The 261,217-nt window shown below is 52.5% G+C and overlaps 2 protein-coding genes and 1 non-coding gene across 6 annotated transcripts; 2 read left to right on the forward strand and 1 right to left on the reverse strand.

Moving 5' to 3' along the window:
• Window positions 1–17,103: 17,103 nt before the first annotated feature.
• CHGA (chromogranin A) lies at window positions 17,104–29,928 on the forward strand. Its single transcript, XM_047863457.1, has 8 exons — window positions 17,104–17,743; window positions 18,558–18,604; window positions 20,930–21,023; window positions 21,808–21,876; window positions 23,948–24,043; window positions 25,916–26,353; window positions 27,065–27,552; window positions 29,730–29,928. The coding sequence occupies exons 1-8, from the start codon at window positions 17,464–17,466 to the stop codon at window positions 29,811–29,813; spliced, it is 1,596 nt and encodes a 531-aa protein (XP_047719413.1). The 5' UTR covers window positions 17,104–17,463; the 3' UTR covers window positions 29,814–29,928.
• On the forward strand, window positions 25,370–25,454 carry TRNAQ-UUG (transfer RNA glutamine (anticodon UUG)). The gene is given in 2 exon segments: window positions 25,370–25,406; window positions 25,418–25,454. It is a non-coding gene; the product is annotated as a tRNA-Gln (tRNA).
• Window positions 29,929–33,237: 3,309 nt separating the features above from the next.
• On the reverse strand, window positions 33,238–213,595 carry ITPK1 (inositol-tetrakisphosphate 1-kinase). Of its 4 annotated transcripts, XM_047862681.1 has the most exons (11): window positions 213,539–213,580; window positions 212,877–213,107; window positions 170,612–170,636; window positions 106,628–106,753; window positions 81,773–81,890; window positions 54,562–54,660; window positions 54,159–54,199; window positions 50,692–50,857; window positions 44,552–44,619; window positions 39,983–40,145; window positions 33,238–35,453 (listed from the first exon to the last, which is right to left on the reverse strand). In XM_047862681.1, exons 2-11 carry the CDS (start codon window positions 212,969–212,971, stop codon window positions 35,095–35,097), a joined length of 1,260 nt encoding a protein of 419 aa, XP_047718637.1. In that variant the 5' UTR covers window positions 212,972–213,107; window positions 213,539–213,580; the 3' UTR covers window positions 33,238–35,094. The 4 variants fall into 4 exon arrangements, with proteins under 4 accessions (XP_047718637.1, XP_047718638.1, XP_047718639.1 ...); XM_047862682.1 differs by lacking the exon at window positions 170,612–170,636 and having other exon boundaries at window positions 213,539–213,595; XM_047862683.1 differs by lacking the exons at window positions 170,612–170,636; window positions 212,877–213,107; window positions 213,539–213,580 and adding an exon at window positions 136,600–136,660.
• Between the last annotated feature and the right edge of the window lie 47,622 nt (window positions 213,596–261,217).

Below are 261,217 nucleotides of genomic sequence, written 5' to 3' on the forward strand. Positions count from 1 at the left end.
TCTAATTTTAGACATTATATTCTAGTAGGTGTGTGGTGATATCTCATTGCATAGTGAACTCTGCTCAGAGAAGCACTGGGTTCTCAGGCCCCCCGCCGAGGGCCAGGTTGTCTTTCTTAAGAGGTGAGGCCGGGCATGCAGACCCCTGAAATTCCCTGTGTGCATCTTTGGTTCTTCCTTTCTGCTATCAGGGAGACTGTGGGCGATACAAGGTGATCTCCCAAGGACATTTACAGCCTGTAAATCTGGGACAAATGCATTTGAGACTCAGCTATCATCTTTGGTAAAAATTCTCCAGCTTCTCTGTATCATTGTCCTGTGTCCACTTTGGCATTTATTATTTATTAGCATTCAATGCCTCAAGAATAAGACCTCTCACTGGGATCCTGGGATGGGGTGGTTGAGTAGCCTAGAAGTGGTCCAGGCCTAAGACCACATCACGTAACCACTGCCCTGAACCATCTCTCCAGGAGCTGGGAGCCAAGAGGACTGGGAGCAGGGGTGTGGTGGCTTCTTCAGAGTGCCCTTATCAGGGCTACATAGGCAGCCGAAGTCTTCTGAGACCCTTGCTCCATGCTAGGAGGTTCTCTGGTTCTGAAGCCAAATCAGTAGGCTTTGTTGTCTCTAAAGCCTCCTGGGTAGGCACAGATCTTCTCTGGAAGAGCTGGCATGCATGGAACAAAAGCCATTGTTTACATCAGTCACCATGTGACTTCCACCAGAGGAAGCTGAGATATTGTTCAAGTCACCTCAATATAAGAAGACTGGGAGTTTAGGATGTCCTTCTAAGATGGCAACATCACAGGTAGAGCTTTCACATTATTCTTAGCAATGGGCAGTGAGGCCACCCATGAAAATCTGTCTTTTGGGTTTGATGTAGGAAATGTCCTAGATCTTCTTGTTTATTTTAAAGGGTTTGAGAAGAAGGGCTCATGGAGATGTGGAGAACAGGGCAAGTAATTCAGGAGCCATCATTTCAACAAAGAAAGACATCTCTCATATAATCAATTCCAACCCCCACATCCCTTCAACTATTTGTAAAGGAAAACACTGAGGCCCATATAGGTGAATTGACCTCCCCAAGGCCAGTCAGTATGAGGCAGAGCTGAAACAATGTCTCCAAAATGATGCAAAAAGGCAGGAGTGCATTAGTTCCCATGAAGTAATGAGGGTCCTTAATCTTAAAAATATAATTTTGAGGCACTTGATAGAGCAGACACATGATGCCTCCACCCTTCAACTAATCAGAGGTAGAAAGCATCCGTTGGAAATAAGGTAAAATGCCATGAAATGAATCAACTTTGTTGACTGATAAACACAGCCACGATCATAATTATCTTCTAATGATATAAAAAGTTTAAACAAGCTTAAAAAAAATAAGATCTTACAGCTATGACCCCTAGGATATGTTTGGACAAGAGTCTCTAACCAGTGTCCTGCGTTTTCTGGTGGAGGTGATGGTTGAGTACCATGGACAGCGGTACTCGAGCTTGTTATCTGTGCCTCTGAGCTTGGCGCTGCGTCTCATCCACAGCAGCCAAGTAAACCAGAATATCATTTGAATTTACCTGCCTCTACGTGAGGATCCAGGGTGAGTACTATTCACAGTGTGACATACACATATATGAGTTCCAGAAAGCTCCTAGCTCCCCAAACATCTTCCTGACCAGACTTCCCACCTTGTCGGAAATTCTGTCGTCTTCTTCATATTTAGGTTAAGCTATTTTCACTTCCATGAAAAAACATAGGTCATATTTCTGTGAATTCAGGGTTGGAGATGGTTTGAAGCAATGTTCTCTTCTCCTCAAAAGGCTTGAAATCTAGCTGAGCAGATAGAATATTTGCATCAAGGTTAATGCCCATGATAATATCTGATGATGGTCAAAGAGTGATGCTGATAGTAGAGGCTAAAAGAGCTCTATGGAAAAAAAAGGAAAAAAATATCTCTATGGATAGGGATCTGGGTGGGTTGGGCTAGTCAAAAGTACTTCCTGGGGTGAAAGGCATTGAGTGGAGTTGATCTGAGCCTTAAAGTTTGCAGAAGACAAAGAGGCAAGAAGAGGCAGTCTTGGCAAGGGGATGTATAAAAAAGGTATGTGGGCAGTAGTGTGTATGATACCTACATATGACACAGGGGAGGTGGGCAAGTGTCAGGACGGTAATTTGATGTGGCTGAAGCAGTCACTGATGGGTGAGTGGAATAAGAGAGAAAACCAAAGAAATACGAGGGGACCATTCTGAGAGCCTGAATTCCTCAATTTCCTGAAAGGTAAAACTCTGGCAGAAGCTCATATTTTTTTTCCCTTAGATCCTGTTCCCCAAGTAATACCTCCTCAACTCTGCGTGTGCTTGGTAACTATCACCCCACTGGCATGGATCCCCCATACTGCAGAGTAAATGACTGAGAAAGCCCAATGTGTGGCACCTGCTGTTTGGGGGGAAGGTGGGGGCGGGGAGCAGAGCTTTGACCACAAGGATGGAGCACCGATAATGGAGTTCAGATGGAGAAGGAAGAGAAGTCTCCTTGCCCAGGCAGATGAAGGTGAGGACGCCAGTCAGCACCTGGACCAACTTAGGTCTTGGTAAAGAGGAAGGTCCATGATTAAACCCTACATGGCCCAGGATTCTTTGCCAGCTCCTGCAAGGTGGAAAGCACGAGGAAAAACGGGGCTGCTCAGCCTCTGAGCTGGGTGAGAGAACAGCCCATTCTCTAGGGGAGAAGGCTGCCCAGCTAACTGGCTCTGAAATGTCACTCAGAGAAGGTAAGAAGCTCATCCACTGCCTTGCAGCCCCACACGTGGTGGGGGGGGGCTCCCTGCGCATCCCTCCAGGCCAGAGCTCCCCAAAGACCCCTTGGCCTGAGCCTCTGACCCTCACCGGGATAGCTGGAGAGGTGCAGGGTCTGAAACCTGGGGAATCAGCTCACTTCCTGCCCCCCTGTGGAAGCAGAATCAGCACATCCTCGGGTCTCCAGGACACCCACACACACAATAACCCCCTTTCCAGGCAGGGTTCAACTTTGTAGGGCACTAGACACAGCTGTGGGGAGCTCAACTGCCCTGGATATCAGGGATGCTCAATCACCCTGAAGTTTCTATGATAACAGGTGGGTGCTGACATTGACTTGGCACTCACTTTAGTCCAGGCCCTGTGTGAGAACACCTGACAACATAACTCTGTGAACCCCTCACAAGGGTGCTAGGAGGTAGGTATTATCAATATCGCCATTTTACAGATGGGCAAACTGAGGCTCCCCCAGATGTTGATCTTCCCAGCCCTGCTGATGTGAAGCTTGAAGGATGTGGCTCCTTTAGTCAGTAGGCTACAAAACGGAACCTCACAAACTAAGTGCTTCACTAGAGGACAGAGCTTGAGGGAGAGAGGGAGGGAGACGGCCACCTGGGACATGGGAGGGACAGTCACGCATGCTGAGCACCCAGGAACTGTGCTGGGGCTTTCTGTCTTGTCATCAGCACCCCTGAGCTGCCCGAGACATAGCAAGCATGGACAATCGTTGTGACTGAACTCTCTCAGTTAAGTTCATAGAAATCACAGGAATTAATTTGGCCATTTAACAAAATAAGAAACAAGCTCAGAAAGGTTAGTGACTGCTGCAAGGTGACCCGGTACTAGACAGAGTCAGGACCCAAGCCGAGGTCTCCTTGGCTCCAAAGTGCAGCTCCTTCCACCATCCTAAGCTGCTTCTCCCAGCTGGCAAGGGGCTCTGGGGACAAGGACCACCCTGAAATGACCTGAAGACTTCTCTGGAAATCCCTAAAAGTCATGCTTTTGGGGCTAGGAGGTTGGGCCTGGGCAAGGGATCCTCTCTCCCTCAGAGTCCTGGCTACCTGGCCCCATCCTAGAAGCCCCAGCGCGTTGCTTTGACCCTGTTCTTAGTGCAGGGGTGCTCCCACCTCCCTCTCTTCCACAATGCCTTGGCCAAGTCAGACCAACCCCTGCACTCTCCTCTGCCCTGGATCTTACCCTCACCATCCTCTCCCCTCAAAGCCTTTGGTTTCCAATGTTCTGGTCTACTTGGCATGACCTCGGAGCTTGCACATTGCTAAGCAATTCTTCCACAGCACCTTCTCTGGGGAGCCTCTGTAGACCATCTCCCAGGTGTCTCCCCCTTGGCTACAGACCCCAGGGTGTCTCCTTAGAAGACAACCTGCTCTTGAGTGAGGTCCCCCCCACCCCCTGTGGCAATGTAGCCCTGGGAAGGAGGCGGGGCACGGGGAAGACCTTTTCCATCTGAGTTTGGCCAGGCCAGGTCCTTCCTTGCATCCTGTTGTGCCTCGTGCTTGCTCTGGGTGAGCAAGCCTCAGCATCCACAGCTTGGTGCCCACACGCCCTCACCCCACCTCTCCCACCACCTCCCAGGCTGGGGCCTGCCGAGGCTTTCGTCCACACATTGAGGCCTGTAAACTGCTTTATTAGATTAAAACAAACATCTGCCAAAGAAGAAAAGCAAAACCTTAATTGGAGGCCCCTGGGGATGTTTGCAGAGACAGATGGGAGAGGATCTAATGAAATCACCTCATACTGGCCTCTGTGCAGATCTTGCAGATAAAACAACATTGCCCAGCAACAGGGCTTTGCCACCTGGAGGCCTGATAAGGGGCTTGGAGGAACAGTGTGTTTGGAAAATATGATTTTGTAAGCAGGGTCAAGGGTGTGTTGACTCTGCCGTCCGGGCTTCCCCATCAGATAAGCAGCTGCCACTTTCCCTGGGGCACAGGCAGAAAGCTGCTCCCAAGGACCCCCTGGCAGGAGATGTCCTGAACCCTAGCCAGAGGAGCAGCCCTTCCCTCCTGGGGACCTGGCACTCATCAACAGGGACATACCTAACCACCATGGGCAAATGATGACAATGCCTTTATCTTCTCCTCTTCCTGACCCCTGGCTCAGAAGCATCTCTGCAGTGCCCCTGGGATGGAGTGGGGTGTTGGGGCTGCTGGGAGCTAGCTGGGTCCGAGGCACACAACCATACAGTGCCCTTGAGTGTCCCACCAGCTCCTATCTTCTCCCAGTGACTCCTGTTTTTCTCAAAGTAAAGGCCAAAGTCTTCACCAAGGCCCACAAGGCCCTGTATCATCTGGCCCAATATTGTCTCATTCCCAACTACTCTCTGCTTACTCACTCTCAGTCACTTTGGCCTTTTCAATCTGCCTCAAACCTGTCAGGTATACTCCTGCCCCAGGGCCTTTGCACTGACTGTTCATTTGCCTTGAATGTTCTCCCAGATAGCCAATGACTGTCTCCCTCAACTCCTTCAAATCCTTACTCAAGCCACCATCTCAATGAGGCTGACCCTGACCACCTGTTTCCTGAGGCCACACCCTCCCACCCCCTAAAATCAACAAACTTCCACATGATGGCTTTTCACACCATAGCCAGAGATCAGATTCTGACTCTGCCACTTAGTCTGTGTGGTGTCAGGCAGTTTAAGCAACCTCTCTGAACCTCTGCTTCCTAACCTATTAATGATAATGATAGCAACTGTGTCACAGGTGTGTGAAGAGTAAAGCAGTCAATCCACGCCAAAGGGTCAGCTACTATGGTTCAGATTTCATTTATACTCTTTGAACATGGCTGTGCCCTGGGTCCTCACAGCCATGTGTCAGGTGGGGACACTAGGCCACAGAGTGGGAAAGTGACCAGCGAGGGTCACTCAGCCAGTCAATGATAGCTCCAGGGTGGACTTCCTGTCCGACTGACCCTGGAGCCTCGGGTTTGCCCCACTTTTGCATTTCACTGCTGCAGCTTGGCTGATTCAAGGCCCGCTCATTTCCCCAACCCAGTGGATTCTGGCCTTGGCGTGTCCTCACCATTTGGGCCTCAACGGGTCAGAGGCCCTGAAGCGGCCTAGCATAGCCAAGACGCTTCCCAAGTAGAACAGGAGTCTAAAGAGCCACCCTGCAAATTAATGCAAGGAAGGCTCAAGCCCCGGAACCAGACGTGGAAAAAGATCTATCAAGACCCAAGAAGGGGCTGGGCTCGGAAGGGGCTGAGCCCCATGTGGCTCAGGACCAAGGACCATAGAGAGATTTGGACACTGGCAGACCACTCACACTCCAGACAGAGCCGGCGGGGGCCAGCGTCGTGCCTGGGTTCCCTGAGCCAAGGATGTGAGCGCACATGGAATACCGGGAATCCCCGGTAGAGGAGCGGGGAAGGAGGACGGCGTGGGGGGAGGAGGGGGGAGGAGGAAAGATAAACTCAACAAAGTGTGTGTTATTAACCTAGACACCACTGTGAGAAACAGAGCTTACTTCCTCAGGGAGCCACAGGAAAGTGATGCCAGAAACCTCTCCTCAGAATTATCCCACCCAGGTATGAGGAAGTTGGGGTATTTCTTTTTTTTTTTTTAGGTTTACTTATTTATTTTCAGAGAGAGAGAACATGGGGCAGAGAGGGCGGGAGAGAGAGAGAATCCCAAGTGGGCTTCACATCATCAGCACAGAACCCGATGTGGGGCTCGAGCCCATGAACGGCGAGATCGTGATCTGAGCCCAAACCAAGAGTTGGACACTTAGACTGAGCCACCCAGGTGCCCCTGGGGTATTTCTAAATGGACATCTGAGACGCACTGGTGGAGGACAGGCTTTCAGCTTCTGGTGCATGTGAGCCCAGAAGCCTTCTGAGTTTCTGTTAAAAGGCTTTGGGCACTGAGGGGTAGATCCTGGCAGGGGGAGGCGGGCCAGGGCTCTGAAGGGTCCCAGAGACACAGGCAGAACTCAGGCTGCACCTAATGGTTTGACACAGCTGGCTTGGGAAGCGGCCAGGGGCTCCTGCCAGCCTTGAGTCTGCAGCTCCCCATCGGCACAGTTGGGGCCTCCTCTGGGGTCTCTCTGGGTATCAGCGTTCTGGGGAGCCGCATGTCTGTGAGAACCACTGTCAGTGTCCTGGGAGTTCAGCTCTGCAGGAGGTCTGGTGCCCCTCCCTGGTGTGTACCCCCAGGGGGATCCCTATTCTCCCGGCTTAGTGCCTGGAGTGCTCCCAGATATACCAGCTGGATGGACCGCTTCTGCCCCATGGAGAGACTAGGACACCATTCTGTCCCCTGCCCTGCACCCTTCAGGCTAGGAGGCAGCCACCTTCCTGCAGCCCACATCCTCACACATTAGTGGGCAGAGGGTGCTTTTTTAAAAAAATGTGGTAAAATATACATAACAAAAATTTACCATTTTAACCATCTTTAAGTGTAAAGTTCAGTGGCATTGAGTACATTTACAATGTTGTGCAACCATCCCCGCCATCCATTCCCATAAACTTTTCATCTTCCCCAGAAGAAATGCTGGTCCCATTAAGTGACAACTCCCCATTCACCCCTCCCCACTGCCCCTGGAAACCACCATTCTGTTTTCTGTCTCTATGAATTTGACTAGAGAGTGGTTTTTTAAAAAGCATTCCAATGTGGTTCTCACTGTCCAAATCTGCCTTCTCTTCTCCTCCTTCTCTGCCCCAACCCCAGGTTGGCCCTTGGACTCTGGAGTCAGGGCCAGTCCCATACCTCTCTCATCCATTTCTTCATTCTTTTTGCATTCACTGGAGCAATGGAAAGATTCGGTTAGAATCAGAGAACCGGTTCTGGCTCTTACAACTTGCTGTGTGACCCTGGGTAAGTCCCTTGCCATCTCTGAAGCTCAGGATGAGCCCAGAATCTTGGCAACACCAATGCCATTCACTGAGTTTCGTACAGACTGGGAAATTGGTCATTCTAAGACATTCATTCAGACAACTGCCCGATAACCAAGAGGTTTCTATCCCCATGATGAAACCCTAAAGTGCTGACATCCCTTATAAAGCCTGTAGTTTGACTGGACTTGAACAGTGTTGTCTGGGATATGAAAATAGATAGCGCCTGACGTTGACCAGTCCCTTTCTCTTGACAGAGTGACAATGTCTGTACACATACACCCTATTCACCTGGCCATGGTTGCTATTTGTCGTCAGAGCCCCTCACTGCCCCCACAGAGTATTTCCTTGTTTCAGCCGGGGTTCCACTGCGGAAAACAGAATCTTAAATGGCTTACACAGTTGGTGGGAGGGCTGAAGAAGTTGAGTGTAGAGTGTCAACTTTTGTCAGTTGTTCCCAAGAACAGCTTGCAAAGTCACACATCAGAACTGAGCTGCCATGGGTGCTGCAGCCCCTGCCAGGATCAGGAGACTGACTGCCAAGTAGGGAAGCTGTCACCAGAGCCACCCACCTCTGCCAGGTCCACACTGGCAACATGATTGTTCTGCAGCTTCTCTCTCTCCACACATGACTCCAACTCCAGTTCCTGTGCAAGTACTTCTGACTGGTGGAACCTAAATCACATCCAGGTCCTTAGCTGCAAGGCAGTCTGGGAAATGTAGTTTTTAGCTATCCTACTTCTGCCCACCAGAAAGAGGGTTGGGATGGGTGTTGAACAATCTAATCCATGGTGTCCTCACAAGGCAAAGACTTCCTCACTCTGCTTTGCCCCTCACTTCCTCCTCTCAGTGAGCTACAGCTCCCATCACCCACTTCAGCTCAATGCTTCATCTGACATTCAAAGCCAAGGCACTATACAGACATAACTTGTTTTATTGTGTTTTGCTTTATTTGTACTTCTGCAGATATTGTGGGTTTTTTTTTTTGGTTTTGTTTTGTTTTTACAAATTGAAGCTTTGTAGCAATCTTACAGTGCGAAGCAAGTCTTTTGGTGCCGTCTTTCCCAACAGCATTTGCTCACTCTGTGTCCCATTTGTGTCACATTTTGGTAATTCTTGCAATATTCCAAGTTTTCCCATCATTATTATATTTGTTTTGGTCATCCATGATCACAGATCTTTGATGTTACTCTAGTAATTGTTTTGGGGCACCATGAACCACACCCATTTAAGATGGCAAACGTAATATACAAATGCTGTATTGTGACTCCTCCACTGACTGGCCGTTCCCCTAGCTCTCTCCCTCTCCTCAGGCCTCCCTATTCCCTGAGATACAACAATATTGAAATTGGGCCAGTTACTAACTTTACAATGGCCTCCTAGTGTTCAAGTGAAAGGAAGAGTTGAATGTCTCTCACTTGTATCAAAAGCTAGAAATGATTAAGCTCAGTGAGGAAGTCCTGTTGAAAGCTGTGATAGACCAAAGCTAGGTCCCATGTGCCGAACAGTTAGCCAAGTTATGAATGCAAAGGAAAAGTTATTGAAGGAAATTAAAAGTGCTACTTCAGTGAACACATGAGTGATGAGAAAGCAAAATCAGTCTATTGCTGACATGTAGAAAGTTTTAGAGGTCTGGGGAGAACATCAAACCAGACGCAACATTCCCTTAAGCCAAAGCCTCATCCAGAGCAAAGCCCTCACTCTCTTCTTTCCTATGAAGGCTCAGAGAGGTGAGGAAGCTGCAGAAGAAAAGTTGGAAGGTAGCAGAGGTTGGTTCATGAGGTTTAAGGAAAGAACTTTTCTCTATAACATAAAATACAAGGTAAAGCAGCAAGTGCTAACATAGAAATTGCACCAAGTTATCCAGAAGATCTGGTTAAGATGATTAATGAAGGTGGCTACACTAAACAACAGATTTTCAATCAGATGGAACCGACTTTATTGGAATAAAATGCCATCTAGGACTTTTATAGCTAGATAAGAGGAGTCAATGGCTAGCTTCAAAGCTTCAAAAGATAGGCTGATTCTTGTTAGAGGCTAATGCAACGGAGACTTTAATTTGAAGTCAATGCTTACTTTCCATTCCAAAAATCCCAGAGCCCTCAAGAATTATGCTAAATCTGTTCTGCCTATTCTTTATAAATGGAACAACAAAGCCTATGAGACAGCACATCTGTTTACAATATAGTTTCACTGAATATTTTAAGACTTACTTCTCAGAAAAAAACCTTCTTTTTCAAATTTTGACTGCTCATTGACAATGCAACTGGTGGCCCAAGAGCTCTGGTGGAGGGATGTACAATGAAATTAGTGTTGTTTTCATGCCTGCTAACACAACATCCATTCTGCAGCTCATGAATCAAGGGGTCATTTTGAATGTCAAGTATTATTCTTTAAGAAATATGCATGACATAAGGCTATAGTTGTTATCGGTAGTGATTCCTCTGATGGATCTGGGCAAAGTAAATTTAAAACCTTCTGGAAAAGATTCACCATTTGAGATGTCATTAAGGACATTCATGATTCATGGGAAGAGGTCAAAATACTAACATTAATAGGAGTTTGGAAGAAGTTGATTCCAACCCTCAAAGATGACTTTGAGAGGTTCAAGATTTCAGTGGAGGAAGAGGCCACAGGTGTGGTAGAAATAGCAAGAGAATGAGATAAAACTTTAACAGATGAGGAGTTGATTCTTATGGATGAGCAAAGAAAGTGATTCTTTAAAAAAGTTTACTTATGTATTTATTTTTTCGCAATCTCTACACCCAACTTGAGCTCATGACCCTGAGATCAAGAGTTACATGTCCCTCCAGCTGAGCCAGCCGGGGGTCCCAGGACAGTGATTATTTTCAGTGGAATGATCTGGTGAAGAGGCTGTGAAGATTGTTGGGATGGCAACAATAGAATATTACAAAAACTTAGTTGATAAAGCAGAGGCAGGTTTTGAAAGGTTGACTCCAATTTTGAAAGAAGTTCAAAATGCTATCAAACAACACCACATGCTACAGAGAAGTCATTCATGAAAGGAAGAGTCAGTCAACGAGGCAAACTTCATTCTTATTTTAAGAAATTGCCACAGTCCCTCCAACCCCCAGCAACCACCACCCTGATCAGCCAGCAGCCATCAACATCGAGGCAAGACCTTCTGTTACTTGCTGAAAGCTCAGATGGTAGCACGTTTTTAAATAAAGTATTTAAAATTTTTTTAATGTTTATTTTTGAAAGAGAGAGAGAGAGAGAGAGAGAGAGGCAGAGAGATAGGGAGACAGAATTGGAAGCAGGCTCCAGGCTCTGAGCTGTCAGCACAGAGCCTGACATGGGACTCCAACCCACAAACCTCAAGATCATGACCTGAGCCAAAGTCGGACTTAACTGACTGAGCCACCCAGGTGCCCCAGCAATAAAAGATTTTTTCATTAAGGTATATACATGGGTTTTTTTTTTTTGGACATAATGCTGTTGAACACTTAATAGACTACAGTATAGTGCAAACATAACTTTTATATGCACTGGAAAACCAAAAAATGCATTGACTCACTTTATTGTGGTGCTCTGGAACTGAACCCACAATATCTCCAAGGTATGCCTGTATATACTTAGCTTTAACAAAAACACATTTTATGCATGAATCAAGATTTGGCAGCAGATCTGGAAAACTGTCAAGGGGAACCAGTGAGCAGCAAGTACATTGAGAACTACCAGCCCCTTGGAGCTCTAACATGATTCCAAGATGGGCTGCTAGGCCCACCTTCGAAGCATATCATATTCTTCTGATTCCCTCTTACTGTGTAATTAATGGACAATTAACCACATCTTGGCTTTATGTCCCAGGCCTTTGCATTTTAGTAGGGGTGATTCACAGTAAGAACATTTGTCTGTGGAAAAAAAAAAAAGGTCCTGACCATGAGTACCGGATGAGAGGTACTTGTTATTACCAGAGGCAGCTCCAGAATGACAAGATAAGAGGAATTCAGGGGCAGTGACCTGATTAGAAATGGGGGCTAGGGAACTTGTCCAAAGCTGAATATACAAAGCAAGGACATGACTTTGATGGGAATTATATGTATATACTCACAGCAATAAAAATAGCCTTTCTTCAAGCCTCATCCACTTAAGGTTGCAAAAATACTAATTGTCTTTCTCAAGCAATGAGAAGCCCAAGAAAACCTGAAGGTAAAATTTTTTGGTGGGAGCTGTTGATGGGGACCTGTTAAAACAGGCTAGTAGAGGGCTTGGGGCCGAGGAAGGGGAGCAGGGAGTGATACAAGACAGATGGGTGGCCCCTAGACTCTACAATTTCCTAGCTGTGTGACCTTGGTAGAATCACTCCACCTCTCTGAGCTTTGGCTTCTGCATATGAGAAGCAGGGATACTGATAACTTAGCCACAGGTTTATTGTAAAGATGAAATGAAATACCATGTATAAAGCCCTGTAGCAGATGTCAATGTCCCACCTACCTCCGTCTGGGCCACCTTGGAGGTTACCTGTAGATAGCTCCTATACCTACCAAAGGCTGCAAGTGTTCTCTGCTAGAAGGTGTTCTCAGGCAGTGAGAGTTTGCGTGGCCCTTTCTCAGAACAGACCAGAAGTGCTGGGAAATTAATGCCTCCAGGAGAGACCCTCAATGAGGGTAAGGAATCCACAAGTAAGGACTCCAGCTTCCTCACCCCAGTGGAACAATTCTGAGATGTATTCTGCACAGTCTCTCAACAGGTCCCAGCAAGATTGAGTCTCCACTGTCCTCAGTGGTGACTCAACTCATCACCACACCCTTGGCTTTTCTCCTTTCCTTGTCTCACCTCCCTGCTCCCTCATTGTGTTTCTTGGGATAATTTCCAAATGAACTCTTTGTACCAAATCCTTGTCTTAGGGTCTGCTTTTGGGGGAACCCAAACAAAGACAGAAATCAAACCCAGTATGTGACTCCTTGAAAGGTACCTATCAACTACACTATACAAGGTTCCTTATCAGAACCGTGAAACACAGAAATTATCTTAACAACTATTTTCTCAAATTTCCCAATGATGGTGCACAATTAGTACCATTTCAGGTGCACACAAGAGACCTTATTTTATTGCATATTAAATGCCTTAGGACATTGGGGCTTAATTCTCTACAGAACTCCATCTGTAAGCAAGTATAATAATGCGCCTACCTCATAGGGCTGTTAATGCGAAACTCTTAGAACAGTGCCTGGCTCTTGGCAAGTTTTCTATGAGGGTTAGTTTTTATCATCATCCCCCTGGGTTGTGTGGTATAGAATAGTAATTGTCTTCCACTAGTCCCTCTTCCTTTAGTAATTGGAACCACCCCTCAATGGGTGCCCAGCCTACCTTTCAACTAGGTGTGCCCGTATGCCCAAGTTGTAGCCAATGGGTTGTGAGAAGTGATCGTGCAAGTTCTTTATCATAGCCTTACAAAGAAGCTGTTTGGCCTCCATCTACCCTTTATCCCCTTGCAGTGGTGGAGAAATATCAGAAACTGAAGTAGCTCCCTTAGTACCAAAGATGGAAATCTCATATTGAGAATGGCATAGCCACACCGCTGTTTACATCTGGGCTGTTGCATGTGAGAGAAACAAGATCCCATTATACTCCACTATATTTCGGAGTCTTTTTTTTTTTTCCATCAGCTTATCCTGCTCTAATTAATCCAGCCCAAACCCAAAGATAAGACCAAGGGATGTGAGTTGTTTTTCCTTCTTTAATTTTTCCCTTGTGCCTGCCACGTGCCCAGCATTATGCCAGGAACTGAAGTCACAAGATGAGCAGGATATAGACCAAGCACCAAGGAGCTCAAAGTGTAATGAGATAGAAGGACCTGAAGACAAAACCTTCAGCCTTTGTGATAAATGCTCAGGCAAGTGTTGTGAGGTACAGAGGAGGAAGCAATTGCCTCAGGTCCTGAGAGGCATGGAGGGGTTCATCAGGCCATAGTGGCATCCCAGGGAGAAGTAACAGTATGTGAGAAATTATAAGATGGGGAAATCATGGGTATTTGGGCAAAACAAGCTCTAGGTCCAACTTTACCATTCACCTTCCATGCGGTCCCTTGGAGGCTCACTTTAACAGCCTGGGTCTCGGTTTCCAAATCCACAAGGTAAGGTCAAAACTTCCATTCTACTGCCGTAACAACCTCTTATGCAACACATCTCCAGAGGCAAGGGAGACAAAAGCAAAAATTAACTGTTGGGACCTCATCAAAATAAAAAGCTTCAGTCCAGCGAAGGAAACAATCAGCAAAACTAAAGGGCAACCGACAGAATGGGAGAAGATATTTGCAAACAACATATCAGATAAAGGGTTAGGATCCAAAAATCTATAAAGAGCTTATCAAAATCAACACCCAAAAAACAAATAATCCAGTGAAGAAATGGATATATATATATATATATATATACACACACACACACATACACACACACAATGGAGTATTACTCAGCAATCAAAAAGGATGAAATCTTGCCATTTGCAACTATGTGGATGGAACCGGAGGGCATTATGCTAAGTGAAATTAGTCAGAGAAAGACAAATATCATATGATTTCACTCATATGAGAACTTTAAGAGACAAAACAGATGAACATAAGGGAAGGGAAACAAAAATAATATAAAAACAGGGAGGGGGACGAAACAGAAGAGACTCATAAAGATGGAGAACAAACTGAGGGTTGCTGGAGGGGTTGGGGGAGGGGAGATGGGCTAAATGGGTAAAGGGGCACTAAGGAATCTACTCCTGAAATCATTGTCGCACCATATGCTAACTACCTTGGATGTAAATTAAACAATAAACAAATTAAAAATAAAAAAATTGAAAATTGAAAAACAAAATAAAAGCAGCCTCTAAAAAAAACCCCCCAAACAAAAAACTTCCACTCTACCTTAGGCTTAGGGGCACCATAAGGGCTCAACAATGAACATTTTGAAGAGCTATAAAGCATGATGCAAATGTCAATTATTGGCATTGTCATTTTAGAAGCCTAGTTTGGGACATTTTTGCTAGTTGGTTATGCTCAACTTCATGGATCAGGCTCCTGGAGAACTGGGGGCCTTAGAAGGGTGGCAGGAGCTCTGAAATTTCCCTCGAGAAAAATCCACTCAGCTTGGGAAGTGGTTCAACTTTCCCGGCAGTTGGGCAATGCATACCAAGTGTCTTAAAAACATCCATTTCCTTTGAGGAATTCACCTACCATTACACGAAATTATTGCAAATGCCACAGAGGTTTGTCTATAAGATTGTTCTTTATAATAGCAAAAACAAGGGGTGCCCGGGTGGCTCAGTTGGTTAGGTGTCCAACTCTTCATATCAGTTCAGGTCTTGATCTCACCATTCGTGAGATTGAGCCCTGTGTCAAGCTCTAAGCTGACAGCACAGAGCCTGCTTGAGATTCTCTCTCTCTCCCTCTCTCTCTGTCCCTCCCCCCCAAAATAAACAAATAAACATTTAGAAATATATAACAGCAAAAACAAAAACAAAAAATCTATTCATATTTTATTTTATTTTATTTTATTTTATTTTATTTATTTATTTTTTATGTAGGCTTCATGCCTAGCACAGAGCTCAACATGGGGCTTGAACTCATGAGTTGAGATCAAGAGTGAGATGCTTAACTGACTGAGCCACTCAGGGGTCCTCAGAAATCTATTTGTCTATTTGTCAAACAAATTGTGGCACACAATAAACTGTGGTAGACCGCTATACTCATGACTGGGTAAGTCTGTGTGATAGGACTCTGGAGATGAAGCATGTTGCAGTCCTTTGTAACACACTCAGGATGATCCCACATCAGAAGGGCCTGATGCACTTATTCTGTCTGTGCTCAGCTGAAGTCTTTTTCTGGGAACTGCCCTTTACAAAGAGAGCTGCTTCAACAAAGACTATAGAATACTGTACATACTTTTAAATTATTGATGCTTATCTCTGGGTAGTGTGAGTACAGGTGCTTTCCTGCATTTCTGTGCATTTTCCAAGTTTTGGGGATGGACTATGTGTTACTATTCAGCTATATTCTCAAAGTCCCTTTCACCCTATCTCCTTGCCAATCCTTGAACATGCCAGGCACATTCTTTCCACCAGACATTTGTTCTTGCCATTGCCTCTACCTGGGGCCCCCTTCCCCTGGACACCTGCACCCCCCTCCCTCATCACCTTCAGATCTTTGCTGAAACGTCACTTCCTTGGTGAAGACTTCTCAGACCCGCCCTGTCTAAAACATATCCCCACCCCTCCCCAACACACCCATCCCCCTCCCTGCTTCATTTTTGTCTGTAGTACTTGTCTCCACCTGACAACTGTGCATTTCACTTCTTTAGTTATTCATTGTCTGTCTTCACCCCTTAGAATGTAAACTACATAAGAATCAGCCCTTTGTCTGTTATGTTCACTGCTGTATCCTCAGCACCGAGAATAGCTGAGTGCTGTTCTAAGCACATAGTAGGTGTTAAACAAATAGTGGCTGAATGAAAGAATAAACACATGAAAAGGATCATTTCGGTCTCCTCTGAGCTCCTGCCAGGTTTTCCTTTAGGGGCAGGAGTGGGCATGGGGTGGGGCAGGAAGTAGGAAATAGCAGCAGCAGATGTGGGCAGAGTCGCAGGAAGGAGGCTCTGGACAATGTCAACTGATGCCAAACTGTAGCCCAGATACCAGGTTCACTATGACATTGGGGTCAGGTGGCAAAGGGCTTCCAATGTGACATCCAGGTTGAGAGCAGCAATGTGGCCCCAGGGCAGAGGGACACAAACCAAGAAACCAATCTGACACACAACATGCCCAGATTAAAAAAAAAGTTTTTAATATTTATTTTTGAGAGAGAGAGAGAGCAAGCAGAGGAGGGGCAGAGAGAGCGGGAGACACAGACTCTCAAGCAGGCTCCAGGCTCTGAGCTGTCAGCACAGAGCCCGACCTGGGGCTGGAACCCATAAACCGTGAGATCATGACCTGCGCAGAGGTCGGAGGCTTAACCAGCTGAGCCACCCAGGTGCCCCCAAACGCCCAGATTTTGAGGACACTCAAAGAGACTGTGAGAGCTGTTCTCAAATATACAGTGGGTTAGCAGCAAGAAGCAGATCCTAAGGGGGCTGAACTAGGGTTAATGAGTAGAAGTTACAAGAGCTCCTGTTTTGGTTTAATATCTAGAACCACCCCCCCCCCCCACTCTTCCCTCACCACCGCCCAGGAGAGCTGTTCAACAATGGCCAGAGCCCAGGATTCACTCATTCTTCCCTGGCTTGAACTTTCAATCAGTACATTCAACAGGTATCTATTAAATGCGTTTACTCTGTGCCAGGTGCTGCCCTCAGAAAGCAATGGCGACCAAACGTTTTCAAATACATAAATACATAATACAATTACAAATTGTGAAGGCACAAAACGGGTTTGTCGGGAGGCGGTGGGGAGTGCCTTACTCAAAAAGGGGGTCGGGAGGCCTCTGTAGGACTTGCTAGATAGTTGAGGGAGCCCTGAGTGTGGAGCAAGCCTCCAGACTCTGGCATCAGGGGAAGCGCGCCCCCGCCGTGGGAATCTCAGGAGCATAAAGTGGCGCGCTAGTGCTGGCAGGGACCTCAGCACACACTGAAGGAACACGCGGCCCAGAGACTGGGAGTGACTTGCCCACGGACCCACAGCAAGTCGGTGGAACCGTCGAGGGGTGGAGGATCAGCTGAGGTCCCTTGCCATCCTCCTGGAAGCCAGAGAACTGTCTCACAGCTCGACCCAGCAGAGCCCAGCGGCGGACAGCAGAAGCCAGAGGCGTGAAGCTGAGGGCGGAGCGAGCTGCTGCCGGACCCCCCGGAGGGGTGGGGAAAGGGGGCAGAGGCGGTCCCGATGACGTCATTTCCGGGGTCGGGGGTATATAAATTCTTGCAGTACCAGAGCCCAGTGCAGAGGCTGGTGGGTGGGCCGACAGACGGACGCCGAGAGGGAAGCCGCGCCCCCCGCCCCCAATCCGCGCCAGCGCCGCCACAACCCGCTCCCAGGCCGCCCGTCCAGCCAGCCCTCGCCAGGGTGCCTGCGGTGCCGGGGCCCAGACCGCCAACTGCTCTGCGCCTCGGGTTCGCCATGCGCTCCGCCGCTGTCCTGGCGCTTCTGTTCTGCGCCGGGCAAGGTGAGCGAGCGCGGGGTCTCGTGGGAGAGGGTCCTGGGCGCCCCCGCCTGCCCCGAGGTCGAGGCTCCGAGCAGCGCCGCGCGCCCCTCGTGCCTCCCCTCCGGCCCGGCGAGTTTTCAGCACCGCGGACAGAGCCACCGCCTCCCTGCTGACCCCGCAGCGGTCTCGGCCCCAAACCCGTAGACCGGACGGACTCTTTGGTGGGCCGGACTCCTGACCCCGCGGGGCAGGACCCACCCTTCCCCCTCACCCCGGCGCCCCCTACCCCTTGTCTGGGTTCGACGTCTCGACTGCATTTGGGCCAGTTCTGGCTCCGTGCCGTGGCTGGCCAAGGTCATTGGGGGAGATGGGAGAACCGTTGCTGGCTCCCGCTCTCGTCTCTCTTTCTCTTCCCCCCTCCTGCTCTATCTTTCTGCCCTTGGCTTCTACCCCTCCGCATCATCTCTCACAATCCTCCTCCTCCGTCTCTTTTCCCACACCTCTGGGGTCTGTCTTCCTCTCCTCGCTTCCTTCTCCACCCCAATCCCACTCAGCCGCTGCCCTTGTTTTCCTAGCATTAGCTTCCAGTCCTCTCCCCCCCCCCCCTCCGCCCAGAGCAGGAACTTTCCCAAAAGGCAGGGTTAGGGAGCTCAGTGTAGCCTCTGGGGGCCATACCCATGGGAGCAGCAGCCAGGGAAAGGAAACAGAACCACTGGGTGGGGGCAGTTTTGAGGGGAGCACTGGGATGAATGGGCCCCCTGTAAACTGGGTCAGGAAGGACTGGGCTCTCCCCTTGGAGCAGAGGAGTGACCCCAGTTCTCTATTTTTTTCCCAGTCATTGCCCTCCCTGTGAACAGCCCTATGAATAAAGGGGACACCGAGGTAAGAAGGGGAATGGGGATGCCCCGGGGATGGCGGGTAGGAAGCCCAGTGGACCTCACAGCCAGTTTTTAGGCAGCTGCAGGAGTGAGTCTGGCATAAAGCCAAGAGCCAGCACTGCGGCTGCTGAGCCTGGGGACAGCTTGCAAAAGAAGATATCAAAGACTGCTAGATTTCCCTGCCATCCTGCTGTGGGGACTTCCCCAGCTTCATCTGAGCTGGGTATGCTGCCGATGGGGCCTGTGTCTTAGCTGCTGGGCCAAGGTGCCAGGCCTACTGCCTTGAACACCCCACATCTCGCAGGCCTACCATGAGCTGCTGGGTTAGGTGGGGGGACTTCTCTGTGGCTGTGGTTGTCCACAGACCTGTAAGGATGGTCTTCATTTCTCTGGCTCTGGCCTCCCGCTTTGGTCTTCCCCTCCTCCCAAGGTTCTGCTAGCTGCCCTCCCACCCCCACCCCCCAGGCACTCAAGCCCTGGCTCTCCCAAAGGGCCAGAATGAGAAGACTCTTGATCATGGCTTCTGTACCCAGGGTGCTGGCCATTTAGGGCCTATGGTGCATGTCCCCCCGGAAAGGGCCTTAGGAGATACCAATGGGGAGTTCTGTAGCCAGCGAGACACTCTGTTGGGTATATATTTGGAATCCATTCATGTCTAGGCTGGGGCTATTTTTCCAGTTTCTGATGCTCACAGATACCCCCACTTGAGACTCAGGGAAATTTCTACTCCTCACCTTTTCAGGAGCTGTTTTCTTCCATTCCAGAGAGGCTATGGTTAAACCCAAAACAGCAAAGCAATTTCAGCCTCTATTTGCTCAATTATATTTCCTGTATTTCACTTGGCAGAATTCAGTGATTTAATTTACTTGCACCCTTACAGCTGTGTGGTCTTGGTAGAGTTCCTGAGCTTCTCTGAGCTTCCACTTTTCCCATCTGTAGTATTTCCCTTGAGGGAAGTCGTGAGAGTAGGGAATCATAGATGTCAGGTGCCTGGCAAATGGCAGGTCCTCAGTAAATGGGCACCATTATTCCTAGGGCTTCCCTTTTGAGGCTCTTTATTATTCTTGGGGCCCATGCCCAGTTCCTCTGTCCCAGAACCTGTCCTCATGGACTGGTGACTATCTGCCATTCCCAGTGTGAGGTCTGGGGTTGCAGGGGGATGCAGGGTACACACTTCAGGGCTCTTCCTACCAGATCTCTGTGGGAGACACTGCGGTCACCATACTCCACCTAGCAGCCTGGGGCAGGAGCACCATAACAGCTGGTTAAGACCTAAATATTCCATCCTATGATGCTGTGACTACTGTAGAGCCTCTTTGCCAGTTTGCCATCCTGAATTTTTGGATGGCTTGCTTCGGCAGCCCATAGACACAGCCTGCCACCCCCTCACTCCCCACCAGCATTGCCTGATGCATGTCTGGCACCTCCTGGTTTTCTGCCCTGCTCTAGGCAGCTGAAGCAGGTTGAAAGTTGTGAATCCCTCTCTTGGTGTGTGGGGCACTTCATGCTTTATAGAGTGTTTTTCCATCTGTGTCTGATCACCCTGGGAGGGGAGCGGGAAAGTCTTCTCACTCTCATTTTACAAGTGGGAAAATTGAGGCTCAGAGAGGTCAAGTCACATGTCCAAGATCACACAGCTAGGATACTGCACTCCAGTTGGCACTACCTTCCAATATCCACTTACCAGGTGCCTGATTATCCACAGCACCTTTCTGGGCCTGAGACAAAACCTTCGGAGATATGGCTGCCGTGGGCCTGGAACAGGCAGGCGCATCGATGTAGCTGATGTGTGCCCACCTCCGGCCACAGGATTCATCCCCTGGCCCAATGTAGAGCCAGACTGTGAGGCTGTCACTCCTTGCAGGTGACAACACCACGCATGCTGGGAGACAGTGATCCCCATCCTGTTTCCAGACAGAGTAAAGCCAGGGGAGGTCTTTGTTCTCCTCTGGGCAGTCCAGAAATACTTCCTGGAGATAGTTGCCCTTTGAGGCATCTGCAAGGTTCAAGGACTTCTGCAAGCCATACCTCCATGCCCAGGAGCAGTTTCCCCTTCTTTGGAGACACGCTTGGTACCTTAGAGGGGCACCTGCTGGCTATGTGATTAGATCACCGGGCACATGGCAAACACCATATAAGGGTTTTCTTTTATTGTGGTTATTGTCTGGCTAAGAACACAAAGCTGTGCCCCTGAGACGGGCATCCACTGACTCCTGAAGACAAAAGCAAATATCCTTATATTCTCATTAGAAATTTGCTGTGGAGCCTCTGGGGCTGAACCCCATACACAAACCAGCCCCAGCCTTCCCCCCACCCACTCTCTTTCCAGGTGATGAAGTGCATCGTTGAGGTCATCTCTGACACACTATCCAAACCCAGCCCCATGCCTGTCAGCCAGGAGTGTTTCGAGACCCTCCGAGGAGGTACGGGCAAGGCTGGGGATGAGGATCCGGGTGTGTGGCTTTGAGCAGAATTCAGTGACTTGATTCAACAGTCACTGATCGAGTGCCTGCCCTGGGCAGGCCTGTGCTAGGGTCTGAGTGGTCTGGAGAGATGAGGGGGGTCACAGTCCCTGTGCTTCTGGAACTTACAGACTGGCAGATGGAACAGATAGGAACCCGATTAACTAGAATTCTGGGCAGAATGAATGCAGGGCCGTCCACCCTGTGAACAGAGATTTTGTGTACTAGACCCCCAGAGCCAAGAGCAGCCTCTAACACCTGCTAGACAATCTATAGGTATGTGATGAATAAAGAAGTGTGGGGGTTGGCCTGAGAAGGACAAAGTCTTTCCAACCAAGCAGTCAAGTTCTGATCAGCTGTTGGATGGGTCCAACATTGGGTTGGACTTTCAGAGAAAGGTTGGAAATCAGTAGATAGGAAAGGATAGCCCAGGTGGAGCAGGCATGGAGATGAATATTGGAAGACATGATGTGGGTAAAGACACCTACCTCACCTGGGGGCCTGCCACCTCTTGGCTGAGGTCTGGGTGCTGGGCCAGTGGCTGACCTTGCTGATGTAGTAGGAAGAATTGGCACCTTGGAGAGGAGGCCATTTCAAAAGTGTCTTCTCAAGACCCAATTTTAAGGCTGCTGCCCAGGTTTTGAGTGTCCAAAATAAGTTCCTTGTGTTCAGCTGAAAATATCGATAGTCATCTCTTTCTCGGCTGTTCTCTGGAAACCACCCATAACGACTCTCTTCATTGCAGATGAACGGATCCTCTCAATCCTGCGACATCAGAATTTGCTGAAAGAGCTCCAAGATCTTGCTCTCCAAGGTATTTTCCAGTCACTGCATATGAATTTACTGGGTAAATTCCAGTAATTGAGAGAAAACCAGGGTGTGAGTTTGAGCAATGCCCTATTTCTCTCTGATTCTTCCAGTTATAGAGTAGGAAGATGGTGTCCTTCATGCCCTGGTCCAATTTTTCATTGATGCAGTTAAGGAGAGTAAGGCCCAGAGAGGTTGAGCAACTTGTCCAAGGTCACACAGTAAGTTAAGGACATGCCAAGACCAGACGCAGCTCTCCAAATACCCCATCTCTGCAGTTCAGTCATTTCAGTGGGGGCACTTTTAAGACTAGGTTACAGAGAGAGTCCCTTTCCTCTGTTAAAAGAAAATTGGTCTCCAGAAGAGAGGACAGGCCCCTTTCCTCTTGTGAGCTTCTGCTCAAGGGGTTGATGGGGGAAGCAAGGTCTTGCTCACCCCCAAAACACAGACCAGACTTTCAGCATGCTTTAGAGATTAAGAAAATCCACTGATACTCTTGAGAATGGAGTGACTTTGTGAGGGAGTGAGCCCCTTGTCACTGAGGATATTCAAGCAGAGCTGGGACAGGATGCTGGGATGGAGGGTTAGACTGATGTCATCCCACAGATGCCCAGCCCCAGGTTCCTTCCTGCGTTCATAGGAACCTGGAAAGTTAGACAAAATGCGTTCTGGCCTTGCATCTGCCCCAAGCTGACAACCTGTGGGAAGTGGCTATTTGGGGGCAGGGCCGCTGGCATTGTGCCTCTCTCTGGGAATGGGACCTCAGTCGAGAACCTTGCATCTGCTTCCAAAGGAAGTGAGGGTCTGTCTTGAGGGCTGGGCTTCTGTCTTGGGTGGGGAGTGGGATCGGAGGCATGAAGACTTCTCCAGCTCTGGGAGACCCCCACTCTGAGGCTTTTGGAGAGGACGGGGCCACGTGTGAGAATGGAAGGCAAGCACCTGTCTCGTATAGTTGCTGGGAGTCTGAAGTGAGTGCCTGGGACAGAGCGGGTGCCGAATGGAGCCGTGGCAGTTACTGCCTGTCTCATTAATTTCATCATCATTGACCCTGGTGGGTTTTTTTTTTTTTAGCTGAACATTAAATGTTTTATTGCAATATGATAATTTAAAAATTAAATATTGAATGACTAAGATACTACATTTAAATAATTAAATATAGTGTCAACACAGACTGTTATGGGGGAATGTGTCCTGAAACACCTGTATACACACATATGTGCGTGTATCCATTATGAACAGTTTCCAATACACATATATATTACTGTTTTCTACTGAAAGAGTATGTCCACCTGTCCTTCCATCCATCCAACCACCCATCCATCCACTCCCTCTTCTGCACTCAGAACAACTTCTGTGTACCAAGCAGCAGCCCTGTTTTGTAGATGAGCAACCAAGTCTTGGATAGACCAAGTTACCCAAGGTCACAGAGCAAAGAATCGCCAGGAGGTGTGAACCAAGGCCTTCCCGGGGTCAAATCTGGGCATCCTTCCCTGGCCCACAACCACTGTGTCAGTGCCTCTGGCCACTCCAGAGATTCCCAGCATGGGGAAAATAGCAGCAGCCTGGGGTCCATGCAGGGAGAGGGGTGTGTGGATCACGGCAGCAGAACTGGGATTCAAGCACGTGCTTGGCCTTCTCCCCAGGACCTGGGGGAACAGGGCTCACCTGATTCAAGATCCCCCACGAGGGGGCAAGCAGTCACTGCTGTCTCCTATTGCAGAGTCCCCTAGCTACCTCTCTGCTCCCACCCCTGGGACCCTGTGTTCCATCTGAGTCTTTATTGCTCTAAGAGGCAGCAAGCAGGGCTTGTTCTTATCTCAGGTGGGAAATTTGAGTGTGGACAGGTGCTGTGGCTGCCTGATGAGCCCCAGCTGAGAAGGGGCGGCGGGGGGCACCCCCGCCTGGGTCTTGCCCTCTCAGTCACTCATTAAGCACACTTGGAACATGACATGTCCAGTTTACAGATAAGGAAACGGAAGCCTTCGTTCTCACAGACAAATATCCCAGGGCTGGGCTTGGCAAAATGGGACTTTTTTCTCCTTTTCTTTTTCTTTTTCCCACTCCTTTTCTCATACCAGGTGCCAAGGAGAGGGCACATCAGAAGAAACACAGCGGTCTTGAGGATGGACTCTCAGAGGCTCTTGAGAAGCAGAATGACCAAGCAGAGCTGAAAGGTCAGTGCTGGCCAGTCTAGCTGGAGGCTGGGGACGGAGGAGATCATAACAGTAGTTATAAGATCAAGGGCTCCCTGGAGTCAGGAGACCCTCCTTTAGGCCTTGTAAAGGAGCTATCATTTCAGTCTTCCCTTTACAAATGGGGAAAGTGAGGCCCAGAGGGGTTAAGTACCTTGCCCAAGGTAAGCAGCATAACGAGATGCGAATCCGGGTCCATGTCACTGCAAAGCCTGCCCACCACAGGGGCTCATGCTCAGGGCAGGAAGTCTCTGGTCTGGTGGGAGGGCAGCCTCAACTCTGGATCTTCCCAGAAGCCCTTGCAGAAGAACCCCTGCCCCTGGCACCTGTCCTCCTGGGATTTGGTGGTGCCTCAGCATAGTCCTGTCATAGGAGGGTCCCAGGAGAGGAGGTCTCAAACACTGAATGAACCTGGATCATCTTTCTTGAAGCCACAAGAGCTTCTAAGGCCCAAAGAGATCATGGCTGAGGTCAAGGTGATGCCCTAGTACTCATCCTCCTGCCCGGAAACAGCTACAAAGTATCCCTGCAAGGCCTGCTCTTTGCACATAGGTGGGTGGGCAGGCCAGTTTCTAGGACCAAGGATCTCCATGGACTTCTATCTGGGGCACCTGGAGGCTTTAATAGGGGAGGCAGTTATGTGTCAGGGCAAAGAGCACCCTGTACTTAGCATCTGGAGACTTGGATTCAAGACCCTGCTGCCCACGGACTGTGAGCATGGACAGGTCACCCTCTCTGAGGATCGGGCGGACTTTCTGTAAACGGGATGGGAGCACTTTCACCTGGAGTCCTGGAGTCCAATGGCGGCACGTACTTGGCGAGGCTTTGTTCAATAGTAATCACTCTGGTGCAGGGAGGGATTTTTACTGGGTAAAAGCCTATCTTCAAGGCAGCCAGCAGAAAATGCTTTTTTTTTTTTTAAAAAGCTTATTTATTTTGAGAGAGAGACTGAGAGAGCAGAGGAGGGGCAGAGAGAGAGACAGGGATAGAGAATCCCAAGCAGGCTCTGCACTGTCAGTGCAAGAGCCTGACGTGGGGCTTGAACTCGTGAACCATGAGATCATGACCTGAGCCAAAATCCAGAATCAGGCACTGAAAAGACTGAGCCACCCAGGCTGCCCTAAAATGCCTTTTAATGAAACCCTACAAATAGTTGAGCACTTTCACAGGACATCAAGACAGAGAAGCCTCACACGGAGAGGAGAAGGCACGTGTAGTGATGATGCCTCTCATACAGAGGTTAAGACCTTTCAAGGTCTTTTTTTTTTTTTAATCACTTCCTGCTTTAAGAGGTAGAATTACAGAGGCGCCTGGGTGGCTCAGTCGGTCGAGCGTGGGACTTTGGCTCAGGTTATGATCTCATGGTCCGTGGGTTCAAGCCCCACATCAGGCTCTGTGCTGACAGCTCGGAGCCTGGAGCCCGCTTCAGATTCTGTGACTCCCACTCTCTCTGCCCGTTTCCCGCTTGCACTCTGTCTGTCTCTCTCTCTCAAAAACAAACATTAAAAATTTTTTTTAAAGAAAGTAGAATTATCAAGGAAGAAAGATATGCCAGTTGTACTCAGGTCGGACCCAGACACAGAGCAAGTAATGCTAATTGTGTCATAAGTCTTGATCTGGACTTTCTAGAAGCCAAAAGATACAATGACTAGGGTATTCCTTTCGAATGTCCCCTCTCTGTAGAGAGAGCTTTCCTACTATTCTTACTTTCTAATTTTATACTCTAATAAACTTTCGCTTGCTGTTCAGAAAAAAAAAAAAAAAAAGACACAATGACTAAGTTCTGCAATTGGGCTCTCGGGGAGACTCCGTGTGTGGCCTGGCCCTCAGGGCCTGACTTTGTTGTTTCTGCAGAGGTGACAGAAGAGGCATCCTCCAAGGATGCTGCGGAGAAAAGAGGGGATTCTAAAGAGACAGAGAAGAATGATGGAGACACAGATGGAGCCAGGCCCCAGGCCTCCCCGGAGCCTGAACAAGGGTCCAAGGTCGAGGAAGACAACCAGGCCCCAGGGGAGCAGGAAGCCTCCAACACCCACCCCCCAGCCAGCCTTCCCAGCCAGAAACACTCAGGCCCACAGGCCCAGGGGGACAGAGGGAGCCTCTCCCAGGGTCCGGTGGACAGCGAGAAGGGCCTGGGTGTAGAGCAAGAGCAGCAGGCAAAGCCAGAAGAGGAGGAGGAAGAGGAGGAGGACACAGAGGCTGGAGAGAAGGCTGTCCCCGAAGAAGCAGGCCCCACCGCAGCATTTAACCCCCACCCAAGCCTTGGCTACAAGGAGACCCAGAGGGACGAGAGTATGTATGATGTCTGAGACCCCTCAACAAATGTGTCAGGCAGAGGGTGGGAGGGAGGACCTCATTCCTAATTTCATTGCACCTTCACAGCAACCCTGAAAAGTAGGTGTATCTCCATTTTCCAGATGGAAAACTGAGACTCAGAGAGGTTAAGTAATTTGCCCAAGGTCACACAGCTAATTTGTAGTAAAAGCTGATTCCAACCACCCAGGTTTGGCTGACTCCAAAACCCTGCATCTCCCACTAGTCCACACAGCCCCTCCCCTCCAACCAAGGAGGCCAGAGGGGCTTTGCAGGGTGGGTGGGCTTCGGGAACAGACTGACAGCCTGATAGGCGAAAGCAGGCTGGTCTAGGGACAGTGTCAGCTTCACCCAGGGTTTAGGAGAGGCCCCTGGCCCCCCATGAGGCCTTGTAAGGGTCCTTCCTCCCTCCCCAGCTGGGTGGCTCCCGGATCGGGGGCTCCTCAGAGGAGAAGGCTCGCAGAAGAGGCAAGCTCTGGCCAGCCCACCCCTCTGAGCTTTGAGAGGGTCTTGCAAAGCACGATGTCAAGATGGCTTCTTCCTCCAAGTGCAGTTATTGTGGAGAGGCTGGGCTGGACCCTGAGCATGGTCTGTGGCCCCAGCGATGGCCACAGAGAGGCCCTGGGGAGTGGCAGGGACCAGGGAAAGCGGCGGGCCCTCCTTCATTCTCCTGCTCTTGTCCACCACCAGCTCCAGGATGGCCCAAGGCTCTGGCTGTGGATGGAGCCAGGAAGACCGGGGCTGAGGAGGCTCAGCCCCCCGAGGGGAAGGGGGCGCAGGAGCACTCTCGGCAGGAGGAGGAGGAGGAGACGGCAGAGGCCCCTCAAGGCCTCTTCCGGGGCGGGAAGAGCAGGGAGCTGGAGCAGGAGCAGGAGGAGGAGCAGCTGTCCAACGAGTGGGAAGATGCCAAGCGATGGAGCAGGATGGACCAGCTGGCCAAGGAGCTGACGGCCGAGAAGCGGCTGGAGGGGGAGGGCGAGGAGGAGGACCCCGACAGCTCCATGAAGCTCTCCTTCCGGGCCCGGGCCTACGACTTCAGGGGCCCTGGGCTGCAGCTGCGACGAGGCTGGAGGCCATCCTCCCGGGAGGACAGCGTCGAGGCGGGCCTGCCCCTCCAGGTGCGCAGCTACCCGGAGGAGAAGAAGGAGGAGGAGGGCAGTGCCAACCGCAGACCGGAGGTTGGTATGGGGGCGGGTGCCAGCCCCAGGCCAGGCCTCCAGAGTGTGGGCCCTGCCCCCCTGAGGGGACACGCACCGTCCCCTCGGGTCTGAGGCTGGAGAGGCACTTGGACGGGGGGCTCTCGGGAGAGGGGCAGAGCTGGGGCAGGGGTGAGGACGGGTCAGGCAGGGAGGCGAGTGAACCCTGGCTCACAGAGGGCACCCGGTAAAGTTGGCGGACAGGCAGGCAAGAGAGGGCTGTCTGGATCGGGTCGAGGAGGCAGGAGAGGTGGTTCAGCCAATGCCTGAAGGCACTTCGTGGGTCTCTGTCCCGGAGGTGATAGGGGACCCCTGCAGGTTTGGGTGTGAAGCAGGAGTGAGGGGTGAAGCTGGAGCTTTGGACGGAGGGAACTTGGAAAGGAAAGGACCTGGCAGGGACTGGCCCGAGGAGGGCACCATGGCCCCAAGAGCTGGGAGGGCATGGAAGGTGCCCTGCGATTTCCTGGGAAATCCCTGTGGTTGGTCCAGCAATGTCCTCTCCTGGCCCCCAGGCAGCCCAGGCACACCCTCCTCCGAGGTTCAGACCCTGCCTCCCTCCGGTGGGGCAAGGGCAGGGCCAGTGGGACCACGGGGCCTGGTGGTGAGTGGGTGAGGGAGGCATGGATGTGCCAGGAGACCTGGGTTCTGCCTCTTCCTAGCTGTGTGACCTTGGGCGGGTTACTCCCCTTCTCTGAGCCTCACTGTTTCCCCCATTTCTCAAATGGTGGTAAGGAGTCCTTTCTGCTCACCTCATTATTATGGTCAGAACACACATGAGCTTTCAAAACCTGGCCATGTTCAGGGATACCTGGTTAGCTCAATGGGATGCTGGGATGTAGCCCCAGAGGTGAGGAGTGGGAGTTGGGGTCCCTGCCAGGCTGGCAGTACCATCTTGGAGCTAGCGGAGGCCTTAGGGGTCTGTGGTTCAGGCCTCAGTGTCCAGGTCGAAGTCAGGGTCCTGCTGGGGACTGGAATCTACCCATGACCCCAGTTCTCTCTGCCCACCCAGAAAAGGATGTGGCCCCTTCCTTGGGTCCCAACCTTTCTCTGGGCTGGGACCAGAGTCTTGGCAGCCTTAGAGGGAGAAGATTCCTTGGCAGCAGGAGCTAGGAGAGGTCATCTCTCTATGTGCCCAGGAGACTGCCGTCCATCCCTAGCTTTGGACCAGGACAAGCCTGGGCACCTTTGCTTGCCCCTCCCCAACCCACAGAAGCTGGAAAGAGCAAGCAAGTTACCCTGAGATGCCTGCCAGCTCCCTTCTCCACGGGCAGAGAAAGCCCTGGACTGCAGAGCACAGAAATGGGGACCCCAGAGTCCTGTGGACAGGACAGGGCAGAGGCCTCTTCCACCCAGCTCCAGGGTCTTCTTAGAAATGTTCCAGCATCACAGAATTTCACTCCAAGACAGAAGGCTTTAAGGCATGACAACCACTGTCTGTTCCAAGTGGCCCCAATGGGTGCCCTCCACAGCCTGGCATCTGGCAGGGACCCCAGCAAGACTACACTTCCCAGGTCAAGACTGAGGGTGAGGGCGTGGCCTTCCCCGACTCCTGCTCCAAGTCCAAGGGCATCTGCTTGTGGGCATCAGCCCCAGTTCGGGGGACCCTGAAAGCTTCCTGAGGCTGGGGCACAGAGCAGAGGTCACAGAAGGGTCCCCTGCTGCCCTGAACCACCCTGGCAGTCAGAGCTGGGTCCCCCTATAATTGGGACCGAGGATCCAGGCCCAACCCTAGGCAGGTAGAAGCAGGGAAACCCTCATGTCCTCAAGCCTGTGCCAAAGGCCCATGGCTCCTCAAGCAGGGAAGCCTGGACTCACGGTCAGGGCCATTGTCACAGTCTAGACCTTGGGGTGAGGAGCTAAGGAACACTGAAGAGCACCAAAGGCTTCATTTTCCACGTGCCTGCCCAGAGCCATTCAGGGGAAGGCAGGTCTGGATGAGGCTACTGGGGTGGTGTGGGGTCAAGGCCCCTATGCCCATTTCTTGTGCACAGTAATCCTCAGAGCGGCCCAGCAGGGTGGCATCTCTGTCCCCATGATCTGGATGAAAGCCCTAAAGCTGGGAGAGGCAAAGCCACCTGAGGCCACACAGCTAGCCAGTGGCACAACCAGTCTGGCAGACTGCACCCTCCATGTGAATGACCCTTGATGTTCTCTCCTAGGACCAGGAGCTGGAAAGCCTGTTGGCCATCGAGGCAGAGCTGGAGAAGGTGGCCCACCAGCTGCAGGCACTGCGCCGGGGCTGACACGCCAGCCGGCCCCCCCAGCCAGGGCCCCAAGGCACCCAGCAGTCCTGGCTCTCCTGTCCCCTTTGCAGGTCCTGGCCAGACAGCCCGGGCACTGCTTCTGGTAGAGAGGCCGCTCCCAGCCCGCCCAAGCCCAGGCCGCCCTGTTGCCCCCTCGCTCCTTCCTTTCTGCTCTCGATTCCAGCCCCAGTGCGCCCCTCTGCGGGGCACACCCCCCACGACTTTAAACGGTTATCTTCTCTCTGGACACAGGCAGCTTTCTAGAAGTTTCCTTTCCATCGTCAGAGCCATTGGGCACAATTGCAATAACTTCTGACCTTTTGGTGAAAGCTGAGAACTCCTGACTGTAATATATTCTGTACAAAATTTATCTAAGGAGAAATAAAACTGCTCTGGGCTCTTTCTGGTTTCTTTGAACTTCTCCCCCTCTTGACTCAGAGCGGGATGGGAGGGACTAGATTTGGGCAAAGGGACAAGGGGAGGTCAAGTTGCTCCCTGGAGCTACTTTTTAGCCATGGGGCTACAGGCAAGCGACTTGGCACCTCTCAACATCAGTTTCTTCATCTGCAAAATGGGGATGATACTACTTCCTCATCTGATTGTGATGAGGGTTCAAAGGGCCCAGGCAGCCTGGACCAGAAAACCATGATGATGATACAAGTCACACGAACAGTCTTGCCAAGGCTAGGCCTTTCCCATGAGGCTGGGGAGGGAGCTGCCCACTGTTGCTGCTAACCAGCCCCTGAGACACAGAGGGACACCTTCCGAAGAGCTGGAGTCATTGTTTATTTCTTCACACGTTTTCAAGGGTGCACTCTACCCCCCAACCATTACAGAAAGAACAAACACAACAGCAAACTGTATCCCACTAGGCGGTCAGCTATCAAAACATCCACTCCTGAGACAAGTTAACAAAGGGAACATGGGGTCACCTTGTCCCTGAAAAAAAAAAAAAACCATCCCAAAGATGGCCACCTGTGTTATAACCACACAGAACAACCGTAAAGACAAATCCAAAGAGCCCAGGGACAAAGTCTCCTGGCTTTTACAAAAGCGGTGATTTTATATACAGTACGTGTATTCGTAGAAACACCATACGGACGGACGTGCACAGATCGAGTACAAGGCAGCGTGGGGTTCTGGGAAGTGTTGCCTGTTGCCTGTGAACAGGACGGAGACCTGAGCATTTGTCGCAAAGCACAGGTGTCACTAGAATTAGAACCACCAACGTCTCGGTGAAATCACTATGGGAGCAGCTTTTTGTGAGGCAACAGGTGTCGAAGAGGTGTGCTCCCACATGCAGCCCTGGAGGAAGACGTCAGGCAGGCTACGGGAAAGGAACAGCCCCTCTAAGCCATCGGGTCAGGGTAAATCGGGAAGGGAAAATGCAACCATTCGTGAAAAAGGCCCCCGGGTGGTCAGAACCAGAAGGGAGAGCGCCCAGGTGGGACCAAGGAACAGCTCTCCTCTGAACAGTGTCGGGGGTGGGCAGTGTCACTCCAAGATCACATTGGCAGCACTGTGCAGAGAGAATGGGCAAAGCACAGGCCCTTCCTCGTGAAAGGCAGAAACAATGGGAGTGTGGTTGGCCTGAAGCCTCAGCCACATCACTTCAGGCTCAGGCGTGGGCAGGGCAGACAGATGTGTGGGGTATCAGGGCGGGGCCAGGCAGATAGAAGAGGGAGAAGCCTGGAAACTTCTCTGCCTCGCGGTAAGCCTCGGTGGAGGGGCTGGCTATGCGCCTTCAGGACAGCCAGCACCCAGCTCAAGCTCGCTAGCTCGGGGCAAGGGCCCGTGGAGGGCGAGGGGCTGTCGGGGCTCCTGCCAGGCGAATCATTTTCTAGGGCACAGAGAGGAAGATGTAGACGCCAGGGACAGCAGTCAAGCCATTCACCGGCTGTGTGGCCAGTGGCCAGTGTGAGTGCCCGAGCAGAGGACCGATCTCCCAGACTAGGGCAAGAACGTGTAGTCTCCCTTGGTCTTGGAGTGGCCATGTGACAACAGCTGCTTATCGCAGCTGGCTGGAAAGCTAGTTTCTTGCCATGGCCCTTCCACCGGGCGAGGCCCACCTGACAGTCCTCTGGGTTAGAGAGAAACTCTTTTTTCCAAATTGTTCTCTCCATCATTAATGAAGGCCCACTTGCAGGATACACCATACAACTCCTTGGGTGTTCCAGGCGTCCAGGCCGTGCCGGGTGTCTTCAGGCCCAGCCTGACCCACTGTGGGCCGCAAACCTAGACGCTTCCATGAATGCCAATGGCAAGGATGCTACACCAGGAGACTCTGCTGGGCCCTCTTGAAGACAACAGACATCAAGGGCCTGCACTCAAGTGGGGCCTAATGTCTGTGGAATCACATCGTTGGACAAAGCATCCGCAAGCAGAACCTGGCCCAAAGTCTCTGTTACGGGCTGTCCAGGGCAGAGACCTTGCAACTGACGCTCTGTACTTACCCATGGCCCTAGCCAAAATATGGCCCTGGTACTTGCTCCGGGAGCCCTTGAAATCAGGAGTGCCTCCGGGAGCCCCGGCCACTGAACACCACCAAGACAGGTGCTGAGGGCCACAGACCCCAACATGCCCACCAACTGGCAAACAGAGGCTTGGGAATCAGAGTCCTAACTGCCCCCATGATCCTGGCAGGGCCAACTCTAGGGGCTACACATGCACACACCACAGCAGACCCTTCCCAGGGGCCCTGCAAGGTTCCAGAGCCTCTGACCCAGAGGGAGTACCACCAAGCCTTTGGGGGGAGATACTGCTAAGGGGCCAAGGAAGATGCGGCATTTTAGTGGATCTGTCTTTCCCTGATGTGGAAACCACAAGGCCTGAGGGGAAATCAACTCTACAGAGAGTGTGTCCTGGGACCCAAAAGAGTCAGTGTGCACCCAAGTGACCCTGGGAGTGGAGGTCGCTGGTTGGTGCCTCGTCACCACTGATGAGGGGGTGATGGCCCCTCTCCTCGTCTGTGCTCCTGAAACCCCTACATCAGGGATGGCCAGTGTTCGCTGAACAGGGGCGATGCAGGGAAGATAAGATGCCTGCTGCCAGGCAGGGCCTTTCCCTCTCCCACCACCTGCTGTTCCCAGGTCCTTACAAAGTGAGACTCCTCCCCTCGGCTTCTGCTTCCAGAAAAAGCGGTCACCTTGCCTGCCACCCGCATCGAGGCCAGTGGGGAACAGTTACTTGACATCTGGGCTCTGGACCTGAGCACGTGTGACCCTGGGGGATGACGTAAGTTACCCAGGAACACGATATGGCCAGAGGCCCCAGCCCAGCATCGGGGGTCACACTGCACCCCCCCCCCCACCTGTTCCTGAGACAGATTGGGATTGGAATTTCATTTAAGAAGGGTAAAGCTGTTTTATTAAGAGACCAGGAGAATGGCATGAACTTTCAACAGCATTTGTAAACACATGTGAAATGCAGTTCGATTTCAGTAGTTTATTTTGGAGACAAAGCAGTGCAAGAGGCCAGCCACGCTTTCCTGCTTCCCCGGGGCTCAGGGATGGACTAGGAAAGGCGCTGTACAGACATTATAATCGGGGTTCAACACTCAAGTCGTGTAAACGCAGTTAGTCGGTGGGCCCTCCTTTCCAGGGCAGCCGGGCAGTCCCAACAGCACCTGTCCTCGCCCTAGGCCCAGTGCAGCTTGAGGGCGGCCCCCACCCAGTCCTTCCTTTCCCAAAGGTGGGTGACCCCCATGCCCCTGCTGAGCCGGGCCCGAAGGTACCTCTGAGTGCCCAGTTCAGCAGCCTCTCTCGGGCCATCCTCATCGGACCGTGCACGACAGCTTGGACGCCTTTCCCACTTTCTCAACGTGAATGGATGTCTCAGGACACAAGATCATGCTCAGGGGGTCCTATGCATTTTGCCCAGGTTCACGTTGTCCCAGGACTGGCAAAGCCCCTCACCGGCCCCCTTTCTTTGCAGAGGGGCGGGGCGGTCTGCCCGCCTGCACCGCGGGAGCGGAGTGGTCAGCTGGTGGTGTAAGCTGCCATCAGGGGCTGGGGGTACTCTCACGGAGGAGGGGTAACTGCTTCCTCACCTCTGGGGCTGCAGCTCCCCTCACACTTGGCTGGCTCTGTGCTTGGGGCTTGCAGTGAGTGCAGGAAGGGTGGGGTGGGCCTGCTGGGCGGTGCGAAAAGATGTGAAGCGTACAGGCAGCACCCACCACCCCCCCCCCCCCCCACCTGGCCGGGGGAAGAGGCCCCAAATCACCTCGAGGCCGAGGGGAGGCTCATCGGGCTGACTTCTCAGAGAGGCAGACTGCACTGCAGGGTGGAGGGCACCAAGCCTGCCCTTCAGAGGTCTCTGGTCTCAACGGCTCATCAGAGACAAGGACACGGAGGCCCAGCAACTCCTGGGATGATCTGTCCACAGTCACGGCACAAATCCTTGGCACAGGCAAGATCAGCCCGAGGGCTCCCGACCAGGCAGCCTCCTCCGGGGTCCTGGGGAGCGGCGCTTGGCCAGGGTGGGAGGCCCCCTTGCAGGGCTGCATGGGACACAAGTTGAAGGGCCTGGCGGACTCCAGGGAGCTGGACGTGGAGAGTAGAGGCCAACTAAGGACCTTAGCCACCCCCAGGAAGCTTCCTTCTTCCTTTCTGTGAGTGGGCAACAGGCAGACCACAGCCCAGACCCCCTGCACGAAGCCCCCACAAGGAAACAGTAGGTGTGCCTCTGGCTTCCTCTGGCTCTTCAGAGGGACACCTGTACACCTGCTTGGGGCTTTAGGCCCCATTCCTCACAAAGCTGTGGAGGCCGCCAGCAGGAGGGGAATAGTGAGGGGGCCAGGCCTGGGTGCGAGGGGCTTGGAGGAAAGCGAGAGATGAGGAACCTCTCACTCACTCTGTTCAGTGGCCAAAAGCCTGACCCGGGACGGCCCCCCTCCAGGGTCCCCAAGGCCTGGTCCACAGCAGCCATCGAGACGAACAGACGTGGATGTGCACACGCACAGCAGCCACACGTGCACACGCACACCCCACCTCACATTCAGACCTAGTGTTGAAGACACAGCAAGTGTAAACCCAGTGAAGATATCTGCACAGCAGGTATCAGGCATCTTCCCCGAGGCTGGGCCACTTGGGGTTCTCTTCCATCTCCCCCCCCACCACCCCTCGTTTAGATCATGACACCAGAAAATCAGGTTAAAAATTAAAAAACAAAAAAAAGAATCAGATCACTGGGAATTCTTAGTAGGAGCGTCACTGCTGGGAGCTGCTTGCCCAGCAGGTGCACTCTGCGGCCCGTGCCGCCCTCCAGGTCCTGGGCTCCGTGGCTACTGGGAGGAGGCCTTAGTGGCCAGTGAGGCCACGCAGTGCTGCTGGAAGCTGGGAGATACCGCCGCGGTGCAACCGAGTCTCTGGTGAGGCAGCTTGGCGGTGCTGCCCGTGCCCACGCCGCCCGCATCGGCCTCCGACGCCCAGGGTGGGTCCTGGCCCATCATGCTGCTGCAGCAGCCCGGGCTGGCGCTGCACGTCCGCTCACCCGCCAGGCTGCCCGCCTGCTCTGCCAGGAGCCTGCTGTGCCTCAGTGGGGCCACGTCCCCCGCGGCTGCCACGGCTGCACTCTGGCCCTGCAGGACGGTGGCCACGTGGTTTAGGAGGTCTGTGAAGAACTCGCTGACGCCCTCATAGCCTGTGGGCAGGAAAGAGACAGCACAGGGCGTTGAGCCAGGCTGGGGTGGAGACGGGCAGCAGGGAGAGCGGGGCACAGGTGGACTATGGGGCTCCCGGACTCAAGGTGGGCGCTCTCAAGACATAGAGAAAACCGAGGCTCAGTTAAGTAACGGGACAGATGGAAGCCATCAAGCCTAGACTCAAAGCTGGGTGTGGGCGGGCTAGCCCTTGAATTCGGCTGTCCCCAGGGTGTGAGACGCTTGGCGCTCCAGCAGACAGGCAAACGCCCCATACCCTGTCCCTCTCGGGTACAGTTTCAGGGTCTCGTTTAATCACCGCCCCAAATGTGCCAAGATGCCTGTGGCGTGACGTGGCATGGAGGGACGTGGCAATACCGAAGGCGCACTCCTCCCATCCTAAATCATAAACAGCCATCCACTCCACATGGCCCAGCCTCAGCTTCCTCCTGTGTCAACTGAGAGGTCTCGGGGGCGGGGGGAGGAGACCGTTGCGGGCATGCCTGGGGAGACCCCTGATCCAGAGCGGCTACCCCTGGAACAGAGTCTGTTGCCTTCTCACCCCCAAAATACCTGCAGGGAGGTCCTCTGTGCCATGTGCTCTGAGCATCAAAGCCAAGGGGTGGAGACCGGGTGCCCCCAGCAGGGCCACTGCCCACCCACACCTGTGCCTCTAACAAACCAGGGCCTGGGGTTCCCGAACAGAAACTGCCAGGGCCTGCCCACGGCCCACGTTTCCCAACACAGACACGAAGGCAAATGTCGGCAAACAAATCCTTGGGCGCCACCCACCAAGCAGGTTTCCCATCTAGGGCAAGGATTTTGCTAACTGCCCCAAAAACTGCATTGAAAGAAATTCAACATGAGTAGGTGCCCCCCACCCCCACCTCCCCGATCCAGTGTGGAGGCATGAGAACTGGGCACACAGCTCCAGGAACAGGACAGAAACAGGTGCCCACTCTGCGAGGGGCTCCAGGCACTGCTCACACCCTGTACGGCTTCTCCCTCCACCAGGACGACCTCCTCCACCACTCAGAGGTCACCGGGACCCTCGCACATCCTCCAGGATGGGCCTCGCCGCGTGGGCACAGGCTGGGCGAGGAGGGCAGGCGCACTACCTGTCACAAAAGAGCCCATCCGGGGCCGGGCGGCGGAGGCATTCGTCGACGATCGCGGGCCCGAGGCCGAGAAGGGGAAGCAGAGATGCCCACGGCAAAACTAAACACACGTACAATGGCTGGCATGCACGGTGCGTTCATGTGCCCTTACTCCCTCCTCACAACGTGTTCCCGTTTCACAGATGAGGAGACAGAGGCACGGAGAGTTAAGTGACTGAGCCCTTCCGCAGGCGGACAGACACATGGCCGTTCACGGTGCGGGTGGAGGCAGTGATGGGGCCCACGGCTGGTGTTCACCCAGGCTCAGGAAGCGCTGGTCCCCGGGCCGCATGCTGCATGTCCCTCGCAGTCCCTGGGGAGTGGGGCCCAGGGCCACCCTCATTTTACAGAGGATACAAAGCTCCCAAGTGGCAGTGCCAGGACCTCAACCAGGCCCTTTGGTGCCATCTGTGCCTCGAATATCATGTGGTCCTGGGCGGTCCACCGAGCACAGGGGGGGCTTCTTCCAGCCATAGGGCCGAAAGGCAGGCCAGGCCAGGCCAGGCCCCTAAGGGACAACCAGCAGGCGGGCTGCTGGGCTTCCAGGGTAGGGATACGAGCAGAGGGAGCAGAGCTGAGAACCGAGTCAGGCCCGCACCGGGGAACAGACGCAGTCCTGTTCTGAGGCCCCCAGACAAGGCCCAGGGCAGGACATACGTGCTTCCTGAGGCTTCCTGGGGTGGTGTGGAGGCCTGAAGCTGAACTGGAGGCCGGGGAGGCCCCTCGGGTCGGCCCGAACTGGCCGGCAGCCAGCTCCCGATGCCGGGGGAGGACAGACTGAGCTGAGCCAGCACCGCGGGGCGCCAGCTCAGGGCCGGGCACCGTGCCGACATCATCTCCTCTGTCTCCATGTGGGGGGAATCACTGCTCCCGTCCGCAGAAGGGAACGCTGAGAACCCCCGCCCCCAGATGACCTGTCCCATCGCAGCCTGGAAGGGCAGGGCCAAGATCGGAACCCACGGCTTTGGCTGACAGGTCAGGAGGGGAGGGCTCCAGTCTCAGCTCCAGCACTTGGTAGCCACGTGGCTCAGACAAGACACCCAGCCCCTACTTCCATGTCTCCACGGGGTAAAGGGAGATCTTGGCAGCTCAGTGCACGCCGTGCTATTGTGTGGACAAAATGGGAGTAAAGCTCTCTGAGCAGGCCTGCTGTGTAAGCGTGTCAACAGCACCCGCGGCTACTGCTGTTACTAGTTCCCAGAGCCCAGCACGCGGCCCCTTTGACAGGGGGCTACTGAACACCCAGGGCCCCAGGGCAGCCTCCCCAGGAACATACTCTTCGGGTTGGGCCCACGAGTGCTCCAGACCCAGGCTTGCAAAACAAGCCGGGAGAGGCCGGGGAGCAGCTGTCTCCCGGACACGGCCTGCCCTGGGCTCCCCCGGCTTTCCCCCAGCATCAGGCTCCCTCAGGCAGCGTCTGCTGGACTCGGCCCATCGTTCCGGCTGCCTCAGCCCCCACCTCCATGCCTGGCCCCATCTGGGCGGCCCTTCTCTCGGACGGAAGCCTCCCAGCCATCTGGGCCCACAATCACGGTCCCTCCTGAGCATAGAGGACGCCCTCGTGACACCCAGTCCAAACTGCCCATGTGGAGAGGGGGCCGACTCAGGACCTTGCACAAAGCCGAAGCTCAAGGGCAGAGCTTCATGCTCTCACCACCTCCCATCTCCATCCTTCTGGAACTTCTGCCCCAACAGCCTGGCACTGCTCCCTCCTCGTCCCACCAACCCGCTGACTGGGCTACCTCTTTGCCAGGCTACCTCTTTGCCAGCCCCCCCATGTCCTCCTGGGTTTAGATCCTCTGATTCATTGTAATTGTTCCCTTGACACGCCCTGTATTCCCTTGATCTCTCTCATTCATTCCGTCACTTCCTCATGAAAACCCCACCTCCGGCAACACCCAAGTCTCCATTCAGGCTCCACCCAGGGTGACGGGAGGAACACAGGCCATTGTCCCAACAGGCCTGAGTTTCTATAAAGGAATGCTGGCCTCAGTCAGCCGCTCTGGTCCAGCTCAGAGCGAAAGCCCACATTCTCACCATGGCATATGGCGGGCTCATCTCTGGCCCTCCTTGTCACAGTCCCTTCCAGAGCCCTTGGGGGGTAGCTCCTTCCCTCCTTGCCGGGCTCTGCTCCAATGCCACCACCTCAAGAAGGAGCCCCTGGGCACCTCCTGTCCTCTGAAGGAAGGGCTCTGGCCATCATGGTCACGCTGTACCTGCATGTGTTACTAGATGACCAGCTGGGACACACAGTAGGCCCTCGATAAAAGTCAACTGAATGACTTAAGGAGCCAGTGGTGTCCTCCCAGCCTCGGTTTCCCTGGCTATGACTTGTAATGGTGGTGGGGCCTGAGGAGTGCAAGGGGACACATGTCAGGCCCCCAGCCTGACGCCCAGGAGCCGCACAGCCTGAAGTCACACTCTGCACCCCGCACATGAGGTCTTGTCTCACACCTTGCAGACACCCCTGAGCAGTCCCTGCATGCCACGCATGGGCTCTCCCTGGAGATGCTAACCTCCCTAAGGTACGAATCGTTTCCTGAATGTTTTTATACCCACTGAGCAGTGAGTGACTTTACCTCCACCGCTGCTACTTAATAAAGGTGAGAATCAAAGCCAGCTGGGAGGGTGGACGAGTCAGCCTCAGGGTGCCCCCAGGCAGAGTGGGCTCATTCCGGGGAAAGTCAGCTGGGGACGTCACGGCCATCATCCTTGTGGGATGTAACAGCCCCACTGAAGGTTCTCCGGGTGCTATGTCCCACCAAGAAGAGAGGAGCACGGGGGAGCCAGGCTGTGCCAGCAGCCCTGAGGGCCCCAGCACATGCTGCCTGCCTCAGGGCTCTGGCAGACGGCAGGGAGCAGGCGCCGTTGCCACGGGGAGCTGGCCGGCTCCAAGGCCCGTCCCCAGCACTACAGTTCAGGGTGGGGGCAGGAGCACGGCCCCGCCACCAACCAGTACTGTAACGTGCAGTAATTTCTCCCTCCCTGGGAAAGTCGACTCCCTGCACATAAACTGTGGAGGACGTACTCTCTCTGGGGTCCTTTCAGGTCTCGAAATCTACAAGCCCAACAGAGTAGCTGAGGTTCCGCCAACAAAGGCTAACACCGATGGCGCAGGGTCAGTGAGGAAGATAAAAGAATGGGTTTAGTGCGGGCCCACTAAGCGCCCAGGTTCACCCTGGCTGGATGCACCGACCTTGTTTGCCAACTTCACCACATACCATAGACCCATTTTGCAGGTGGGGCTGAGGCTTAGCAGGACCACATTTATCCCAGGCCCTGCCAGCAGGGAGGGAGGAAGCTGATCAGCCGGGCCCACCCGCCCCATTACCCAAGGACACCAGTGTACGGATAAAGGTGGCCCCACCGCTCACCTGGGAAGGCGTTGATGTCGATAACAGCGTGCTGCCCCGTCTGGTTATTGATGATGATGTCGATCCCAAACAGCGACACACCCAGCGCCTGCCGAAGGGCCCGGGACAGCTCCCGGATGACCTCGTCACTCGGCCGCTCAAACACGCCCTCGATCTTGTCCAGCTGCCAACATATACACACATGCAAGTCAAGTCAGGCCACGGTGGGGAGGTGCAATGCCACGCCAGACACAGAGACCCTGCCTCAGGTGCCCCAAGCTTGGCATTAGCGTCAGGCAAGGAGGCAGGACAGATCCCTGGTGAGTTGCACTCACACGGCCACTTCCCATGTCCCACCAGTTGGGCAGGAACAAAGTATACAGTGTGCGTGACCCCTCTAGTCCCTGTAACAAGCTGGGAGGACTGCCCCACCCCAATCGTCCTCTGCTCTCGTCCCAGCCAGCCTGGGACAGCCACACAGATTTTCACGGGCTCAAGCTCGGCCCCTAGAAGGGCCACAGAGGAAGGGGAACCTTGAGAAGTGTGTGGGATGGAGGGAACATGGATTTGAATCCTGACAGTGACTTTCTAGCTCTGTGGTCCCAGGGAGAAGTACTCGGCCTCACTGTGCCTCAGTTTGCTCAAACAGGACCAACGAGGTCCCTATCCTCTGCATGGGGAGGTCCCTGATGTGGTGGGAACAGTGTCTGCCCCACTGGGAGGAGGTGCTACCCTTGCATTCTAGAGCAGGGATAGCACTGTGTGACCTCTGAGTCAGGAGAAGGTTACAGGAGGTGCTCAAAAATACTGGAGTCCTGGGGGCTACAGGGCTCAGAAGCCAAAGAGGAAGAAGGGTGAGTGATCCGTCAGAAATGAAGTTGATGCTGGATCAAAAACTTTTAACACAGAATTACCACGTGACCAGCACTTCCACTCCTGGGTATATGTAACCAAAAGACTGAAAACAGGTAGTTGTAACCCAATGTTCAGAGCACCGGCCAAAGGTGGAAGGAAACCAACCCGAAGTGCCCATCAAAACGTGGGATCAACAAACTGTGTTACCCACACAATGGAACATTATTCAGCCATACAATGGTATGGCGTGGGTGAACCCTGAAGACGTCAGGCAAAGTATGAGAAGCCAAACACGATGGGTTACACATTAATATTTACAGGTTAACACGAAAGGTCCAGAACAGGCAAGTCCGTGGAGATGAAAAGCAGACTAGTGGTGGTGGGGGTTGGGAAGAAGAGGGAAGGTGGCAGAAATGCTTCATAGCCACAGAGTTTTCCTCTGAGGTGACGAAAATGTCTCGGAACTTGGCAGAGGTGGTAATAGGCACAACATGGGGAATGCAGAAAACGTTACTGAATTATTACCTTAAAATGGCTATGTTGTATGTTATGTGAATTTCACCCCATTTAAAAAAAAAAAGTGAAGCTGAGTCAGGAGGGCTGGGGACAGAGCCCTGGGCACCAAGGACAAATGGCTCTTACCCCGGCACAGGTAGCTACAACGGCCAATGGGGAGCTTGCACACATGCCCCGACTGAGGAGCCCACGGCGGGCACCATCAGTGGTCCCCTGTGAAGCCACGCCCGTGGGCTGTGCACAACCGGCGGGGCCCCTCAAACCCACGACCCTGCTGCCTTGGTGTGCTATCAGAGGAAATACTTTCTAAGGGGCCAGTGGCAGACTGCCTGTGACAAGCCCTTGTCACTTAGCACCCGCCCAAGCCTGGGCAGGTACCCCCCATTCTGTGCTCCCTTTCGCCAGTCAGAGGCTCAGCGCATCGAGGCAGCTCAGCCACGGGATCTGTGGCCCCAGGTCCTCCCCAGGTCAGAGGGAGCCAGGCAGACACCATGGCACAGCCCATTTCCTCCCGCACGCCCTGAGCCGTAATGTACACTTCTGGGTCTTGTTTTCTCGCTCCAATAAATGAGGTAATAAAAACACCTGCACCACGGGACGTAGGATCCGAGAAGCTAAGGTTTAAGGCTTGCAGCACAGGTCCACCAGCAAGGGGGGTGGGGTACGGCTGCTGTATTAACACACTGTTTACAAAAGCACTTTCTCAGCTCAGCCAAGGCATCTCAGAAATCCTCCCGAAGCTGTTTGATTACATTAAACTAACTAGCCATCCCAGGACAAGATAAAGGCACGGGAATCCTGCCCATGGGTTGTAAGTGCGAAGGCTACAGTGATGTTCTGGGGAATGGGGAGGCAACAGAGGAGGTGAGGGGTGGTCCTCCGGATCACCACGATCACCCTCCTCCCCCAGCATGGTGGGCTGAGTGCTTCCGGCACACTCCGGCGCACGTCTGGGCGCTCTGCATCCAGTAACTCCCCGAATCCCATGACCGCCCTGCGCGGCAGGATGGGGAAACAGAGGCTCAGAGAGACGACGATGCGATTCCCAGGCCACACGGCCGAAATGTTGTGGAGCTTGGGTGTGACGCCAGCCAATCTTGTCAGTGTCCACACTCTTATGTAGCAGTGTCTGGGGGCCTGTAAGTTGGGTGTGGGAGTCAGGTTCACCCTCAGGGGCCTCCAGCCAGGGAAGGAGGTAGGGCTTCAAGGCGAGGACAAGGCTTTCTGCATGAGGCCTTGATGGTGGGAGGGAGGAAGCCAGGAGGCGAGTCTGGAGTCGAACTGTGTCAGGCTGGCCTGTGGGTGTGTAGGAGGGGCCTGCGTCTTGAACAGGAAGGGTATGGCTGAGTGCCATTCCCCTGTCTACTTTCACATGGTGTCACTTCTGGGCTTCCTGAAGAGCAGTCACGAGCTGAGGGGAAGGAGGTGATGGTGGAGCACAGGTGGAGAGGAGGCTCAGAAGTGTCTCTAAGCTTTCCCAGCCCACAGATGAAGACACACGCCGAGCAACAGACAGGTGATTACCCAAGGTTACCTGGGACCCACTGGCCTCAATTAACAGCCCCAGGGGCCACGAGAGCCACATTGGGACTGGCAGGGACAGCTTCCCACAAGTCTGTGGAATGCCACCCCTGCCCAGAGCCACCAGCCAAACAAGGTCTGAGAGCCTTTCAGGAATGAGCCCCGAGGAACTGCACCAGCCCAAAGTCTCCGAGGGCTGGAAGACCAGAAAATCTTTTCTTGCGCAAAACAGCTTTTTCCATCTTTTTACAGTGCACACAGACAGGCGCTGTGGGGTTCTGTTTAAAATCTGGTTGTTCTCTAAGCTTCCTTGGAGAACATGGAACTCATTCCTGGGGAACGCCTATCAGCATCTGGAGGGACACTGGTGCTCCCTCCAGGTCCCTGTCCACACCCATGCTCTGTAAAACCCTCTGCACGCTGCCAGCTCCTCAGAGGAACCAGACACAAACAAGAAACGAACGGGCGGCCTGGAGCAGGGGGGCAGGAGGTAGTAGGCAAGTGCGTGCCCCCAACACAGGAAGTGGGGGTGTGAGGCCCAGGGGCAGCGGCCTACCGTGGATGTTGTCGATGAGAACATCCCAGGACACAGGCAGATCCTCCCGGATTAGCCGGGACGGCCATGACTCAGGAGCAGGAGATGAGGCACAGGGCTCCAAGGTCAGGGGAAGCAACAGCAGAGGCCGTTGGCTTGCTGGACTTGGGAGGGATGGCAGAAGTTGCCCCATGGCCGACTTCAGCTCAGGTCATGATCTCACGGTTTGTGGGTTCGAGTCCCACAGCGGGCTCTGTGCTGACAGCTCGGAGCCTGGAGCCTGCTTCACATTCTGTGGCTCCCTCTCCCTCTGCCCTTCCTCCCTCCTTCCCTCCTCCCCCCTCTCTCTCCCTCTCAAAAATAATTAAACATTAAGAACCTGCCCCATGGCAATTTCTAACTCTCTGCTCTGGGTAAAGACTGCTTTGCACATGCCAGTGTGATAAGAAGCCCTAAATTCCCCAAAGACCCAGCTTTGGAATCAGACCAATCCGGGGTCATATCCTAGCTTGGCCCCTGAGTGAACAGTCTTGTGAGTTTGGAGAAGTTCCTTAACCTCGCCGAACATTAGCCTCCCCGCTCAGGAAAATGGAGCTGTCCGCCCTGCTCCCGCAAGGCTGTGTCCAGGCCTGGCTGTGATCCCCTGCGGCGTCTAGGATGGCTCCTGACACACGGTGACGTTCACGGAACGGTCGCCCCGAGCGAGCCCTCCTGCCCCCACAGAAGTAGCAGCAGGCCCTTGACAACGCTTACTGGATTCACGTGGACAAGGAAAGAAAAAGGAAGCCGAGATGGTGTCACCTCCCACCCCTTTTCTTAAATCAGGAAAAAGGCAGCAGGTCTCCACAATATCCGTGACATGGGGCGGGGGGTGGGGGGGGGGGGGGGCGGGGATGTATCAGGGGAGGGAGTCCTCATTCTGGGAGAAGAGTTAGAAAAGCTTCCACTGGGAGGAAACTAGTGGTAAACGAGTGTGGCTATGATGGCCATCGGCACGAAAGCCTGAAGCAAGCAAAGCAAAGGGGTCTCCGGCCCCCGGCAGGGAGACGAAGGTCCTTCCACCCTGCTCTGCTGGAGCTCAGGCCTGGGCCTCACCACCGACAGCACGCTGTGCACACCCAGGCTTGGGAGGGAACACGGCCAACACGGCAGAAGGAACATACCGCGGTCAGGACCGATGAAGACTCCGGCTTTGACACGTTGTGGCTGTTGAAGAAGATGGACTCGCGGTCTGAAAAGCAAAGACAAGAAGGAGCCGGAGTGAGCTTAAAGCAGTTATGGTGACTCCACCACCTGACACCAGGGGGCAGCACCACCCCAGCCACGGCCACGGTGGCCGTAGTTTTCAGCGTCCAACAGCAGCCAACCCAGGGCCCCAGTGAGCCGGGCGCCCCCAAGACATGAGGACACTGCCCCGTGGACGGAAACACGCCTGATCAGGGCTCCCGCTTCAAGCCTTCCTCCCATACAAAAATAATGACCTTAATGAGCCTACCTCTGCTACGATCTTATGGTATCTTAGATCTGGTTTTCCCCCACACCCAAGGCCCCATTCCCAAAGTGTGTCTAATGTGTCTTACGGACATGGCACTAGAAAGGGGATGGAGTGGTGGCCGAGTGAGCGGGAAATGCGGTGCACCAGAATATCAAAGGCCCAAAGTCAATGGCAAGTAAAATCAAGGTCGGAGGACCGGTAAATGCCACTGAATCCAGTATTCCCAGCCCCTCCCGGTATCTGCTCAGAGAACTCCTTTTCAGGGTAGCACGTGAGAAATGCCCAAGCTGCTACTTGGCACGTGAGTGTTTCAAATATAAAGGGTTCTGCTGTATCCCAACTATTTAGGGGGAAAAAATAGGAAATCAGAACACGGGCTGCTATAGGATCCATCCAAGAAAGCATACAGAGTAATCTGTTTGGCTTTGGAAGCCGGCACAGCCCGCCCGAAATGCGCTTCACCTCCTCCCACCCCATACTTCCCTGACCCATGGCCATCGCCCATCACACTCTCAGTCCCATTGGGGCACCCAGAGGGGCAGGCTGATCCCAAGAATAATGAGAGCAACAAGCAGCTGGTTTGTCTGTCCACCCCCTGGAGTGCGGTCGGTCGGTCACACGTTCTCTCGAGCACTTGGAAGCATGGGCACACAAATGCAAGAATCACAAAACCACGAGCTCCACCGCCCCGTGCCCCCCACCAAGAATGGCATGGGGATGTCCTGGGCCATGAGCCCCTATGTGGCCCCAGCAGCCTCTGCTTCAGTCTTTCCAGAGTGGGCCATTGTGGCTCTCGTCCTCAGGACATACTGCTCATCCCTGGGACCTGGGTCCCTAAGCGCAGGACAGGAAGGGCCTTGGTGGAAGCACCATGGCGTGCAGGGGCCAGGCCACAGCGGGGCACCCGCTCTGATTGCCAACGACCCCCACCAGCTCCAGGATTACGGCGCCGCAACAATCATGCATGAGGAAGTGATTCGGGCGGAGGCCAAGCAGGCAGGCGCTGAGAGGTACCTGGCATCCTTCCCGCTAGCGGGGCACACAGGCCCCTTGCCGCCCCGGTGTGCCCGACAGTCCTCCCGCCGCTCCGACCAGAGCCAGTCCAGACGGGGGGCACGAGAGACGGTCCTGGGGAGGAGCCTGGGGAAAATAAACACCCTGCAGGACTTGTGCCAAGCAGCCCCACCAATCTCTACTCCTGGGCTCCGAGAGCCAAGAGAGGGGGCCTTCAGGGGTGGCAAGCCCTGTGGGCCGGAGGACAGAGTGGGCCTCGAGCAGCTGCAACAGGTGTTCTGGCCTTCCGCGGGCACTGCCCACCTTTCTGCCCTGTAGCCCGGCCTGGCCCAACCCCACCAAGCTCAGGGTGCCTCCCACCCACCCCGAGGGTCCCCAAGGGTAGCAGAGCAAGCCTGGGGAGGGGGGCCACACAGAGCAGGTAGACATAGCCAAGTTCAGGGAGGCTGGGAAGCCTGCAGGAGCCACAAGGCAACACCACGGTGCTTAACTCTGCCAGGAAGGGAAGAAGCTGGGCACTCAGAAAGGCACACCCAGCACTCACTGGACCGGACAGACCACATCACCCAACAGTTTCTTGTGGAAGGGACACCAATAAAAAACGTGGACCGTTCTCCAAGGAGACTGTTTCTCCTCCTGGGCTAACTCTGACCTGGGGGCTCAGGCCAGGGGACTATTCAGCAATGATGGTGGCAGTGGGGGGGGGGGGGGGGGGCTCTGCTCAAGTACCACCCGTGTGTGGCCTGAACAGCGGCCAGAGGGGGTGTGGGCAACTTCCAGACACTCCCTGGCCCAGGACACTGGGAAGCTGAGACAGGTCAGAGTGGGTCACGTGTCCTCCGATGCCAGTTCCTTGGGGAGCTTTAAGATACCCACTTCCTCTGAAGACGGACCTGGCTGGGCCCTGACACTCCGATCACAGGACCACTCTGGATTTGGGACCCCATCCACTCACTCCCAGTGTCTGGAACAGTCCTGAGACACACAGTGTGAGTAACGAACCACTACCAGCGCCCCACGGGGGCGGGAAGGCAATGAGGGGAAAATGGGTGCTTTCGGCCCTTGACGTATGGACAAGAAGAACAGGTTCAAAACAGAGTAAATGACAGGTTTAATCCCCAAATATTGCAGTAACTCAGCAGTTATGAGCACGGACCACACTTTCTTCAGCTTTATTTGCTTACTCTTCATGTGTGTCTCTGGGGAGGGGGGCACGTCACAGTGCTGCAGACGGAGGCCCAGATCTTCTTCTAGATCCCATACAAGTATCAGCTCCACAGAGAGGCCAGCTCTGGCTCCCTCACCCAGCGGTGTCCCAGGACCCACTGTTTCCTCTGGAGCCCTTCATCTATGCCACGATGCATCTTTTTATTCTTTCTTTCCGCATGTGGGGGTTCTCCCACTAGAATAGAAACACATGAGGGCAGGATACTTGGCTGACTATCTAGTCACCTACTGGATCAGTTACCAGGCACAGGGCTGGGCACATGGCAGGCTCAAGGAAATACGGCATCCATTACACTAGAGAGGCTCTAGATGACAGATCGGCAAACCAGAGACTGAAAGCCAAACCTAGCCTGTCACCTGCCATTTGTAAATAAAGTTTTATTGGAACACAGCCAGGCCCAGGTGCTAACATACTGTCTACAGCTGCTTTCATGCCGCAAGGGCAGCATTAAATAATTATGACAGAGTTGGAAATATTTACTATCTAGGCTTTTGCAGAAAAAGTCTGCTGACCCCAGCTCTACGTGGCAAGTGATATCATTCTTTGATGTACCCCTAAGGGAAAAAAGGCCCAGGGAGAAGGGCAAAATAAAGGCACTAGTCCACACAGTACAGGAAACAAAAGTAAATCCACTGCACAAGAGGGGAACACAGAGACGTGCCTATCTCGGTCCTGGCACTGGGTAGAGACAGGGGAGCAATCTCCCCAACTGTGAACGACAGGCATAGGATACGTGTTCCTAGTGGCTGACACAAGCCAACACCAACCCTCTCAGTAAGAACCTGACTTTCACGCCAGCAGAAGCAACTAGAAGATGCCTGGCTCTAAAAAATCACCTGACTTCAGAGACGTTAACAGGGAAAACCACAAGTGCACCTGAAAATCAACAGAGCATGGTCGTTATGGAGGGAAGGCTAGTGTCCCTGGCTCCCCGCCCCCCAGGTCCTGAAGAATCCCACAGCTCCTTGCGTGGATGGGGAAGCTGTAGGCCACACTGGACAAGGGAAACCGGAAAGCCAGTGTGGGGGCTGGAAAGAGGCCAGAGCCCCAGAGCCCGCTGCTCAAGTGGTCCAGCTTAAAGGACCCCTGTCGAGTTATGCTTCTCATCTGGAAAGAACACGCACATAAAGAGAACAAAGCCCGCGCCGGCTCCCTGGCACGATGCCCTGAAGACCGCAGACATGAAATCGGCTTTGGGATGGATGGACGGACATGCTGAAAGTTATTCAACTTGCCTGAGCATAATAAACATTCCTGCATTGGCTCTGTGAGTTTACCTACTCCCCAGCCTACATTTTATGGAAAACTGGCAACCTGTCATGAGAAGAAACACAGTCATGAGAAGACACAGAAACATGGAGCCTCATCCTCAACACAGAGCCTGTGCCTGGCTGCAAACGGCTCCCAGGGCTGAGACAGAAACTGGCCCAGCACTTTGTAACAGGGAGGAAAAGGAGAAAACTTCCTTTCCTTTGTCTGGAAAGGAAGGAAACGTGGCAGTAAATTTCTTACAGGTAGAGGGGATTTGGGTAAAAATAAAAAAAAGAGGGGCGCCTGGGTGGCTCAGTCAGTTAAGTGTCCGACTTTGGCTCAGGTCATGATATTGCAGTTAGTGGGTTCGAGCCCCACGTCGGGTTCTGTGCTGACAGCTCAGAACCCGGAGCCTGCTTCAGATTCTGTGTCTCCCTCCCTCTCTCTCCCCGGCTTGTGCTCTGTCCCTCAAAGGTGAATAAATGTTAAAAAAAAATTCTTTTAATAAAAAGAGAAAAAAAGAAAGGAGGCTATGTAAGGTATGCTACTCTTAATATATTTTCCACAGACTTAAAGCACGTACATTTTAAAAATCAGAGAAAATACATAATTAAAAAAAAATAGTCTCTTCCAGCCCACAATTTATAAGAATGCCTCCTGCTGCTATATAGTCATATACAAAAAGACCCCTCCAGATCTTAGTCCCCTCATCCCCAGATCATTACATCATCCCAGTGTGTGAGAGCTGGGACCAGGGGGATTATGGGGATGTCCCAAACCCTGACAATGCAGCCTTGAGTCCTGGAGCCCCCCGCCTGGCTGGGAAGGCTGCTTGCACCCAGAAAGGAAGTGAAAACGGGCACACATTTTCAAAGTGTCTGCTCTCTGTGTTGCGTTAATGGGAAGAAAAAAGCTGTCCTGGGGATGAACAGCTGAACTTTATTCAAGAGGAGTGGCTTAAAGCCACCAGGAACGGATGGTGACAGGCAATCCCAGCAGGAGGGACTTTAAGAACACACATCTGTTGACTCAGATGGAGACAGAACGGCCCGGTATTTCACTGCATCTGGTGATGGCGGGTTTCCCTTGCAGAGATACATGCACGGCATGTCTGAGCACAGCACATGAGGACAACCAAATATCCTGCAAGGGATCCCTTAGAAAGCTGTGCTTATTTCAAAGACACGGTTACTCTGCTCCAAAGGTTTCTGGAACTTGCCTTAGAGATGCCTTCAGAACCACTAGAACATTCTTTTGAGCATCCCCAACACCAGCAAATCCGTATCTTAGTGTCAGTTTCTGAAAGGGCCAAGGATCAGCTGGTGTCAGGAGAGTAGCTAAAAAAAAAAAAAAAAGCTGAGCAGGGCGCCTGGGTGGCTCAGTCGGTTAAGGGTCAGGTTCTTGGGTTTCGGCTCAGGTCATGATCTTGTGGTTTGTGGGTTCGAGCCCTGTGTCAGACTCTGCTGACAGTGCACAGCCTCTTGGGATTTTCTCTGTCTCTCTCTCTCTCTCTCCCTCTCTCTCTGCCCCTCCCCTGCTCATGCACTCGCTCTCCCTAAATAAATAAATAAATAAATAAATAAATAAATAAATAAATAAATGATTAATAAAGCGGAGCTTGTGGAGCCCCTCAGCCTCCTTACAGGATCCCCTCAAATGCCCCAAATAATGGCAGCATCCTAAAAACACCACCACCCTGTGACCATCTGAGGGAGACTTGGGATCCAAAACACGCTCACTCAGTCCTCACCCCTGTAAGGGGGGACGTGGTGGGGTGACTGTGCCCACGTGGACCTGCCTGAGGTCCCACAACTAGGAAGTGCTGGGCCCTGTGTGACCTCTAACGGAGAGCACATCCACTCAGTGGCTGCAGAAGCAGCAAGTAACGCTGGGCCTCCCCATTTGGAAAAAAAAAAGACATGATAAAACAGTCAGCACTCTGGCCTTCAAAAAATAAGAGGGGCCCTTTCCCAAACCCTCACTTCCCTCAAGGGCCAATCACCCATTCCAGCATGTTCCTCATGCGTGTCATCTCTGTGGGGCCCCCAGGAAGTGCCCTGGGCGCGGAGAGCTTTCGGAGGAGTCCCGGAGCTTACAGTGGTCCGGGAGGATGAAGCCCCTACAATGACCCGGTGGAGTGGGGTTTTACCTCGTTCTCCAAGACTTCTCACTACTGAGCAGACCTCCTCCACCCTTCAGATCACATCATCCCTGCCTCCTCCAAAATAACACAGGGTAGCAGGGTAAGTGCGGCAGGACAGACGGCCGACGCCCTGTCCCAGCCGGGCCCCTGCGACGGCGGGAAGCCTGGTTACCTGACGTGCCGGCAGAGAAGTTCTTCAGCGAGGGCCTCTGGACCACGGTGTAGGACTCGCCCACCACAAACACCTTGTACAAAACAGCATTGTGGTTGATGAAGTTCTGGACCACACAGGGTGGCTGGATGGCACTCAGGCCCTCCTGGTTGAACACGATGGCCATCTATAGAAACAGGGAGCCAAGAGCTCTGTCAGAATCCACCACCTACTCAGCCTTACCCAGGGGCACATCACCTGCCCAGATGCACCAAGAACCACCATCCCTGTGAACTGAGGATTCCCCAGGAAGAATCTCAAGCCAGGATGAGGGGAGTGAGACTCGAGAATGAACACCTGGGGGTCGATTCACTCCTGCTGTGGGGATTTGGAAATCCTGTACCGTCAGGCTGCCCACGTAGGGTTGAGCTGGCTGTGCACTGCCCAACTCCACACCGTAATCCTGGGAACGGGACCCCCGGTTGTACACTATTCAATCCTTACGACATCCTTAGAGATTCTTCCACAAATATCCAGGAGAGGCAGGGAGTGTAAGGCATGTTATCATGCACCTTTTACAGAAGGGGAAACTGAGGCCCTGAGCAGCTCAGTGGCTGGTTGGAAAGTGATGGAGCCCAGGCTGGGACTGGGTCTGCCCAGCACGAAGTCTTGGCCTCTCACACATTCAGTGAACCACATGGATGCTTGAGAAATGGGAACGTGCTGCTCTGACTCCGAGGCCTGTGGGGACAAAGGTCCCCACTGAGAGGATCTGGTAGGGCCACAAAGGTAGGGAGGGCAGAGGCACAGCTGGAGAAAATCTCTGCTTTGGCTCAGCTGCCAGAGCCGGGACCATGACTAATCCCTTGCAGCCCAAAGGCCCCAGGAAGGAGCCACCAGATGCCCAGGACTATGGGCAGGGATGACGGAGCCCGGACAGCTGGCTGCCTGCACTGGCTTAAAAACAAAACAAAAAACAAACAGCTCTATGAACAGGAAATAAAAAGAGAGTGGTTTGCCAAAACTAGTTGACTTTAGTTGAGCTTGGGATTCTGAGGGAGGGCTCAGGTAGACCTCAGTACAGGTAAGGACGGACCCTAATCAGAAAGCCTCACTTCTGGGGCGCCTGGGTGGTTCAGACGGTTGAGCATCCGACTTGGGCCCAGGTCATGATCTCGCAGTTTGTGAGTGTGGGCCTCGCATTGGGCTCTGTGCTGACAGCTCAGAGCCTCCAGCCTTGCTTTGGGTTCTGTGTCTCCCTGTCTCTTTCTCTCTAACTCTCCCCCACTGTGCTCTCTCTCAAAAATAAAAAAATAAACATTTTTTTTAAATTAAAAAAAAAAAAGAAAGCCTCACTTTTCTGTTTAAAGCGAATTACGTCCACAGGCCTGTCCTCCATCCTTGCTGCACCCGACATCCCCAGGCCCCCGTGAAACAGGGGAAGAGCCTTGCTCCCCAACGCCCAGGCTCATGCCATGGAGGGCACCCCACTCAAAAGGGCATCCCTCTGATGTTGAAGCCTGCCAGGAGGCAGGCAGCCCAGAGCACACACAGACTCCCTGGGAGTCTCCAGATCCCAATGTTGGATGCTCCTCCGTTCCCGATCTGGGGGAGCCCCTCCCTGAAACAGCACACTGTGGGTTGGGAGAAGTGGGGGGGGGGCGGAGACAGGGAGGTACCCACGTGTACATTCTGGAGCCAGACTCAGACAGCAAGACTGAGGGGTGAAAGCTGCCCCCAAAGGCACTGACCCCATACGTTGGCAGGAGGGAACTCACTTGGACCTGGAACCCCCACTGCTTCTCCCATGCCCCGGCAGGCTCCATAGCAGCTGGTTCCCTAATAGCTCACCCGACAGGTGCAGGGCAGCACGTATGGCAACTCCCTCATTCCCCCGCGACCGCGATGCCATCCCCACGTGCAGACAGACACTCAGAGAGGCTGGGTAATCTGCCCCAAGTCCCACCGCTGGCAGCGCCCAGAGCCAGACCCGCTCCCAGGTCCACAAGGTTTCAGAGTTCTCTTGTGAAGACAGAAGTGGTTTCTTCCCTGCAGGCTGACCTTTTCTGCATCAGGATGGCCTAATCACACTAATGATAATTAGAGTCATCCTTCCATCCAGAAAACTGCAAGGCACTGACCAACAGAGGAACCAGGTGCTAGTGAGAAGGGGCAGGTGGAAGGCTGGCAGGCAGGTGCCGAGGGGAATGTGGGCTCTGGCGACATGACTCTGGCTGCTCTGAAGCATTCCGGCTCCCTCCCAGCGCCTGGCATGGAGCACATCCCTGGCCCAGAGCCCAGGCAGGCCCAGGCAGGGAGGGCTCCCCAAGGGCAACCAGCCTTACGAGGCGGCTGACCTCTGCAGCAGGCCGCGATTTCCAGGGGCTGCCCCCACATTCCTTCCCACGAGCAGAGGCACACCCTCGGCCCAGCAGCTTCCGTCACACCATGTACCATATATCACACTGACACTTTCTATTTATAGGCATATAAGTATCGCCACAAACGTATGCCGGGGAGAAAGACCACCACGGAACTCTGCTTCCGGGCACTGCTGGGGGGCTGTCCAGGTTTCATCCTAAGGTCTCAGGGAGCACTTCTGACTGGGTCAGACTCTCCCCACGGGGCCCTCAGGATGGGCGCTGAGTCTACGGCCCAGTGCACACTCCCCGGGGCCTAACAGGAAGGCCCCCAGGCCGGGCCGGGCCTGTAAGGGAATGAAATGCAGACGATGGGGTGGGGGTGGAGGGAAGCCCTGAGGACAATGTCCCAGTGTGGTTCCAAAGACAGCAAGGGCAACCCAATGGAGTCCCTGCCTGGCCACCTGCTCCCCTTACCCCCGGAAGGCCTCCTCTGCTTATGGTCCTGCACCATATCTCACCGGTGCTATGTCTCTGGGACTTGGTCTCTACCCCCCAGGGCAGGGTGCACATCCTGTGCGTTCTTCCCCGGGCACTGAGTGGGGCTGGGAATGCCCACGGGGGAATAAAGGAATGACAGAGAGGGTGGAGGAATCCCCACACACTGGCAAGTAGAGTGCCGCTGCCTCCCCCACTCCCTTCTAAATTCAGCAGGACCAGCCGGTCTGTGAGCAGCTGGCAGGGACACCACATCTCCAGTGAGCAGCACTCAGAGGGGCCTGGGGAAGTGGCTGGCACAGAGCAGGTGCCCCAGGGAGCGATCGACAGTGATGAGCCAAAGGTTGGAAAGTCGGACAGGTCAAACTGGGACGTGATGTGACTTGCTGGGGCTCGCAGAGGGCAGGCAGACCCCTGGCACACCCATCCCGCCCCTGGGGACAGGACAGGCACGGGGAGAAGCTGGAGACCATGCACAAAGCCACAACCAGGAGCAGGACAGGGAGCCGGAGCAGCAGGTATGAGACCTGGCACACAGACCCCTGCGGGCTCCCAGAGAGACACTGTGAGCTGGAAAGGTGGGGGCATAGGCGGAGATGGGGACACAGGGCAGTCAAAGCTTCCACTCACCTCATGAGAGTTGGTGCCATGAGCCACTCTGGTTTTGCAAACTATGGAGCAGGGAGAGAAAAGCAGAGAGAAATCAGTGAGGTTATTCTCCACAAAGCCTGACTCGCGGTACAGGGAGAAATTCTTGACCCTCCAGCAGCCCGTGGGGATGAGGGGCAGGTAGCAGACACGCGGACTCAACAACGGCCAGCATCTGCACTCAGGCGTCTGGACAGACACTGCCAGGCCGGCAAAAGAGCACCCGCCGCCCACACCACCTGATGACCCGTGACCGCTGAGTGCTGCAAAGCCCTTCCTGGCGGCCAAGGCCTTCACGCATCCCAGAAAGCACAGACAGCCCCCCATCCCCACCCGGCCCGCGGCCCGGCCAGCCTGCCCAGCGGGGCCTGGGCGTGGTACGCACTGAAGGGGAATGCCAGGCCGTTCTTCTCCAGGAGCCTCATGGTGTCATCTCCGCACAGGCTGGTGAGCTCCATGAAGGGTGGCGAGCAGATCCTGTCATCTGGGGACGGCGAAGAAGCCCACGTCAGCACGCCTGCCTACTAGCCCCCGGGGCCCACTTCCTGTGACACAGCCACCTCCCCGGGGCCACGCTCGACAGCCCTGCTCTCCTGAGCAGACACCCCCAAGTCCGCAGCGAGTGCGCGCACGTGCACACACACACACACACACACACACACACTGACAGTAACGGCAGCATATTCTTCAATTACATTTCTTTTTTCTTTTTTAATTTTTATTTGAGAGGGAGTAGGTATGCATCTGCGCATGTGAGCAGGGGAGAGGGGCAGAGGGCGAGAGAGAGAATCCCAAGCAGGCTCCACCCCAGTACAGAGCCCGACTCAGGACTCCATCCCATGACCCTGGGATCACGACCTGAGCCTAAATCAAGAGTCTGACACTCAACCGACTGGGCCTCCCAGGCACCCCTTTAATTACATTTCCTAACGTTTCCATAATTACAAAACCAGTATGTGAGGAGTATAAAACTTGACTCAAAAAAAAAGTAAGAACCACACGCGTTCACAGATAAGACTATGACAACAAACTTCTCAGCCTGAGGCATGTACACATTTTATGCACGCAGAACTTTACAAGAGGATCCTGTTTTGCGGCCCAGATTTTCTCTCAACAAACTATGAGCATTCTTCTGGTTCAATAGAGGCTTCTCCCACCGTGTGCCTCATCGGCTTAACAATGACTGCAGGAGAGGTGCCACGTGCTTAGCTCCTGGCACATGTCTAGCACCGTGCAAAGGACTTTGCATGCATCACCTCTGAAGTCTGCAAAATAATCCTTTGAGAAGGAAGCTGACGTCAGGGAGATTAAAGTGCATGCCCAAGGCTACACAAGCGTTCCTGTGCCTGGTGACACAAGGGCCCTCACCCTCTCGCTACCTAAAGGACACATCTCATCAGCCACCTGCCTGCCAGGTCTGGCCTCCTGACTCTCTCCCTCCCTCTCTCCCTTTCTCAAGCACACTCCCCACCCTTCTCCAGCCTCCTGCAGACACACTCCAGCCCCGGCCTTGCCCCCCTACCAACAGCTTCTCACACCCTGCCTTTCCTGAGTCCCCGGGCTCAGAGGGGTGCCCATCCAGTGGGTTCTCGGCATGTTTGGTTTCTCTGAAAAGCTCTGGATGCTGGGTCTGCTCTGCTTGTCCGGACGCTCCTGGTGCCAGGCCCTGAGTTAGGCCAAGACAGATTATTTGTGGGATAACCAAAGGTGCTCTGACGCTCTCTACTGATTGCTAAATTACATTACCGGTTTGTTATTACTGCTTCTTGTCTACTCCCCTTCTCAGACCAGGCCAGAAGCTCCTCAGGAGGTGGTGGGACCACCCTGTACTTCTGGGCACAGAGGCCAGGAAAGGCCAAGCGTTAGTGAGGGGGTGGTGCCCCCCCCCCCCCCAACTTGGAAACCAAACCAAAAGTAAACAAGCAAAGTGGCTTGTCTCCAGGAGCTTCTAGCTACTTGGCTGGCTAAGGTCAGTACATTAAACCAAGGTTTAAGATCCAGCCTCATATAGCTCATAAAAATGAATGCCAAGAATTACACAGGGCATGTTAAAAATGTTTCTACCCGCCCCTCCTTCCCCACCCCCCAAGTCCAGGCTCCAAACTGGCGCAAAATTGTCGGGTGTTGGCAGATTTCAGGGGTTGCAGGACTTCTTGGGGACCACGGGAGGGTGGTCTAGGGGCAGCGTCTGCTGAGCCCTGGCAGACAGTGCTGCAGGCCTTCCAAACACAGAACTCCTTTAATCCTCAAATTGCTGTGGTGGTGTCTCCATGGGCAGAGGCCAAAACAGGCAGCCTGCCCCAAGTCACATGATGGTCAATGACAGAGGTTCAAAGGGCAGGCCAGGAAAAGAGAAGTCAGGAAAATCAGGGTGGGGACGTACTGGGGCTGCGTCCTGGCTCTCAGCTGTAAGCCACTACCTAAATAAGGCCCCATTTCTGTACCCCCAGCCTAGACTCAGAGCCGGGGTGGGAAAGCTTGTTGCTGCAAAAGCACAGCCCCGGCAGCCCAACCCGAACAGAATGCGACACTCAAGGCCTCAATCTGCAGTAGACAGGGGCTCACCCGGTGTGACTGGAGCCCGGAGCCCCCTTGGCCCACCCCCTCCCACAGGAAGATTCAGAGATCCCTGGAGCCCAAAAGGCCACCTCCTGTAAGAGCTTCCAGACTCCCCATCAGCAGATTTTTCAGAGCAGATGCCTCTGCCTGGCCTTTAGATTTGCCTTGCAATATCCCTGTCAACGTCCCCTCCCACCCCAGCCCACCCAAACTTCTACATGTCACTGACAACAGCCAACTTCTCAATAAACTGCACTTGATATGTGCCAAACAACACAGTCTACACAGCAACTCAAGCCCCTTCACAAGAACCCCACGAGAAAGTACTGTCACTCCCATTTTACAGAAGAGGAAAATGGGGCACGGAGAGGCGAAGCTCCCTGCCCAGAGTTACACAGTGAGTATGTGGTGTAGCTGGGGCGGAGGGGTGGGGGGCTCAGACCTGGGCAGTTGGCTCCCTAGTAGAAAAAGTGTCCATTCCATATTAGCAGGAGAAAAGACAAAGCTTTTATTGCGATGATCATCTCAACAGACTCAGAGAAGGCACTTGACAAAATCCAACAGCCTTCAAGATAAAAACACTGAGCAAACTAGGAATAGAGAGGAATTTCTTCACTGATTAAAGAGCATTTATAAAAACCACAGAAACATCCTACTTTGGGGTGAAAGACTGGATGCTTTCCGCCTAAGATCAGGAACAAGACAAGAATGTCTGTTCTCGCCACTTCTATTCATTCAATACCATACTGGGTGTTCTCACCAGGGCAATTAGGAGAGAGTGAAATAAAAAGCTTCCAGACTGGAAAGAAGAAGTAAAACTACCTCTACATGCAGGTGATCTGATCTTCTCTATAGGAAATCCCAAGGAATCCACACACACAAACCCCAAAAACTATGAAGATAAGTCAGGTCAGCAAGACTGCAGAATAAAAGATCAACACACAAAAAACCATTATATTTCTACCCACTAGCAATGAACAATCTGAATGTGAAATTAAGAAAATAATTCTACTTATACTAGCATCAAAAAATAACAGCACTTAAGAAATAAATCTAACAAAGACTTAAATGCTGGAAAAGACAAAATATTATTGAAAGACATTCAGGAAGATCTCAATAGATGGAAAGACGTCCCATGTTCATGGATAAGAGGTTTAATATATTAAGCTGACAACACTCTCACACTGATCTACAGATTCAGCACAATTCCCATTAAAATCCCAGCTTTCTTTTAGCAGAAAGTGACAAGTTAATCTTTAAATTCATGTAAAAATGCAAGGGACCCAGAACAGCCAGTATTGAAATCCTGAAAAAGAATCAAGTTGGAAGACTCACACCTCCCAATTTAAAAACTTACAATAAAACTACAGTAATCATGCAGGATGGTAGTGGTACAAGATCCGACATACACATCAAAGGACTAGAATTGAGACACCAGAAAGAGAGTCACCTGATTTTCCACCAGGGAGCCAATACAATTCAAGAGGGAGAACAACAGTCTTTTCAACCAATCCAAAAACCAGATATCCATGTGTGAGAGAATGAATCTGGAACCCTACCTCACACCATACACAAGAATTGATTCAAAATGGATCATGATCTAAACTGAAGATCTAAAACAATAAAACTCTTAGAAGAAAACATGAGTGTAAATCTTCATGACCTTGGATCAGGTAATGGTTTCTTAGACACTAAAAGCATAAGCAATGAAAGTAAAAAAAAAAAGACAAACCTGACATCATCGAAATTCAAAACTTTTGTGCTTCAAAGGGCACTGTCAAGAAAGTAAAAAAGACAACCCACAGAATGGAGAAAAATATTTGCAAATCATGTATCTGATAATGGCCTAATATCCAAAACCTATAAAGAACTATTAAGAAATAAACAATAAAAAGATGACCCAAATTTAAAATGGGCAAAGGATTTGAATAGAAAGTTCTCAACATAAGACATACAGATGGCCGGTGCGCACGTGAAAAGATGCTCAACATCATTAGCCATCAAGGAAATACACACCAAAACTACAAGGAGATCCTATTTCACATCTACTAATGGCTATAATCAAAAAGACAGGAAATACAAGTGCTAACATTGCCAGTGGGAATGTACAATGATACAACTGCTTTGGGAAACAGTCTGGCAGTCCCACAAACAGTTAAACACAGAGTCACAGTGTGATTCCCAGATACGCAACCAAGGGAATGGAAACCTACGTCCACACAAAAACCTGCCCAGGAATGTTCACAGCAGCATTGGCGAAAATTGGCAACAACCGAAATGCCCCTCAACTGATGAGTGGGTAAACAAGATATGATGCACCCATTCAATGGGGTATCATTCAGCCAGAAAAAGGAAAGAAGTGCCAACATGGGCTACAACATGACCTTGAAAACCGTATGCTGAGCGAAGGAAGCTGGTCACAAAAATCCCATATTGTGTGACTTCATTCATATGAAATGCCCAGAATAGGCAAATCTGTCTACGGTGGTTGCCAAGGGCTGGCGGGGATGGGGACTGACTACAAATGGGTACATTTCTTTCTGATATGAGGAAAATGTTCTGGCCTAAGATAATGGTGATGGTTGCACAATTTGGGGAAGATATTCAAAACTACTGAACTGTATGTGTACTTTAAAAAGGTGGATTTCGGGGCGCCTGGGTGGCGCAGTTGGTTAAGCGTCCGACTTGAGCCAGGTCACGATCTCGCGGTCCGTGAGTTCGAGCCCCACGTCGGGCTCTGGGCTGATGGCTCGGAGCCTGGAGCCTGTTTCCGATTCTGTGTCTCCCTCTCTCTCTGCCCCTAACCCACTCGCATTCTGTCTCTGTCTCTCTCAAAAATAAATAAACCTTAAAAAAAAAAAAAAAAAAAAGGTGGATTTCAGGGGCACCTGGGTGGCTCAGTCGGTTAAGCATCCGACTTCGGCTCAGGTCATGATCCCATGGTTTGTGAGTTCGAGCCCCGCGTTGGGCTCTGTGCTGACAGCTCAGAGCCTGGAGCCTACTTCAGATTCTATGTCTCTCTCTCTCTCTCTCTCTCTCTCTCTGCTCCTCCCCTGCTTGCTCGCTCTCTCTCTCAAAAATGAACATTAAAAAAATTCTTTTAATAAATTAAAAGGTGGATTTTATGGCATGTGCACTGTATCAACTAAAAGGAAACAACAAGAAAAATTCCCCAGCAGCAGCAGCTGCCATCTCTCAAGTGCATACTCCACGTACAGCGTCTCTTTTAAACCTGCAGCTCCCCCTCCCTCACCCCCCATCGTCAGGTCCAGGGTGAAGTCAGACAAGGCCAAGGCAAGTGCTTCCCCCAGAGATGTTTGGGGTCCAGAGGAAAAGCAGAGACGAGACATTTCCAGTGAATGGGCCACATCTAGCATTAGGCCAGACAGCCCCAGTTTTCTGAAATCTCAGGCTGTGATGTGAAGCGGGGCCCAAGAGAGGTGGCACCAGGAAGGGGGGGGCACACGCACACCGTCACGGTCTTCTCCCCTTCTCCCAACTTGGAGCCTGCTGACCACACTCTGAGCAGCAGGCACCACTGGGTGCCCACCCTGCTCTCGCTCCAGGGGTAGGTCTGGGACTGAGACTGGCCAATCACACTGCCAAGAAGGACCCATAGTCAGAGCTCAGTCACCAGCAAGAGAGGCAGCACCGGGTGACGGCAGTCTTGAGCCTGCAGGGCAGAGGCTGGAAGGGACCACTGTCCACACCAGGCCATGGCTACTCCACGCCCCAGGCCTGTTCCTCTCTGGACTCGAGTACAGGAGACGACGATGTCTTTACTGTTTGAACCAGGATCATCCTAAGTGTCCGGGAAATCACACTGAATTAGAAACGACTACGGTTCCTATTTTGGGGTCAACAACCATTCGTCACCAGTGGCAAGATATGTGTTGTGTTGGGGCTCTGCTAAATCATAGGAGCCAGAAATACAGCACTTAACAAACAGACGTGCCCACCCGCACGGAGCTTACACTCCCAGACAGTAAACCAGGCTGGTAAGTGAGATGCACCCCTAGATGGTGCTGGCGGGGTGCCGCAAAGGGGTGCCAGCAGAGCAGGGGCGAGGTCAGGGAGCAAGGTCTCGCTGAACAGAGACAAGGGAAGGTGAGCAGGTGGCAAAGGCGATGCATCTGGGGTCAGTGTGCTCCCGGGGTGGGGGGGGGTGTGGGGACCAGGCCACGGCAGCATCAGAGCCAGCGCCCTGATGGCAGCTGGCACGGCGGCCCCGCCTCGCGGGGCATGGCAACAGCAGAGGGTTCCGCCAGCTCTCCCGTGGGAAACTCGCAACATCACCAGCAGCTCTTCTCCCCAAAGAGAGACTGAAGACTTTCTAGAAGTCAGCCCTGGGAGCCCGGGAGGCTATTTCTGGTTCCCAGAAAAAGGCTACTGTTGCTTATTTATCTATCATCTTTATTTCTGGATGGGAGCTGGAAAGAGGCTTTTTTTAGTCGGATGGTGGGTTGTGTTCTGTTCAGAGCCGAAACGTTAGCCCCTGGGAAACTGAAACAGCGCCGTCCTCCCTCGTCTGCCACCCTCATCACAGAATGTGAAGCTGGAGGCCCTCAGAGATGAGCGAGTCCCAGCCATGTGTCCACACGTCCGAAGAGGAAAGAGAACAGTTCAAGGCCACGCACAAGTTACCGGCAGACCAAGGGTGAGAGCCCAGGCGTCTTGAGTCACACCCGGCCTCACTCTGCCAGGTGGCCACGCTCTTATCTGACTACAGGCAGCTGCTACAGAACTACCAAGAAGGTAAAAGGCCAATGACAAACAGGTGGATATAAGAGGACAGCTAGGGGTGAGACGGCACTCTGAAGCCTGACTTTGAACCTGGGGTAAATTGCTCATCACCTGTAACCTTTGGCAAGTTGACTAAACTCTGCTGGGCCCTACTCTCCTCATCTGTAAAATGGAAGCACTGTCTCCCTGGAGGGTTGTCGGGAGCCCTGGTACATAACAGGTACCCCGCAGTGGCAAGGCCAGCTGGGGACACCCACAGGGGAGCAGGCCGATGCTGCACGTGGCCACTGGTCCATGTCCGGCCTCCTGGGGCGTGTCGGGTGCCGGGCCCCGACCTCACTTGCTCTCTCGTGCACCCAGCGTGGTGCTGGCAGAGCAGTCTGCCCTCCCGTGGCTGCAAAAGACATCTTGGCAGGACCCTGGTGGTGGTGGGGAGACTGGGCACAGCTGTAATGGGACCCTGTCCTGGTTCCCTTCTCTTGGACAGGTGTAATTTCTTCACCCAGGCAGTATCTGATGCAAAGACCACCCAGGCGCAGGGACAGTCTCCGAGGACATGCAGGGCTGGAAGCCTCTGAAGCTTCTGTGGCGGGCAGGGCCCCGCGAGTGAATAACGCCCAGGAGTTAGGGCTGGGCAGAGGGGAGAAGAGGCGGCAGACAGCCAAGGGAGGGGACCCAGGGGGCCAGGAGCCTGCTGTGTGGCCCAGAGCAGTGGGACGACATCAGGAAAGTGTGCCAGAGGAAATACCTATCTTTGCCAGCTCTTATCTCCCTCTCTAGAAGGCCAGTTCTACAAGGGCAGGCAGGAGCTTCTAGGTTTTGTTCACAGCCATAGCCCAGTGCCTAGAACACTGCCTGGCACATAGCAGCTGCTCAACAAACGCTTGCCGAGTGAGTGATCTGACCTGTGGCGTGAAGGGGTCACTGTTGCCTAAGGCACAAGGCTGGCTTCTCGGGCATCCGGGGCACATCTGGACAGACACGGGGCATGCGGTCGGCGTGTCAGGGTACCACCTGACCCACGTTCTGTACCTAGCCTGCGCACAGGCCTCATGCCATCATGTCGTCACACCCCTCCACCTCCGGGCTTGTTCCACTTGGAAACAAGAAAGCAGTCACATACGTCCCTGCTCAGCCTGGCCCTGCGCCCCCTGAAGGACATCCCCTGCACAAGCATCCTCTTTACCTACTTTGCTACGACTGTGATCGGACTTGCCTTCTTAATTCTGATTTTCCCAAACACTGTTGCTGCCGCTGTCTTCCCGCGACTTCGCGTATCCTGGTTACCTGACTGGTGACGTTTCCCCTGAAGTCATTTACATTTGTGCCAATGTTTCTCCACCAGACGTGGCTTCGATGAATGTGTCTCACATAAGGATTTGTGCTTGTGGTAAGCCACTTCCATTGGCCAAATTCCCAGAAGTCACTTTCGGGGTCCACGGGAGTCGCCGTTTCTGCGGTAGCTGTTGCGCAACACTGAGCCGTTTCCCAAGAGGACTGCAGGTCTTTGCTGTGGCACCGGCAGTGAATGGTCTCGACGGTGCCCTCTCAGCCCTGGGTAGCCCTACTTTCAGAAATCTGGGAAGTGCCTTTAGGAAGGAGGATAGTGGGTGACGTGGGCAACAAGGCCATTGCTGCACATATGGTCACTTGGGGGCCAGCGGGCCGCCTTGAACAGTGAGCAGGGCACGGAGACGGTGAGGCTGGTGTGGGGAGTCACTAGAGCAAAAGCTCTGAACTGAGGCCTGGAGACCAGTGTGCAATCCCAGCGGCTTCCCTGGGCCCCGGGCTCCGGACCGGCAGAAGGGGAGTCATGACGAGCCGGCCCTGTCCACACGCTGGCGCCGCAGTGAGAACCGAGGACACGGAAAAAGTGTGGAGCCCGCGCAAGGCCAGGCAAAGGAGCCGGCCGTTCCAAGGGCCCCGTCCTGCCATCTGTTCACACCTTCCTCGCACAGCTCCGAGCCCAGGTGCCACTGTGAGCCGGGTGGTGGCAAGGGCCCTTGGCTGCCCCCTGCTCCAGACAGGGACAGAAGCAGAGGCAAAAGAAGCACCCCAACCCCGTGGCGTGCTGGAGGCAAGGCCAGGAGAAAGCGCGTGACTCGGAGTTCCAGCCAGCCGACCGGGGCTCCCCAACCCGCGGGAGAGCTGGGGTGCCTACGGGGCAGCGCCCCCAGGCCGGGTGCTAGGAAGCACGTGACTCAGGAGGCAGACCTGTAACTGCGTCCTGGAGAGACAGGGAGGGGTCCACAGGAGGAGGCCACGCCCGTGGGCCCTAGCCAAGGCGGGAAGAAGTTTCCATCTGGACAAACCCTCTTGCCTCAGCCAGAGCTGCCGCACCGACTCAGGTCCACCTTGCGGGCAGAACGTTGGCTCTGGGAGGGCAGGGGCTTCCTCCATCACGTTCACGGCCGGACCCCAGTGAAGGGGCGGATGAGTGAACCAAGCAGACACTGGCCTGGGCTCCCACCTCTCCCAGCCCAAGAGAAGCAGCCCCTATCAAAACTCGGTTCCCACAGGACCAGCAGCATCTCGTCCCGGGGGCCTGCACACCACCCCCAGATGCTGCCTCTCAGAGCCGGGCTCTGTCCTGCCTCCCTGAGCCACTCCCCATGCCCAGGGGCCCAGGTCCCAGGGCGGGACATGGTCTTATGCAGCACTGTCACTGGCAGAGCAGGCACAGGAAAAGGTTCAGGAGCAGAAGGGTCGGGTTCCCACTCCATCTTCTCAGAGCTGAGGAAAAAACAGTGCCCTGATGTCCCAGGCCCAGAGCCTTGCACATGCTGGTCCCCCATCCCACCAAATCCTTTTTCCTAGCCCCTTCTCGGCCTGATGAACTCCTGCCTGTCCTCCTAGCCTGGTCAGGCCACCTTCTGTGCATCTAGGAAAAGGGCCCTTCTGCTGGCTCATCTCTTGGTGACTAATGATGTGCTGAACTTGGCACAGACTGGGCGCCCCTGGACAGTCCGCAGGAGACACAGGCTACCTGGGTTTGAATCCCAGCTCCACCTCATGGGAGCTTTGTGACTCTGGCCAAGCAACTTTATCTCTCTGCCTCAGTTTCCTCGCTAGAAGATGAGGGCAACAGTACCTACTTCACAGGGCTGTCCCCCACCCCCCATGAAATGGTCCGTAAGTACAGACTATATGTCCATACCTCGCCATAGGTGCAACAAACCTTTTTTATTTAATAAGAAATAAACTGTGACTGATACAGCTAAATTACAGATTACCAAGCGTGAGTGGCAGAAGTGAGGTGTGTCGGGGAAGGGCAGGCAGATCATATGCCAAATACATACCCCGACATGTCCACCATGACGCTCAGGGCCAGGGCAGTCATGGAAGACTGCCTGGAGGAGACCGTTACCACACATGGGGGCCCAGAAAGCAAAACGTGACAGCGATGATGAGCATCGATTCTGCAGCTGAGAGCCAGCCCAGTCCCTGCAACCTGCGCCACCCAGGCCAGGCCAGTGACCCTCTCTGATCCTTTCCCTCATCCGTAAAATGGGAAAGCAACACTGCCCACCTCCAAGCTGTTACAGACACTTGGTGAGGCCGTATGCACGACGGGCATCTGAAAACACGTGAGAACCAGAGTTAGCCCTGTTTCTCTAGACATACCACCCGCCTCAGGGCATCTCTGCAGGCGCTTTCCCTCTGGGAGGGGAGGCACCACCCCAGGGTTGGGGCAGCTACAGTGGCCTCAGCCAGTCCTCCTGGGACACTGACCAAACAGGTGCTGTGGACGAGCACTGGGGCTCCTTCCCAGCTGCCTGACTCCATGATCCTGGAGTCTGTGAATCAGGGAACCCCCTTCTTGGTACCTTCACCCCCATTACCATCTTCTTCCCACAGCTTCTGCTCTACCCACAAACCACTGGACTTCTGGCACCTCGCCCGCCTTATTCACCGTCTAACCCAAACCACACCTCGCTATCAGATCCTGGGTCATCTTTCTAAAGCTCCCACGTGTATACTGAGGCTATTCTCAGCCCAAGAGTTGTCCATGGCTGACTCAAGTGGAAGTCCAAAGCCCTTCCAGGCTTCTGCAACTTGCCCCTGCTTACCTTCCTGTTACGGGTTGGACTGTGCTCCCCCACAATCCATATGCTGAAGTCCCAACCCCCCGTTCCTCCGAACATGACTGTATTTGGAGACAGGGCCTTTAGAGAAGTGATGACGTTGAAACAAGGTCATCTGGGCGGGCCCTAATCCAATCTGACTGCTGTCCTTATGAGAGGAGATTAAGACACAGACACGCACAGGGGGATGACCGTGTGAGGACACAGGGAGAAGGCGGCCACCTACAAGCCAAGGAGCCAGGCCTCTGAAGGAACCAGCCCTATGACACCTCGATCCTGGACTTCCAGCTTCCAGAACCATAGAGTTCTGTTGTTGAGGCTGCAGGTCTGTGGTGCTTAGCTGGGGCAGCTCTAGCCAACTAATGCACTTCCCAAGTCCTCCCGCAACACAGAATCCAAGATCCTTGCCAGCTAAACCCTGGCTCCTGGCGGAGCTCTCACTGTTCCCCACACTCACCTCTGGGATGCCCCTCCTCCCACCACTTGGCAACGACCCACTCATCCAGTTCCCCTGTGCCCTCGAGAACAAGTGGTCTCCCACTGATACCACCTCCTGGCAGTGCCTCACCCAGAACCTTCCACCAGCAGCCTCGCGTGTTCCAGCACCACCGCTCTCCTGCCCTGCTACCTTGTCTGATTGCTCATGTCTCGGACCCTGTTATATTTTCACAAGTTTGGGGTTTGACTCAGGAACCAGGCAGTACGTTCCTTGGGGTCAGGATCCAGCCTTCCCCCACTCCAGCACTGCTCTGAGGTGGCAGCAAGAAACATCTCTCTGGCAAGTGCACATGTGTGAGATGAACCGAGAGACAGAATAAAAGTGAGCTGTGAGCACTGGAAACAACACAGAAGGGGAAGCTGGGAGCCAGTACAAAGGGGGTGGCCTGCAACTCCCAAAGCGGCCACTATGTGGCGCTGCTGGTCTGGGACAGCCCTGATGACTGGCATTGGGCTTGAAGGGGTAAAGCCCTGAGAGTCTGGCCTGCCAACCTGCAGGCGCCACTGTCCATGACTCATTTAGTGCTTGACTGTCCAAAGTCACTTTCCCTCTGCCGGTAAGCTGTTAGGGGCCAGAAGCCACATGCTCTTGAATTCTAGGCAGGGAAAGATGCTCCGAGCATTCTGGGTAAACCAAGTTTCAGCCTGACAGCAGCTCTGAAGATAATCCGAAGGGCTCTTCGGCTCATGGTGATGGCAGCCCCCCTGTAACTTGGAACAGTCGAGTCACAGGCATGTGGGGGTGGGAGACTGCGACAGGCCCGGGCTGGGAGGCCAGGAAGGGCCCAGAAGACAGGCCCATGGCTGAGAGGAAGTGGATGTGGGAACCAGTCTCTGATCTGGAGCTGAGCCTGGGCCTGCAGAGGGCATCCCTGTCCTTGGCACAACTTCCTGCTGTCACTGCCCAGAGCACAGTGTCCTGTCCACCTGGCCTGGCCAGGAAGGGCTCCGGCACTATCTGAGCAACCGTTTGCCCTTCCCCAGGCAGCACTCCGTCCTCACCTCCCCACTCTCCTGGGCGAGTCCTCTCCTAGGACGTCCTCACTGGCCATGTCTCCAACCACCTGCCACCCCTCCATCAGCTAAGTCAGAATCTGTTCTTCCTTGTTGCCGATTCCCGCCAGTTATGCCTACGAATGGTCCCTTGAGCTGTCCTCTCTGTCCCCGAACACCTACTTCCCCAGTTCATTCTGCACTGTTTATGGCAGGTGACTCACCTCTCCCTGTACCCTGAGGGCCCCTTGGATTTGTTGGGGGGATTTGAGTTGCGCTTCAAAAGGGTGGAAACAATTGGACGGCAGTGACATCATCGTGCATATCTTCAGACCATTCATAGCCTCGGATGAGATGAAGCCGAAATAATATGTTTTGTTTGGTTTAAGACCGTTGCAGCCCTCGAAGCCGGCATGCCCTGGGGATGTGGGGACTGGGGAGCCTGACTCATGGAAACCACCTGGAAATCTGCCGGGACTCCGGGTCAGTCCCAGGAGAGGCAGTTCCTCACCCTCCTAGCCGGCCCCTCGTAGCCTATGGGTATACACACTAGTGGGCCAAGTGCCTGGGTTCCAATCCTAGGGCCCCTGGCTCACCCTGAGCTGCTTCTCCGTGCCTCAGTTTCCACATCTGCAAGATGGGGATAACAGCAGTAGCTACCACACAAAGGACCACTGGGAGGACTAAATAAGACACCGTGAGTTACCGTGCCGGGACCGCAGGTAGTAAGCAATAAGCAGCAGGAGACATGGCTTCGCTACTGTTACTAGTCACAGCTGGGTCTGCTCTCCTTCCTCCCCGAGGTCCAGCCAACACCCCAGGGTCCAGGCCGAACCTACGACAGGGCTGAGGGCTCCTCAGGAGCTAGGACTGTCTCAGGACTACTAGGCATAGGGCAGGGGTGCCCTCTTCCAGCACCTGCTGTGGGACAAGAGAGGAAAGAGGGCCCTGCTCACACTGCCCAGGCACCGAGGAGCTCAGATGGAGCCAGAGGGCAATCGAAGCTGACAGGGAGAGCGGCCCACAGGGAACCGCGTCCCTGAAAGGCAGGCAGGACTGGGTGCCGCTCATCAGTCCGGTTTATCCAGAGCAGCTGAGGGAAGGAAGGGCGTGACACCTCAAAGGGCCTGTGAGGACAGTGGGTGTGAGGGAAGGCCCGCCAGGGCTCCTTCTGCCCAGGTCACCGACCACACACACCAGGCAGGGGCCGGGAGGCCAACGGGCACAGGGTCGGGCCCGGGCGGCATTCCTCCCCAGGACGCCCGAGGGGAGCAGCCGGGGAAGTGAGGGGAGAAGTGGCACCTCCTGAGAAGGGGTGGGGGGGCTTGTGCTGTCTCCTTCCTGCTCACACAGAGCAGAGGGGGAAGCTGGGGTGAGGGAGGCCCGGCAGGAGCGACGGGTGGAAGCCTTGCCTATACCTCCCACCACACCCACCCCTGAGCTCTGGACGAAACAGGTTTCGCTCAGTCTCTCACACAAGCTCCCACCTCTGGGCTCACGCCCCAGCATGTGCCTCCCAATCCTGGTACCCAGTCACCCCTGACAGGACTGGGGGACCGCCTTGCTCACCTCAGTACACGTGGGGCCTGTCCTAGAGCCGAGAACGCTGCAGGCCTGCCCTGGCTATGCTCTGCGGAAAGCTGCGCGGGCCTGCAACGCGGCCCTTCCACCGAGAGGTGGACCCAGGCAGGCGCACACAGCCCAGTGCCAGGTCTCCACTCACGGGATCTGCGCTACGCACAGATCACGACCGTCACCTCCATTGTGCATGGAAGGACACTGAGGCCCCGGGAGGGTACGTTCTGTCCTCAGGGCCGAAAGCCAGTATGTGGCAGAGCCAGCTTCCACGCAGGCAGCCTGGCCCTCAGCGCGGCAGCCTAAGTGGAACCTCACTGCCCTCCTCTCCTCAGTCCCACTGAAGGTCTCTGGGCCTAGAGGGAGTTAGAGACGCGTCAAGCTGGCTACGCGTCCCCAACACTGTGTGACTGGATATCCCAGGCTGCCTGAGTATGTGCGACCTTGAGGAAGTTCCTCACCCCTCACCCCTCCGTGCCTTGGTTTCCTGGTCTGTGAAATGGGGGTAAGAACAGTCCTCAGTCCTGTCCGTGGGCCGCTGCCGGGATCCAATGAACTGACCTACAGACACTTCAAACAAAAACTGGCACACGGCAGGTACGGAGTGACAGATTCCGCCATCCCTCCACCTTGAGTACTGGTGCGGTTACTCGAAGGGCTACCACTTTAAAAAGTCTAAGATCACCTCAGTGAGCCCAGCACTGCTCTGCATGGCCCGACAAGGCCCCTGGGGAGAGGGAAAAACGGGGAGTGGACGTGGAAGAACATCGCGCCTGCGTTTTCCTGCCCGGAGACAGTGCCGTTGACGCCGAGCATTAAGGGAGACGGCGCCTCCTCGTCCATCTGTCCACCGAGACAGAACTGGGACTCTTAAAGCGGACCGGCAGCCAACATGCGGGCCATCTCCCAGAGGGCCACCACTCTCCCCTCGCAGAGCGCTCGGCTTCGAGCAGCATCCTCAGGCTCAGGAGACAAGGTCAGATGTGAGCTGTCAGTCCCCAGCAGGATCAGAAAAACAGCGACGTCAGCAACGGGCCGAGAGAACATGAGACAGACGAAACGTTCGCAGGCCTGACAGTGTTCTCAGCCACGGCCAGAGCTTTCTGAGGCAGTGGAGTGAAAACTCCCTGGCAGTCTTCTCCAAAGGCGGCCTCGCTGACGTGGGTCCTTGACTTGACTGTCGTTTGGAGCCAGTGGGTGGAGGGCACTCTTCACCAGCGGCTGCAGCCCCTACCCTGCTCTCTGGAGGCTCTGAGGGCCCCAAAGGCCTTGCCGCAGCTGCTACCTCCCGGCCCGCAGCTTGAGCCTCAGGCTCTCTGGCTACAGGTGAGTTGTCGGGGTGGTGGCGGGAGGACGGGGCAGACACTGGAAGATGTGGAATCAGCCCGAAACTGAGGGAGGGGGGTTGCTTGTGGGCAGGGACAGAGAGAAAGAAATGCCACAGCTCGGACATCTCCCGGTCTGACACGGCCCTGGTCAGCTGGATGAGCAGTTTCCTCCCATCTGACTTAGCTAATGACCTGCTTCATCTCCAGGGCCCAGAGTGCTGTTTGCACTGGGACGTTCACAAAGCCCCGGAACAGAGGAGCCAGACACGGGCCCGGGCAGAGACATGGACATTCCTGAGCCCTATTCCAGCTGATGGAAACGGCTGCTGGCAAAATGTGGATTAACTCCATGGCAGCTGTTTCCAGTGATTTATGGCCCCTTCCGGACCGAGGCAGACACCCGCTGCCCCCACTCAGCTCCAGCTCCCAAAATGCAGCAGCCTTTTTTTGTTTTCAAGACGTTTCAAAAATAATGCTTAAAGTGCTCTCTCTGGCAGCTCATATTCTAAAAGCAGAACAGAAAATGTTAGCTTGGCCCCAGTGCAAAGATGAAGCTTCCATCGATGAAACAGTCTATATTTTAAACAAGGAGACAACTTCCTTAATCCAGAAAGGATGGTAACCAATCAGGAAGAAGAAGAAGACCACCAACCCAACAGAGAAGTGGGCAAATGAAGAGACTCACACATAGAAGAAATGCAAAGGGCCAATAAGCATATAAAGAGATGCTCTATCAGGGATGCCTGGGTGGCTCGGTCGGTTAAGCATCCGACTTCGGCTCAGGTCATGATCTCACGGTTCGTGAGTTCGAGCCCCGCGTCGGGCTCTGTGCTGACAGCTTAGAGCCTAGAGCCTGCTTCAGATTCTGTGTCTCCCTCTCTCTCTGCCCCTTCCTCTCTCTCCCTCGCTCTCAAAAATACATTAACATTAAAAAAAAAAGAGAGATGCTCTATCTTGTCAATGACGGAAGAAATGCCCCTTAAGATAGGTATCATTTCCCTGGACGATGGGCACAGGAGAGTGACATTTACTCAAACTTTTTGAAGAACAATCCAGCGGTACCTGCCAATGTGAGCAATGTTTACAAAAATCTCTCTGAGGAATTCTACTTCTAGGAATTAATGTTCGAGAAATATGCAAAAATCTATGTTTACTACAGTCCGGTTGAATAAAAAAAAATTAAACTGGAATGTCCTTATGAGCTCAATATAATCAAGCAAATTATGATTCTATCAATCATGTGCTGAAATATTATGTTGCCACCAAAAAAGAGCCAAGCAGACCTATCTCCCTCATCTTTCATGGGCCATGGAAAGAAGCCAAGATACATACTAAGTAGGGAAAAAAACAAGCTTTATGAGAACACGTGTAGTCTGATTCTGCTTCTTTTCTTTTTTAAAGTACATACGTATATTTGTATGTGTATGAGAAGGGTCTAGAAGGGTGGATTCCACACCATCAAAAGCAGCTGCCTCTGGGAAGTGAGTCACCAACAATCAGGGCCCTGCCTGTTGATATGGAGGGAATTCAAGGTCAGGTTTGTGCAGAGGTGGAGGTGAGCGGCGCCCAGTCTGGGGATTCTTAAAGTGTGGTGGGCGGGGCAAGCCTTTCACCAGAAGCCTTACAGAGAGGAGCAGGGGGGCCTACAACCGATTACGGGGGGAAAGCCGAATACTGCCATATTCCATTGATTCTAAGACATGTGTTTTTTCTTTTTTCTTTTTCTTAAATTTTTTCAAGTGTTTATCCATTTTGAGAGAGGAGGAGAGCGAGCAGGGGAGGGGCAGAGAGAGAGAGAGAGAGAGAGAGAGAGAGAGAGAGAGAATCCCAAGCAGGCCCACACCATCAGTGCAGAGCCCAACGCAGGACTTGAACCCACCAACCATGAGATCATGACCTTAGCTGAAATCAAGAGGCAGACACTTAACTGACTGAGCCACCCAGACACCCCTAAGACATACGTTTTTTTCATTTTCCATCTCTGAGGTTGAGATGTGTCTCATCATTGATGCTGTATCACAATTTAATTAGCACTTTCCCCCTATTTGTGGGATATAAACTACCACTATATCTTACCATCAGTGGTGAAATTCATCACACCACCCTCCAGAAGACTCGAGAGTCAAATTGACATATTAAAGGCTCTGAGAAGTCCTGTGGCAAAGAACTTTTTCCAACGCAATCCCCTTTCTTCTTCCTTAATTCTCATCTTCACCTTTCTCTTTACTTACAAATGAGAATATGCGAGGGCTCCACGAAGTGCCCTCTTATGGATGTCTGCAAAAGCCCTGGTTTGAAGAGGGGCATGCTTATTTTTAAAAATCCAATATAATGACCATTTGGCAAGTACCACAGTAGCAACACTTGTCATCAAGAACCATCAATGGTTCTAAAATAGCAGGAAAAGTATGATGAGAAACAGGGTGTCTGCAAAGTTACAAGATAACTGCTAATTACAGAGAAAAATAGAAACGAACAGTAGAGAAACGTGACACACAGCACTCCCGACCAAATGATCAGTTAACCACATAGAACACACAGAACGTCATGCCCTCCTGATAGACAGGATGTGCAAAGGAGGGCACAGCATTGCTGGTGTGGCGTTCCTGCCCAAAATGCAGAATGTCAACCGAATCCCGTTAACACTGGAAAACATCTGATGAACCCAAAGTGAGGCTGGCAAAATAAATGGGCAGGGCTCTTCCAAACTGCCCGGGTCACGAAAGACAAACAGCCTGAAGCCCTGCCCCAGATGGGAGGAGACCACAGACAAGAACGACCAGGAGAAGGGCAGCGGTGAGAAAGCTGGTGAAACTGTTAATCAATGGCATTGCTACTGATGTGAATTCCCGGGCTTAGAGAACTGTATCACAGTCACATGAATGTTGACACAAGCCACAGCTGTGGAAGGGCATAAGGAAACTTAGTGTACCATTTTTCGCAACTTTTTTGGTAAATCTAAAATTGCTTAAAAATAAAAAAATTACACTATAAACTGTATAATGTGAACTTAACCATAAAACTGTAATAACTGATAAAAAAAAAAAAAGGCAATGGAAACAGGACAAAAGCCCTGAGTGTGCTACATGAGGGGTCACCCTGAAAATTCTTGTTTGGGGGAAATAAACCCAGGCGATGCATTGACAAACATGGGGCTGGGTGTTCGGGGAGGATAGAAGCAGAGGGGAGCACTGCCCTGGAGGGGCCTGGTCTCGTGGGGGTCGGAAGGCCCGCAATCCAGCTCACCAGCACAAATCTAGTGCTAAACAGAAGAGAAAGAACTCAAGATTGGCAGGGTCACAACACACATGGTGTGGTCTGAAACCACAATGCAGTGTCACCCAGAATTACTGTCTATTGAGTAAGCCTTAAATGCATAATCATGTTTCATTCTCACAACCACCCTATGAGGAAGGTGCTACTATGATTATGCCCATTTTACAGATAGGAAAACTCAGGCTCGGGACAGTTAAATAACTTGCCTAAATGCACACAGCTAATGTAAAGACAGCATCCGAACCCAGGCAGTCTGACTCGTGATGCTTCTGAGGAGAGTGCTACAGAGGTGTGAGGCCCATGGAAAGAGCACCGAGTGGTGCTGGCTCAGTCCTACAACTTCTCTGGGCCCCTTTCCTCATCTTAAAGATATAGAGAAGAGCAGCTTTGGAGGCACTGAGAGCTCAAGATCTCTTTCAGCTGGAAAGACACAAAGTGGACCTTAAATTCACACTAAAGTGTAAATGACTAGTATCTGTACTTTCTGATCAACGTGACCAACAAGTATGTTTTGAGTATCGGTCTGCCCTACTATGTTCCAGGGAAAAGACGTTGAGATTTCTTATTGTGGGTGCTGGGAGACTCTGAGTGTGATGGGGGGTGTGGGGCAGGTTCCTGGGAGTCTCAAGTCTGCAGGGGTTGGTCATCACAACAAGGGGAAAGAAACTCCAGAAAAGGGAGCCAGGGTCTCAAAGACAAACAGCATCTGGCTCACCAACTGGCCCTGGGGGGAAGCCCTGCATATTCAGGGAAGAAAGGACCGGCCTGGAGGAGCCATCAGAGCCTGGTGGGGTCAGTCAGGAGGGGTGGAGGGGTGTGTCTCGGGGTCAGGAGAAGACAGGGTCAGGAGGAGACAGTGGGGTCTGTGTGCCAGCACACGAGCAAGAAGCCTGGTATCTCATCCAGAGATACTGGGCTAGATGGAGCTGGAGGGAGGCACCCGTGGGGGAAGGGGCTGCCCCTGCCTGGCTGCTATAGTCCCAAAGGCTTGGAAGGTCCAGTGAGAAGCTCTGAGGGCACAAACAGGAAAGTTCTTTCCAAGAACGGACCTGAGTCTCCTTGGGAGGCTGCAAACCAGCCACCATGAGAGCCCACTCCACTCCCGGAATCTCTCCTTGTAACCTCCAGTCCTGTGTCCTAGACTATGGCAGAGGGAGTGAGGAATTTGGCAGAGGACTGCCAAAGAGAGAAGGTCAGCGCCAGCATGGAGGGGGCACCCCTATCAGGCCGCCATGGCAGCGGAAAGGCAAGGTGAGGAGCTGGGTGCTGGTCTGCTGTCATTCGGTCAGACCATACCGGCTCTGGGACTCTGGCTTCCGGTATAACTGCAGAAAACAAGAAGTGAGGGGACACCTGCACCCTCCCCCCAAAGGGAGTCACTGCATCTCCACGTCCCTGACCCAGTAAGACCAGCCCCTGGGCCCCGGCACTAGGAGGCCTGGACCTTGAGAGCTTTGAGGCAGAAGCTGAGTCTGTTTCCCCAGGGAACAAGGGCCGCTGCCCTCCGGGCACAGCCCTCAGCCTTCTGGAACGCAGAATGTGTCAAGATGGAGGCTGCTGAAGAGCAGGCTGGGGTCTGTGCATTCCCCAAGGTACCTGTCATCTCCCCGCTGCAGGTAGGCCAGGGTGGGGAGACACAAAGGAAACAGCTCTGGGGCGGGAGGAGAATGAGCAGGCCTAGGCCTGTGGGGGGCAGGCGGGGACAAGCAGTGAGCAGACGTGAGCCTGTGGGAAGTCCTCCCGTGCTCTGGGCTCTGCGGTCTCCACTGTGAGCCCGTCTGGCAGGGCCAACACCCTCAGGATTCCTGTGGGTGATACAGGGCCTCACTTCAGAAGGGGACCTCTGAGGGCTGAGGATGAGCCGGCAGGCAGGTGGGTGGAGAAGAGAGAGACACAGAGTCCCTGCATGGCCCGATGCCCAGACAGCAGCAGAGGTGAACCCTGGCCCCAGGCCCGCACGCACGGCAGGTGTGGCCTCTGACCCCGGAGCCAAGGACAGGAGCAGACCCCACCCAGGGCGAGCAGAGGGCACGGAGATGGGTGGGGTTCAGAGAATCAGCTGCAAAATGCATCTGGTGTAGGAAGGAGGCTTGGTTTTGGAGTTGGCACAGGGCTCGACGTGAAGACTTCTGAAACCCTCCCCTCTCTCAGCCTCCACTTTCTCATTGCTGAGAGGATTCACCACGAGGAGAGGAGGAGCTGCCCGCCCAGGGCCAGGCATGGTCCTCAGTACTATCCTCAGCATCTACCTCCTCTTGGCAGGTAACAAAGGGAGGCTCACCAGGGCACCGCCAAAATGCCACTAGGTTCAGGCCCAGGCCCCACCTAATGCTGGGAAGGTGCCTACCTCGGCCGGGCCCACAGATGGTGCTCTACCCACCATCCTGCTCTGGCGACCCTCTGCCTCGATCTGAACACGGGGTCTCTACCTGGGTCACGGGAAGCAGCCGACATGAAAAATGAGGACAGTGTTTCTCCCACATGCCCCCAAGTCCAGGAGGGAAACCAGGAGCCAAGCACCCACCCAAAGCCCCCACCCCCACCCAAGCTTGTAGAGGCTGTGCCATTTGCACAGCCACCTGCTCCGGGAGTTTGTCCGGGCCCGGCCTGGTGCTCTGTCCCCTTGGCCTCAGCGCTGTGGGTCAGGCTGGCTGACACCCAAGGGAGACACAGGCAGGCAGGCACCGTAAGGCCTCCTGTGAAGCCCACTCAATGCGTATGGAGTGTTTATTTGGCAGGCTGTTTCAAAACCCCAGCCTCCTGCACAAAATCAGGCTGGAAGCTGGCTGACTCGGGGCTGACAGTCCTTGGGGTGCGCTCACTCCTGTCCTCCTTGTCCTCGACTCCAGGCCCCGCCACCCACTACCAGTTTCTGCCACATGCCTCCCGCCTAGAACCTGGGCGCCCAGCAGGACCAAGGAGAGGGAGCCGACGGCATGGGACACCCAACTCTGGGCCACCCGCACTTGCTGCAACGAACAGGGCCCGACCCACTGCACACCGGCCCCCAGGGAGGTGAAGGCAACCCCTCGGTACAGATGAGCAAACGACTCAGAGGGAACCAGTGACTGCGCAGGCCCAACGAGGGGAGCTGAGCCCAGTCTGTCGGGACCAAAGTCTGTTCTTTTCCACCACCGTATGTGGCTGCTCCCAAACCGAACAGACAGGACTCCTGTTTCCTCCGGAACTCTGGGGCACAGAGCCTCAGTGACCGTTTCAAGCAGAGCTGCTCATTTCTCGGTGGAGTGGACCCCAGGGACCTTCTGGGGTCGGTGTCACCTCCTGAACAGCAGAGGGCACTCAAGAGTGCCAGCAGCTGGCAGTCCCAGCAGAGCCCCTCTCTGTGTCCATCCAGGCCTCTGCCTCAGTCAGTCCGTGTCAGGGACGGGGTGTCGGTCCGTGTCGGGGATGGCGTGGGAGGAGCAAGCAGTACACCCAGGGTTTCAGGGACCAGCAGCTGAGAGCACAGACGGATGGCGCTCGGTTCAGATCCCAGCTCTGCCCCCCAAAGTAGTTCTGTGGCCTGAACTGACAAGCCCACGCACTTCAGTGTCAAACCTTTCTCATAGGGTCACTGCGAGGGTTAAATTAGCTAAAGTTGCTTCAAACGGTGCCTGGTCTGCAGGAAGTGCTGCCTCAGTGCCCACCCAAGCCCCGACAGAGGAAGCTCAGAGAGGAAAGCGACCTCCTCAGGTCACAAGGCAGGGAGCACAGGCAGATCGGAGCCCCAAGCCTTGACCCCAAGCCCCTTCCCTGGCCTCTTCTTTCACACCCACAGGCCTGTGCGCCCCCCAGCTCCACCACACCCCTTCCCCACTGGCCACCCTCGCCCAACCGAGACTCTGTGGGGAATTATTCCTCCAGGCTCTGAGGAATGTTCCTTTCTCTTCACTTGCCATCTAGATGACTCCATTTTCAATCCAGCTTCCCAATGGCCTCCAAGAGGAGCCCTGATTAATTTCCCATAAAACCACAGGCAGAATTGCTCCATCCGTGGTGTGCACCTCCCTCTCCAGGGAGGCCTGGCGTCCCGATGGCCATCTGTCACCTCCGGAGCACGTCACCCATCACCCACAGCTGTCATCAGCTCTGAAGGGTCTCCTGAGCCCTCTGTCCCGATACCCTCCATCAGCCACTGCCCCCACCCCACCCCTGACTCCCGAGGTCAAGAAGACAAGCCTGTGTCATCCAATCACAGCCCAGCTTGCTCTCGTATCGTGTTGGCCAGTTCAGGAGCCAGCCAGAGCCTTGCCCAGAATTGCTCAGCTGGGGTGGCAGAGCCAGGCCTGGGCCTCGGGGTTTCCATCTCAAAATCTTGGCCCTGGGCGGCACACAGGTGGCAGGGAGAGAAAAGGCCTGCAGACACGTGCTGGGCAATCACGACTTACTGCCCCAGCCTCCCTCCCCTCACTCCCTCCCCGTCCCCAAGCCTGCACCAGGCAATGTTTCATTTCTGGGAGGTTCCTGCACTTGGTTTGAATTGGATCCAGGTTAGTGCCATCTGTTGCCTCTGGCTAAGGGGTGTGGGTGTGACCCTGCCCAGAAACAGTCATCTATTAGAGAAACCTGTGGCCCAAACGCTCTGGGGTGGCTCACTCTGCAAGCCTAGTGACCTGGCACTGCTTTGAGCTGCTGTGTGGAAGGAGCTTACTGCTAAGGTCACAGGCTGAGGCCATAGCCTCTGGCTACCTGGAGGAGAAACTATCATTCCAAGAATCATTCACCCATGGATTCCCCATGTAGCAACCCACTTCCCGGAAGGAAGGAAGGAAGGAAGGAAGGAAGGAAGGAAGGAAGGGGTCTCAGATGGACTAACTGTCCCTCAAATCTGTTCTCCCTCTTCTTCCACAGTGACAAAGCTCGCACATTGTAGCTGGGCACATGGCTGCCCAGAACAGAAAGCACATTCCCCGACTCCCTTGCAGCTCAGTTTGGGACTCAGTCCTGGCCGTGCACAGAGCATCGTGGTGTGGCTTCCAGGGCCTTTCCTTAAAGATAACTAAGGCTGTTTCCCCTTGCTTCCTTTTCCTTAGCGCCTCCCCACCCTTATGTCTAGATCTTGGATGTGACGGCTGGAGTCTCAGCAGCACCACTGTGGACCAGGAGGCCCATATCACAGAACAATCAGCTGGAAGAAGTCTGGGTTCTCCCTCTGGGCTTTTCCATGACATGGAAACGAAGTCCCATCTGATTTAAGCCACCGTTACTTCCGGTCTCTGTTGCTACGGCAACCCTAGCACTAACCAAATGGGCAAATGTTAGCCGTCTGAGGCAGAGAAAGGACCCCACCTCCCCTCCAGGCTCTGGATTAGAAGAGGGTGAGGTCTGGGAGCATGGAACCGAGATGGCACCCAGGTAGTCTGACGGAGAGCCAGGGGCTCCAGACAGCAGGCCTCCCCTGTCTGCACAGCTGACGCTGAACGTTGAGACAGAAGGCCTGCCTGGGCGTGGACCCCTCCACTCCCCACCCCCCCCCCCACTGTGCCACACCCACCCTCACTGAGCAGGCAGCCCTGGTCACCTCCCCTAGCAGCCTCCCCGGGTCTGTCCCTGCAGCAGCCCAGGCTCTCCGAGGCAGAGAGAGCCACCTCAGCTGAAGGACAGGACACCTCAAGGAGGTCTCCACCCAGCCCCTTCTTCCCACGCAGAAAGTGTCACTTGGACTGCTCTAATTGCCTGAGGAGCTTACAGGGTAATCACGGCCATTTACAGTACGCTTAACAGGCTGCCTCCAGGAATAGCAGGAGTGGGGCGGAGGAGTGCCGGGGATGGGCCTCCCAGAGAAGGTTCTCTGCATCTGCAGGGAGGAGGAGCCCCCACTCCGGGAGGATGGAAGGTGGGAGCCCGCAGTGCTTCCACAAGAACAGCCGTGGGGGGATGGGGGCAGGAAAAGGCTCCAGGAAATCCCAGCTTCTGCCCACCCTCCTGGAAGAATGCCAGCCCAGCTCGGTGTGCACGATAAGGAAAATCCAGGGCGCAGCGGTCATGGCCCACCCACAAAACAATTCCTGCTGGCCTAGGACCAAGCCTGCCTGGAGGGTTTGGTCAACACGTTCTTGCTGGCCATGGAGGGGGCTTCCCCACCCCCCAACCCTGCAGGCAGCTCCCGAGCTGATGACACCTGAGTTTGAGGTTTCTTGGACCCGGCAGCATGGGGTCTGATTCCCTCCCCACTGGGGGTCGGTCACCGGGCCCTCGCACCTATGGCTCGGTGTGGGGCACCCTTACAACAGCATATAGGTAATGCCCATCAGAACCTGTCCCCGGGCCACACCTACACTGATCGCAGGTATATTCGAACCCTTCACTCACCAGCTCACACCCTTTCAGTGGCTGCTCATGAGCGAGGTCCCCAACTGCACAAGGCATTCCAAGTCCCCCACACCGACCCAGCGGTCTGCAGGCCACACACAAGCCCCCCACGCTGCGGCCCTCTCCCACTCTGCTCACACAACAGCCTGATCTGGGAGGCCCAGGCTGTCCCCTCAGTCTCGCCCACCAGGGACAGCCCTGCTTCTTGTGCACACTCACAGTCCAGGCCCAGGCTCACCCTTGACCCCAGCCCTGATTCTCTAGGCATGAACACTGAGAGAGACTCCAAGATCCAGTCCAGACGCTCCAGCCCCTGCTAGGGTAACGGGAGCTGTGCCAACAGCTGCCATTCCCGGTGACACCATGAGCCAGGACCCATGCTAAGTGCTCATCAGATGTCATCCCAATTAGCTCAACCCCAGACCCTGTGGATAAACCACTTATTACCAACATCTTACAGAAAACAAGCAGACCTAGGTCAAGGGACTTGGTCAAGGCCACATGGCAACAAGAGCCCAGATTCAGATACAACCTCAGTCTGTCTCCCCCCAAAGCCTGTGTTGTTTGCTCTGAAAAAGCCATCTCAGTGGTGACCTCCCTGATCCCATTAGAACACCTCACTCTTCTCATGGACTTGACACAAGACATGGCTGCTGACCTCAACTCCTCCTGCTAATTGGGCCTTCTCATCAGGACTGGAGTCATCTCCTATCCCTTCACACAGTTGATATCCAATGCCCACAACTCCTGAGAAGAGGAGGATTTCCAGAAGCAAAGTTTAGCCACAATGTCCCTATGGATCTTCCTTTTCATCAGAGGGTTCTAGTGGGACCCAGGGAAACGATGCAAAGGGAAGGGAAATTGACATCATCACTGGCCATTCCAGGCCCAAGGGAAAATGGATGCTGGCATGCTGAGAGAGCCTGGCATTTGGGGGCCACCCAGGAAGCCCATGCTCTATGCCACCTGCTAAATGCCAGACACCCAGGGAAACAGGCCTCGAGACCCCCTCCAGGACAGCCACGTCCAACACCCAGCTCTTCCACAGGGCACGTTCCAACTCTCCTGGCCAAGGTCCATGACTGCTCCATACAAGGTGCTTGTCAGATCCAGGGCCCTCTGGCCATGAACATGTAAGTTAAGCTTAAGGGCTAGGAGCTAGGAGCCCGAGTTGGAGAGACCGGACTGGATGCTGGCTCTGCGACCCACAGGCTGTGTGATGTCAGTCCATCTGCTAAGCTCTCAGTCTCCACTACTGTCTACAAAACAGAATGACCAAGGCCACCTTCATGAGCACTGGAAGAAGGAATGTAAGAAGGCATAACCTTGCAGACAGGCTGCCTCTGGTCCGGCAAAGCCCAAGTCCCCACCGGTTCCACCATCACACAAAACAACAACGGACCAAGTCACTAGGGTTCCGGGTTCAAGGCAGCCCAGACAGGCCACACTCATGATCTGGATGGCAGGAACAGGGGCTATACGATGAATCTTCATACAGGCCCAGGACACAGGCAAAGCACTTTTCCTTAAAATTAAACCAGAACTCTCAGCAGGGAATGCTGGGACCAGGCAAAGAGAACTAAGTCACTGTTAACACGAATCTTTCCAAAAAAGCCCTTCTCACATAAATAAACACCTCAGGAAGGCAGTCCCACTTCTCTGGGGCTGCCCAGCCCAGGGAGGTGGGGAGAATGAGTCCTCAAGGACAAGAGGATGTGGCTGGCAGGAAAAGCTCCCGCAGCTAAGCGGGAGGCGCCTGCCCTCCAGAACAGAGCGTACCCCACGAGGTCCAGCCGCCACATTACACATCTCCATGTGTTTGATTAAAGGCCCTTCAATTTCTGTTTGTCTCCTTTGCCCGGTTACATAACTCCCCTTCCCCGCCCGCTGCTCAGCTATTCTACACACACTCCTGCTCTCTAACCACTGTGTTATCGGGACACTTCATTGCCACTCTGTGGGTTTAAGACAACAAAACAAAACCGTCTTGAAGTGGTTGCAGCCACTCTGTCTCCCAATGAGCACCCTGGGGCTTTTCTTTCCTAACTCTGCTGGTCACAGGAGAGAAAAGGGCCCTCCCAAGAATGTGTGCCCCCACGGAATTCAACTGCTACCTGTCCCAAAGGGCCTAAAAAGATCAGACACTCCCCCGCCCGCCTCCCACCCCATGCAGTGGCCTCCCTGTGACTGCCACCTGCCACAGGCACCAAGCCACATGTGTCCATACCTTTCATGTAGGCCTCGATCTTCCGGATGAGTTCATAGGACTTGGAGCGGTCAAGCAGGGTCCTGATGGCAGGAAGGGGGTCCAGGACAATGGTCTCAGGGTGCGCATCGATGTATTCCTGAAAGGAAAACACATCTCTTCTGGTTGGAGGTGGGGGACTGACGCTGACATGAGGCTTCCCTAAGATGCCATCCCACGTGCCCTTCCCTCATCCATCCCTCCCTTCCCCCTCCCTCCACCAGCCCTGACTTCCGTCTGGGGGTCCACACAGTCTGGGGAAGCTGCCCCCACGCACTCAGCCACACCGAGATCACATGACATTGGTCAGACCAATCAGCATATTCCACCCTGGCCACTGGTTCAGGAGAGAACATGTGACCAGAGTCGATCCAATCAGAGGCAGGCTCGGAGCTCTCACTAGGAATGCTGGGACAAGACCATCGTCTTCCACACTGGGGAGAAGAGGAAGCACAGAGACTGTGCAGCTGGGAGCAGTCACCCTGAGATGCGAAGGCAAGGCCGGACGAAGCCAAAGCTCAGAAATGGGGCCCAAAGGGAGAAAAACAGAGCTGAGAAAAAGGAGCACAACCAGGTCCTGATCAGCTCGTCTGGCCCCTGGATAAAGCCTCACCTGAAAACTAGATCTGCTCCATGTGTGGACTGCACTCAAGGAGAGTGGCCCGGCACCCCGCTCTGATAAGGATTCTGAGGCAGGGCCAGCGAGAGCGGAACGCCGGCATTCAGTAGAAGGTCTGCGTGAAGGCTTGTTGACCAACACACCACGGGGCAGCCACCTTGCCTCAAGTGCTCCCGACAACATGCTTCGTCAGTACCTACTAGCTTCAGGGTTAGACTCTGGGCATGCAAGCAAACTATGGCCAAACCGGCCTTTAAGGAAGTTACGGTCTCCTTGGGAGAAATGACGCTAATGCACATGGGGAACAAGAAACTCTAACAGAATTCAACATGAAACTGAGCAAAATATTTCCAGGAAAGGGAAACAAGGATCCCGGCCCTGCCCCTTGTCACCTCCGTGACTACACAAGCCATGCCATAGCAGCGGGCCAGAGCAGCACATCAGACAGACACAGTAAATGAGACCATCCCTCTGGCCCCAAAACACTGCGTGTTTCTAAGGATAAAAACATGGAGTGCTGGAGTAACGAGAGAGCGGCTCCGAGAAAAGGCTGGGTGTAAGGGAGGCCATTCGCCAGCTGTTGTTATTGTCAGCTGCATTGTGTTCTCCTCCACAGATCTGTTCAAGTCCTACTAAGCCCTGGTGCTTGGGAGTGTGACCTTATTTGGAAATAGTGTCTTTACAGATGGAATCAAGCTAAAATGAGACCATACGGGATTAGGATGGCCCCTAATCCATTGACTGGTGTCTTTAAGATGAGGACAATTTGGACAGAAAGGCACACAGGGAGAAGACCATCAGACAAGAGAGACAGTGACTGAAGTCGTGCAGCTACAAGGCAAGGCTGGCCAAGGACTACTGGCCACTGCCAGAAAGTAGGAGAAACGCGGGGTGCAGATTCTCTCTTGGTGCCTCCAGAAGGAACCAACCCCGCAGACACCTTGACTTCAGACTTCTAGCCTCCTTAACTGTGAGAGGGAAAAAAACAAACTCCCGTGTTTTAAGCCACCCAGTTTGTGGTACTTTGTCAAGGCCACCCCAGGGAATGAATACACCAGCTTAATTCATCCCCCTGCCCGCCCAGTCTACCAGATCCGTCTGCGAGGTCAGCAAAGGCCAAGAAACAAAGCCACAATGCTTCTTTTCAAGTAAGCCTTATCAACAAAAAAGAAAGCTCCATTTGGAGTTACTCCCCCCCCCCCCCACTTTTTTTTTCAGTGAACCTATTTTGGTTCCTAGTAATCATTTTTAAGAGCTCTCAACACAAAGCCAGAGATTTATATCTCCTCCTCCTCTGAAATCGGCTCCCCCCCTTGTGTTTCCCACCAAAGTATCTGGTTATGGGCTCATTTGTGTCTTTTTCTTTGAATGTCTAAAAATTTTTTCTGTCCCTGAGGGGTGGCCAGTACATGCTTGTGAGGAGCCCTTCTTCCCATCCTCACATCCACGAACTTCCTGGGGCGGACACGCTCTCATCCCCTCCTCCCTGCACACCCATCCCACAGATGTAAACACAGAAGAGAAGCCACCTTCCTCTTCCCCCTGCAGGAGGCGACTGTCAGCATTCAGCTCAGTGGCTAGCCCACCTCCCGGCTTATACAGAACAAGCCTCCAAGCTGATGACGGCAAGCCCACATCTGACACCCACAGGGACCATGAAGGCAGGCTGAGAAGGGTCTTTTTTTTTTTTCTTAAATTTAAGAGGGAGTGTGTGTGAGCAGGAGAGAGGGGAAGAGGGAGAGAGAGAGAAAATCTCAAGCAGCCTCCATGCTCAGCACAGAGTCCGACTCGGAGCTCAGTCCCATGACCTTGGGATAAGGACCTGTGCCAAAATCACGAGGCGGACACTCAACCGACTGAGCCACCCAGGCGCCCCTGGGAAGTGTCCTTAAAGAAGGTGTATCCAGAGATGCCTACAGGCCAGGGACCGTCCCCAGATCCGCTCTCCTACAGCCTCGGCCTCGCCAAAGGGCTTGCAGGCTCCGCAACAGCAACTATCCGTGCCAGCACCACTCTTTTGAACCAGGTCTACACTGCCACAAGAGCATGCCATTCAGGAGACACCAAGATTCCCACATACACATGAAGTCATATTACTGTCTTCACGTAAAAGGTCATTCATTCAACCAACTGCACATCATTCACAGCACTCAGATCACCGTGCAGAGTACTAGAGACACATGGATGAATGAAAGCCTTTTATGCTTTGCCCTGCTGGATCTATAACCCTGGCCACTGAATTCACGTTCTGGGTTATGACCTGAAGGCACTGAACTACCCCAACACCCGCCCCCCCCCCCCCCCCCCCCCCGCATCCCAACACTCTGGGAAGCAGCCTAGTGCAGAGGGAAGAGTAAGGGCCCAGGACTCAAGAAACCTATGCCCCCACTGTTATCACCTCCCAAGGTCACCTTGCGCAGGTCATCTGGCTTCTCTGGGTCTCGGTTCCCTCATCTGTGACTTAAAAGCCTAAATTGGAGGAAACTGCAGAGTGGTATGTATGAAGGCAGACTTCAGGGCCACACATGGGGCCTGTTTTAGAAGTGGACAGATAGCCACCTGCTAGAGGCATTGCAGGTAAAGGTGGGGACCCACGCACATGCTTGCTGCCTTCCTTCAAAGAGAAGGCAGTACAGTATCAGAGATGCTCACTTTGATGGGCTAGCCCAATTCTCTCCCAGCAACTGAGTCCCATGAAGTCCGGACACGCTCCTTCCTCCCCCTCAAAAATCACCCCCTCCACCCCAGCCAAGCCCCAAGAGGAGTATCTGAGTGGTTGCTGGACCTTGTCCCACTTTTATGCATCAGGGCAGTGACCTTTAAAGAGAGAACTCAGAATCATTAAGACATGAATTTAAGCCAAACTCACGAGGGAAAGAAATGAGAAGAAACCAAAGGGGAAAATATCTGACAAGCAGGCGCCAACAAGCTTTTGACCCAGGATGAAAGCAGCAGTATTAACAGAAGAATTATTCCTAAACACAATCTCTTTTGGGACAAGGACAGAGAGGGCAAAGAAAGAGTTTTTCCAATCGCCCCACTATCCACAAGTGGATTTCCTTCCAAGCCTTTCAGCTTATCTATTGTACCACAGGCCTCATGCATTTTTCACAAGTCTCTTAGAATTACCAAACAAATTGCTGGAAGGGTGAGCGCCCTGTACCGTTTTATCGCCACTCAGAAGAAGAAAGGCCCAAACGGTCTCCATGGCAAATGGTAAACACATGTTCCTTCAGCACGCCTGCCACCGAGCACCTACAAAGGGAGCCTGGACGTTAGGGGGGAGCCTGAAAAGAGGGGAGAGCAGACACAGACGGCCCTGGTCAGGGGGCCAGAGAATGCTGTCCGTTGAGGGGACGAAGGGGCAGAGGCCAGCCAGGTGCCCCCCGACCCAAGGCCCATAGGATGATGATGCCAAGAGGGAAACCGAGCGCTGTCTGCTGGGCTGGGGGAAGTCAACACTTCCCCACTGAGAATGTGAGCCAGATGAGAGGACCGGGGTGAACATCACAGATACCATTTCCTCTGCAGTTCCATTTATGGACAGGAAATGAGCAGGGAGACGCAAGCGTCTGCTCTTATCTAACAGAAAACGCAGGCACAAGTCCCAAGTTCAAATCCTACGTCTACCACTCACCCGAGGTCTGTGAAAAAGAAACCGCAGTTAATCTCTGAGATTCTGTTTCCCGATGCGCAAAATGCACGTTCTGAATAAAACCTATGTCAGGGAGCGGCTGAGGGCAGTTAAGACCCGGACGGGAAAGGAGTTGGTAGATAGAAAAACAAACAGGATTCTCGTGACTGGACAACGTGTGGCTTCTCAGCAGCAGACCTGACCCAAGGTCTCTGAGCTCATCCTGCCCTGCCCCCTCCAGCAGACTGAGGGGCATGCCAGCCCTGCCCCTGGGGTCAGTCCTTCTGCCGACGCCCGGAGCACCACACGATCCCCTGCCCTGTGGCAGCCCAGGCTCCAGGGTGCACCCCGCCGTGGACCGCTCGGGTCCTGGCCGAGCCCACGACGCCAGCTGGCTCCTTACAGGGGAGTGAGAGAGGCACCCAGCACAATTCCCGCCCCCTCAATTCTCAGAGGCAGTGGGCACTCTGGCCCACTCCCCCGAAACACTGCAGGCCCCCTTTTAGAAAGGGGTGATTCATTCTGTAGAGATGCATGCCGAAGTGACTTATGATTAAATATGATGCGTGTAATTTGCTTCAAAGTAAGCAGGCACAGGGGACGGTGAGGTAAGGCAGAGGCAAGACAAGAGCGGTCGTAAGCAGTTAACTCGAGGCTGGGTCCTGAGACCCAGCAGTGTGTTAAGGAGTCCACCAAGTATTTTTAAATTCTCTGCAATAACAGAAAATTGGGGGGGGGGGGAATGGAGGGAGGGGGCTAAGTAACCAGATGTACCTTTTCTTCAATCCCACACACCTCTCGTGCCAGAGACACGTTCAAACAGCAACACTGTCTTTCCAGAAGGAGCAAGAGGCAGCGAGCCAGATGGGAAACACAGTGAGAGATTAATTATGGAAAAGATGACAATAAATAAAAATCATCATCATCATAACTTTTTTTTCTTTTCTTTTTTTTTTTTAAAGTAAAGGTGATTTTTTTTTTTTAACATTTATTTATTTTTGAGACAGAGAGAGACAGAGCATGAATGGGGGAGGGTCAGAGAGAGGGAGACACAGAATCTGAAACAGGCTCCGGGCTCTGAACTGTCAGCACAGAGCCCGACGCGCGGCTCGAACCCACGGACTGTGAGATCGTGACCTGAGCCGAAGTCGGCTGCTTAACCGACTGAGCCACCCAGGCGCCCCATAACTTTTAAATAATAGCAGCCACCACACACCCAGGACCAGCTACACACACACTGCCGGGAAATATGGTTTTCAAACACCATGTCCTTTAATATAAAAATCCTACGAGGTGGGACCCCTGGGTGGCACAGTTGGTTGAGTGTCCGACTCTTGATTTCGGCTCAGGTCATGATCTCACGGTCATGGGATTGAGCCCCGCGTCGGACTCCCCACTGGGTATGAATCCTGGATTCTCTCTCTCCCTCTGCCCCTCCTTGGCTTGTATGTACGTGCGCTCTATCTCTCAAAAAAACAACAAAAAAAATTTCCTGTGAGGTGAGAGCTGAAACTATAAAACTCTCAGAAGATTACACTGGTGTGCATCTTCCTGGCCTTGAATCAGACAACAGTTTCTTAGGTATGATACTAAAAGTACAATCAGGGGCGCCTGGGTGGCTCAGTCAGTTAAGCGTCCAGCCTCGGCTCAGGTCATGGCCTAGCAGTTCGTGAGTTCAAGCCCCGCATCGGGCTCTGTGCTGACAGCTCAGAGCTTAGAGCCTGTTTTGGATTCTGTGTCTCCCTCCCCTCTCTGCCCCTCCCCTGTTCTCACTGTGTGTGTGTGTGTGTGTGTGTGTGTGTGTGTGTGTGTGTCTGTCTGTCTCAAAAATAAGTAAACATTAAAAAAAAAATCTAAAAGTACAATCAATCAAGAAAAGAAAAATAAACTGGACGTCATTGACATTAGGAGCTTTTGTGAGTCAAGGACACCACCCACCTCAGACCTGGCACACAGGCCTCATCTCATCAACACCTGTGACCCAGCCACTGAAAGGCCTCCTGCTGGACCGTGTGTGCCTGAGAGCCCAGCCGGGCACTTCCTAACCTCTGGCCTCCATGGCAGGAGTGGGAGATTCAAGCGCAGTGGATGGTTCTAGAAATCCCCCCTGTAGCGGTGGGGAGCTAGGATGGAGGAAGGAGCACCACACAGAGCACTGGGAGCCCCTTCTCCTCTCGAGGCCTCTTCCTCCTCTATAAGGTGAAACCAATCCTGTGAAGAGGTTCCATGCATGGGAGTGGGGGGCTGCTGGACCTGGGGTAGAATCCTGCCTTCCCTACTTGCGACTCTGGGCCTCCTAAGCCTCAGTCTTCATCTGTGAAATGGAGAGGGTCATAGCCCCTACCTCCTGGGATGTTTTTTTTTAAAACAGGTTTATTGACCGCATACCATGCTGTTTGCCCACTTAAAGCTTACAATCCAATGGCTTCCAATATGTGACAGAGTTGTGCAACCAAAAGCATAGTTAGAAGATATTTTCATCACTTCAAAAAAAAAAAAATCCCATACCTTTTAGCTATCAGCTTCAATTCACCCGTTCCCTCCAGCCCCTGAAAACCACTTTTTGCCTCTAGAGACTTGCCTATTCTGGACATTTCTTCTTCTTCTTTTTTTTTTTTTTAATTTGTTTAAAGACAGAGCACGAGCAGGGGAGGGGCAGAGAAAGAGAGAGAGAGAGAGAGAGAGAGAGAGAGAGAGAGAGAGACAGATCTGAAGCAGGCTCCAGGCTCTGAGCTGTCAGCACAGAACCCGACGCGGGGCTCGAACTCACAGACCATGAGATCATGACCCGAGCCGAAGCTGGACGCTTAATCGACTGAACCACCCAGGTGTCCCTGGACATTTCTTATAAATGGAATCAATGCAGTCTTTTGTGACTGGCTTCTTTCACTTAGCATAACGTTTTTAGGGTTCACTCATGCTGTAGCACGTGTCACTGCTTCATTGTGTTTGATGGCTGAGCAATATTCCACTGTGTGGATATACCGCCTCTGTTGATCTGTTCATCAGCTAACGGGTATCTGGTTTATTTTCATCTTGTGGCTACTATGAATTAAGCTCCTGTGAACATTTGTACACAGGTTTTTGTGTAGATGAACGTTTTCATGTCTCTTAGATTATATACCATATACTCTTGGGTTAAGAATACAAAAGATTGCAAAACTTCTCAGTTCCTCAAGCATGGATATTTTAGGTAGTAATCATAACAATCTGCCATGGCACACAGGGACACCTGGGTGGCTCAGTCAGTTAAGCATTCGACTCTTGATTTTAGCTCAAGTCATGATCTCACAGTTCATGAGTTTGAGCCCTGCATCAGGCTCTGTGCTGACAGTGCAGAGCCTGCTTGGGATTCTCTCTCTCTCTCTCTCTCTCTCTCTCTCTCTCTCTCTCTCTCTCTCAAAATAAATAAATAAATAAATAAATAAATAAATAAATAAATAAATAAATAAAATTTTTTAAGCCCACCATGGTATACTAATAAACCATTTTTCTGGTTTCTAAAAGCTACAATCACACAAAACGCTAAATTTGACTCACAAAGCAATCTCTGTGGTCTATAGAGTAAACATCTGTATTTTTATTCCCATTTTATAGATGAAAACACTGAGCATCTGAGAGGCCAAGTGACTGGCCCAAGGCCACGCAATCAGCTGCGGCTTTGTCAGGATTCAAAACCAGCCATTACAGTGTCAAACCCAAGGCCCCTGCAGTGCACCCTGTCACCTCTCCAATCACAAGTTATGTGGCTGAAGTGCTTTAATTCCCAGAAAGTCTAAGGACCCATTTCGAATCTAAGTGCTGGAGAACCTGTGCACAACTCAGTCAAGCAGGCCTAGAACAGGAAAAGAGAGAGCTGAGGCCTGGGGCCAGCAGTGGGAAGACAAGAACGAAGAGCCTTAGAACTGCCCAGACCACCCACCCCCACCCCCACCCTGTGGACCAAGCAGTCTGGGTCTCTGGGAGGCCATCTATTTGAACGATGGCTTCCTGAGTAGTCCTATCTAAGCACTTACAGAGGAAACCTTAAGCAAGCACTGTGGGGACAGCAAGCCCTGCCTGTTCTTCGGGACTCTAAATGTCCAGAACTCTCAATCTCCAGAGAGGTGGGACAGGAAGCAGCATGGTGAATGCTAAGAAGGAGTCACATGCAGGGCCGGGCAAGCTAAGTGCCAGGTTCCCCGGCCAAGCATTCTGCATGTTAACCTGAAGGCTGGAGGGAGAGGCAGAGATGCTTTCTAAGAGGAGAATTTTAGGATTGAAGTCAGTTTCAGAAAAACCCTGCTGACCAGGAATGGTGTGGGAAGACTGGACTGGAAGCCATTCACGGAACAGGGAGTTGAGGGCATCCAACACGTCGGAGAAAGTTCATCTTCTAGTTTGGTAACCAGCCTCCTTCCTTCCAGGGTCCTTGTTCCCCTCCCCCAGGAAGATGTCACACAGGAGGACAGAAGTCCTCACTGAGAGTGGAAAGAGAAAGAAGGGGCAGGACAGGTTGGGCACAGGCAGGGAAGGAGCGGGGAGCCCACGAGTGGCTCTAGGGAGCAGTCCTGCTCTACAGTTTGATCTGGCGGTGGATACAAGGTGTATCTGGTTTGCGAAATCCATCATGCTACTCACTTATACCTACGGTTTTCTAGGTATGTATTATACTTCACCTTATTAAAAAAAAAAGGGGTGGGGTGGGGGAGAACGAAAGCACTCAACTAAGCAGGGAAGCAAGGACCTGCTCCCTGCTCTCAGTGTAGCCTGCCTTGTCTTCACCTTCTCTGGGACTCCAGCCTTCTACGTGGAGCAGATCAAGGATGGGAAATGGGGCACAATTCCACCACACCTCCCCAGGGCCACGGCAGCCATCACCACGGATCACGGCAGCGATCAGCTGGGGATCACAGCACGTGGGATTCAGAATCCTGATCATCACTTGGTTCCAGAAGTTAGATAAGCATGGGCACTCGGGGCGAATCCCACGTGCCATGCACAGAACAAGCTCTCCAGGCTGATTCCGTGAGTCAGGGTTGGCATGTTTTAATTAGTGCTTAGTCACCAAACGAATGCTGGGGAAGACCTGCGGCCGGTGGAAATACTCACAGGGGTTTTTATGGGAAAGAGGTAACCCTGGGCTTACTCAACATAATCTCACTCCTTCTGACTCTTCCTGATAGCACAACCCACGCCCAGACATTCCAGCTGATGACCACAAAGGCTGCCCTTTGAACTAGCTCCTTCCACACCAAGTGCTGGATGAAAGCGAGGAAGCTTCCAGTTCCTAAAGTCTTTTAAAAAAAATTTTTTTTTCAACGTTTATTTATTTTTGGGACAGAGAGAGACAGAGCATGAATGGGGCAGGGGCAGCGAGAGAGGGAGACACAGAATCGGAAACAGGCTCCAGGCTCTGAGCCATCAGCCCAGAGCCCGACGCGGGGCTCGAACTCCCGGACCGCGAGATCGTGACCTGGCTGAAGTCGGACGCTCAACCGACTGCGCCACCCAGGCACCCCTCCAGTTCCTAAAGTCTTAACACCAAGATGGAGGTCCCGGCAAGATGTTAGAATGAGTTATTATTAACAACTACGGTAATGATAGTGATGATAGCAGCTAACTTTTCCTGCATGCCCACCAAGTACTGGATGGTGTTCTACACACTTTCAGGATCCGACACATTTATTCCTTACAACCAGCCTACGTACTAGGTCCTATTAGCAGCCCCATTGGACAGACAGAAACAAAGACTCAGAGCGCCTCAGTACCTGGCCCAGGCTCTCCGAGTAAGGAAGCAGCCACGATGGCATCTGAATCCAGGCCATCTGGTTCCAGAGCCCTCTAGTTGGCTCGGGGAGGCCTGGCCAAAGGAAAAACATCTAAATTTTAGCCATGGCCAGGATTTCTCATGTGTGTTCTTATAAAATTTATGTTAAAAAAAGAAAAGTACGTCTTTCTCGTGTGCTGTCAACCCAAGCCTCGGCTGTGAGCCTGGTAGCACAGCCTGTGAGATCAAGCACGCGGCCTCTGGTGCGAGGACAAGGTAAAGCACCCAAGAAAAAACGGCAATAGAGTTTGCAAGTTCCTTTGCCAGAGGAAGAGTCACAGACGGTCAGACCTCGCAAGACCTAAGGGCCCCTTAGTCAGCCCGTATTTCCAGAAAGGAGAAAGGAAGCAGAAACAAGCCCAAGGGCACACAGCGAAGCGGCAGAGATGAGCCCACAACCCCATCTGCTCCTCCTGGCACCCCAGGGTCCACCCTGGTTCACTCTGCTCCCAAAGGCCCCAAGGAGCCAACACGTTGGGCCAGAGTCTCTGCTTCTATTCCTGAGCCTGGATCAAGACAAACTAACAACAGCCACAAGACAGCCACGTCTCAGGAGAATAAGCAAATGATCGGGCCAGATGCCGGAGTCCACAAAGGCCTCTGGGATGAAGATCCATGCAGCATCAAGGGAAGGACACGTGCAGGATTCTCAGGGCCAGCACGTGCGTCTCCGGACGCACAGGATGCCTGCGGTGAAGGCGGGGGACCCCCGGAGGGAGGACAAACAGATACAACGGTGTCATGAGCAATCACACCATCAAAGGCACAGTACGCTTCTGCAGAAAGTGAACCCCATTCCCGGGAGACTAGCTCCACAGGAGGATGAGGTCATGAGCCGTGCTGAGCAAAGCTTTCTGGGGAGGACAGCTAACGAATCCTCTGCGCAAACTACTGAAGCCATGAAATCAACCGCTGTTCACGGACGTGAAATCATCTGAAGCCAGGGTCAAATGTCCCCCAGGCGAAGCCTTCCCGGCACCACCCAGAATACATGCCTGTTCATTACACCTTACAGAAAATCACATACCACAGACAGTCCTGAGGAATCCACGCTAGACCCAAGTGCCTGGATGCATCAGACTGTGCCAGGCAGCCAACCATGGCCCTAGCCAGACCAAAGCACCCACGGCTGTTCAAGAATCACAAGCCAGGGGTCTGAAGAGGTAGCCAGGGCTGGCATGGGGCTGGGGCTGGGGCTGGAGATTCGTGCAGCCGAACCTTGGGAGTAGGCTCCCAGAGGCCAAGAGAAGGTTGTGGCAGCACTTGGTCCATACCAGGGACAGAACTGCCAAGTCCTGCCACACACAGTGGCATTCACAGTCTACCACTGAGCTGTGCAGTACACACACCATGTAACAGTCCCTGACCATCAGTCGAGGCTTTTTTGCCTTCCAGTCACTGGCTGACCATCTCTTTCAGCCCAGCTGCACCTGGGTGATCCCGATTCCAACACAAAGGACCCTAAGACACTGTGAAAATTAAGGTAGAGGCAGAATTAAGAAATTGGCTTCAGGGCGCCTGGGTGGCTCAGTCGGTTGAGCGTCCGACTTCGGCTCAGGTCATGATCTCACTGTCCGTGAGTTCGAGCCCCGCGTCGGGCTCTGTGCTGATGGCTCAGAGCCTGGATCCTGTTTCAGATTCTGTGTCTCCCTCTCTCTCTGACCCTCCCCCGTTCATGCTCTGTCTCTCTCTGTCTCAAAAATAAAATAAACGTTAAAAAAATTTTTTTTTAAATAAAAAAAAAGAAATTGGCTTCAAGTTCTAAGACTGCCATTAACTTCATGCATACTTCTGAAAGCCACCTAAGTCACTTGTATCTTAGTTTTCCCATCTACAAAACCAGTAGGTTGCAATGATGCATTTATATCCTTTCTGACTTTCCAGTCCTAGGATTCTTTGATACTTTGAAGTGATAAGTGAACAAAAAAAGCTCTTTGGGTCCTGGAGCCCAGGGCCTGCTGCCCTCAAGCAAGTACACAGTGTAAGAACTACACAGAACCCAGTCTTGTTAGGACAGTGACACACATTCCCACAACAGTAGACGGAAGGACAGGAACACGAATGGCGGATAGCCAATGGCTCCACGTCAGGGACAGACATCAGTTCGCTAGCTTGAGCGAGAGGGACTGCCTTTCTGTGCAGTGACTAAGATAACTCTCCATTCCTTACAGACCCAGCCCTGGTATGTAGAGGGCACCTCCTCACCCGCTACGTCTCTGACTTTTCTAAAATGGCTCCTTGGGGAGAGCTGGCCTTCCACGCCCACAGACACCTTGGTCTTAATCAGCCCTCATTTGTATTCTGGGGAGCTCGCCAGTGTCTGAGAACTCAGCCTGAGGCCTCCCAGAGAACACGAGGCCAGGAAGAGACGGAGCTCCTGAGGAGAGAGAGAGAGAGAGAGAGAGAGAGAGAGAGAGAGAGAGTATGTGTGTGTGTGTGTGTCCGCACATCGGGGTGGGGGGCACCTCTGCAGCTACAGGGCAGTCGCATTCCGCCCACCCTCACTGGGGGCTCCCCTAAGTGCGGAGAGATGTAAAGGTGACTGGTGAGGACAGAGTAGGGAAGCACTGCCATATGGGAATATGCAGGGATGCGGGTCACGGCACTCATCTGGCCGTGAGGGGAGGGGGGTGGAGGGAATAGACAGGGTTTCCGGAGGCCAGTGCTGCTGGAGGCATAAGGGTCACCGGCATGGGCCACAAAGAGAAAAGGCATTCCAGACAGAGGGGACAGCAAACGCAAAGGCACGGGGTGAGGGAGGCCGGCATGGCTGGGCAGACATAGGTCTCAAAGGGGAGGTTATGTAAGGCAGAAAGCAGGACAGACAGCTGGAGATACACCAGCCAGGGAGTCTGGATGTGATCCTAAAGCAACAGGGTCCTGTGCCGGGGAGTGGCGGGGCCAGCTTTGAGTTTTGCAGTGACCAGTCTATCGGCACGTGAGGCCCAGGGGCCGAACTTGGAAGGGATGGGCCTGAGCAGTGTGTCCAACACAGCCGGCATTAGGGACATGTGTGCCAGACTCAGCCGTACAGGAAGGACGGAGCTACCGCCTGACCTCTGGCATGATTTGACAGAGCCGTGAGAGGAAAATGATGCCCTCTGCCCCTCAGCGTACTTGCTCTCCAGACCCGTTATTAAAACCCGTGAGCTCAGGCTGGGGTGTTCAGGCCCTCACGGCACAGGGAGTTCCGGAGAGAAAGGCGAGGTATGAACACAGGAGCACCAGACAGAAGCGAGGTGGCCTGGGGTCAAGGTCCAGACAGGCTGCGTGAGCCTGGCACAGACACTGCCCTTGCCAGGGCCCTGAGTGCCAGTGGCAAACACAACAGGATGGGGGTACGGTGAGGGTCTGGCACCCCCTGATATTCCAGAACTCTATGCCAAATTAAACCAATGAGAAGCATTTCCAAAAGTGGGGGGGGGGGGGACACAGCCCAGCTCTAGGTTGGTGGGAATGTAAACTGGTACAACCTTATGGGAAAACACTGGGCACCAGCCGAAATTAAGAACACACAACCTTGGCATTTCCATTCCCAGGTATTCATCCCACGGAACTCCCCACGTGTGCATGCAGATTCGTGTACAGATTATTTCATCACTATGGCTTGTTCCTGAAACATCAGTGGGGAGCTGGTTAAGAAAAGGATTTAAAGCAATACCATGCAGCCATTAAACAGAACGAGGCAGCCTGAAGGGCTGACGTGAAGTCATTTCCAAGATCTAGTGTCAGAACAATGGCTTTGTGTGGGGAAGGGAAGACCATCTTTGTTCAGACACACGGGAGCCCCTGAAAAGGTTCAAGGCTGTGGGGAGCCGACTGTGGCTGCACCTAAGATGGGAAGGGGCCGACTGGGCAGCAGAGGTGGGAGGGGACGGTCAGGACCACTGAGAGCCACAACTAAGGAATCCACCAGAATCACAGTCCATGAGATGACTGGAAAGGTTCACTGGCCCAGGCTGGGCACGAGGTGGGAGAAACACTGGGGCATTCGGGAGGGGCAGACAAAGCTCCCATGGAGCAGAGGGCCAGCAAGGGCCACCCCCGCACCCGTCCCTGCTGACGAACAGGATGGTCACAGCACAAAGGGTTCAGGAGGAACAAGGAGAGGTCCTAGCAGCCAGGACCCTGTCCCCACAGTGAGCTGTACAGACTCATACCGCTGATGGGACATCAGACCCTTTCCAGATGAGGGGAGGGGAGGTGCTGTGAGAGGGCCTGAGCGCCCCACAGACCACGGGTTCTCCTGGGCGTGTGGCTCTGCACACTAGCCTCGGTGTCCCCGCCTGTGGCCTCGAAGTCACGTGCCCCCAAAGCCAGATGCCCCCCACGACTGTCTGTCCATCTGGGTCATCTTCCCAGACAATCTAATGTCATGTGCCTCACTCGGCCACCTGGCGAGCAGCGTGGGCACGACAGTGTGGTCCCCACGGGTGAGAAACTGCTGTTCGCAGTGCTGACAGAAAAGCCTATGGAGAAATCAGCTCCCGCCAAAACATCACCCCAAATGCTGAGGAAGAAAGAGCTGGAAGTAAACAGAAGGCTATTATTTGAGACGGCAAATGCCTTCTCCCCGCCGTTCCCAGGCCCCCATGGAAAACAATCCCTCCCTTTCTATCCCCAGACTTCAGCACCAAACTTATACATGTTCTCCATCTTCCGTCAGCAGAGGCTGGCACAGTGCCTGGCCAGGCTGTTCACCCTGACGAATGTCACATGTTCTGTCACAGCGCCTACGGACCTGGGAAAGGGGCCGGCAGGGCTGGGTGCTGGTCAGAAGGCACCCCCCCCAGGCTGACGCTAAACCAGGAGAGACTAGCATTTCCATTAAGGGATCGCTGTGGGGGCCACGGGGGGGTCCCAGCAGTCACCTGACCCCACGGTCAGAGCTGGCAGCTGAGCAAAGTGAGGACCAGAAGGGGCTGCCGGGTCCCAGGTCACGCAGCAGCTGCCGCACTCCTCAAGCACCTGTCTTAAGCCCCGTGCACCCCCTCCACGCACGCAGGCCCACATGCCCACCTGCTCCCCACGCGCATCCCCACACACCCACCCACGCCCGTCCCTACAATGCTCAGGTGAGGCTATGGAGCCACCCTGCCCTCGGGCCACTTCCCAGGATCCAGGCCACAGGGCTGCCTGGCCTGCCCTACACGCCCACCCTCCCCCAGCCCTGCAGCCAGAGCTGAACTCTCAGTTCCCAGAACAAGCCAAGGCCTCCCTGATGTCCACGGGCTCCCCTGCGCTTTGCTGGGGGGTGCCAGCGTTAGTCACAGAACTCGGGGTGCCCACACTGCTGTCGGTGGGGGTAGAGGAGTCGTGTGGAACCAGTGCAGGGTTTGCAGCACGCTGCTGAACTCTGGGAACGCCAAGGGCCACTGTAGCCAGAGGTGCCTGGGCCCCTCACCTCTGTGCTCAGCCGCCCCAGCCTCCCCGCCTCTAGTACAGGCCCCAGCCGCACAGGACAGGGAGCCACTGCTGCCACACCACACCCCGTGGCAGTGACCCTGGGGCCACAGACCACTGACTTCCCAGGGTCCTTTTCGGCCCTGCTCTAACCAGCAGGCATTGGGTATGCTCGCTTTGTATGCTCTTCCCTGGGCAAGTGCTTCAGCCTCACCGGCTTATTCAGTGTCCTCTGTGCCTGTCCTGCCAAAGAGCCTGGTAGACGCGCCCCCCCGGCCTGCTCCATGATCACCGCTCAGTCAAAAGGCCTTAAATTTCGACCTCAGTCCCAGTTGTCAACTCCTCAGAGAAGCTGCAGGATGAAGTGGCAAGAACTTCCCTGTTAGACAAGCCTTGAGTTTCCTTCTTCCTAGAACTTCCCATAATTGGAGATTGTGTTCCTTTTTCCTGTTTGCTTGTGGTTTGTTTGCATTCCCCATCCCCACACCCTGCATACACACACACAGATACACCTCTGTGGGGGCAGGGGCCCAGTCCACCTCATCTGTTTTATTGATCGTGGTACCTGCAACTTCTTTGAGGATTTCTGGCACACAGGAAGTGCTCAATCAAGACTCATTGAATGAATGACATTAACAGATCTTCAATGACTGATCTTAGATATCAATGAACAGGCTGAGAGACGCAGGCCGGGTCAGGGACTAGAAGCAAGGGGCTGTGGGCGGTGGGAGGCCTGAGACAGTGGGCATGGACCCCACCAGCATGAGCTGTGCAGGGAGGGGCTCAGAGAAGGAGGGTCCTCATGCCTCGGAGGACCAAGGTCAGCAGAGGCCGGCTTGGCTGGTGAGCAGCTTTGTGATTTACCAAAGGTGAAGGAAACCACAACGGCTTAACTGTGAGCATACAGCATACCCTAACCCTAACCCTAACCCTAACCCTAACCCTAACCCTAAGAGCATATGGGGAACGTGGAAGCCAAGTCAGGAAGTCATGGCCGCAAAACAGGCCAGGAGGAGAATGGAAGAAGGTGAGCTTTCTGCTACAGGTGTTACCAAAAGAAGAATCCACGAAGACTTCAGACCTCCTGGCCTGAAGAGCCCAATCTCCAAAACTCAGATACTGTATCCAGTGAGGGCTCAGTATCCACGCTTTTAAATCAGAAAGGCTTCACTTACCCACCGGAACTCTCACAGCTGCCGAGCTCCCAGAAAGGCAGGGGTCTCGACCCGGGGGCGAGCCTGCCCCCAGGAGACACGCAGCAGTGTCCGGGGACAGTTTTGGCTGTCACAATTGAGAGTGGCGCTCCTGGCACTTAGTGGGTGGGGCCCAGGGATGCTGCTGGACACCCCACGGTGCACAGGAGGGCCCCACAGTACAGAATCATCCAGCCTAACAAGTCAACAGTGCCGAGGCTAAGGAACCCTGAAACTACGTGCATAAAAGTTCCTTCGTCAACCCTGGAAAAATTTATTATTAATAAACGTTAGTATTTCTGAAACCCAATGCACCTCAAACCCTGACTGCCTCCCTCCCCCGCCCCCCGCGCCACCCCCCCCCCCCCCCCCCCACGGCCAGTGTGCTGGGTCAAAGCTCAGGCTCCCAGGGCAGCCGGGCCCTCCCACTGTACCGCCTGGTGCTGTACAAAGTCCTGCTCTGCTTGGGGCTGGTAACAGGGTCATAAAGTCGTGGGTCTGCCTGGGGGACCGGTCTTCCTCTCCACACAGGAAAGGCCCTGCACACAGCTAATGGCACTAAATGGCACCGACCTCCCCTGGGGAGAAAGAATGATTCACCGTCACCGCCTGATCTGGGCGCACAATGGGCAGATTGTGTGGCCATCTCCACCACGGCGGGGGGTGGGGAGGGTGGCCTTGTAACCCAGGGCAGGAGTCATGACGAGACTGACTTCATGGCCACCTCAGGACAGGATCTGTCCTCTGAGGCCAGGGTCACCAACTATGCCCAGTTCTGCCTCCCCTGGCATCTGCTGGTTAACGTTTATCACTGTGCAGCACCAGCTGGGTCGGAGGCAATCCCAGACGGTGGTGACCTCTTCCTTCGGGTGCCCCTGCATCACTGGCCCTCACACCCCAAAGCCATTCTGAGGCCTATCTGAAAGAGCACGAGCTATGATCCTGGCTCCGTCGTGTTTGGACTAAGCAACCCGGGGCGAGTACCTTAACTTCCTCGGGCCTGTATCCTTACCTGGAAAAGGGGGGAGTAATTCCATTCTCGCAGGCACTGACAGAAGCACAAAGTGAGGTAAGAGATGCGGAGCGCCCCGGGCACCGACGGCCAGCTGGCACCTGCTCGGGAAGCGGTAGCCTCTCGCAGGGCTCCACGGTGGCCGCCCAGATCCTTTGCTGGCGCCCAGGGTTCCGATCCTGACACCACCAGCCAGGAGGCCACAGGCCACTAAGCGCTGCTTCCAAACTGACAGAAACTCACTTAATTTACGTCAGGTTTAGGTATCATCTCCCTAATCAGCTTAGAAGGCCTGGAACAACAGAATCTGGTTTCTTCTGCTTCCCCTCCATCCCTCCAGCTTGCGGCACAGAGCCCCAGGCTGGCGGCCCACCCGGTAAACATCTGAGGTTGGAAGGGTTTGATCCAGCGCGGCTGGGAAATCATTTCTGAGCCCTAGGGGTCGGGGGCAGCGCGGAGCTCTGGTCTCGGAGGTGATCACCGCTGCTCACAGCAGCCACCTTTGGAGGTGGCCACCGCAGCTTTCAATGTCCCCATCCTACGGTGCCATCCCAGCACGTTCCCTGGACGGCAGGTGGGGCGACCGGGGAGGGGTGGAGCCGGGCATGTCCCCTGACCACCACCGGGCCCTGCCTTTAGTTGAAGTCGGTGCTCATTTCACAGAGAACACCTCCAATCTGGGGACATTTTCATAACCACTGCCTCACTGACTACAATCGTGACTGAGGACTCCTAGGTCAGCTGTGACACGTAGCTACTGTCCATATGGTGGTGGTTGTGGTGGCAGCAATAATAATAATAATAATAATAATAATAATAATAGGCTGGCATGACGGAAGGGTCACTCAGTGCTACACCTGTCATCACGCCCCAGGCACTACTGGTAAGGAAGAGCGGGGGACCACGTGTACACGCGTGCACACGCTCGGAGCAGGCGCCGCTCCAAGGGCACTGTGCCTGTCAGTTGCTCAAGCCTCACAGCAACTGCCACGTTTAAGCCTCAGAAGGAAAGCGCACGGTGGGGCTGCTGGATTACTGTCACGCGGCCCCCTGGCCCTCAAGCAGATCATAAGTGCCTGACTCCCTGCGGTCAGTCATGGCCACGAGAATCAATGAGGCCACGGCACGCGTCACCCTGGGGCAGAAACTAGGAGCCAGAGCGCGCTTCGCGGATTTCTCTTCCTTCTGCCGTGAGGACCGGTCTGCTGCCGCTCTGTCACCCCAGCTCTCAGGCGTGCAGAGCTCAGCCGGCCCTCTGACGACGTGGGCCCCAGGGTAGGAACAAGCCTGCGCTGAGTTGCAGGACCCGCCTGTTACTGCGGTGCGGCCGAGCCTATCTGGACAGACCGGAGCAGGAAGGGCCTCGGAAGCCATCTCCTCCGACGTCCGAGGAAACCGGACTCTGCAGCTAGACTGGGAGGCAGGGGCAGGTCACACATGGGCCCCAGCAGAGGCCCCTGCCTGGCCTCCGAGGCCGTCAAGCCCACGTGGCCAGTGCTCTGAGCGCTGGCCACGGTCAACACACTCGGTCCTCCCGCAGCCCCGGGAGGCAGGGACTAGGACTGCCTCTATTTTACAGATAAGGGAACTGAAGCACAGGGGAACTTAAAAGACATTCCCAAGGCCAACCAGCAGGAAGCGGTGGGGAGAGCTCTGAACCCAGGCAACGGACTCCCGTGTCGGTGTTCCGAACCGTTCTGCTCTGGGGGATAATAACAGGCCAGAGGAAGAAAAAGGCAAATCTGTGGGCTCCAGACATCTATGCACGATGTGTACGAAGGGCTCCAGGAAAGGTATACAAATGACCAACGAGCACACGGAAAGATGCCTGACAGCATCGGCCATCATCAGGGAGATTTAAATCAAAACCACAAGATATTTAAGTCAAATTTAAATCAAAACCACTTCACCCCCGCTAGGATGGCTAAAGTCAGAGCTGGGTAAGTGCTGGTGAGGATGTGGAGAAAGCAAAACCCTTCTGCGCTGCTGGTGGGCATGTAAAACAGTGCGGCTCTAGGAAAAACAGTCTGGTGGCTCCCGGATCGAGTAAACAGTTGCCACGTGGCCCAGCCATCCCCCTCCTGGGCATATATTACCAGAAGGAATGAGAATGTGTACATACAAGCTTACGGCAGTGGTATTCTTAATAGCCAGAAGATGGAAACCCGTCACCTGATACCTGGATACACGACGTGGTGTATCCAAATGGAAGCTTGCAGCCATCAAAAGGAAGGAAGCACCATTTCGCACCACGACAGGGATGAACCTGGAAAACGTCATGCTAAATGAAAGAAGCAGTCACATGCGGTCCAGTGCTCTGTGATTCCGTTCCTATGAAAGTCCAGAATAGGGAAATCTACAAAGACAGAAAGTGGTGGCTACTCAGGGCCGGAAGGGGAGGTGACGGTTAAAGATTTGGCGTTTCTTTCCAGGGTGAGGAAAATGTCCTAAAAGGGACTGCACAGATCTATGAATACACTAAAACCCATCGATGATACACTTTAAGTGAGTGAATGGAATGGCACGTGAGTTCTATCTCAATAAACCGGTTTTTCAAGATGAGGGGTGGGGGGTGGGGAGCCGAGCTACTGAGAGTTGATTCAAAAAGCTGGTTCCTTTCAGGTAAAACAATCATTTAAAAAAAACCAACTGTGCAAAGCGTGCCTTCTCTGCCTGCAACCAGGAGGCGAGGAAAGAGCTCCCTTCCCAGATCCATTTCATACAATCAAAGGGCTGCCGGTGACCCGAGAGGGGAGTGGGGCATTGCCCCTCATGGGCCTGTCGTGGGCCTGTGGTAGGGGCGCTCAGAGGATCACAGGGGCCCTGGGATGAGGACGGGGCAGTGCTGAGCCCCCAGGGGCATGAGCTCTCTCTTCTTCACTGCAGAAACTGCCAGGCTCCAACGACTATGGTGTCCTCACTACTCAGAGTTCATCTTGCCTTGGCAATTTCCCCCTCCTAAGCAGGCCCTCTCTCATTCCAGTGAAATCTGATCTTCTCACTCTAACCCCCCCGGCCTGCAGGATAAAGTTCAAGCTCCCCAGCCTGTTCCTCCTGCAGCTCCCCACACCCCAAGGCTTCCCCAGGCACAGCCACCAGGCAGCACGATCTGCCTCATGAGCCCTCCCTGTGTCCCGTTCCCAGCTGCCCCCTGGAGCTATTTGCTCCTTTCTCTGACCCACCAGGATGCCCTGCACGAAGCCAGCACCACAAAGCCAGCACCACAAAGCTCCTTCACTGCACAAACACACAGGCACGATTCCTATGTAGCAGGCACCATGGGAGGCAGTGAGGATACCCGGTGAGCTCGGAGCAGATGCAATCCCCACCCCTGCAGCTAATAACCCCCAGAGGGACAGACAGTAGGGACTGATAAAGCATGATGTGCTTCCAAAGTGAGGGAAGGAAAAGCATAAAATTATGAGGGCCTGGGATGGCAGATATGTCCTTGGTGAGATAATCAGGGAGGTATCCCTAAGGAAGGGGCACCTGAGCTGAGAGCTGGGAGTGAAGAAGGAATTTCAAGCACAAGAACAGCTTGTGCAAAGGCACTGAGGTGGCCAAGAGCTCAGAGCTTGAGGGGCAGGTGGGACAAGATGAAGATGTGGAGAGAGGCAACGGCCAGATCACACAGGCCTCGTGGGCCTTGTTAAAAACTGAAGTCTTTGTTACGGCCGCAAAGAGACGGTACATGGTTAGACACCAGGACGTGATCAGATCTGGCTTTGCCCTAACTCATCACTCTGGCAGCTGTGAGGACAGCTCCTGGGTTCCTGCTCGGCCTCCCCGCGGGGCTCGGCCTCACGTGGAAGGTGCTCAGCAAACAGCGTGTCGCACAAAGAACAGCTCCGGTATTCAGACTAGGGGTTCCGGGACTATCTGTGGAACACTTCACAATCTCCCAGCCTAATCAAGACAGGAGAAGAGGTGTCAATTTAAACTCAAACCTCGTTTTTCCAAGCTCATTCAGAGAAAGCCCCAGGATGATCCTCCTAGAAAGCTCCACATGCCCCACAGAACACAATCACTGTAACCCTTCTGGGCAATTCTGGGGCTGGAGGGGGCAGCAGAAGGTCTGCCCCCAGCCCCTGTCCCACCAGGTTGCCCTGGATGCCACAGTGAGAAGAAGGTTCTCCAAGCATCCCTGAGGAAATAGCTTCAGAGGCCAGGGCTCCCCTGAGCATGGGGACAGGGACCCTCCCACCACTGCAGCCCCACTTGCCAAAATGGGCAGGGCCCTCAAGGTCTGTGCACTGATACATGAATCTCGGGCAGAGAGACAGCAGCACCAGGCTGCTGGCTCCACATGAACCCTGGTGCAGAAAAACAACTGAATCATCCTGATAATTCTCCAAGCAAAGCTCTCTTGGGGCCAATATTTAAAAAAAAAAAAAAAAAAAAAAAAAAAGACTTAAGTAGTAGTTTCTATGGCAACCAGCTTTAGTGATCCGCAGTGAACCCCAGGCCCACACCCTCCAACCTGTCCTCAAAGGCAGCCAGGAAAAAAGCATAACCTCTCAGCTCTGAGAATGCCTTTCTATCCCAGGCTAAAGGCCTCATGGCAGCATCCCGGGAGCAGAATGCTATAGGGCTGGTCAGAACACCTCAGACGCTCCTCTTCCTCGACTCACTTCTCCTGCACTCAAGTATTGCATCTGGAGAAGGCCCTTCAAGACAAGCCCCTTCTGGGGCAAACCATTATACTCTGTTTTCTTATTCACGACAAACTGCAGAAAGGCCAGCTTTGCAAACCCAAGCCCTGGGTTCTGCTTCCCCGCTATTGACCCTATGGCCCTTACCCACCCAAGCCAACATCTCCTTGTTAAAGTCCAGCATGTATATTAAAACAAGAATCTGAAAACAAGGGACGTGACCAAGGTCAAGCGCCAGTTTATCGGGTCTGGCTCTGAATCCTATAAGCAGAAGCGGGTGACCAGGTCAGCGCTGACAGTGACTTGATGGCAGGAGGGAGGCTGGAGCGTAGCCGACTGGGCCTCTCCCCTGGCCCTCACCCGGCGTCCCTTGGTCCTTCTCTTCACCAGCCCCTGCCTGTCCCCTCTCTTCCTGGGGCCTCTGGAAAGCCCAGCCTGTCACCCTTTTCCCTAAAGGATTGTTCTCTTCACAAAGGAGGAAACGTCCTGGCCTTATCAGATATCCGGCTTCATGCTCGAGCACAGAGCACAGGGAAAATTTATCCCAAAAATACCAAGGCTGGAAGGTTATACTGAGGTCACCTCAGTCATCTGAGGGCTGGCCGAGTGTGTGTGCCCTGGCTGGGACAGGCTCCAGGGAATCCAGTCAAGACTTCCCTGGGAAATGCACCCGGTGGCTGAAACCTCGAAGCCACACGTCCCCACATCCCACCCCCTCCCCCAGCCCTGCGGAACTTTCTCTTCTACCAAGAACACAACACAGGGGACCCAGTTCTCTCCTTCATGGTTTAGCCATCCCTTGCCCGGGATTGTGGGCTGTGCATGTGTTTATGGGAAGTGAGGGATGGGGATCCCCCTATGGGAGGTTGGTCAGGGCACTGAGGCAGGCTGGGGGCTACACCCTTGATCTAGGAGGACAGCAGGAATGTAACAGTGGTGGTCGTACTCAAGTCCGAGAGGCAGAAGCAGCTCCTTTATGCACACGGACGTTTACTTCTCACAGCAACCTGTCCATCCTAAGGAGCAGGAACTAGCAGATCCCCATTCTACAGAAGAGGAAACTAAGGCTCAGGGAAGTCACGTCATCAAAATGGCAGTTGACCTTCTACTAAGCACCTGCTGGGGCCCGAGCAGTGTCAGGTACTCCAGCCAACATCATGCAAAGTTTTCCTGATCCTAAAACCATTGTATAGATAAGAACACAGAGTCTCAGCAAGGTCACGGAGGAGCCCGAATGCGCCTTTCCCACGGCCTCCAGCCCTATGAAAGCAAGAGGGACTTCAGGAGGTCGGCAAGGCAAAGGCCCTGAAGGACACGACATGGGGCAGCACCCCCTCCCCCCAGCATAGGGGCCACCGGCAGGCCACACCTGCTTCTGGGCTGCTTGCACACAGGATGTGGGGATCTGTGGCCAAGCTGGCCAAGGAGGGGGTGAGAGTCACAGGGAGGCAAGTAGGGCCCTGGACACATGGAGGAAAGAAAATGCTGTCAGCAGGAGGGCTACCGTGTGGTGAGGAGACTAAGGAGAGTCCCCTTTGTCCTGACAGAGAAAGACAGGACGTCACATCTCCAATTATCACACACTGACAAGTGCTCGCTCAAGCATCCCCTCCCGCTAGGAAGGCCCCCCATTCTGGCCGCATTTTCACTGATAATATGACTTTGTTTTTCGTAACCCTCGAGCTGCTTTCCAGAGGAATGAATCACGGTCTTGTCCACGACAGAGAAAACCCAGGGCAAGTCAGCGGGGGCAAAGGCGCACCTCCCGAGGTGGCGGGTGGGTCATCACGGGGTCAAGATCTGGGAGGCTGTGGGAGGAAATGGGACCGGGAGGAGGGACCAGCCAAGAGGATCCAGTCCACGCTCAGAGACAGGCACGCAGGGGTCAAAGCAGTAGGCACAGCGAGGGAGCTTCCCACCAAGGCAGGACTCGGGGAGCTAGTAAGGCTATTGTTATTTTTTTTAAGTTTATTTATTTACTTATTTGGGGGGGGGAAGAAAGACAGAGGGAGAGAGAAAACCCCAAACAGGCTCTGCACTGTCAGTTCAGAGCCTGATGCAGGGCTCAATCTCACAACTATGAGATCATGACCTGAGCAGAAACCAAGAATCAGATGCTTAACTGACTGAGCCACCCAGGCGCCCCAAGGGTGTTCTACTTCAAAGGCCCCTAGGATTCCCTTTCTCAAAGCCTGGCAAGAGGGTCCCACCCCTCATGCCAACTCAGAACCACTGACTGTGACTGTATGTGCTGAGGGTGTGGGGGTCCCATCTGGACTCCACAGTGTCCTGATCTACACAGGTAGAGAGCAGAGGAGGTGCCAGCCATGCCCTGGATGGACCCCATTTTACACCCAAAGAGACTGAGGCCCTGGCAGGGAAGCACCTGACCCCAGGCCATGTGCTGGGGCAGCAACAGAACCATTACCACGGACTACTCAGCAAGACAGCTGCTACGGCTTTAGAGATGCACAGAGCCCTTCTCAGGCCTTCCCTCCTCACCATCCTTGCTCACCTGGAACCTGTGTACCAGCTCCAGGGACTGGCTGTCATTCTGGTCGGCTTCAAGGATGACATCCGTCAGCTTGTGGATGATGACGTCCAGGGGGCCTTGTTCCTCAATTGGCCGGCTGAGGTTCAGCTGCCAGGGGAGACAGAAGGGCACCGAGAAAAAGAAGAACGTCAGCACCTGGGCCAACTGTCCCCACCGTACTCCCCACCCTTCTGCCCGTCCCTGACGCACTGGGGAAACACGGACGGGACAGCACACACCCACGAAGATCTCAGACTCCTCCACAGCAGGGCCCGAGCCCCATGCTACCCCGCTTCTAGAAGACACACACATGAAATTGAGGCATCTACTGGTTAAGCAGGCATCACCACGAAATCGTTTTATAGAGAAAACGTATACTGAACGTGGCCCATCTGGTCAATGACCTGGATTTTTCAGGTAGGGGAACGAGGGCTCTGAAGCCACGCAGCCGGGTCTAAACTGAGATCTAAGGAGACACGCTTCCCACGAAACTACAGTTTCAGCAAAGCTGTGATCTTCACGAACCAAAGAGGCGCTGCTTTCACAGGCCGGCAGCTTGTACTTCACACAGAAATCAGGGCTCATCACAGACACGGTGAGGGAGTGCGGGGCTGCCTGGAGCCCGTGAGGCGCAGCCGGCCCGCTCTGCTGGGGGCTGTGTTTATTTTTTCAAGAATGCGGGGTTAGGAAGATCACATCCCCAGGGAGCCAGAGCCGCCCAGCTGACAGACAGTCGGCATCACCTGACCCCAAGACAGGAGCACCTGCCAACAGCCAGGACGGCCTGACACCGCGCTTCCTGACCTGCCAGATGTCTGCCGCCCGGCACACGGCCACCGCCACCTGCAAGGCCGGTCCCTCGGAGGCAGCGGCGCCAGCCCGGCACCTGGCTGACCCCCTGGATGGCCTCAGGAGAGGCCAGAGAAAGCCACCGGCCCCGCCCCTACACCCATCCCCGCACAAGTGGGGCTCCCTCCAGGAGTCAAGGCTGACTGTTTCAAAGTTGCGAGTAGAGAAATCACAGTGACGGCTGCACACGTTCACTCTGGGTGATAAAAACTACGTCTTCATGCTCCAACCATGGGGATAAGAGGTGATTTTACAAATGAGGAGAGTGGGGAATATGGACTTTGGAAACCTCACTAGGATCTGCCAGCAGGGAAGCGGTGGTGCTCACAGGCACATGCGAGGCTGGGCTTGTCACTCAGTGCCCCCGGCCCCATCCCTGACCCTCCGTGAGCCTTCGGAGGCTGTCCTCTAGTGCCACAACCACCTAGCGGCCCTGTCCTCTGGCCGAGTGGCCAACTGGAGGCACGTGAGAAGAAGGGAGAGGGAAAAGTCTGGCTGTCTGTTCCCACTGTCCTCACGTCCCCGCCGTACTTCTGCCAATAGCCACCATCCCTGCCAAGCACACAGTCCCTCCGCTGCCTCTGGGCCCCCGTACACCACCTTCCCTCCCCTTGTCCCCTCCGGCCTGGGGTGGTGACAGCCTGCCACTCTTGGGGTGCCTCACCACATCCTGCTGGCTGCTTTGACCCAGCCCACACCTGTCATCCTCTCTTACTTAAACTCTTATCTAATTAAACCTTCAGAAAGTACCAGCTCTTTCCTCATGGTATCCTTAACTCCTTGTTGTTGTTGTTGTTGTTGTTGTTTTTAATATCTGCCAGAAAAGATGTTAAGGGACTTCTCCTATTAAAAAAAAAAAAAATCCCAGGGCACCTGGCTGGCTCAGTTGGTTAAGTGTCCAACTCGTGATTTCAGCTCAAGTCATGATCCCACGGCTAGTGAGACCGAGCCCCACATCGGGATCTGCGCTGACAGTGTGGAGCCTGCTTGGGATTCTCTCTCTCTCCCTCCCTCTCTGCCCCTCCCCTGCGTGTGTTCTCCCTCTTTCTCTTCCTCAAAAATAAATGAACATTTTTTTTAATCCCATGGATCTCACAATAATACTGAAAGAGACTCTTCCCACCCCATGGTGACTAGCCTGTATACAGAACAAAAAGTCAGACTAGCTGAGAAGCCAACCTTCCCTTCTAGGGCTCCTGGGTGGGAAGAGAAGCAGCACTTGCTATCCTCACATCAAGCCCCAGAGCTAAAGGTGACATTGTCACCATCACAGACCAGGACACCAAGAGCCCAAGGCACCCACTAAGTGACCAGGCAAGGCAATGCGACTGGGAAGAAGCCCAGCTGGGGCCTGGATGGAGGCCAAACAGTAGCCCCTGTGGGCTCAGCCTGCAGCCGAGCTGCCCAGTGTCCTGGACCAATGCACGAGCCCGGCTCATCATCCCCCCGGGCCTCAGTTTCCCCTTCGACAAACAGAGGAACTTGCAAGGACCCTTCTGGTTCTGTCTGTGGATTCGGTATTACATTCCCATCCAACTCCACTTCCCAGGAAACCAAAAAACGAGAAACAGAACTTGAAGGAAGAGACCAGAGCCGGTGGGAGGTGGTAACCTGGGCAAAGAACAGCAAATTCGCAAGAAATGCCAGAGGCCCCAACCCATTTTTGCCGTAACCCGTGGCTCCACCATGACAGGTGCCACAAACAGGAGACCGATATTTTCAGACCAAGGCAGCTAGAAATAGAAGAGAACTGGGTCACACGGGAGATGCTGGGCTGTCGGAAGCTCCATCCCCACTCCTCCAAAGAGAAGCTTCCAGGTCGCCTGTGCAGTATGAGGGGACACAAATGTGTCCCTGTGGTTTTGGGGAAGGAGATGGACAAGGGAGATACCCCTGGCTCGTCCCTGCCTGACATCAGCCCGCAGCCTGCAGACCTGACAGGCATGGGCTGTTTGGAAAACAAGCTCTCCGCGTTCCCGGCCGCTCCACTGAAGGTAAACAGTTGAGTTCTGGAAGCCAGCCACCTTCCTTTGTATATTTTCCAAGCATTTTTATGCCAGTAAAACCCTTTCACGAGAACGGCAACTTGGGACACACATCAGGCCTGGTCTGGTCCTGGCTCGGCCGTCTCTCTCACGGCAGCATCTCTGCTGAGGCCTGAGTGGAGCTGTCACTGGTTCCAGAAGGTTCCCCAGCACATCTTCTCCTCAAGTAGCCAGATAAGCCATGATCGCCCTGAGGGGTCTATCCTCCTACAAATGCCTCGAAGGGACTCTGGTCTCTCACTGCTGGCTGGGAAGGAGGAGGTGGGCACTCAGGCAGGGTCATGCTGGGAGAGTGGCTGGCTCCCAAGAAGCCAGGACACGGCAGAAGAGGGGACCCTGGTGGGCCAGGTTTCATTTCTCAAGATGGGGTGGGGAGGGGGGACTCAGGCAGAAGGGAACTCGTTCAACTGTCATTTTGTTTTTCTGACCACACTCTGCCTCCAGAAAAGGGAACTTTCCCAGGAACTTGTTCTCTTCTGCGGAAAGGGTCTGATCTGTCCCTCAGCCAGGAACAAGGATGTCTCAATGAAAGGGCTGCCCGCTGTGGCCAGAGGAGGTCTGTGGGTGCCATGCTTCCAAGTCACGCCATCCTGTGAGGCCAATGCCGGACGCGGTTCTGCACAGAGCTCAGAGCTCAGGATTCGGATGAAACAAGGACCCACTGTTTCCCTCGGCTACGAAGGCAGGAGGCTGACTGGAGATGGGGGGCAGGGGGCGCCGGGAGCAGTTGGGACAAAGGCCTCCAAACTCCAATGGCCGGAAAGTTACCTCTGACTCCCGAAGCAAGCAACCCAATCATGCCCAGCCTAGGATCCAAGGTGAGCTAGACTCTGACTATCCCCACGTCTCCCACCACCTGGTCTGGGAGGAAGATGTGCATGGCAGAAGCCTGGAAACCCCATCACAGCTCAGCTGCTCCTGGGCTGGGCAGGAGATTTAACTGCTCTGCACCTCAGTTTCCACAAAATGAGGATGTTCCCTTACTGGGCTATTTTGGGATTAGAACATCCCATCTATGGATGGGGCACAGGGTAGATGTCCAGCAGGTGCATCAATGCTGCTCTGGGTGCTTAGACAACTAAGCACCCGCCTCTGCCTACTCATTTGACAAGTATCCCCTGGGCACCTCCTGGGCACCAGATGCAGAGTCCCTGTGCTCCCCTCTCGAGGCTCTCTGTCAGTAACCCAGTGAGTGTCCCAGCTCACTCTGGAAGCTGGCCCAAGTGATACAGCTACATGTCACTCCAGGCCCCACATGGGAGACGAGCTCCTGTGTCTGAGCCGCCCCTCTGCCCAGAATATCCCCTGGCCCCACGTCCCCTTGTCCCCACAGTGACAAGTCCCAGCTCCAAAGCTCAATCCTTTTCCAGACTTCTCAACTCGTTCTACCCCAAACAGGAAGATTTAATGGCTCCCTGGTCTCACCCATATCCCTGGGACCCCCTGCGTATCCTTCAGGGACTGCTACCTAACTTCTAAATATAAAGTCCTTCCTGGGGCGCCTGGGTGGCTCAGTCGGTTGGGCGTCCGACTTCAGCTCAGGTCATGACCTCGCAGTCCATGAATTCGAGGTCCGTGAGTTCGAGCCCCGTGTCGGGCTCTGTGCTGACAGCTCAGAGCCTGGAGCCTGCTTCGGATTCTGTGTCTCCCTCTCTCTCTGGCCCTCCCCCGCTCATACTCTGTCTCACTCTCTGTCTCTCAAAGATAAACAAACGTTTAAAAATATTAAAATAAAATAAAATAAAACAAAATAAAGTCCTTCCTCTAATCCTGCCTCGTCCACCAGATCCTGAGATCCCCAAACACCAGGACTGGGCCTGGCATCCCCAGGGAAGAGCTTGCTAACGTGCGCTAAACATAACCAGAAGTTCTGAAGAAACAGTGAACAATGCAGGCCTACCGGAAGGGGCATCCCGTGAAGCAGGGTGACGCTCTCCTCCTCAGGGGGTTACAAATGGCCTCCTGGAGGAGGAGGGAGAGAGCAAAACGGGACCTCCAGAGGTGGCTGGAGGAAGACAGGTGTGACGCAGGCCTACTGACACTTGCCAAGTCCAAATGCATCATGTGCCACACAGGCTACCCTCTGCAGAAGGAGCTTGTCCTACGGCACTGACCCCTGAATGCCACCCTGGCAGGGGTGGCCCATGACCACCCCTCTCTCATGCTGCATCTGCAGGCTGGAAACAGGGGATCCTAGGGAGCCAGGCACCTCCCACGACCACAGTTGTGCTATGGGGTGAACACCTAATAAATCTCGAGTGTGTTAAGGCAAAATCTGTAGGTTGTAGGCTGAAAGTTTGCCTCCCCGAATATAGTCCCCAAGGACAGTGTGTGTGTGGAGTGAGGAGAAGGGCCCCCCAAGATGAGAACAGGGCAGGGGCTCCAGCTCTTCCTTCTCACCTGAACTTCCACACGTGCTTCCCTGACAGGATCAATAAGCAGCCAGATATGACAAAAATGTAAAACCATCTCTGGGGCTCATCGGGGAGGCTGGGGACCCGGGGAAAACTGGCTCCCAACCCATGCTGGGGCCGCTCATCCTCTCTGGATACAAGATGCAGGGTGTCCTATGACCTCAGAAGCCTGGGCTGCTGAAAACAATCTACGCCTCTCTGAACGGTCAGACGGGCTGCAAGTGCAGCCCACGTGGGAGTTGGACAGGCTTAAGGACCATCCTCCCAGAACCTCAGCTTCACGGCGCAAAGACCCATTGTCCTGTGGCCAGGACGCAGATCTCGCCCACTTGCTCTGAGCTGGGCCCTGTTCTAAGCACTTTACACATATAGCTTCTCATATAGTTCTTGCAACAGCCTGAGATGGGGACCCACTATAGGCACAGAGATTGAATAACACGCCAAGGACTCACAGCGCACGCAGATTCTTAACCGTTCCCAGCCAATAGCACGGTGGTGAAACAACCCCGTGGGACTCCCTGGGTGTTAGCACGGTCTTTTGTTCTAATGACACACAGCTTGGGGGCCTCCAGATGGGAGCTGGTCACCAGAAAGACCAAGCCATGATTAGAAGTCTGGAACTTTCAGCCCCCTCTCCTGTCCTCCAGCAAGAGGAGAGGGGCTGAAAACTGAGCTGATGATCGATCACGCCAACGTGATGAACACTCCATAAAAAGCCCAAAGGTACGGGGCTCGGGGAGCGTCGGTGAACACACGGAGGTGCTAAGGGGCTCCGAGAGGACAGGGAGAATCCACATCCTTCCCCACACACCTTGCCCTGCACGTCTCTTCCACCTGGATGCTCAAGTAGGTCCTTCATCATATCCCTTTATAATAAAGCCAGCAAACAGGAAGTGAATTGTTCCTGAGTTCTGTGAGCCACTCTAGCAAATTCATCAAATTAATCAAACCTGACAAGGGGGTCCTTCCAACTGAGAGCCGGCTGGTCAGGAACACAGATGACAAGCTGGACTGGAGAGTAGCATCTGAAGGGTGGGAGCCAGAGGACAGTCTTGTGGGACTGAGCCCTTTGCCTGTGGGATCCAACACCACCTCCCGGTAGAGGGCGTCAGAACTGGGTTACATTGCAAGACAGCCAACGGGGGTCACGGCACTGCTTGGTGTGGGAAAACATTCCCGCACACCTAGTGTTAGAAGCGTTTTGATTGTGAAGAAGTGTGATGATGACAGCAAACGAGAAACACGGGAGGTGCGTTTTCCCTACTCGACAGCACAATCCATAAACACCAGCTATTACATTTCCCTATTCTCATTCTTCACATGACTGCTGACCAGTGGAAATTTCCCTGACTTTTCTATCAAGAAGGACTCAAATACAAGTCAGAATTTGAATTTTGCAAAGCTAGGTCACTTGTACTGACTCACATTAGACTTCAAAGTGCTTGCTCCCGCAGTAAAATTTATTGTCATTGTTGATGATGATGAACATTTACAAAGTTCTGACTTTGGGCCACATGCTACGCTAACAAGAGCCCACCGCGTGAGGTACAGATGAGGACACCGAGTCACAGAGAGGTCAAGTAACGTGCTCGGGGTCATGGTTACAGCTGCATGAGACTCGCGTCTCTCTCCTGCCAAAGCCAGACAATTGACCTCTAAACCAAAAGGTGTCCTGGGTGCCTGGGGCTTTCCCTCCATCCCGTTTTCCCTTAATCCACCCCTGCAGAGTGGTATGGTTTCAGCAGTGACTTCCGATCGAAGTCACTAGATGAAAAGTTTTGTCTCAATCAAGGTCCAGACGAAACAGCCCGGATGAAAGGCGAGGGGGCGCCAGTCTGTTTTATTCCTCTGCCCTCTCCATGGGTCTGGGCATCTGGGATAGAGCTGCCATCTCCAACACTTAAAGCCTCGCCACGCAGGGGCAGGTCTCCACGGAAGGAAAAGTCCGGTCTGGTGCCTCACAGTCAGACTTCAAATGGGAACCTGGCCTCGGAGGATGCAGCGCAGGTCGTGCGTTTCTTCAGCAGGATTGGTCCCAAAAGACAAGTTTGGGACTCCCCAAGCCTTTTCTTGGGGAGAGAAGACTGAAGGCTTTTCCCCAGCAAGGGCAGCTCTCACTCCCAAAGGAGCTCAAAGTGGCCCTCAGAGAGGTCAGGAGCTGGAGGGCACGTGGCGCTGACCACCAAGACCAGCAGGCAGGGCCAAGGACAGGGCTGGTCACCCCAGTAGCTCCTGCCCCAGGAGGGGGAGAGGAACTGTCACCAACACTCCCTGACCCGATTCCCCAGTTTCTTAGTAACTGGTTTCCAGTTACTGGGTAATAAGAAACAGCGATCTGGTTAAGGCAGAAGAGTGAATAATCTTTCTCCCCTAGGAGATGAATGAGGAGCCAAAGTTGACTAAATGGAACCATGACAAATGTACCTTACAGTTCCAAAGTTCTGGCCATTTGCAAGCTGACTTTATTTCAAAGAGCCAAAAAGCTTATACCCACTCAGCAAGCGTGATTCCTTAAGAACAAGGCTGACCCCAGGTTCTCAGGAGCTAAGAAAACCCTGGCCCTGACCCAATGCCAGGGAGCCAGGTTCAAGAGTAGATTAAAAAGATAAACACACCCATGCCCTTTGACCCAGTAAGCCAACTCCTGGGAAGCTGGCCTAAGAAAAAAATCAACAGGTGGAAAATCACTCCTGGCCCAGGAACATTCGCTGAGGCGACACTGACAAAAGGCACAGGACACAGAATACATGTCCCCAAACGGGGGACTGGATAGGTAACAACAGGCACCCCCACACCAGAAGACACTGAAGAATTACTAGATGGACAAGGCCTCGGGGAGACAAGTGTGAAGGTGTGTCCCAACCACGTGAACCCACACTTGCTGTGGACAAAGCTGGAAAGGAAACCCGAACACGAGAGGATCCTGGGCATAGAGGAGTCATTGTGGGTCTAAAGCCCATCTGGGAACAGGGCAGGATATACTTCCTGATTCCCTTGCAACTGGGTCCAATCACGTGACTGCTCCGGCCAATGACCTGTGAGGTGGCGAACCGTCGCCTCCTGGCAGAACATTTACCTGCAAGGGCCAGAGCCTCCAGGACCCTCTCTTTCCCGCTGGCACAGCGATAGCGATGTTCAAGGGGGAGCCTTGATCTCTGAGCAATTATGAACAGAGGCCCCAGCTGCCTCCCCCTGAGTGAGACATAACAACCCCCCTGTTTTAGGCTGCTAAGACTTGGGGTTATTTGTTAACACAGCACACCCTAGTCCTAAATTTTCTCTTTTTCCATTTGTTCAAACAGCAGTGGTGGAAGGGAAGGGGAAAGAGGGAGAAAAGTAAATGAAAGCAAATAATAACTTACAGGTAACCTATCAGGTTGAGACTGGGCTTTTTTTTTTTTTTTTTAAGTAATAATTCAGTATTTGGATGCAATATGACAATGGGAATTTCTCCTGTAAGGGGGAAAGATTCAATGTCCAAACCTCTAGGATTGGAAGGGAGAAATCTTGAATGGAGCCACACCCTGAAGTGGCTGCTCTCCAGCACCCCAGAAAAGTCCACCAACAGGCCCCTAAACTGCCCAAGGAGTCCCTCGACCCTCTGTGGCTCAGCTAAACGGGCTGCTTCCAACTCGCTACGGTTCACAGTGGTGGCTGCTGGCAGGAGTCAGGGCAGTGGAAACGAGACCCTCCCATTTGGTGCCAGGCACCAGCCTGGTCCCGTCCTGAGGAAAAAGCTCGAACCAAGACTGGCAAAAAAGAAAGAAGACAGCATGAAAAGGGCTGGCAGATCTGGGCCCAGGGGAAGAAGAGTCAAAGGCCATGTTAACAACGGCTGACTGCAGAGAGAGAGAGAGAGAGAGAGAGAGAGAGAGAGTCAGGATGGGGGGGGGGGTCCCCCACTCAATCCCCTGTCCCCAGTCCAGAGGAGGAAACCCAGAGTCCCTTTGTCCTTAGCACACCCTGCTTTCCTGCAGGCCAATTCTCTTCCTGAGCCGCCAGAAGCTCAGAGGCATCCCGCACCCACCCCAGGCAGAAGGGCGCAAAGGTTTCCAGCCCAGGGAGGGTTCTTCCCTCACCTCCCTCAGCGTGCTTCCCCACCTGCAGAGTGAGGAAAGAGGTAAAGAGACATCCTTCCTAAAATCATCACTAGCACGCCACGAGGGGACAGGCACGGGCTCCCTGTGTGAACGGACCCGTACACAGTGCACAGATGTCAGTCATTAGGATGTTCCTCCTTACGGGAGGCTGAATTTTCTCTAGGTTCAAGTTAAGCCTCTCCTGCCTTGTTTGCCTCTCTGCCAGCTCAATCCTAATAATCACCACCAGGACCCGTAGGACATCCCAGGCGCTGTGCTAATAAGCACCTCACAACCCATTCCATCTCATCCTCACAATGTCGCTAGGAAGCAGGGGTGGCTGTCACCACCAGGCAGATGCGGCAAGGAAGGTTCCAGGAGGCAAAGGCAGCTGTCAAAGGTTATATAAGCAGTAAGCAAGTGGGGGACATAGGTCTCCACCTCCCTCCCCCCAGTCCCTATGGCTCCAGGACAGGTGTTCCTAAGCCCTCTGCTTTCCTTAGGAAGTGGAGTGGCCAGAGAGATATCTTTCCTCAAGGTGACAGCAATGGGCTGCGGTGGCTGCAATGTGATCTAAGACACAGTCTGCAGGCCACTCCCACCCACCGGGACTGGAGGCAGGACTGTGTCTGCCTGGGGTCACCACAGACAGGTACATGGTCTTGCCCACAGCTCCAAAAAGAGCAAAATAAATGTGGGAGTTAATATATGAAAATAGTGGCATTTGAAAATAGGGGATAAAAGATGGACTATTAATAAACGTCCTAGGATAATTCAATATCCATCTGGAAAAAAGAATACATAGAGATGCACACCTCCTATCTTCCACATAAATAAATTCTAAGTGCAAAGAATTTAAGCAAGCAAAGATTTAATGATAAAAAAAAATACAAGCTGAAAACAGAAATACCTGGAGAAACCACGAGAAAATTTAAGAAATACTTTGGGGTTGGCACAAGAACAGACACTCAGATCAATGGAACAGAACAGAGAACCCAGAAATGGACCCACAAGCGTATGGCCAGCTAATCTTTGACAAAGCAGGAAAGAATATCCAATGGAATAAAGACAGTCTCTTCAGCAAGCAGTGCTGGGAAAACTGGACAGCGACGTGCAGAAGAATGAACCTGGCTCACTTTCTTACCCCACACACAAGAATAAACTCAAAATGGATGAAAGACCTAAATGTAAGACAGGAAGCCATCAAAATCCTTGAGGAGAAAGCAGGCAAAAACCTCTTTGATCTTGGCCGCAGAAACTTCTTACTCAACACGTCTCCAGAGACAAGGGAAACAAAAGCCAAAATGAACTACTGGGACCTCCTCAAAATAAAAAGCTTCTGCCCAGCGAAGGAAGCAATCAGCAAAACTAAAAGGCAACCGACAGAATAGAAGATATTTGCAAATGACATATCAGATAAAGGGTTAGTATCCAAAATCTATAAGGAACTTATCAACCTCAACACCCAAAAAACAATAATCCAGTGAAGAAATGGGCAGAAGACACGAATAGACACCTTTCCAAAGAAGACATCCAGATGGCCAGCCGACACTTGAAAAAATGCTCAACATCACTCATCATCAGGGAAATACAAATCAAAACCACCATGAGATACCACCTTACACCTGTCAGAATGGCTAACATTAACAACTCAGGCAACAACAGACGTTGGTGAGGATGCGGAGAAAGAGGATCTCTTTTGCGTTGTTCGTGGGAATGCAAGCTGGTGCAGCCACTCTGGAAAACAGTATGGAGGTTCCTCAAAAAACTAAAAATAGAACTACCCTACGACCCAGCGATTGCACTACTAGGCATTTATCCAAGGGATACAGGTGTGCTGTTTCGAAGGGACACAGGCACCCCAATGTTTATAGCAGCGCTATCGACAATAGCCAAAGTATGGAAAGAGCCCAAATGTCCATCGATGGATGAATGGATAAAGAAGATGTGGTATGTATGTATGTATGTATGTATGTATGTGTGTGTACATATATAGATAGATATATAGACATAGACATAGATATAGATACACACACACACACACACACACACACACACACACACACAAAATGGAGTATTACTCACCAATCAAAAAAGATGAAATATTGCCATCTGCAACTAAGTGGATGGAACTGGAAGGTATTATGCTAAGTGAAATTAGTCAGAGAAAGACAAAAATTATATGACTTCACTCATATGAGAACTTTAAGAGACAAAACAGATGAACATGAGGGAAGGGAAACAAAAATAATATAAAAACAGGGAGGGGGACAGAACAGAAGAGACTCTTAAATATGGAGAACAGACAAGGTTGCAGGAGGGGTTGTGGGAGGGGGGATGGGCTAAACGGGTAAGGGGCACTAAGGAATCTACTCCTGAAATCATTGTTGCACTAGATGCTAACTAATTTGGATGTAAATTTAAAAAAAGAAAAAAAAAAAGAAAAGAAATACTTTCGGGCATTAAGAATCAAAAAATGAAAACATCAGGGGTACCTGGGTGGCTCAGTCATCCTACTCTTGATTCTGGCTCAGGTCATGATCTCATGGTTCCTGCCTTCGAGCCCCACATCAGGCTCTGTGCTGACCGTGCAGAGCCTGCTTGGTAGCAAAATCACCTCGAGTCAGGTGAAAAGGGTCACAAAGTGAGGATGTTACACAGGTGTCATCACCGCGCCATGGGTGCCTTTGCTCCTACCTGGTGGAGGTGCCAGTGTCAGCCCGCTTGGCTGGGGAGCTTCTGTGGAGCGGACCGTGGCATACTGCGTGGGCAGCAGGCAGGATGGAAAAATCTAGAATCCAGGCCCCTGACACACTCAAAAATGCCTCCACTATTTTCGTATGTTAATTCCCATATGTATTTTTAAAAAATCCCCGTGTGTGTGTGTGTGTATTTTTCTTTCTTTTTTTTTTTTTTTTTTTTTTTTTTTTTTTTTTTTTTTTTGCCCTTTTTGGATTCTCCATTAATTCGTATAGTCTGGCACCAATACCACAGTGGTTTGGCTTTGTTTCGTTTCCCTGCCCACACTATTTTAATTACAGTATCTGTAGGATATGGTTTAATACCTAGAAAAAGCTAGTTCCCCCTCACTCTTCTTTTTTTGGAATGTCCCTGAGAGTCACGCTCATTTCTTTTCGTCTACATGCCTTCTAGAATAGGACTGGGACTGGGGGTGAGTTACATTTACAGACGATTTAGAGAAAACTCATGGTTTGATGTTGACTTGTCCTACCGAGAAGAACACGGTATGCTGTATTTGCAGCTCACGTCACCAACGTCTATTTTTTTCATATATAATAAGCTCCAACAAACTGCTAAGAAAGAGACAACGCTACAGAAATTACAATGAACAAAAGATACGTTCAGACATAAGTAAAGAAAAGAAAAGAAAAATGGCTCCAAATGTATAAATGTTGAAAATGCCAAACGTCACACAGAAGACAAAAGGGAATTACAGCTACCGTAAGATACCACTTTTTGTATCTTGTGCACCGTATTGGCTAAAGTCTGAGAAACTGATAAAACGCTCTTGGGGTACAGGGAAACAAGCGCTGAAACCCACAGCAGTGGGGAGTGCAAATTCGAATCATCTCAACAGGAGGCAAGTTGGGAGTATCTTGTCTCAATTTTAAGTCACCCTCTGCTCAGCAGGTCCAACTCGAGGAACTAACCCCAGGTGAAGTGCAAGGTTAGGCATTGCTGTTGCATTTGCTATGCATGACTGCACAGCAGAGGAGGAGGAGGAGGACAAGAAGAAGAACGGAGGAAGGAGGAGGGAGACGGAGACACAAGTCCACCAAGAGGGGCTGCTTGAGGCACCAATGGTAACCCTGAACGTGGAACACTACACAGCCATCAAAAAAAGGAACGGGGAGTGTCTTCCGTACTGAGAAGGAGAGACCTCCAAGAAGGTACAGGTCACCAAGTACAGAGTGTTACAATGGGGAGCGTATCTTACGAAGTTCACAAGAAACTGGTCAGAGTGCCACTCTCCAGAGAGAAGAACCAGGAGCCTTTACAGGGAGCAGTTGTGAGCTTTTTCATTTCCAACCAGTGACATGTATCTTTACGTAAATTTTTAAATTACCAGGTAAGCAGCATGTATAACGAGCACGTGTTCGCAGTCGGACCTGAATCCAAATCCAGCCAATATCTAACATACACTGAGCACCTGCTGTGTGCCAGACTGCTGTAATAAGCTCTTTACATGAATTAGCCTCACAACCACCTGTGAGGCAAGACGATTATTATTCCCGTTACACGGATGAAGACCTCAAGGTTTGGAGAAGGTGAACAACCGGCCCCGTTCACACAGCTAATCAGGGAGGCACCAGGATATGCCACCAGGGAGACAGAGGAGCCAGACAGCTGGAGAAGCGGAGTCCAGAGACTACGGCTCCAAATGCCCACGACACAGACAATTCAACAACGTGCACATGGACAACCGCACACACACGCCCTCTCATTACTCATCACCCAGGTCCTGGAACACACACACACCCAGTCAGCAATGGGACCGCCAACTGCAAAGGGCAGTGGCCTCCATTGCCACCTGGCCCCATCCCCAACTCAGACATGGTAACTGCTCATTCCCAGCCGTGTCCATCCAACCAGCCTGGTTTGGTCAAGAGCAGCAAGGGGTCCACTGGAAAATTCCCCCCACTCACTGTGTGGGGTGTCAAAGCCGGAAGGAATCCCCTCCCTCTTCTCCTCACACACTGCTGTCAGTGCATTGTCACCCAGGGAGCCGCGGAGAAGGAGGAGCTGGTTCTTGGTTTTCCACAATTGGAGGACGTCAGCGGGAACGTGCAGCACCATGTGCCCAGGCTAGGGGAGCTCAGATCTCTGAAGACCGGTGAGGCTTCCCCTGACTTCATCCATGTCACTAGAGAGAAAGACTCCAGGATGAGAGTCACACGACAGAGGCAACCCACAGCCTGGAGTTACTTTCCAGAGAGACCACGAGACTCCGTCAGAACATGACACAAGCAAGAGATAGAACCTTCACTGTGTTAAACCTCTGAGATATCGGGTTTGTTAACAGTGGCTTAGCTTGGCCTCTGCTGACAAACACGCCCAGCCAGGAAAACCTCTGCCCAGGACATCTGTCACTGTGTGCCAAATGCCAAGTCTCTGGTGCTGGGGACAAACGGAGGAAGGCAGGCAGTTGTGGGCAGAGCCTGGGCCTTCAGTCAGTGACCTCCAATCCCTTCCAGCCTCCGTTTCCTCATCTATAAAATGGAGCCAACGACACCTGCCTCCGCATTCGATGAGACAGTGGTGGTGAAGCCCAGACCATGCCGGGCCCACGGCAGGCCTTCTAGAAAGCAGGATCCCAAGGAGCAGGCCACCAGCTCTCCCTTCCTGGAGATTTTTCTGCTCTCAGTGCCACCAGACCCTCATCAGTCACAGTTTTTGCTAGCTCCTGATGCCAACCAGTAACTGCCATTCAGGTGCAGAACGGACTTTCCAAACACTCTGGTTCCCAAACGTGATGCTTAGAGTTGCAGAAAAAGACTTCTCTGTGGCCTGTCCATCCTTGCCAAGGTCAGGAACTGTGTCCTCCTCCTCCCTGTGACTCCACATGGCCTTGGCACAGTGCCTGGCTATGCCAGGGGTCAGCAAACATGAATCCCCGAGGCTGAAGGCTCATAGCATCCATTCACCCACCATCCATGCACACCATGTTTATTGAGAACTTATAAAACCACCCCTCCATGTACATGTTATCCACATTCTCCATTAAAAAAAAAAATGAGACAGAAAGGGACATCTGAGTGGCTCAGTCAGTTAAGCATCTGACTCGGTTTCAGCTCAGGTCATGATTTCATAGGTTCGTGGGATCAAGCCCTGCATCAGGCTCCATGTGGACAGCACAAGCCTGCTTGGGATTCTCTCCCCCTCTCTGCCCCTCCCCTGCTCCCGTGCAAGTGCACTCTTGCATTGCACTCTGTCTGTCTCTCTCTCAAAATAAATAAACTTAAAAAAAAAGAAAGAAAGAAAACAAGACATAGAGAGATTCACTTGGCCTAGATCACTGCCAATAGGGGGCAGGCCCAAGGGATTTCTGACCACAAACTCTTACCCACCCCTTTCCCCATGGCCATCACACGTCATTCTGTCTTGAGCAGACCGATCCACCGAGGGCCTGGACCTCCAGGGTCTCCAAGCTGAGTAAGCCTGTGTTGGGCTGGGGGAGGGGAAGTGCTCCACGGCATTTCTTCAAAGACTCCTCAAGTCCTGTGTGGCCCCAGGAACAAGCTGCAGACACTCTGAGGCGGGGGCGGGGGGTGAGGGGGTGGTTTGGACAGTCAAGAGAGCCTCCTTGATGGAGCAATCAAGGACATACAAGCCCAGGGAATGGACAAGATGACATGGACACCTGGTTCCAGCCCCAGGACATACACCTTGCAGAAAGAGATGGGGCTTCCATGGAGTCCGAGAGGCCTAAGGGCTATACAGCAACTGTGTCTTTAGCCAAACCAATAGGCCCCGACCTCTGGGTGCCAGAGATGTCAGAGCTCCAAGCACAACACAAAGGGGCACAGGGAAGAGCTGCCACACCTCAGTTGCTCGCACGGCTTCCTAGGCCTGAGTCTTGTCCTCCCAAGCAGACCATGTGCATCTCGAGAGCCCCTGACTCTAGGTGTCTAAGCTGAGCATAATGCAGGACGGAAGAGTCACCAGCCTCTCTGAGACTGAGTCTCAGAGACCCAAGAAGGTGGATAAAAAGGGGCATGTGGGTGGCTCAGTCGGTTCAGTGACTGGCTCTTGATTTCGACTCAGGTCACGATCTCAGAGCTGGTGAGTTCAAGCCCCGCGTCTGGCTCTGCGCTGACAATGCAAAGCCTGCTTGGGATTCTCGGTCTTCCTCTCTCTCTGCCCCTCCCACTCTCTCTCTCAAAACTAAATAAACTTAGGGGTGCCTGGGTGGCTCAGTCAGTTAAGCATCCAACTTCAGCTCAGGGCATGATCTCGTGACTGATGAGTTCAAGCCCCATATCAGGCTTTGTGTTGACAGCTCAGAGCCTGGTGCCTGCTTCGGATTCTTTGTCTCCCTCTCTGCCCCTCCCCCGCTCATGCTGTGTCTCTGTCTCAAAAATAAACAAACATTAAAAATATGGGGCACCTGGGTGGCTCAGTTGGTTGGGCGGCCAACTTCGGCTCAGGTCATGATCTCGCGGTCCGTGAGTTCGAGCCCCGCGTCGGGCTCTGTGCTGACAGCTCAGAGCCTGGAGCCTGTTTCAGATTCTGTGTCTCCCTCTCTCTCTGACCTTCCCCCATTCATGCTCTGTCTCTCTCTGTCTCAAAAATGAATAAACGTTAAAAAAAATTTTTTTAATAAAAATAAATTATAAATGGATAAATAAATAAACTTAAAAAATAAAGAAGGTGGACAAAGAAAGGAGGCCCATACACAAGCTTCAGCACTCCTCATCTGACCATCTCCCAAAGCTAAAAGCCTGAGCTCTCGTGAGGTACGGGTCTCCGTCTGAGCTCCCAGCCAGACGAAGTCAAAGGCTCCCACCCCCCTGCCAGGCCCCCCCAACTGCGCTCTCCTGTCACTTCCTACGGGGGATTTCAGACCGAGCCCTACTGCCTGACCTGGATCCCAACCTCCGTCCCAGACAGTAAACTTGAAGTTGGTGCCCAACGCATTTGCACCCTCCTCCTGACCCACCAAAGCCTCACACGAACGGCATGCTCAGATACACGTGGTGACTGAGGCGCGAGAGAAGCAGCACCCCGCGGGCTACCAGGGTGAACGTGTGTTTTCAGCAGAAACTGGTGGGAAAACGCAAAAATAAAACGAGGTGAGACGCACCCCGTTTGACAAAGTCTCAGAACATCAAGAATTTATAACGGCAATCCTTGCTTCTGCTCTTTCAGATTTAAATAAAAGAGAAACCGCTACCAGTTCACGAATCATACGTAAAGGACTGTCCTTTCGTCTGTTGTTTTCTTGAAATCTTGGTTCGTGTGGGTGATAAATGGGGACGAGAGTATCTGCTTCACAGGGCTGTGTTTTCATCCATCCGTTCATTCACTCCCCCATTCATTCATTCATTCGTTCATTCCTGTAAGTGAACACTTTGTGCCTGGCATTGCCCAGGCACTGAAGACAGCAGTAGACAAGATGGCCGAGGTCCATGCTTCTAGGCTCTTACTCTAGTGGGGGGGGAGATGGACAACGAACACACGGAAAATTGTTCCAGATGACCACCAAGCATTACAGCAATGAAATCAGTGTGAACAGCAAGGTGGGAAGGGTAGGGGGCCTGTTATGGGTTCAGCTGTGTTCCCTCAAAATGTTATATTGAAGTCTTAACCCCCAGTATCTCAGGATGTGACCTATGTGGGAACGGGTCATTGCAGACGCTACATTAGTTAGGATGAGGGCATACTGGAGTAGGGAGGGCCCCTAATCCGATAGGACTGGTGTCCTTCCAAAAAGGGGAAATTCCGGCCCGGACACGCACTCACGGAAAATGTCACACGAGCATGAAGCTGGAGATCACCGGGATGCACTCACAACCCAAGGAATACCAGAGGCTGAAGGACAGGCATGGACCCACTCTACCTCACAGCCTGAGAAGGAACCAGCTCTACCCACATCTGGTCTCGGCATCCAGCCTCCAGAACTGCGGGACAACTGGTTTGTTGTTCAGGCCCCAGGCTGTGGAAATTTGTTACATCAGCTCAGGGAAATCGAGCAAGGCTCCCTAAGGAAGCACCATCTGATGAGAAACCAGAACGAGGAGAAGGGCCCAGGAAAGATCCGAGGGACGAGAGCTGCAAGGAGCTGGGAAAGTCAGTGCAGAACCCGGGGCAGAGGTTATGTTTCGTGGGTCTGAAGGCGAGGGGGACAAGGAGAGGGGGCAGGTTGTGCAGAACGTGTTCCCGGGGGGAGGGGAAGCCACTGAAGGGCGTCGGGCAGGGAGTTATGCTCTCAGTTCCCTTTGGAGAGACCACTCTGGAAGTTAACACATGTCAGGCGTCAACACCCTGCCTCATATGTATTGTAAGTACTTAATACTTGGCAGCTGTCTTTTTTTTTTTTAAGTTTATTTATTCTTGACAGAGAGAGAGAGAGAGAGAGAGAGAGAGAGAGGCAAAGAGAGAGGGGGACAGAGGATCCAAAGCGGGTTCCGTGCTGAGAGCAGAGTCCAACTCAGGGCTCAAACTCATGAACCCTGAGATCACGACCTGAGCTGAAGTCAGACACTTAACTGACTGAACCACCCAGGCACGCTGGCAGCTTGCCATTTTTGTGGCCCCCACAAAACAAGGGGCTTAGGTAAGAATTTCAAACTCTAGGATGCTTTGAAGAGAGCAAGGAGTCGTGGGTCAGAGGCCTGGCACTGAGTCCTCTGTATCCCGGGGGCCCAGTCTTTACCATGAGGGTCCCAGGCCCCACTGAGGCCCCGGGGTCTGGCTCTAGGAGCTCCTGGTATGAGAACAGCCACCCGCTCCCAGCCAGGAGCCCCACTTCATGTCCCAGACCATGCTCCCTTCTTCCCCACCCAACTTTGGCTCACAGCCCAGGATGTTTTTCTCTGCTGACAACGGAAAACACATCTCAATGTGTCCTTTATCTCCACGTTCCTCCCAGGACGGCAACTGGCAGCCCAGGCCACGAACGGCCAAGCACTCTCCAAGCCAAAAATACATACATTCTGTGCACCCCTTTAACAATAAGGCAGGAAAACTCTGAGTCAAACTGCTACAAAGCCCACATAGATTATTTTTAAGCCCCAAAGCAGTACTCTTTCTATATTCACTTATTTCCAGTCCAAAAAGACCATTCCTTCAGGCACTTTCCAAGCTGGCATTTGATGTAATATTAATGAAAGGGCCTTTTAAAAAACTTAAACACATTCCATGATAAAGAGAAGTTCAGTACTCAAAATCACTTGAAATGGTGCTAGCTTGGGTCAAGTTAAACAGGTGTCTTTGGCACAGGACTTCTTGGGTACTTTAAAATGCACGTGTTCACTAGAGATTGACACAGGGGGACCCCAAACTCACTTGGGAAAATTCTAGAGAATAATGCCAGGTCGCAGAAATTTAGAAACGTGACTGCATCATCATGGGGGAGCCTAGAAAATGCACGTGACCCACCCCAGCTCTGCAATGAAAGGAAATCCCCATGGATCGTGTACATACCAGCAGCAAGGGGGCAGCTCGATGCCCTTGACTAGCTCCTGCTTAATGATGTACTGCAGTAGCCTGTGGTGACCTCAGTGAGTTGCTAGGACTCACGGATGGGGAGACTGTATTCTACAGACTGTGGCTCCGAGCAGCTGCTTCTCAGCTCAGCTTTTATTTATTTATTTTTAATGTCTTACTTACTTTTGAAAGAGAAAGAGGCAGAGTACACGTAGGGGAGGGGCAGAGAGAGAGGGAGACACAGAATCTGAAGCAAGGGGCTCCAGGCTCTGAACTGTCAGCACAGAGCCTGACGCAGGGCTCGAACTCATGAACTGTGAGATTGTGACCTGAGTCAAAGTCGGACGTCCAACCAACTGAGCCACCCAGGCGCCCCTAAACTCAGGTTTTAAGCTCGATGGGTGAGCACAGCCAGGATGGCTCATGTCCTTCTCTGCAGGGTGAGCCTGGGCCTCTGCAAAGGGCCTGATGGGTGGCCTCTCACTGTGGCAGCAGCTGCTCGGGAGCCGCTCAGGAGGCCGAGACACACAGACGCCCACAAGGGACTCAGAATGAAAGCAGAGATGTGAAAAGGCCTTCAGGTCACGTGAAAGGCATGGTTTTCTAGAGCAGAGTGGTGGAACGAAATCAGGCATCGGGCTTTCCCAGAGTCTACAAATTAGATCAGCAAATTTGGACTTGTTGTGTCACAGATTCTGCCCCAAGGCCTAAGTTCCTACAGTCCTACCGATGAGAGGAAGACCCCAGGGTCATCTGAGCCACGTCTGGGAGGTGGGGGACAGGGTCAAGGAAGGTTTCCTAGAGCGGTTGCTTTCAAGTTTAAACTCACTGTGCGTTAGCACGGGTGCACCTCCAGCAGCTCGAAGAAACAGCCATTGCATCAACCGGCAGGGTTGCCTCCCGTAACGTCACTGCTGCTTCTCATCTTCCCAGGAGCCACAGACTTACTCTGCCCCCTCCCACACCCCCCAGCACCTTCCCTGGGCCGGACCCCATGCTGGGTCCAGACACAAGAACCAGGGCCAGCACAGAGAGGAAGCAGACCAGTGAATCCAGAGACAGTGACCACCGGGGTGGCCAGGACAGGAGTGCAGGATGTGTGAGGCATTAGGGAGCCACGGGCAGGGGAGTCCCTCCTGCTGGTGAAACCAAAAGACAGGAAGCTTTGTCAGGGAAGAGGTGATGTCAGAACTGGCTCCTGAGTGTGGAGCACTGGGCCCTTGAGTGAAGAGGCTCAGGTCAGACAAGCAGTGGGGCCTGCCAGGACAGAGGACAGTGACTCAAAAGAGGGTCATACAGATTCCCAGGGCCTCGGGAGCCAGGGAGGATTCGTAATGGGAGAGAATGGCCTATGTGTGGGTGGCAGGGTTAAGTCCTGGGCACAGAAGGGCTCCTGGACAGAGCACAGGGGTGAACAGAAGTATCTAGAACCAGGGCAGTAATGGTGGGGGGAGAGAGAGGCAGAGACAGTGACTGAGTGGCCAGGACCAAGGATGGGGTGGGTGCACACAGAGGACAGATTCCCACCAAGAGGTGGGGTAGGAGAGTGTTGGCCAGCAGCCTTTCCCCAAAGCCAAGAATGGGGAGAAAAGAGTGGGTTCTGCTACTGGGATCCCAGCCCCCAAACTGAAGCGTGAGCCTGCTAAAGCAGTCTAGTATTTTCCTGGCAGGTCCCGCCTAACCCATGACCCAACACCTTTCCCCCAGGTGCCCTCCCTCAGCATCCCACCCCAGCGGGCCCCCCAAGGGCTGGCTGACTGAGGAAGTGGCTTCCCCCTGGGCATACAGGCACCTACAGCAACCGGTGGTTCCCGTGGCAACCACCCCTCCCTCTCTGCAGAAGAGGAAGACACAGGAAATCCTGGGAAAACCCATACCAACCAAGAGCAAAGCCACTGGGTTTACTTGAACGCAAAGAGGCCCTTAAGTTCCTTGCTTCAGGCGCAGATAATGCTTCTTCCCTCTGGGGATCCCACAGGGCTCCTCAGAAGGTGACTCCAGTCCCTCTACCCAGCTATGCCTTTACTCATTTGTGTGCTTTTCCAGAACCTTCCACCAGGAAAGGAACTAGGAGGTGGCCTCTACCACAGCTGCGACGGTCCTGGGTTGGGATCATCTGTCTGCTATGCAACCCCCCTCACAGGGCAGGGATGCATCCTAATCACCTGGGTACCCCTGAGACCTGGAACCCGTAGGAGGTGGGGATCTGGCAAACGTTTGTGGCTGGTTGAATGGACGCCCGATGACCCACCAAGATTCTGAGGGGAGAACCACGAGCGCGAACTCACTGAGGGTGGAGTGGATGAGTCATGCCTACGGTCGAGAAGGTGCCATGGCTCCACACACAGGCGGTGGGCAGTGGCCCAGGGGGCCCAGGCTTCCGCGGTTCCCTCCACCTTGATGCGCGGGCCCTCCTGTCATCCACCTCACCTCCCGGGCCGCAGCACCTCCGCAGGCCTCCCCTCCTTCCCCGCCCCACCACAGGTGGCACTGACGTTCCCCGGGCACCCATGCCATGGCTGGCACACACCTCTCTGGGCGCCTGTCTCCCAGGACAGGGCCCTGCTCTCCCCCGCCCACCATTCTCCTTTGAAACAAACACTGCCACGCCGCCGCCGCCGAGGGTCTCTGGGACCTTCGTCACACCACTTCACTGTCATTCACTCAACATATGAAAGCCAAGCACTCTTCCTGAATGACCGGAAAGAATACAGTGAGGGCACAAAGGAAGGTGAGGTTACTCAAGTGGGGGCAGGACGTCAACCCAGAGGAGGTGGCTGGTGAGCAGAGCCGAGGAGATGGTGGGCCCAGTGCCCTCATGTGCCATCTGCCAACACACGCCAAGTAGGCCCAAGCCAACACTGCAGACTGCAGTGCTACAGAAATTCTGTACCTCAAGTCCAGGGGGAGATGTGGGGTCAGCAGGCGGCCAAGCGGGCAGCACTGCCTTGGAAATGAGGTTTAGAGAGCAGAGCTTCTCTCTCTCTCTCTCAAAAATAAATAATAAACATATAAAGAGCTTTAAAAAGTGGGGGGGGGGGCACCTGGGTGGCTCAGTCAGTTGAGCGTCCAACCTCGGCTCAGAAGTCACATGGCTCGTGAGTTCGAGCCCCGCATCGGGCTCTGGGCTGACAGCTCGGAGCCTGGAGCCTGCTTCAGATTCTGTGTCTCCCTCTGTCTCTGCCCCTCCCCTGCTCATGCTCTGTCTCTTTCTCTCTCAAAAATAAACAATAAACATTAAAAAAATAAATAAAAATAAAATAGAGAGCAGGGCTGTCAGGAGAGAGGGGTGGCGAACGGGAAGCTGGTCTACGGGGCACTGCCGATGCCCAGGTACAAGGGAAGGAAACATCCGAAGGGCGCCTGGTCAAGGCCACAGTGGTCAGCTTCTCTGTGACAGGAGAAAAACCACAAATGTCTCATTGGGGTTTAAGATAAAGTCAGAGGCACCAAGAGAATGAACAGAAATGTGACATGCGTCTCAATATGCATGACTGCCTCCGAGACACTGGCGGGGCAGGTGGCCCATCCGACCCACGGGCCCTTGCTGTTTGCGGGCGGCACCTCCCCACTGCTCCCCGCAAGCCTGGCCAGCTTTCTGAATAGCCACCTTCCTGGAGAGGGAGGAGCAGGGCTCATCAGGGGAGTACAGGGCTCGCCCGCCAGCTCCGATAATTACTTGCCCTGGGAACACTGACCCTATTCTCTAGGCTCTGGGATCACGACCAAAAACATGAGCTGTCATCTCAATACCGGGAGCAGGGGGAGGACGCGGCTCCAAGAACTGGGAAATGCTAAGAAAAACTCTCCCCAGCGCAGAGACAGGAGGAGCTGGGAGGGGCGCAGCTAACACAGCAAAGGCAACCTTGGAGGAAGAAAAAGGACCTACCTGCCAGAGAGTGTGCAATGTGTACTGCCTGGGAGCTGGGTCAGGGAACTCGATCTCCTGCCCTCCTGCCTGCCCTCCTGCCAGGGATGACCCCGCTGTTCTCCCCACCCCCACCCTCTCAACACTTCCTTTGTTCTTGGGCAGCGACCCCACTTGCCAGGGCTCTGTTCTCTAACAAGGCCACCTCTGAGGGCTGTTCCCCTGCTCCCTGGGTGGCTCCCTGCTCTGGGGCATAGCCGGGCAAAGTCAGTCTCAGTCCCCGGGGGCCACACGGGAACCCCTTAACCAGAGCGGAACCCCTGACCCCAAGGCAAAGCCACCTCTGTGTCCCCTGCATGGTTATTAGCAGGGCAGCAATGACCTCACCTCTGAGGTCAGATCCCACCTGCTGTTTTACAAGGGCAGGGGATAGGGGCACGCGACCGGGGTCCTACCTTCCTTCCCAAGATGTGACCAAGGGTCAAATTCATACCAACATCTAACGAAAATTCAAATTTTAGCAAGGATTGGATTAAAGGTATTTCAAGAAACGTGAAGGTTGGGTGTCACTGTCAGAATGAAATGGTAGCTGCAGCTGAAGGCCCGGCCAGGCTCCAGGCTCCAGGCTCCAGGCTCCGACCCCAGGATGGAACAGCCTGAACCACTGAGCCACCTGCAGGCTCTGTCCCCACTTCACAAAGGGCCTAGGACTCTAGAACACCCACTAGAGCAGGGCCGAACACACACCTGGCTTCTGGAAGGTGTGGTCCAAAAGCCCCAGAGCAATGCCCCTTGGCACCCCGTAAGACCCCAAAGGGGAGATGGAGCTCACCTGGGAACTCAGAATCTAGAGTGTCCCCGTGTGGAGACGGTGAAATTCGGGCAGTGTGGACAGACACCAGATGTGGCTATAATGTAATGCAGCTTAAAAAAAAAAAAAAAATCCCAGTCAAATTAACAAAGGCTCACTGGAAGAGGTGTTTGAATTCCAAGTTAACTTATTCACACCAGACAACTCTTCCTTGATCAACCAATGGTATTTTGCATACATCCCTCCAATCTTGGAAATATTTTTCCCCCCAGTTGGGACCATAACCACGTAAACAGATTTGGATCCTAGCTTTTCTTTTTTTTTTTTTTTTAAGTTTTTTTATTTTTGAGGGGGAGAGAGACAGACAGAGAGAGAGCACTAGCAGAGGAGGGGCAGAGACAGAGAAGGAGAGAGAGACACAGAAGCCGAAAGCAGGCTCCAGGCTCTGAGCTATCAGCACAGAGCCCGACCTGGGGCTCGAACCCACGGACCGTGAGATCAAGACCTGAGTCGAAGTCGGACATGATAGCATGTTTAATTAAAAAGTAGGATCCACGGGCGCATGGGTGGCTCAGTAGGTTAAGTGTCCGACTGGGGTTCAGGTCATGATCTCACGGTCCATGGGTTCAAGCCCCGCGTCAGGCTCTGTGCTGATAGCTCAGAGCCTGGAGCCTGCTTCGGATTCTGTGTACCCCCACCCTACCCCACCCCTCTCCCACTTGTGCATATGCACTCTCTCTCTCTCTCTCAAACATAAATAAAACATCAAAAAAATTTTTTTTGAAGCACATTTAGTGGAAAACCGCATTTCCTTGTCATGCCAGAAAATAAAATGTTCGATAACAATTCCTGAAACCTGTGACCTTTTTCTCACTCTCTTTTTCTCTGAACTGAGCCCCAAAACAAGACATACTCCAAATTCTGGAGCGAGCTGACTACTACTGCCACTGATCTGTGGACAACACCAGCCACTGTGGCATCTTCCCGCAGCCAGCTCTCGTGGGGGCATTGCTGCACCAAAGCCCACCACCACTCCCCTCGTCCTACAAACGAAGCCTGCAGTTCCTGGGTGCCTGGCCTCTCGGCCGGATCTGGCCCCAACCTGCCACGGGCTCCCTTCCCCCCACTTCACCCCATGCACCTGCCATCCAAGCAAGACTATTGCTCACTGCTTCCCAGAAACGCCCTGCACCACCCCGCCACCTCCTTGTCTCAAACAGGCTTTCCCGGATCGACTTCTACGGGAATCCCACACCTCCACTCCGGGCCTGCGTCTTTGTAAACCTAAGGAGCTTGGCGTCTGGCCCACAGACCACCCCCCCCAGGTGGTCACTTAACTCTGCTATGGGCCACAGGAGGCACCAACCCCACAAGGGTCACTGTCAAGTCCCTCTTGACAGATGTCAGCCTCCTGAGCACCCGCCACGCCCTCCCAGCTCGGTACCCCCACCAGCTGGTACGACAGGCCAGCGATGTGACGAGCAAACCGCACTTCTCCCGGGCGTACGCGGTGGCAGGACACAAAGTCTAGGGGTGCAGAGGGGAACAGGGGCACTTTCACTTCCCCCTCTAGGACCTCCTCTGCCCTCGCCGGCCCCACCTTGCAGGGACTCTTCCCAGGGGTGGGGGGAGGGTCCCTGCTCTGCAGACCTACATGCTCTCCACCAGACTCCCTGGATGAGGTCACAGTACACACTGGTGTCCCCTATGCCCGACCACACTGGGAGGTGCCTCACCTCCAGGGCAGGCCAATGGAAGAACACACAGTGCCTTTTCTTTAAAAAAAAAAAAAAAAAAATTATTTTTTACTGTTTATTTACTTTTGACAGAGAGAGAGAGAGAGAGACAGAGAGAGATAGAGCATGAGTGGGGGAGGGGCCGAGAGAGAGGGAGACACAGAATCCAAAGCAGGCTCCAGGCCCCGAGCTGTCAGCACAGAGCCCGACGCAGGGCTCGAACTCACAGACTGTGAGATCATGACCCAAGCCGAAGTCAGACGCTTAACCGAATGAGCCACCCAGGTGCTCCCACACAGTGCCTTTTCTATATTCACACGTTTTGTTCCTCTTGAGTAAGAGACACTTCGTTTTAAAAATTACATATTCACACATACACAGGCTCTTCACCCTCATTATCTCCCTGGGAGAAGAATGGTGATTCCACAGCCATTCAACAGACCACAGAACGGGAGACTTGGAGGGTGTGTGCGAGGCTCGAGAGGAGTGGCCCCAGGCCCACCCCAGGACGGTTACCCCTGCTAGGAAAGTGGGGCCTGTGTGCAGGGCTCTTGGCCATGGCCCTGAGGTATAAGGATGGGGGCTGGGGGCACACAGGTCTTCGGCCACCAACGCCAACCCTCACCTGCACCAGCTCCTACCGACGACAGGATGAGGCCCAAGTCCCCGACCAGAGCACACAGGGTCCTCTGTCACGCCGCTCTGCCCACCACTCCTGCCTGGGCACCCCCACAAACACAGCACAGGCCAGTCACCCCAAACCCAGCTCCTCCCAAAGGCCAACGCTGGCTTGGGCCTCTGGGGCTTCCTCCCCCTCATCCTCACCTGCCTGGTGAGCTCCCAGCATCCTCCGAAGGGGCCATTCATACGCTCCCTCCTCGGGAAGCATCCCTGTGCATCCCAGCCCACTCTGGCACACTGCCCTTCCCTTTCCCCCAAGCATGGTCATGTGGGGACTTGGAAACTGCCAGGCTTGGGAGGCAGGGGGGCTGGACAGAAAGTTCTGTCCCACTGGCTGGATGGCCTTGGGAACAGGGTGAGTTACTTAACTGAGGCTGTCTCTTCAGATCTTACGTCCTCCACAGGGTGTCATGGAGATTAAACCAGACGGGTGCCTCACTGAGCTCAGGGCAGAAGCCATAAACACACCTCTCCCCCCACTGCCCCCATCCCCACTAATCAATACAGAGCGGGGATCATGACCCTGGCCCCCTAGCGGGAGTGTGCTGCTCCCTGTCCCTGCCTCCCGAACACTAAAGCCGGGTGGCACATGGGGCTGGCAGGTTCCCAGGCAGGTGCCCACACCCAGCATGTGCCCATGTCCATATGCAGGACGGGCGAGAGCCAGGAAGGCCCTTCTGGCCTGGCTTCCAATGACCCATATGGAAGAGAATTCCTCAGATGTCAACTGGGAGGAGGTTCAGATGCTGGGAGCCCCCCAAACACAGCAAACCTCTACAGTGGCCTCACGCTGACCCTCTCTGATCATGAGCTCTTGGTAGCAAAGACTTCACCTCACCCAGCCTGTGGCCCGCGGCCGCCAATAGCCACAGGCCGCCTTACAAAATGACAACAGCAGCAGTGACTGCCTATTACATACCAGCCACCAGCAGGCACCTTCGTACCTCAATCTTTGGGACACCCACTGCAGTGGGTGCGACTAAAATCATCATTTTAGGTTAAGGAAATTAACCTTCTAGAGTAGAGATGAATGAAATACCCTGGATCTCACAGTAACAGATCCAAGGTTCAAACACAGGTCTAACAAACTTGAAACATGGGTTTCTTCCTACTCCACTGCCTCATATTAGAATATTATATTGCAGGGGCGGCTGGGTGGCTTAGTCGGTTAAGTGACCGACTCTTGGTTTCAGCTCAGGTCATGATCTCTTGGTTCACGAATTCAAGCCGCTCGTCCAGCTCTGTGCAGGGCAGCATGGAGCCTGCTGGGGATTCTCTCCGTCTCTGCCCCTCCCCTGCTGGTGCGCACGCGCGCGCGCACACACACACACACACACACACACACACACTCTCTCTCTCTCTCTCTCTCTCTCTTTCTCTCAAAATAAATAAATGAACATTTTTAAAAATTTGGAATAAAATATACAAATTTAGAATGAGAATTTAGTGTTTGGGAGGCAGGGACAGGAAGCCTTCGTCACGAGGGCTCAGCTGCAGAGGTCGGTGCCAGCTGGGACGGCGCCTGCTGTGTGCGTGGCTTTGGGCTGGGTGGCGGGTCCTCCATCGGACACTGTGTGTGGAGCCCACTTGCCTTGTGCTTCTGGGTGCAGTTTCTCTTGCTGAGGTCCCGTTTCTGGGCGTGGCGCTTTTGGCCTCCTGCGGTCCCTGAGCTGCACAGTGACCTTTCAGCGTGGCCCTTTTCTCTGCTCATGTCAGCCCCCTGGTCAATTCTGTGCTCACAGAACCCGCCTGTCTTTGTGTTATACTGAATGTTCACTGAATGAATGATAGCCATGGATGAAGAGAATGTGTCGCTAAGAACAAAAGTGAGTCGGTCCCCTTCTCCTCAGCCAGGCAGCTTTGATCCCAGTGCTTGGGTGGGCCTTGGTGCTGGGGGGGGGCGGGGGGGGGGGTTGGAAAACACCTGGTACTTTTTTCAGGCCACCAAACACCCCTCTGACGCGTAGCCGTTTGGCAAAAGGAGTTGCTTGGGGCTGTGATCTCCCCCGTTTTGAGGGTGTGGGTCGAACACCCTCACCAGGGACAGGGCTGGGAACTGGGCCAGAGTAGAACTGGGTCCTAACAGGGCTTTGGAGAAAAGTTCTGAAACTCGACCTGTGTGCTGCCTGCCTTTCCAGGGGACCTGGGGCTTGTGAGGTGAGCCGGGTACTGGCTGCACAATGCAGGGGGGGGGGGGCTCAGGAACAGAGGGAGTGCTAATAGACAGAGAAAGGAATAGGGGCCTCAGACAAGGAGAAGAAAATTAAAAGTTCCAACCCCATCCCTACAAACTGACTTGAAGTCCAAACCCTTTCTCACATAGCTACTGCCAGGATAAGAAAACCAGGTCATCCACCAAGGCCCACACTCTGAGCCAAGTCTTAGAAACTTCTTGGCACTTGCACAAAACGCTGACCCAGCTTGGCCACCGGGGCCCTAGGTGGGTTCGCGGCACACACAGCTGTGAAGCTGGGTCTCGGCGAGGTGAAATGACTTGCCCGAGATCACACAGCTAGGAAGGCCACGATTAAAGCCGTCCTTGTGTGTGCAGGCCCGAGGGAGGCATATAACCAGGCAGGCCAGGTGGATTTCTACAGGCAGGAGCACCGGCAGAAGGCGGCAAAAGCCCCACGCTCTTTGGGGTCACTGCGAGAAATGAATACGCACGAGTCAACCCACTGACCATGCTTTCCTTTGGGGCCATTCCCAGCAGGAAATTCCACAGGGCCCTGCCAAGCAGGGAAAATGCCATCCTGGAGCCCCAGCAGCAGGGCAGCCCCACCCCACACAGCCCTACCTTCCCTGGAAGAACAAAGTGCACCAGGCAGGAATGTGCACCCGGCCTCGGCCAGCCCCAGCCTGGCTGGGAGGAGGCTCTTATCTGTGGCCTGATTAAAGCCAGACTTGATTACCAAGATCTTTAAGCCCTGGGGCTGGGGATGCTGTAATCAGGTATATGTTACTGCAGCACATCAGGGCTCTGGGGGGTCATGCCTAAACCACAATCTCTTCTGGACTTGTCAGGGCAGGCCTGGCATCCTGCCCACACCCCTACAGGGAGCTGCCCGCTGGCCCTCCCCATACCACACCCCCCCTTCCACCTGAGAGCCCCGTGCACACCTGCCTGCAGTCCCGGTTTCCACTTTGTCCCTGAGATGTCTGCTGCCTCAAAGTCCACGATTCAAGCAGCATCCCCACCCTGACTTCTGAGCACATGGAGAACCTTCTCTTCGCCCCCCAGAGCCCTCAACTCCCACCATTCTGGAATGTGGCTAGGGCTAGTAAATGGCCAGCCTCTCACCTCTGCCCCATTACCCAGGGAGGCCAGAGCCAGAGGCAGCAGGGAAATTCCGGACAGGAGGGGCCTGGAAGTAAATGGAAGAGAGAAGAAATGTAAATATGGCAGCTGGTGTGGGACAGCAGGCAGTGGCAGGGACTGCGGGCAAGTGGTTTAAACACTGGCAACTTGGGGCGCCTGGGCGGCTCAGTCAGTTGAGCACGTGACATTGAGTTTGGCTCAGGTCATGATCCCAGTGTCATGGGATCGAGCCCTGTGCTGGGCTCCATGCTGAGTATGGAGCCTGCTTAACATTCTCTTCTTTCTCCCGCTGCCCCTCTCCCCTGCTTGCATGCTCTCTCTCTCTCTCTTTCTCTCTCAAAATAAAATAAACCTTAAAAAAAAAAAAAAACTGGCGGGGCGCCTGGGTGGCGCAGTCGGTTAAGCGTCCGACTTCAGCCAGGTCACGATCTCGCGGTCGGTGAGTTCGAGCCCCGCGTCGGGCTCTGGGCTGATGGCTCGGAGCCTGGAGCCTGTTTCCGATTCTGTGTCTCCCTCTCTCTCTGCCCCTCCCCCGTTCATGCTCTGTCTCTCTCTGTCCCAAAAATAAATAAACGTTGAAAAAAAAAAAAACAAAAAACTGGCAAGTAATTCAAAGGAAAGGATATAAGAGTCCTGTGTGGGCCAAGTGAGTCACCTGCAGGCCAGATACCATCCAAGTCACCAGTTTGTGACCTGGTCCACCCGGCTCTGCACAGATGGGGAAGCTGAGGTCCAGCCACAAGGAAGGGGAACATGACAAAGGTCACATCGGTAATTACTGAGAAAGTCCAGAACAGAATTCAGCCCAAAGCCTAGACCAGTGCTAATTAACCACCTCCCCCACCTGCTCAGCTGTGGCCCTGGGGAGGGACAGGGCAGATGGGAACTCAGACTGGGATGATCCACAGGGCCTTCCAGATACAGGACTGACGGCTGGGATAGATCTGTATGCAATAAGTAACCAATGCTGACCATCCCCCAACCCCATGGGGATCTCAGATCCGGCAGGAGGGAGGGACGGTAGCCAAGGGGACACTGGCACTACAGGGTGGTTAAGAGGGTGTAGTCTGCATCCCAGCCCCGTGTGACAGGTCACCTCAAGCACCCAGGCTGGGTGAAGAGAAAGAAGCAATGACCACGTGACCCACCAGCTCCAACTCCAGGAACCCCGGCCGGACCCTCCAGGGCCTGGGCTCCAGGGCCTGGACCAGTCTGGCTATGGAGCCAGGGAGGTGGAAGGAAGGGGCATCTAACGGCTCCCACCCTAAGATGTACCCTAAAAAACCAGAACCCTGACTTTACAGCCCAGGCGAAATGGCCTTTCAGACTAAGATTAAAGTCTGCATCTGCATTTCCAGGGTTTGGTGATTCACCAGGCACTACTGTCCTCACCCTCATATGCACAGTGTTCCTAGACCAGATCAAACCTTCACGCTTTGCCTCTCAGAAACAAGCAGGGAGGCCAGGTTCCTCTCTGGACAGACCTTCAGGATCCTCTCCCCTTGCCTGTTGGGACCCACCTGCCACACAGCCCCTCGAGGTGCTGGGCCACTTGGCCAGCGGGAAATGGCGGGGGCCAGGCTGGTGCTGCCTTCTATTTTAACTCAGTTCCTCAAGGACCCCAGAGAACACCACTGCAGCCCAGAGGCATGAAGCATATGCTGGGCCTCCCCCTTCAATAGCATGGGGGGAAAGGCAGAGGGAAGGAGGCAGGGCGCCTAGCTAAAAGGTCCTCCAGCTCTCAAAAGCCAGTTAGAGACCCCGGTTTACACGTAAACCAGAGAAGTGATTAACAAGGACCAGTCATTAAAATTACACGATCTTCTTACTATTTAAAGTTTCTAATTCAGACCTTTCACTGCTTCAGAACTGATATCAGAGCCTCATCTACAGCCTGGGTCAGAACTGCCAGGGTACCCATCCTGAAACTGCTCTTCTCACACAGTCAAAAACATTCAGTGGCTCCCCACTGCCACGAGACCAGGAACCACACTCACAGCTCACTGCTCTGGTTGGACTGGTCCACCCCTGGTCCCTGAACCTGACCCAAGCCCTCAGCCTACACACACACAGAGCCCTCTCGGACCCCTCCTCACCATCTCTTCTGTGAACACCCATGTGTGGTTTAAAGCAAGCCACACACCTCTGTCTTAACTCTCTGAGCATCTTGATCTCACCTCCCCGGCCAACCATAGGCTCCACCTAAGACTTTTTTGTGGCCTGTGCTCGCTCAGGGTCTCAGACACGCACAAACTTGCTTACAGGAAACTGCTTACAGGAAAAGCCACAACCAGTAAGCAGGCCAGGGGCTAGTATCGTTTTCTATTTCGTAGAGGAGGAAACGGAGACTCAGAAATAGCGCTCACCCAGGGCCCCAAGGGCCGCGCGGTGGTGGCACCGGGACCCGCGCCCGGTTGGCCCAGCTCAAGTTTCCTCTACCATGTGCCCCCTCATGTGCTCTAGATAAAAGAAAACTATGAACCGTGTCCCTGTCATAAAAGAGATAAGGCCAGCATACAGGAAGTGGGGAAACGGCTGGACGCAATTTGGTGTCCAGAGGCTCCGGGTGCTCTGGGGCTTTGGGACCCTCAGGGGAGGGCCGAGGAGGGAGGGACGGCCCAACGGACGGGGGAAAGCAGTGCAAACAAAAATATCTCCGAATGAGTGGTCAACTGGAAAGCAAAGGATGACATCGGGGAATCGGTATTTTTCCATTTCTCCATGGGCTTGAACACTCAGCAGCCCTCGTCCTGCCCCAGGATATTACTCCGGCCTCCACGGCAGCCGAGAACCTCCAATAAACAAAAACGGCACTGTTCGTTACCGGCAAAGCTCAACTTCTAACTAGCCGACCGGGTCTGCGTCCCCACAACAGTAGCTCTTGTCAGCAGAACCACCTGAGGGATGAACAGCAAGGGTGCTGTGTGCCCGGCTGCCCACCCGCTGTAAGCCTCCGCCCCAGGTGAGCGGGGAGGGAGCAAACCAGAGGCCTCCGGGCTACTGCTCTGCGTGCTCGCTCAATCCACCTCCCAAGGGAATGAACCGCCCCCTCCCTGGAGGCCAAGGATGGAAGGTGCCAGAAGAGGGGGAGAAGAATCAGACCGACAGACCCACCACACATAACCTGAAGCACCAGGGCCCCCGCAGCCAGCGGCCAGCAAACCACCAGAACTGTTCCTGCCAGCCTTGCAACCGTGGCCTGCCCTAATCTAGTCCCCTTGGAGAACTCGCTTCTCCCACTTTCAAGCCACACAATTCCAGAGAGTTGACCCCCCCTACTCACTTCCGGCGTGAGCATGCAACTCAGGACAGGGCAATGAGAACATCACATCATCCAGACCTAAGCGAATGGTCTGAGAACAGGTGCTATGGGTTGAACTGTGTTCCCCCCACCGAGACAGGCTGAAGTCCCTACCCCCACACCTGCGATTGTGACCTTATGTGGAAACAGCGTCTTGGCAGATGTGATCAAGTTGAGATGGGGCCATTATGAAGGGCCCGGAACCAACACAACTGGTGTCCTTAGAAGAACTGGAAACCGCCTGGTGAAGACACAGACACACAGGGAGAGCAAGGCCATGTGAAGATGGGGGCAATGACCAGAGTGATGCTGTCACGAGTCAAGGAACTCCTGGAGTCACCCACCAGAAGCCGGAGGAGGCAAAGAAGGATCAGGTGGAAAGTGGCCCTGCCAAGCCTTGAGTTCCAACTCCTAGCCTCCAGGACGGAGAATACATTTCCATTGTTTCAATTTGTTAGGCAGGAAACTAATAGGAGAGGCAGGTAACTTGAGCCAGAGCAGTCAGAACCGGCAAGCACCAGCCACTTTCCTGGGAACTCGGGGCAGGGGGAGAGGCTTGTATCCCGCGAGGTTGTGTCATGCTGATGGGCTGGAGCCGCTAGCCATCATTTCCACGGGACTTGGCCAACCTCCCCCAATGTGCCCCACACGAGGAGGCTGGGAAGTAAAACTATGCCTGATGACATAAATTCGAGTCCCCAAGGGCCTGCAAATGGCCACACTTCCCCTCTGGACTTTATGAGACATCCCTGCTAACTAACTCTATTTACCCATAGTTCCTGAAGTCTTTCCTTCCATAATGGAAATCTGTTGCTTACAACCTAAAGAGCCTTTTAAGTTTCATCGCATACAATTTAGTTTTTTAACATAACATATGTCCAAATGAACAGGGGTCCCCAACAGTCACCTCGGGCACCTACACTTACAACACAAATGCTAACAACACTCAAGCATCAGTGTCCTTCTCTTTGGCACACACCTTCAGCCTTCAAAGTTTTGTGATGGCCAGTCCTTATCCCAAAGGTGCACTTGATTGTTGAGAACAACAACAAAAAACAGTCAGCCAAGCTCAAAAGAATCAAAGAAGATATGTTTGATTTTAAGAAATGCTGCCAGGGGTGCCTGGGTGGCTCAGTCGGTTAAGCATCTGACTTCAGCTCAGGTCATGATCTCATGGTCCGTGTGTTCAAGCCCCGCATTGGGCTCTGTGCTGATGGCTCAGAGCCCAGAGCCTGCTTCGGATTCTATGTCTCCCTCTCTCTCTGACCCTCCCCCATTCATGCTCTGTCTCTCTCTGTCTCAAAAATAAATAAACATTAAAAAAAAAAAAAAAGAAAAAGAAATGCTGCCTAAGAATGGCTTACAACATAAGGACAGAAAGTTTGGAGGGTCTCTGGTGTTTCAACGGCTCGATGTCAGCAAGAACCCCAGGCTCTTTTCAAGTTTTTATTCTGCCATGCTTACTATGGTAGATTTCTGTCCTCATTCCTCTTACCTCATGGTCACAAAACAGCTGCCAAAGCTCCAGGTACTCTATCCCCAGAGGGTATCTGGAAGGCAGTGAAAAGGGGATGAAAGCCAAGGAGCTGCCCTTCTCGAGAGGAAATCCTCTTTCTCCTTATATCTTACTGGTCAGAACTGCAAGACATGGGTGCCCCGGGGCGCAAGGAAGGCTTGGGATGCGAGTCTCTGACAATGGGAACTGTGTTTTCATGACAGGCCTATGTCAATCACCAATGCTACCTGGAACAAAACAGGGACTGTGTACAAGATGGAGAGAGACGATGTACTGGGAGGGCAACTCCCCAGATAGTAAAGATAATAAATTATGGAGCCCCTGTGCCCCTGAAAGTCCGAAAAAAACAAACAAAAAACCTGTGGCTTTTAATTTGACCTTGGGGTAAATTCAACAAATACCTAAGAATCATTTATCAAGGGCTCCCCATGTGCCAAGTTCCTTGCTGAGTACCCTTCCTTGCCCTCGAGGTACCTCACAGGGAAGAGTAAAAGAGAGCCATCCCCCCAAAACAGCGGAGAGTCTAGAGAGAGCACGAGGAGCCTGGGCACCGGCAGAGGCAGCCGGAGGAAGGAGGAGACAAAGGGGGAGTCTGGGAATGCTTCTGCCAGCAAGGACACCTGACTGGGTGTGCCAAGATGGGCCATAAAGGGCGTGTGTGCAGCGGTGTAGAGACGGCGACAGTGGGGGGTTGCGGGTGTTTGACTTGGGAGTGGCAGGCGAGGTGGCCAGGCTGGCAGCGCAAAACTGGAAGAGCTCCATAAACCATGCTCAAGGCCTAGACTTTCACCTAAAGACAACGGAAAGCAGGGGAGAGATGCAGGTGTTCTTCAGGAAAGACCACTCTGCAAGGCAAGGGGTGGGCCAGGAGGCAGGGACACCCGCCAGGGCTGGCAATACTGAGTAAGGGGGGACGGGGGACATAGGACAAGAGGATGTAGGTGGGAACGGGCAAGGAAGAGTCCGGAGGGAGAACCGACAGGCCCCGGAAACCGATGAGACTGTGGATGATGGGGAGGGCCAGCGGCGTCTGGGCAGGCTGCCTGGGTGGGAGACAGGACCTTCATCATGACCCAAGAAAACAGGAGAGGATGCAGGTTTGGAAAGGAAAAGAGTGAGTCAAGTTACAGAAAATGATGCCTCCAGACCGAGGTGCTTCCCAAACATCGTAGGCCTGCTGGTGGGGAGTGGGGGGCTGGAAGACTGAATGGACCTCCCTTCTGGGAAGGGCACCCTCCGCCCAGTTTCGCCCAATTGCAAACGACTGTGTGAGGAACAGCCTTCCTGGGGCAGAGCAGGGCCAGGGGGCAGCAAGCTGAGGAAGATCTTCTGACTGCCTTAAATAGAAGCAAGCCGCTCTGGCTGGTGTGCAAGAGTTTACACAAGGAGGGCTGGGTGGCGCTCCGGGCCCCCACAAGGCATGTTTTGAAGAAAGCCCAGTGGTCATGCTGGTTGTCCCGTGCGTGCTGCCAGCCTGTAAAATCGGAACTGAGCTTGCATTTGTAAAAGTCTTGTCTTCCAAGAGCCTCGAGTGGGCAGGATACCACCTCTTATCTCGACCACATCCGTGCAGCAGGGGGGGAGGCCGGCTCTTCCACTCCGCTTGCCCTATAAACCACCAGGTCCCTGTCCTGTACAAGGAGGCCCTTCACTCTAGGGCACCATGCATTCCAGATGGTTCTCCGAGAGTCCCAAAATGCAACTTCGGCCCTGGCCACCACGAGAGTCAAAGGAACAAAGGCTGATACCAGGGGTCAGGAGTGGCCAAGTGGGCATCTCCTGCAGCTGGCCTTTGAAAGCACCCCATCCCCATGCTGCAAGGTCCTACCTGGCCTCCGCTTCTCTTCGCATGAGTAACATTTCCTCCCCCGTCACCCACTCAGAAAGGTGGCAAATCAAAGTCCTGGGTGGTGAGAGGTTTGGCAAGCATTACTCTTGGAAAGATGAAGTCCGATGAGGGTGGGTTAGAGACCCAGGGAGCCCCAGCCGACCAGACCGTAGAGCCGCTATGACCGGCAGTGTCCAGTAGGTGGCGCACCCTCGAGGTCTGGAGAGGAAGTGAGTGATGCTGACCAGTCACGCTGACTTGTCAGCAGAAATGAGAGCAGCAGCGGTATCTGTGCAGATTAAAATGCTACCCTCTTTGATAATAGTGCCCAGAGGTGCTGAAAGAGACTGAAGGTCTACCAAAGCCAGCATCTGTCTTCCCAGTGACTGGATGCTCCATGACTGGGACAATTCTGTTCTCAACTGCATCCCCACCCCCACCCCCCACCCCCCACCCTCCCCCCATGCTCAGCACAGGGCCCACCAGGTCCGGCAGGCAAACAAAGGTGACAAACAGTCCAGGAACCCACCGAGCCAGGGGTGGCCAGCCTCCACTCCCAAGGCCTCCCAGCCCAGGCCGTCCTGCTCACCCAGCAGCCCCACTGCGCTCCACATACACCTCACCTCAGGGACCAAAGCCCTGCTTCCAGGACCCTGGCTCCCGCCTCCTGGCTCTGTCCCCCAGAAAAGTGGTTTTCAAACACCCCTGAACTCCAGTGTCGTGCCTGAAATGAAATCTGACTCCCAAATCAAAAACAGATCAAAGTTGCTGTTACTTGAAGGGAGGCTGTTGTGTTTGGGGATCAGCGTGCCCCTTGGAAAAGCAGGCACGCCCCCTTCAAGGAACCCCCTAGGTTCCTCAAAGAGCCCAGTTTGGAAACTGCTGTGCTATGCCCTTGCTAACCCGAATCCAATAAGCTTGAAAACCCCCGTGCCTCACAACTCTCTAGCGTGAGAGGTTAACAGCTGACATAGCAGGAACCTTCCGATCTGAAAGCTGAGCGACTCACCAATCCCTGCCGCTGTTGCCGACATGGGGTGCTCGTTTCCACTGTTGCCCACCTTTTGGGAGGAGGGCAAGAATTATCACCCGTTTCAAGAACAACTCTGTTCTAAGAAATTCTAGCACATTCCACCCCTGGAAGCACCAGCAACTTCACTTTTGTAGCCAGAGGTTGCCTGGGAAGAGCCTTCGTCTCTTTGCGGGGGGGGGGGGGGGGGGGGGGGGTGCACCTGGGGGCAAGGGGAGGGCTGAGACAGCAGAAGGCGATCTGGGCTCAAATCCCAGCTCTGCCAATTAGCAGCTCGGTGACCCTACAGATTCCACATCTAAGAGGCAGGACCATTACTCATCCCTACAGCTCATGGGACTGTCGGGTTTATACGAGGGATTTTTTTCAAGTGCTTTATAAAGCACTCCCAAATGTTAGCTGTATTTTACATGATTTTACTATCGGGCTGTTAGAAGTTCAAGCAGAGCAGACCAGTTTCTGCTAAAGGTCTTCTATACCTGATCCTGGGCTCTGTACAGGCTCCATGTCTTGATATCAGACCTGACGGACATCCCCATCCAGGGAGGCTGGTCTGGGTTGCCCTTACCCTCGGGGGCACATGTGTCCCGGTGGGAATACTAAAGAAACCCCAGAAACTGCCTGAGTGATATTCAGCAAGCTGGAAGCTCACCTGGCCTCCAACCCCCTCTGCTCCCCGGGCCCACCCTGCATTCGGTGTAATACCCGCCGGCACCACCCCCCTCCCCCCAAACTCAGGATCCCCAAGGGGCCGGTGGCTGAAGTGCATGGGCTCAGACACAGACAAGATGCACTCTACCTGCCATCCCAGATTCAGTCCCTAGTCTGACAGCAGGCAGTGCATCTATGAAAAGCGCCCAGGCAGAACCCCTAGATGCCCCAAAAGACTCAGAAAGAGCTCCAGTGGCTTTCTGCATGAGGCACATCTAGCCCCAGGACATCTTCCACCTCCACGGTTTAAAGCCAGGGGCTCTAGGGGAGCCTGGGTGGCTCAGTCGGTTGAGCAGACGACTTCGGCTCAGGTCATGATCTCGTGGTCTGTGAGTTCGAGCCCCGCATCGGGCTCTGTGCTGACAGCTCAGAGCCCGGAGCCTGTTTCAGATTCTGTGTCTCCCTCTCTCTGACCCTCCCCTGTTCATGCTCTGTCTCTCCCTGTCTCAAAAATAAATAAAACGTTAAGAAAAAAAAAAATTAAAAAAAAAAAAAGCCAGGGGCTCTAAGATGAGGGTCCCCAGACCAGCAGCATCAACATCACCAGGAAACACATACTGGTTCAGAGACTTGCATGAGGCCACCACCTAGTTGAAGACCCTCCCAAGGATTCCGGTGACACTCAAGTTTGAGAACCACAGCTGGCATCCAACGAGCCGCACCCGGCTGTGTATCGGAGTCACCCTGGAGCTTTCACACAAGCCAATGCTCAGGACCCACCCCAGATACCTGATGACGCCCCAGTGGTGGGGGTTTGTTGGTTTGTTTGTTTTAAGTATTAAAAAAAGAAATATGAGAAACACAGAGGATTTTTAGGGAAGTGAAGCTGGGCAATACCATACGGTGTATGATATCAGGATATGATACTACAAGGGGTACGTGTCATCACACATTTGTTAGAGCCCATAGGAACGGACAACACCAAGAGTGAACCCCAAGGCAAACTAGGGGCTTTGGGTGACTACGATGTGTCAGGTTCATTCCCCTGGTGGGGGTTGTTGATTGGGGGAAGGCTGTGGGGTAGGGGTGCTGGGAATATACAGCCCTAGAAGTTCCCGGGTGACTGTAATCCTGTAGTCTGTGGAACCGGAGGCAGGACAGCCAGGCTTCAGAGTCAGCAGGTAAGACCACACAGGTCGGAAGCAGTCAAAGATGACGGAAGGAGAGAAGTCATACTCGTGACTGAAGGAGGGAGAGACAGAGTGGGGAAGGAAGTGGGGAAGGACTCATTCATTCCAACTCTGCTTTTAACTTCTTCCTTCCCAGCATCTGCCTTAACTCCTCCCCCTCTAGTGTAGTCAGTGCAGCAAACGCTGGCCTGAGCATCACTCTACCCACCTGGGGTCAACCACAGTCCCCACTTAGCTAGTACGTGAACCTGAGCATGTCCCCAGCGTGGGCCTGCTTTCACCTGTCTCCTCATCTGGAAACAGAAGGTATTAAGACGCTGGAATGGGAATACAGTGCCTAGCACAGAGTAAACACACAATAAACACAGGTTGCCCTCAACTGGCCGGTGCAAACTGGACCCCACGTCTGCTCCACAGAAAACGGCGTCCAGACAATGAACGTTCTCATCTCCTGCCAACACCACCTCTCTGGCTTGGAAGCCAGAGTCAGAGAGCAGAACACAAGAGGGAATCCTGTCGGGGTGCCTGGATGGCTCAGTCGGTTAAGTGTCCGACTTTGGTTCAGGTCACAATCTCACGGCTCGGTCTGTGAGTTCGAGCCTGCGTCGGGCTCTGTGCTGACAGCTCAGAGCCTGGAGCCTGCCTCAGACTCTGTGTCTACCTCTCTCTCTGCCCCTTCCCCACTCGTGCTCTGTCTCTCAAAAACAAATAAACATTAAAAAATTTTTTTGAACAAAAAAAGAGGGAATCCTCTCCTTCCATGTCTACGTTACCAAAGACAGGCTGGACGCACTGGGACAGAAACACCCCTCATCCCATAAATGTTCACAGAGCACCTGTTCCGGGCCAGAGGTGGGGAGAGCGCAGAACTTGCATTCCTTCGATTGGTGGGAGGCTCCAGGCCCGTGAAGGGCGATCTCCTCTGGACCCTGTACCGTCAGCGGCAAAGGGAGCATCTTTCCTAGAGGGGAGCCTCAAGAAGAGGGACACTCAGTCCTGACAGGCACTGCTGCGTGAGAACCAATGCTCTAGAGAGAACCCAAGAGTACATATTACAGAAAACTGCACACCCCTGCCTCCTGTGGCTTTCTTTGCCTTTTGTTTTATAAGCGTTTTACTGTCTAACGAATGATAAATGAGAAAGCGTGTATCATGAGCGAGCAGCTTGAATATTCAAACTGACACCCGAGATCAAGACTGAAAAGAGATCCCTGCAGGACCCAGCAGATTTGTCATGTTCCCGCCTACCTACCCTATCCCCAAAGGTAACCACAAACCTGTCTTCTTTTCCACAGAGCAGTTCTGCCTTTTCGAGAACCTCACTTAAATGGAATCATACGTCAAGCACTCCTCTGGGTCAGCTTCTCTGGCTGAACACTATGTCTATGGGACTCATCCATGGTTTCCATGGAGCGGCCATTGGCTCATTCTCACTGCTATATAGAATTACACCACACAGGCGGGACGCCTGGGTGGCTCAGTCGGTTAAGCATTTCACTCTTGATTTTGGCTCAAGTCATGATCTCACAGCTCTTGAGATGGAGCCCCGTGTCGGGCTCTGAACTGACAGTGAGGAGCCTGCCTGGGATTCTCTCTCTCCCTCTCTCTGCCCCTCCCTCGCTCACACACACATTCTACCTCTCTCTCAAAATAAATAAACATTAAAAGAAAATTTTTAAGGGGCAACCTGGATGGCTCAGTTGGTTAAGCATTCGACTCTAGATTTAGGCTCAGGTCATAATCTCGCAGTTTGTGAGTTCAAGCCCTGCCATTGGGCTCCACGCTGGAGGTCTGCTTAGGATTCTCTCTCTCTCTCTCTCTCTCTGCCCCTCCCCACCTCACTCTCTCTCTTTCTCTCTCTCAAAGCAAATAAACAAAACTTTAAAAAAAGCTTTTTAACAGAATTACAACATGCGAATATAACACATTATATGTACCCATTTTACAGCTGATGGACACTTGGGTGGTTTCCACTTTGAGGCTATTAGGCCAACTGCTGCTTGGAACACTCTATGTCTGCCTCTTGGTGGACATAAGCACTCTATCGAGGGTGCAGTGGCCGAGTCCAAAGGCAGCACATGCTCAGCTTTAAGGAAAGCATGTTCCAAAACCCCTATCAACCTCCAGCCCCTTGCCCCGCTTCATTTCCTTTCCTATCCATGTCGACCATCATCCTCACTTCACATCCTCATTTGCCTGTGTTTGGTCTCTCATCCTTCTAGATGTGGGTGCGCGTTGAGAGCAGGTCTGGGCACCACGGGGCCCCCTGAGCCCTGACTCTGCCCAGCCCAGAGCAGGTGCTGGAAAAACACCTGTAGGGCAACTGAGCTTCTGCATTCTCTCCTGCACACAGGAGCTCAGGGGACCTCTCAGCTGTCCCCTTGGTCCCCTCCTCGCGTGGGTGCCTTCCCAAAGCCCAGGAAGACCCCCTCACACCCTCTTCCAGTCTCTAGCCATAGCTAACAATTAGGCCTTGAGCAAAGACTGGGCCCCCCACCAATCCCCACCATTGCTGCTGCACAGAGTCCCTTCCCCAGGATGGAACGTAAAGGCTCCTGGGAAAAGTCCAGGCTCAAGTCTTGGCTCTGTGAAAGCCGGCTGACTGGAGTGGCATTCTTGAGTGCAGGCTGCAGGCCACGCCCCCAGGAGACAGGCAGACAGCAGTCAGAGCACCAGCAAGCTCAAGGTCAGAGGAGTGAGCTGGGGAAGTGGGTCAAACAGCCCCATAAGGCAGGGGCAGGTGAGGCCTTCGGGCGCAGGGGAGCTGGAGCAAAGCTGGCCCTGACCCAGTCCAGGCAAAGCAGAGAGGGCCTCACAGAAAGATGGAGGTCTCAGGGCCTGCCTCTTCTGGGATGCCTGTTATTCCCCAGAGACATAAGGCTGGGGCGGGCAGCACAGGCAGAGACTGACGTGTGCGAGACGGAGGGCTGGGCTGGATATGGAGGTGTTGAGGGGAAAGGAAATGAGGGAGATGAATTAGAAAGATCATGGGGTAGGGCGGTGGCGGGGACAAAGAACTGCCAGGCCAAGACCTCTGGGCTCTGTCCTAAGGGTGATGGAACCCTGGGGGTGTCGCAGAGAGGCCACCTGATGACAATGGGCCAGGCACAGGCAAGAAGGCACCTGCCATCTTATTGAACTGCAGATCCCGACCCAGCAGAACTGGGGGAATGTGTACATCTCCCTGTGGTGCAGCTGCCACTGGTTGCCAGACACAGTTGGGGTAGCAAGGGTGTGGCACAGAAATGGAGACTGAAGCCGTATATCCCCTACCCCCGCACCCCAAGGGAAGAGGGACCAATGGAGGTAAGTAAAGGTGGAATGGAATGCAGAGTCTTAAACACCTCGCCTGACCCAAGGCTGGCCCTCAGTGTGGCAGCCACTGCTCTACTTCACACGGCCAGCCTGTTCCAGAACCTTCCATGCTGCTTCAGAACTGGGCCTCTCCTCTAGAGCCTCAGACCCCAGCGTCACCACGGCAACAACCGCAAACACAGGAGCCCAGGCCTCTGTGCCATAAACAACCCTGACAGATTCAATAAATATAGATGTACTACAGCAATTTGTGGGGAATTTATGAGAAATTAAAAATTCAGCTTGGACAATAAACAACCCATTTCAGAATTTGCCCCACTTAAAGTTAAATAAACCGCATGCGAGCATTTTTTGAGCATGATGTTTCGAGACTAAAAACTGGGCCTTGCCAGGAATGCTCCCTGAGACTCCAAAGCTGGTGCTGCTGTGGAGAGCACGTCCTCACATCTGCTGACCTCAGAGAGCACTTTACAGTTTATAAAGCACCTGCGTTGACCCACCTGCTGCCTGTGAGACACTGGGGCAAGTAGGAATAACACCATAATGAGGATGAGCCTTGAAATCGACCAAGAGCCTGCAGCACAGCGACTTGCTCAAGGTCACACAGAAATGGTCAAGGTCAGAGACAGGATGCAAACTCAGGCCAGCCCAACTCCAAAAACACTGTGCACACACAGGCAGCCACATGTGCATTTGCCTACAACACACGAATTGCACCCAAGTGAGTCTGATGTGGGGAGTTGGCTGTATTCTCTAGAAATCCGTCCTACTTAAATAGCATCAAAGGGGATTGCTTCAAACAGATCAACAAATTCACCCAGGGGGCAGGCAGGCTCAGATCCCTGAGGCAACTCCACCAGGCTGTCTTCAAGATGAAAGACTAAGAAATAAGCAGACGGAGATGGAGAGAGCATGGGGGAGCCTTCCTACCCCCGCTTTCTGAAGATTTCGGAGATTCACAAGAGGGGAGAGTGAGATAAAACGCCAGAGATCCCATCAGGGGCATTAGCCTGTTTCACAGAGAAGGAACCAGAACCCAGCCCAGCTGCACGACAGGCAGACAGCGAGCCTGGAGCTCCTGCTGCCTGGGCCAGGGACCCCCAGAGCCAGCCACCTTGACCTAATAACGTCCTTTCTTCCCACAAGCATCATATATCTCAGAAGCACCTGCAAGTGCTCTCCTGGTCACTCTCTCCAGGCTTGCTGGCTCCGCGACCCGAGTTTCCAGTTCAGCCATAGACTAATCATCTCAAGAGGCCACAAACAGGTGGGTGGGGGAAGACTCACCAGCTCTGGGCATGCTGTGCTGACAGGAGAGCTCCCCAGCTCCCAGGTCAAGGCAAGGGCCTGCCCTTCTCCTGCTCTTCTGATGCAGCCCTAGGGTTGTCTGCCTCCCAGGCACGGGCACCAAGGTGGCTGAACCCTGGGAGACTGGGTTATGTCGGTGTTCCCAGAGGACAACAGAGGGCCGACTGGCAGGGGCCCAAGCAAGCACCCTGTGATGCAAAGAATCAAGGGACCAGCCCCAGGCCTTAGTCCTGCAAGTGTCAACTCTCTCAATCACAATCACAAAATGGGCCTGTAGGATAGCAGCCACAGGGACATCTGGGAGGGTCAGACAGGAAAGTCAGAGCTGGGGGGTCATGCCAGAGCCTAGGGACAGAGGACCCTGAGTCGCCCTCCCAAGAGCCCAGGGATGGCACCTCTGGGCCACAGGACACAATGCTGCTCTGCCCTGGGGTCCACCGAATCACAAAGCAGGGGAGAGAGGGGTGCGGGTCACTCCTTGTTGACCGCCTCCCTCCCCACCCTCCACCTTGCTCCATTCCTGGAGGCTTACCTCTGAGGACCTCTGGACTTCCAGCTACATCTGCCCAACAGAAGGTACCAGAAGATCAGAGAGCAGGGAGAAAGTGAGGCTGGGGTATTTATCCCTCCTCTCCCCGCTTCAACAACATGCCTTGGGCGGGAGCTTCAGCCCAGCACAACTACGGCTGCCTCGCCGGCCCTGGGAACAGTAACAGTTTCCACAGCTAGGCTCCTGGAGCCCCTCCAGCCCACTCTGGTCCCTTCACCCTGCCCACGCCTCTGCATGTAGTCCCCACATTAAAGTCACATCACCAGAGCCACATAGAGGAGGTTCAGCAGGGACGGGTCCAAGTCCTCGAGCAGTATTAGGATCAGAACAATGGGAACAAATGAGTCAGAAAGAGGAGTATAAAACCGCTGTTCAGAGCAGGCAGGGTGTGAACCTTCTCACCTGCAGTGAGGGCAGGTTGAGTGGCTGAAGGCTGGAACAGGTGAGCATGGGCATGGGGGACAGTGGACAGAGCTCAGGAATGGGAATGGCCCAGCTCTGTTGCAAAGGCCCACGCAAGATACTGAGGGCTGCAGGGCCGCCTGGGTGGCTCAGTTGGTTCAGTGTCCAACTTCAGCTCAGATCATAATCTCACAGTTTGTGAGTTCGAGCACAGAGCCCACTTTGGATCCTCTGTCCCCCCCCCCCGCCCCTCCCCCAATCACACTCTCTCAAAAATGAATAAACATTAAAAAAAAAAAAAAGATATTGAGGGCTGGGTTCACGGCAGCCTTGGAAAATTCAGGAAGGGCACAACAGGTTTTTACGGGAAACCAGCGAGGTCAGATTAGCACTAGGGCGGGGGTAGGGAGGGTGACTGGAACAGAGAGATCCCAGGCCATTGGGATCAAGCCCGCCTGGGTTCAAAGACCACAGCAGCCGGTCCTTGCTGGCTCCGTGACCTCAGATTCATCCTTAAGCAAGTGACATATCTGAGCCTCAGTTTCTTCATCTGAATAATAAAGAGATCCCACCTCACAGAGACGGTCTGTCTGATAAAGTAAAACTGTCCAAGAAAGATGTGGACCCAGGCTCAGCAAAGACCAGGAATTAGCTCAAAGCCATGTGGTCAGAATTCACTGGGGGCCGGTGACCCATATCCACACTGGAAATTCTCCTCCCAAGTCTGGGCTGGACCCACCCCATCAGGGAAGCAGTAGATTAACTCACGGCTACATCCAACTCCCCCAGCCCAGAGGGAAGCAGGCACGCAAGTGGTGTTTGATATTCCTTTTCAAAAGCTCCTTTCCCAGTCCTCAGTTCCCGGAATACAAACTGGCAGCTGGTCACGGATCACTGAACATAGATTTGGGGCCAGGCTTTGTAGTAAGTGCTCTGACACTCTATCTCAATTAGTCTTCTCAACCTTAGGGGGTAGGTGATTGACAACCCCCTCTAGGCAAGGAGGCTGAGGCCCAGGGCTAAAGAACTAGCCCATGGCCACCAACAATTGTGTGGTAAAGGCTGGTCCCTGGAGCACAATGCTTGCTCAGGGGGAGGGGGAGTTAGCAGGGGTGGTAGCTCCCTCAGCTCACTTACCAGGTCGGGTCAGAATTTCCCCTTGGCTAGCAACCTGCATATACACGTAAACCAGAGTAAAGCCCCTGCCAGCTGGGGGGGGGGGGGGGGGGGGGGAGGGGGAGGGGGAAGGGGGGGGCGGTAGGACCACAGTGCAGACAGGCCAGGCGTGGAGAGCAGCCTGCTGTGCTGGAAAGAAGCAGGACCGGGGACTACCCAGGGACCAGCCACCTCCCCACCAGCACACACTCTCTGTCCCCTTCCCTGGGTCAGGCAAAATGCCCAGGGGCAGGGCTGCAGCCTGGCCCAGGCCCAAAGCCACAATGGGCAGAGAGGAGGGTCTGGGGCGTGGATGAAAAAGAACAGGGGGAGATAGAAGGTAAAATGGAGAGAAACAGACTCTGCCTAAGATCTGGGTGCATTCAAAAATCCAGAAGGGCAAACTCTAAAACAATGGTGTCTTTCCTCAATTCTCTATGATGTTCAGGGTTTTTCCCCCAAGAAGCACATACTCCTTTTATCAACTGCAAAAACAGTAAATACGACTTATTACTTATATAGCCCAAGAAATAATCACAGACTTGCCCGAATGCTATCAGAACCAGATGGTCATGACAGCAGCATCACAGCGACAAGCCAGAACCCCCACCAACATCCACAGAGGGAACGCAGTAACTCTGGTTACAGAGAGGATAGATTATGTGGCGACTGAGAACACAAGCCTAAATTGAACATTTAACAAAAGGGGAAACACTAACACTACGCTAAGCGTGTTTGTGGGGAGCAGATTACAAAAGGATAACAATTTTGTTTAAAGTATATAAATACGTCTTCCATTCCTACATGCAGAGAAAAAACTCAAGGGCATTCCTGAAGTCTGACTGCTGGTTATCTCTGGACTACCAGCTACCCCGGAGGGGCTTCTGGACCTTCTTGAAAGCCATTTTCTCTCTTTCTTATTTTAATGCTTATTTATTTATTTTCGAGAAAGAGAGAGAGAGAGAGAGAGAGAGAGAGAGAGAGCGCGTGCGCGCGCACACAAGTGGGGCAGGGGCGGGGGGGGGGGGGGGGGGGGGGGGGGGACACAGAATCCAAAGCAGTCTCCAGGCTGTGAGCTGTCAACACAGAGCCTGATCCGGGGCTCAAACCCATGAACCATGAGATCATGACCTGCTTAAACGACTGACCCCTTTCAAACCCCTTCTGGAGGATCAAAGACTCCTGTTTTGTCTTTGTTTCCCCTCTCCCCAGGACACACTGGCTGGGCAGAGGCCCTTGTCCCCATTAGACAAATGACAGCACCAAGGCCTCACACAGCAAAATTAGGAGGCTGAGGCCCAGAGCTGGCTTGGGGACACCCAGGTCTAATGAACATGTGTGCCCAAAATGGTCAGCCCGGAATAGCCAATCAGCACACAACTTTATCAGGCCCTCTGCTTAGGGGAGGGGAGGCCTTCACATTTACGAAGCTCAATCAAGCATGCCCCTAGCCCCCACCAAGTGTCTCTCCTCTCTCTCCCATGCCAGGCTCCCCTCCCCCCAGGCCACACTCCTAGGCCATTAGCTCAGTCCCAAAGGCATCCTTTCCTATCCAGGCTTTTGATGATCCTGTCAAAACACTGTAAATAACTTATTTCCACTTGGCAGGGCCTGCAGCAAAAATATCATCCAGGCAGGGGCTGCCTCTCCACGCCAGGAAACCCACACTCGTCCTGCCCAGAGACCCCCCCAGGCCCCCACCTACCAAGGATGGGAAAGGCTCAGTGTCGAAGCCAAACTTCTGCCCAATTAGACAGGGGGTGGGCTTTATAAGACCCCTCAAGTCATTTCAGGAACAAGAAAACCAGTGAGCTGCTGAGAGGTCCTTACTACCCCATAACCCTACATACCACCCTACACCCCATCCCTGACTTCAGGTACTCATGCACCCCCTAAGGAGGGCCTGCTCACCTAACCCTGCCCTCCCGTCTTGTCGCTATCTGGGAGGTGGGCCTCCGAGGGGTTTTGCCACTTCCCAGGGCTGCACATCAGCAGACTCTCAGTCCAGACAGGCAGCCTGAAGGCATTGGGTTTGCCGTCACCCACCCACTCTGCTGCTCACTTGCTGGATGGTGCAAGGCAAAGGCACTCCAGGTGTCTGAACCTCAGCGCTCTCACTTGGCAAGCGGGGACACTAACAGTGGCACCCGGCAAGCAAGGCACAAACGGGAGCTGTCACTGCTGCTATCCGAGCTGGAAAGACACCAAAGCATTTTGAAATTATTCTGAGGGCATCTCAGACCTCCGAAGCGATCTTACTAGGTGATTACTGCCCGGATGTCTGGGAGCCCCGCCCTACATGTTCCCCCAGGACCCCTGATCAAACACCACCCAACCCCCACCTAACCCCGGAGGGCCTCCCAAGTGACTTCTGCGAGCGATGACCGTGCCCTGCTGCACCGCCAAGTCGTAGACACAGCACGAGCCAGGATCTCCTTATAGGGTGGTTGCTCTAAGGCCATCATAGAAAGTTCACAGAGAGAAATACCGACAGTCAGTCCTGCCCTATGCAGACAGGGAACAAGGGACCCAGAACAACCAGGTCCCTGAAAGGGCTACCCTGCCAGCCACTTGTATAGGACGTCAGAGAACTCAGGGGTAGGATGGGGCTGCGGTGCTTCCCGGGGGAGTTCTCCAGGCAGGGGTGGCTGAATGGGAGAAACAAAGAAAAGAAAAGAAAAGAAAAGAAAAGAAAAGAGAAAAGAGCAAAGAAAGAAGGAAGGGGGAAGGAAGGAAGGAAGGAAGGAAGGAAGGAAGGAAGGAAAGAGAAAGAAAGAAAGAAAGAAAGAAAGAAAGAAAGAAAGAAAGAAAAAGAGGGAGAAAGCCAAGTTATGGCTCTGGATTTGCAAAATTTGGGGAAAAGCAGTGAAATCTCAGCTGCGCACAGGACTCCCACCACCTGCCCCCAGCCAGTACGGGGGGTGGGGGTCTTATGTGTCCAGGGTGGGGAAGTCATACTCTCAGAGATGATGATGCCTTTACCCCACCGTGGCTGGAACTGGAGATGCAGAGGGAGGAAGAAAATATATCAGCCTATGCCCTCGAACGCACCCCAGCCAGGGCAGACTCTTCTCTGATCCTGGGGGGCACCACAAAGCAGGCTGCACTCGCCCCCGCATCGAGGAGAAGGCCTCGGGCTTCCACAGTCAGGAGGGAACACCCTGAGCTGGGACCCCGCTGGCCCACAGCAGGAACATTACCCCTGTCGGCCCCTCCCTAAGCAAACCAGATGGATATAACTTACACGATAACATTTCCAGCTTCTTTACTTGTGACAACAAATCAAACAACAAGGGTCCTTTTATTTTGGCTCATCTACCCATCCAATCCCTCAACAAACACCTCATTTAGACTCCTACTGATTTCCATGGGCCCCTAAGGATGACATCAACAATGGTGGCACCAGCGAATAAAAAAGAGCAGCTCCTGCTGAGAACGTGCCGTGTGCCAGGCTCTGGGCTGCTCCTCAGCCATATCACGTCCATGTCCCAACTCTGAGGCTGGCTCCATTATTATTGCCATTTTGTAAATGAGGAAACTGAGGGTCACTGGGCCCAAGGGCACTGGGCACGGCTAGCTGCAGCCCAACACCCATTCCCGATTCTCCTCTTCTTCAGTAACAAAACCCCAAGCTCCTGTGAGGTGACAGCATGGCCAGCAGAAAGACGGCACTTCCCACCCTGCTGGCCTCCAGGTATTAGAACGTTCGACTCTGACCAAGGCCAGCATGGGCAGCAGTATAACACGGGATCTCTAAGGAGATCACCTGATGAGAATAGATTCAGGTGTGTGGCAGGGATGCCCTACTCCCATACTGCTTTCCCATGACCTGGGATGTATACACAACGGCTGGAGCCTCAGCAGCCACTTTTACAAGGAGGTGAGCTTGGGCCTAGAAGATAGTGTGGCACAAACAGAGAAAAGGGGGTTCTTTAAAACTTTAGGGAGCCCCTGCACCAGCCCCAGGTTAGCCTGCATCCGGTTTCTTTGGCATAGAGAGAAATAAATGTAAGATTTTATTTAAGCCACTGTTATTCCCAATCTGCTACTGGCAGCCGAATATCAATCCTGACGGCTCCACAGTGAAGCTGCAGGTGGAGGGGTGTCGGGAGGATGAAAGCCGGCCAGGCAGAGATCCCCCCAAAACACAATATCCTTGGCATGAGAGAGTCATGGAGAATGTGCTCAGGCCACACATTTCTGCTTGTGTTACGATTTTCTGTTTTCATCCACATCAAGACAACAATGTCCTATTTGTGACGCTATGTTCTTCAACAGCTTAGGAAGGATGGTTCAAGCCTCTCCATAGATTTTACTCTCTCTCTCTCTCCTGACGACTTAAGAGTTCTAATCTCATTTCTCCGCACGCACTGGCTACCAGGAAGCTCAGCACCACTCTAGTGTGTCCTCACGGCACCAGGCCCGACAGCCAATATTACATCTCCTCTGTTCCTCACCTTGATTTACTTCTTCTGTGTTACTAACCTTTCCTTTGGGGAAAGCGAGAGAGCGTCAAGCATACAGAACGCTAAAAGGGAGGAATCTCCTAGACTGTCAAATTCATGAAAGCTACTCATTCTTCTTTGAGTAGCTAAAATGGCAAATTATCTCCTAAGTTAGCACTTTGTAAGAACGAGGAAGATTCTCCAACTCATGTATACTTTCTGACCTTTCAAAACGGTGCCACGTGACACATCAACCTGTTGCTGAAAAAGACATGCCAGGGGCGCCTGGGTGGCACAGTCGGTTAAGCGTCCGACTTCAGCCAGGTCACGATCTCGCGGTCCGTGAGTTCGAGCCCCGCGTCGGGCTCTGGGCTGATGGCTCAGAGCCTGGAGCCTCTCTCCGATTCTGTGTCTCCCTCTCTCTCTGCCCCTCCCCCGTTCATGCTCTGTCTCTCTCTGTCCCAAAAATAAAAATAAAAACGTTGAAAAAAAAATTAAAAAAAAAAAAAAAAAAAAAAAAAAAGAAAAAGACATGCCAAGATCTCTCAGCCGGGCCCTGCCTTTACACATTAGCAGGCACAGATTAAGAAACTTCCACAATATACAAATATGCTATTACCGTATTTCGTCAGTTCAAAGGCACTGTCAGTCAGAACCATCACATTACACACTCATTAAAAGGTTTTTAAAGGCAAAACATAAGAGACTCTTAAATACAGAGAACAAACTGAGGGTGGATGGGGGGGTGGGTGGGAGGGGAAAGTGGGTGATGGGCATTGAGGAGGGCACTTGTTGGGCTGAGCACTGGGTGTTGTATGGAAGCCAATTTGACAATAAATTATTTGAAAAAAAAAAAAAAGGATTTTAAGTAGGCTTTAAGGAACCAAAAGAATAAAAAAAGGTATGTTACTATAGCCAGAGAAAACCAATGGAGAGGTTCGTAGTGATTACCTCTAGAGAATAAGATGATGGGGAACTTTGCCAATTCATGTATTTCTGTAATATTTAATTAGTTTCCATTGATTTCCAAAGAGTTCTTGATAAGGTGCATCTATGAGCCAGAATGCTAGGCCTGCACAGTCTCCAGAAAAACAAGGCATGGTCCACGGCCCTACAGAGGCTCCGGAGAAGTGGGAAAAGCCCCCACAGTCCGTGATTACACCATGCAATGGAAGCTTCTGTGTCTGGGAGATGGGGCGCACAGGGTATGTTGGGGCCCACAAGAGGGAGGGGCTCTCTCGGCCTAGGGTATCCAGGAAGGTTTAAGGAGCTGGCGGCCGGGAGCTCGTTCAGACAGATTAATAAGTGTCAGCCAGATGGACAAGGAGAGGCATGGCGGGCTGCCAGGAGAGGGTATGCAGAGGACCAGGCCTCGCCACAGGCTGCTGGGCCTCTGCACGGGGTGCTTTGGGGTGCACTTGAGGAAGCGGCCCGGGCTAGGTTCCCTGGAGTGGGAACCAACTGTCAAGGGCTTCATGAACCCCTCCAAGGGATGGGACATCACCCTGTCCCCTTGGTGCTGCGGCCTCGCTGGGTCAAGATGGGGCTTGTGTGAGAAAGAGCACTTGAGCAGCTGGCCAGCAGACAGATGGGCCCGGTCCAGGAGAGGGTTCAAGACACCGCAGGCAAAGGAATTGCAAGGAAGCGCTGCTTTCAGAATGAGGCAAAACCAGCAGTGGGGCGCGGAGGGTCACAGATGGACCAGGGAGCCAGCGTGCTGGGTTTTCTCTGCCTCGTGCTAGCTCAGGGACTGGGGCGAGCTCTCTCGGACTCAGTTGCCTCATCTGTAAAGTGGGGATAACAGAAGTTTATCCATTAAACAGCACCTATAAGAGTACTAACCGTCCTTCTCTGGATTGTCGTGGGGATCAAATTAGTTAACATAGTAAAGTGCTTACGGAAGTTCCCAGACCACACGAGGCTGTGTGCACATCTGCTTTGATCACCTCCCCCACCCATTATAGTGACCCCTCCACCCCTCCCTAAGGAGTTGCCCGTCTGACTGGGTTCCTCAGGACCCAATCAATTCTCCCACAGCCTGGGCTTCTAACGGTCTCCCCCTCCCTCCAGGCCCAGGGGCCTCAAAGACCTGCCCCAGCACTGTCTTCCCTCACCTCCCAGAGGCCAGAGACCAGCACAGTGCAGGGGCAGCCACTGCAATCTTCAGGCAGGGTGGCCGAGTGGCAGCCACACACAGCCTTTCAGAGGCATCAGCCACTGCCAAGGCTGCCTGTCCGACCCTGGGTCCCCTAACCGCCCCCCCCCCCCCCGCCCACTGCTGGCACAGAGCCAGGCAAGGGGACACTGTGATAAACCACCACTGAGTCCACACCGTGGGCAGCGGCTCAGGGCCACAACGGTCTCCAGGCCACAGGGCTCCACACACTGTAAGATCCTGGTGCCTTAGACCCAGTAACGTCACTTCTAGAGGGCGATCCAAACAGAGAACCAAAGAGAGAACGGCAGCACTGTTCAGAACAGCAAACCAGAAACCACTAGAACCTAAGGTTCCAGAGCAGAGAAAAGGTTCCTGATGCTGGGACAGCGGGACGGCAGAAAACTGGTGCCGCCCTCGCAAGGATCATTTCCAAGGGGAGTAAACAGCACAAGCAAATCAATGTGTGTCCATCCTCCAAACGCAGGTCAGAAAACCTACAGATAAGAAAAGCCAACCTGGATTCACACAATACTTAACAACGTATTTTAGGTGAAGGTACGAAAAAAGACCGAAATAAGTGTTTCAAAGATTATCTCTGGGCTTTCATCTTTAAGCCTGTCTTTCTCTCCCCAAATTTCAGAAACGAACACATAGTACTTCATGAAGAAAGAATATTCAAGGGTTTCAATCACCCACATCACCCAGTAAATGGAGCACACACCAGGGCCAGGCCCTGCACTCCCCAGAGACAAGAAAGTTCTGGCCCAGGAGAAGACATCAACTTGTAGCTCCGGCTAGGCATGGGAAGCCGGGGGTGGGGGGGTCCGCTGAGAGAGCCAGGAAGGTGTCACGGGCGAGGTGACACCTGAGCACACGTCTAACAGCACAAATAAAAACATGACAGTGGGGAGGGTGATGCCAGCTTCTTGGCCAATGAAAGACTCAAGCCGCTTGGTGGTCCGCGAGCCTGAGCCGAAGGCGATGCCTGCTTCTCACAGCGCAGGCCGTGCGCCCAGGGCCCTCCGGTCAATGCCCCGCCTCGCCCAGTCTCAGCCCCCAGAGGGCCCCCCCCTCCCAGCTGCACTGGCACTCCTACAACTGCACCGAGGATCGGGACTGAGCAGCTCTGGGCTGGCAACTCCAACCAGCTCTGGGCCATGCCAAGGGCGATGGCGATGCTGACGGCTGGAGGACCACATTTTGAGGAGTGACGCCCTGGACAACGCCACCTCCAAGCAACCTCAAAACAGGCAGCGGCTTTTGGTTGCCCTTTTCCTCCCTTCCTATTTCCCCCACGCGCCTCTTTTCATCTCTTCGCTTGCATGTTCACTGCGCGGAAGGGGACCAGGGACCCAGGGCCCTGACTCCGTGTGGAATGGTATGGAGAAGCCTGGGTCCTGACAGGGCACACCCTGGCACCGTGGAGCACTGGTGCCCGGCTTCCCTGGCAGGGCCGCTTTCTGTTTTAAGGATAAGTTCAAGTTGACTCACCGAGTCAAAGGCTCGGGAAAGAACACCCCAGAACTGAGAAACACAGGCCTCCGAAGCCACACAGGACTGCCCCGACGCCAGAGACAGTTTCTATTTGCAACAGCAAGCCTAAAAAGCTCAAGAATAAAAATAAAACTGACAGAACTGAAACCATTCAGCGTACATGGGCAGCACATAGCAGCTCATGAGCATTTTCCCATGTTGTCCTCCAAGATGCATCTCTTAACAGCTCCTAAAAACATCTGATAAGAGCAGACTCTGATTTAAAGAACATTCCCCCCGCCCCATGCACCATTATTGTAAAAAAATACCCTGATGTTTTCACATAAACTTGTCTGACTCTGTTACATATATATGCTAAGTAAATGACGGAGAATGAAAATAATTTTCAATGTTTTGAAAAAAAGAAATACAAATACCTGCATTTCAAATGGTAAGAAATAACACGTATCTTTAAAAAAGGAATTCAGAGGTGCCTGGGTGGCTCAGTCGGTTAAGCATCTGATTTCAACTCGGGTCATGATCTCCCAGTTTCTGAGTTCGAGCCCTGCATCGGGTGGAAAGCACAGAGACCACTTTGGATCCTGTGTCTCCCTCTCTCTCTGCCCCTCTCCCACTCACTCTCTCTCTCTCTCAAAAATAAAAAAATAAAGTATAAATAAAAAAGGAGTTAAGCTAAATTCACACAGCTAGAAACCAAAAAGTGTTACTTGGATGATGGAAGGTGGGGAGGGCAAACCAAAGAGACCAGCAGACAACGTATTTTTCTAAGCACTGCCTCACGGCTGTGCCCCTCCACCCTTAAGCCACATGGTTCGTAACAAAGGATGAGGGGACAATAAACCCGTACTCCTTAAGCTTCCATCAGGTGTCTTAGGTCCTGTGTAGTAAATGTCCTCCCCTTTTAAAGATGATTAAGGTAGGATCACACACTCAGAAGACAAACTAATGGAAACTCAAACCCAGGTGTCTGGACTCCTCGGGAAGGTCAAGCACAGACAAGAACAATCTGTATCCCTGGGGGCACCTGGGTGGCTCAGTTGGTTAAGCATCCAACTTCAGCTCAGGTCACGATCTCGCGGTTCATGAGTTCAAGCCCCACATCAGGCTCTGTGCTGACAGCTCGGAGCCTGGAGCCTGCTTCAGATTCTTATGTCTCCCTCTCCCTCTGCCCCTCCCCTACTGGCTCGCTCGCTCGCTCTCTCTCTTTCCCTCTCTCTCTAAAATAAATAAACATTAAAAAAAATTTTTTTATTGAAAAAAAAAAAAGAGTAATCTGTATCCCAATAACAGACCCAAACAACCATGGAAACGTTCTGCATAGAGTCGACTTCCCAATCTCATGGCCATGCTCCCTAGAGGTGCTGCTGTCTGCTATCAGAGGTCAGGGTCAGAGTCACATTCTGGTAGCCTTGAGAAAAGCCCCCGCCCATGAGGAGACAGCTGGATAACTGCCATGAGCTCTTCCAGCTACGAGGACGTCAGGCCCCCAGTAAACACCAAGACAACCTATATTCTCACAGCCCCTGAATTTGGCTCCCAAACACCCGGCAGAGGGGACAGACAAAAGGCAGAATGTCCACCCCTCGTGGGCCCCAACGACCTGGAAATAAAATCTAGTGAGGGCACGAGGCCAGGCAGCAAAAGCACCGTGCAGACGGTGTTGGTGGCAGAGTGAACCCAGGCGAGGATTAAATCATCTGACACTTTTAAGTACGTACCTTTTTTTTTTTAATGTTTTTATTTTTGAGAGAGAGAGAGAGAGAGAGAGAGAGAGAGAGCATGAGCAGGGGAGATGCAGAGCGAGAGAGGGAGACACAGAATCCAAAGCAGGCTCCAGGCTCTGAGCTGCCAGCACAGAGCCCGACACAAGGGTTCCAACTCACAAACCGTAAGATCATGACCTGAGCTGAAGTCAGATGCTGAACTGACTGAGCCACCCAGGCGTCTCTAAGTACATACCTTTTAAAGCAATTTTTGAACCACTGAAAATATTACCCAAATAACAAATATATTTCTTACAGCTGGCCAGAGAACTCAACATCTGTAAACCTTGGAAAGAAGCACCCTGCTCAGCCAACAGACTCTCCCTCTGGCTTTCAAGAAGCCAGTTACTGGATTCAACGCGCCTATCTGAACCAGCCCTCCCCCCTCACTGGTCCTCTCCTTGCACCCCCATGCATGTCCAGAAACAAGTGAGAAGTCTGGGAAGTGACCCTCAATCTCACTCACCCGCCACATCCACCCACGTCCCATCATCTGTCTCCCCCTGCCTTCCACTACTGAATTAATCCCAGCCAGACCCCATCACCATGACCACCACCACTCCAGGCCATGGTCCCAGGCTCCTTCCAGAAGACCCAGGTCTCTGCCTTCTAGCCCAGTCTTTATCTAACCGTCCTCCATATGCCCTGCAGTCGGATCTCCTGTCATGCCTTCTCACTGGAGCACACACCTCTCCGACACAAAAGCCCTTTAATGCCCACTGAACCCACGCCCGTGAACAGATCACCAGCCCTTTCTAGGTCTGGCCCCGCCGCCCTCTCCGGCCTGGCTACTTGCCAACTCCATCGGGGCCAAGGATCCAGTGTTTCCAAGCCTCTCACAGACAAAAGACCCCCTTGCCCAGCTTCTGGGTCCTTGCTCACGTGTGCTCTCTGCCTGTAACGACATTCAAATACCTTACCCGCCCCCCCAACCTAAGCTGGGTATATCCTCTATCAAGAAGCGTCAACTTCCCTACAAGGCTTTCCTCATCCTCTGCCCACCCTCCCCTAACTGTCCACCCCTGTGTCCTCACAGGCCCCCACCACAGCACAGACGAGCCCTAGACCGCCTGGCACGCCCCCTCCAGCTCTCAGCCCGTCTTTCCCTTTCTGCTTGAGGGTCCACCACCCAACCTCCTTTCCCGAATGGTTCGCACAGGAACAGTGCAAACATGTATACAAAGCACTCCAACATCTCAAGCAAGCAACAATTCTGGAGAAACCCGGAGCAAAGGCCTGCTGCCTGCCCGGCAAGCTGGGGAAACTTCTTTACGCCCTTGCCCACTTGAGAAACAGCGGCTGCTCCGGGGACTGGGTTTCGTAATGTCTGGATTCTCAAAGAATTTGGAAGGAAGACAGTGAACCTATGACGGGTGGCTGTACTTCCCACACTTACAGCTTGTTCGTTTGCATTTTAAAATACAACTCCGGCCCCCTCTCCTGCAAACAGCCCTCTCCTTCTCCCCTCGGGCTTTGCAAACTGGTGAAAGCCCCCATAATGTGCGAGGCAGGGCTGCAAAACACACCTTCCCGAGGATACTGAGGCTGGAGGTGGCAGGACAACAGATGAGTTGTTCTTTCCAGATCTCCTTCCCTTAAGTTCAGGGCTGCCCTAGAAAGGGGCAATGGGGTCCAGGGACAAAGAACCTCCCAGGCTTCCCTCCCAAGCCTTCCCCACAGATCAGGTCAGAGTGGAAAATGCTCCCAAGGTAACACCATCCTTCAAGGCTGATGCAAACTTCCTGCTTGGCCTTCTGCAGAGCCCTAGGCTCACGCCCCAGGCCCCCTAGGCCACAGATGACCCAGGAGGTCAAGAAATGTTTTCTCCAAATGAAGGCTCAGTGGGTGGAGGGACACTGATGGCTGTGCCACGGCTTGCATTTGGTCACTTCTGCAACCTGTGTGTTGCAGGAGCAGGACCAGAACAGCCTGGGACATAGGTGAAGCACCTGTCGGGACCATGGGTTTGAACCTGGCTCTCAGCTAGGCTCTGTCAGGTGGACGAGGCCTATAGCCACGAGCAAGGCTTACCCTGCCTTTCTCTGGGACGCCTTCTTGACTTCATCTCTTGCACGCCTGTGCAAGTGACCCCCACCAACTCTGGCTCTGGATGCCGACGGCAGACTGCAGACTTCAGAAGGAAGGAACCAGGCTTTGGCACGGTGAGTCCCCCACACCCGCGGCCCGGCGCACCGCAGGCATCCAAGAAAGATGCGCTGAATGCCGCTACAGGGAGAGCCCAGTCTTCCCAACCCACACCTGCTGGCCGTGAGGGGCCTCAGTGGCTAAGCAAGGCCTGAAATGGAGGAGTCAGGGCGTGTCCAGCATCCTCATTACAATAATGCCGAGGAAGAAACCGAGGCAAACAGGTGCCTGCGACCATCACTGTCATGACAGGCAGCCCCTCCGGACAAAGGAGCAGAGGGCACCCCATCTCACAGTGTGCCTCACTCTCCCCTTGTCTTCTTGCCTGAGCCCCGACATCAAACACAAGGCAGCACTCCTCCTGGACTGGGGGCTTCTCGTGCCTACATGAGCAGAGAACAGCAGGTTTTCCTAATTACAGCACCACCTGGCCTAACAGACCCAGGTTAGGGGACACCAGTCGGCCCGCAGACAGGCCCGTTGCCAAGGCTTTTCTGGGTCTCAGTGGCCACACAGGCCCCAGCGTCTGGATGGCCTAGGAGCCAAGCCACTGCCCCCTCGGAGATGGCACCTGCCTCTGAGCCCAGTTCTGAGAAGTCAATGGGGTAACGTCCTAAAGCAGTGGCCTTCCAACCAAAGCCCCCAGAATAAATGTTTACAATGACATATCTTTTCGTGCATTTTCAAGTTGACATCTAAAATTTCTCATCGTAAGTTTAAATACTTGGAAAGGATGTAATTTCCAACATATTGTAAATATTAACATTTCAAAATAAAACTGTTCCTGTTTCTCTTTTAAATGGATCCAGTGGAATCTAAATACCGTAGCGATTTGAGGTCCACCATCATCCATCCTAAAAGTACAGAATCCAGTGCCTCTTAAACACTGGGAGATTTAGAAAAGTTCCTTTTGCCTCCTCCAAGCCCAACACCCAACCCGCATCCTTCAGTGAATTCTATGTTTAAAGGCCTTTTACTGAGTAGTCTATTACACTACTAGGCAAAAAAGAACTATATGTATATAAAGGTCTTAATTTTTTAATTTCGTGTGACCATTAAGCTCTAAGTGTCAGAAACTTTCTTCTGGCTTGAATTATTATTACAATTACTATCAGTACATAACGGATGCACGTGACCGAAACATCACTGACTGTACAAGGAAAAACATTATAGCTTATGAGGAACACATCTCAGAAGAGATGAATGGGAATTTTTCAAAAGTATTTCAAGTACCCACAGATGAAGGCCGAGCTCACTGTCAGTTGTATTTTTCAATGTTTATAGATGCAAGTACTAAAACCCCTTCTTCAAGCAGAAGGATGGAATGGGAAGAGATTTACATAGCAAATTCTCTGAATTCCTTTAAAATTATATGCTAAGAATTATGGTCATTTGTTATCAAAAATCATTTCTGGGGCGCCTGGGTGGCGCAGTCGGTTAAGCGTCCGACTTCAGCCAGGTCACGATCTCGCGGTCCCTGAGTTCGAGCCCCGCGTCGGGCTCTGGGCTGATGGCCCAGAGCCTGGAGCCTCCTTCCGATTCTGTGTCTCCCTCTCTCTCTGCCCCTCCCCCATTCATGCTCTGTCTCTCTCTGTCCCAAAAATAAATAAAGGTTGAAAAAAAAAATTTTTTTTAAAAAAAAATCATTTCTAATGCTCCATCAGCTGACAACTCATTCAGGTCCTCTTTCAATCTTGTTGCAAGGGAAGAACTGGAGAAACCTGACCTGCCCCAGGGGGACCATGGGTGACAAGGCCTAGGTGGGTTTTATGCCCCAGGGTCGTATCTGCCTTGACAACGTAAATAACAAGCTTGCTGTGTGCTAAGCATGGTGCCAGCTGCCTTACCCAAATTGACTCAATTAGGTCTCAGGTGATCCCGGGGGACAGGCACAAGTATTGTCCCCATTTTACAGACAGGGAGACTGAGGCTCCGAGTGGTTAGGCATCTAGCGCAAGGTCACACAGCCAGAAACCTGGGCCCAGGTGATCCTAACCCTTGCTGCTGCATGCACTGCCTCCGCAGAAGCGGGAGGAGGCCAATGTGGAAAGGGTGCCAGGAAGGAGGGTTTACAGGCTTCTTCCCAAGCAGATGTGGTGAGGAAATGAGCACATGAGGAAGCTGAGGACCTGCAAATTTTGCTTTCTTTTGTTTTTGTTAATTTTAATATTGTTTGTTTTTGAGACAGGGAAAGAGAGCGTGCGAGCGGGGGAAGGGCAGAGAAGAGAGGGAGACACAGAATCTGAAGCAGGCTCCAGGCTCTGTGCTGACAGCAGAGAGCCCAATGTGAGGCTCGAACTCATGAACCGAGAGAGCAAGACCTGAGCCGAAGTCAGACGCTTAACAGACTGAGCCACCCAGGCGCCCCAAATTTTGCTTTCTTGAATGTGCTCCCATCCTACCTTGGAGAGGTTACCCACAGATGTTTCTATCAAGTAAACGGTATCAGTGCCTGGTACACCACAGTCCCCGATAAATGTCAACACTCACGTTGTTACTACTGCCTTTAAATCCCAGGCAGAGAAATAACTTCCCTGACGGGAGGGTACCTTGGGATCTTACCAGCACTCTACAGTCTCAGTTCCTGACCCTGGACCCCAATATCATTTTTTTATTTTTTTTTTTATTTTTTTTTTTATTTTTTTTTCAACGTTTATTTATTTTTTGGGGGACAGAGAGAGACAGAGCATGAACGGGGGAGGGGCAGAGAGAGAGGGAGACACAGAATCGGAAACAGGCTCCAGGCTCTGAGCCATCAGCACAGAGCCCGACGCGGGGCTCGAACTCACGGGCCGCGAGATCGTGACCTGGCTGAAGTCGGACGCTTAACCGACTGCGCCACCCAGGCGCCCCAATATCCTTTTTTTAAATAGAAGCCAAAGCCCAGGTGACAACAGGCCTGGAAACAGTCGATAAATGGAGCAAAAAAACCACGGGCTTTGGAGACCAACTGACCCACAGTCAAAACCCAACTCTACCACTTACCAGCTGAGTTCCCCCAGGGGAAGTCACAACATCCTGAGCCTCAGTGGAGGCTCGTCTCTAAAATGGGCATGAAAACACTACTCCTGTCACTGGACGGCTGCACAAAAAGGGACATTGCCACTGGGGGACCAGACACGAGAGATACCGGGTGTTGGCTGACAGCACGCTTCCTCTCCGCCCCTTCGGTCACTGACACCTCGTATCTGGCGAGCACCCACCATCTCCAGCACCCAGCGGCCCACCAGCCCAGGGATCTGGCGCACAGAGGCCTGGCTAATTTTGAAAACCCAGCCAAGTGCCCTGGCTTCCAGATTTTGCACAGAGTCTTTCTCTACATCTTGAAATTTCAAGTTCTCCAAACACTCGGGGCTGCCAGGAGGAGGTGAACAGGGAGGTGTCGCGGTGGGTTTTATTTTTAGATACTGGCGTGGAAAGCGTCCAGTTTGGCCTCTCTCTGGTGCCCGGTCACCACTTCCTCCCCGGAGTCATCACCAAAAGGAACAGCAGACACATCAAGGAAGCATTTCGTAACTCTTCTGCCCGGTACACTCCGTAACAATGGCTCCAAGGCTTTAGTCCTGGGCGCCCTGGTGGCTCAGTTAAGCATCCGACTCTTGATTTTGGCTCAGGTCGTGATCTCACAGTTTGTGAGGTCCCAGCCCCGCGTTGGGCTCTGTGCTGACAGCATGGAGCCTGCTTAGGATGCTCTCTCTCTCTCTGTCTCTCTGTCTCTCTCTCTCTCACCCTCTCTCTGCCCCTCCCCCACTCACGCTCACACATGCACTCTCTCTCTCTCAAATTTAAAAAAAAAAAACTTAAAAAAAAAACTGAATAAATAAATAACTAGAGGTTTCCATCTAAACCTTCCCAGGAAGCCATGTAAAGCAAACACACTGAAGCCCCAGGTTATTCCTCACATCCTGAAATTCCAAGTCCCTCTCCCCTCTTCTCCCCTCCCCCCCTCCCTCTTTTGGTAGGGGTAGTGGCACCCTACTGTGTTAGTCTAAGATTTTCCAGGACAGGAATCAGGTATTAGGGGAAGGGCACATTTTTTTCCCCTTTTGAGTAACGTGTTTATTGGTGAGCACGTGAATTCACTTCCTCTAAATATTGTTTCCCCGCAGAAATTTCTTCGTGAACCTGGACAAGCGCTATAGTTAACCTCAGGGAGGCACCTGGACCTTCTCTTAGCAACCTCCAGCTACAGCTCCAACTTTAAGGCCAGGACTTGATGGTGGGTACAGCAGCATCTGCAAAGGATCTGGTGACATCCAAGGTAACCGTAGGTAAGGACTAAGAGACCAAAATAAGCCAAAGCATTCTGGAGCAGGACCGATCTGAGACACCTGGCCCCAGAATGACCAAGGTACAACTGCACTTCCTCTGCCCACCGCTGGACCCCTGACAGGCATTATCAATCAACCCCTGCCCTCAGCCACTCACAGATTTAGATTCCTCCAGGCAGCCACTACCAATCAATCAGAAGCGGGCCCAAAAGCATACTTGTCAGCCATTCCTGAATTCTGACTTCCCTCTTTCAATGTGTAAGAAATTAAGGTCCACAGAAAAACTCAGTGCAGATCACACAACTTTGCAGAGCCAAAATGAGCCTGGTTGAAAACTCTACAGTTGATGAGGGACTTCCAGAAACTGCCTTCTCCCCCAAAACCAACCTCAGCCTCCAGGTGACAAGTTCGACCTGCTACAAGGAGGGAGACCAGAGGGAGACCAAGGCTTCCAGACAGAGCCACCCAGCCCCACCCCACCAACCACCCCCAATGGCCACTGTCAGAGCAGGTACATCTATTTTGGGGCCACAGAGTCCGCCCCAGGCCCGGGGAGGGATTCTCTCTCCATCCATCCCTCCTTCTCCAGCCAATGAGCACCTGACTTAAGTCTGCCCCAGAGTGAGGCAGCCCAAGGGTCAGGAGCCCCCCATACTGACTCGGTCCACCTTCCAGGAGCCAGCGGCCCACAGAGAAGATTGGGTGTCACCAACTGATAGCAGGATGGGGGTGCACCTGACCTGGGGAGGTGGAGGGGGAAAGGAGAGGGGAAGAGTACTCTTGGAGATGATACCACTCACAAGAATGGTCCAAGATAGGAGAAGACTCACCCTCAGAGGGCTGAACAGCTAAGGCAGGGGCCCAGGGGGACTCGTGCTCCCTCAGCAAAGACAGAGGGCAGGCATGGGCCAACCGTGGGGGCATCAGGACCACGGATGTCTGGCGGGGTGGCTAAGTTCCTGCACCCTGTACCCCCACTCCCACCCAGAGCCCCACTTCTCCCCCAAGCCAGCTCCTTCCACTGATGACCCCACTGCAACTCCACAAGACCCAGAGACCACCAAGCATGACCCACGTTCTGCCAGGGCAGAAACCACAGAGATTCCACAGGGGGAGAAGTTAAAAATGACATGCAAGTGAAGAAGCTAAGCACCCAGACTCTTGGGGCGCCTGGGCAGCTCAGTCGGTTAAGCATCCGACTTCGGCTCAGGTCATGATTTCACGGTTTGTGAGTTCAAGCCCTGCGTCGGGCTCTGTGCTGACAGCTCAGAGCCTGGAGCCGGCTTCGGATTCTGTGTCTCCTTCTCTCTCTGCATCTCCCCCACTTGTGCTCTGTATCTGTCTATCAAAAATAAATAAATGTAAAAAAAAAATTAAAAAAAAAAGCACCCAGACTCTCGAGGGAGAAGGGGAAAGGGGGCCCTAAAAGGCCCACCCACAGGAACAACAGTGAAGGTATGGTCTGTACTCACCTGCACGACTTCTATCCCTCGCTTCCTGTGGAGAGAAACAAAGAAAACAAAGGTTACTCAGGCAGCCAGGAAGCATCCTTCCAGAACATTCACTACAGCCAGCTGATGGCAGGACAGCCTGCAGCTGCCCCTCTCAAACACGATCCCCAGAACAGCCTCATTTGCAAAGGGAAAGTCTGCAAACTCCTAGCCAGTCCTCAAGGCCACCTTCAGGCAGGCAGAGAGAGAGAGAGAGAGAGAGAGAGAGAGAGAGAGAGAGAGTTGTTTCCTGAGAGGGACCTGGCTGTAGCTCTACAAGGACCCCAAGTTTGCTGGTTTTCCTCATAGGCATCCCGCTCTCCAATCTCAGTGCCAGCCCTTCATGGGCACAGCTCCAGCCTGGATCGCCCCTGTACCCTTCCCTCCACCTTATTTACCCCCAATGGCCTGACCTTCCCTCCTGGACTCAACCACCTCCCATGGCCCCCCCATTTCTTCCCATATCAGGTCTACTACCTCGGCCTGGCCTCCCAGGTCTGCCTCAGCCCATCTGCTCTCCCACATTGCAGGAGTTCCCCAAACCCTTCAGCCCTGCTCAGCTCAGTGCAATCCTGGCCATCTTTAGCCCCCACTGACCCCCCTATGCATCCTTCGACCCTGACTCAACCATCACGGGCCTCGCCAATATTCCTGCAAGCCCGGGCCCTGCCTCTTCCATCTCTCACCCATAATCCTGTGGCCAATATTCACCAACACACATGCCCTAATGCCCCCACCCCATTACAGACAGGATCAGGGGCTCTGAGCAGTGCACAAAGGCCCCCTGCCACGCACCCACCTTTACCTCCCCTGCCCTACATTCCTTACTGCAAGCCTTTGGGCACAGGGCCATGCCCCTTCTCCAAGTCTTGGTCCACACTTTCCAGCCCAGCTTTCAGGATGTGGCTCAGACAGAAGTTCTCCCAGGAAGCCTTCCCTGACCCACGACACCCTCGCCCCACTGACCCACCCAGAGCCAGAATATTCCCGAGAACTTGGGGCTACCACTATATCCCAGCCCTTCATTCCAGAGCCCCAGTGGGCTGTCGCCTGTGGCAGGATGCTAGGGAAGGCGCAGGATGCATGGAATGCAGATGGCTTGCCAATGGCCATGCCCACAAGTGTTTTCCTGAGAAGAAAGGCTAGGCCGCCCACGGACGCTCAAAGGACCTGTGACCGGGAAAGGTCAGAAATTAGAGTAGGGACTATGGCAGATTCAATGGCTGTGTGTACCCTGTGCCTACTTACGGGGCCCGCCCGGCATACAGACACTCCCTAAATGTAAGTACATAAACACCTCGCTCAGGTTCCCGTGCCCAGCCTGGCCCAGCACTCAGGGGCGCAATAAATGCCACAGCCATCGCTCGGGCCCTGGAGGGGCTCACAGTCTAGGGGAGGAGGTGGGCACAAAGCCCCCGGGAAGTCTCTGGGCACCAGTGAGTGGGCACCGACACCATTCCCTCACACAACACAGCTGAGGTGACAGCTACCAATCTTACGTTACCTTCTGAGAGCCGGGCACCAAGTGGAACCTCCGAAGGAAGCCACGAGGTCAGTCCAAGAGGGCAGACCGGCTCACATTGCAGGATACGCCAAACCGGCCCTCCCCTTAACCCCCAACAACCTCAACACAACCTCGGGCCCCAAGGAACCCAGTGGGAAAACCACAGTGGTTGATGCTCCCTGGGGTCTCCACCATCACTCAGCTTCTCTAGAGTTCCAGAAGGGATGACAGCCAATACCGATGTACTGCCATGACTTCATGGAGGGGAGACTGGGCACAAGAGCACAGCCCTGGGCCACCAGCACCCACAGCAGGGGGGGCAGACGGCGCCCTGAGAAATCTGTGCCAGCTCACAACCCACATCATCTCTGAGCCCTGTGGACACCTCAATGCACTGGCCTCATTCCCAGATTGTCCCGCCCCATGTGAGCATGGGTGATAGGAACCGGTCCTAGGGCACTTGGCTCAGGACTGTGACCAGCCAGGTAAGTTTCAGTGTGACTCCGCACTTTGTCCCTGCCCCAGGACAGAAATTTCAAACAGCTAAGGGAGCAGCCCCCCTCAGCCAGTCCCAAAGGACTTGGAGCCACACCTCAGGAAAAATGGACAGCACTGAAGGAGACAGAGGGCGCAAGTGGACGTGACCCGCACCAGGTAGAAAAGGGCTTCCGCTGGGCTGCAGCCCAGACCTGGGTTTTCCCTCTTCGTTAATCCTCACGGCATCCCGATTATCCCGGCGTGTGGCTCTCATCTCCTTATGAAGCCAACTGCGGGTCACTTCCAATCCGTCTACATCTGACATCATCCCAGTCAGCTCTCCCTCCCCCGGTCCTAAAAAACAAACAGGATGCTAACTTTGAGCTAACTCTGAAAACACAAGAGACCCATAACATAAAAGAAAACAAAACAGTAATCTTGAGAACAGGCAGGCTGAAAATCTTAAGTGTGGCTGAGCTGTCAGGGGCCAGACCAGTTCCTCTGCGGCTCAGAGCTCCAAGAACAGGATAAATTGTGACTCTGGCGGAAAGGAGGGGGCGCGGCTCCCCTTTCAGCCCACATCAGGCCACACAAGTACGCGAGACACCCTCAGGGCGAGGGCGGCTATGGTGTGACGGATGCTCTCTGCTCACTGACGGCTTCCCTTCCGCAGCCCAACTAGGGAGGGGCAGGGATGACCCATTACTCAGATGAGCAAGCGGAGGCTGGGTGACCTCAGGAAGTGCGCGCAGTGGCTCTGCAGCCAGGCTCGCCCACAGCCGGGTGGCAACTGACAGGCCCAGCAGAGCCGGCACAGGAGACACTGAGATGGACCAGCCTGGTCTCCGTGCTGCAGGGCCTCGGTGTAAGAGGGGAGGCGAGGAGGTCGGCAGAAAACCACATGGCCCATGGTGGCAGGACCCTAGGCACACCACTGTGGCCCACTTGGGAAAGGAGAACGTAAACCCACTGGGGCTCACTTCTTCTCCTGAAATTTCTGCGGAACAAAAGGACCAACAACCCTCATTTTCCAAACAGCAGGCTCCTGAAATCCCAAACGTTCAGAATTTGGTTCAGGACACCCAAGGGGAAGACGGAGGGGAAGATAAACCAGAGAACTCGTTGTCAAGTGATTAACTGCTCCCCCTGAAAACTCCAGTCCATCATCGCACCCCACAGACGTCCTCAAATGTGCAGTGTTCCAGGCTGTGGCTCTTAATTGCCACGCTGTGACAGCAGAAGACCAGTAGCAACTTACACACCCTAAGAGACCTTTAACAAACCACACGTCGTCAGAGAAATACTAGGCAGTGAGTAAAAAGAATGCAGAAGTCCTCCATGCACCCTCAAGGCTTTCTCGCTAAGACACTGCTATGTGAAAATACAAGGTGCAAAACCCCGTGTGCGGTGTGCAATTACCTGGGTTCAGAACAGCATCCAGCACAAGAAGGAGGGCTTGCATATACACAGAATGAATCTGAAAGTACCACCAGAAAACAGTAGTGGGATGGCCTCTGGTCAAGGGCAAGGGCAGCCGGGGGGTGGGGTGAGAAGACTTCTTTTTCACTGTGCTCTCTCATGCTTGAGCTTTGTGCCACGTGCATCCAACAACATATTCTCAAAAACTAGAGGAGTGTGTTTTTTGAATTGTCTTGTAAATAATAGGTAAAACTCCAGTGGCGCCTGGGTGGCTCAGTCGGTTAAGCATCTGACTCTTGATTTTGGCTCAGATCACGATCTCATGGTTCATGAGTTCAAGCCTCACATCGGGCTTAGGATTCTCTCTCCCTCTCTCTCTCTGGCCTCCCCCACTCACTCATTTTCTCTCTCCCTCAAAACAAATATTTTATTTTTTTTTTAAATTTTTTTTTTCAACGTTTATTTATTTTTGGGACAGAGAGAGACAGAGCATGAACGGGGGAGGGGCAGAGAGAGAGGGAGACACAGAATCGGAAACAGGCTCCAGGCTCCGAGCCATCAGCCCAGAGCCTGACGCGGGGCTCGAACTCACGGACCGCGAGATAGTGACCTGGCTGAAGTCGGACGCTTAACCGACTGCGCCACCCAGGCGCCCCAAAACAAATATTTTAAATAAATAGGTAGGTAGATAGATGAATGAATGAATGAATGAATGAATGAATAAATAAATAAATAAATAAATAAATAAATAAAGGTAAAGCTCCAGCTGCCAGCATTCTCAGTACTTGGCATAAGGTAAATGCCTGATAAAGCATGAATGACTCAATCAATCAGTAAAGTGAAGCAGAGGAGTTGAGGATTCATCTAGAAAAGCTTCCAAGTTGTGCTCAAAGAGGAGCTGAAACAATGCCCATTCTGGAATCACCAGACTGCCCTAGAAGGAGCATTCAGTCTGGATTCTAAGGGCATTTCAATATTCGAGTATCTGAAAAACAGACCAGGAGGGAGCACAAAGCCTGTAAACTGTGGACACAGCAGCAAAGTGACGGGTGGCTTTTTTTCCTTTACATTTCCTTGTATTTTCTGGTTTCCTACAATAAGGATAGATATTACTCCCAAAATGATAGAAAAAGTAACACTAAAAGTTAAAGTTAAATAATCGAAGGAGTTTATTAAAAAACCTGCACCTGGAGAAAACTTCTACAGGCTCTAAAACTGTCACTTTCTCAGTACCTGTTACATTGATAAGTTTTGGACAGAGATCTACCCCCACAACTCATAAACTTTTTCCAAATGTTTTTCCAAAAACTGGATAGCTGTGAAGGGAGGATCTATTTTGTAAAAAGACCCTTGCTCACCAGAAGCCTAAGGAGAGCACAGCCTGGAGGAATTTTAAATGCTCACTTACAAACAAACTAGCCTTTCAGGACAGGAGGGAGAGCAATCAGGGAAAACTTCCGGGAGGAGGCGGCATTGGCCATTTGGAAGACAACTGAAGGGAAACTACAGACCAACACTAGGGGGGAGAGATTAAAGAGGAATAACATGAGGAGTGCCCCCCTTCCCAAAAGGGAGTGTGGGAGCATAAGATCCACTACGAGGAGTGGGCAGGGGCAATGAGAAGTGGACAGAAGATGTGAGCAAGGCCCAGAGGCCCAGAATATCACAGCGCAGCCTGGCCTTTACCCTGTGGGTCCCAAATACCAGGGTGGATGACTAAGAATCACCACTGGGGTTTGTCCAAAATACCTATTCAAGGTCTAGTCCTGCAGACTCTGATTCCGGAGGTCTAAGGTCTAAGGCCAGGGAGGGATTCGGGGCTTGTTCAAGCCCCAGCTGTTGCTCAAGGGGCAGCCAGGTGTGAGAAGCAGCAACAGCTTGTGCTTGAGGAGTAGCAGGACCAGACTGGGGGAGGGGGAGGCGGGGAGGTGTTCATTCAGGTGCAGCCCTTCCAGGTCTCGGGGACAGGGCTAAAGGACATGCAAGAACTACAATAGCTGTGACACGCTTAGTCTGGGCACAGCAGGCCAAGGTCACGTGCCAGTGCCAGCAGAGGACGGAGAGCACACTGCATGACGATGGTCAACTCTTCCATTTTCCCGACCATGGTCGTGCCAGCAGGTGATCAGAAACCCAGAACTGAGCTGAGTGACAGCTCAGGGCTCAGAAAATGCAATCAGGGAGGCAGGTGAAAGGTAAGAGGTGGGGTGCGTCCCTAAGAGGAGACCATGGAACCAGACCTCACTGTACCTGTGCCTCAGTTTCCCCATCTGTCAGGTGAGAAGAATCCTGCAACTCACCTCACAGGGCTATTGGGGCCCACACTAGGAATGTGGGCTTCGGTTACTTTGCTCTGTACTACCCTCCAGCCTTCCAGAACTATCCCTCCTTGATCTCGCGTGATTCTGATAAGCAAGCAAACCAGGCAGGAGAGGGCCGCACCCTCTCCAGGGGTGGCACGTGGCCTGGCACCTCGGTAAGATGAAGGACAGGAACAGGACCTGAGCCAGGCCAGTCCTGATCCCTGCCAGGACAGGTCCTGGGGGACTGTCCACAGCACAAAGAACATGGCCAGGAGCATTGGCACGCCATCACCTCTCTGTGGCCAGACTCACAAGGAGGAGCCCGCACCAGAAGAAAAAGCCATAACCCTCTTGCTGGAGCTCCACACCCGATCCAGCCGGCCTGGAGCCTGTCCTCTCCAGACCTGCACTTGCAGATTATCTGCTTAAGCCAGTTTACCCTGAGTCTCTGTCACCGGTCACTGTCTTGCTTACTACAGCAGGTGCTCAGTAAGTGACAACAGCTACCACTTCCTGAAGATGACAAAACTACCCGGATGACCCAGCGTGGGAGGAAAGGAGACAACGAAGGGGCCCAATGAAGAGGGTCAAAAGCAGGAGAAATAGAAGGTCCCAGAAGCCAGGGAGGCAGAACGCCTAGACGGAGAAGTGTCCACGAACCCACACCACAAGGAGGCCACCACAAGGAGGCCACATAAGGCCTGGGCCTTGGCCACTGCATATGGCACTAGGAAGGGTAACACAGGATATCTTGGGACGACGACTCCCATCAAGCGGCAGGCCTGCCTCACTGCAGAGCAGGGCCCTGTAGAAACCAGCAGCAGACACGGACCTGGGTCTCAGCTTTCCTATCTGGTAAATGGGTGTGATCCTTCTGGCCCAACAGAACCTTCTAGGGCAGGTGTAAGACCTGACGACTGCAGACATGTGTGTAAAGCACATGAGATGGTGAATCAGCAAGGGAGAGAGAGAGGGTGATGCTGAGACACAGAGGTGCCCTCTGACTAGTAAGGAGAGAAAAGCCTGGTGGTGACAGCCAGAACTGCAGGCACTCAGAGAGAGCAGAGTGGCAATCAAATAATTCAGTCTGTCAAAAAAGGGGATGCTTGGGCTCATCAAGAACTGCTTTCGGGGCACCTGGGTGGCTCAGTCTGTTGAGGGTCCAACTTCAGCTCAGGTCATGATCTCATGGCTCTCTGCTGTCAGCATGGAGCCTGCTTCGGATCTTCTGTCCCTCTCTCTGTTCCTCCCCGTTTGTTCTCTCTCTCTCTCTCAAAAATAAACATTAAAAAAAAAAAAAAAGAACTAGAACTGGTTTCTTGCAATCTGCCAGGGCACAGTCACTTGCCTCCTACCTAGACACAGCTGAGGACTGGCCACAGGGGGCAAGCTGCTATTGAAAGGAGCCCTACAGGATAACCCAGCTGCGGAGGGAGGCCAGGCCTCCTTGGAGCAATTTCATAGCAGAGGGAATCAACCCGGAAACGCAGGCTCCCTCCCACCGACAGGGGAGGAGAAAGACGCTGCACCTGCACCCAGAGCTGAAAACCACTTAGAGACGGGAAGTGTGTAATTATTCAAGTGGAAAGCCAGGCACACGCTCCTCCAAGCCATTTGTAGCACAGTTTGGTAACTGCCAGATTTTAGGAGCCCCGAATAATAACGCCCTTTAACACCCACGAGGCAGGCAGGCAACCTCCCCGCTTCCTGCCTCCTTCCTCCCCCCAGAGGGTAGGCCCCGGAGTGCCTCCAGAGGACTTGGGGTTCCCTGAATAGGCAGCGGGGCCTCTTCCCTCACCAGTGTGCGCAGAGGGACATGCCTCCCACTGCCTCAAGTGCAGCCCCAAGGTCACCCAGCTAACCCCACTCGAGGTCAGTTCCTTAGGAACCTTCCTTCCTTGGCTCCCAAACTCCTCAGAGTCCCCGGAACCCCAGCAATGAACGCAGACCTTAGAGGCTGCCTGGTTCCGTGTCGCTGACTCCTACCAGGCTAAGGGCACTGCGGTGGACGTTAATGGTGGCCACCACTGCTGGCGGTTCTGCTGGGCGCTCCCTTGGCCCCACGCCCCCCCCGCCAAATTAGGCATGGCCACGCGGCTCGCTCTGGCCAATGAAATGCGCACAGAAGTGACCCATGTCATTTCCAAGCAGACACTTTCAACTGCCAGTGTCCAACTCCGCAGCCAGTCCTCCAGGACATCCTCGTGGGAGCACGAGACGCAGATGGCCCCCAAAGCTGGCCCAGACCCACTCCTGAAAAGAAAACCTGACCGAGTGGCAACAAAGCCAGGCTGGGAACCAGAAGGAAACTGTCAAGAGGACCTTCAGCTAGCGGCTGTTCTCCACTGGGGCAATTTTACTTCCAGGAGACGTTTAGCAACACCTGGAGACATTTCTGATGGTCACATGAGGGGAAGGCCTACTGCCATCCAGAGGGTAGAGGCCTACAATGCACAGCCCCCTAGAACAAGGACCCTCCAGCCTTAACTGTCCACGGTGCCAAGGCTGAGAAATGCCGGGGTGTGGAGACCAGCACGGACCCACCGGACTATGAACGAGCTATAAATAAATCTATTGTCGCAAACTTCTTGGGTTGTTTTTGCAGCCTATCCTGACCAATAAACGCCCCTTGAAGAAACAGGCTTGTGGCCTCTGTCTACACCCAAATTCTGAGCACAACATGTGACACGTAGCATTTGGAGGTGCAGCATAAAGGCACTGGGGGGAAGCAGCACGAGTCCTTCTCATGAAACCCTCCCAGGAGGGACCCCATTTTCTAAACCCGCCTGAGCCTGACAAAACTCTGCCTTTGCACGAACTGTTCTCTCTGCCTGCCATGCCCTTCCTCCCCTGGCAAACTCTTGCTCAGCCATCAAAAACAGCTCAAACATCACTCCTGCTGAAGGCTGTTCCCCTGCCCCTTCCCAGGGGCAGAAATGACGGCTCTTTAGCCATACAGCCATCTGATACTTAGAACTGCTCTGTGCTCCGTTTCAGACCAGGAGCCTCCACCCCCAAGGGCAGGGACTGTGTTATTTATTCGGCACCCTGCCCACCGTGGACCCTCAACCTGGCAGGAGCCCTGCAAGCTCTTCCTGAATGGATGTCCCAGCCTCCCGGTGCCAAGGCTCTGACCCTGAGCCATCCTGCCCATCTGCTTCTGTGGCAGTCTGGTTCACTTGTTGATGGTCTTGTAACTTGGATTTCCCTCTTATTACAATGCCAGAAACTGAAATGGCCCGATATAAAGGCAACATACGAACAGGATTTCAAAGCCAGTACAAACATTTGAATTGTTTGGACAGCTCCAGCAAAGAACCAGATAAACTGGAAGCTGCCATATGTCTTTTTTTTTTTTTTTTTTCTCCTTGGAGGGGGGGCGGTGGGGAGGAGAAGGGAGAGCCATTCCCCTGACTGGACAGCCACCACCCCTCCTAACTGAAGACCTGCCCCCATACTAAGTGCCTCACCTGGAGGAGACAGGCAGGCCACAGGTTCCTCACAGTGCAGACACCATAGCGTGAGTCAGCGTGTTCTTTCAGACCTAGGACAAACCCAAGGGGTCCCTGGAAGCAGCTTTCCCTCAGGAACCCAGGAGGTGGGCGAGAGGCAGGGCTAGTGACTCACCTCCCCAGCTCCTCCTGGAGGAAAGCAGAACCGCCAGGGCTAACTGGCACATGACAGCACAAATCCCACCCCTAACTTTCAGGATAGGGAAATTGAGGCGGGGGGTGGGGGGCTAGATATCCCCCAAGGAAGTGCATCCAAAGTGCCATCATTTCAGGGGCAGCTGGACGGCTCAGTCGGTTAAGCATCGGACTCTCGATTTCGGCTCAGGGCATGATCTCACAGTTCGTGGGATGGAGCCCCACGTCGGGCTCTGTGCGAACAGTGTGGAGCTAGCTTGGGATTCTCCCTCTCTCTCTCTCTCTCTCTCTCTCTCTCTCTCTCTCTGCCTCTCCCATGCTCGTGGTTTCTCTCTCAAAACAAATTTAAAAAAAATTTTTTTTTTTTTTAAATTTTTTTTTTCAACGTTTATTTATTTTTGGGACAGAGAGAGACAGAGCATGAACGGGGAAGGGGCAGAGAGAGAGGGAGACACAGAATCGGAAGTAGGCTCCAGGCTCCGAGCCATCAGCCCAGAGCCTGACGCGGGGCTCGAACTCACGGACCGCGAGATCGTGACCTGGCTGAAGTCAGACGCTTAACCGACTGCGCCACCCAGGCGCCCCAGAAAAAAAAATTTTTTTTTTAAGTGTCACCATTTCAGATCACTCCAACTTTTCATCTGAAAACAAATGTTGAGACCCCTTAACGGCAGTCAACACATTCTGGCTTTTTTTTTTTTTAAGTTCATTTATTTATGTCATCTTTACACCCAAAGTGGCACTCAAACTCACGACCCCAAGATCAAGAGTCACATACTCTTCTGACTGAGCCAGCCATGCTCCCACTTTTTATTAATTTTTTTATGTTTATTTTTTTACAGCAAGAGAGAGACAGAGAGACAGAGTGTGAGTGGGGGAGGGGCAGAGAGAAAGAGGCACAGAATCCCAAGCAGGCTTCAGGCTCTGAGCTGTCAGCAGAGTTGGATGTGGGAGGGTCTCAAACTCAGGAACCGCAAGATCATGACCTGAGTTGAAGTCGGACACTCAACCGACTGAGCCCCCCAGGCATCCCCCCACTTTTTAATATAAAAATTCTCTAACAAATTCTTTTTGAGTCTTTTACTACCCCTTTACAGGTGCTATAATTTTTCTTTCTTCTAATTAGGGAGGAGCCCTAAATTGCAGGAGGTGGGGGGGTGGGGGGTGGGGAGGGTGTTTCTAGAAGCGGAGACCCACAGGGGCTGCAGGAAGGGTTGGTTCCAGCAAAACCAACGCTACCTACCACCTTCCACCCAGTTGTCAGTTGGCCTGCCTGGGGGCTAATGACTCAACCTGTTCTCTCCCCAGCAGTTTCTCATTACCAAGAATGCAAAGTCATTTTAAGCTAGAGCAGGAAGAGAAACAGGAGTCCCAGCGCTGACATTTCCCTCCTTTGGAGCCACTGGGGGAGAGAGAAGCCTGCCCAAGAATGTCTGATTTTTGTAGCACCTATCCTCAAGGCACCACACACCCTTAAAATAACTGCACAAGTGTGTGTCCTGGGCCTACATCTGGGATGGTGACACTCTCAAAGGCTGCGTTCCAGCATACATTACATTACACATCTCCATCCGCCCAGACCCTGCTGCTAACACTCCCTTGCATTTGAAATCTCCCTTCCGGCCAGACGGCTGGATTCCAAGAGCAGGAGAAGGGTTCTTTGAGCCCTTGCGGTTGGGGCGGGGGGGGGGGGGGGGAGGGGGGGGGGGGGTGTCTGCCCTGCTGCCCGGCCTCCCACCACAGAAGCACAGAGCTCCCCATATGACTGCCGTCAAACATTTGCTGGGCTGGCCTAGTCACAGAGGGGACCCCAGACCACTAGTCCCTGCCTAGAGATGTTGGTGGCCACAAAGCCCCTGAATACAGCAAACATCTGGGGGATGGCAGGGGGCACAGGAAGGTTACTTAAGATTGCTGTTGGAGCTGAGCCCTGAGGGTGACCGGGAAGGAGGCTGCCTGGGCGTGCCAAGCACCAGACACAGCCGGGGCAAAGCCAGGCCTTCTGGACACTGGGGTTCCCTGGGTCCCTCTGCCATAGGCACCAGGGTTACAGTCCCATCAAAGGAAAGGTGAGGTTACCCCCGCCCCCATCTCAGAAAAATTAAACCACGAAGCGCCTTATTCAAAATTTCCCCAACCCCTCAGCTATTTACAGGATGGCAGTGGTGTCCAGGTCCAAGAAGTCAGTCAAGTCACAGCCTTATCCTTCGGTCTGTGATGAAGGACAGGGAGTCAGAGCCTAACTCTGACCTTGCTTGACCCAAGTCCCTCCTACAGACCAGCCCCCAGCCGGGGGGAAGAGAAAGGCAGTGTGTAGGAACACGGTATTCACTTCCTATTGCTGTTGTGACAAACCACCACAAATGCAGTGGCTGAGCACAACACAAACTTCTCTTCGGTTCTAGAGGTCAGGAACCAGTCAGCAGGGCTGCGTTTTCCTTCTGGAGGCTCTCCAGAGACATCATGCCTTTACCGTTCCCGGTTTCTGAGGCCACCTGTATCCCTCAGCTTGTGGCCACATTGCTTTGACCTCTGCTTTGTTGTCTCATCTCCTTCCGCCCCTCCTGTCTCTTACAAGGACTGGTGCGGTTACACTGGGCCCGCTCAGGTGATCCAGGATGCTCTCCGACCTCAAGATCCTTGACCTTAGTCACATCTGCAAAGCTCCTCTGCATGTCGGGGACCATATTCACAGGTTCTGAGGACACCTGTTGGGGGGACTTTATTCTGTCTAGCCCAACACAAGGCTCTTGCAGCTCTCGGCCATCCCACGAATCTCGGACACTCCCTTGAAGTGTTCAGAAGCAGGCCCGGTGCAGATCAGGATTCATCCAGAGTTTCGTTAGGAGCTTCAACAGTCACCAAGGAGGATATGGGAACTCAGGCCCCACATGCCCACAGGATTCTAAAGAGACAATGGGCAGGGTGCTTGGACACTTCAGTTAAGCATCCAAATCTTGATTTTGGCCCAGGTCATGATCTCGAGGTTTGTGAGTTCAAGCCCCATGTCAGGCTCTGCACTGTCAGTGCAGAGCCTGCTAAGGATATTCTCTCTCTCTCTCCCTCCCTCCCTCCCTCCCCTGCTCCTGCTCTCTCGCTCTCTCTCATCTGTCTCAAAGTAAATACATAAACTTTAAAAAAATAAAATAAAGAAATAAGAAACACATAAAGAGACACTGAGCAAAACCAAACACCGACACAGGGATCCCTGATGGGGAGAAGCACCCTGGGCCTGGGTGATAGAGACCTAAGGCCCCAGACCCGGAAGCCTTGGTCCTAAGTTGCGGGGAGGGGTAATATTCCTGACCCCTGGGCCCACCGCAAAGCCCATGAGAGATGCCCAGACCAGACAGGCCTTCCCACTGCTCACTTCAAGGCCACCTGGCTTCACTGAAGGCCAAGTCCCTCAGACCCTGCCAAGTGACTCTGAGCAGTGACAGACACCTCCCAAAGAGAGGTGTTTGGAACCTGAGCCCAGCACGAGGCATGCCAAAGCCAACAGGGGCCTGCTGGGTCCCCCACTGACAGGCCCAGGGGTGCTAGGCCCTGGCCTCAGCCGCCTTCCCAGACGCAATCAACTCTAGAAACAGGCAATGGCTTCATCTGGCGCTCCTGGAGCCCTCAAATTTAGGGGAGGTTCCGAAGCCCTGGCACAACCCGAACAAATGATTGGCAAAGGCAGTTAATTCCTGAGTCCCCTCACTCCCCATTCAGGCCGGGTCTCCCCGAGCCCGGGAGAGGGGACAAGGGAGGAGACAGGGGCCAGAAAGGGCACTCACTTCACAGGTTCCATTAAGGGGTATGATGGTCCTATTTTTTTTTTCAAGTGAGGGAATTCAGAGAGGTCAAGAAACTCACCCAAATGTTATGCTAAATGGAAGAAGCTGGACAGAGAAAGACACAGACTGCATGGTGTTACTTACATGTGAAATCTAAAAAAAAAAAAAAAAAAAAAAAATGCAGCTCATAGGAACAGAGACCAGAAAAGAAATGGGGGGCAGGCTGGTGAAAGGGACAAGCTTTCCGTTCCAAGATGAATAAGATCTGAGGATCCAGTACAGGACATGGTGACTACTGAAGTTTACCGAGAGCGGGACTTAATTGTCCTCACCAGCTCCAACAGAAACAAACAAATACGTGAGGCAATGGATGTGTTAATTAACTCAGTTCTGACAATCATCTTGCAATTTATGCATACAACAAATCACATCGTACACTTTTTTTTTTAATGTTTTATTTACTTTTGAGATGGAGAGAGACAGAGCACAAGTGGAGGAGGGGCAGAGGGAGAGAGGGAGACACAGAATCCGAAGCAGGCTCCAGGCTCTGAGCTGTCAGCACAGAGCCCAACACGGGGCTAGAACACCATGAAGTGTGAGATCATGACCCGAGCTGAAGTCGGGCACGTGACCAACTGAGCCACCAAGGCGCCCTCCACATCGTACACTTTAAATACGTTACGGTTTTATTTTTCAGTTATACCTCAATAAAGCTGGAAAGAATATACACGTATTTAAAAAAATAAAAAGAAACTCGTCCAAAAGCTCAAAGCAAGTAAGTCACAGCAGAACCACAATCTAAAGCTGCGTCTGTCAGCAAAGACCATCCTCACTCCGTGGCCTGGGAGGGCAGGGGTCCAGTCAGGTCTTGGGGGTGAGGCTTCTGGGGTTTCTGGAGGCGCAACAGTTCTGGACACAGCTGCCCCCCACCCCACAGGCCGCCAACTGCCCCAACCCTGGGCTGAAACCCCTCCTCCACACTTGACCCTGGGGAGGTTGGGGGAGCCCTGTGGGTGAAGAGCCAGAAGGCACTTCCAGGGGCTGTGACCGGTCTCAGATGTGCCGAGACCACGTGGAGTGGGGACTGGACACGCCACAGGACACCTGTCTCTCCCTTCTCCACAAGGCTGGCTGAGTACGGTGTCACTTGGAATCCACGTGCTCCAAGCAGAAGGACCACGGAAGCAGAGCTCAGCTCTGTCGCAGGAAGGGTTGCGGCTCCCCAAGGAAGGCAGATGGTGACTGGCCCGACTGCAGGGGCTGAACGCCCGCCATCAGGATGGGGACCCTGGTACACAGGGAAGGTGGCGGGGCCGATGTCTTAGGAAGGTTCTGAATCCACCATCGAGAGAGAGAGCAGCTGGCCAGGTCACTGGACTCAAGGAGACCACAAAGGCACCCAAAAGCACAGGCCGGTCAGGCCTCGGGGGACCCAGTGCCTGCTCCCGGTGACAGGCACACCCCCCCCCTTCACGTTCGGGCTCCCACCCTGCTGGGCTCTGCAGCTGCAAGCCATGGCAACGGGCCCCAAACGTCTCAACAAATCCCTCAGAGAGCCCCACGCAGGGTGTCACAGCCGCAACCTAAAGCCAAGAGCCTGGGCCCCACGCAGAAGTGAAAAACGCCAGAAAGAGAAGGCCCTGATTCCTCAGAAGGGAGAAGCCTGAGTCTGGGCAAAGGGCAGCCTCCCTACCCCGGAGGCCACCAGCCTGCTGTCTCCACAAGCCCCACTCCCCCAGCCTGTGATGTCTACACTGAAGACGTGACTCATCACCTCACCACACCCCCAAATTGGCTGCGGCTTCCCCCAACCCCCACTGGCACCAAGGCCTCTGTGACAGGTGCCTCCCTCCTGATCCAGGGAACCTCACCCCTGCTGGCAGCTCTGTCCCCAGCATACCTGGCTCCATGCCCTCCCCCACAGGCCACTGCTCTCACACTTCCGACTCCCTGCCCACGTGGGCAGCCCCCCCATCTGGAACACCCCCGCTCCCCGTGCCACCCTCACCCGCAACGGAACCCAGGGGGCGGCCCAAGGGGAAGGCCCATGAGGAGCCCAGGGAGTCAGAGCACAACCAGAACCAGACTCCTTACCAAAGGTAAGACCCACAGCCCACGCCCATCCTTGAGTACGGGGGACCTCTAAACATCCCAGCCCACTTTCCTGACTCAGGATGCTACTCTGCTGGACAGCTCTCCAGGAATGATGGTCATTGCCAGGATAAGAACTCCAGACAGAGAGGAATGAGCCCAGTTAGCAGGGGGAGACAGAGGGGGCTTTTTTTTTTTTTTTTTTTTTTGGCCAGGGTTGTCTTAAACTAAATTCCTCCTGATAACCTGCTTTCTCACAAACTGCCTTTCTGTCCAGAGCATTCTTTTATTCATTCACGCACGTATTTCATGCATACTTCCTGAGCACCTACTATGTGCCCTGCATGGTTTCGCTACCGGGGATACGGCAATAAAGACAGTAGAAAGGATTCCTATCCTGAAGGAACTTAGAGCATAAAGGGAAGGGTGAACAAGCAAACGCCTGAAATAAATACAACGTGTGACATGTTCTGAAAAGACCACTCAAGGGGCTGAGACAGAGAAGGTGGGACTGTGCTGAGGTCTAAAGGCTAAGAGGCCAATAGTGTGGGGGGAGGAGGGGTGCCTGCGAGAAGCAGGAACAGCATCATGTGCAAAGGTCCTGAGGTAGGAAAGAGTTTCGAGCAGCTGGAGAACTGAGAAAAGATCACAGTGCAGGGAGAGAGAGGCAAGAGGCACATCTTGGGGCCCTCAGGGGCTGTTCCTGTGCCATCTGGTAACCTGGGAAAGAAATTCCCTTTTTGCTTAAACTCATCTGAACTGGGTGTTCTGTCACTCACATCCACAAGAATCCTGGCTTTCACAACATCCAAACCAAAGCATCACATTCTACCACCTTTGCCAACAACCTGTGCCTCAAACTTGATGGCAACACCAGCACCCATCCAGCAGCCCAGCTGAAGCCCGGCATCACCCCCCACCTCTCCTCTCCCTCATCCCCCACCCCATCAGTCACCACAGAAAGCTTTCATTTGGGCCTCTAGGCAGCCAAGGCCTGGGGGTCCCTCCCCCAGGGGGGTGGCCTACGCATGCTGGAAGGAGAAGCAGGAAGAGGAAAACCAGATGGCCTCTCGGCTGAGGGGAAAAGAGAACCCCCAATAACACTGGCTGGTTGATTGCATATAATTATGAAGGAAAACGCTCTTTAAAATTAGCTTCCCAAATGTGGATATAATTTCAAGTGTCCCTTGCAGTGTGATTACAGCGTCAGCCCGACAAATGTTTTATCGTCAGCTCAGATCATTCAGGCCCCTGCAGGCAAAAAATAACGAAGCCAACAGAGGCGCTGGAGCCAGACAGACAGCTCCCGCTCCCGGAGAAGCGCTCCCAGCTGCCCAGGGGAAGCACCAGCCCAGGAACCCCAGCACGTTGGGAACCGGCCTCACTCCCTCCACCGCCAGCACAGGGCCCTCCCCGGGAAGGCACGAGGCACACCTTTCTTCTTTCTTCTCCCTTTCTGGATCTTCAGAGTCCTTGATATTCAGACTCAGATCCCAAGAGCAGCCAGTTAATAACAAGGGTAGCTTCACTTACTGGATGCCTCCTATGGCCAAGTGCTGCACTCCGCGCCTCAGTTTTCCCATCTGTAAATGGGCGTGTTGATGGCGTGGAACTCATCACATGAGAGAATGATGCCTGGCACACAGTGCGTGTCCCCCTCCCCCTCCTCCCACTGAACCCTCGAAGAACACTGGCTGGCTCTACAAATGTGGACCTGGGGCTCAGAAAGCATACAGGAGACACCGACGTAGTGGGTGAAGAGCAGACATGCAAACACAGCTCTACCTGAGTCCAAGCTCCACACCTGTGTCACGCCGCGTCCTTGCTAGGCTCAGGGGACGGTGGAAAAGGTGTCCCTCTGAGCTTCTCAGTGTGCATTCGGACGGCGGGTGGCAGCTTGGCCCTCCCCAGCTTTAGCACACGACCCTCTTCAGGGGTCTGGGTTCTGACACATCACAGGCTCCGGCTGGGTGGCCAGCCTCCATTACTCCCCTCTCTCACCAGAAGGTACCCCCTAACTCGGGGGCCTGCACCGCACTGGGTCCCCCCATTTCACACACAACAGAACCAAGGCCAAGACTGAGAGGGACTTAAGGTCATGGGAGAGTCAGGGGATCAACTAACTGTCATCAGGCACCCATGACAGCCGACTACTGGGGGATGGGGTGGACCACACACCAGCATCCACAATCCGCACCAGCACCCAAAGACAGAAAGATGAGAACACCGAGGTCTGGAGAAGCCTAACAGGACAGGTTCAGGGTCCCCAACAAGGGAGGGCCATGATTTTCCATCCGGGCCTCCCTTCTTGCAGGCCAGAGACCCGCCCACCCTGAGTAGCCATGGGCACACAGCCATGAGGGCCTCGACAGGTGTGTGAGAACAGTGAGCGGCAAACAAAGCAGGCCAGACCTGTGACTGGGTAGCAACAAAGCCAGGCTGGGAGCCAGACAGGAGCCATTGGGGGGGGGGGGGGGGTTCAGCTAGCACTGGTTCTTACTGAGAGGGACAGCCCCCCAGGGGACATCTGGCAATGTCTGGAGCCATTTCTGGTTGTCACAACTCGGGGGGAGGGGGGCGGGCAGGGAATGGCACCCTGAGCATGGAGACCAGGCATGCTGCTGAATATCCTTCAATGCCCCAGGACAGCCCTAACAAGATGGAAGGATCCAGCCCCAAAATGCAAACAGTGCCCAAGCTGAGGAGCCCTGAGCTACATTCGTCTGTGAACACGCACACGGATCTGCCGAGACCTGCAGTTGGTTCAAAAAACCAGAACTTTCAACTAAATAAATATGTATGTGTGTACGTACATACGCATTTATGTAAATGTGGAAATATGCATGCACGTGTGGTTTGCATGTACTAGAATACCCTGGAAGGATAAAAAAAAAAACCAAGAAGCGATTCTGAGGGGGCAGCTAGGGGTGAAGGGGGCACAGCTAGGACAAGACCCTTTTCACTGTAAGTCCTTTCTTACCTTTTGATTTGAATCATGGGACTGTATTGTCTATTTCAATGCACACGCATTCTCTCAAAAATAACACTTCCTGTGCATGTGCACAGTCTCCCTCAACTCCCCAACCTCCACATTTTGAAAGCTTCTTGAGCACAATAACCCAAGGTCAACCACCCCAAAGCACCTTACTGAGAACGAACTAGAGCCTCGAGTCAGATGTGCAAAGAGGCACAGAGAGTTTCCACGCGTCCCCCCAACGTGCCCACCCCACCTACACGCACAAAGCTGGGCCTCTGGCAGCCCCAATCAGGGTACGGCTGATGGCAGAGCCTGTGGGGTGACCCAGCCCAAGCTGGCCACGCTACAGTCCCGGCTGATGCCAACCAGGCCAGCCAAATTTCCATCCCGTTACAACCAGCCTCAGCGGAAGGCAGCGTGCACTCACTGGCCTGAGCCCCACTGGGCCTCAGCACCGGCGGACTCCAGAGGGGCAAGGAGCCAGGAATCCAGAAGGCGGGCTGGAAGGGCGTGCTCACCCTGCCTCAGCTATACTCCCGGGCGCCAGGCACTAAAGTCACCCAGTCCTCTTGCCGGGGGCACCTGCCTCCCCAGATCCACCCCCCATCATGTTAACCACGTCCCCCAAAGAAACATACTTCACCAAGGCCTGGCGGACACCCGGCCAGCCTTTCTGGAAGGTGCTTCCTTTGGTCCTCAGGTTGACCCTCCCCCCTCCTCCCCCAGCCTTCGCCCCTGCGCACTCTGCACCTTCTGCCCCACCCTCCTGGAATGACCACTCATAAAAGCAGGACTTTGTTCTTTCCTATGACCCACTACCCATGCACTTATGGACTCAAGGCCCATTTCCTGGCCCAATAAGGAGATAAACGCCTAACTCTGCAGGGGGTAGACACATCCCAGGTTTAAAGAGAAGCTTCACAGGGGACGGGCCTCCAGGTTCCAGAGCCCCGAGGGCAGAACTGGGTACAGTGGGCAGCCTCGCAGAGCCCAACCCTTTTAGGCCTCCTCAGTGACCCCTGTGGTCCTCACACTCCCCTGCGGGGGGAGGGGGTTGCGATGGGAACCTGAGTACACTGAACATCCCAAATCCTACGCGGTCTCCTCCCGCCGGCCCCCTAACCTGCACAGCCCACTTCCCCACCGGGCGCCTGTCGGCCTCACCCCTCCTTCCCTCTCCCAGGCCCGCACCCAAGGGGCAGCAGGTTTTCTAAACCAGTGCTCCTTAGAGATGAGTGTACAACAGGCACATGACCTCCTGGGGGCTCTGCTAAAATTCAGATCCTGATCAGCGGGTCTGGGTGCGAAGAGATGCTGCAGTTCTCACGAGCCCACGCTGGACCACACCCCGAGTGGCGAGGTCCTAGTGAGTGTTCACATCTGGCCAGCAGTCCGGCCCCTCCCCGCTGCCTGGTCAACCACAGCAGCCTCCCACCCTGCCGCCCAGAGCCCCAGTCTCGTCATCTCCGGTCTGTCCTCCGAGGAGCTGGCAGAGCCCACAGGGGCCTCGGCCCGCCCTGCCGACTGGCCTGCTAGGGCTCCCACAGCCTCCGAGACGAAGGCCAGGCACACAATGATGGCTTACGGGACCCTGTGCCACCTGGCCTTGCCCGGGCCTCACCCCTCATGCCGAGGCTCCTGGAGGCTCCTAGCGGCGTCTGCGGCCTCAGCTCCACCTACCCCAGGAGGGAGGGGCCAGGGGGTCCCCCCAGTGGAAGATATTCAACTTCTGGCCTCCTCATCCGTTCAATGCCAGGACGACCATGCCTGACGATGTGAGGGTCCCCTCCTGCCTGCTCCCAGCCAGGAACATTCCCGTGGTGGGGAGAGACTGCCAGGGCAGGGGGCTTGGGGCAGACACGGGAAGGTAGCTGCTCTGCGGACCGCTTCAGAAGGAAAGGAAACAAGAAGCAGGGCCGCCCCTCTGTCAGTCTGCTCTGGAAACTCATCTGTGCCCACAGCTCAGAAGAGGCCGAGAGGGGACCTCCCTCCACCCCCGCACGCCACCCCTGCGGCTGCATCAATGAGAGGCTGTCAGCCAGACTCACCCTCCAGGAGCAGGTTTGAAAGCCACCATTTTATCATCAAGCGCTTGCCTCGTGCTCAGTGCTCTGCACGGACCTCCCGTCCCCCGAAAGCAGCCGAGGGAGGTGGGCCCCGTCATCATCCCCCGCTGAAGCTTACAGACCTGCAGTGACCTCCCGGTGGGGCAGCCAGGATCCAAGCCAGGGGGCCACCTCTGGGCTCCAGGCTCCTAACTACTCGGTGTGGGTGTAGTCCACGCCTGCCACTCACAAAGTGGACAAGACCTGCCACGGTCCTAGGCACACTCCTCCCCCTACGCTCTATTTTGCTGCTTTCCAGACGTTCTCAGCCCAGGCTTCCAGTGGCTCCCTCAGCCCCCATCCGTCCCCCAACCCGACATGCCCAGAGTCCCTGCTTGAGGGCCCCTGACCTCACAGCATCACACCTTCACCTGTGCTGGCTCACCACTGGGAGCACTTTGCAGCCACGCTTGTCGGCCCAGCGAGCTCCTCCTGACCCTCAAAGACCCAGCTGAGGGTCACCGCCTGCACGAAGCCTTCCTCAACCTTCCCAGACAGAGAAAGCGCCCCCCCACCCCCACTCCGCTGTTCCTTGAGCAAGTCTTCAAGGCGCCCTCCCGCCTGAGCTCCCAGGGCGTGGGAATGTCTGCATCCCCAGCACCTAGGGCCGCGTCTTAACACAGACCCACAGCACTGAGTGACACCCCCATCGCAGTGATAATACCATCCACCTACCATTTACCGAGGAGCTCCAGCGGGGTGTTTCTAAAAGTTATAAATAAATAAATGTGGCAGGCAGTGAACTGCAGGGCCTTACGTTTGTTATTTCAACTGACACACCAACTGTTAAGGTTCAGTGCATGCTTATCCTACAGACGTAGAAACGGAGGCACAAAGCAGCTCAAGAACTGGCCCAAAACCACAGAGCTGGACAGTGACAGCAGCAAGGGCCCTCCTTCCGAGGCCGGCCTGGGCACCCTGGCTGGCAGCTGGAGGGAAGACAGCCCAGGCTGCCCCGTGTGGACAGAGGAGTCCGCCCAGCCCAGAACTGCCTGCTCCAGGGCACAGTCACCCATCTGAGGGCTGAGCACAGCCCCAGGGATGGCGGGAGCACTGCTCTTGCAGGTGACATTGAACACCCTAATATGCAAGCCTGTGCACCTGAGCATGGGACTCTGGAAAAACGCCCCATTGTTAGTGAACACTGCCCAAAGCTTTTTTATTTTTTTTTAATTATGTATTTACTTTTCAGACAGAGGGAGAGACAAAGACAGCGAGAGAGAGCAGGGGAGGGGCAATGAGAGAGAGGGGGACAGAGGATCCGAAGCAGGCACCAGACTCTGACTCTGAGCCCAGTGCGAGGCTTGAACTCATGAACCATGAGATCAGGACCTGAGCTGAAATCAGACGCTCAAACTGACTGAGCCACCCACATGGCCCTCTGCCCAAAGCTTTTTAAAAGGCCATCAAGGTCCACAGACTGTTTTGTGTAGTAATTGGATGCGAGCCTTTGCACCCCCCCCCCCCGCCCTTAAGTAAAACTTACACCACACACCATGGCCTGGAAAGCCCTGAACAATCTGGCCCCCACCTGCCTCTCTACTGTTCCCTCCCTCACATCTCCAGCCATGCCCTCCTCCCTGCTGCTCCACAAATACACCAAAGCCCTTGCTCAAAAGCACCGCAGGACCTTTGCATTTGCTGTTGCCCCTACCTGAGAGGCTCTGGCCCCAGCCTTTCAGATAACTCCTTTCTAACCAGTCAGCCACAGCCCCAGGTCTCTCTCCTTTAAAAAGGCCTTCTGTGTCCACCCTGAGGACAGTCACCCATCCTCTTCGCATCCCTGCTGAAATGATCCCCTTTAACTTGCTGGCTGACATACCTGTCACCACCTCTCCTCCAATTTGTCCCCACAGACTGAAGTTGCAAAGGACTTGTCCACCTCGCTGCCACCGGTCTCTCACATACGTCCACGGTGGCTCACGAGGCCTGGCACGGAGGGATGCCAACAGATGTCTGCGAACAGACACTCGAACGGGGGGGATGCCGGAGGTGTCCCATTGGAAGCACACAGAAGCAGACCAACAACGAGACACCGGGCCTGGAAGCAGTGCAGAAGTATGGCGGCACCCGCCAGTGCAGGAGGCAGTGGTGGCCGGATTCCTGCCAGTTTCCCCACCGAACACCCCAGGGGCTCGCCCAGTTGGAACAGTCTAGCCCTCGGGTGCTCCTGTGTTCTTTCTCTTCTTTCAGCTAAATAAAATGAGGTTCAGCAAGAGAGGCTGCCACACAGGTAACCCCAGGCTACAAACCGGGACCAAAACCCAGCACCGCACACAGGGCAACCATGCCTGCCAAGGTCCCCCCTCATCAGTCACCAAGGCGAGCGTCCTCTCCGTAAGCTGACACCAAGTTCCCAGAGGACCAGGCCACAGAGCACCTGGCTGGAGCTGGGCACAGAGTGTGTTTCCAGAAATGTCTCCTGAACAATAAACAGGCATCCATCCCTCATGAGTCTGCTCAGGAACGAGCACCCTGGGGTCTCCCAAGGTGGTACGTCTTTTCCACCCCCTCCGTGCCCAGCACAGCACCCTCTGAGCACCTGCCAGGTACCAAAGAAGGAGGGGTCTGTGAAGTGCCCGGCTGGCACACACGGCCAGATCCCACACCCTTGTGTACAGAAATGACCTCAATTCTTGACCCCATTCAGGGTCTGTGCCCTTTGCAATGACTATGCTCTGCTCAAGAGGTGCTGTTCACTGTGCAAGCTAAGCACTGTGGCATCGTATTAGTGTCACCGTCCAAATGTCACAGATTACAAAACCGAGGTTCACAGAACTAAGTGCTTTGACAAAGGTCGCAAAGCTAGTAAACTGCAGAACAGGCAGGTGGCGGACCAAGTTGTGTTTGCCCACTTCTCCCCAAATGTCTTCTTTGAGATGCTAATACGTCAAATGCAAAACACTAAGTTAAACAAAGATAAAATGTGTTTTCAATCTCACGGGATACATTGCTCCCCAAACTTATGTGACCACAGAAATTCTTTAGCGAGTTATCTTGTAAGAAATCCTGTTGTGAAGAATGCTTGTATATTGTCTTTCCCAAAAGTTTCTCTCGGATCCCTAGAACCTTTACTTCAGAGAATCTGTGGCGTTATTTATATTTTGGTATCACTACAAGTGTTTTTCTAGGAATTAGGTTTTTTTTTTTTTTAGTTTATTTTTTGAGAGAGAGAGAGAGAGAGAGAGAGAGAGAGCGAGCACACAAGCAGGGGAGAGGCAGAGAAAGAGGGAGACAGAGAATCCGAAGCAGGCTCCAGGCTCCGAGCTGTGAACACAGAGCCCGATGCGGGTCTTGATCTCACGAACTGCGAGATCATGATCTAAGCCGAAGTCGGACGCTTGACTGACAGAGCCACCCAGGAGCCCCTCTAGGAGTAGGTTCCATAGCTTTCATCTGAATCTCAAAGGTATCAATAACCCCCAAGAAAGGCTAAGAAGTTCTGTTCTACAGAAACAGGTGATTTATGTGAAAGACTATATTTCCTCCAATAAATTCCATTTATTGCTTTAAAAAAAAAAAAACAAAAAAAGAGATGAAATTCATTTTGACTCCTTGAATCTAGGCTGGCCCTGTGCCTTGTTTTGGCCAACAGATGTGGTCGAGCCATCAGGCCTCCAGAAGCCTCGGACATGCCCACTGTGTCTTGAATCCTTGCCTCCTGGATAAGAACACACTGAGGCCACATGCGGGAGGATGAACACACGTGGCCAGTCATTCCCTGCTCAGGGCAACCCTGACCTATAGCTGATGGCAGATCCACCAGGGAGTCTGGTCTGAACTGTCACCCCACTGAATGGTGAGTCAAACCAATGGTTACTGCTTCAAGCCGCAACACTCAGATGGTTTGTTACTCTACGTTAACTAATCAAACTCTTCCTTACACAAAATGGATCAGAAAGGGAAGGAAGACATTTATATTCACACAGAGATGTCCGAGGCAGCATTATCTACACCAGCAAGAAAAGCAGAAATAATCTAAATATTCAGTAATAAGATTACAGCTTACTGCATCAGAGTACTGATGTCCAATAAAAAGAACTATTCCACAGTGATTAAAGGATTATGCTCTGGGGTTCCTAGGTGGCTCATTCGGTCGGGTCATGATCCCAAGGTCATGGACCAAGCCCTTATCAGGCTCCCCGCTGGGCTCTGCACTAAGCGTGGAGCCTGCTCGAGATTTTCTCTCTTTCCTTCTGCCCATCCCCCCACCCTCTCTAAATAAAAAAAAATTTTAAAGGATCATGTTCTGTCGTACTTTATTTTCAGGTGTGGTAACAGCACTACGTTTATGTTTTAAAGGCCATGCTGAAATATTTACGTATGAAATTCTATGTCTGCAATTTGCTTCAAAATCACATGGGGCAGATAAAAAACAAGATTAGCCATAAGTCAATAACGGTTAACACATATTATTGAGGTGGTGGGGGAGCTGTGTTCATTTTTTATTCTTTCTGTTGTATATGTTGGAAATTTTCATATTAAAGGTTCATAAAAACTACATTTTAGGACGATCATTCTGAAAACTGTGTAGAAACACAGAATTTGTTTACACCACAATGCTATGTACAGAAAGCAAAAACAAAATGCTACGGTACGTGCAGAAAACAAAAGTCAAAACGCTGTGCACCTAATGATTTCAACCCTGTGACTCTTACACACAAAACAGAAAGAGGGAAAGATGTGGAGGGGGTGGCGAGAGGGATGATCTGTCTCTTCAAATTCTGCTCTCATAATGTTAAACTGTCTTCACAGAGGACAAAAAAAAATTTCAGGAAAAAGGATGACACATTCTTTCACTTCCTTCAGCTGGGGCTCAGCATGAAGGAGGCGCTAGCTGGTGTGGGGGGGGGGGGGGGCCTCCCAGCCGTGTGTGGGGCTGGGAAGCCACAGGCGGGCTGTGGAGGGGACCCTCAGGCCCCCTCAAGGGCCAGTGTCTCCCACCCCGGCTGGCCAGAAGGCAGGGAAGAGTGCGGGGTGGTGGGGGGCTATCAGCCAAGATCTGTCCTTCCCAAGTTTAAGGGATCACACCGGCAGCCCCTTCCTTTGGCCAGTTTTAAGATCAGAAATGACACTCAGCTCTCTAAAATTTATCTTCAGACAGAAAAAAAGGGGGGGGGGATAAATGACAATCAGATCCCCGCTATGTGCTAGAACCCACCTCCAGCAATTCAGCCATCATCTCTCTGATCGCCCAATCTGCCCTGCACTTGGGTGTCGATGTCCCCATCTTACAGAGGAGGAAAGGGAGCCCCCTCACCTGCCCAAAGTCAGCCATGCCCTGGGCGCTGGGGCTGGGGTCAGAAGTCACCGGCCAGCACACCTGTTCAGCCTCCTTCCCCAGGCAGCACCTGCACTGGGGCCACGTGCAGGAGGGGGAGGAGGCAGAGGGACCAAACCAGGCTGAGGCCCTTCCCACACTTAGACAGATAGCAGCTGGTGCTGTATAACCCCCACCAGGAGAGATGCTATGGACTAAATATTTGAGTTCTCTCAAAACTCATATGAAAGCCCTAACCTCTAATGTGATGGTATCTGGAGGTGGGGCCTTCGGGAGGAGATTCGGGTTAGATGAGCTCAGAAGGGCAGAGCCCCATAATGGGGTTAGTACCCCTATATGAAAGGCACTATAAGTGCCCCCCACCCCGTGTGAGGTCACAGGAAAAAGGCAGCTGTCTAGAAACTAGGAAGAAAGCTCTCCCCAAGAACTGGACTTTCAACCTCCGGAACCATGAGGAATACACGCCTGTTGTTCAAGCTACCCAGTCTGTGGTATTTGTCATAATAGCCCGAGCTTATTTTAAGGAAGAAGGTAAAGTGTAAGCCCTGGGGGCAAGCCTAGAACCCCACACAGAGGCTGACAAGGGGCCCTGTGTAGTGTAGATACAGTGTAGGTCCAGAGTCGTCTCTATGCTATATTAAATGAATAAAAAGTTAAAGGTGGGAGAGCACAGGTAACGGGCCACCACTGGTGTGGAAACGAAAGTGGAGGGCTGTGTGTGTGTGCATACACGCTGGCTTGTGAGACTCAGCACACGTCCAAGAGGAGGCAAGAATGTGGAATGAGGGTTGCCTCCAGGGATGAGGGTCAAATGTGAGGAAGAATACTTTTTTATTCTGTGCCCTTGGCAGAATTTCACTTTGAAATGTTGTTGTTATTGTTGTTGTTGTTTTCTAAATATTTACCATTTGGTCCTTCACAGAAATTCGCCATTCCCCGCTCGAGGCTCTGTTCTTTTTTCTTTTAAGTTTATTTATTTATTTTGAGAAAGAGAGAGACAGCCCGAGCGCGAGTACATGGGAGAGGGGCAGAGACAGGGAGACAGAGAATCCCAAGCAGGCTCTCAGCGCAGAGCCCAAAACAGGGCTCAACCTTATGAACCGTGAGATCATGACCTGAGCCAAATCAGGAGTCGGACGCTTAACCGACTAAGCCACCCAGGCAGCCCTGAAATGTTACTTTTAAAGAAAAGGTATTTTGTTTTGTTTTTTTAGGGGCACCTGGATGGCTCAGTTGGTTGAGTGTCCAACTCTTGATTTCAGCTCAGGTTTTTTTTTTTTTTTTTTTTTTTTTTTTTTTTTAACGTTTATTTATTTTTTTTTTTAATTTTTTTTTTTCAACGTTTATTTATTTTTGGGACAGAGAGAGACAGAGCATGAACGGGGGAGGGGCAGAGAGAGAGGGAGACACAGAATCGGAAACAGGCTCCAGGCTCTGAGCCATCAGCCCAGAGCCTGACGCGGGGCTCGAACTCACGGACCGCGAGATCGTGACCTGGCTGAAGTCGGATGCTTAACCGACTGCGCCACCCAGGCGCCCCAAACGTTTATTTATTTTTGAGACAGAGAGAGACAGAACATGAACGGGGGAGGGTCACAGAGAGAGGGAGACACAGAATCCGAAACAGGCTACAGGCTCTGAGCTGTCAGCACAGAGCCCGACGCGGGGCTCAAACTCACAGACCATGAGATCATGACCTGAGCCGAAGTCAGACGCTTAACCGACCGAGCCACCCAGGCGCCCCTCAGCTCAGGTCTTGATCCCAGGGTCACGGGATCAAGCTCTGCATCAGGCTCTGCACTGAGCATGAAACCTGCTTAAGATTCTCTCTCCCTCTCCCTCTGCCTCTCTCTTCCTTCCTCTCTTTCTCTCACATTTAAAAAAAAAAAAAAAGAAGAAGAAGAAGAAGAAGAAAGGGTTTTTTTTTTCTTGTTTTTTTTTTTTAAAGTATTCACAAGTCAGATATGAATCTACTCAAGAGAAACTCTGGAATTTCATGCAGACAAGTCCGCGAACTCCCTGAACTTGGTTTCAAGGGCTCTATTTTTATCAGTCAATAAACTGAAATGACCCCTCCTCGCAGCCTCACGTAACAGATACGAAGTACTTCCCTCAGTTCTTCCTGTCCGGCGTGACCGCTCAGGTCCAAACAGCAGTCTCACCAGCTACACCGAAAGCAGTGTGTCACAAATTCATTTCCCAGGACTCTGAGAGAGGGTCCTCAAATAAGAACTCCTATGAGGGCCCCACGACTAAACAGCAGGACTTCAGCTCCCTGACCGGGGCTCCTGCCACCTTGTACAGCACCAAGAAGGTCCTCTGGGGCTCACAAAGATCAGGCCAGCTTTGCCTGCTGTCTGTAGTGGGCACAGCAAAAGGGAGAGCCCAGGATCGCCCTCACTTCCACTCCTGTCCCACAAGTACCACCTCTATCTATCTGCCTCAGAAGGCCATGCCACTAAGAAGAGCCACTGGCCTGTGAGAATTCTGGAACACCCGGGTGGAGGAACCTGCCACGCAGGACAAGGGCTCTGGGCTGGGCAGCCACTGGCTCCTCAATGGTCCTCACTTCCTCACCAGTTCCAGAAAGGAACCACAAGGGACCTCAAGCCCTAACCGGGCCCACCACACTGAGCCTTCTCCCAGCCTCAGCCTAGCCCCTTCACCCGGGGCCTGCAGGACTGGGCCCCTGAGAAGTGTGCAAGCCTGGGTGTGGACACTCACCATTCACTTCCTCCCCCTTCCAGGTGTAACCACTCCCAGTGTGTCCTCCCCACAGCTCCCACCGGGCCTGTTCAGGGTGGAAGGGACAGGACAGGACAGGCCAGCTACGTGCCCTGCACCCACACTCCCCACCTCAGGGTGGACTGAGCCCCCCTCCAGTTCCACAGCCCCAATCGGACAGTTTATAGCTGCGATATTCTCCAGGCTCCTGGTCTGGGAAAGAAAGACACTTTCTAAACGTTCCTTGTGCACGGGACAAGGCCATCAGTAATAGTTTACATAACATGGGACTGGTTTACCCCAAAACACTGTCCAACAACAAGGTTCCACATAGCACAGTGGGGCAGGGAGGACATCATCAGCCTTCACGCTGGACTCCTGGCAGCCTTGGCCTTTCCCCAAGGTCCCATCAAACTCCATCCCTAGAGGCAGAATTACATAAGCTCTTTCTCCAGGATGCCCAGCGCCAGACCCCTGGGCCCAGGGCCCTCGGAATCTACCTGTGTCCAGCTGGCTGTGGGTTTATCTGAGGACGAAGATGGAGCCAGGGGCCCGGCCTTTGGCTCTGACTTGTGGGGTTTCTCTTCACTCCCCTCTCCGGAGCACCACCCTAGCCCAGGAGACCACGTGTGTGGCCCCTCAGGCTGGCAGAAAGCAGCCCCCACCCTCACCGCAGCCGGCCGGAGAACCCAGAACCAGGAAGCGCCCCTGCCACCCCAAATGCCCAACAGCCATCACAATCTACTCAGCAAGCAGTCCCCAACTTCCTGTGTGGGGTCCGCCCTGCCCACACCCAGACCATGTGGCCGGGAAAGAGGCACTCCCTGGCCCCAGCAGCTGGCTCAGGGACAGGCATGTGGCTCAGGCTGATCCATCAGGGCCACTCAGAATGAATCCTGGGTCCCTTGGGACCTGCACCCAGGCTGGAGGGAGGCCCTGGGGCCAACCTACCCAGGCCTGAATCCCAGCTCTGCCACCTGCTAGCTGTGTGATCTTGGCAAGTTACCCAACCTCTCTGTACCTCCATTTCTCCTATTAGAAGACAGGGGTACAAGCCCACACCCTCACGGGCTTTAGTGCAGATCACATGAGAGTACACGAGGGACTCGGCACACTGCCTGGTTCAGGATAAAGGTCAGAGTGAGGACTCACCTGGAACCATCCAGCCTGGGAACAAAGCCAACATGAGAGGCCAGGTCCTGAGACATCGTTTGAGCACCTGATTCCACCTATGCCTGAAGCCAGAACTCTCCATGGAGAGAACACTCACAGAGAGCCCCATCATTACTGAACCTAGTTGGCACTGAGGCTTACGCAGGAACCCATCATCTCTGTGACTTGTAGGAATCAATCATACAGTTGACTTTCTGCTCAGGTCATTAACTTCATTCTGACATCGTCGACACTGATTGAGAGAGGAAGAGGACTAGATGACACAGCTGCCACGGTGTCCTCAGCAATGGGGACAGATTTGCGGGCACGTGGCCAGGTCCACAGGTTTCGCTCTTAGGGGAGCCCCCGTCCGCTGACAGTGCAGAAGCACCCACAGAACTGCCCGCATCCCACACGGCTGCCCACTCCCCTACCCTTCCCAGGGAAGCTTCCGGAATCCAAAGAGCTGGCCCTTCAGCACTCCCAGCAAGGCTGGAGGAAAGATGGGAAAGACTGCAGGGGTGAGTGGTGGCGGAGGGACCCCAACCTTCTGGGCCCCGGGACCGAAACAATTCATCCTGACCAGGGGTGGGGTCTGCCAACGACAGCCCGGAACAGAACAGACCCTGCTTCACCCTCACACTCGGTTCCCTGGAGGCCAAAGTGGGGACACGTGTGGGCTCCGGAGCAGAGGCCCAGCCTGGCCCGCCACACAGCCGTGGGCACCAAGCTGCAAGTCCTGCGCCCCGAGCTGTAAATCCTCATCTGCAAAGACCTCTTGTAGCTCAAAGGTTCTGGAAAATTACTCCTCCAAGATCGCAAACCTCTGCACTTCAGCAGAGGACGTTTTCTCTGCTATCACCTGTAGACACGGAGGGTCTGATGACAGGTGAGGGAAGTGAGGGACAGCCCCCTTTTTCCTTCAAGGATGGTCTCTGGCCCCTTCAAGAAAGGAGGAGGTCTGCACACTGAGCACCTCCTGTGCACGGGCACAAGGCCGACTCTTAACAAGGAAGAAATCAAGGCCCAGCGAGGGGCTGCAACGCACCCAGGGCCACCCATCCAGTAAGAGGCCAAACCAGGGTTCAAACCCCACCACCAAGCAGATCACAACTGTCCCCAGGACATCACTCGGAATCCATGGCCGGCCTCCCCAGCTGAGCAGAGATCAACAGAGCCAGCACCTAAATTTCCTGACTCTGGGCAAGGAGGACATCCAAATGGAACCGAGAGGGACATGGAAAAAAGCTAATAACCTATGGGCGCTGAGGATGAGGCGCTGGAAAAGAGCACAAACAAAAGGAAAGCCATCCTGTCATCCTCTGGATCCACCTACCAAAAACAACACACCTCCATCATGGTCAAGGGGACAGCTTTGGATTCATGCAGACCGCTGTTCAACTCCTACCCCCAGGAGACAGCAGCCATGAAAGCCGGGAAGGTCGCTTACCCTCCTGGAGCCTCAGTTTCAAAATATGGACTGAAAGACTCAGAGCACAGTGACAGGCCCAGAGCGCTGTTACTTTGGGGCTGAACTGTTCTTATTTTGCTGAAAATAATGCCACAGGGACATTCTGCTGTCTCTGGCAGAGGCTGGCTGCGCTTCTGTAGGAGGACGCCACAGCGCCCCTCCACACCAGAGGCAGGCACATTGGTGACCCCAGGGGACGGAGGAAGCACCCTCCTCACTGCAGGGACACTTCCCAATTTACAGACAAAGGCCTCCATGAGGCCCAAAGGCTCAAGCCTGGACCTTCCTCCCCAGAGCAGTGAGGAACCAGGGACCCAAAGCGCCCTGAGTAAAGTCCACAGCTTGGCTGCACCCAAGTCAAAGTGAAGACCAAGAGGTCTGGAGGCTGATTCCTCAGGAAGCAGAACTCCTTCCCAACAGGACCCCAAAGCCCTGCCCATACCTGCTCACAGAGAGGCAGGAACAGGCCTCTGAGGGAATGGTCAGAGTTCCTTTTCTTTTCAAGAATCCTGCAATGCATTTTAAGATAAAGATTTAAGGGGCGCCTGGGTGGCTCAGTCGGTTAAGCGTCCGACTTCAGCTCAGGTCATGATCTCACAGTCCATGAGTCTGAGCCCCGCGTCGGGCTCTGTGCTGACAGCTCAGAGCCTGAAGTCTGCTTCAGATTCTGTGTCCCCCTCTCCCTCTGCCCCTCCCCTGCTCATACTCTGTCTCTCTCTGGCTCAAAAATAAATAAAAACATTTTTAAAAAAAATTTTTTTAATTTTAAGAATAAAGTATTGGGGCACCTGGGTGGCTCAGTCAGTTAGGCCTCCCGACTTTGGCTCAGGTCATGATCTCAAGGTTCATGAGAGTTTGAGCCCCATATCAGGCTCTATACCAGCACAGAGCTTGCTTCACATCCTCTGTCCCCCTCTCTCTCTGCCCCTCCACCCCACCCTCTCAAAAATAAATAAACACTGGGGCACCTGGGTGGCTCAGTCAGTTAAGCGTCCGACTTCAGCTCAGGTCATGATCTCACGGTCCGTGAGTTCGAGCCCTGTCTGAGGACAGCTCAGAGCCTGGAGCCTGCTTCGGATTCTGTGTCTCCCTCTCTCTCTTTGCCCCTCCCCTGCTCACTCTCTCTCAGTCTCTGAAAAATGAATAAACCTTAAACAACCAAACAAACAGAAAAAGAATCCAATATTATAGAAAATAAACTTTAGTGTCAGCAAGGCCAGGTTCAATTCCAAGCTGCCCCTCCCACCAGCTCTACAACTCTGGGGATAAATCTCCTTGCTGGGCCTTCATTTCCCCATCTGTAAGATGGGTGGGTGCAAAGAGGAAATGCCAGAGAGAAACCAAGAGAGGGGCGCCTGGCTCGCTCAGTCAGTAGAGCAGATGACTCCTGATCTTGGGCTTGTGAGTTCAAGCCCCACACTGGGCACAGAGATTACTTTTAATAAATAAATAAATAAATAAATAAATAAATAAATAAATCGATAAATAAAATAAAATAAAATAAAATAAATATTTGTTAAATTAAAAGTAAAGAGCCTAGAGAGAAACCAACAATCCCACAGCACTGAATGTTCCTCATAAAGATGCCCAGGATCCTACAAGGGCAGGAGCCAGCCCTTCCAGGATAGGCACCTGGGGTCTCACAAACACCACCCCACACACACCAATATGTCCCTTCTCTCCTCTCCGAGGGTCCCCCAGACCCCTGGGAGAACAGAACTCCACACAACCCGCACCCTCCTGTAGCACCCGCCCCTCGTCAGGGCCCAGTGCAGCAAACATTCCCTAGAAGGGCTGGGGCTGCCCCTGGGGGCAGAGGGTGCTCACTGCTATATGGGTCCCTAGAACCCAAGACTGGCCAGCATGTAGTAAGCACTCAATAATTGAACCTTCGCTAGGACAAGCACCCCAGGGTGGGGTCCCAGACGTTTCCTCACCTCCACACCCCAGCCCTCCAACGTTGGATGGAAATATGGTGTGAGGCAGAAATGAAAGCGAAACTCTCAGCACCCACCTACCATCCCCAGGCCCTCCCAGGAAGCAGTGAGCTGGGAGGCCAGAGCCATGGCCTGGTCACTGACACTGGAGGACCCCCACACCAGGAAAGGATCAGGAAGGGAGGCAGAGAGGCCACCTATCTGCCCTGGGCCGAGGGCTCCCACCAGAGATATGTCAGAGGCCCCAGGCCCCAGCTTGGACAGGTAGGAAGGTTGGGGAGGTGGCCTCCTGGGACACAGGGGGAATGCTATCATTTATTAAGCATCTGCCATGCTTGTTAGCCCTAGAGGTGGCTGAATTATGCCCACTTTACAGGCAGAGGAGCAGAGGCTCAGGGGAGGCAGAGTGGCTTGTCTAGTCATCTACAGATGGGCAAGACTTGTGTTCCGAGTTCACTGCCGTCCCCACCACCCGCCACCCCTCTGGGCCCCGTAACTGTACAGAGAGTGCTCAGAAAAGAACGCCTTGCTTTTCTTCTGAAGTGGTTATCAAGCCAATGGTACTCGGACGTTACGTTCAAGGTGGAGGCGAAGGCCACCGAACAGGGTAGAAATGGTGTGATTTCAGGGGTCAGCTAGCCCCTGGGGCAAATCCCAGCCCTGCCACTCTCATCTGGCACGTGGACACACGCCAGCCACCTTGGAGGGCAGACTTCCGACCTGCAACAGTGCCCCACCCGTGGTGGGTTCTCGCGGGGCTCTGATGTGAGCCACCGATTTGGGGATGGGGTGGAATATCACCACAGTCCTGCTGAAGCCTGGAGGGCCGCGTGGGCGAGCCCCAAGTCCCGGCTTCATGGCTCGGGCTCCAAGACCCAAGCACACAGACCTCTGATGGGAAGCCAATGGGGGTGCAGAGCAAACCGAGAAGGGAAACACCACGGGCTGTGCCTCTGCTCCGGGCCCTGGACCGCTGACCGGTGTGACATCTGGCCAGGCCAGTCCCTCGGGATCCACCTTTAAATAATTCCAGCACAGACTGGCAGCCAGAGGTCAGAAATGTTTAAAAGAGGAGAGAAGACTGTCCAAAGGGCAGCAACCAGGAAGCAGAGCTGGGCGTGTGTGCTCTGAGGAACAGAAGTGCCCCGTGGGGACCCCCAAGACGAACCGGCCGGGGAACCTTTACATCTAGGTGCCCTCCTGGAGAGGACCTGTCCCCGAGAGACCACTTCTCGCCTGTTTAACTCGACACAAACGTGGCTAACAGTTTGGGGGTGAGGCCTAGTAACGTACTCTGGGTTTCCCCAAAGAATCACCAGGGCACTGATGTTAAGAGAAAGCCAGCAGGCCCCTTCTCTGGAGAGGGAAGACTGAAGGATGTGTATGTTTCAGCAGGGCCTCCAGGTGCCACTTCCGTGGGGCAGGTTCACCAACACTGGCCTGGAGGAAGATAAACTAAAGAGAGCAAGCTTCGGTGACCTCCATCCGCCACCCCTAGACTCCGCCTTGAGGCCAAACCTGAGCTTTGGGAAAGGGGAAAGGTCAGCTGGCCTAGGGACTACCAATAAGGGCCAGGGGATCCCCAAGGCTCCCGGCTCACTGCTCCTTCCTGAACACAGAGGCTGGACTGGGCCTGACCCTAGGGGAGCATGTGGCCTCCTGTCCCAGCCCCCAGATCACAGCTACGGCCTCAGGTGGAAAGAAGGTCCCTGGGCCACCCACCTGGCCCATCACACCGTCCGGGAACAAGGACACCAAGGACACTCTACTGCCTCCTTTGGCCACCTGTCTGAAGTGGAAACCAGCCCGCCCTTCCCAAGACAGCTGCCCACAGTCCACACAGAAGCCAGGGCTACAACAGAGGCGAGCCAGGGCGTGTGGCCTCTAGGCAGCAGACGGAGCCCACCCTGTAGCTCTTCAGCTCCTAGAAGAACGGGGCTCTCGGACTCTTTGGTCAAATGTCACCTCCTCAGAGAGGCCTCCTGTGACCACACAGCGCTCCGGTGGCCTCGGCCGCCCCTGGCCATGGCTCTCTCCTGTTTGCGGGCTTCCCGGCACGAGCTACACGGCGCAGCACTGAAGTGGTCTGTGTGCTGCCCTCACCTTCATCTCCTTACCGGGTATGCAGGTGCCTGAGGGCGGGGACCGGCACCCAGCACACCGCTGGCTAGGTGCATGCTCGAGACTTGCTCTGTGGATAAAAGAACGAAGGAATGGAGCTCAGGGGCTCCTCCCTGGCCTGGGCTCCTCCTTCTCCTCTCACCCCAGGGTTTCCATCTGGGCCCAGAGCACTCCAGAGCCACAAGTGGCTCCTGGCTGAGCCACACGGACGTGCAAAAGGCTTCCGAAACCCACCAGTCAGTTCCCTCATCCACGAAGAGATACCCTCTGGTGCTCCCACCACGGGCACTATCGGAGGCCCTGGGTCTCTGCCCAAACACAACTGCCGGTCGGTCTCCACCTTTACGGAAGCACCTTCAAAGACAACACACAAATCCGGAGAGAAAGAACGAACCCACTAGGGGCTGAAGATTCCAAGAGAAAGGGAAATTAAAGGTACCTCTCAGAAGCTGCCTTTCGGAGGGACCGCAGCCTGACTGCGTGTCCTGCCTCTCCCTGCAGGGGCCGGAGGGCCGGCCTGGAGCACAGAGAGCGGTCGACAGGGTCGGCCTGGGACTTCCTCATGGGAATAATTCTCCAATCTCCACAGGCAGTGCCAGAGCCACCCCCAGGAGCTGTCACAATCCTCAGCCTGGCACATGACGGGCCTACACAAACCAGCCTGAGGCCCAGCTGGGGAGGTGCGGGCCACAGGGCGACTGCTTTCTGAGGGAGGCCTGCAGCAGGCAAGACAAAGCACCAGGCGGAATTCGAACGGCCCAACGGGAAGGGCCTGGCTGCTCCCCAGGCACCCTGGTCCGTAACTCTGGAGGAAGTACTATTTAAGAGGCATTGGCAGGCAGTGGGGAGGGCACGGTGGTCTTGGAGCAGGTAAGCCCCCCCAACACACACATCTCACTGTGTGACCTGGAACAAGCCGCCCCACCCCGCCAGGCCTGGGTCTCCCCCTTGGGAACCCAACCAACACTCTCCCCACGCAAGGCCACACAAGCCCAGGCCAGCTTCCCCAGGGCCGGTGGAGGGTGAAAGGCTGAGGTCGGCCCGATTCATGCAGGAAGAGCGAAGGAGTGGGTGCACAGCTCCCGAATGATGCCTGGCTTTCTAAACTGAATCTTACTTTTTAAAAAAGGAGGTACCAGAACATTCCCTCAAAAAGCTAGCTTACCAGCTGAATTCACAATACGAGTGGGAACAGAAACCCTATTTACTTCCAACTGTTCGGGAACTGCACTCATGAGGCACTTCACTAAGCATTTACTGAATGCCCCGAGCCTGTGAAACCATGCGGGAGACATAACCAGTGGAGGCAGGATGGTCTGGTGGTTAGGAATGGAGGTCCCAGGCCGCCGTGCCTGCTGGCGCCTGCCTCATGCAGTCGCCCCCCCCCCCCCCCCCCCCCCCCCGCCCAGACAGCATGAATCAATCTCACTGTCAAAAGAGACATGCAAATCAAAAGTACCACCTCACCCCTGCACATGGCCAAGATCAAAAACGTTTGCCAGGGGCTGTTCCGAGGAGGGTGTGGTTAACAGGCTCTCCCATTTGCTAACGCTTGTGGGCAGTGCTATCTCTCTGTGAGCAGCTTTACGACTCCCCTGGAAAAGTGAGCCACCTGTGCCCTCTGACCCAGCATTCACTCATCTGGCAGGGAGTGCCCAGGCGATGGGGCAGGGCGCTCACTGCCCCACTGTCTACACCGGCAGAGGCCAACCAGAGGGGGCGAGATCTAGTCCATCATGTTAGGAGCTGGACCACTCGGCCAGTAAATAAAGGAGGGTAACGATATGGATCTACCTCCCAAAGGAGCAGAGATGTGCTATTTCTCTAAGACACGGTGTTCCGTGAAATGAAACGCGGGCATATGCAGAGACCAGAACACGCGTGTGCCCGTCTGCACAGAACATCTACAGAGAGAGGCTGCCGACAGCAGCTGTCCCTGAGTGACAGGAACCCAGGAACAAGGGAGTCACTGACTTTTTGTTGTCCTCTGAGTACTCTTGATATTTTTTTTGACGTACGCACGTATTAAGTGTTCACAAAGATAAAGAAAACGATAAGAGTTACCATTAATAGTAACACGATTGTTCATCAAGACTCAGCATCTTCTGGAAGTCCAGCACAATTTTCCAATGCAGGGCCGGAACCCACCTGCCGTGAGATCATGACCTGGGCCCAAGTCAGATGCTTAACCGACTGAACCACCCAGGCGCCCTGAATCTCCAAACTTTAATAAAAAATGGAAGTGCCATCTTGCATTAGTGTATGATTTTCTCAGGTTCCTCATCCGTAAATGAGGGGAGGACGGCACCCCTGCCTCCTGGTGGGGGGGAGCCCGTGTTAAAGGAGACCACCCCACCGGATGGGCACCGCCTTGGCGGCTTCTGATGGCCCCACAAAGCCCACACCCAGCAGGGTGATCGGGCAGCACCCATCATGGGCTTCAGAGTCCCTCGCAAATGGCCCAGGCCAAGAATGCTAGACCCACAAGTGCCAAAGATCTTGGAACAGAGAGGCCTCCCTGGGCGGAAGCCCACTCCCCTACTCCCCAAGGACAGCTCTAAAAACAAGCAGCAGGCACCATCTACAGTTTGCAGGCACTTCACATGCCCGGAGTCCTGACTCCTTTCACGTACACAACCACCCTGCGCTATGCAGTGCTAACACCCTCGCTTTGCAGGTGGGGAAACTGAGGCACAGAGGGCCCAGGGTCACACGGGTGGTCTGTGGTGGAGCAGGCCGGGGACCAACACTGTCCAGATGGACGTCTTCTGCCACCGGTAAGTCCAGTTCTCTCCCTTGGAGGCGGGAAGGAAGCGTTTCTTTGCAAGGCTGAGTTATGGACGGTCTCGGGGCACTGGTGCAAAGGAAACCTGGTCAGTACCTCCTCCCACCCCCACACCCCCAAAATGGTGCACATCCAGACATTGAGACAAAGAGAGCAACACCTACCCACAGACCAGCATCACTTAATCCTGGAAAAGATGCTCCTTCTTCCCCCTAAGAATCTCCTGAAAGAACTCCAGCCCAGAATTCGCAGCCACCCCAGCAGAAAGGGACCTTCGAAATGCCCCCTCTTCAAGGAAGGAATGTAGGACGAGGAGGGGAGGGGAAGGCCTGATGGCACCCTCACGCCCTCCCTGGCCCGCTTCCCTAGCCCAGGCTGCCGTCAACACCACACTCCCAGCTCCACGAGGACAGGGGCTCTGCCCTGCTGCTCCCCAACCTGCTGCCCCCCGCAGAAGGTGCTCAGTCAACCTGAGCCTCAGTGGACCCCGGGCCCCATTCCCCCTGAGGGAACTGAATAAAGGTTCCCTGGTGGGACGGTCTGCGATGATAACGTGGCCTGAGATTGCTCCATAAACACGTTTCCTGTGGGCCCAGTGGGCCGTGCTGGCCTCTAAGGTTCTCAAGGAAGAGAACCTCACAGACATTCTTCTGCTTTTGGAGCCTCCAGGAAGCCCCGGCCTAACCTGGGCACAGAAGAGACTTAACACGGAAGCCATGTCCCCCGGTGAAGGGGCCTCAGGACCGGGCACAGGAAAGCTGAACGGGCTGTGGGAGCCTCTTCCTTCTATTCCCCAGGCCTCGGTGTCCCCATGCCTCCGTCCGGGGCTGCTGGGAGCATGAAGTGACATGAGGTACCAGGAAGGACTGCATTAAAAAGGCAGCTGACGGAACAGTAAAGACAGACAGCGGGCCGCCCACATCTTACACCAAAATGCTTTGTGACATCCTGTGACTTTTCACTACCTCCCCCAGTACAGGTTCAAGCACAGGACAGAAAAGGGTAGGAGGGTGAGGAAATGGAGGAGAGACACAGAAAACAAAGGGAACAGAGAGGTGGGGGCCAGCCAGCATTTCCAAACGAGACATCGGAGAAGTTCAAAAATCAAAAATCAAAAACCCCCCAACATTTCCAACTACCAGCTTCATTTCTTGGCTTCCTCTTGGGAGTCCCTTCTGGGCATCTTGAAAAGGGTACAAGGAAAAGATTTAAAAAAAAAATTTTTTTAAAGGGGCACCTTGGTGGCTCAGTCGGTTAAGCGTCCAACTTCAGCTCAGGTCATGATCTCACGGTTCAGGGGTTTGAGCCCCGCAGCGGGCTCTGTGCTGACAGCTCAGAGCCTGGAGCCTGCTTCGGATTCTGTGTCTCCCTCTCTCTCTGCCCCTCCCCACCCTCAAAAATGAATAAACATTAAAAAAGAAGAAGAAAACGAAAGAAAAGGGCACAGGAGAGGATGTGAAGGAACTGTGAGGCTGTTCCACTATGAGCAGAAGGGCAAGGAGGATGGCAGAGGAAAAGAGAACACAAACCAGAGCCTCATCCATGTCCCCATCCCTGAGGGGAGAAGAAACCGAGGACAGTGACAGGAACAAACAGTACCACTAAAAACAAGCGGAGTCAAAGGCCCATCTGTTGACTAGTCAGAGGGCTGTCCTATCGAGGTGCCCCAAGGGTGTGAAGGGTGGGCCCTTATGCCCACCTGCCGTATCCAGGCCCAGGTACCAGGCCCCTACGGCCACCATCCACATGCGATGCCCCCCTGGCGGAACAAGGCAAGGAAGTGTCTCCGGGATAACAGGGCAGCAGCTGGACCCTTGTGAAGGGAAGAGCGGGTCCGCCTTACTGTTGGGAGGTGCCCAAGTAGAAAGGGCTTTCTGGGGGGGTCTCCAGGTCATCAAGTTGGGCTCATTCTAGAAGTTAAACAAAAAAGAACAAAAGTACGGAACCTACCCCTTCTCATGCCTGCTTCCCCATCTATAAAACAAATGGGCTGGAGGAGATGATCCCCAACATCCCTTCCTGCTCGAAGGTTTTTACAAGGCCTGACATCCAACTAAACAACTCATCTGGTCCATTCGGGTCATGCTCTCTGGCGCTGACACTGCCCTAAACATTCGGAGAAGAGCTTCAGATCATTTTCAAACATTCCTGGACTTTCTCATCAGAGAAAGTCACAGGCAATTCATCATCCATCAAAGCAGGAGCATTGCACCTCCAGACTGTGAATGTCAAAAACGTGACATGTCCATCCACATCACCTCTCGGGTCACTGAAATCGAAGCAGCTTTCCCTACCAAGAGCACAGCAACCTCCAAGGGCTCTGGCCACCGGGTCAAGAATGGGAGCTTTCTGCATCAAGTATAGAAACGTGGCCACAAGGGGGCGCTGCCTTGAAAGTAATAAAGAAGAGGAAAAAAAGAAAAACTCTTTCTTGGTGTTTTCTTTTCCTTCTTTAGCTTAAAAAACACTATATCTAGAGCTTCCCTAATGAAAACACAAGTGGGCTTCCTGAGGTTCTAGAGTGACCCAGACGCTCTCTGTCTTCTCTTTGAAGCCAATATTCCGGCCAGAAGTAGGCATCCAGACTTTGAAGGCAACAACCTTGTCAGAGAAATTAACCCTCCATGCTGGACTTCCCCCAGAATGGTTAACATCTCAGGGCTTGCCCTGAACACCCCTCCAGCCCTGCTTAAAGGCAGGGGATGTCTGTGGGAAGGGAAGGCAATCTGCAAGTCCAGCAGCAGGACCCAGCCCCGAGTCTGGGCTGGAACTGTTTTTGCGAGAGCCTCCTAATTAACGAGCAAAACATACCAGCCAGATGACAAGCCTCATGCTTTAGCTGCAGACACAGGATGACACAAATACAGACAGACCTTGGGGAAAAAAGGGTGCAAGGTATTAACTGGGATCTACCAAGTCTGAGATGACTCTGGAGTCTAGGAGCAGAAAGGGGCTTGCAAAACATGTCAAAGGGGCTTCACATTTCTCCTGTGTCTAGGACACTTTTTCCCTGTATGTATCTGTGGCGCAAAGTTCAAGTGTCCTTTTTTAACGTTCCAAAAGTCCTCGGACCCATTTTCAAAGTTCTGGCTGCAAGCTCCTCCTGATTTCCTGATTTCCTTGTGAATTCCCGGGCTGCTTGGCATGCCCTACCGACCATGAAAAGCTTGCTTTCTCCTTAAGAGACCAGCCTGAGAAATGGCAGCCAACTCCATCCCTAGGCCAAAAAATGCAGAGCCAGGAGCTGTTTCACACAAGGTGCGCCCCTCTGGCTGCAGGGACAAGAGTGCCTGCAGGGCTTGCCAAGGCAAAGGAGCAACAAGCCTTGGGACAGGCATCAGGGGCACAGAAGTGCACAAGCCAGGCCAGCATGTGAAGGCCAGCTCAGACTCACCACTTGTTCCGAGCACCAGGAGATAAGGAAGCCCAATTGTTCAATTCTGCAACATGTTTGGGGACCCAACAGGGACAAAAATGTAAGTGGAACACATTTCCCAGAATCAAATCTACCAAGCGGAGACACTGCATAACAAAAGGATTCCATCAAGACTTTGCAAAAGGCTTGGGGAGCCAGATTCTCTTAGGCTTTCGATAAGAACAGGATTTCACTAACAGCTTCCCAGAGGCAAAGCCACAGTTGTAGAACAAGGTGAGGTATACCTGACCCAAGAGTGGATGCTTCCATAATAGACTAGGAATGTAATCTTATTAAAACACCATGAATCTCCACCACTGAGCACCAGCTGGGGGGGGGGGGGAGCTTGTCGGAGGGAGGAAGGCCATTCTACACCACATGCATTTACCCCACCTCCTCTGCACCAGACACTCCCTAGCTGTGGGACCCGGGGCAGGGTACCCTACCTCTCTGCAGATAGCTCCCCCTTCTCAGACACATGGCCCAGAATCACCACCCCGGTCAATTCTCAAAGCTGGTGCGACGCTCTAATGAGACAGCAAATCATCACATACATGCCAAGTACTGCTACTCGCTGCACAGAGGCTTAACCCAGTGACATGCAATGGCAGCTTCAAGGGCTGCACACGAGGGGCACACAGTAGGTGGTCTGCAAACACATAAACAGTGCTGCCCTTCTCCACGAAGGGAAGGGAAGGAAGGAGGAAAAACACTCCAGTCCAAAAGTAACCTCCAGCCACAGGCAGACAGCGTGGATCCCCCGATTTCCCAGGTCCCTCTGCCACCTTTAGCAGCGTTCCCAACGCGCTCTAGGCAGCCGGGGGCTTCCCCACCGAGGGTCACGGTGCACCTGGAAGCCCCGGTCCGTGCCACACCGCCCATCCTGGCCGCCGCTCCCCTCGAGCACCGCCGGCGGCCACCACAACCACCTGGTCGCTGGGACTCGATGTCCCCGAGCACCGCTCCTTCCCGAACGCTCCGGCCTCCCAAAACAGCGGCTGAGGCTGAACCGGGCTCGGGCCGGGGGTCCCCGGGCGGCGGGGCCCCGTCCCTCCTTACCTGCACAGCTCGGCGAAGGCCTGGAAATTCAGCTTCTTGATTTTCTTCTCGCTCAGCCAGTAGCCAACTCTCTTCCCTTTCAGAAAGGTCTGCATCTTCCTCCTCGGGCGGGGAGCTCGGGTCCGGAGGAAATCGCCCACAGGCCGAGTGTGGCGGCCCGGCGCGCGCCGCGAGCGTGCGGGCACCTCCTCCGGCGGCGGGGACGCGGAACGGGACTCGGGGCGCGCAGTCCTGCCGGGAGGGGCGGGCCGGGGCGGGCGCCCGGGCGGAGGGAGCGGCGCTCAGCGCGGCGTGCCACTGGCTGCCGCTGCCGCCGCCGCCCACGCCCCCGCCGCCCGCGGGGCTCGCCGGCGCGCCAGATCGCCAGCGCCGGGCCGGGCCGGGGGCCGGGGGCCGGGGCCGGGAGCCCGGGGGCCGCGCCGCACGCGCCCCCCCCACGCCCCCCACGGCGGCCCTGGCGGCGCAGGCCCGGCCCCCGCGCCCCTCGAGGCCCCTCCTCCCCCCCTCCCGCCCGCGCCGGCGGCCCCAGACTCCGAGCCCGGGGCGGTGCGATCGGCCGCTGCGAGCCGGGCGCGTGCCCTTCCCGGCGCGCTCGGACCCCGCGGGGCGCACGCGGCCGCCCGCGTCCCCCGCGCCGCCCCGCCCCGGCCCACCGTCCTCACCCGCCGCCGCCGCCGCCGCCTCCCGGTCCTCGTCTTCGCCCCCGCGCGCAGCCCGCGCCCCCGCCGAACCCGGCCGCCGCCGCCGCCGCCGCCGCCGCGCTGACCCGGCCGGGCGGCCCGCTGGACCCCGCCGCGGCGGAGGAAGCGCCGCAGCGACGGCCGCTAGGGGGCAGCGCCGCCCGCCGCCTCTTAAAGGCGCCGCGCCCTCCCGGCTGGCCGTTTGGGGTTGTTTGCGTCGGGGCTCAGGCTTATGAGCTTCGGGACGGAGGGCGCGGGACTGGGTTTGGGGCGGCCATTGCCAAGTGGTTTTTGCTTTTTAAAGGGGCGAGAGGAGTCGTGCTGTGGGCATTTGCGGCCTGTCCGTTGCGAGTTTCTTAAATCAAAAGCATCTCTGTACCCCCAGCAGTATTCAGCGCCCCCCCCTCCAACACGCTGGGTAATTCACTGGAACAGCAGCGGGGGGGGGGGGAGGGGGGATACGGACATTTAATGAGATCATCTCTCTTCTCTTGAGGAGACAGACCCAGGCCCAGGACGGGGCCCTCTGGGGTGGTGACCTGAGCACCCAGGGCCTTCTCACACGTAGGGTGTTGACTGCCTCTCTGGTCCCTTCCCACTGAGTGGGGACAAGGCAGGAACTAGAAACCTCTAAAATGGGGGTGGAACACTCCCAGGAGCCCCTTTCCCTTTGGAGCGCAAGCCAGCAGCAGCCTCCGGGTCCTGGATTCACTGAACCCCACTCTGCCCTGCTCCAGCCCTGTGGGACAGTAGGGGAGCATCCAGCCTTCAAAGAGCCCCGGGTTTGGGAGGAGAAAAAGGGCAGGAAAAATGAGTGAGGGGGTGGGGCTCAAAGTTTCAGGGGAGAATTTAAGCTGGCCTCGGAAAATAAGGAAGATTTTGGTAGGCCCTGGAAGGGAAAATGGCTACAATTGAGGCAGGGAGAAAGAACCAAGCTGTTAGGGCTGACAGACTCTCCTTGACCAAACTTGGGCTCATTCTTTAAGGCCCAGCCCTGGGGGGTCTGCCTTCTTCCCCTCATTACAACCTCCCCACCCTTCTTCTGGCTGGCCTTCCAAGTTGCAACTAGGAGAGGCCGGCCCACTCCGGGACTTCAGGAGTGATCACACATCACTAACTCCACCTCTCCGCTTGCTCTCCACCACTCACCCCACCTTGTGCTCGCTGTGTGACCTTGCAGTCCACTCAGCCCGTCTGAGCCTCGGGTCCTCCATCTTTACCCCAAGAGACAAGCGGTGAGAGCACTTCAGACTGCAAAAGAGCAGTGGCTGCGGGGTCTAAAAGGTATGATGTTGTGGGGCGTGAGGGGATGGGAAGAAGATGAAGGTAGAGATGTCTCTCACAAAATGGGAAGAACTGTCTTTGGCTTCTGGAAGACCAGACTTGGGGGCCCTAGTTCAGCACCTGGGCAAGTCAGCCTAGCCCTCGGAGCGTCAAGGATTGCAGCACGGATCAGAACAAGGCCATGGACTGGTCCTCAGCAGGCCTTCAAAAATGCTGCTCGTTACTGACTTCTCCCAGGATCCAAGAACCTAAGGATTCTTCACTTGAGGCCCAGTTGAGAGCCCCCCGACCCCCACCCCCAGGGCTTCAGGAACTCCTGCAGCTGCCAGAAATTATGTACATAATGGTCATAGCTTTTTACAAACTCTGTGACTCTGTGATTTGCCCCAGAAGTTAAGAATCACTAATGACTCCAGGGACACCCGGGTGGCTCAGTTGGTTGAGCGTCCAACTTCAGCTCAGGTCATGATCTCACTGTTCGCGGATTCGAGCCCCTCATCGGGCTCTGTGCTGATAGCTCAGAGCCTGGAGCCTGCTTCAGATTCTGTGTCTCCCTCTCTCTCTGCCCTTTCCCCCACTCACACTCTGTCTCTGTCTCTGTCTCTCTCTCTCTCTCTCTCTGCCTCAAAAATGAATAAACATTTAAAAAATGTAAAAAAAATCATTATAGTTACTCCAACTTTAGCATATGTGCTGCCCAAGCAAGCCCTAGAGTCACTAATTACTCCAATTTGCTTTCTTTTTAAGTTTACTTATTTATTTTGAGAGAGAGAGGGTGCGTGTGAGCGGGGGAGGGGCAGAGAGAGAGGGAGAGAGAGAATCCCAAGCAGGCTCCGCACTGTCAGCACAGAGTCCAACTCGGGGCCCAAACTCACAAATCATGAGATCGAGAGTTGAAATCAAGAGTCGGACGTTTAACTGACTGAGCCACCCAGGTGCCCCTCCAGCTTATTTTCTTATCAGGAAGAAATGGGCCCAGAGAAGGAAGGGGATTTGCCCAAGGCCACCGAGCAAGTAAGTGGGAAAGCCAGGACCAGCAACCCCAGGCCACCATCCTTCTGGAGGTAGGAGGGATGAGAGAGAGAAGGGACAGGTTCTGAGAAGCAGACGGCCGCCCGGGGTATAGCGGGATCCTCCATACGCACCGCTGGGACCAGGGACCCACCTACATTTCCCTGGAGCCCTGGGCAGGTGCTGGCCTCAAGCCTCCTCTCCACAGAGAATGGGAACTTCTATGGGTTTTATCTCTGTTTTAAGATCCTGGTCATCCCACAGGGGGCTCTGGGGGTAAAACCATGCTGCAGAGCTGTCCCACTTGGACTAAAGGAGTGAACCATTTTGCCAGCCTCATTCCAGCCCAATCCATCGGTCTTTGGGCACGGGCTGACCCCTGGGGAGAGGCAAAACCTCGGGCCAAGTATTGCTCAGTTCACGACTTCCTCCACTTCTTTGAGTGCCACGAAGCCTGTCAACCCTTCCCTACTTGTCTGTCCCCTGTAGTCCCAGCTGGTCTGTTCTCCATTCCAGCCAGAACAGTATTCAGAATACAAATCCACTGTACTTGGAATAAAAGCCAAAACTCCTTGCTTCCCAGCCTCATCTCTTCACCTTGCCCCTACCAACCTGGCCTCCGTGATCCCTGCTGTCCCTAGGGCCCTTAGCCATTCAGTTCGTTGTTCTGGTACGTTCTTCCCTCTTTTTACTTCTTAACTCATCCACCGGCTCCCAGCCCAGGGGTCCCTTCCTGGCATCTCAACCACTCTAGTTCAATGAACCGGATGGTAATCAGACTTGGACCCTTACTGGGGCTGAGTATTTTACTAATGTTTGTCCCACCACTAACTGTGAGCCCCTCGAGGGCAGGAACTGTGTTTTCCTCTTCCCACCACAGTATCCAGCGGATAGCACAATAGTAGAGGACACTGGCTGAGAGTCTGGGTTCTGTCTGGGTGCACCGGAAGCCAAACTGCTCCATAAAAGTGACTGAATAAATGAATGTCAAGTTAGTCCCCCCAGGCAGTCCCCGACCTCACCTGAGGTAAGAGAGGCAAAACTAGGAAAACTCCAGAACAGGAACCTGGAGACATCTACATTCCCTCTGGGAAGCAGATGGACCATTAAGGGATTAAATGAGCTATTGTGTGTCCATGGCCTGGGGCCATCTGGGAAAGGATTATTCCAGAGTTGGAAGTGGAGCCACAGTAGAGGGAGGGCCTTGGGGCGGAAGAGCACTGCCAAGGGGTAGAAGTTGTTCACCTGGGAAGCTCTCCTAACCCCAATCTTTCTCCCCGGGGGAAACTAGGGCTTTGGAAAGTAAGACAATGAAGTAATTGAGAATTCCGACCTAGGATGTGGCTGATGGACACTGAACAATCTACTTAACCTCTCTGAGCCTTGCTCACCTCATCTGAGACCCTTGAGATGGTATCTATTACAAGGAGACTGGTTAAGAAAGTCACGGTAGGGCGCCTGGGAGGCTCAGTCGGTTGAGGGTCAGACTTCGGCTCAGGTCACGATCTCACTGTCGCTGACTTCGAGCCCCGAGTTGGACTCAGTACTGTCAGTGCAGAGCCAGCTTCACTTAGGATCCTCTGTCTCCCTTTCTCCACCCCTCCCCCACTAGTACCCGCTCACCTGCGCACGCGTGCATGCACACGGGACGGGGATCTCTCTCAAAAGTAAATAAACATTTAAAAAAAAAGTTAGTCGTGGTATACCCATTCTGCAATGGTTTGGGACAAGGAATTAAATGTGCTGGTTCAAGACGCAGCCAGCCTGGCCTGACCATTTATTATCTGTGTGACTGTGGGCAAATTAATAAATCTGTCTGAGCCTCAGTTTTGTAATCTATTAAATGGGAACAACCAAAATTAGGTACTTTAAAAATAAAATAAAAATATATGGGAGTAACGATCAAACCCAGTTCATAAGATCGTCGAGAAGTTTAAATGGGTGTAGATATGTAAAGGACTATAAATTTGTAAAGGAGGTAAATTCATGAAGGACTGTATCAGACATGTCTTATAAGTGTTAGCCACTGCTGTGCTGCTATACTACGTCATCCATAGTGTGGGCCTCTGCAGCGATTAAAATAATCAAATAGAATTATATCGGTTCATTCATTCGTTCGCTAAATATTGTCTAAGCACCTACTATGTGCCAGGCCATAGGGGTATATTCTAGGCACAATATATTCTATATTCTAGGGATTAGGGATACCACAGTGACAAAAACCGAATCTGGGCCCTCATGGAACTTATATTCTCCTGGAGTGGGCAAAGAATATACAACATAAGTAAATAAATTGTGTAGTATGTTACCCATGTGATCCATACTACAGACAACAAGCCACACTAAGGGAGACAGCAAATAGCGGACTGTGATCTCAATTGTGTGATCAGAGTAAATCCCACTGGAAGGTGACATTTGAGCAAACATGTGACGAAGGTGAGCAAGCAAGTCGTAAAGATATCTTGGGTAAGAGCTCTCAGGTAAAAGAACAGCAAATGCCCTAAAACAGGCTCAGGCCTGAGTGTTGACAAGGAAGCCAGTCTGGCAGGAGCAAAATGAACAGAAGAGGGAGGAAGAGGAAGAGCCAGAGAGAGAGCGGCCAGATCACGCAGGGCTCACAGGCCACCGTGAAGGCCTTTTCCGCCCAGCAAGACGGGATTCCTCGAAGGAGCACAGGACCGCCTCCGGTTTTACTGGGACTCCACTGCTGTGTGCAGGGGAGACCCAGTGAGGCAGCAAGGATGGGGGAAAGAGATGGTTGAGATTCATTTGCAATAATCTAGCCCGGGAGCGATGGTGGCTCAGACCCAGGCCATAGCAGTGTAGGCGGTGAGACGCGGTCACATTACAGATGTAACTTGAAGAAAGGGTCAGTGGGATTTGCTGGGACATGGGAAATGGGGTTGAGCGCAAGAGAGAAATTATGGAAGTCTGAGGTCTGGGGCCTGGCAGCTGGAAAAACAGAGCTGCCAACAGTCGAAATGGGGGAAGACAGAAGTAGGTGAGGGTTTGGGGATTACATCAGCTCTGTTTTGAATGGTTAGGTTTGAGATATCTGTCTGAGGGATATCAAGTAGGCCATTTCGATAAGGAATCTGGAGATCGGGGGCATGACTCAAGCAAGAGATATAAAATCAGGAGTTGTCAGCACCCAGATGGTACTGAAAGCTGTGAACTTGGGTGAGATCACTAAGGGTGTGAGTGTAGGTGGAGAAAAGTTCAAGGATGGGCCTCAGGGGCATGACCATGTACAGAGGTCAGGGAGGAGCAGAAGAACCGGAAAAAGAGCTGAAGAGACAGGAGGAAACCCAGGAGAGTTCTAGCCCTGGGAGCCACATGAGGGAAGTACTCCAGGAGGAAGGAGCAATCAGCTAGTGGGACGATGGAAAGATAAACTGGTGACCTTGGACCTGACAGTGGGAGATCACTGGTGTCCTTCCTAAGACTGAGTATTGAAGAGTCTCTCAAATATGTTAAGTAAAAAAACAAAAACAAACACACACAAAAAACCCCACAAATGTAATTCAGTACACACGATAGGCTGCCACCAAGCAAAAAAGTCGAGGGCCACGTATCCATATATATGTTGTGTGTTTCTGAAAAGATACACAAGAAACCATTAACAGTGGTTGCCTTTGGGGAGAGGAAGGGGGGGGGGGCGCCCGGGGGGAGAACGGCCCCCCGCTGTGAGAGGGGGCTCATATTTCATTGCATATTTGTTTGGCAATTAAAGTATTTTTTATCAAACATGTATTACTTTTTCAATTAAAAATAGTTACAAAAGGGAAAAACATATGATTATAATGAATGAAGTGAGAAAGTATAGAAGCACTGGCTCACAGCAATTTCCAATAAATGTACATTTTCTGTTGAAACGCACTCAACAGAGTGAGTGGCACCTTGAGTGGCTCGGTGGGTTGAGTGTCTGACTTCGGCTCAGGTTATGATCTCGAGGCTCGTGAGTTCGAGTCCAGCATCGGGCTCACTGCTGTCAGTGTGGGGCCTGCTTTGGATCCTCTGTCCCCCTCTCTGCCCCTCCCCTGCCCTCTCTCTCTCTCAAAAATAAATAAAAATTAAAATTAAAAAAGTAAAGAAAGGCACTCCTGTGGGTTGGCTTGAACTTCCAGCAGGAAATGATCAGAATTGTTTTCTGGTATGCACCTTTCTAAAATAACATTTTCTGGGGTGCCTAGGTGACTCAGGCCACTGACTTCGGCTCAGGTCATGATCTCACAGTTCGTGAGCTTGAGCCCTGTACTGGGCTGAGCTGATGGTGCTGAGCCTGCTTGGGATTCTCTCTCCCTTCCTGTCTCTGCACCTTCTGTGCTCTCTGTCTCTCTTTCTCTCAAAATAAATAAATAAACTTAAAAACAATATATAAACATTGTCTAATTGAACCAAATTAGCAATATCATACTTTAAAACATGAAAAATAATTCTTTACTGTCATCTAAAACTTGATCCATATTTAAATATCCCTAATTGCCTCTAAAATCTGCCTTTATGCCTGGTTTGGCCAAACCAGATTCAGACTGAGACCTCAAATTGCCCTTGGTTGGGATGTCTCCTGATGTCTTCTGATCTTGACCAGTTCACCTTGTGAAAGAGACTAGGTTGGTTGTCCTGCAGAAGGACCAACCTTCTGGATTTGTCTGCATCATTGTGGTGCATTTAGCTGGCCAATCTATCCCTACACTTCCTGGAAACTGGAAGTTAGACCTAAAGACTTGATTAGAATCAAATTGAAAGCTTTTGGCTGAGGAGCACCTGAGTGGCTCAGTCAGTTAAGCATTTGACTCTTGCCCTCGGCTCAGGTCATGATCTCACAGTTGGTGAGCTCAAGCTCCAGGTTGAGCTCCCACATCAGACCCTGCATTGGGCTCTGTGCTGGCAGTGAGGAGCCTGCTTGAGATTCTGTCTCTCCCTCTCTCTGCTCCTCCCCTGCTCTCTTGAGCATATGCTCTCTCTCTCTCTCTCTCTCAATCTGTCTCTCAAAATAAATAAATAAACTTTAAAAAGATAAAAAGCTTTAGAGGCACCTGGGTGGCTCAGTCAGTTAAGCATCCAACTCTTTGGTGCAGCTCAGGTCACAGTCTCATGGCTCATGAGTTCAAGCCCCACGTCAGGCTCCATGCCGTCAGTGAGGAGCCTGCTTGGGATTCTCTCTCTCTCCCTCTCTCTCTGCCCCTCCCCTGATCACTTGCTCTCTCAAAATAAATAAATAAACTTAAAAAAAAAAGCTTTTGGCTGAAAAAAAATTATAGATGGTATATGTGCACTAGAAAATACATAAAGTCTGGGGCACCTGGGTGGTTCAATAGTCAGTTAAGACTCTGACTTTGGCTAAAGTAATGATGTCGCAGTTTGTGGGTTTGAGCCCCACTCCAGGCTCTGTGCTGACAGCACAGATCCTGGAGCCCACTTCCAGTCCTGTCTCCCTCTCTGTCCTTCTCCTGCTCATGCTCTGTCTCTCTCTCTCAAAAATAAATAAACATTTAAAAAAATAATACATTGGGACGCCTGGCTGGCTCAGTCAGTTAAGCGTCCGACTTCAGCTCAGGTCACGATCTCGCAGTCGGTGAGTTCGAGCCCCGCGTCGGGCTCTGGGCTGATGGCTCAGAGCCTGGAGCCTGCTTCTGATTCTGTGTCTCCCTCTCTCTCTGCCCCTCCCCCGTTCATACTCTGTCTCTCTCTGTCTCAAAAATAAATAAACATTAAAAAAAAAATTAAAAATAATACATTAGGTCTGCTTGTGCTAGGATTTTTACACATGTATCCACCCACGTTACCATAGCCCAAATCAAGATAGAGGCTGTTCCTAGCTCAACGGCTGGTTTCCCCTCCTGCCCCTTCCCAGATGATGGCCTGCTTCTATATTTCATATAAATGGAATTTTATAGTATAAACTCCTTCACTCAGTATTGTCTGCGAGATGCATACATATTGTTGTGTGTATCAAGAGTTTTCCCCATTATTGTCTTGTTTCATTGAGTGAATATGTCACAGTTTTGTCATCCTTTCCCTTGCTGATACACCTCCTATGGTTTGAACACCAAAAAAAATTGGTAATTTTGCCCGAACCCATGATTTCCTCAAGAGTTGCACAACTGACCAAACTCTTAAGTCAGCTGTCATCCCCAGAAAAAGTGAGGTAAGAGAGACTTAGTGTGACCTTGCAGGTGCAGTGGGAGGGAGCTGATTCGATTCAAGAGATGTTCCTGTAGACGATACACAGCTAATGAGCCCCTGAGCCTGGTGGGCAAAGAACCCTTCGATACTTGGTTTAAGGACGTCGCAGAGAAGGGAGTGTGTCTCCCATTGTAGCCAATGAGGACCTCCGGGGTGAAACGCCCGGGTGAAGGTCACACCTCGATGGCAGAGTGGGGCCTGGACCCCATGCTGGGCTTTTCCTCCCTCTTTCCCGTTACTGTGGGAAGTGGCAAAGAGGAGTTGAGGGCAGGAACCTTCTTCTCAAGACCTCCAGAGGAAAGAAGGAAGGAAATACAGAAACGAGACAGTGCAATCCAATTTCGAAACGCTGCTAGCTGGGGCAACGCGCCCTTGATCCGGGCCAATACACCACGGCACAGGGAGGAAGGCCGCAGGCTCCAGCTCTCCTGCAAACTGAGCAAAACCAGGCTCCAAGGACTGCAGGCGCAGAGAGCTTCCTCGAGCAATGCTAGTTCTCTGCCCACGCCATTCTATTCAAACCCTGAGCCAAAGTGTTCAAAAGCAGCGATCAGGCCCATGCGTGGGGATTTGTCTCCATGAAAGCCCCCTTCTATGATATCTGTTCTCCTTCCAAGGCCTGGGAAATGTCCCTCTCAAAACCATCAGTTTCCTCTACGCCAAACATTTAGTGACATTCTTTTAATCCTCTGTGGCACTTAGAAAACATAGCTATTGACTAACTATATTAAGAAATGCCATCCACAGCCCACCCCCGTCAGCCCCTTGAGCCCCAGTGACGTCCACTCTCTGGGGTCATGGGGAAAGAGGCCCCTGGTGGCCTCTTGAGTCCTAAATTGCTTTTCCTGGCACAGTCCGGCCCTCTGGGCTGTGCCAGACAGAGAACTGCAGAGGGACCTTGCTTTACCAGAAACCTAAATTAAAAAAGGAAAAACAAAACAAAACAAGTTCGCAGCACACGGACCTCAATGGCCGGTGCTTTACCAGCCGCACCTGCCCCACTTGGGTCTGAAACGTGATTCCACCTACAGCACGGTCTCTCAAACACCACTTTCAAGCACACGTCGATTGCAGAAAGGGAAGCATGACCCACACACGGTACAAGAGCTGTGTGCTTCTTCAGCTTCAAAGAGCACAACAATCCCTTGGCATCTTGGTAAGGTACAGGTTTGGACTCACTGGGCCCGGGGGTGGGGGCCGGGACCCTGCATTTCTAGCAAGAGATGCTGCTACCGGTGCATGGGTGACTTTAACCAGCAACATACTAACAACTATAATAAAACACCAACTCACTGGTTCCCTGACTGCACATTAGAATCACCGAAGAGTTTTATTTTATTATTTTTTAATCCGTTGACTTTTCTTTTAGGTTTATTTATTTATTTGAGACGGAGAGAGAGAGAGAGAGAATGAACAGAGGAGGAGCAGAGAAAGAGGGGGACAGAGGGTCTGAAGCAAGCTCCATGCTGACAGCCCAAGGCAGGGCTCGAACTCACGAACTGAACTGTGAGATCATGACCTGATCTGATGTCCGCTGCTTAACTGACTGAGCCACCCACACGCTCCTGAAGATCTTTTAAAAACAAATATCTCTGTCTGCGCCCCGCCCAGACCAATGGATCAGAATTCTTGCGTGGAGGGAGATTCAAAATCAAAAAATAAATGAGAACAGCATTCTGCACGTACCAGCAATGACGAAGTTCAATGAAGGCAACAATTCTTACGTTCTCTCTCTCGCTCATAAATAAATAAGCATTGAAAAAAAAAAACTGAAGGGGCGCCTGGGTGGCTCGGTCGGTTAAGCGTCCGACTTCCGCTCAGGTCATGATCTCACGGTCCGTGAGTTCCAGCCCCGCGTCGGGCTCTGTGCTGACCACTCAGAGCCTGGAGCCTGTTTCAGATTCTGTGTCTCCCTCTCTCTCTGCCCCTCCCCTGTTCATGCTCTGTCTCTCTCTGTCTCAAAAATAAATAAACGTTGAAAAAAAAATTTTTTTTAATAAAAAAAATAAAAAAAACCTGAATGAAAAACCTTTAAATAATAAAATGCTGAAAGAAAAAAAAGGAAAAAAAAATAGCTCCCAGGCACACATGCAGATATTTATAAGGTTCTGACCATGTGCATGCAGCCTTCAGTCCTCATGAGGACACTTCGCCGGGGCCACAGCTAATTCCTCCCATTTGACACCCAAGGACACTGAGGGACTAAGAGGCTAAAGGAGTGAGAATAAGTGGCTGGTGAATCTGGAGCTGGCCACTGAGTCCACACTATAAACTGGGACCAGCAAACTAGAGCCTGGCCAAACCTTACCTGCATCTGGTTTTTATACGGCCCATCAGCTACGAATGGTTCTTCCATTCTTAAATGGTTGAGGGAAAAAATCCAAAGAAGAATTTACGACATGTGAAAATTATTCAAAATTCGGATTTCCGTGTCCACAAATTAAGTTTGATTGGCACACAGCCGCCCGTTCTCTGTCTTGTCCGTGGCCGAGGCTCCCGCTGTAATTACAGAGCTGAATAATCGCCACGGGGACCGGACGGCCTGCAGCGCTTCAAATGTTTACTTCTGGGCCTTTCCAGAAAAGGTTAGCTGACCCCTGCTCTGAATGGTCACGCAGTTTGTAAATTCTCCACTTTTCTTTTTTATACACTTTGACTACTGTTTCCACACACACACCCCCCCCACGCTATGCTAAATGGGAACATGTATAAAGTTGCTTTTATAGAGTCATTTAACGGTAAATCAGCTGATTGCTTGTCCAAGATTTCTGGTGGATCACTTCAAGCGGCGAATGAACGTGAATGCACTAATGTGTGAGGCCACAAAAACAGAGCAACAGGAAGATTCACCTTTCTCATGTATGTCTATCTGGCAACAGTCCTCTGGAGGCTAGGCTAGGCCGGGCCTGAAGCAAGCAGCTGACTAAGAAAAGTAAAATGACAAACTAAAAAGAGAGAGGTACCCTCCACAAACTCTGCGTTCGTAGGATATATGAAGCATTCACTTAGCAAAAATACACTCCCTGGGGAGTCAGTGGAAAGAGGCGCAGCCTTGGTTGGCCTCCAGAAGCTCATGATCGAATGGGAAAATTAGGTAAGTATGTAGGGAGCTTTACGGGAACACAAGGATAGCGTATCCTGGAAGGCATCCTGGAAGAGGCGAGTCTAGGAGGCTAAGTAGCAGGTGCTACATAAACACATTTTGCTGTCTTTAGCACCCTCTAGGGCAGGCTTGTGTGTTTTTCAACTCCATTTTTCAACTGCTCTGTTGTAGGCCCGTGCCTCTTACCGAGGAGGCATCTATTAAATGTTATTTTGAATTTAATGGAGGACGGGAGGGGAGGGGAGAGAACTATAGTGTAGGCCTCTGTGGCATAACCATGGGTAGATTCTGGATTCTGCACATCTACCTTCTACCTACGAGAGGACTCTTCCGTTTTGTTTTGTTTGTTGATGATCAAATTAATATACACTCATTAAAGGATTTCCGGAAAATAGAGACCGTGGAAGCAAAAACTATCTAACGATCCCAGTTAGCATGGACTTCCTTCCCTTCCAGTGTCTTCTCTGTAAATTGGTAACGAGTTTTATTTTAATTGTTTTTCCTGTGTTCTCCCCATTCATTGAGCATCCTCTACGTTGGAACAGCCTCAATAATCATTAGTTTTAATGACCTACTATTCTGCCTAGTGATTAGGCCACCACCTCACTTAACTAGTCCCCTGATATTGAACACCAGAGTTATTCTCCGTGTTTCAGTCTTACTGTGAGGAGTAAGCAATTTGCTTAAGCACAGCACTGCCATGGACATATTAGCAATGATTATAGATCGTGCTGGCTGTCCTCATCCCTAAAGCTCACTTGTGATGTTGTCCTTGGAAATGACTCTTCGGAGGGGAGCAACGGGGTCAAACTGCTTCGATGGCAAAAAGTCAAAGGAATTTCCCAAAGGCTAGCACGGATTTGAGCTTCCTGCAAAGGCTTTTAAGTTGGTGATTCCCACTCTCAGAGGGGCCATATCCGCGTCTGCGTCTGCATCTGCTATTTCTAGTGCAAATGGCGCCGAGTTTTCATACGCAAATGTGCTGTAGCCTCGAATTACCAGCGTTACCAGGGACGTCCTTCTTTGACAGGTGCTCGCTCACTTGCTTTAAAGACACTGGTTTTAGCCCCTGATTGCTTACCATACTTATTTACATGTAGCCCCCAAAGTTGAGAGATTGGATAAATAAAAATACAGGAAGCCCGGTTAAATTTGAATCTCCAATACACAGTGAATAATTTTTTTAGTATAAGTATGTCCCAAATGGGTTGTGGGATATACTTACACTGTTTTAAAATTCGGTTTTCACAGGATATTCCAATTTAACTGGGCCGCCAGTATATTATCTGACAACCTTACCCCTGAAAAGCCCCATCCAATCCTTGAAGCCACCTCAGTGTGAATGCGACCTTTGTGGGCCACCTGGGGTTAGTCCCTCTTCTTCTGGGAGTGGGACTATCCATGTTGATTGGCTTCCAAGGATATAATCCCTGATGTCATATTCGGGAAGCTGGGCCAGGCCTAGAAGAGCTAGTTTGTTTGTTTTGTTGGGTAAAGATTTTGCCCGCTTACATTAGTGGGTAAAGATTTGTTTTCTTTTGGGAGAGCCAGAAATATCCAGCTCGGCCTGGGCCCAAATGAGCTGGTGGAATAAAGTCAGAAGTGGCTTTTTTCACGTCATCTCTGAGGAAAGCCCCTCAAGGATTTTCAAGGCCGTGCAGGTGGGGAGAGAAAAACAGGACTCAGCCTTGAGATGCAGACCATGGGCGGCCCACGCAGGGAGGCCAGTCTGAAAGAGATGTCAGGGACCATCTCCCCAGCGCTGTGGTGTGGAAGGACCCCAAAGACCTGTTAGAAGCTCTCTGAACACGTCTCCTCACCCAGAGTGCTCCTCTCCCCCAGGGCAGCCCACTTGGCATCCACACCCGGACTTCCAGAAAGCACTTCTGTCTTTTAGCGCCTCACCTCCAGCTGCCTCAGGTGGACTCAGGAGGTCTTATCTTCTAACCTTAGACCGAGGATACTCTGCGGAGCCTCCTCTCTGACTTCTGCCGTGTGAACCTTGACCTCTCTGCTGGACCCTGACCGTGGGTCAGGAGCACCAGATACTACTGGGATTTGTGGAAACCCAGTACAGCAACTCTGCCCTCTGGGCTGCCCTACAGAGAGAAGAAGACAGTCACCCCACCCTTACCCCGCCTCCCCTCTGGTCTTCGGTCCCCAGGCCAGAATGGCCCCATTTCCTGTAGCTGGTGCTGCCTTCTGAGCCACTTCTGAGGCCCCCTGAGCCCCCCTGGCTGCCTCCAGGCAGAGTTGAATTCTCTTGAAGTAGAGAGCAATGTGCCTATGTCTGCGGCCTCTGGTCAGTAGCTTTTTTTTTAAATTTATTTTTGAGACCGAGAGAGACAGAGCATGAACAGGGGAGGGGCAGAGAGAGAGGGAGACACAGAATCTGAAACGGGCTCCAGGCTCTGAGCTGTCAGCACAGAGCCCGACGAGGGGCTCGAACTCACGGACCGTGAGATCATGACCTGAGGCGAAGTCGGACGCTTAACCGACTGAGCCACCCAGGCGCCCCTGGTCAGTAGGTTTTATGACTGGCTCAACCCCTTCACTTCCTGGATAAGGAGGCTGAGGCTCAGTGGCCTGCCCAATGTCACATGGCAAGTTGGTGGTAAAACAACACCTTGAACCCAGGACTCTGGTTCCTAAGCTAGACTTCTTTTTACTCTGTGCCGCTCGGGGTGTTTCAAGAGGGGCGTATAGCCTCGTGGCTCCACATGTGGACGGTTGAGTGCCTGGTGTTCAAAAACCTAGGTTTTGGGTTGGGTGCGTGACATTGAGAATGTTTCCCAGCCTCTCTACTGGGTCTCAGTTTCCCCACCTGTAAAATGGAGGTAACGCTAGCACCTCCCTCAAGGGATTTCCCAGAAGATCAAAGAGATGATCCTTATGCTGTACTTGACTAGTGCTGGTCACATGATCAGCGTTTAGTGACTACCGCGAACTATTGTTATTGTTCTAAGATCTGCTTAAAAGGTGATTTGAGCAAAGAAAGGGATGGGGGTGGTCACTCTGTTGTTACAAATCTCAGTGTTGGGGGTGCTTGGGTGGCTCGGTTGGTTATGCATCCAACTCTTGATCTCAGCTCAGGTCTTGATCTCAGGGTGTGAGTTCAAGCCCCACATTGGGTTCCGTGCTGGGCGTGAAGCCTACTTAAAAAAAAAAAATCTCAAAGTTGTACAAAGTTGGGGGTTGGACGTAAGCCTACTTTGACCTACTTTGACTTTCAAATCTTGTATCTTCTTTGAGACGATTGTGACCGCACTGTAAGGCAGAGTTCTAGGGATTGAAATTAGGGTGACCCCGGACACCACTCCTTTACCCACTACTTCAGAGTGCCCACATGAGCAAGGCGCTTTCTAGGCCTCGGGTATGCATTAGCGACAGAAACAAAGCCCTGCCGCCACCCCCCACCCCTCCCAGCTCACATTCTAGTGTTGGAAACAGGCACTACACATATTAAAAAATGTAGTCTCCAAGATCAGGGGAATGGTGGCTGCTAAGAAAAATAAAACGAAGACCCACCTATGGTTCTTTCTGGACGATAGCGACACCTAGCGGATATTCTGGAAATGCCCGGGGTTGTCACATTGTGGGGAACACACTAGTTTAGCTGACCTGTGTCGTGGACACCAGACATTCTAGGACACACAAGACAGATGAAAGGATGAAGTGCTGAGGACCAACCCCCTTCATGCAATTCTAGAATGTTCCAACAGACATCCATGTGGGTGAAAAATCTGCTTATAATATACCTATAACACAAGCCTGGAACCTAACTTGGTTTTATAACAAATTTATTTATTTATTTTTATTTTTACATTTATTTATTTTTGAGAGACAGAGAGAGACAGAGTGTGAGTGGGGGAGGGGCAGAGAGAGAGAGAGAGAGAGAGAAAGACACACACACACACACACACACACACACAGAATCAGAAGCAGCCTCCAGGCTCTGAGCTGTCAGCACAGAACCTGACGCGGGGCTCCAACCAACAAACCGTGAGCTCATGACCTGGGCTGACCTGAGCTGCAGTCAGACGCTTAACCGACCAAGCCACCCAAGCACCCCCTAACTTGGTTTTATAATTAAGCGCAAAGTATTTTGTGCACAAACTGCACATTCACTGCATCTCCAGGCATTCAAGAACTACATATACAGAGGGAAAGTTATACTTTGTTTTGTTTGGGACTCCACTAAGAGTTGGTCACTGTTTTAGGAAATCCCATCCGTGTGGAATTTGAGTCAACATATCACATCAGTCGGTTAAGCCTTCGGCTCAGGTCATGAGTTCATGGTTCATGAGTTCAAGCCCTGCATTAGGTTCTCTGCTGTCAGCATAGACCCTGCTTCAAATCCTCTGTCCTCCTTCTCTCTTCCCCACCCCTTCCCCTGCTCATGCTCACACACTCTCTCTCTCAAAAATAAACATTAAAAAATATATATATCATATCTTTGTCACTGTCACACTTATAATACCTCCAGGTATAAAAACAGGTTGCTGTCAGAACATTCATATATTAAGATACATATCAAATTATTAAATATTAATAATATTTCTTTCTTTCTTTATTTCTTTCTTTCATCTGTCTTTTAAATTACAATGTACCCTATTGATTTTTTTAAAGTATGTGCTTAGGTAGATTTCATTATCTGTGAATATATTTCATGCTGTGAAATTTATAAAAGGAACATTTGGGCAAACGTGCAAATGAGCAGAGGTCCTGCAGAGGAGGAAAGGACCCACGAGCTTATCTGGGAAACAGCGTTCCAGGCAGAAGGAACAGTGAGTGTGAAAACACCTGAGTCAAAAGAGAGAGGAACATCTGTGGAAAGGGCCTTGTCAACCATGGCAGAGACCAGGGAATCTGGCCCTGCCCATTGGTCAGCACCAAGGATTCAGGATTGAGATGACAGGCATGTCCCCAGGATGGCACAGGGGAGAGATATAATCTGATTCCCATCCCCCTCCCTTTTTTCAATGTTTATTCATTTTGAGACAGGGAGAGAGAGTCTCAGGCAGGCTCTGTGCTATCATTGCAGAGCCTGACATGGGGCTTGATCCAACGAACCGTGAAATCATGACCTGAGTTGAAATTAAGAGTCAGACGCTTAACCAACTGAGCCATCGAGGGGTCCCCCTCCCCCGCTGTTTTTTTAAAGCTCGCTGTGGTGGCCAATGGAGAGAAGGTAGGAAATTACTGCCGTGGTCCAGCCATGACAGTACTTTGGATGGGGGAGCAAGAGGTGGTCAGATTTGTGATGCATTTTGACAGTAAAACCCACAGGATTTGTTGATGAAAGTGTGATGTAAACACACACACACACACACACACACACACACACACAGTAGTCCAGGGCTTTCTCCTCAGAGAAAGAATGACAGAGGGAGGCAGCTGGTTAACCCACGGGGGGTATTCAGGTTTCCAGTTAGGAGATTAAACTGGAAAAGGTTTTACATTTTGGAAACACAGCAGATCTCTAAAAATAGAAAGGATGAAGCTTATTTGTTTTAAACTTGTTAGTGTATTTTTAAGTTAGGAGGTAGGGATGGGGATGTGGGGGTTGTTTTATTATGATGATTTATAACTTACATATGTATGATACCTTTTCCCCCTGTGTTAAATATCACATAATAGCACTTTTATTTTTTTTAACGTTTTTTTATTCATTTTTGAGACAGAGAGAGACAGAGCATGAACGGGGGAGGGGCAGAGAGAGAGAGGGAGACACAGAAATCAGAAGCAGGCTCCAGGCTCTGAGCCATCAGCCCAGAGCCCGACGCGGGGCTCGAACTCACGGACCGCGAGATCGTGACCTGAGCTGAAGTCGGACACTTAACCGACTGAGCCACCCAGGCTCCCCAATAGCACGTTTAAAAAAAAGCTTGGCACTGAAATCTTCAGTGAGCCCAGGACCAAGCCAGAACTAGCCAGATCACAGGCAGCTTCAGGCCAACAGATGAAGTGACGTGAAGAGTCAAGGGCCAAAGTAGGACAGTAGAGCTGCTAGGCCAGGGTTCAAGTTCTGGCCTTGATGTTTGTTATGTGGCCTTGGATAGGTTCAGTCACTTCTCTAAGACTCAGTATTCTCATCTGTGAAATGGGGACCAAAACAGTGCCACCCCCTAATATTGCTGTGAAGACAAAAAGAGATAATATATGCAGGGGCGCCTGAGTGGCCCAGTCGTTTGAGCGTCTGACTCTTGATTTAAGCTCAGGTCATGATCCCAGGGTCACGGGATCGAGCCCCATGTCAGGGTCAGTGCTGGGCATGCAGCTTGATTGAAATTCTCTCCCTCTTTCTCTCTTTCTCCCTCTGCCTCTCTTTCCAGCCCGCACACACACTCTCTCTCTAAAAAATAAAATAAATCAAGGGGCGTCTGGGTGGCTCAGTCAGTTAAGTATCCGACTTCGGCTCAGGTCACGATCTCTCAGTTTGTGAGTTCAAGCCCCAGGTTGGTCTCTGTGCTGACAGCTCAGAGCCTGAAGCCTGCTTTGGATTCTGTGTCTCCCTCTCTCTCTGCCCCTTCCCTGCTCATGCTCTGTCTCTCAAAAATAATAAATAAATGTTAAAATAAGCCTTAAAACAATTAAAATAAAAGAGATAATATAGGCAAAGCCTCCAGCACAACACCTGGCATAGATACTTCTTCTGTTCTTGTACTTGTACTTGAGGACAGGCTCAGAGGACGAGAACGGGGTTAGCTGGACGCTCTCTCAAAGAACAGCTCCCTGAGCGTTGGGCTCCTTAGTAAGGAAAGGAACCCCAGCCCGGGGCTAGTGCTGGAGAAGCATCCAGGTTTTGTGCCTCTGGCGTCCTCCTGCAAAAGCGTCCTTTTAATTAGCACCTTTTGGTCTTCAAACAGAAGGCAAATCCAATCCCAGCTTCCTGTAGCACAGGGATGAGGAGGAAGTGACTTCTCCGGAAGGTCAGTTTTTTCTGTACCTATAAGCAAGCTAAACGGGTGGCCACATTGTAACAAGGAAGCTGTTTTGTTTGATGAGCAGGGGGAAAGGAAAGGGATTGCTATTCAAATATGCATCTGGTCACTTCCCCTTTTCCTTAGTCAGACTGACGACATGACAGGGCCAGGCCAGAGGAAGGACCTGAGCGATCAAGGGACTGGTTCGCACATGGGACTGAGTAAACCCGGAAATAGAGTGAAGATGATGGGACCCTACTTCTAACTGTCAGAGAAGAGAGGAACTTCCAAGGGAAAAGGGGAAGACTGGGGTAAACCTGTGTATTGAGTTAGAATTGGAGATATTGGCGTAAACTCACGGTTTTTAAATATACACAGAGATACAGAAGTTGATATTAGATATATGTGTTGTCTACACACACACACACACACACACACACACACACATTTCCCAGTTCTGTCTGCTGGATAGCCTAGTGGCAGTGGCAGCTCAGTAACAATTAGCATACCCAGAATCTGCTTTCTGATCACCGTTCCCCACTAGCACAACTCAAACTCATCACCGAAATGGCTAATTCCAAGGCTGAGGCATGGAAACTACAAGATGAGCCTGGAACACCTTGGGCCAAATGTAAGGAAATATTCAAAAAACAAAATGGTGCATATATACCAAAATAACACAAGAGCCACCAGAACGAGCTCCTGATAGTCGAAGCCGAAACAACAGAAATTATCTGTCTGGCTCTTTTTTGGGTGCTGTGAGCTCCTTAATGGTTCACTGAGTGTCTTAGTCTGCTCGGCTGCTATACCACAATACCATAGACTGGATGGCAACTGAAATCTGTTTCTTAGAGTTCTGGAGGTTGGGAAGTCCGAGATCAAGGTGCTGGCAGATTCCATTTCTGGTGAGAGCCCACCTGCCATCTTTCACTGTATCCTCACTTGGTAGAAAGGGCAAGGGAGCTCTCTGGGGTCTCAATTAGGGCACTAATCCCATCATGGGGGCTCTGCCCTCATGACCTAATCACCTCTCAAACTCCCCACCTCCAAATGCCATCATACTGGAGTTTGGATCTAACATATGAGCTTTATTTATTTATTTATTTATTTATGGTTATTTATTTTTTTAGAGAGAGAGAAAGAGAGACAGAGTGCAAGCAGGGGAGGGGCAGAGAAAGAAGGAGACACAGAATCCAAAGCAGGCTCCAGGCTCTGAGCTTTCAGCACTGAGCCCGACGCAGAGCTTGAACTCACGAGCCACGAGATCATGACCTGAGCCAAAGTCAGACGCTCGGCCGACTGAGCCACCCAGGCGCCCCTAATATATGAATTTTCGAAGAACACAAACATTTAGTCTACAGCATTGAGTTTTAGGCAGAATATAGGTTTGGTTGCTGTAACAAAACCCAAAGGTTGAGAATAGAAGTGTTCTAATTAAACAAATAGAAGTTTAATTCTCTTGCACTTGGCAGTCTGAGTTTTTAAGCTAGTGTGGTGTTTCTCCTTTGCTAAGTCATTAGGGACACGGGGCTCCCTCCGTCTAGTTTTTCCTCAATACTCATCTTCTACCTCATGGGCTAGTATGGCTGCTCCACCTCTGCCAGCACATCTCTGTTCCAGCCAGAAGGATGAGAGAAAAGAAGGAAGAGGTAAGTATGTACCTTCCCTTTTAGGACTTGACCTAGAAGTTGTATATATCACTTCCAGTCACATCTCACCTCCAGGCCACAGTCACCAACCAAGTCGTGTCAATCTGTAAGGGAGGCCGGTGGGGTCGGGGGGTGGGGACAGAAATGTAGTGTTTAGCTGAGCAGCTATGCCTCCAGGTAAAAAATTATTTTATCATGTAAGAAAGGAATGACAGAAATCGAGGGACAGTCAGCAGCCTCTGCCTCTCCTACAAATAAATTTCTTGTGTTGCTTTAGTTTAACAGAGTTGCTTTTGGGGGGTAGGACTAACAAGACAGGAACACAGGAAAAGGAGAAATTGGCTTTTATTGACCATCTCCTGTATCCCAGGCACTTCGTAGACATCGTCTCTTTTAATCTTAACAGTGACTCACTAAAGAGAAAACGGAGGTTCAGAGACAAAGTGACTTGCTCCTGGTCACAAGCCTTAGTGACAGAGTCAGAATCCGGGACCCCAAAGTTCAGGTTCTTCCCACGGTGCTCCTCCTCCTTTGCCCAAGGCACCCCCCACACCCTGAATATACTGGCCATAGCGATCCCTGCTCCTCATTCTCTGTGTGTGTCACGGCCTGTCTTTGGTTGGCATTTTCTCCCTTTAGCAATGGTGGTGCCGTCCTCAATGACGCAGCTTTGTGCTTAGACAGCAGGCCGTGTCTGAAGCTGCGCCCCAATTTCAAGGTGAGAACTTGGGTGTCAGGACACACCTGTCATCCCTCAGTCACCTATGTAGTCATTAATAAGACGATAGTCAGTGCTTCCACAGGGAAACTCCCAGTGTAGCAAAAGATTAGAAAATAACCAAATGTGGGGGCACCTGGGTGGCTCAGTCAGTTAAGTGACCAGCTCTTGACTTTGGCTCGGGTTATGATCTCATGGTTTGTGAGTTTGAGCCCCACATGGGGCTCTGCACTGGCAGCAAGGAGCCTGCTTGGGATTTTCTCTCCCTCTCTCTCTGCCCCTACCCTGCTTGTGTGCTCTCTCTCTCAAAATAAATAAATAAACATAAAAAAAATAACTAAAATGTGGAAGCACTGAAGGTGATGAGATTGTGGTTGGTGGCGAGGGCACACAGGATGTGGGAATCAAGACAGTCTCCAGAGGAAAGAGGATATTTGTCCACAAATCTCCTGAAACTATATGCAAATGGATGTGTGCATGTCCGTGTGTCTCCTCCGGGGTGAAGGTCCGTGATCTTTATCAGATTCCCCAGGTGATTGGCAACCGGTGGGGCAGAGACTCTGGGCTACAGGCTGAGAAGGCAGAGGAAGCCTGGGTGGTGGGGATGGGGTGGGGATGGGGCGGGCAGGGAAGGAGCTGGCAGGAAAGAGCCTGGAGAGAGGTAGGGAGGGCAAGGGCCACCGACTGAGGGCCAGCCTGCCATGTTAAGGAGCATGGACTTCACTCAAAGGCAATAGGCATTTATTGCCTAGGTGGGGTGTCTGTTTTACCCACGTCCTATATCATGCAACTGAGTTCTGGATTGTCTCCTAGGCACTGAGTACATACAGAACTAGCTTCTCACAAACACCAGGGGAGGCTTCTCACAGGAGATGCTCTGGGTCCTGAAGTCTGAGTAGGAGTTTGCCCAGATGTTTTAGTTGGAAAAACTCTTTGGGCTGTAAGTTACAGAAGCCCCTTGGAACTGTCTTAAACCCAGTGGCATGCTCGCAAATGTTTAATAACCAGCTTTTAGCGAGGGATCCCTAGTATTTGCCATTTTCTGCAGTGTAAACGCTGCCGCGGTGACCTATTTTAAGCTGCCATTGTGATGCCATCGAAGAAATATGTACAGTAAACTTCCAGTATGAGCCAGCTGCAGCATCGCTCAAGCCCCATTTATAATAAGAATACAAGCCTATGTCGCGGGGACCAAGCTGGAGTTGTAGCTGGGTCTCCGATGGGACTGGGAGCAGGACCTGGCGTGCTTTTGCAACATGGGCTATCCTTCCTCTTGCTCTTCTCTCCTTCCTTTGTGGCAGACTGGCTTTCTCTGCCCCTGAAATCCTTGCAGCAAAGAATCGCTATCACCAACAGTTTCCAGGTTTTCAGGACCCTCTCCGCAGAAAGCAGCCAGACAAGCTTGGCCTCCCAGTCCCAGTTTCAAATTCCCTGGGGAAGGAGTCCATTGGTCGCGCTTAGGTCAGGTGCTCAGCTCCGGTCCAATCAGCTGTGAGGATGGCCTTACACCAAGATGGCGACCAGGCCCCTGATGCTGTTGCCTCTGGGAATCGGGGAAGGAGAAGTAACCAGAGTAAAAGGAAGCCAACTCTGAGCAACCGACTCCTTAGATGTCTTGGCCCGCAGAAACCGGGGGAAATTCGTCACATAATAGTTCATGCTACCTAGTCTATTGAACTGCCCATCCAGATAGCCACTAATTCACTTACTCATCCATGGTTTCAACATTAATTTGGCATTTATTTAATATATACTCTATAGTAGGCCATACATGAGGCTAAAAATAAGGGGAAGAACAGATAAAATTTAATCACTGCCCTCAAAAAAAAAAAAAGTTTGCAGTATGGAAGTGAGGCAGAGCACCCACAACAAAGTGGGACAAAAGCTTGGCAAGAAGTATGGGTAAAGGGTGGATCCCCTGAGGACTGTGACAGGCAGCTGAGTGGTCCCTGCCTCCTGCTGTTCACACCCCCGTGTAGTTCCTTCCCACACTGCTCTCGTGTGTGTGTGTGTGTGTGTGTGTGCGCGTGTGTGTAGAAGAGACGATACAGGTGATGCAAGACTGTGGCTTCCACCTTGAGTATGCTCTGCCTTGCTCTCTTGGGTCACTTGCTCTGGAGGAAGCTATCTGCCACATGATAAGCATAGAAAAGGTCCATTCAGCCAAGAACTGAAGCCTTCTGCCAACAGCCATGCCAGTGGGCTCGCACGTGGATCCTCCCGCCCCAGTGAGTCCTTCAGAGAAGACTGCAGCCCTGCTTGACTGCAACCTCATGAGACACCGGGAGCCCAAACCACCCAGCTGAGCCAATCTCAGATTCCTGACCCTTGAAAAGGAGGCGTGGAGGGGGAGGTAATAAACATTTGTTGTTTTAAGTGCAGAGTTTCCAGGCACTTTGTTACGGAGCAAGAGAGCAATCGGTGGCTGACACAGGAGGTGATACTGGAGGCAGATGTTCAAGAACGAACTAACCGAGCAGAAACAAAGAAAGGCTAACAGAGCGGGTCATTCTAGCAGTACCAGATGCAAAGCTGTAGGCAGGAAAGTGCAGGACATAAGTGGCAACAGCAGCTTGGTGTGGCCAGAGCTCAAGCTGGCTGGAAGGGGACAGTACACAGCTGTCTGGATGGGCCAGGCAGGAGAAGGGCTGTGGATGCCATCATCCATGTAGTCAGCGGCTTCAAACCTTTCTTAGCACTAGGAATGTGTTCAAATGAAATGTCGCGGGGCGCCTCGGTGGCTCAGTCGGTTGAGCATCTGACTTCAGCTCAGGTCACGAGCTCTCCATTTGTGAGTTCAAGCTCCGCATCGGGCTCACTGCTGTCAGCACATAGCCAGCTTCAGAACCTCTGCTCCCCCCTCTCTCTCTGCCCCTCCCCAGCTCATGCTCTCTCTCTCTTTCTCTCAAAAATAATACACTTTAAAAAAAAGAATTAAAAAAATTGTTTTAAATGTCATACAAGAGGACAAGCTATAAAAAGACAAAATGGAGCTCCTTGGTAGGTAGGGTGAGAGTTGGAGCAAAAGAAGGTCCTGCTCCTTCTCCCCCTCCCTATTTGCTTCCATACATGTGGACCAGCTCTGGAAAGATAACACGGGACACTGGGTAGAGCAGTAGCCTCTAGGCAGAGGGACCAGGTGGCTGAATGGATGGGGGGGAATCAGTTTTTACTAGATTTTCTTTTGCATTTTTAATTTTATTTAAAAAACATTTTTGAGGGGCACCTGGGTGGCTCAAACCGTTAAGCGTCCAACTTCGGCTCGGGTCATGATCCCGTGGTTCATAGATTCGAGCCCTGCATTGGACTCTGTGCTGATAGGTCAGAGGCTGGAGCCTGCTTTGGAATCTGTGTCTTCCTCTCTCTCTGTTCCTCCCCTGCTTGCGCTCTGTCTCTTTCTCATAAATAAACATTAAAATAAATTAAATAATTTTCTTGCAGAGAGCTTGCCCATGAGTGGGGGAAGGGCAGAGGGAAAGGGAGAGAGAGAATCCCAAGCAGGTTCCATGCCCAGCATGGAGCCTGACTCACACCGGTTCCCACAACGATGAGATCACGAACTGAGCCGAAATCAGGAGGGAGACGCTTAACCAACTGAGCCACCCAGGGGCCCCTGCGTTTTTTGAATTTTAAAGTTGTGTTCGTTATTACTTATTCAGAGAAGTAAAAGAGAAGTAAAAAAAAAATTTTCAAGATAAAGCAACAGCAACAATGGCAACACAATCTTAGGTGGAAAACGCAGGAAGGTTTTTAAGTAGGGCAGCTCCAGGGTCAGAACCACACTGCAGAAAGGTCCCTCTGGCTGCCCTCCAGGGAAACCTTAGGACACTAGGGGTGAGGCAGGGGCCGAATCAATCCAGAAACCATGAGCATGCACCGGGTCTAGAACAAGGCGGTAGGTACTGCAGGCATTGGGACTCCAACCTGTCTCTGCCACTCAGGCTCTGTGACCTTGGGGAGGCTATCTGACCTCTTCAAGCCTCAGCTTTCGCACCTGTAAAGTGGGATTACCAATATTACTTATGTCTCATTAATTTTTTTTTGCCCTTTATTATAAAAGGTTCAAATGTACACCAAAGTCGAAACAATATTCTAAAGAACACCCATATACCATGACCTACGTTTAACAGTTTTTAGCATTTTGCCATATTTGTTTCATTCAGTTGTCGTTGTTGTTGAATTATTCAAAAGCAGAGACATCAGGGCACCCGGGTGGCTCGGTTGGTTGAGCCTCCAACTTTGGCTCAGGTCATGATCTCACACAGTTTTTGAGCTCGAGCCTTGCGTCAGGCTCTCTGCCATCAGCACAGGGCCCACTTCAGATCCTATGTCTCCCTCTCTCTGTCCCTCCTCCATTCTCACACACACAAAAAAAAACATTAAAAAATTTTTTTAATAATACAAGCAGAGGCATCATTAAACTTCACCTCTAGGGGCGCCTGGGTGGCGCAGTCGGTTAAGCGTCCGACTTCAGCCAGGTCACGATCTCGCGGTCCGTGAGTTCGAGCCCGCGTCGGGCTCTGGGCTGATGGCTCAGAGCCTGGAGCCTGTTTCCGATTCTGTGTCTCCCTCTCTCTCTGCCCCTCCCCCGTTCATGCTCTGTCTCTCTCTGTCCCAAAAATAAATAAAAACATTGAAAAAAAAATTCTTAAACTTCACCTCTAAATGATTGATTATGCTGGGGCACCTGGGGCGCTCAGTCGGTTAAGCGTCCGACTTCGGCCCAGGTCACAATCTCATGGTTTGTGAGATTGAGCCCCACGTTGGGCTCTGTGCTGACAGCTCGGAGCCTGCTTCAGATTCTGTCTCCCTCGCTCTCTGCCCCTCCCCCACTCATGCTCTGTCTCTCTCTGTCTCTCAAAAAATGAATAAATGTTAAAAAAAATTTTTTTGATGGCTGATTGTGCTTCAAAATAACATTTCCCCCTACAGTAACCACAATATTATTTTCACACCTCACAGAAGTGAAAACAACTCCTTTTTGTCATCGAATCCCCAGTCCACATTCAGATTTGCCTAAAGATCTCCAAAATGTCTTTTACCATGACTTTTTTCAAATTGTGTTCCAGGCAAGGTCAATCCATTGCTCTCAGAGGGTGTTTGCTCTGCGGATGAAATGAATCAATAACCATCAGGCACTAAGACTCCTTCCCTGGTGTGGCGAGTGTGGAATGTGTGGTGGCTTCTCTTACTAGGCTTTGGGGATGGTTGAGAACGAACTCCACTAGGCCCAGGACGCACAGAGTTAAGGACTGATCGCAGTGCGATTGCTAAGGCAGGGAAGAGAAGAAGGATTGAGGCCCAGAAAACCCACATGGGGCGGGGGTGGGGGGTGACCCTATGACAGAGCCTCTGGCCTGGGTCTCTGGGTAAGTCCTGACTCTCCTCTAGGGGCAAATTCCTCAGGACAGTTTCCCCAGGGGAAGGGGGAGGGTCTACCTGGCAGAAAGCTTGTAGTGAAGGAGGACCCTCCCGGCTGCTTCGAACCTGGGGTCCCTGACTGCTGGGTAGACTCAGCACTTGGTCGACTCAGATATGGAGGCCATTTGGACCCCTGGGAAGGCTCTGCGTCTGAGAGCTTTGGGGCAGACAGGCCTCCATGGTGCTGTGGAGTAGAGAGGGCCAGCGTCGGCTTGGACATCGGGTTGGAAGGGCCCGAACTTTGCTTCGGGGACAGGCCATCATTGAAGTAAGACTGGCCGGCCCCAGCTCTGGTCTCCTACACCAGTTGCCACAGAATTGGTTCTCTAAGTTGTCGGTGTGGGAGGCGAGAGTTGGGGGCAGGTGCCCCCTTCTCCCCTCTGAGGGTCTGTCCTGGATGGGAAGAGGGGGAGATCATAAACTCCCTACCATGTGCAAATGTGGTGCTCTCCTGCCCCCACACCATACCCAATTTGGCATTTCCTGGGCCTCACCTTGCCCCTTCTCCCAGGCTTTCCCTGAATACAAATAAAACCAAAGTGGAGGAAAGCGGAGCCCAGGATGGAGCCAGGGGGATTTCTGACACGCTGTTTAAGCTCTGCGCTTAAACAAAAGCCAATTTGTTATTTATGCCAGCTAGAGTTTGTAACTTGGCCTGAGTTCCCCAGAAAAGCTTGAGGGGGCGCCTGGGTGGCTCCGTTGGTTGAGTGGCAGACTCGTGATTTCAGCTCAGGTCGTGATCTCACGGTTCATGGGATGGAGCCTGAGTGGGGCACTGTGCTGAGAGCTTGGGATTCTCTCCCTCTCTCTCTCCGCCCCTCCCTCCCCAATAAATAAAATAAACTCGAAAGAAAGAAAGAAAGAAAGAAAGGGAGAAAGAGAGAAAGAGGGAAAGCCTGAGGCAAAGGCCCATTTGCTACTAGTTTCTAAGGCCCTGCAATCCCAGAGAGCTGGAATGAGGGACAGAGAAGTCAGGGAGGGGCCGTCATCAATACGAGGGGGCTCCATCATGCAGGACCTGCTTCTCAAAGGCCACATAAATTTCACTTCAGGACAGTCCATTGAGGGGAAAAGGGTAAGAATTTAGCTGCTTCTCCCACCTCCTATTGGTCAAAGTTTGACTACTGGGGACTGAACTTCCCTGCTATCCCCCACCCCAAAGGTACAAGGGTTATCCCTTTGTGGGAGGAGTTATTGGAGCTTCTGCCCAGGCTGGAAGAATCTTGGGGGGAAGGCTAGAGGTGAACAAGGAACCACCCGGTCATTAATGTTTTCAAGAAATAGAGAAGGATATTCTTTTCTTTCTTTAAATTTTTTTTTTTTATTTTTTTAAAAATTTTTTTTTCAACGTTTATTTATTTTTGGGACAGAGAGAGACAGAGCATGAACGGGGGAGGGGCAGAGAGAGAGGGAGACACAGAATCTGAAACAGGCTCCAGGCTCCGAGCCATCAGCCCAGAGCCTGACGCGGGGCTCGAACTCACGAACCGCGAGATCGTGACCTGGCTGAAGTCGGACGCTTAACCGACTGCGCCACCCAGGCGCCCCTCTTTCTTTAAATTTTTAAAAAGCGTTTATTTTTGAGAGAGAGAGAGAGAGAGAGAGAGAGAGCATGAAGGGGGATGGGGGTAGGGGCAGAGAGAAAGGGAGACACAGAATCTGAAGCAGGCTCCAGGCTCTGAGCTGTCAGCACAGAGACTGACGCGGGGCTCGAACTCACGCCATGAGATCATGACCTGAGCCAAAGTTGGACGCTTAATGGACTGAGCCACCCAGGCACCCCTAGAGCAGGATATTCTGGAAGGGGGTCAGGAGAGGCCATCTGAAGAGGTGTTGAACCCAGACTGAGGAGCAGGAATTAGCCAGGCTGAGGGGGTGCAGGTGCAGAAGGGCCAAGGGGAAAAGAGTCCGGGGGCCCTGAGACCAGAAAGAGGTCCCACTGTACTTGGGGAGCTAAAAGAAGGCCAGCACCCTGCAGCCTTTAGAGCCAGGCAGATCGCTAAGCATTTATGGAGCACCAAGTATATACGGGATATGGCCCCCTATTGTTCGACTGCCCCGCCCCTTCCCCTTTTTTTCAGGGAATTGTGCCTTCTTCCTTCCTGCCCTTGCCAAGTGGTTACCATAGGAACAACCTTGCTCCTGCGATTGGACCACACCCCTCTGGCCACAGTTGATTGGACTGGAAGTGAACACCTCACCGAGGTTGGGCCAATCAGAGTCTCAACCCCTGGGGACTAGGGAGTTGGCGGGGGTGATGAGGCTCCGGGCTCCCGGTTGGACTAGTCGCTCCTTGACTCAGGAGCTATGCTGACAGCCCGGGTTTTAGTCGAGGGGTCCACGAAGCAGGGAAAGACACTTCTGCACGGAGGAGGTGTGAATGAGGCAGATGAGGAACAGTGAGAGAGCCTGGTGCCTGTTCTCCTGGGATGTGGCTGCACCCCTGCCCTGGGGCTCCTTGAAACAAAGCCCCTTTTTGCTTAAATTGCATCCAGTGGGTTTCTATCTTTCTCAACGAAACAAGCCCCAGCCAATAGCTTGCCAGATGCTAGGGCTTTATAAATGCATAAATATGGCAAGGTCTCTGCCCTGAAGAAGGCCATAAACCACTGGGAGAGACGGACATACGCCCTAAACATTAAGTACAGGGCAATGGTGCTGTAATAAAAATTTCGTCAAGGCAGGGAGGTTGTGCAGAGATAACACAACAGGTGTAAAAACGTTTTGAAAAGAAAAACGTAGTATGTATGTCCCCTATAATCATACTTAGGGGATTCAACTTCATTTCTATTTTTAGTTTAATCAAGAACACAACCAGAACGATGCTGTTTTACATGGCAGCTGGCTGGTGTTAATCTGGCAATGAGTAAGTGATCCAGGATCTCATGCTTTTACTTCCTCATTTGTGTTTGGTTAGTGGATGGATAAATAACATTACAGTGTCCCAAAGAATTGGGAAGCATTTGTGGTTTGTGATCTTCCTGCTTTATCACAATTCTCTACCCTTTCTGTCCTGCCTCCATCAACCTCTCCTTGACTCCGTGAAATTACCAGGCTGCTGACTCAACTAGACTGAAACCTTGCAAGTGAATCGCTGATTGGGAAGTTTGCTGATGGACATGCCATTGCTGTTAACCACACATGGTGACATTATGTCTGGAGAGGTGTGACTTCTGCTGAAATAATCTTTAAAATCATCTTGTCCAAGGACTCTTGGAATGTTCTAATGGTTTATGAAAGAGCAATGATATCTCGTTGAGAAATGCCTTCTCTCCACCCTATCACACACAGACACCTGTTTATTTCTGCTGAATTTCTGACGGCAGAGATAACAGCACCGAGCATAGCTTAATGGCACGCTGATGTGGAGGAATAAAGCAGGCTTGGGTGTCAACTTGATGTAAGTTCAAATCCCAGCTCCACAAATAGCCAGCTGTGGGGTCTTGGGCAAATTAACCAACCTCTCTGAGCCTCAGCTTCCTTGTCTGTTGCAGGAAGGAAAGAAATGGATAAGAGATCACCTGTAGTGTGGACAGGTGTAGAACAGTAGCAGGTAGGTCTCGAAGGATTCAATGAGAGGAGGTGGATAAAAATAACATACTAGGAAACGGAGCTGAGAAACTGCTTGTTTTGGGGTGCCTGCCTGGCTCATTTGGAAGAGCATGAAACTCTTGGTCTTAGAGTCAGAAGTTTGAGCCCCTTTTTGGGTGTAGAGATTGCTCAAATAAATAAATAAACTTAAAAAAAAATCCTGCCTGTTTCTTTTAGTGTATCCTGGAGTGAATTGGGTTTTCTGGGACAGGCTGGGAGGGCTCCCTTTCCAGCAGAGCTGATCTACCGCTAAGAATCAGAATCTGATCCATCACATTTAATGACAAGGAGACTTGTACCATTTAAAACCCAGTAAGTCAAGAATAATTTTCCTGTAAGAATAACTGTAATGTTGGGGGCTTGAGCCTCAGAGCACAAATTCTACAACCATTGTAGTATTGTGCTCCCACTGAACTTTTTAAAAATGTGTCTTATTTTATTTTATTTTTATTTATTTATTTTTTTAATGTTTATTTATTTTGAGACAGAGAGAGACAGAGCATGAATGGGGGAGGGGCAGAGAGAGAGGGAGACACAGAATCGGAAACAGGCTCCAGGCTCTGAGCCATCAGCCCAGAGCCTGACGCGGGGCTCGAACTCACGAACCGTGAAATTGTGACCTGAGCTGAGGTCGGACGCTCAACCGACTGAGCCACCCAGGCGCCCCAAAATGTGTCTTATTTAAAATTTTTTTTAAGTTTATTTTATTTTGAGAGAAAGAGCACACACACGCGCACACACACGTGTGTAAGTGTGGGAGTGGCAGAGAGAGAGGGAGAGAGAAAATCCCGAGCAGGCTCCACACGGTCAGTGCACAGAGGATTCAAGGCTCAAACTCAAACTCATGAACTGTGAAATTACAACCTGAGCTAAAATCAAGAGTTGGACACTTAACCAACTGAGCCACCCAGGAGCCCCTTGTTTTTTTAACCTTTATTATCGAAGTAGAGTTGACATCATCCCTTGAACTTTTTTTTTAAGATTTATTTTTTTTAGGTAATCTCTACACCCCACAAGAAGCTCAAACTTACAACCTGGAGATCAAGAGTCACGTGCTCTACTGACTGATCCAGCCAGGTGCCCCTGAACAATTTGCTCTCTGTGCCGTCTCTGGTATTTTGCAAAATGCTCACACACACAGGAATAGCAAGCAAGAGCTGTCACAGTGACTGTCCTTCATAGCACTTTATCTCAGCTGACCTTTCCATGGAAGTGATTACAACAATGATGCATCTTTCAGCTTCAGCACTTCCAAGACCACTTGAACTCAGAAGTCCCAGTACACCCAAACAGCCCTGAGGCTGACTCAGGAGGTGTACTTCTGTTTATCCACTAAAGTGGCGCCACCCTGTGGCAACTTCATGAATAGTGTACAATCCCCTGTCCCTCCAGTTGTGCAATTAAGGGATTCTTGAATATATTTTTTTAAATTTTTAGGGGTGTCTGGGTGTCAGTTGGTTAAGCGTCCAACTTCGGCTCAGGTCATGATCTTGCAGTCTGTGGGTTGGAGCCCCATGTCAGGCTCTGTACTGACAGCTCAGAGCCTGGAGCCTACTTTGGATCCTGTGTCTCCCTCTCTTTCTGCCCCTCCCCCACTTGCATTCTCCCTCTCTCTCTCTTTCTCTCTCTCTCTCAAAAATAAATAAATATTAATTTTTTAAATTTTAGATTTATTTTTATTTCTCAAGAGAAGTGGAGGGAGAGTGCACGCAAGCAGGGGCGTGGCAGAGGGAGAGAAAATCTTTTTTTTTTTTTTAACGTTTTATTTACTTTTGAGGGACAGAGAGAGACAGAGCTTGAGCAGGGGAGGGGCAGAGAGAGAAGAAAACACAGAATCCAAAGCAGGCTCCAGCCTCCAAGCCATCAGCACAGAGCCTGATGTGGGGCTCGAACTCACAAACCTCAAGATCATGACCAGAGCTGAAGTCAGAGGCTTAACTGAGCCACCCAGGGACCCTGAAGGAGGGGGAGAATCTTAAGCAGGCTTCACACTCAGCACACAGCCAAGGGCAGGGCTCCGTGTCGCAAGCCTGGGATCATGACCCCAGTAGAAATCAAGAGTCCACTGTTCAACCAACTGAGTCACTCAGGCTCCGTATTTATTAATTTTTTAATTGGTGCGTTTTGTATTTCAATGATGGGACATAACATGAGGCCTTACTCATATTTTTACATTACTGTAATTCAGATTGCGTAATTAAAATTCACATAAAATGTAATTACACTATACTGGATTTACTTAAATCTTTTAACTCCACCATTTTTGAGATTTTGAGAAGTTTGCAGCTTGAGTTTCAGGAAAGCACAGTGGAAAGGCAATTATATATCGTTTTGTTTTTAAGATTTTTTTTTCTTTTTTAGAGAGAGAGAGAGAGCATGTGTGAGCAGAGGAGAGGGGCAGAGGGAGAGAGAGAATCTGAAGCAGGCTCCACACACAATGCAGAGCCTGACCCAGGGCTCGACCCCATGACTCTGGGATCATGACCTGAGCCAAAATCAAGAGTTGGACACTCAACCGACTGAACCACCCAGGTGCCCCTTGTTTTTTTATTTTTATTTTTATTTTTGAAGTATAGCTGACATCACCCTTTGAACATTTTTTTAAAGATTTTTTTTTATTTTTAAGCTATCTCTAGACCCATCGTGGGGCTCAAACTCATAACCTCGAGATCAAGAGTCACATGATCTACTGACCGAGCCAGCCAAGCACCCCTGCAATCATATATCTTATGTTATTTACTTCCAGAAGGAGCCCCACTCTGGGTAGGATTGCACCAGGCTGCCTGGAGGAAGCCACTTCTTCCTTTCATGGATAGGAGTTATCTGTTCTTGTCCTTGGAAATTCACTCCCACTTCCTTCCTCTATTGGAGTCTTCCTAGACTGTTTTGGCAGGGCGGCAGTGGATACCTCCAGGACCCATGCCTGCAGCCCCTGAGCAACCTCTTTTCATCCTAACCTTCTCCCTTCATAACTCAGGGTGGTACTTTTCAAACTAGGGTCTGTAGGTATATTCTGGGGCGGGGCCAGGGAGGGGGCGGTGGTCTCTGAATTCTACCAAAAGTTTCAAAAGTTGTGTTTTCATTTTTGGGTCATCTGGATGCCCACCCCAGAACCAAGGGCCACCTCGTGATTTTAAAACCTGGTTTTCCATTTGGACTAGGGTCATGTTCATGGCAGATGAATCAGTATCCAGTATCATCAAAGGCAAATGTCTCACTGAAGTTCAAATAGAGAAAGATGGCAAGAGAAAGATGGTCCTATGAAATGAAGGGTTTTGCAGCTCTAATCGTCTTCCCATCCAATGTGACAGTAGGTACTAACAGTAAGGTTTACAAATAAACCATGAAGAGGTTCCACGAAATACTATTTAAATATTTTCCTTATTATATTTTGTGGGTTTTTTATGTTTATTTATTTTTGAGAGTGAGACAGAGCCTAAGCAGGGGAAGGACAGAAAGAGAGGGAAACACAGAATCCGAAGCAGGCTCCGGACTCTGAGCCGTCAACACAGAGCCCAATGTGGGGCTTGAACTCACGGAACCGCCAGATAATGATGTGAGCTGAAGTCAGACGCTCAACCGACTGAGCCACCCAGGCGCCCCTGTTTTGTTTTTAAGTGGGTTCTCCACCCAACGTGGGACTTGAGCTCACAACCCCAAGATCAAGAGTTTCATGCTCTACCAACTGAGCCAGCCAGGTGCCCCTCTATGTTATAATTTGGGGGTACATGATTAAATGGATTGGCTCATTAAAATTATGACTAGGTGGTTAAAAAGGAGTTTATTATTCATAAAAGGAATAAACAGTAATAATGTCAGTGATTCAAATAATGGTCCATTATCCAAAACAAAGCAAAACTCAAGTTGAAAATACACCTTTCCCCCATTAAACCACACACCAGTGATTCACAGTGATTCAGTTTCAGTAAAACATCACCCGTCACTTTGATTTAATATTGTTCATTCAACGTCTATGACTTTTTGTGTGTATTTTTAAGGTTTTGTTTTTTTTTTTTTTGGTTTAAAGCTGAGGCAGCATATGAACTTTTTAAATATGGAAATTTAAGTTTTGTTTTTCCTCATTTTCATCCCGGCTTTGGAAGGGTTCAATACAATTTAAGAAGGGGGACTCCCCCTCACCTCCAAGCATTCACCCCAGTGCAAATATTTCCAAATATTTCCCTTCTCTTTCCGGTGGTAAATGCAGAATGAATTCTTCCAGCCCTCTGGGCAAGCAAAGCCAGTTTATCAAAGGGTAATGATTTAGTGTCCGGTTTTATTGGCCCATCAGGGTCTACCAGGAAAAAAAGAGAGTGGGGCTATTGTGCGAGGGGACTGAGAGGGAAGGGCTGCATGTGAAGCTCTATTGAGAGTCCAGGGGCTGTGCTGGAATTTTCCCAGATTTCCGTAGGGAAACTCTGGATACAGACACCTCTGTGATCTGCATGCAGGACAGGGTCAGGTTCTCACCGGGGACGGCCCAGTGGGGATGGCACCCAGTGATGCCACAAGACTGTGTTCTGTCCTGGTGTGACCATGCAGTGTAGACGCCTTCTTGAAACGCTCCGGGACCCCTGAGAGCCCAAAGTCCATCCCACAACAGGGAAGAGAGGAGGCCTCAAAGCTGCACTCATGGGAGAACGTACTCAACCTGGAGGTCCCTAACCTGGGAGGTGACCCAGTCACCAACTGGCCCTATTGGGAAAACACACCTGGAAAGGGGGCACTGTCCAGCCACTGCTGGTGCATTGTGAGGGCACCATGGAGTAGGTTCAGAGGTGCTGAAGGAACACAGAGGCTGGGAACTGACCACTGTTGCCAAGACAACGCAGACAGGAGGGTCAAGCAACGGGAAAGTCTTTCTCCCTGCCAGTCTTTCTTTACAGGGGCTGGATCCATTGGAAAATCAGCTGGCCAAGGATTCTGGAGTATGGTTTTCAGAGTCCCAGCAACAGAGCAGGTAGACAGGTGGGCTGGGAGCTGAGAGACACTGGGCCAGTGACCACCAAGGCGTGCTTAAAGCCAAAGAGGAGTTAATATCCCGCATCTCATTCAAGACTCTTAGTTGCAAGCTAGAGAAGCTGACTTTGGCCGGTTGAAGCTGCAAAGGAATTTACCAAAGGCTTTTGGGTATCGCACAGAACTGGCTTGAGAAACGAGATTAGAAATTGGCTCAGAACCAGACCAGGACACTGCTGCCATATGGCATCTGATGCTGCCGTGGCGTGCTGGATTCTGTTACTTTCCAGGAGGGATTCCTTCTCTCTGCTTCCACCCCAAGCCTCCCTGACCCGCTGGCTTTGGGCGTGGCCATGGGATCTGCCCTGCCCATGGAATATGGCTGAAATGATGGTGTGCCCTTTCTGAGCAGCGTTCCTGCCCCACTCTCCTGCCCTCTTGCATGAGGAGAACATACTCCCTGGAGCTGCGGCTCCTCCAGCCACAGCCCTGCAAAGACATGAAGCACACTTGAACCCAACTTGCAGCCTGGAGCCCAGCCTCTGGAAGTCCAATAGAAACCAGCCCGGCCACAGGTCACCAACATCCTGTCCACAGAACTGTGAGTGAGAAACATATTTGCTGGTGGAAATCACTGAGATTTGGAGGTGTATTTTTTTTTTACCATGATAGAAGCTGACAAGTGCACCTGACCACCTAGAAGAATCTCTCCTCTCCTGCTTTTTTTTTTTTTTTTTTAGTGTGTATTATTTTTGAGAGAGAGAGAGACAGAGTATGAGTGGGGGAGGAGCAGAGAGAGGGAGGGAGACACAGAAACTGAAGCAGGCTCCAGGTTCTGAGCTGTCAGCAGAGAACCTGACATGGGGCTCGAACTCATAAACCGTGAGATCATAACCTGAGCTGAAGTCAGACACTTAACCAACTGAGCCACCCAGGCGCCCCCTGTTTTTTTGTTTTTTTTTTTTATGGGCCAACTTATTTTTTTTTCTTTAACTTTTTTCCAATGTTTACTTATTTTTGAGAGAGAGAGAGTGTGTGAGCAGAGGAGGGTCAGAGAGAGAAAGGGAGACACAGAATCCGAAGCAGGCTCCAGGCTCTGAGCTGTCAGAGCAGAGCCCGATGCGGGGCTTGAACTCATGGACTGCAAGATCATAACCTGAGCCGAAGTCAGATGCCCAGCCAACTGAGCCACCCAGGCGCCCCCCACTTTTTTTTTAAGTTTATTTTTGAAAGAGACAGAGACAGTGCGCGTAGGGGAGGGGCAGAGAGAGAAGAAGACGGAGAATCTCAAGCAGGCTCCGTACTGTCAGCGTGGAGCCTGATGGCAGGGTTCAAACTCATGAAACCGTGAGGTCAAGACCTGAGCCGAAAACCAAGAGTCAGACGCTTAACCGTCTGAGCCACCCAAGTACCCCTTCTCCTCTTCTGCTTTTTTATGAAAAAGCTCTAGGTCCAGATACAGAATCCTATGCAAGGGTGTTTTACTGGCCAAGCCCAGGTCTCACATCTGTGTGGTACCTGACAGGGAGACGAGGAAAATGTTCACCAGTTTTCATTTTCTACAAAAGAAGGTTGGCTCCATAGCTTCTGTATCTCAACTGCACACCGGGTTGAATAGTGTTCTCCACGAATTCATGGCCCCCTGGAAACTCAGAACATGGCCTTATTTGGAATAGGACCTTTGCAATGTAAGTCATTAGGATGAAGTCATATTGGATCAGGGTGGGCCTTAACCCAGACACTGGTGTTTTTAAATTTTCTTCAAGTTTATTTATTTATTTTTAGAGAGTGAGAGGGTGAGCGGGGGAGCAGCAGAGAGAGATGAAGAAAGAGAGAATCCCAAGCAGGCTCCCCATGGTCAGCACAGAGCCTGACGTGGGGACCAAACCCATGAACCACGAGACCGTGACACAATCTGAAACCGAGAGTCAGATCCTTAACTGACTGGCCACCCAGGCACCCGAGACTGGTGTTCTCATAAGAAGAGAAAACCAAGGGGGGCGCCTGGGTGGCTCAGTCGGTTAAGCGGCCGACTTCGGCTCCGGTCATGATCTCGCGGTCCATGAGTTCGAGCCCCGTGTCCGGCTCTGTGCTGACAGCTCAGAGCCTGGAGCCTGTTTCAGATTCTGTGTCTCCCTCTCTCTGACCCTCCCCCGTTCACGCTCTGTCTCTCTCTGTCTCAAAAATAAATAAACATTAAAAAAAATTAAAAAAAAAAAAAGAAGAAGACAAAACCAAGAAAGAGACACATAAGGCAGAAGGCCACATGATGCTGGAGGCAGAGATTGGAGTGATAACGTCTACAAGCCCAGGAACCCCAAGGAGCTGGAACACCTTGCCGGCAACACCAGAAGCTGGAAGAGAAGCATGAAACTGATCCTTCCCTAGAGACTTCTGAGAGGGCATGGCCCTGCTGACGCCTTGATTTTGCACTTTTATTTATTTTCATTTTTTATTTTATTTATTAATTTTTTAATGTTTTATTTAGTTTTGAGAGAAAGAGAGACAGAGTGTGAGCGGGGGAGGGGCAGAGAGAGAGGGAGACACAAAATCTGAAGAAGCCTCCAGGCTCTGAGCTATCAGAGCAGAGCCCCATGCGGGGCTCAAACTCCCAGACTGTGCGATCATCACCTGATGCTTCAAGTACGATGCTTCACCAGCTGAGCCGCCCAGGCGCCCCAATTCTGCACTTTGAGCCTCCAGAATTGTGAGAATGCGTTGCTGTTGTTTTCAGCCCCCCGTTTGTGGAACTTTGTGACAGTGGCTCGAGGAAACTAATACAGTGGGCAGACCCTCAAATATAAGAGGAAGGTATGGGAGCCACCGCTCTTCCTCCAGCAAAAAAGAGAAACTTCCTTTTCTCATACTTGTTTCAGTGATATTCTGAAGCAATTCAAGAGGCAGATCCTTAGACTTTCTTCTGTAACAGCGGTTTGTACGCGACTGTGAGGAAATTCACCAAGGGCAGCGAGCATGCCCTGCAGAAGGAATTTGTTATCTGGGGTCTCCGCCTTCTCCTGGATTGTATTTGATCCAAAAATAACTGCCTGGATAGGGCTACTTAAGATCTGTGGGTGAAAAACAGATGCCTTTCCAAAAAGTCTGAATTTCAGAGTAAAAGGGCTGTGTGGGGACAAAATGTCTGGGGTGGAGTTTGGTATCGGAGCAAGACCGAGCTGATTCTGTTAGACTTGTTAGTTGCCTTCACACGTCTTTCTATCGAGGAACAGTGCGCTCTGTTAGACTCTCAAAGCCATTTTGGAGCACTGTAGGGAATATAAAAAATAGTTTTTTGAGAGAGAGACACACAGAGACAGAGACAGAGAATCTTAAGCAGGCTCCACACTCAGCACGGAGTCAGACATAGGGCTTGATCCCACACCCCTGGGATCATGATGTGAGCCAAAATTAAGAGTCAGTCACTCAACCAACTGAGCCACCCAGGCACCCCATGTTTCTTATGTGTCTTCTTAAAGTTGGAGATTCAACTAGGCAATGGCATGAGGAAAAGGGAGGGGGCCGCTTTAGCTAAGAGACTCTAGAGACACCAAGAGTCGCATGTGGTCCTTGTTTGGTTCCCGATCCCGGTTCTCCCATGAGAAGATATTTTTGAGATAATCAGAGAAAATTGAAAATGAACTGGATAGGGGCGCCTGGGTGGCGCAGTCGGTTAAGCGTCCGACTTCAGCCAGGTCACGATCTCGCTGTCCGGGAGTTCGAGCCCCGAGTCAGGCTCTGGGCTGATGGCTCAGAGCCTGGAGCCTGTTTCCGATTCTGTGTCTCCCTCTCTCTCTGCCCCTCCCCCGTTCATGCTCTGTCTCTCTCTGTCCCAAAAATAAATAAACGTTGAAAAAAAAAATGAACTGGATATTAGATGATCAAGTCATTACTGACAATTTTATCAGATGTGATATTGGCATTATAAGAAAAGGGAGATTTTTAAAAGAGGTACAAAGTATGTAAAGACAAAAATGCCATAACGTTTGGGATATGCTTTAAAAAACGTGGTTAACAGTGGACTTGAATTTCAACCATTGCATTTAGGTAAGAGGCGTGATTTCTAGCGTTTCGTTGTCCTACCCTCAGTATGAGACTATTTTTGAAAACAAGCAAATAAATAGTGTAACAAATGGAAGAAGTAATAAAGCTATTTGTAAAAATATTTAAAACCAGTGGAGAGACATGTGGTTACACACTGTATATTAAACACATATGTTAATATTTATTTCCACTTGAAACTCATCCAAAATGACAGTCAAGGACCAAAACAAGCGTAAGCCTCCCAGAACAAGGAGGCGGGTTACATCCACTGCCAAGAAGTATGCTCAGTCCACTCAGGAAGACTGGGCGCTTATAAACAGCAGACCTTTATTCCTTACAGTGTGGAAGCTCAAAGTCCAAGATCAGAGAGCCAGCATGGTTGGGTGAGGGCTTCTGCCTCGCAGAATTCTCTCCTTGTCCTCACAGGGCAGAAGGTCTCGGGGTCTCTTTTCCAGGGGACTAAGCCCATTCACGAGACTCCACCCTCGTGACCCAGCCATCTCCCCAAAGTCCCACCTCCTAACACCATCACCTCTGGGGGTTAGGATGTCAACACATAACACTTTGGGAGCCACACACATTCAGACCATAGCAAGATGTCAACACATTTTTGGAACGTGGAGAAGTCCGGGCGTTCCTGGTTTTATCGTGCTCACACGGGGCTCAAATTCACAAACCGTGAGATCATGACCTGAGCTGAAACCAAGAGCCAGACTCCTTTTTAAAAATCAATTAGTTAATTAATTAATTAATTTTTAAATTTACATCCAATTTAGTTAGTGTATAGTGCAATAATGATTTCATTATTCCAGTGATTCATTCCCTACGTATAACACCCAGTACTCATTCTGAGAAGTGTCTTCCTTAATGCCCCTTGCCCATTTAGCCCATCCCCCCTCCCACACATCCCTTCAGCAACCCTCAGTTTGTTCTCTGTATTTAAGAATCTCTTACATTTTGTCCTTCTCTGTTCATGTGTTTTGTATCTTAAATTCCTCACATGAGTGAAGTCATATGATATTTGTCTTTCTCTGACTAATTTCACTCAGCATAATACACTCCAGTTCCATCCACGTAGCTGCAAATGGCAAGATTTCATTCTTTTTGATTGCTGAGTAATACTCCATTATATATATATATACCACATCTTCTTTATGCATTCATCCATCGATGGACATTTGGGCTCTTTCCACACTTTGGCTATTGTCAATAGCTCTGCTATAAACATTGGGGTGCCTGTGTCCCTTTGAAACAGCACACCTGTATCCCTTGGATAAATACCTAGTAGTGCAATTGTTGGGTTGTAGACCAAGAGTCAGACTCTTAACCTACTGAGCCACCCAGGCACCCCACCTCACAATATTTCTAACGTTTTCATTATTATCATATTTGTTTTGGTGGTCTGTGATCGGTGATTATGATTCACTGAAAGTTTAGATGATGGTTAGCATTTTGTAGCAATAAAGTACTTTTAAGTTAAAGGATATACTTTTTTTTAGTCACAATGCAACTGCACGCTTAATAGACTATAATATCATGTAAACGCAGTTTTTTTTTTAACGTTTATTTATTTTTGAGACAGAGAGAGAGACAGAGCATGAACAGGGGAGGGGCAGAGAGTGAGGGAGACACAGAATCGGAAACAGGCTCCAGGCTCCGAGCCATCAGCCCAGAGCCCGACGTGGGGCTCGAACTCCCGGAACGCGAGATCGTGACCTGGCTGAAGTCGGACGCTTAACCGACTGCGCCACCCAGGCGCCCCTAAACGCAACTTTAAAAAAAATGTTTATTTGTTTATTTTGAGAGGGAGAGCACAGCAAGTGAGGGAGGGGCAGACAGAGAGGGAGAGAGAGAATCCCAAGCAGCCTCCATGATGCCAGTGCAGAGCCCGAGGTAGGACTCTATCCCACAAACCATGAAAACCTGTAAACGTAACTGTTATAGGCACTGGGAAACCACAAAGTTCATTTGGCTCACTTTAGTACAATTTTCACTTTATTGCAGTGGTCTGGAACCGGAACCCACAATATCTCTGACTATGCCTGTATTGAGGGAATAGTACTGACCTAGTGGAGCAGAGGAAGCTACACCATAAGGCCCTGCAGAGGGGACCAAGTGAGAGCACATTCTGGGGTACCTGGGTTGTTCAGTCAGTAAGTGTCTGACTCTAGGTCAGATCATAATCTCGTGGTTCATGGGTTTGAGCCCTGAATTGGGCTCTGTGCTGTCAGCACAGAGCTTGCTTTGGATCCTCTGTCTCCCTCTCTCTGTTCCTCCCCTGCTGCTCATGCTCTCTCTTGCCCTCTCTCTCTGTCTCTCAAAAACAAGCACGAAAGAAAGAAAGAAAGAAAGAAAGAAAGCAAAAGGCCTAGGGTGGCTCAGTTGGTTGAGTGACTGACTTCTAATTTCAGCTCAGGTCATGATCCCAGGGTTGTGGGATTGGGCTCTGCACTGAGTGTGGAGTCTGCTTGAGATGCTTTTCTCTCTCTCTCTCTCTCAAATAAATAAACATTAAAAAAAAAAAAAAAGAAAGCAAATATTCACCCCTCATGGACCTTCCAAAATTACTCCTTATTAAAAGAAGCAGAGGGGATTTGACATAGACATGGAAGAGAAGGCCATGTGAAGATGGGGCAGAGAGGAATTTAAAGATGGTGGCCTTGGGGCTCCTGGGTGGCTCAGTTGGTTGAGCATCTGACTCTTGAGTTTGGCTCAGGTCATTATCCCAGGGTTGTGGGATTGAGACTCACATCAGGCTCCGCCCTTAGCATGGAGCCTGCTTGAGACTCTCGCTTTCTCTCTCTCTCTCTCTTTCTCTGTCCTTGTGCCCCTCTCCCCCTCTCAGGTGCACCTTCTCTCTCTCTCCAAAAAAATAATAGTAATAAAGATGGTGGTCTTAAAGACTGGACCGATATGACCACAAGCCAAGGCATGCCAGCAGCCAGCAAGGCTGAGGAGGCAAGGTGTGGATTCTTCCCGAGAGCTGTGGAGGGAGCATTGTCTTGCTGACACTCTGATTTTGGACCAGTGTAACTGACTGCGGACTTCTGGCCTCCAGACTTGCGGGAAAATAAATTTCTGTTGTTTTAAGTCATGAAGTTTGTGGCAAGTTGCCATAGTGGCCACAGGGAGCTACTCAGAGTTTGCCAGATATAAGGAATGCGTCAGATAGAAGGTGCTGTGAGACACCTGGAGCCCCATTCTACCCTGTGCTGCTCCCTTGGCAGGAGATGGGAGATTTATTCTCTGAATGAGTTTAATTTGAACCTGAGATGCTCCTGACCCAGGGACGCCAGACACAGTGTGGGTGCAGGGGAGGCTCCTGACCGAAAACCAGGAGAGTGACAAGGGCCTGCATTCCCAACAGGGAGACCCAGGGCCTCTGTTTCCCACCTGGCCCCCGAAAGTAAGTAGTCAGGCTATACCCCTTTGGGCAGGAGAGAAACGATTGTTCCCTGGAGAAACCGAACAGCCTGAGAGAGAAGACCGTCGGCTACTGACATTCGGGGGTCCCCCAGCCAAAAAGCTGACCTGCTGTCCCACCACCAGTCGCATCTACGAAAACAGCACTTACGATCAGCTATTTAGAGGAGAATTGACCGACAGCTGAGGAGCACGATGCGTTTGAGAATACACCACACATTCTCTCAGACTCATTAGAAAAAAGCTTCCAACACGGAAGGGAGACGAAAATAGAAAAAAGAAACTTGGATGCAGGGCTACCCATAGACGGGACGTAAATGTCATAAGATGCAGCCCCCTGAGGGTTGCTCCCAAGTGAGAGGCTCAGGACAGCTGTTCCATTTGCCTTACCCAAGGGATGGATCTACCTGAGGAAACAATAACACGGTAGGGAAGACTAGAAAACTAAAAAATAAACTAAAAAGCCAACAACAGCAACCACCAAACTGGAAAAAATGTGCCAAGAGCAGTAATAAAGGGCAATCAGCCCCTGAGACGCAATGCATCTTCCAACGATCTGTCTATCCCATTTTACATGTCCTTCTCACGGTGGCACTGACCTGGAATCTCTACTCTTGTTAAATCTGGGTTGGGAGAGGCCGTGCGACCGCCCAACCAGTAACCCAGGGAATCCAGCACAAATGATGCTGTATGGCTTCTGGGGCTAGGTCATAAAAGGGATACAGCTCCTGCCTGACTCTTGGGACATTTGCCCATGAACCCAACCACCATGTGGCAAGGAGGCCTAGGCTACAAGGAAAGTCCTGGCAGACAGCATCCCCAGGTAGGCCCTGGGCTGACACCACCGTCTGTGGCCAGATGAGTGCCAAGACTTCAGAGGCTTCTAGCCCCTGCCTTAGGGTCTTCTAGCTGAGGCTCCAGATACCATGCAATAGCCCCGCTAAGCCCTGTCTGAATTCCTGACCCAAAGAAACCATGAGAGATAATAAGCAATTAAAGGAATAAACATGGAATGATCACACAGTATGAACAAGCGCGAGGAAAGTAGTGCTGTAAGTGAATGGAAAATTCACCACAGGGGTGCCTGGGTGAATCGGTGGGTTAAGCGTCTGACTCTTGATTTCAGCTCAGGTCTCGATCTCAGGGTCATGAGTATGAGCCCCATGTTGGGCTCCACGCTGGGCTCCATGTTGGGCATGGAGCCTGCTTAAAAAAAAGAAAAAGAAAAGAAAATGCACCACAAAGCCTGGATGAGGTTGCTGGGGCCATGGACTTCTTGCTCTGGCTTTGATCCCATCTCATGCTCACCTTGCGCAAGTGTGATTCACTGATTAGCCTGGGTCTAGGCCATCCATCCATGCCCTAAACTGCGGCTGAGCCATGGGAGAGGGAATCTGCAAGTAAAACCCACACTAGATCCTGAAGAAGGCAGAGCGGGCACCAGAGAGAAGAGCAGGTGTCTAATTTAGACATTCTCGGCATGTGCACATTTTCCAAAACTATTTTGTTTTTGTTTTTTTTAAGTCTACTTATTTATTTATTTTCGAGAGAGAAAGAGAGACAGAGGGAGAGCATGAGCAGGGAAGGGGCAGAAGATTCAAAGCGTGTTGTACGCTGACAGCAGAGAGCCTGATACGGTGCTTGAACCCAAGAGCCATGAGATTGTGACCTGAGCCAAAGTCAGAAGCTTCACCGACTGAGCCACTCAGGCGCCCCTATTTATTTATTTCTTTATTTACTCACTCACTCACTCACTTACTCATTTACTTATTTAAGTGATCTCCTACACCCAACATGGGGCTTGAACTCACGACCCCGAGAGCAAGAGTCACTAGCTCTTCCGACGGAGCCAGCCAGGCTCTCCAAATAAGCACATTTCTTTAGTTGTGCTGGTCTCAGTTAAACCCAAACGGGGATCAGGCGCTTAGAGACAAAACTTGTCTTCTGAGTGACCCAGGCGAGGTCATTCTGCAGAATTGAGATGAATGCCCTCCAGCCGGCTAGAACTGGTACATCTGCTCCCTCTGGTGAAGCTGCCTCCCCCCTGCTTTGCCTAATCATTATAAATCACTAACACAAAATAAGAGAATAGTGTTTGCCTCTTGAAATTTATCTCATGATTTTTTTTTTTTTAGTTAATAATCTGTACACATTACACTGATGGGAAGTATTCACTGGAGAAAAGCAGGAACCCCATTTTTTTAAAGGGTAAAATTTCCCATAACTCAGTCCCCCAAAGAGAACTACTGTTTTGCATTTGCATACCAAGAAATATCCTTCCATTAGGCTGAACCATATGAAATTACCACAATTTAACCAGTTTTGACCCACGAAAACAGCCATCATGTTCCATCCAACACAATTTCGTTTTAATGGCTGCAGAGAATATACTACCCTTTGGACATGGGATAGTTTACTCAACCTGTCACTTGTTTTGGGCATTTATATAATTTCTAGCTTTTCACAATGATACAAAAAAAATTACGAGGGAAAACTCAGCCCACTCTTTGTGGACATCCTGTCTTAGTTTGTTACGGGCCATTTCTATAAATCAGATAAAAGGAACATTTTAAAAGCTTCTGTTGCAGGGACACCTGAGTGGCTCAGTTGGTTCAAGGTCCGACTTTGGCTCAGGTCAGAATCTGCTTGTGGGTTCGAGCCCCATACTCTCTGTGCCGAGCTGTCAGCACAGAGCCTGGACTCTGCTTCGGATTCTGTGTCTTCCTCTCTCTCTCTCTCTCTCTCTCCCCCTCCCCCACTCGAGCTCTGTCTCTGTCTCTCAAAATAAACATTGAAATTTTTTTAAAAAGCTTCTCTTGTCTATTAGAGGTATAGTTTCTGAGAAGCCAGAAGCTGCTTGGTAAGAGGTAAATCTCCCCGCTGCCTGGAGGATGGGAGTGTCAGGGGCCATGCGGGTTATTGCTTCTCCTAAAAGGCCACTCAAAAGGGAGAGAGGCGAGATCAGAAGGGAATTGGAAACTGAGATGCAGCCGGACATTTACTGCTTGGTGTAGAGTTTGCAGGGGTAGTTATGCCTGTGCTCTAAAAAGCTGAACATACGTGCTGGTTGTAAAACCCAAGAGGGCCCATGGCGGCCTTGGAATGGACAAAGAAGCCTCCTGTGTTCGTTGCTGTGATACATGAGCGCGTTAGTGACAGGGAAGGTAACGGAGGCTTTTTTTTCTTCCAGCCTGGATCTCTGTAGAGGAATTCTCTCATTTAAAGGGAAAATATAAAGTAGAAGTAACAAAAGCACAAGCTCGTTCTCTGCATTTGTAAAGAAAAGTAACAATAGCTGCCAGAGGCAGCCTTTAGGTTGACCCCCAGGGTTCTCACCTCCTGGAATTCACACCCTTGTGTCATTTCCTCCCCTTGAGTAGCGCTGGGATTGCGAGTTTGCTTCTAGTGAATAGAATAGGCCGGAAGTGATGGGGTGTCACTTTGGAGATGAGATTATAAAAAGACTGTGGCTTCCACCGTGGGATAGTCTCTCACTCCCTCTTGGATGGCTTGCTTCAGGCAGAAATCAGCTGCTGTGTCATGAGGCAGCTCTGTGGAGAGGCCCCCACGGGTGGGCTGGGAAGTTCTTCCAAGAGATGGCCCCGGCCTTGGCCAACACCTCCGTTGCAGTCTGTGAGGGAGCTGGGCCCTCCCTGTTCAGTCGCTCCCAGACCCTTGATCCACAGACACTTCTAAATAACAACTGTTTTCAGGCACAGGGTTTCGGGGTAGGTTTCGTGCAGCAGTAGGGAGCACTTACAGTGGCTGCTTCCCTGTACTTGCCACGTAGCAGATACAGTCCGTGGCACTTTACATGATTATTTCATCTGGTCTACACAATGACGCTGTCAGTGCCATTCTTTTTTTTTTTTTTTTTAATTTTTTTTTTCAACTTTTTTTAATTTATTTTTGGGACAGAGAGAGACAGAGCATGAACGGGGGAGGGGCAGAGAGAGAGGGAGACACAGAATCCGAAACAGGCTCCAGGCTCTGAGCCATCAGCCCAGAGCCTGACGCGGGGCTCGAACTCCTGGACCGCGAGATCGTGACCTGGCTGAAGTCGGACGCTTAACCGACTGCGCCACCCAGGCGCCCCAAGTCAGTGCCATTCTTACCCTCGTTTTCATTTGGACAAACTGAGGCCCCCGAAGGGTAAATAAACCCACCCAGAGTCACAGAGCTAGGAAATAGTGAAGCTGGCATGCGAACTGAGGCGTTCTGGAGTCAGAGCCCTGCTCACATAAATAAAGGTTTAAAAACAGCTGCTCATATTCCACTGGCTATCATCGCATTATTTGCCCACGCCTAAAACAAGCAGTCTGGCAAAGGGCATGGGCTCATCTTTAATCAAAATTTACCACCCCCGCTTTCTGCGGGGGCTATGGAACAGCTGGGTTTTCCCCTGAAATTATGGTTCTGTGAAATGGGTGAACAATCTGGCTTAGACACAAAGGAGGAAAAGGACTAATGGTTGCTGAGCAGTAGCTAATAGTGCTGTCTCTTCTGCAGTATACATTGGGTTGTATTTATTATTATTATTATTAATTTTTGGAGGGAAACAGCAGGAAGTGGTGATGGATAAGATTCGGCTTATATGCCCCCAAACCGGCTCACCAGTGATTATATTCATGTACCACTCTTGACAAGGTGGTAGTTTGGTTCAGAGCCAAGAGACTCTTGGCAGCTGTCTAGCATAGTGGTACTGGCTCTGGAACCAGAGATCTTAGTAGTTTTCAGCTGTGTGACTCCAGACAAACCACTTTACCCATCCAAAGGTCTGTTTCCTCGTTTAAAATTAGGGATCGTAATAAACCCACAAGGACTGTGGTCAGAATTAAATGAGGTAACATATGTAAAGCATTTAGCACCATGCTTGGCACAGAGGAAGAGCTTAACAAGATTGCCATGATTATTTTTATATATAATAAGGCACATCAGGGCCTTACTAGTTAGTTGTGAAATATTACCTTCCAAGTGTGAGACACCATGCTGGGCTTATATGGGATATAACATACCTTGATATCAAGAGGAACATAGAATTTAGTTGCGGAGCTAGAAAGCACACTCATCCAAAGATATTCTGATAATATTTGGGAACACATGTTAAGTGACATATATTAGGCATATTAAGAATTTAGAGTCAGTTTTTAAATTAAGGATATCCAAATAAAGGTAACTAGGATATCTTTTGAGTCATACAGTTTTAGAGCTAAAAGAGACCATAGATTTTGGAGGTTAGTAAACCAAGAGGAATTTAATTTAAATTCCAAGAGGAATTTAATGCCTTTCCTTGCAGGTTATAGAGCAAGCCAGAAGGAGGCTCAGATTGGGTTCAAGTTGGGGCTC

This window comes from Prionailurus viverrinus, chromosome B3, assembly GCF_022837055.1.
Source record: "Prionailurus viverrinus isolate Anna chromosome B3, UM_Priviv_1.0, whole genome shotgun sequence".
NCBI classification, from domain to species: Eukaryota; Metazoa; Chordata; class Mammalia; order Carnivora; family Felidae; genus Prionailurus; species Prionailurus viverrinus.

What these genes read in the sequence shown, in the direction of transcription:
- CHGA (XM_047863457.1), top strand. Translation starts at nt 17,464, where the DNA reads ATGACGTCATTTCCGGGGTCGGGGGTATATAAATTCTTGCAGTACCAG. An exon ending in TCTGTTCTGCGCCGGGCAAG is followed by an intron (nt 17,744 to 18,557) that starts GTGAGCGAGCGC and finishes TTTTTTTCCCAG; the next exon opens with TCATTGCCCTCCCTGTGAAC. An exon ending in CCAAGATCTTGCTCTCCAAG is followed by an intron (nt 21,877 to 23,947) that starts GTATTTTCCAGT and finishes TTCTCATACCAG; the next exon opens with GTGCCAAGGAGAGGGCACAT.
- ITPK1 (XM_047862681.1), bottom strand. Translation starts at nt 212,971, where the DNA reads ATGCAGACCTTTCTGAAAGGGAAGAGAGTTGGCTACTGGCTGAGCGAG. An exon ending in ATGGCACCAACTCTCATGAG is followed by an intron (nt 50,858 to 54,158) that starts GTGAGTGGAAGC and finishes CTGTTTCTATAG; the next exon opens with ATGGCCATCGTGTTCAACCA. An exon ending in CTTCTCTGCCGGCACGTCAG is followed by an intron (nt 44,620 to 50,691) that starts GTAACCAGGCTT and finishes TTTGCTTTTCAG; the next exon opens with ACCGCGAGTCCATCTTCTTC.